The 288,358-nt window shown below is 41.3% G+C and overlaps 16 protein-coding genes and 6 non-coding genes across 29 annotated transcripts; 7 read left to right on the top strand and 15 right to left on the bottom strand.

The window, feature by feature from the left end:
• Positions 1–15,574: 15,574 nt before the first annotated feature.
• tfeb (transcription factor EB) lies at positions 15,575–46,440 on the bottom strand. Of its 2 annotated transcripts, none has more exons than XM_070902322.1 (11): positions 46,254–46,440; positions 29,628–29,732; positions 29,022–29,201; positions 26,065–26,163; positions 25,692–25,871; positions 24,886–24,975; positions 20,262–20,379; positions 19,973–20,029; positions 19,235–19,310; positions 18,972–19,119; positions 15,575–18,885 (listed from the first exon to the last, which is right to left on the bottom strand). In XM_070902322.1, the coding sequence occupies exons 2-11, from the start codon at positions 29,655–29,657 to the stop codon at positions 18,319–18,321; spliced, it is 1,545 nt and encodes a 514-aa protein (XP_070758423.1). In that variant the 5' UTR covers positions 29,658–29,732; positions 46,254–46,440; the 3' UTR covers positions 15,575–18,318. The 2 variants fall into 2 exon arrangements, with proteins under 2 accessions (XP_070758423.1, XP_070758422.1); XM_070902321.1 differs by having other exon boundaries at positions 18,972–19,128; positions 19,973–20,023.
• Positions 46,441–48,628: 2,188 nt separating this feature from the next.
• tmem183a (transmembrane protein 183A) lies at positions 48,629–52,306 on the bottom strand. Of its 2 annotated transcripts, XM_070902670.1 has the most exons (8): positions 52,216–52,306; positions 51,770–51,859; positions 51,497–51,667; positions 51,255–51,414; positions 50,590–50,770; positions 50,165–50,245; positions 49,882–50,037; positions 48,629–49,017 (listed from the first exon to the last, which is right to left on the bottom strand). In XM_070902670.1, exons 1-8 carry the CDS (start codon positions 52,277–52,279, stop codon positions 48,832–48,834), a joined length of 1,089 nt encoding a protein of 362 aa, XP_070758771.1. In that variant the 5' UTR covers positions 52,280–52,306; the 3' UTR covers positions 48,629–48,831. The 2 variants fall into 2 exon arrangements, with proteins under 2 accessions (XP_070758771.1, XP_070758772.1); XM_070902671.1 differs by lacking the exon at positions 51,770–51,859 and having other exon boundaries at positions 52,216–52,279.
• Positions 52,307–57,374: 5,068 nt separating this feature from the next.
• ppfia4 (PTPRF interacting protein alpha 4) lies at positions 57,375–109,219 on the top strand. Its single transcript, XM_070902380.1, is given in 28 exon segments — positions 57,375–57,632; positions 92,777–92,878; positions 93,024–93,188; positions 93,874–93,948; positions 96,074–96,311; positions 97,122–97,252; positions 97,878–98,012; positions 98,187–98,270; positions 99,056–99,187; positions 99,336–99,398; positions 100,082–100,173; positions 100,268–100,397; positions 100,851–101,026; positions 101,765–101,993; positions 102,088–102,123; positions 102,218–102,373; positions 102,617–102,734; positions 102,827–102,908; positions 103,035–103,116; positions 103,342–103,542; positions 104,146–104,208; positions 104,645–104,671; positions 105,966–106,141; positions 106,354–106,451; positions 107,097–107,272; positions 107,917–107,985; positions 108,075–108,261; positions 109,176–109,219. Coding segments are annotated over 28 exon segments (3,525 nt in total).
• A 2,376-nt stretch (positions 109,220–111,595) lies between these two features.
• On the bottom strand, positions 111,596–113,261 carry myog (myogenin). Its single transcript, XM_070902379.1, has 3 exons — positions 112,657–113,261; positions 111,808–111,907; positions 111,596–111,711 (listed from the first exon to the last, which is right to left on the bottom strand). Exons 1-3 carry the CDS (start codon positions 113,188–113,190, stop codon positions 111,596–111,598), a joined length of 750 nt encoding a protein of 249 aa, XP_070758480.1. The 5' UTR covers positions 113,191–113,261.
• Positions 113,262–121,176: 7,915 nt separating this feature from the next.
• mdm4 (MDM4 regulator of p53) lies at positions 121,177–127,816 on the bottom strand. 3 transcript variants are annotated; one of them, XR_011597306.1, is made up of 12 exons: positions 127,679–127,816; positions 127,004–127,091; positions 126,824–126,898; positions 126,506–126,639; positions 126,343–126,392; positions 125,808–125,872; positions 124,482–124,578; positions 124,244–124,404; positions 123,904–124,101; positions 123,687–123,755; positions 122,467–123,589; positions 121,177–122,384 (listed from the first exon to the last, which is right to left on the bottom strand). XR_011597306.1 is itself a non-coding variant. In XM_070902301.1 (11 exons), the coding sequence occupies exons 2-11, from the start codon at positions 127,073–127,075 to the stop codon at positions 123,020–123,022; spliced, it is 1,491 nt and encodes a 496-aa protein (XP_070758402.1). In that variant the 5' UTR covers positions 127,076–127,091; positions 127,679–127,816; the 3' UTR covers positions 121,177–123,019. The 3 variants fall into 3 exon arrangements, 2 of the variants coding, with proteins under 2 accessions (XP_070758402.1, XP_070758403.1); XM_070902301.1 differs by having other exon boundaries at positions 121,177–123,589; XM_070902302.1 differs by having other exon boundaries at positions 121,177–123,589; positions 123,904–124,086.
• A 3,378-nt stretch (positions 127,817–131,194) lies between these two features.
• LOC139283042 (sortilin-like) lies at positions 131,195–144,650 on the bottom strand. The gene is made up of 20 exons (XM_070902980.1): positions 144,360–144,650; positions 138,681–138,743; positions 138,497–138,570; positions 138,305–138,407; positions 137,980–138,141; positions 137,704–137,777; positions 136,212–136,261; positions 136,010–136,137; positions 134,784–134,928; positions 134,375–134,530; positions 133,831–133,943; positions 133,582–133,684; positions 133,324–133,492; positions 133,032–133,216; positions 132,758–132,947; positions 132,467–132,583; positions 131,945–132,053; positions 131,532–131,644; positions 131,305–131,431; positions 131,195–131,209 (listed from the first exon to the last, which is right to left on the bottom strand). The coding sequence occupies exons 1-20, from the start codon at positions 144,648–144,650 to the stop codon at positions 131,195–131,197; spliced, it is 2,487 nt and encodes an 828-aa protein (XP_070759081.1).
• A 1,168-nt stretch (positions 144,651–145,818) lies between these two features.
• Positions 145,819–148,893, bottom strand: psma5 (proteasome 20S subunit alpha 5). Of its 2 annotated transcripts, none has more exons than XM_070902439.1 (10): positions 148,838–148,893; positions 148,480–148,530; positions 147,932–147,998; positions 147,670–147,796; positions 147,209–147,276; positions 147,014–147,121; positions 146,815–146,873; positions 146,608–146,710; positions 146,344–146,430; positions 145,819–146,149 (listed from the first exon to the last, which is right to left on the bottom strand). In XM_070902439.1, exons 2-10 carry the CDS (start codon positions 148,506–148,508, stop codon positions 146,072–146,074), a joined length of 726 nt encoding a protein of 241 aa, XP_070758540.1. In that variant the 5' UTR covers positions 148,509–148,530; positions 148,838–148,893; the 3' UTR covers positions 145,819–146,071. The 2 variants fall into 2 exon arrangements, with proteins under 2 accessions (XP_070758540.1, XP_070758542.1); XM_070902441.1 differs by having other exon boundaries at positions 148,821–148,852.
• Positions 148,894–149,452: 559 nt separating this feature from the next.
• trnae-uuc (transfer RNA glutamic acid (anticodon UUC)) lies at positions 149,453–149,524 on the top strand. Its single transcript has one exon. It is a non-coding gene; the product is annotated as a tRNA-Glu (tRNA).
• Positions 149,525–150,730: 1,206 nt separating this feature from the next.
• Positions 150,731–159,755, top strand: LOC139283098 (matrix remodeling-associated protein 8-like). The gene is made up of 12 exons (XM_070903052.1): positions 150,731–150,847; positions 151,547–151,573; positions 151,684–151,989; positions 152,936–153,037; positions 153,141–153,274; positions 153,375–153,554; positions 154,689–154,830; positions 158,136–158,294; positions 158,384–158,408; positions 158,496–158,581; positions 158,689–158,760; positions 158,836–159,755. Exons 1-12 carry the CDS (start codon positions 150,796–150,798, stop codon positions 158,856–158,858), a joined length of 1,308 nt encoding a protein of 435 aa, XP_070759153.1. The 5' UTR covers positions 150,731–150,795; the 3' UTR covers positions 158,859–159,755.
• A 563-nt stretch (positions 159,756–160,318) lies between these two features.
• per3 (period circadian clock 3) lies at positions 160,319–176,000 on the bottom strand. Its single transcript, XM_070903051.1, has 22 exons — positions 175,870–176,000; positions 171,068–171,456; positions 170,435–170,595; positions 170,166–170,284; positions 169,717–169,915; positions 169,007–169,058; positions 168,566–168,714; positions 168,073–168,151; positions 167,843–167,949; positions 167,447–167,603; positions 167,090–167,198; positions 166,461–166,589; positions 166,257–166,365; positions 166,064–166,175; positions 165,813–165,952; positions 165,537–165,698; positions 165,116–165,367; positions 164,136–164,995; positions 163,790–163,982; positions 163,374–163,560; positions 162,484–162,634; positions 160,319–161,849 (listed from the first exon to the last, which is right to left on the bottom strand). Exons 2-22 carry the CDS (start codon positions 171,325–171,327, stop codon positions 161,727–161,729), a joined length of 3,810 nt encoding a protein of 1,269 aa, XP_070759152.1. The 5' UTR covers positions 171,328–171,456; positions 175,870–176,000; the 3' UTR covers positions 160,319–161,726.
• Positions 176,001–177,409: 1,409 nt separating this feature from the next.
• On the bottom strand, positions 177,410–185,752 carry vamp3 (vesicle-associated membrane protein 3 (cellubrevin)). The gene is made up of 5 exons (XM_070902973.1): positions 185,668–185,752; positions 181,381–181,459; positions 180,019–180,177; positions 179,620–179,671; positions 177,410–179,361 (listed from the first exon to the last, which is right to left on the bottom strand). Coding segments are annotated over exons 1-5 (309 nt in total). The 5' UTR covers positions 185,670–185,752; the 3' UTR covers positions 177,410–179,344.
• A 6,408-nt stretch (positions 185,753–192,160) lies between these two features.
• On the bottom strand, positions 192,161–192,233 carry trnar-acg (transfer RNA arginine (anticodon ACG)). Its single transcript has one exon. It is a non-coding gene; the product is annotated as a tRNA-Arg (tRNA).
• A 2,921-nt stretch (positions 192,234–195,154) lies between these two features.
• trnas-aga (transfer RNA serine (anticodon AGA)) lies at positions 195,155–195,236 on the top strand. The gene has a single exon. It is a non-coding gene; the product is annotated as a tRNA-Ser (tRNA).
• A 7,223-nt stretch (positions 195,237–202,459) lies between these two features.
• trnas-aga (transfer RNA serine (anticodon AGA)) lies at positions 202,460–202,541 on the bottom strand. Its single transcript has one exon. It is a non-coding gene; the product is annotated as a tRNA-Ser (tRNA).
• Positions 202,542–203,005: 464 nt separating this feature from the next.
• trnar-acg (transfer RNA arginine (anticodon ACG)) lies at positions 203,006–203,078 on the bottom strand. The gene has a single exon. It is a non-coding gene; the product is annotated as a tRNA-Arg (tRNA).
• Positions 203,079–203,863: 785 nt separating this feature from the next.
• ccdc3b (coiled-coil domain containing 3b) lies at positions 203,864–212,884 on the top strand. The gene is made up of 3 exons (XM_070903373.1): positions 203,864–204,222; positions 207,903–208,077; positions 212,591–212,884. Exons 1-3 carry the CDS (start codon positions 203,864–203,866, stop codon positions 212,882–212,884), a joined length of 828 nt encoding a protein of 275 aa, XP_070759474.1.
• Positions 212,885–225,205: 12,321 nt separating this feature from the next.
• On the bottom strand, positions 225,206–257,961 carry camk1b (calcium/calmodulin-dependent protein kinase Ib). Of its 3 annotated transcripts, none has more exons than XM_070902266.1 (13): positions 257,890–257,961; positions 255,839–255,851; positions 251,805–251,918; positions 236,740–236,871; positions 231,756–231,830; positions 230,620–230,758; positions 230,171–230,297; positions 229,815–229,890; positions 229,522–229,634; positions 228,109–228,187; positions 227,841–227,928; positions 227,122–227,251; positions 225,206–226,954 (listed from the first exon to the last, which is right to left on the bottom strand). In XM_070902266.1, the coding sequence occupies exons 2-13, from the start codon at positions 255,847–255,849 to the stop codon at positions 226,857–226,859; spliced, it is 1,182 nt and encodes a 393-aa protein (XP_070758367.1). In that variant the 5' UTR covers positions 255,850–255,851; positions 257,890–257,961; the 3' UTR covers positions 225,206–226,856. The 3 variants fall into 3 exon arrangements, with proteins under 3 accessions (XP_070758367.1, XP_070758368.1, XP_070758369.1); XM_070902267.1 differs by having other exon boundaries at positions 225,206–226,951; XM_070902268.1 differs by lacking the exon at positions 255,839–255,851 and having other exon boundaries at positions 257,890–257,949.
• Positions 257,962–260,844: 2,883 nt separating this feature from the next.
• nek4 (NIMA-related kinase 4) lies at positions 260,845–266,865 on the top strand. Its single transcript, XM_070903208.1, has 15 exons — positions 260,845–260,973; positions 261,082–261,279; positions 261,369–261,476; positions 261,880–262,034; positions 262,288–262,420; positions 263,256–263,933; positions 264,016–264,066; positions 264,154–264,303; positions 264,587–264,751; positions 265,058–265,124; positions 265,416–265,528; positions 265,719–265,810; positions 265,959–266,164; positions 266,242–266,375; positions 266,767–266,865. Exons 1-15 carry the CDS (start codon positions 260,860–260,862, stop codon positions 266,863–266,865), a joined length of 2,463 nt encoding a protein of 820 aa, XP_070759309.1. The 5' UTR covers positions 260,845–260,859.
• A 690-nt stretch (positions 266,866–267,555) lies between these two features.
• Positions 267,556–268,958, bottom strand: spcs1 (signal peptidase complex subunit 1). Its single transcript, XM_070903188.1, has 4 exons — positions 268,840–268,958; positions 268,272–268,331; positions 268,097–268,183; positions 267,556–267,857 (listed from the first exon to the last, which is right to left on the bottom strand). The coding sequence occupies exons 1-4, from the start codon at positions 268,873–268,875 to the stop codon at positions 267,732–267,734; spliced, it is 309 nt and encodes a 102-aa protein (XP_070759289.1). The 5' UTR covers positions 268,876–268,958; the 3' UTR covers positions 267,556–267,731.
• A 385-nt stretch (positions 268,959–269,343) lies between these two features.
• On the top strand, positions 269,344–272,369 carry glt8d1 (glycosyltransferase 8 domain containing 1). Its single transcript, XM_070903237.1, has 10 exons — positions 269,344–269,396; positions 269,622–269,668; positions 269,926–270,024; positions 270,196–270,406; positions 270,537–270,654; positions 270,759–270,843; positions 271,022–271,134; positions 271,244–271,410; positions 271,568–271,680; positions 272,032–272,369. The coding sequence occupies exons 1-10, from the start codon at positions 269,344–269,346 to the stop codon at positions 272,211–272,213; spliced, it is 1,188 nt and encodes a 395-aa protein (XP_070759338.1). The 3' UTR covers positions 272,214–272,369.
• Positions 272,370–273,506: 1,137 nt separating this feature from the next.
• On the bottom strand, positions 273,507–278,068 carry gnl3 (G protein nucleolar 3). The gene is made up of 14 exons (XM_070902706.1): positions 278,040–278,068; positions 277,762–277,820; positions 277,459–277,599; positions 277,047–277,166; positions 276,864–276,944; positions 276,632–276,767; positions 276,417–276,520; positions 275,878–276,028; positions 275,565–275,652; positions 275,179–275,356; positions 274,923–275,065; positions 274,549–274,685; positions 274,287–274,426; positions 273,507–274,049 (listed from the first exon to the last, which is right to left on the bottom strand). Exons 1-14 carry the CDS (start codon positions 278,050–278,052, stop codon positions 273,894–273,896), a joined length of 1,647 nt encoding a protein of 548 aa, XP_070758807.1. The 5' UTR covers positions 278,053–278,068; the 3' UTR covers positions 273,507–273,893.
• LOC139283519 (small nucleolar RNA SNORA47) lies at positions 276,138–276,270 on the bottom strand. Its single transcript, XR_011597323.1, has one exon. It is a non-coding gene; the product is annotated as a small nucleolar RNA SNORA47 (small nucleolar RNA).
• Positions 278,069–288,358: the final 10,290 nt, after the last annotated feature.

Genomic DNA, 288,358 nt, shown 5'->3' with positions numbered 1-288,358 from the left:
TCCTGCTGTGACAAGTGAGAACGTCCTAAGTGAAAAAAGTTCCTTTTTATCTCTTTTTATCCAGTTTTAGATTTTTAAGGCTAAAGAAAAGTTCTGCTGTAAAAATGAGATTGTCTTGCACAAAGTTCTCTATACAGTTGTCTTTCTCTTGCATAATGAATCTGATTGTTATGGATATAAATAAATGTTGAGGTTAAATTATTGCTAAATATTATATACAATCATTTCATACGTTTTAGGGTTGCAACATGCGATTGTTTTCATGATTGATTAACCATTCTTGATTAATCATTCAGACAACAAAATATCTGAACATGGTGAAATATGGAGAAATAGAAAGTAGCCCATCACAATTTCCAAGAGCCCAAAGTGACATCTGTAAATTGCATCTCCTGTCAGACCAACAGTCCTAACCACAAATATATGAGAAAAGCAGCAAAGCCAGCAAATATTTAGCATTTTTGCTTAAGTTATCAAAACAGTTGATCAATTTGTGTGTGGATTGATGAATATTAATCATTTCATAACAAAAAAAGATTTAAAAAGATCATTTAAGTCAATGGATTACAGGAAGTTGAAAATGACTGAAATGTGTCCTCTCTGTGATTGTTTGACTATTTTAAGGAATATTTGAATTGAAATCTGCATTTGTACAGATTTTTTTAGCTCTTCGTTCTTTTCATTTTTTCATGGCCAATTCAGAATTTCCTGTTGAGGTGATTGAGGTTAATTCCCAAACATGTGTAGTGGTTTGTTCAGAAACTGTACTAATTATTTCATGTCCTTAAAATATTACATTTCAATCTATTATTATTATTATTAATATTATATAACGTTATATAATTCATTGTTAATTCTCTTAAAATGTCCTTAAAATAATTCCCATTTATTTTGAAATTACATGTTGCTGGCCTAATGCCCTGGCAATAATTCAACACATTAAGACATTAAATTTACGGTAATCAAGACAAGGAAATGCACTTTAAATATAAAATCAGATAAATGAATCACAGTGGAGAAAAAGGACATCTCAGTATGTTAAGTCAGAGGCTTACGAAGGGCAGAAAGATCTGCACGAAGAGACGGTGACAAGATCAAACTGCAGCTTCACTGACAACATAAACCAATTAAAACACACACACACACACTCACACACATAACCTCTTGGAGCTGAACAGCAGGGTTAAATCCAGGGTGAAAATACTCAGCTCTGTGCTTGACGCTGTTTCTCTAATTACAGGGTCTTGGTGAATAAAAAGTAAACTTTAGTGGCCACTTGCAGGTTGTCATCATCACTCCCACACACACACACACACACACAAACACACAGCAGTTTGTGTACGTTATGTAATGCTTGTTTACTGGGGGGGCAGAGGTAAGCAGCCGTGACAGCATAAAGGCCAGACGGGCAGTTTGCTGATGGGAGGTGAGTGAAGGGGGAGGGTTAGAGGAGAGAGGGGGCCACCGTGTTGGAGCCGGCCGGGACAACAGGAGAGGCTTCTCCTGGCTTTAATTGGCTCTTTACATGGAGAAGAGGTTCATGGTGTGTCAGTCGTCCCTCCCCGTCCTCTCCTCTCGTCTCCCCTTCCTTTTCCTCTTCCTCTCTTCTCGAGAGGGAACTGTGATGGGTCACTGATCAGGATTAATGGCTATGTCTTTTTCTTTCTCTCATCTTTTATTTCCCTTCCCTCTCATTCTTACCGTGGAAGAATATTAAAGATACTGCATGGTTAATTGTGGAATTGATCATTTTAATAAATTCATTTGAACACAGTGATACTTGAAAAATGAAACAAACACATCTTTTAAGTTCTCTCCTAACCAAAAACCCCCCCTCCTGCACCATTAACTCCCCCACCCCCGCCAACCTTCCTTTTTAAAGATTCCTGAAAGCAAACCAAGGTGTACAGTTGACAGCAGGCTCTAGTGATTAAGTCTTTTCATTGGCTAATTAGCCCCTACAGCAGTTGCACACAGACGAGGCAAACAAGGGCCGACTCACCGAACGATCAAAGACACAGCCTGTCAGGAGGCTCAAACACTCTCTGTACCTGTGGGACAGTCACACAGAGACACACACACACACACAGTCGTACCTGTGGGACGGTCTCTCTCCCTCTGTCTCACGCACACACACATACACACACACACTCATCATGTATCGTACCTGTGGGAGATTCCCCCGTGTCTCTTACTCCAGAGCTGAAGTGATGCACACACACACACACACACACAAACAGGGACACATTTGAACAAGAACACACTCTCTCATAGACACTGAGATGCTGGCACAAACACAATTTCTCTAAACACTTAATCAGCACTGAAAAGAGGGCAAGAGAAATAAGGAGGAAGACCTATTTGTTATCCCACAGTGTCTCCTCAAGAGAATATAGATTTTTTTTAAATATATAACTGCTGTGGGTGAGTTAACTCAGATGTGGTTCTGATCTTTATATAAGAAAAGAGAACTCCATCTACATCAATTGAGGCGTTATTGACCCTGAACACCACCGTTGTACTTGGTGTGAGTGTATGAAAGTGAGGCATGAAAAAAAGCTTATTTAGTAGTGTCATTTTTAACATTTGGGTCTGTCTAAGTTATTTTACTTTTAGTGAAATATTAATGATAGTACCTGAGAGTAAAGAATAGTGGGCTACTGACAAATGGGCACGTAGTTGTATATATATATATATATATATACATTTATCTAAGAAGTGAAAATCTTTATGCGCCCAGTATTTTTCCACTCAGTGTTGAAACTGGACGGTTTGTGAATATTGTCCTTTTTACAATGAATCATCTGCTAAGTAGGACAAAAACAGAGAAAGATTGAGTTGGTTATTCACACACATTTAAAAGAACAGTTTGACATTTTGAGAAATACACTCACTTGCTTTCTTGCCAAGAGTTTGTACAGTAAATATGAAGCTACAGCCAGCAGCTGGTTAGCTTAGCTTTGGACAAAGACTGGAAACAGGGGGAAACAGCTAGCTCAATATAAAAATGATGCCTTGTGGTTTTACAGGTGGGAGTGTGCCAGACAACATCGTTTTTACATTTCGGGTTTTGTAAGGATTAAACAAACAAGATATAATGTGTTAAATAATGAGCTTTAGAGGTGCCCCCTGTTTCCAGTCATTATGAAAAGCTAAGCTAACTAGCTGCCAGCTGTAGCTTCATATTCACCATACAACCACGAGAGTGGTATCAATCCTCTCGTACAACTGCTGGCCTGTTACTTGGAGAAAGCCTGAGAGAAGAGAAAACTAAACCCTTTATCAGGGTAAACTTTAGGCTGACTTTCTTTTCTGTCTTTTGCTATTCGGTGTACAAGTTTTGAACATAAACATGTTATTTAAGTATACTGACGAACATTTAGCGTTATAACTGTTATTCTTTTGGTTTTGTGTTTCTGGAAGATGTATCTGAATATGTCTGACATGCAGTGGTGTCTTGCAATCCCATGTGGCAAGACAGCAAATAACTAACTTTACTGATGTTTAACAGATGGCATCTTTTTGGCTCTCCTCAAAGAGGACTCATTCCAACATGTTGCATGCATGTTAAAAGTGTTTTTTTTTCTTTCTGTAAATACTCCATGTTTTGTATCCTGTTTGTAGTTAACAGTGAAGAAACTGCCTATTAGATCACAACCCCTTCTTATATAAGGTACTCATTATATCGTGGTGTGAACAGTTGATAAGCAGTTGACATTTCTCAGTAGGCCACCGTGGTATTAGTTCCTTAAGTGCATTCTGCCTTTGAAATAATTTAGGGCAGTTAACCCACTGTATAAGGCTGCATAAGATGCTGGTCCATTGCCTCAACGTCATTTGTGACAAACTAATGGTTTAAAATTTTGATTTTGAATGCTGTTGATGGACACCACAAAGGAAGGAGCACACTAAGCATAGCCGCCTTGGTGCTTGTAGCTGGCCCACAGCACTAAAGAACAGTAATGGTTCTAATTCCAATAAAGAGAAAATCCAAGGTCACACTGTGAACTTCCTCCCCATCAGAAGACCACAGAGACTGGCTGGGAGAGTGCATAATATCCTCACAGCTATTTTTACCCTCAAATTAAAATCTATGACATGTTGAAATGACTGCAGTGTGCAAGAGGGGTATTCAAAGCAGACACTAATGACGCTTATTAATGGCGTGAATGAAGTCTTGACAGGTCGTGTGTCATTCTGCAGGCAATGCTCCACTGGCATAATGGCTAATGTAAGTGGGGATAATTATATATATTATACCCTGTCTTATGGTATTTTGGCAGGAGTATGAGGAGCCAGGCAGTTAGAGAAGAGAGTGAAAGCGCTTGCTCTTTTTGAGACAGAGATGTGCATGTGTGTGTTTGTGAGCGTGTGCACACGCATGCATGTGTTCACCCCCATCTTCAGCAGTGGTCCAGGGGATGAATAATGGTAAGACAACAGCACCAAACAGTGGCTGAACAAGACGCCTGCATAAAAAGACAGGCATCAGATAAGCAACGTTCACAACATCTGTGTTCTGTGTTTAAACATTTTGTTCTGGGCAACAATGTGATGTTCAGAGTCACTGAACACTGAAAGGCTGAGGGTGCCGAATGAATTAAACCAAGAAAACAGAGATGGCTTTCTTTGGCCGAACAAATGCAGTGCACACTGGGAAAGTGATTAAGCATGCATGTGTGTATGATGTATTGTGGTTTGCTGGCTTCGTCTAAGGCAGAGAGACAAGCAATGACCATTAAATCCATGTTAGAGGCCCTCAGTCTGTGATGAGGAGCCTCATAGATCAGAAGAGAGAATTAGGGGGACAAAAGAGAAAAAAACAAAGACATTGGTAAGAATTCTTCTTCTTATTATTATTATTATTATTATTATGAGTGTTATTCCTCTTTTTAAAAAGAAGAGGACAAACTTTATTTAAAAATGATTTAAGAATCTTTTAAAAACAAAAAAAGCAAAGACAACAACTACTTAATAATAATAATTGCATCTTTATAATAATAACTATGAAAGTCAATGTATAAATAAGGATATAAATTAAAAGAAGGGGCAATATTGTGTAACTAAATGAAAAAAACCATTTGCAGGCTAGCTTCATATAAATGAAAAAAACCCAATAATTATGATTTGTCTTATTGCTATTTACGGCACTTTGAAACGCTTCTCTTGTTCTTGTTTGTGTGATGATTATAATGGTAATGATGATTATTGTTGTTGTTGCAAAGTATATCTTAGCAATAAAAATGTCACTACAATAGAAAAAGACTATATTATATTGTATTCTTCTTGCTTTAGTTCAGTTGAGTTTAACGCAACTTTATTTGTCCCTTTAAGGTCAAATGTATACAGCATCTTGTCAACCAGGTCAACAGACATAACAGATGGGAGAAGAAAGAAAAACACTTTTAATCACAAAGCTAAAAAACAATCAAAGGCTATTAAAAAACTATATGTGAATGGAAATAAATATATTGATAAATAAATTTTTTGGGTGCGGCTGCTGTCAGTCCTGGTTGTGGCTTCAGTGCAGTGGTTGTGTGTGGAGAGCCAGGGACAGCTGTGAGGGGCCGGTGTGAGGCAGGGATGTGTGGTGGGAGGAGGGGGGGGGTGGATCTTTCGTGGATCTCTCCTCTCTGTGATGTTGACGGGAGAGAGTTGGCTAATTGGAGGCCCGGCGGTAAAAGCTGTTCATTAATGCCTCTGCCTCTTGGTCCCCCTGCTCAAACACCTTGCCTCATTTATCTCTGTATTTACCCACTCCCCCCCCCCCCCCAAACCCAACACAGGACCTCAGAACACAGCAAAGGTTCAATGTGGAGCGAGGGGGAAAAGGAAGGGAGAAGGAGAGAAAGAGAGGTGGGGAGGGGGAGAGAAAGAGGGAGAGAAAGGGTAACTTATGCTCAGTGGGAATTAACAAAGCACTTAGTAATTAAATCTAAATTGACATTCTGGTAATTAGCCTCTTGATTAGGAGCAATAACACAATTAGCCAACCAGTCTTTGCTAATTGTTAATTAGTATAAGCAAAGTTATTGTGTGTGTGGCAGAGGGAGGCATGTAAAAGAACAAATGTTAATCTGTCTCTCTTTCAACAGCCGCGTCCCCTTTCTTTTTTCTTGCTGCCTCTCTATTGAGCTAGCAGGCAGGTTCATTGCCTTTCTCTTCACTGAAGCTGCATTCAGAGGCAGCAGTCAGTAATTAGCTAAAAGTCTTATCGAGGATATCATCAGAGAGCCGGCTGAGCCGTGCTGGCACATCTCCACGTCTCTCTACCTGCACCGAAACATTCCTCTTGCGCTCCATGAGGTGTCATGCAGGGGTATTTGTTCTGAATAAAGATGTGATGTGGATTAAATACAATCATAAAAGGGGAAAAGAAGCCACGGTGCTGGAGATGAATCTTAAGGAGATGTAATTCATCTAAAAGGTTTTAGTTTATGAGGCAGAGGAACAGAACACCTCATTAAAGCCGGGGAGAGGAGAGAGGACACAGGAAAATAGATGAAGGGACAATAAAGATGTTCCAGGAAGTGGAATTTACATTGGCCACAGGTGAAACATGGGTTATTTTCAATTAAGGTGGACTTAGCAGAACAATAAATTTCATTCACACGGTACTCTTACACAAACCCCAATACGTGAGGTCCTAACTCACACAGTTTTTTGAAAGACAGACAGGAATTGGGAATCTCTTCCTTTCAATGAGTTCATCCCTTCATCTCTTCACTCATCCGTTCATCTGTAAACACAGCAGTTGCACTCCAGCGGTAAACATGGCTGTGCCGTTAATCTTCTGTAACTCGGCCAAATGGTCGATACACTGGTCAAGAGGGTTGAAGATACACACTAGTATCAGCAGCTCCACAATCATTGACATACACAAATACACACACCAGCACACCAAAACCAACTTGTGCGCTGATAACCCTGCATGCACCAGTGTGTGTGTGTGTGTGTGTGTGTGTGTGTGTGTGTGTGTGTGTGTGTGTGTGCACAGCTCCAGATTATCTGGTCTCCCAACACAAATATTTGGCAGCAGGATGAGCTGTCTCAGGACGCACCGGAACATGAAATTAACCAGGAAAGGTGGAGGTGCCAGCAGAGCTAAAGCAGCCCTGCTGAGAGGAGAGGTGCACTGGGAGAAGGCGGTGGAGGGGTGGCTACGTGGTGCCACCCAAAACTCTGCTGCTCTTGCTGCTGGGCGAGAGAGAGAAAGAAAGAGCAAAGGGAGGGAGCTGCTAGAAAAGTTAGCCCTGCTTGCAAGTACATTTGTACATTTATACATATACATTTCTTGTAATGAAATTTGGAGATTTAAAAAAATGCAAAAAAGCGAGTGTTAGTGGTTTTGTAAGTGTGTATGTGTGTGTGTGAGTGTGTAGGTGTTATAGGGGTCTGTCTTGCCATGGCTCCTGCTGTGTCCCACCCACTGTGGCTCTAATTGGATCCTTATTACCAGGCCAGCCTCCATCCTAGGAATGATGGATTCATACCATGCAGAATTCCATTAATCATTCCTTATTCACAGTCCACTCCGAGGAGAGGGCAAATTCATTTCTTGGCACGCCGAGCGGCCACCATAATGAATATTCATGAAAGGAAATTTGGGGTCAGGCCTAATAAGGGAGGTAATTTGTAATTTGTGCTGTTCCCGCTCGGGTCTTGTTCGGCAGGTTAACCTATAGAACAGCGAAACAGACACACTGGAGCCCACACTTAAACATACTGTATTTTTACTCCGAACCTGCCGGGTGCCAGCAGGAGTCGTGCACACATTCAGTGTCACAAATGTTCAGAGTTTTTGAACATTAGCCTAATATTAGCAATATCATATATTTATGCTCCATGTCTCCTACCCCCCACCCCCCCCCACCCCACCCCACACACCCCACCCACCCCACACACCCCACACACACACACACACACACACACACACACACACACAAAGTATGATGAAGAGCATGCCTCATGTGGCTTTTTTGTTTGTTCTTCCAAAACTTCAGATACAAAAGATGAAAATGCTGATGTTTGTATTTTAATTACTTTTTTATTACTGTACCCCTTAAGGATCGTGGCCACACTAACCACATAGAGGATTTTCAATCCAGCAAAAAAACAGATTCAGTGAAGACTACTACAGTACTACTACTACTGGAGCCCTACAGCTGGAATAAAACAAAGAATGAAAAGTGGCCTTAATTTTTGCAAAATGGCGGATCCTTTCTGCCTGACCAAATAAGCCCCATAGACTGTTGAACACTTTGTGAGAAATCCCTTTTAAATAAAACAGCTGCTTTGAGAGAAAAATAACAAGCTCCTTCTCTCCGCTTTCACATCACACTTCACCCCCAAAAGCATTTTACTACTCCTGAAATTATGCCCACCTGGCATCACTTAAAGTCACTTAATTAATAATTTATCAATACATTTGAAGTGATTAAAATTCATGACCAGAAAGTGTTTTTAAAATAGTGCCCTTGCACCCTCAGGGTGTCCAATCAGTGCACTGCGTTCGTTAGATCAGGAAGGAATAATTAATTGTACCTGAATGTTTAGTGGGGTCAGGCAGTGGAAGCAGGATGCCTACGGTTCTGTGTGTGTGTGTGTGTGTGTGTGTGTGTGTGTACTGTGGAGGGAGGGTGTTAGTTACAAGCACTCATTGGTTTTGCACCACAACACCTTTGTATGGCAGTGGAGTATGCAGGTAGCCAGAGTCACTATATTCATACATACATAACATGTATCTGTTCTGTTTATACCACACACACACACACGTACACACACACTTATACACACACCCCTTTAACTGCATCCCATCATTTTCTCTGCCACCCTGTCATCACCTTCTTGTCGTCCCTGCCCTTCCTCTTTGTCTCCATCATCAACCTCTGTTGGAAAGGGTAACAGCCATTAAATAACCATGATTTAGACGTGATGTCAGAAACCTGTCACTCACACACACACTGACACGCACACACACAGGTTCGACATGATTGACAGCTAGGAGGCTCCTTGCTGGGTCAGCACAGGGGTTAACACATGCTCAGGGAGACACCTACTGCACATGCACATACATGTACGTAAACACATCCTTTTTCAGGGGTGGAAAGTAACTGTGTAGATTTACTGTGTTCTGCTTTTACATGCAAAATACATGATCAAGAAAAATAAGATGCATTAAAAAAATAAGATGTGTTCAATCGCTCAAACATTATCTGCGTAGCACGTTTCATAAGATCAGTTGTGCTTTACAGGTGTCTAACTAATACAAATAAATAGTAAAACAATGTGGCAGCAATTCACACTAAAAATAGATATATGGGGATATAAGGTTTAAAATATATATATATATACCCAGTATGTATTTAATCTTAGCATCACCTGGATGACCCGCAACATTAAAATGCTGCTTAAAGGTTAATGCATCAATAATTTAACATTCTGAACGGGACCACTCTTTTATTTTTTTTGTAATGGACTATTTTTACATTGTGGTGTCTCTGTTTTTATTTAAGTTAAGGATCTCAATACCTCTTCCACAGTGGCATTTACACCCAAATGCAGAGATGCAGAACAGATACGAGGGAGCACTGATTTAAACTTAAATCCCACTGAGCTGAACACTGAGGGGACCAGAGGAGGGCAGAGGGGGCGATGGCGAAGCGCCTCTGCAAAGAGAGACAAGTGCTATTGAAGGTCTAAATAAGGAACATGGTGTGACTTGCCGTGGAGGTGAGCAGACGGGTCTGTGTTTCTCCGTCCTCTCATGTTTAATACATCTCTCTCCGAGCACCCCAAGGTTCAGAAGCCCAGGGCCCCAGAGACCAACACAGTCTTTTAAAGATATGTGCTCACTTAATCACTGAAGAAAAGGGCCCCTAGAGCTAGCCTAATATTATAATTAATTAATTCAACCAAAAAGGGGTATTAAATTTCCTCCCTCTTAGGATATCAGCTGAATACATTGACCTTTGTGGAAATCGCCCTCTAATTCGAATCAGGTTTTCGAGCCGCTTACAGACTAAACTTGTTTCTTTTTCCTCTTCTCTCGTCTTTTGGTTTTCTTTGTCCGCGTGAGTTTTTTGCAAAAGGAGTCAAAAAGCTTTGTATGCGAGGGTGAAGCTTGTGTGTGTGAGAGAGAGAGAGAGTACAAGTTTGTCTCTATATCGTGCCTCCATTTTGTGTCTTCCTGGATTTGTGTACATGTGAATTCATTCTTTGCTGTGTGCATTTCCAAGATCATGTGTGAGAGTGTGTTATAGAGCAAATATATATATATATGTGTGTGTGTGTGTGTGTGTGTGTGTGTGTGTGTGTGTGTGTGTGTGTGTGTGTGTGCGCAAAAGGGCATGTGAGTGATCCCTAGTTTTATCTCCCTGCTGTAACACAGAAAAGAACAGAAACTTTTCTTATTACCGGAGAGAGTGGTAGAATAGCAGGCAGCTAAGTCTCTGTCTATCTCTCAGCGGTGTAGCTGACTCCCCAGTGTACTCCGGGTCTTCAGTAACTCTGACTGAAGTTCAGAAGGGTTAGGTAGTATACTCAGGAGGAAGTGGGGAGACAAGAGGAGGAGGAGGAGGGGGGGTTAAGTAGGATTGGAACAGTGGCAGTTTTAAAACAGAACTTTAAATCTCCACCTACGAGAGAGAGAGAGAAGGAGGACAATGGCGTCATGTGGCGTGCCGTTATCTTCAGGTCTCTGAAAGGCGGGAGACGAGAGGATGAGAATAAAAAGAAGCTTGAAGAAGGGCATAAATGTGATAACAGCTGTAGGCTGTATAATCTATGCTGCTTTTCAGGGAGGTATGGAAAAAAAAAAAAAGAGTCAAATCTTTGCGACCTTCAGATTTTAAGTTCAGCGAAACAGCTTCTCACTCACAACACAAAACACCAAAACGAACTGGAAGAGGATTTGCAAGATGGATGGATGAATGGATGAGTGGATGGCTGGATGGCTGGATTGGCAGATAGAGAAACAAACACAGCAAAAAAGAACAAACAGATCTTAGGAGCTTAGGTTTGAACGAATCCTGCGCTCCAGACCATTAGTTAGTTAGTAATCTTCACGTTTTTTGTTTTTTTTTTGGTTGTCAAGGACGATGATGTTGTCCATCATTTGAGGTCCTGCTCGAGATAAATTCCTAGTCTGAAAAAAAACCCTGCAATGAAAGACATGATGCAGGATTCATCACTCTCATAGCCACTCCATCAACTGCCAGAGGAAAAGGATGGAGTGGTTAACCTTCAAAACGTGACAAATTCTGTGTCAGACACACTATTTATCTTAATAATGATAAGCTTAATTTAGCACCTCTCCAACCAACCCACAAAACTAAGAGATGTTACAGTGTTTGTGCTCCATCTTTGATCATTCAAACAGCCAAACAACAGCTTGCCTATTGTGTTCCCGAGCAGCCTGCCGGTGGAATTCAGAGATGACACCGTGTCTTAATTTTACAGAGGTTGCACCAGACGCTCTCTCTGTCAGTGGATGACATTCACTGCAATTCCAAACAACATATTCATTTTCAGTGCTAAGAAATGTCAGTCAGGCCTTGTTTGTCTTCTGCCTTAACTGTGCTGGACTGTGCTGTGGACCACTAACTCCCCCTACTGGCCATCTAGGAGGAAAGACACTATTTTTATTGCATCTGGGGAGAAATTACTGTAAGAAACCCAGGATACATGGACTTCATTTTGGCACAAAATTGAATTTCATTAAAGAGGCTGAAATGATTTCTAATTTATTTTTCATGATGTTGAGGAAAAATCTAAATTATAGCTTTCACAAAATCTACTTCTTTTTGCCTGTTTCAAAAGAACCAAAAGAGTCACTTATGTTATCACAGATTCATTTTAATAAATTAAACTGAACTTGCTGCAGTAAACTCATGTGACTCAGCACACATGCACACACATACACCTTTCTTACTCTCTGCAGGCTACATACAGAAAATCTCCTTACAAGTCATTCTTCATCTCTCTTCTGCTTCTTCCTCAGCTGCAGTCTGAGCAAAAGTTAGAAAGAACGATAAAGACCACAGACCACCACCACCACCACCACCCACTCCTCACCTCTACTGCAAGTCATCTCTTCACCTCCACACACATGAGAGGACTGATCCTTCCACGCCACTGTTAATGGCGGGGACATTATTCATCTCTCCAGCCAATTTGAGCTCTTTTTCTTTCAGGAATAGAGGCACGAGGGGTTGAGCGGAGTCAGCGGGGAGTATTAAATATGTAGAGGAAGATGGACAATGGTGCAGCAGAATAAAGAGGGGCAGGAGAGGTGGAAATGAAGAAGGACAGGAGGTGTGTGTCGACGGTGTAGAGACTGAGTTAGTTAGTGAGAGATTGTGAGGGAGAAGAGAAGGGAAGAAGTAGTCACCTTCTTGTCTGTGTGATGGGTGTTTGTGAGCTCTCTGTTTTGACCTTTAGGAGGGGCGCCACTTTTACAATGTGTGACAGCATTTATTCAACCCTTTTTACTCAACTGAGATCCAATATAGATCAAAATAAAATGGTTCTACTTAATCCGGAAACACACATGTAGACCTAGATCTAGACAAGATCTAAAATCTTGTAAAAAAAGAATTTCAAAATATATTTGAGGAATAAAGAGTTTCAGATGTGCCCCCAAAAACTTTAGAACAAACTTACATCTGCAGTGCTGATGAATTATGGAGCTAAAATCAATGTTGTGTCATCGTGCCATCTTCATTAGAGGCTTTTTGATAGTGGGCCATCAGGTCCTACAGGAGTATGTATGCCTGGAAAAGCTATAAAAAGTGTCTCCAATCTCCATCCATGTGGTAAAAGCCAGTATTTTGGTGTGACTTCCAGTCTGCCTGTCAGGGATAAATGTGTGGTGAGTGGCCCGGGCAGAAGAGATCATAAAGCAGACTGTGATTGACGGTATCTTAATGGAGGAGGACGGATCAATAAGTAATATCAGCAGGTTTTAATTCAAGGCAACACACATAAACCTTTACCAACTTCACAATGTCACTCAGTGTTCATAAAAGTTTTCTCCACATCCCCTCGGACAAAAAGAGATAAATCCATCAAAAAGTCGTCTCAGTTTTATAGTCCCCCCTCCCTCGTCTCTTCTTTCCCTCCTTTCATCCCCCCTCATCTCCATTTTGATGTCTGTCTATTAGCAGAGGGTGAGGCCTTTCCTGCTCTCACATCCAGGGGCTAAATTAGCTCAATCAGCCCCCTTTCACCTCTCTTCCGTGGGCTTCAAGCTGAGTGACACACTGCTCCCCAGGGAGGGAGGGAGCAGTCATAGCCTACACACCCACCCACACACACACACACACACACACACACACACACACACACACACACACACACACACACACACACACACACACACACACACACACACCGAGCCCAGCGGCCAGAAGAAGACTAAGAGAGGGAGAAGTTGGGGCGAGGAGGAGGAAGGATGAAAAGGATTGGTTGGAGGAGAGAACGAAGCTTCATTTCCTCCCCGCTCCAACAGAGGATCCATCCTCAGCTCTGAATGGAGCTCCTTGTTCACTGCTTGTTGAACATTATGAAAAACCTCTGTGATTATTTTACTTCTCCCTCTTCCTCACCCCTCTGTAGGGCAAGGTGCTGTGCCAAACCCACTTCAAGAGGCCCAACCATCAGAAAAAGAGGTGGTGAGTGTTTCTCAGTGTGTCTCCCCTCACTACAACCCCAGCACTCTATGCCAGGGCCGAACTCTGCGTTCTCGTGCCAACATCTCTTAAATTACACCTTCATGTTTGATTTGTCTCAACCCTTTCCCTCTCTCGCTCTTACTAAACAGCCACCCAAGTATCTGTGGAAGTGCAAGGCAGGCACTTCTGCTGCGGTAATAGCAGTGCGTGTATGTGTGTTGGGGGGAGATGGGCGAAAAGGTGGTGATCGGAGTGAGCCATAAGATCTACTCTTTGCAGCTCTACAGGGATTTATTAGACTGGGGAGTACATTAGCATCATAAAGACCCGAGAGAATGGGCCTGTGGATGGGCTGCAGACACCACCACTACACTTAAACATGCTCTGCGGCATCAGTCAGTGTGTGTGTGTATGTGTGTGGTTGAGGAATAAGATTACCCGATTTAACTTAAGAAAGGCTGTTAAATGGTTTATGGATCATCCTGAAGCAGCCCTGGACTAATACATCAGGAGATGATGAAAAGTGCTGCACAAGAGGACAAAAAAAAAAAAATGGAGGAGGCAGGTGAAATGTGAAGGCCACCACCTCTGAGAAAAGAGGGTGATTTTACCAAATAGGCACCAATACATTTCATTCATCAAAAGCTTTGTATTTTCTTCTGTGTACTGGGAATGCTGTCCTGCTATGCTGGGATATGCAATCAGTATGCCCAACAGTTGCTGCTGTGTTCTGTACAAAAAAGAAACATACTGAGCATCACTCAACTCTGCTTGCCATTTGTGAACAAGCAAAAATGAGATTGGGTTCTTAAGTTGTATTTAAAAGAGGTTAATTGCACGGCAGCTCAGTCCTTTCTGTGACTGCCGTGACAGTAATATCACAGACGAGAACTGAAGGAGAGACTGGGACCGTCTTCTACAATATAGACCTCTGGTGCTCCCTGGTGGACATATTATGTTACGGCATTTAGAGGGTTTAATCTGTCCTCTGCCAAAAATGACGAGAACAGTGAGACACACAGACTAACAGAAACATCATGCACAGAAAAAAACAATTTACTTATATTCACTGACTCACAATTGATTAATGGACAGTACCTTTCCATTCTTTAACTACTGTCGTCAATTTCTTCTTCATTCCCCAGATGTAGGCGATGACTTGATGATGGAAGGAGACTCCGCTTTTATGATTCGTATCAAATAATACACATCACTACACCCCAACTTTTTAACTGTACTGTCACACAATCTATCTCAATAGTCACATTTCCCAATGAGGTGTTTATTTATTCATATTCGGTAACGAAATGCATGTGAAATTTTATTGTAAAATCTGTTCAATCTTGTTTGTTCTTCATTTAGGAGGGCATTGCATTGACTTGCATTCATTCCCAGGAGACAAACCTGAACAAGTTGTAAACCATGGTCCAGTGCACTGTTAGAGATGAGACGGACATGTTTTCAGGCATATAAAAATACTCTGCTTGGAATAATAATTTGTGCTTAATATGGTCACGAAACGATCGGCTTCCAGGCTAGTTATGATGTCACAAAATCAGCTCGTATGAACTCATCTTGAACTGAGATTTAAGGTGAGCAGAGAAACTTTCCACTTCAACAGATGAATCAAAAAAAAAAAAAAACCTTCTAATGTCAAACTCTGTCTGCACAATAAATCATTCTGCACAGTGAGGGTCAAACATCCTAGAAGTAACAATAACAAAAACACACTTTTGAGTCGAGGGAGACTTTAACCTTGTGGGGAACAGATTTTTGTCCCTAAACGGAAGCAGAGTCCCCACAATGTGACCGTTAGAAAAAAGATTTTCGTCACACAAGTACACACACACACGCATATTTCTCAAATGATATCAATAAAAAAAACACTAAAAGCCAGTGAATGGATTCTGGTAAAACATTTTATATTCTCAGTAAAATCAGAACCACTTTTCCCTGTGTAGTTTGCTCTGCAGAGCGCCCTCTAGTGGAAGAGTAAAGGAGGCCTGAGCAGCTCTTTGGAGTGTTGGCTGGGTGACAGTGCAACAGTCAAACTGTGGCTGATAGGGAAAAGGCACAACACTGGCAGACAGACAGACACAAAAGCAGAGTCAGTGCTACGACGCCATGGCAACCACAACTCCTCGGCTCAGAGTTTATGTGAAGTCAGTTGTCTTCCAGTCTCCATGGAAACCAAAGTCAGGGAGGGAGGAGGCATGGCGAAAAACGTCGACCTGCTTCAGTCTGACCAGTACCACTGGTAAAGCTTACATTCATAAAATGAGCAACTTGAATTCAATCAAATCAAAGAATCGCCTTTCATCTATGTCTGGCTCCAAATTTCAAAAGTTAAAACAAAGAGAAAAATAAAATCCCAATCATATAAAAATGGCATCAAAAATGTACATAATCTCTTCATCTCTCTACAGTCAATTGAAATCTGGAAGCTCCCCACTCCTTCCCCAATGAAACGTTGGTGGCTTAAAGGCCTTAATAGTGTGCTTACTGAAAATGGCTCTGAGAAGAAAGGGTAGTTTTGGAATAAAATTGAAACAGAACTAAAACAACAAATACAAATAAAATACATTTAAGTGGCTTAGTGGCATATAACATCTGAAATAAATCTTATTCCATAATTCTTCCATGTACAAAGTCAAAACAATAATATAGTTTCCAGTGCTTTTGGGAGATAAAATAAACAACAAACTATATAGTAAAGAAAACAACCACTTCTTTTAAATCAAAAAAAAAAAATCACCAACAAAGTTCTTTTTTTCTACCGTTATCAGTACTGATCATAAGCTTTATCAAATCAAAGCCAAGCCCCAGGCGTACCTCAGCAGAGATACAACTCAGGTCCACCTCAGCCTACCCCAACCATCACTGTGACAACTGCGGCCAGTGGGATAACACATTCCCTTTACAGTAGCAGGCAGTTGAACAGCAGCCCCGAGTTGTACCTCTGCAGCTGGCAGCTTCACTCGACTCGTCTGGGGAGAGACTGAAGCACAGGAGACATGTTAACGTGCTGATTTGAAAACAGCCTCAAGGCTATACTGTATGTGTTGTATGTATGTGAGCACTATTCTGAACGTGTGTGTGTTCTAAGTGAGCCTTTAATGCATGCCTGTTTGTGAACCGAGTGAGAGCAGTGAATGCATGCAAGTGTGCGCTGATGCCGTGTTTTACAGTGAAGATTGCACTACTTCTCCTGTCAGCTGAGACAAACTATCTCTTTCTCCGTCCAGTATTAAACCCCGTCACTATACCTCTCCTTCACCTGGGCCTCTAAAACAAGTCGGGCCCTACAAAGTCAATTAGTGGGAGAAAAATGAAACGCTTATCTCCTGCAACAACAAAGGCATAGTTGGTGCAGAGGCAAACTCTGAAGCATTTACTGGCATAATTGAAGTTGATATTAAGGCTAAACCCTGGTCATGACCTCTGGCCTATAAAAACATGCCTTTGAAGAGCAGCAGCTGCAAAAATGAAAAGGCACAGTGATAGGGGTTATGAGCCCGACACAGTTCAGGTTAACATCTGCTTCTACTTAAAAATGATCCTGCTTGTATTCTGTTACAGTACCTGAGTTTTTTGAAAAATCACAGATTTGGATGACACACTGTTTTTTTGTTTTTTTTGGAGACTATCAAATGGTTTTTCTCTCATCAGAGTCAACACATGGTGTCTTCTTCGGGTAAAGGTCATGACAGTGTCAAGTGTTATAGATGTGGGGACAGCAGTGTGTGTGCATGTATACGCGTTTGTGAGAACAATTACAGCTAGAAGTGGGGTAGGTGCAACAAATTAAAAGGGCTTCTGCCTCCGTCAATAAATTGTCCATCCATTGAGTTTTAAAATGTTTACCCCAAATGTGGAAACTTTAAGAATACACTTCAGCTTAGCCAGCTACCAAAGATCTTTATCAAACACCAAACAGCTAGTGCTAGAGGCAAAAGCAAAGTGAGGAATAACAGACTGAGGAACAGAACGATGAGACTGGACTGCATCCCCTTAAGATAAATTATGCATGCAGGACCATAAAGCTATTTCCATTTTATTCGCTATCGTTCATTCAATCACTTATGGTTGCTAAAAGAGGTTGATGTAAGGAGAAAATAACTTGTCCTCTATCAAGTGAGACAACGCACTCGGGTTGTCCTTGTATCTGATAACTTCAATCTAATTAACTGCTGGTTTTGTCCCCTGTTCAATTATGATTCAGAGCCACCTTTTTGAAAGCAAGGCCAAGTGTGCTATATAACTCCTGACCTGGCAGTGTTGGTTCACCCCTCGTAAATGCTCAGTCCGTTGGGCAAAGTTTCAAGCCGCTCAGTTTATCTCACATGCACTATGTGTGTGTGCGCGCGTGTGTGCAAGTACTTCCAACTGTGTGAGTGATGTGTACCTTCTTTCGCTCGTGCCATTAAGGGGAGATCATTGTACCACAAATGAGTGTCATCGGTGTCAAATTGTGTGATGTGTATTGAGTGTGTGTGTGTGCTGGGTGAATGATGTCACGTCTGGTGGCTGATTCCTTTCTGTTGTTGTGCCGATGTACCGTCACTTTTTGCTTTACATTTTTACTGCAACCTCACTGAAACCTCTGCATGTGCATGTGCATGTGTGTGTGCGTGCACACACGTGTCTACAGTATGTCTCCATCCTCTATGCTGAAGCTGGATCTGCGGCTGGAGTCGACTGAGGCTTCAGGGGACATCGCAGAGAGCAGTGGGTCTCCGCCCATAGGGGACAAGGGCTCGTCCATCATCAGGAAGGCCAGCTCACCTCTCCTCCCCTGGACGTCCAGTCCGCCCAGGTCGCCTAGCCCCGACATGCTGTCTGAGAAGCTGGGTATCCCATCACACAAGTCCAGCGACTGGGCAAAGTCAAAGGGCTGAGAGCTGCCTACAGATGGGAACTGGATGGGTGGCTGGGGCTGCAGGTGTTGGGGGAGCGGCGGCAGCTGCCTGGGCTGAGGCTGAGCCTGGCCCTGGTGGTGGAGGTGGGTCTGCGGGAGGAAGTGGTGCTGCTGCGACTGGGCTTGATTCTGGGGTAAGTGCTGGTGCTGGTGGTGGGCTTGTGCCTGGGGGTGAGAGAGGTTCTCCTCTGGGCTGGTCTCTTGTTTTATATAAGAAGGCATCAGGTCATTCGGGTTCAGGCCAGAGGGGGAGTTGCTGGGCAGGCCATGCAGACGAGCCTGCATCTCCAACTCCTGCAGTCAGTGGGCGGAGAGGGCAACATCGTCAGTCTCGGTGTGTTTGCTGTGTTTCTCTGCATGTGTGTGGGTGGGTGTGTTACCTGGATGCGTAGCAACAGCTGTTTGTTGGCCATCTCCATCCTTTTGAAGTTGTTCTCCACCTCTCTGGTCCTCTGAACATCCTTCTGCATGCGTTTGATGTACTCCACAGACGCCCGCAATATAGTGCCTTTGTTCCAGCGCACATCACTATGCACACAGTAAGGTACAAACAGGCAATGCAGCAGGTAAGTAACGGGCAGTAACGGGTTTCACTCAAATATTTGACCCACACTGAAAATACAGTTCAGCAAAAGCAACTCACAGGTCATTGGTTTTGGGGATCATGGTGCCCAGTTCTTTGATACGATCGTTGATGTTGAATCTCCTCCTCCTTTCAACTAGTGAAGAGGAAAGAAGAGACAAAAGGGGAGATAAAATAGGAGCAGACAAAGGAAAAGACATGATGAGGACAACAGTACAGGCAAAGGCATAGAAGAAGGAACAAAAAACAACTTGTTCAAGGCAGAATTTGGCCTTCAGAAGTACAAAAGTCAATTCTCAAGTATGTATCAACACAAACAGTAAAAGTGACACAGAAAGAGTTTAATTCTGAAAAGAGTTGAAAACTATAAATCAATGCATAGTGCATATATTATATAGTAAAGGACAAAAGAGGACAAACGTATAGGCACACACACACACACACACACACACACACACACACACACACACACACACACACACACACACACACACACACACACACACACACACACACACACACACACACACAGTCACAGGCAATTACACTTAAGTGCCAGGACAGCAGAAATTACCAGGTTAACCATCCACCCACTAGTTGCACTATGTCAGCTAAATCAGCAGGCTGTATAGAACTGTTTTTGCAAGAGATAGATTATGGTATGTGTGTGTGTGTGTGTGTGTGTGTGTGTGTGTGTGTGTGTGTGTGTGTGTGTGTGTGTGTGTGTGTGTGCATATGCTCATGAGGGCATGTACAGTATGGGAGTGAGAAAGTAGAAAAGAGGGCGCTGAGACTTACTCAGATTGTGGTTGTCTTTCTTCTGTCTCTCCTTGGCCAGCGCACGGGCTTCTGCATTTTTGCAATAACAAAAAGTGATTAACTAATTGCTGAGACCGTGCCGTGCCTCAACAGAAACAGTTTTTCAGTGGTGTCAACAAATTCCACATAACATAAATTAAAGGACAAGGTAGGAAGCTTTTTTTTTTTTTTTACTCAATGACAGTCTGTTAATATCTTAATAGTTTGACTGAGTTTAGATGATTTCCTAGCCGTCAAAATGTGACTGCAAGGGGCAAAACCTCCGCACCTGACAGTTCTCGTTTGATGGTCAAGTTGGCAGGGCAGGAGTTACTGGTCATAGCAATGGCTGGCCCCTTCATCCCAGGACCTGTATACACATCCAGGTGACTGCTAGACAGGGGGAGCTGGGGAGGACGCACACACACACAGCCACGCATACACGCAACAAATATACACATTTAGAAAAAACGACAACCTACACATGAAATTTACTTTGATACATTTAAAAAAAAAAATTACAGCTCACAGTTGTCTCATCTGAGACCACATTAGAGGATAGTTGTGAATAAAACTCCTCAAAAACAACTCAGATGTTCAGTGAGTGACTCAACAAAGTGAAAACCCTACAAACACCTTGCAAAGAATATAATCAACACAATGGCATCAACGCCTCTTCCAAAGTCTGCAGTTTAACATGATGTCACAATACATAATAAACTTTACTTGTGATTTAACTATAATATGAGGGGACAGTGTTCAACTTTAATAAGTAATTAAAACGGAAAGTAATGCTAAATCAAACTCAGGTCATACTGTTGTTAAATCTAGATCATTTCTCTGTTTCCTAGACTACTCATCAACAGCTTCAAACACCTTTATAAGTACCTTTATAAAGTCAGTGTTCGTGTTTAGTGTGCTGTAAAGACCAGATAGCAGGAGATAATGCAATAATATCACACCTAAGAACAGCCTGCCAAACGCACAGCAATGATTGACTATCATCCTGTCTATCTTATCTCTGTTTATGGCTCGATTCTCTCCTCTGCCTTCTCCAGCTCCTCAGCTCACACTTGTGGAGTGGTCTCCTAACTCTTGCCCTTTAGACGTTGCGTAACAGCAACAGTGATTTAGTTTTGTATGGACTCCTAAAAAGACGTGATTTCCTTTTAATTGTACTGTATAATTTGAGTATGATGGACTTTTTATGCCTCGTTACCAATCTTGTCATACTCCCTGAAGCGAGGGCAAATGTGGCACTGCTAATGAGGCCTGAAAGATAAAGAACTTAAAGGAAAAGATACCTTATCTGCTGGCTACTGTGTGAGCTGTGAGATCAAACACATTCACAAGCATAAATACACACACACACACTGCCACAGGTTCACGTCTGTATGTTAATGATATGCTTTGTTAAAAATCTCACAAAAAGATCTAAAGAATGTGAAGATGAAGTATAAATCTTAAAAACTGAGGAGGAAATTATATTGTTGTGGTTTACAGCTCTGCCATTCAGAAAAAAATATAAAAAACAGAAGCCATCCTTTAAATACTGATATACTATGTTGTATCACCTGCATGTTAATTGCATTTAAAGCTGTTTAGATACGGAAGATCACATCTTAAATTGTCTCGTTGATCTTCATCACATTCAAAAACATAATACGACCTGTAATAGGGATTGTGATTTACAGCCGACGTCTTTAAATACTTCAAACGTCATTTGGCTGACATATTAACTGCTTTCTACTATGGATTTTATCCCTGTTATGGTTGTTTTCATGTTTTCTGCTGATGATATGAAACTCAAAAACACACTGTTTCAAATAAACTCTAATTTTAACTCTTCCAGCCTCCTCCATGCTTCCGCACTGACCTCCTATGTCCTGGCCAGACAGCCTACCCCTCAACCATCTAACTCAATTGAACAAGCAAGCGTGACTGGGACTCAGTGTAACCATCCATACACACACACACACACACACACACACACACACACACACACACACACACACACACGCTTAAAGAGTCGAACTGTTCGCTTGTGCCTGGTATTCAGTGGTGCTTTTACTAAACTTTGAGATTCCAAGAATTCCATGGAGTTTGCCAGTTTAATCCCCATCAGGATTAGCAGGTGAGTTTTGCTCACTGGTCTGTCAGTCGTGAAAAAGTTCTCGGAGTTTTGTTTCCAGTGTATTTTAATAAAAAACACTTTACACAGCATCAGTAGAATGTTCTGAAAATGCAGCACTATTAACATATTGATCTGTGCTATGAGTTTCTCTCTCGGCTTATTTGTTGTGCTGGTTTTACACGCACTGATCATCCTCGGGGTTGATCAATCATTGAATCAATCAGTGTGATGTTACAAGCACACACGGATTAAACCAATCAACCAGAGAGGATATACTATCAGATGAAGCTACAAGAGGCGGTTTGAGTCTCTCTCTCACACACACACACACACACACACACACACACACACACACACACTCACAGAGCAGTGAGTCAGATAGACGACCACACAATGAGCTGAGCCTGCACTTGTTGAGACCTGCTCATATTCATACTCCAATTGCACGTTGAACCCCAACATGACGCTCAACATCAACTCAAAATATGCAAGAATTCTGATCGCAGTCCTGCAGAACCACCCATCACGTGCACAAACAGAAAAAACTTCTAAAAATGAAAACCTCACCCACCCCATCCCATCGCCCCATGATGTGGCTCGTTTTATAATCAGGGACCTGAGGCTGGGAGTTAGAGCTGTCTCTGCATCCGTCAAAACTTTTGTTTCTCTCGGAGCGAAAGCTAAACTCAACACTAACCAAAGTCACATTAAACTTTCTGACAAACAACAGTGCTTCAGTGTCTTACCAGCTGAATCTGTTCTCCTTCGATAACTTCCACAATGGCATATGTCTTATTCATCTCCTTCATCCTTTACTCCTTCACTCACTAGGCCAGTGTTCTGTCTTCTTCTTCTTCTCTCTCGGGCACCAGCAGCACACACACAGCTCTCTCTGGCACTGCTGCCCCTATCCTGGGAGACTGACCTCAGCAGTACCGATCCCGTCTTTCTTCTACCTCCACTCCCCACCAAACAAGAGTGAACTTTCCCCTAACTGGACTTTCAGCCTGTTTTCCCCTTGCACAAATTGCCCTCATCCCCCTTTCCCTCCTCCCTTCTTTTCCTCCCCCTCTCCCTCTCCACCTCCCTCTCTCTCTCCAAATGTCTTGTAAACAAGTTGAACTCTAACTGCGGCCAGTTTAATTGTTAATTTTCTGAGTTTGTTCCCTCAAACACAAAGCACTGTACAGTCTTCACCATGACATGTCTTCCCTACAATTTCTAACTATGTCCAGGAAGGAATGTTTAGTGTGTAAGTCAATTATACACTTTTGCATGTGTATATGTGAGTTTGTGTATGTGTTTTGTGTGGATGGGTGCATAAAGACATGACCTATTGCCTCCTATGGGGACACACAGGAACAGACTGACAACCAAGTAAGCAGGTTTAGAGCAAAATTACAATGGCTGCCTTGCAACATTTGCTTAACTGCAGGGACACCATCACCATCCCTAATAACAGACACAAAAACTAAGAACGTTAACAATAAATAAGAGGGGTGACAAAGACAGAGAAAGACTGGACAGATGCAGGAACAGTGGTTACAGGAACTACTGCCAACGTCTGAGTACTGATGACTCGGCATATCCAACCCTATGACTCATTTAGGGCAGACTGGGCCCAAAATATAACTTGAAGTGGATGAGGGTTTCAGACAGCTACATATTCAGTGAATACACAATTAGAAAATTCTAGTGTGGTATTTTAAGGCATTCAAGGTGTATGACCCATGCAAACCGGCACAACATCAACATGCATACAGCATGTTGCAATTTATGAATACCTAATGTATTCCTTATAAATTATATAATTATACAAACAGTGCAAAGTAAAATTAGTTATTTTGTTTATTACTGAATCTTACAAATATTCTTCCCCTTAAAAGAAGTAAAACGAGCTGCTAATAAGTCAGGTTATTGTAGTTTACCATTTTCAATAATTCATTAATGATCTAAAATAAGACCAAATCAAGATTTCACTCAAATAGCCGAATTGCACCGGACACTGAAATCATCGTGTTATTGGAGGTTTTACTTCACGAATTTGTATTTTGTGAAGAATATTGCATGTTACAAGTAGGGTTGGGCGATATGAAGGTATATACTGTGCAACACTAGAAACGTGTCCACCGTTTCCACCGCAGGAGCTATATATTCAGGGCAGGTTATGTAGCAAATCAGGGCTGGATTCTCTCATGATCCTGCAAATCCAGCTGCCTCGCAAGGTAACGTAATTTGGGCAGCAGGACTGCTTACCATGTTCCCCCACGACGTGAGAGTGACAGTTTGTGGCGGTAATGCACCTCTAAGCTTGTTTGCGGCAGAAGAAGAGAGTGACAAGAAAACACGGAGGAGGAGAGTGAAATTGTAAATACAGAGCATGAAGTACGGTATGGTTATTTTAAACCATTTCTTAATTGAATTTACAGAACAATTAATGTATCATGACATATATACCCTTACTGGGATATAAAATTACACATACTGTGATAGAAGATTTTGGCCATATTGCCCACCCTTACTCCAAAGTATCCATGTCAAGTTTTCTTTATATAGCCCAAAATGACTTATCACTCATTTGCCTCACGGGGCTTTACAGTCTGTGTGATACCCTCTATCCTTAGCCCTCCAGTTCAAATATGGAGAGAACCCCCCCAAAACCGTTAACTTTCCTGAATCATGTAGGATGTCACACAGTACATTAGACAATAAACACAAAAGACAATAAAAATGGAGGACTCCTGAAATCACACCATGTTGGTGGGTTGGCTCTACTTACTGTGTTTGGCATCTGGACGGGGTCAATGTATGCCTGAATATCATCATAATTGGACTGCATGCTGATGATGTCATCAATAACCTCATCCATCTGAAAAAAAGATTATGACAAGCTTAAAGACCATCATGTCTAACTTGAAGACTGCACCTACTCGTTTAGCAATTACCATACAGAGAAGACTGTGACTACTCGTATGTTTATTAAAGCACCTGAAACCCGATGGCATGTAGGCCTCCAGGTGAACTCCCCTGCATGTCTCACTCAAGAGAACACTTTAAAGATGGCTTCGATGTCATGGAGGTTAACTTGTAAGACTATTTTCTCTTAGAGAGACTAAAAGAAGAGAGGTCGAGAGTTGGCTAAAGAGGAGGAGGAGCGTTGGTCAAAGTCTGGCAGGTTCAAAGGGCCTTACATTCTGCTGTTTCCCTGTCACTTGTTAAGCTGTAATTACTCTTGCAAGGCCATAATGGAGCATTTAAATTGCAATGATAGCCAGTCTCAGTTATTGCCAGTTAGTCTACACATTCATCCACACAACTACTGTACGCATGACACATTAACACCAATGCCTTTAAAAATGCTGAGACCAATTAAATCATTATGATGCTTTCATAAAAAGTGGAGATATTGTCTCTTTGGGGGTAAAATTCAATCCTCGTAATTTTATATAGGAGTGTCATTAAGTCATATTTTAGGGATATTTGTTCAATCTGGTCCTTGTGAATTGTACTTTATAACATGAACAGGAATTTATATTTAAGGGTTTATGTTTATGCCACCGTCTGCCCACGCTTACGGGCGCCTACCTCTTTCTCGTGGCTGGAGCCGATGTTGAGCATTGCCATGGGGCTGTTGGGGGCGCTGTTTCCAGACATGAGCTGCTCGGTGCGCATGTGTGGGGAGTGGAGGGGTGGGGGGGCAGACGCTGAACCCCCTGTAGGTCCCATGTTTGGGGGAGGAGAGGGCCCTGCTACTGCGTGGACCGTCTACCGACAGAGAGAGAGAAAGACTGTGATGATGGTGATAATAACGTAGATTAATGTACTGCAACAGTATGTGGATTGTTGCACAAACCAGATAAAAACGGGAAGACAGGTAACATATACATGGATGATCTAAAGAGACACAGGCAGACATAAACAGATATACAGCACAGAGTAAAGGCATCCAGAAAGGTACCTGTTTGGTGGCGTAGGTGGTGGACAGGTATTCTTTCACCTGTTGCTTCAGAGACTGACGGATGTGGTAATCTGTAGGATTCTCGAGGTGCGTCTGAACCTGTGAGAGGGATGGACAGCATGTGATCAATTCTCATTTCATTATTAATTCTGCACATTGATCCAATCTTTTGTTAATCCCGTTAATGATTCCCTTTTGACCCGTTTTTCGATGGAAATGCAGTATATACAGGATTTATAGGGGTAATGTAATATTGTTTAAAGACACAATCTGTGATCCAAATATAAACAAAAGGATTGAAAGCTGCTGTTACTCCCAAACATTTCTTTAAATGCAAGGACGATTACTACTAATAATGTATATGGTCAAATTACAGAATTGGCTTTTAATATGTTTGAGAAAAACAAATGAAAGTAGAACATTTTAATCTGCATACATTACAACTCCAAAATCAAATCTTAATGGTATATTTTACCTCAGGCAAAGACAGCACATTTTTATGTGACCGTATCAGTATTTTTACTGCAAATATTCAATTTTGCCATTGTAGTCCACTTTAGAATACACCCACAGATTCAAGCATTTTTTTTCCCATTTTGCAACGGCTCAAGTGCTTAACAGTGATGACACTTACTTCAATACCCATCCCTGAGCACACAGGGTTATCATCAGAATGGCATTTTAATGAATTCATAAATGTTTAGTGTGTTATATAAGCTTATTAGCTCAGCATGGTTGAACACTAACATTTCAACACATAACACACAACACATTGAGTATGTGCTTCACATGTACACCCCATTATCCCTGTCCCATAACACTGTGATGGCACTAGGACACGGCAGCATTAAGTCAGAGTAATGCCTACAGGAGTAAAGCCACACTAAATCCTCTGGGGTGGCCACATAGAGCAATGGGCTGGCCTCATTTCTTCACTTCAAAGAGAAAGGCTCAGTAGAGAGCAGGCCTGCTCCCCATTACTACAGAGAAAGACTCCACTCCCACCCCCCTCTGTTTTATAACCAACAGCAGGATTATATCAAATGAACCAGAAACCTTTCAATAAATAGATGTTTTTACACCTTCATGCTACTGTGTGTACCAACATGTTTCTATAAAAAAATCTTGACACTTCGGATAAACACACATGATGGGCTGTCAGCTTTAAATGTGCTTGGGTCTCGTGAGCCAGATGGAAAACTATTCAGTCATAACTATTTGGCCCAGCTCTGTCAGCACAGATGAAGTCCAAAGAAACACAACGCAGGAGGTATGACAGGCTCTGTGAGACTGATGGACAGACAGCTCACCTTATCTACAAAATGAAAGGAAAGACACTGACAACTCTAAACACCCACATACACATGCATGCACACAGAGTAAACTTGTTGATACAGCAAATTGCCCCACACAGTTACCACTGCATACAAACTATACAGATTTACTGTTCAAAATACCATAAAGCAACACACGCACATAATGGAGTATTGCACAAACCCATACACACACTAATACACACCATCAAAGATAAGGACACACACAAGCATCTTAGGAACCGGGCAAAATGTCACTTCAGCCTTATCTGTCCCTGTCTGACTCAGACTATCTACATCGCTCCTGTCTGTCCTATCGCACAACATGTCAAACCACTCTTATCTGCCTGTCTTCCTCCCCCTTCTGTCTCCCTACCTGCTTGCTGCTCCACCGCATTTTTCTCTCTGCCTTTTTTTAAAATCTGTCCCTGATTTTCCCGTGTGGCTGCGAGAGGCCACAACGCCTAGTGAAGTCCTAACCAGCTCCGCTGCACCCTGCTGTCCTGTCTCCTTCTCAGCAACACATTAGTGGATTAATGCATGTGCCACAGCCCCCTTGTCCTTTTGAACCCCCCCCCCCCCCCTTCAATGAGATCTGTATAGTGCTTTTGTCTTTTTGGTCATTTACATTTTGAACGGAAGTTACTACACTCAGACTGAACGGGAGTCTAGTCCAAGTCTAAAACAAGAATTATCGCCAACCAGTCAAGTTGCAGTCTACATCCAAGTCTGTCCAGACTCATATAATACATATAGTGAATACTTGGAAGGATTTGAATAAAAAAGTATAAAGTGTCATTTTTGGATAAATGGAAGTTATCACCATATTGATGATACATATGTATGATTCCAGTGAACATACATTGTTGAACTAATTAATGAAGGATTATCATGGATGTATTGGCTAAACAGGTGTACATGTACTTGATTACTATGTAAAGATGGATTCTTATAGAGTATACATGCACCACATTTTGTGCACTTTTGTTTTCTCCTGGCATTTTTTGATGTGAAGCCTCTCTATGAGCTGAAGGTGAAACTCACTCACTCACTCATGGGATCACGATTAGCTATGTGCGCTCTTATACGTTCTTTGCAGTCACGTGATTAAGATGACGCTCAAAATTCAGAATGAGGCAGGAAGTGAAAGGCAGAATGGACGAGATGGAGAAAAGCCTGTACTGGGCTAGTTATGGTTTAGTCATTGTGTCGTCCCAGTCAACATGCGAGTGAAATCTGGAATCGCCCAATTCATTGTTAAATTAAGGTCACAATGAACTTTGACCTTTGAGTCAAAAGTGTCACCTATTCAGTGTCCAACGAACTGTGAAATATGGTCATCAATTCTTGAGTCATGGCCAAAAACGTGTTTTGTGAGGTCACAGTGACGCCAAACATTTGCTGGTTACAGCTTCTCAAAGGTGAGGGTTTGCTGCTTTTCTCTTTTCTTTAAATCAAAAATTTCAATATATTTTACTTTTTGATAAACAAGCAATCTAAAGTCATCCCCCTGGGCTCTGGGACATTTTCGCCTTTTTCTGAAAATGTATCAGCTAATTGAGCAATTGATTCGAAAAGAAATCAGTTGAAAAAATGAGACGTTCATTGACAATGAAAATGATCATTTGTTGCAGCCCTACTGACCTTAAGAATCTCCACGGGGACCTGCATGCTTTGGTAATGCTGTGGGGTGCTGATGGCTGGTGTGGGTGCAGGTGGCCCAGCCATGCGATGCTGCATGTACTGCAGGGCTGCATTCTGCTGCTGCTGCTGTAGCTGCTGCCTCTCACGCTGCTCCTCTTGCTGCAGCTGGTCTCGCATCAGCTGGACACACACACACACACACAATTACAGGAATGCTCATTAAAGCATTCTGACCTATAAACTGACTATGGGTGATGATGCTTTTGGCTTTTCTCTGCCCCTCTGCTTTTTCAGGAGCGGACATGAAGAGCTGGCAGCTTGTTAGCAGAGCACAACAGGTGACTCACACATCTATTAAATCACCCCGTAAGAAAAGTATGTACAGTAAATATATTAAAATATGTAAGGGCCAAATAGCATGGCCAAATTTATCAGTGGAAAAACTAGTTGCTGCATATAGATGCCCTTCAAAATGCTCTGACATTGACCAGAACACCGTCATCTCCGGTGTCTACTTGATCAAACAACACTACAAACAGACATCCATAGCTAATGAAAGGCTTGCATCTGCTGCATATTGGATGGTGGAGGGTAGTTGTGTTGTACCTGCATCCGCAGGCCGATGCGTGAGGCCATTGCTGGGGGGCGAGGGGGCAGGGGAGGGCGAGCCGACGTCAATGCACCGCAGTCCAGCCCGAGAGGTTGAGGAAGCTGTGGAGGAGAAAGGAAGGGAGGAAAAAGTGAGAGTTGGGCCAGAGGAAGGAAAGTGAAAAAACAAGTAGAAAAACAGAGAAGGACGGTGGAATTGCAGCTAAAGTTAGATCTCTATCAGAGGTCCTTCCTAAACGAGAAGTGGATGCAGTGTAAACACTATCTAACTCAACTGACAAACTGTCTTTGAAGAGAAGCCTGATTCAATGTGTAGTTGTTAATGTTTGCATTAGTGAAGGAAGAGAGATGTGAGAGGAGAAGGGGAAGTGTGCGATGTTGTGATACACTTTTTTATATGCTAACTGAGCTGCGTCTTTGTGGTTAGGTGCTCTTTATTTTATACTTCTCTTGTTTTACAGTGAAATGGATTCTCAAATATAGTTTGGGCATCCCCTTCCTTATTTCAAGACAACAATCACAAAAAGTAACCTCAGTTCACGCTACTTATGACACTACTATATCCATTCAAACTGGGCTTCATACATTCTGGATCTATCATTGTCTGCACAGAGATGAGACAGATTCTCATCTAACTCTGGGTAAGATAGCAAACAAGCATATTTTCAAAATCTCTGTTTGTGTTCATTTGACAGCCACCTGTCAGACCTTGGACTTTTCCACTGGTGCCACTCTACTCACAGGTATGCCTGTAAGCTGGATCAGTCGCCTGTCTTCCACTCACATGTACTCTATGTTCCTACTGTTCTTCAAAGACTCCTAATCCTGTTTACCAAGTATATATATGCCTTGGAGCATTCACTGCTACAGTGTCTCTTTCTATTTGTATGATGCCTTGAAGAACTGCTTCTAGAATAAATCAGGCTGTTTAAAGGATGTGCAGTGTACTCATGTGCTGCCTGTCTTGTAATTAAATGTATGAAAAACAGACCACAAGGCCTTTCATGCCAAGGCATCACTATCGTTTGCAATGTTGACCCAAAAACATTTTTAATTAACAGAATAAGCCCACCTTCTCAAATGTATCATCTTTACAAACAAGAAAGTTGCCAACATAAAATACAGTGTACATTTTTTAAAGTTATATCTGTTTAGTCATTATTTCATTAGGTATTATCTACGATTGGTCTATTCATGTATCTATATAGCTTTTAATTGTCTCTTGGATTGAATTTAAGATCCATTCCAGAAACCACACATCACATCACAACCACACAACTGTTTTCATACTTGAATGGTCCTTAGTAAACCCACCTTTGCTTCACAAACTATAACAGCAACAAATCCCACGACTGCAGTAACCTGCAATTCTTTAAGGATTTCATTTTTTTAAGTCAAGTAAGGAGAGGACAAAAAAGAATAAAGAAGGAAAGACCAATTGTGCTAAATAATCAAGTGGTCATAAATAAATCACAGTAACAGAGATACAGGACGTAATTTAGTTCTAAATGAGCACACCACTTAGTATGATTGACTGTGTCTCTCTGTGTAGGCCTGACTTCATCCATTAAGTGGTGTCACATCTATTCTCATGGTGGAAAGAGGGCACTGGGGTGAAGGAAGTTAGCAGTAGTGCTCTCTGGCCCCCCAACTCTGTCCCTCCAAAAAAATACAGAGTCAATCGCAAGGTACTTCCTCAACAATGGTGGAGAGGTCATGTGGGAGTCATGTGGTCTTGTTGCTCTTGGGTGATCATGTGAGCAGGATGATGGTGGGGAATACCCATAAACCCTTTCCAACACTTTTCTCTCACACATACACACTCACAAACATGCATACAAGCACAATCTCTGTGGGGAGTCCCAGGACTGATAGTTCCCCTTCTGCAATGATTTGTGTTCATCCCCTGAATGACTAAGCTCGTCTGGACCCTCAGAGATGTAATGAATCCTGTCATGCGCCAGGTTTCTACTCTGTTCTAATGTCTCTGCTGATGTGTTGCGAGACAACTAGACACAGAAAAGCAGTGACAGGGACATCAGGGTCTAAACAACCAATCAGAATCCAATTCCTCCAGTCTCTCATCAGAAACACTGTCTGTATTTGGTCATAAAGAGAGAAAGACAGAGAGAGAAAGACAGAGAGAAAGAGAAAAGCTCATTGTGCGTGAGGTACAATAAGAAGGGCAGCTCCTATTGAGGACTGAAGCCGCCTGTTGTCCGAAGTGTACATTTCAGCACCCGAGGGGGCACACACTGCCCGCTTTGTGCCCATTGGATGGCCCACATGAGAAACACACACCCATGCAGAGATACAAATTGAAACACACACATTCCAACACAAACATGTACCAGAGCTTGAACTCAAGGACAAGCTGACTCCACACCAGCAGCTCCAAACTGCCAAAACTGACTAAAACAATCTCCATAAACAGAAAGCACAGAAGAAGAAATGCACTTATCACAGCAGGGCTTCTCCAATAATACTCACAGCTACTGATGCTGTTGGAACAACTTTCGTACCTACTGCAAACATCTGGAGCTTTCGAGGCAGGCCCTCTTGTAGTAAGTGGAAGTAATAGTCGTCTCTTTCAAGGTGCTTAGTACTTCCACTGACAAACAAACAAGTGTGTTCACACATACACACAGTGGTGGAATGCTGCACAGCGTATTTATAGAGTCTGACAAATGGGGTGATTACATCTCCAAACTCAATCGGCAAGGTAGGAATGCCAGCCAGAGGAGGACATGTGCTCTGTGCTTCAAGGGTCCAAGGATAGACCTGTATGCTTTACAGACTGTAAGGCCCTTTGAAACAAATTTGTGATTCTAATAAAAACACAAATTTATTCTTATAAATAAAATTGATTTGACTTGCACCAAATAGAGCAAAGCTAATTACATTATGCTCCACTGTATAGGCCCAATAAATACATTCCTGTGGCTTTACATGCAAAACCCACAGCCATAGTGAGTAAGTGTGTACTATACATGCTAATTTAACTGTCCTGAACTGTAGAATTTCAGCTTCATATCAATGCAGTCAAGTTTCAACTCTTAGCCATCTTACCCATAGCTGCTACTCCATGGGTTGTTTGAACAATAAAGGTTATCATCCGGCAATTTATTGGCCAGTATCAATTTAAACTGCTATTCGAAATACACCAATCCTGCAAAATGAAACTGCTTATGGCACCAGATGTAGTGGTTACAATGTTTACATAACACTACCTAACTTTGTATGTATCATATAGCCTCCAACGGTGACTAAGCCATGATACATAATGTATATGTCCTGTAAAACATGCACACACACTGACAGGATATCACTTCCTGATATCATATGGTGACACACTGCTACCAGGCAGCATGATCTCCCACATGGGCCTTCCCATTGCCTGGCATCCACTGGGGTAAGCAGGCATCTGTGACGCAGTAAGAGCACACAGCAGCCATTGTGTGTCCAACTCTGTGATGTCACAGCCCCTTCACTTCAAATACTGACAGCCAGTAGGAGGATGTAGAGCGGAGGAAGCCTGGGTCAGAAGTCAACTCTGGATTGTGCCACAGATAAGTCACAAACATACATGCCAACTATAAGCACAATACACAGAAGTGTGCAAATCATAAAATACATTAAACTTGCTGTGCATATTGTGAAGACAGCTTTGGTTCCTTCCTTTACATATATTTGCAAAGTGTAACACATACACATTCATAGACACACACACACACACACACACACACACACTTGGTGGCAGTGTGGGGCCATGGCACCTGTGCTCAGAGACATGGTGTTAATTTGTGGAGTGTGTATTTTTAAAACTGACTGCAGTGCCAAGAGAGGCCCTTTTCACGGCCAACATAGAGCAGTTGAGTGTGGGATGTGTAATACACACATACACACAGGTGCTCTCTCACAACAAAGCATGTGTGCATCCACATGTATGCTGCCACAGCAGCAAGACAATTTACAGACATATTGAAAAAGACTGTGGGACGTCTTTTTGGGAAGTGCAGAAGCAAAAGGAAATATTTTCGTGTTGGGATCACAGCAGTTCTGCACAGCGAGTAAAAGTAGAAAGAAATTCCTCAAGGTCACACAAATGCTTACATCTTTTGATATGTCATGACATGTCATGTAAAAACAGCACAAGCTGAGTTTAACGTGGCCTGGCCAGGCCCGGCTCTGAGACACAAAAACAATACTGTTCAAGAGCTATTCTTGCTCATGACACAGTAAAGACATGCAAGTTTAAGTCATTCTTTGTAAACAACTCGTTTTGTAACCTTTGTTTAACCATTGATAATGATTTGAGATACTAAGTATTCAGGTTATTAAACGCTTAGTGACACTGCACTGTGCACTTTCCACCACTGCACAAACACATGCGCACTCACACGAAGACACACACGCCCTTTCCGCTTTAAGCTATCTGTCTGCCAGCTCTAATGACTAAAATAACCCCCCCCCCTGCTCTCTGTTCTCCTTTTCAGGAACACCCTGTTCCCCTGAGCCACGCTGTGTTTTTTTGTTTTGTGTATGTGCATGTGTATGTGCATGTGTATGTATCTGCATGCATCTTTGTGTGTGTGTTTGAAGGCAGGTGGGCATGTACATAAACTGTATGTGTGCATGTGTATTACTGCTCTAAAGCGTCTGTCGGCTTTTGAGTAGACTCTTTCACAACATGTAAACAGACCAACATTATCAATATTCCTTAACCACCGCCACCACACACACACTCAACGAGTAAGGTTGGTAGGATTATGTGACAGGGCTGGCATGGCAAGTATGGGGTCCTTACCCCTTCCTCTTCGGACTCTCACACACAAACAGCTGTATCCCTTAGCGACAGAACACACCGAACTATTCTGCATGCAGACAGACTGGCGGACGGACAGTCAGATCATTTTCACTCAGGACGGATATTCTGTTCTGCCTTAGATATAAAAACCTTCCTGTTACCACCTCACATCTGTACTTATTACAACAGATAGAGATTTAGTTACAGCATACAGGGGTTGTGTATGCAAGAAATAAAGATTTTAATTTCTATTTAAATCAGGATTGCCTGCTGTGTTAATGCAGGGTAGGTCCTCAATCATTGAATGGGTGGACTTCTGCAGTATTATATACATAGAGGCACATTAATGCACAGAGACAGACACATAAGGACACATGATCAATTACCTGTTAGAGGAAAAAGAGTTCACAAGGAGGAATACGCTCTGCTTATGCTGCTGTCTACATGTCTGGATGCTGGAGAATGTGGATGCAATCTGCAGCAGGGAGGTCATGGGGCAGCGAGAGATGGAGAAAGGCGATGGAGGTGTGAAAGAAAAAAAAAACAAAGACAGACAAAAACAAAGAAAAAAAGATGACTGGTTATGAAATGTAAAATTGCAAAAATGGACAGATGAAATCAATAGCTGTTACAAAAAATATGTGACTGCAGAGGAGGAGCAGTGGAGTGTTAAAGAGGGGGAAGCAGCAGGTGTGCAACACACACTGAAGACCTTACAAAAGAGAAGAATTTCCCCGGCGGAAGCGAGGGAAGCAATAGACCATGGTTAGACCTGAGTATGAAGACGCATTGAATGGTGTGAAGAGGATATTTGCAATTGTTTTAAGGCTGAATTCTGTGATTGTGTTGCAGGAGACACCTTTGATTCAGTTGTTTAGTTTACAGTAAATCGTTGCAGCTCGTTTGCAGCTGATTCTTGGCCACAATGGTGTCACGTTTGCAATGAGCGGTTTTCACACTCTCCTCTCTAGTTTCTAGCTGTTTTAACACCTCCAGTTTTTCAAATGAGTAGAGGTTCAAGCATGCAGGGTTTCTATAATACAAAGACTAACTGAGTTGTGCAGTAAAACCTTCAAAACACAGCACCCTCTTTTTATCGTCAACAAGCAAAAGGTTTCTGCTCAGCCACCAACTTTCTGAAGGTCATCTGAATGAATCACCGTAACTCATCAACATTGCGTGTGAATCACAATGCCTGTCACCTTCTAAACACAGTCTATATATAGCCGACCAAGAGAGACCCTTGTCCAGTGTGGATCTGTCAACTCAGCCCTGCTTTCCTCGGGTCACTCTGCTTCATAGATCATCGAGAAGAGAGTGATGTGAAACCAGCGAGGAAAGGACAACAATAGGTTATAAGCACAGACACACTTTCAGCCATATCTAATCAAAGGACAACATAATGACATACAGGAAAGACAACAGACCAGCATCATCAAATATAACCACAATGCATCACTTCCCCTTTCCTTCCATCAGTTTTCACAACTCCTAGATTTGTCAGTGGTGAAGCAACTTCCTCTGCAGGAAACCCAGGGAAAGAACAAAAGCTGGATGTCACACCAAAGTTTCTAGGACTAAAGACTTTGTTGATATCCACAGTCATTTCTCCTACAAAGAAAAATAAATGTTGTACAATCGGAAGTCAGTGAGGCTATTCCCTGTCTGGACAAACTGGTTAGACACATACAAGACCATGTGGTGCACACACACAAACGTCAAGCATAGAATATGTAGTAACAGAAACACGTGCACATACAGGTATTCACACTCAGATCATGAGATATGCAGTACTTTCAGTCAGCCTGACGCCGGCGTATTGCTAGTCACTTATGAACTAGGACAGCAGCACTCCAAACACAAAAGATTTGTTAACACTCTGATCTCAGTTTACCATTTTTATTTCTTAAATTGATGCATTGAACTGTTGTATTTCATGCAGTAACTTTCATTGTCTCCCCACCAGACTGACACACAATCAGTCCCATCTCTCTGACATTCTGCCTCCACTTGGCTGCACGTAACAAACAGTTATTGCATTGCTAAACAATGCAGCGATGACTCTAGATCCTATTTCTTTTTTTGAAAGGTTAAAACACAATATGTATAACTTTATTGTCAACAGCAATTTAACCAATGCTGCTTCTGTTGCTGCTACTGCATCTGTCTGAGTTTAAAAGGAACTGTGTGTTACTAACAAGACAAAAACTGTTCAGATATGTTTCAGTTTCATTTCATTAAACAGCAGATCAGCATTAAAGGAGCTCAGATTGACAGTGTTGTATCCAACAGCCAGACAGTGAGAAACACTGAAATATATAGTAGAGTATGTATGAACTTAGATTCTTACCAGCAAATCTCCAACTATCCCAAACACAACATAGTGTATCCAAGAGAGAAATCTGCTCCTCCACGTGTTAACACACGCACTTACTGACAGAGACAGAGACAGTTGTTTGTTGGCTGGGCCCGACCAACTAGTGCATTCATATACCGGTTCACTGGTTGTGCCGCCACTCCTCCCTCCGAATTACAGTAGGCTGAGTGACACTCACTATTAGTCACCTTCTTCCCTCTCTCCAACCACCAGCTCAGCTTCCCATTCCTCCTCGTCCCCGTCCTCACACACTCTCCTCCTCTTCCCCTAAATTAGCCTGAATGCCGTGGTCTGGGGCAACAACGAGAGCCCTGTGTCCAGTAAACTCATCTCCCTCTCTCTTTTTTTCTCTCTTTCGCTCAAATGTAGAACTCCTCCTCCAGTCCAGCCTCCTTCCTAAAGCAGTGTACAGCATTTACATATAGTGACGCCTACACATGTGCGTGCATAAACACCAATAATCCCTTGAATCAATTCCTTATTTTTTCTGCCAAGTCATTGTGTATGTGTTTGTTTGAGCTGTAGGGCTGTGAACCAGCATGTTTACTTCTTTAATTGCACTCCCACACACTGTCGCCCTGCCACACACAAACCTGGCAATAAGACTTAATAGATAACATGCCTATACACAATCCCGAGGACAGGAAACAACACTATATATATATTGTCATAGATAACCTGTGTCCATTCAGGTATTACTTATCACACCCCTAACCCTTATCATAATAAAAAGATATGCTCCATAGAAATACATTCATCATTTACTGAAAGTCATTGTCACTGCATTGTTCAAGAGATTATTTAAAGGGTGTTGGAATTACACAAAAACCAGATGAAGCAACCGCAGAGCACTGAATCACAGCAGATAGTTAATGACTGCCGCAAAGGGATCTTAATACATTTCAGAGACATCACTGATGAGTTGTGTCACTGCGCAGGCGATTGCACAAAATTTCTACAAAGAAAACACGAGTACACATTTTTGTAACTTACACTATTAAAACAATATAAGACATCTTTACATTTCTGTACTTACAAGCTAAACTTGTCTGTGTATACTACAAAACAAGAGCATATCTGAGTAGCTTCTGTAAAATGTGTTTCTACATCCTTTTAACGATCACTGATGAGAAGCGTAAGCTCAGTCCCATACAAACTGTATTTTGGAACTAAAGTGGAGCAACAGGACCATAGGTTTACTTCTCAGTGTTTGGCTGTTCTGTACAAGCCTTGTGACTGTGGCTAGTGAGGTCAGATTCAAATAAAACTTCCTCTGAAAAAGTGCTGTACGATTTGTTTACAAGAAACAGTAGTCACGTCGTGAATCACTCCTCCCTCACCTCTCCTCCATGCTTGTGCACTCGTTTTTGTGTATGCACATGCAAAAATCGCATACAAACAAAGATTAGTGTCTCAACATTCTCAATCAAATACACACAAGCACATCCCTCCAATAACAGACATGCAGACAACAAATTAAAGACACAACAGAAGGTAGGATTACAACTACTTGCTGACAGGACAATTAAAGGAGCCTCCTAGTGGTGACATCATGAATAAAAACAGAATATTTTCACTTGAGAATATGTGGAACGGTTGTACATAGACAGGTACAAAATAAGGAGGATGTTTGTTTTCTAGAGGCAACATGATTAAAGTTTCAGAGGACAAAACCTCTTTATGAAGTGACAGGACTCTGACTTCTGCTGTTTTTGAGCCTGTAAACTCAACCCATCGAACTAGAATACAGAGTGACCAGCTTTAAAATCAATCAGCAAATCAATCCGCATCTGCCTCGGGTTGTCACACATATGTCCACACAAACACATGCAGAATGCGGCTTGTTTGATGGATCTTCTGTGCGTGATGTGCGTAATAAAACTCGGGCCTTTCTTCAATCCCTGTATGTAACCTGACTATTAGCACCCCTCCATCCATACTCTTCTATACCCCGTCATCCTGTACTCCTGAATGCAGAAACACAAACACTGGTATCAAAGTGCCACTCAGCTAGTTGTGCCTATCACAACAGAGGAGAACACTGGCCAGCATGGTTCAGCAGTACCCGGCTGACAAGCATCCCTTGTTTGTATACAAAGCATTCACCAGTGGGCCAGCTCCAGTTCTCATAGTGCCCGCAGTGTATTTACTGGGTTATTTTGGTCCAGGGGCAGGACCCCTCCAGGCCCTCAGCTTATTGGTGGGGAAAGCTGCATTCCTGTCAAGTCTGGCCAATCATAAGGCATATGTGTAGGAGGGGAAATCATTGACCAAGACAGCCTTGTACTCTTTTGACAATGGCCTATGGAGGAGGTAGGACCCAAACACACACATACGTCCACACATGCAAAACACACCAACCAAGACCCTCTTCTACTGGTCAGCGGGGCAAGTTTCCCATCGTTTACTCTCTTCGTCGCCATGGTGGCAAAGAGGTTGTAAACAAATACAACATAGAAGACCATCATTGTAGCTCTATCAAAAGTGTTGAATGACTGTGTTGATATGTCCGAGTGAGGTCTGACCCAGCCATGCTCACCTAGGGCTATCTCTCTGTTAAGTAGGACAAACAGTGCTGTCAATATACCAGACAAGTTATAGCCAGGGTCGCAGACAATGGGTCTACAATTAAGCCTTTTAAACATCTGTACATAAACTTTTCAAACATCTTGTCTGTCTATATGATATATATCTGTACCACATATATATCCTCTACACCAGCCTTAAATATTTGGTATCTTTCCTTGGCCACACAGCGGTGAGTTTGCAAGTATGTATCCACCAGTGGGTCCAGCAGAGATTAAAACATGCTGCTGTTTGCAATATCCACTTATCTAAGACCTGTTTTCTACTGAGATAATTTATTTAAAAAAAACACTTCCTCATACTATAAGTGTTACATCATATGACCCGTGGTGACCTCAAGTTGTCATGAGTATTAAGCCTGCTTTTGTGGTTTATGATACAATGTCACCTGCCAACCCTGATGCAATTAACCACATATTAATTCCAATGGATCTTTGTATTGTACCTCAGTAATTTGGCAAACTTTGCATGGTAGTTGATTTACAAACAGACAAATAGAGCTGATATTTATTATACGGGCTGGATGGCAAAATCACAGTGCACTAAGCCCCTAGATGTTTATTTTTTGAGCACCCTTTTCCTATTTGGAGCAAATAAATGAACAGTTATTAATTCTGAGTAAACAAAAGTGGGGATCTATGAGTGTGAGAAGGAGTAGTGCAGTAACCAGCCGCACAGCATTTCTTTTTGCATGGGTGAGAGTCACCATGTACAGTGAGAAGGAATGGAAGGCATTTGGGAGATGAGATGTGAGATAAGGTACACACACACACACACAAAATTAATTTCACTACGGCAGTCACAAAACCAAAATCTGATCGTTACGAAACTTTCCACTCCCTCTCAATCTCATTGTCTCTCTTTCTCCTCCTTTCATTCTCAGTGGCTAGACAAGTTGAAAACTAATTACCACTAGTATAAAGAATGTGGATGCCTCTGAGCCCTTCAGGCTTTCAAGAGGAAGAGAGAGAAAGAACTACAGAGAGAGAAAGAACTACAGAGAGAGAAAGAGTGAGCGAAGATGAGGCAAGAAAGGGAGGACAGAAACAATTGAAAACATGGCAAGAGTTCAAGGGAGGTTCAAGAGGCTGATAATCAATAAGATTACAAGAGAACATCCTGTGTGTGTGTGTGTGTGTGTGTGTGTGTGTGTATGTGTGTGTGTGTGTGTGTGTGTGTGTGACAGGTCAGCATCCATTTCTTGTCGTCTGACCAAATATGGGGTGCAGACAAAGGAATGCCGTGTCTCTATACACAGACGCACACACACACAACCTTATACAGTATATCACTGAATTTCCACTACAGATGATTCTGCCACGGACTATGACTAACACTAACAGGGAGTAGGAAGATATTATCCAATAAAAATGTCAATAAACTCGGGCAGAGTGAAGACAGTGCTGCTACCAAAATTGCTGTGGTTTTCAGCATTACTAATCCCAGCAAATAAGAACCCTTTTAAAATGAGAAGAGCACATGCTATCGATTGAGGAGGGAGCGTCCATTCAGTTCTTCAGCTGAGCAGTGATATCACACAGGTTTAAATAAGTGATAATCTCCTCGAAGGCGATTTCACTCCAGAGATAATGACATTCAAGACTGATCAAAGCCAATTTACTACTGTCACATCTGTAAAAATATGAGCAACCAGTGATTTTGAAAGTGCAAAAGGTTACATTTCTCCTTCTTTAAATGTATCTTTCTGTTCAAATAACATACAATAAACATTATGTACTAAAACTTGATTTGATTATGGATCATGAATGCTACTTGGCAACAAAGACTACTTCCTGGGCTGCTGCAGTGAGACCCTCAAAGACATCATGTTTCAGACTAGTTCTATCTAACAACATAAACACCTGTGGAGTGTAATACAAAATAAGCAAACACAGAGAAAGTTGAAAGTGACAGAAAGTTGGATTTGTGGAAACTTTGGGGATGTAGGACTATCAAGAATCATGTAATCAAACAGTAGAACCTTGTATTTGATTCTGAACTGAAAGCTAAGTGTCATCAACATAATTGAAAGGGAATATTGTATATTTCTGAATGATCGAGAGGAAACCTGTAAAGCTGTGACCTAAGACGGAGCCCTGTGTGAGCCATTGACATAATAGGAGGTGAAAACCAGTCCAAGGGCTCTGGCATTAATGACAACCACATGCTGAAGACAACCAGTAAGTCATATTTTGCCAAATCAAAGGCAGACATTAGATCCAAGATGAGTATATTAGCACAGTCATGTCATGAGTCTTCAGTGGGCCATTTAACATCCTCATTTGCTGATTTTGTTCTATGTGAATCCTAAAAACCAGACTGAAACTGTTGTCGAAAGAAACAGCCTCTGTTTATATGCCATTAGTTCATAACCACTGGCAATTGAAAGAATACTAGGAATTACATTGTACAAAACCTGTTTGAGGAGCCCAGAGGGTATAATATTAAGGAAGCAGGCTGCAGAGTTCATAGTTTCTAGCAAGTAAGAAAGAAATGTTCAGTTACTGCAGACTTTCAACAGCAATGCTGACTGTTAAAATATAAGCAGGTAAAACATCCATCTTAAATTCTTCAATGCTGTATAGAGCCTTGAAATCCAAATTTTCTTGAACCAAATAAACTATGACAAGATATTTTACAACATACATCAACAGAAAAGAAGTGAAACTGCAAGAGGAACAAGTGAGATTGCTTCATATGATTCATATATTTTGCTTGTTTTGAGGAAAACAAGCTTTTAAGACAATGAGATCTGACAAAAAGTTTACAATATCATCATAATCTTAGATTGGGAACTGCAAGTCTTAATAATTCTATTAACATCTTTATAAAGGAGATAAAAATATAACTTTGAAATCTATTGTGGGCCCCTGAGAGAGCCGAAGTCGCTGAGAGAGAGCTGCAAACTACAGACGACCCCTGCAGTTCATACTAACAAGCAAATTGTCCAAACGTACACAACAGGACAGCTGCAGTGTGTGCTCACAGATGCAGCTGAGACGCCATTCTTACAGAGAAAAAGAGAGACTGTGCAAGACCGTCACTACTGTCTGTCAGTCAAAAGAGGATATGAAACAGTGGAATGGAGATAAGATGAGGAAGTGGAGTCACACATTCAGCACATGCCCTAAAACGTCCCACCCACACTCACCTCTGATAGATCATGGGTGATGTTGTCACATAGCACATGCCAAGCTGTCATTCCTGTGGTTTAAAAAGTCCGACCTTTAGTGTCAAACTTATATGGTAATTTGTTTGTTCTTTTTGTATATTTAAGGGAAATCCACCAAGTACACCAGACAGTTCCTCATTCAGCCTTTTCCTGGTTGAGTCACGAAACGGCAAGAAAACTGTCCAGGTCATGGGACATCTGTCCATATGGCATACGGATGAAGCTGTGTTTACACACACCTGATGCTCTTTCACACTAGAGTACATCCATTGAGCCTGGTTAGTGTTAGAGTGTGTGTGTGTGTGTGTGTGTGTGTGTGTGTGTGTGTGTGTGTGTGTGTGTGTTGCTGCTCTCTGTTTACCTGAAGAAAATTAACCCCATCCCCAACGCTTACAAGCGGACATGAGTTCAATGAGGCTGAAAATATGACCCACACACACACTTTTCCATACACACAGCACACAGGATGCATTGCTTGTGCTAATTTGCGCACTTTTGTGACAAGGTGATCAGATCGTATGTGTCACACATTCAAACACAGACCTGCTCCAATACCAGGATTAGCATATTATTTAGTCAAAAGGGGTCACCTCTCCTGTGAGGTTTAAGTGTTTGAAACTCGACTCTGCTGGCCATCTGAGCAGGTTGCCACTGTGCGATCAGTCTGTCAGGCGTCACCACTGCTCTACATACTGACCAGTCACCTCTGACCTTGCTGACAGTGACCTCACAGCTCAGTATGTTAACTAACCCCTGACCCTTCATACTGTGTGCACTCCATAACCCCACTGACTCCTCTACATGCATCTGTCCCACTCTCAGCTGTGCCTCCACTGTGTTGGCAATGAGAGATGGAGTGAGGGCCGTGCAGGAGCTACACAAACACCTTGCATATATTTTCCTCTTAGAGAACTGGTTATTACATCCAACTTGTATCTTATCTGTAAAGATTCTCTGATACTGTGTTATGTAGCAGGCAGCGGATATCTACAGTAATCTTCTATGATTATTATTTCTATACAGGATGTTAGTTCAGAAGTATTCTTAGGAACATTATATAAACACGCAGAGAGGCGCGTGATAAAATTATAAAACAATAATTCAATTGAATTGGCTTATTGATATGTGGTAGCATTGCATTAGTGTGACAGTTACAGCTAAACTGTGTGCCAGTGTCGCTGCACAGTTGATCTGTCTTTTTGATCTGGTTACACAATGGAAATGTTTTCATTCATTCATGGATTCACAGAAATGAGGAGGAGGAGGAGGCAGATAAAGACGGTGAAAAACAGAGACAGACCAAACAGAGACAGTGAGAGGTCTTTCTAGGAGAACAGTCATTCAGGTTTAAACCGTGCGATGACATAACTGTTGTTTAACTAACTCACATGCTGCAATCCTGCATCAATGTTACATGGAAAAGTTCTCCCGTAGTACGGCCTAAACACGCATCAACAACACATTCACTGAGCGTTTGCGTGTGTTCACATACGTAAATGCAGGTCTCATTTTCTCAGACCTGCTGCTGAACCTGCCCCCATGCATGTGAATGTCCATCTGTGTCTGTGTGTCTCATTAACAGTAAACAACAAAGCGGTGGACGTTCTCCTTCAGTATCACATTTCTGTCTGTCTTTTATATTAAAATCCAGGAAAATACATGTGTCACCAAGAAACCCAGATTGCCAGTGTGGTTGACTGACCTCAGTCACCCTGTGCAACTTCCCTGCAAAACTCATTTTACTGGAGGTGATTGAAGGCAAAGCAGAATTAAAAAGGAACACCTTAGCTTAAAAACACATTTCTACCTTCCCACTGTCATTTAAAAGATTATGAATTGTTGATTGTTACTGTAATATTACTCTACATAAGGTTTTCCTGTAGTTTACTATGGCTGGATTTCCTTAAAATCCACCTTCTTCTTCAATCTGTGCCATAAATAATCATACACATAGTTTATTAGGATAGCTGAGCACTGAGATTTTCTATTTCTGGTAACTTACTTAATGAGCTGTCATCAGTGTTTCATAACACAACATGGCCACCGCTGGATGAGCTCTAATGTCAATGTCTGAAGGGAAATTTCTAATTTCTTAGAAATACACTAAGAATGAAAGTGGACAAGTCATGGATGTAAGCAGAAGCTTGAAAAAATACCTATTGAGACCATTGTGCTCTGACCTTTGAACCTTATTGTGTTCTCCTGAGAACAGTATGGATGATCACAGAGGACAGACGGAGAGGTCAGGGGTCAGGGAGTTGCTTGGTGTCATATACGGTATCACTGTGTTACTCTAAGGGGGACATGCAAGACTTCAGACAGACTAGCCGTGGAGGAGATAAAGTTAGACCTTAACTGGAGTTAAAAACACAGTCTGGTCAGTCCACAAAGCTTCAGTCTCAGAAAGCTGTAAATCCTCAAACCTACATTGACCATGTAAATAATTTGGTAAGGTAAAAGTGATCAGGACTACACCTAATATAATTATTTCTAGGTGGACTACTATACAAAAATCACACTTTTATGCAGCAACTTTTGGTCAAATAGTTCTAGGTATTCTACACCAAAACAAGATAAAACATGTTGTTCTTTATACAATCACAGCTAAATCTCAGGTACAAATCAAATGTCATTATTGGAATAAAACATTGACATTGCATTACTGGATAGCATCAGGCATAACAGACTGTACCCTTCATTCAACACGCACGCACACTAATAATAAACACAGGGTATGTAATTAAAGCCCACACTGCAGAGAGGACAAAGGGGGCATAAATAGTCAATGGTGCCTTCATTATTTCTGTGTTTGCAACATGCAGGACTAAAGCAAAGTACTTGAATAAGCGACAGAGTATTGCAGTCTGTACAATTTACAGTCACAGCTTATACATAGCAGCATACTCCGGGGCTGAGGTGTTGTTACTGATACTGGCCTGGCTACTGCTTATAAATGGCAAGAGGGGCAGCTCTCAGCAGAGACTCACTGATGACAGTAAAAAGGGGAAAGTGATGCATTATGGTCTAACACAGTGGGTCCCAAAGTGGTACCAGTGTCTCCGTCAGAAAGGCCAATAGCAGAATTTCAATGCTGTTTTATTTCATACTATTGTATTATTTTTACTTTTTAATTACTCCTTATTTTTATTTTAAAAGCACTCTGAAATATCTGAGAAAATAAACTTGAAAACGGCATCTAAACATAAGCCTGTGACAATGTTTTGTCTCTTCTGTTCTTTATAGTTTAATATGTGCTCATGGATGTCTCAATCTTTCTACAATTACTATATTCAGATTTTTGACAACATTATCATGAGCTGGAGACGAAATCGTAACGAATGGTGCACTATGATTTGTAGTACTTGCAGCCTGTATGTAAAGTTTAAGGATAAAGTATCATGGCTAAGCATGCAGCTAAATGCCTCGTAAACAATGCAGAAATCTTTAACTAGTTTTCAATGATTTAGCAACATTATTTAAGAAGTACAAGACAGTGTTGCCTTTAATATTTCTTAAGGACAAATAATAAGTTGGCTCCTTCTCATTTCGAGCTCAATAAATCACAAGACTTTGCACGTTAAGCGAGAAATACGCACTTCAAAACTTGCTCGCGGGGTTTCCAGAGGTAGTGGTGGGGAAGCAGAAGCTACATTTCAGTAGCTCTGGTGAAATATCACTTACCCGATCTGAAGGTCAGACAGAACGAAGTAGGCAGGTTCAGGAAAAGTGCGTGCCCACTTCTCTCGTGCGCTCTGACACCAAACCTGCCAGGCACTGTCAGAAGAAAAGGTTGCGTTTAAAAGGAGAGAAAGGGTTTGAAGTTTCTGTGTATTTCCACACACTGCTACAGCGTGTACAACCTGCCACTTCGGAGGCTAATTTGTTTTCGTTTTGACCGTCGAGATGTTGTCACAACTCGGAGCGTCTGCGGTCACCTGTGCCACCACCAATGGCACAGCGCACAGGGGTTTGTGGGAAATGTAGTTTTCTGGTATCTTCGACAGACCCTCCGGTATTTTCGGGCTATGACGTGACGCCTGTTGACTGCAAAGGAAGTTTTAAGAGGTCCTCTAACTTTAGCCGGAATACTTCCAAGACCAACACGACTGAAGGGAGAGATGTTTTATCATCTGCAATTGAGACGCTTCTCTGAGTCTACTTCTATATTGTTTACTTACTCAAGACATATTTAGTTTAGCCCCAATTAAGTTTCAGTGTTAGGATGCAGGGGTTGGGCATACTATTCATAAAACCCTGTGCAATACAATGTGAATCCATTAAATAGTCCCGCAACAATTGAGTTCGCCTACGTTGTTAAAATGTTTGTGGAGACTGTTTTAAAGAGGTAGCCTGGCCATAGTTTGTTGCTTTTATGTATTAGCTTTATTGCACAGGTGTTCCTCATATTTAATGAAAAGCATCCATACATATAAAGTGATGTGAAAGAGGGCATTGTATTATCCAGTGACGGTTGGGAGCCAAGACATCTAGAAAACAAACTTCAGTTATGAGGAGCATAACAGGTTGTCCAACAAGGATAATACCCAGTTTGACCACAAGAGGGAAGCAAAACCAAAGGTAATACAATCAACATTTCAGGACAGAAGACTGGAGGCGTTTTGATTGGGCAGTTTCAGTTTTTATTTCAGTGCAGTAAGATTATTTATCAAAGCACCTCTTGTCTGATAAAAACGAAAACCCACTAAAACAATAAACTGCTGCTAACCTGAACATCCAGCTGTCTTCTGCTATGGGGTACTGTCATCAACTATTGTTTCTTTTCTAGAAGTGTAAACTGTCTGTGGTTAATCTAATGATTATTCACAATATAAGTGCAAATCAATCTAGGTTAAATGATTTTGTCTGATGGATGGATACATCAATGTAAATGGTAGCTCTCTCCCCATCATAATCAAGTATGTGATTGGTGCGATTCTGCTCACATTCAACACTCAGACAGACCATTTAAAACACTTTGAGCCATTCAAAGTTGACACTGAGGTTCAACATGAGGCAGTAGGGGACATCACTCACATAGTCAGCAAGGAGACAAATCAAGATGTTTTTAGCCAAGAAACACAAGAAATAAAAGAAACACTGCCCAAATCAGCAAATGAGTGGATGATGTTTGAGGTAAATCATCTCTTTGGCCCCTTCAGTACAGAGCAGTGTCATTAATATCCACATAATACTAAGTGAGGCTGCCTTGAATTAAATACATCAAGAAAAAAAAACATGGTTTAAAAGAATAATCATAATCTGCTGATGCAACATTGTCAAAACCAAAACCAACGCAAAATCCAGATATTTTAGAGCAACTTTTCAAGTAAGCATAAAAACAAACCAAGGGAGGACAGTATAAATGTTCCACCCTGTTAATCCACAAGTTTTAAAAACTCTTCAAGGAAATGTGTCACGTGTAGATTCAACATGCAAGTATGTTGTCTGTGTAAAATAACGGCGGACTTTTTAATGCAACTGGTAGCTCCAAATGTACACATTCCTCTCTACCACATCTGTAGGGCCGAGCAATACATCAACATTCATCATCTATCAACTATCCTGTGATCATATCACAGTATTTTCTATTTTGTGAAACATTATGCACTTTAATAATTTTAAGTTAGATTTCTACCAGAACTATTTCCAAAATTCTTGAGAATGTCATCTGAAACTCTTAGTTTCCATTATTTTGCTGTCCAAAGTGAGAAACTACTAAACAATTTGATGCAGTTTTTCATATAGAAACATATCAAAACAATTACTGATTTCAGATGATGATCTTCCGCTTATCATGACATTTTTTCTTTTCCATATTACCCAGCCCTACTTCTCCATGTTTTCAGAAAGACTGAAGGAGAATTGAAAGAGTAGAGGGACTGCCAATGCCACAATGTGGACGTGGCAGATTTGTATACATGGATAACAAGCCCAGAGATAATGTTCATTCTGGACAATTCTGCAATACATGATTTACATCCAGTGTCAATGCAGGAAGAACTATGATGTTTAAATAATACTACAAGTAGGGTGTGGATGCAACATGTCATCCAATCTATCAGACCAGTCAGTGTTGGTTTTCTTTAACATCTAACATAGACGATCGAAATGTGAACGTAAAAAAACTTTGTCTTTGAACATAATCCAGGGTTCTGCAGAATCAGCGAATATCATATATGTGTTTGGTGAGTGGGATGACATAACAGCAAGGTTCTTGGTGTGATGTTCTGCTGTAGAGGAAGCTAAGGAGGCAGGACTCCTATATGTAGGTTGAGGAGGGGTACTGTGGATGCCACCAGTCCATGAGCCTCACACTGAGTACAGGATCCAACACCACCTGGGTCCCGCCCTGATCCCCCCTCTTCTTCCCCCGCTGGATCGGCGAGTCCTGGAACAGCAGACGAACGCGGTGGTGGCGCATGTCTGTGCTAACGTTCATTGTGAACTATGACAAAGAAAGACAGACCAGTTTGGATTAGGAGGGGAGTTACGGTTACTTGGTGCACCAGTTCATTTTTGCATTAGTTCATGATCAAAAATTGTATTCAAGTTAAAGCAGACAAATGGCAAAAATAATAAAAATACATGAGTTAACATCTCTTTAACATACATGTTGCCAGTAAGTGGGGAGATTCTGGAGGCCCTACAAACTCTTAAAGACTGTTAAAATATATTATATTAATCATATAAAAACGACTTCCTGCTCCCTAGGTGTCACCCCAACCAGACTTCCTAAAGAGCTTATAACTATGACTGTTTGCAAGTCAACCCCTCGCCAATCTCTGGTCTTGTTCCATCACATTTCAAACCTCACCAACTTTTATAATACCAAAGCTTCCTTTTATTTCTTAAGTTTTAGAGGAAGTTATTTTTGAACAGCTAACAGATAGGAGCTCAAACATTCTTACGGCCACCGACACCGGGCAAGGTTCCATTCTGGTCCTCTCTGATCTCATCACTACCTTGACACAGCCGATTCAACAACACTAACTGAACATTTTGTGAGAATCAGAATCACAGCTCTTACTGTAAATGGTTTGTACAGTTTCCTACTAATATGGGAAGCTTTACCTAATCTTTAGGATCACTAAGCTATGGCGTTCCCATGGACTGGCAGCAGAGTTGGAGACTGTATCATTAATATTAAAAAATGTAAATGGTCAACATTAATCTCCTTAACTGTTAAAAATGTCCTTTTTGATGACTTATTACTTCCAACACAGGTCAGCTACAGCTACAGGGTAACACAGGCAAAAGAACAGTCTGTGCTGTCTACTATATGAAGTAGTAGCCAATATCTGTTACTAACCAAGGTGAGGGTCATGCCCATGACCACAGGGGTGAAGATGAAGTTGAGGGTGGTGACCTGAAGCACATAGCAGTCAGAGTCTGGGTTTGTGTGAACATCTTCGTATTGTCTTGGCATGCGCAAGGACTTGGCACGACCATTTTTACCGTGTCCCTGCTGGGATGGAGATGATCACAGAAATACAGAAAAAATAAGCATGACAGCAGCTACAACAACAGGCTATTATGTTAATGGTTTTCATATTAGGAAAGAAGTGTAGTTGGTTTTAAACAACCTTTTTTACCTGCTGTATGAACTTGAAGTTGAACTCCCACAACGCCTCTGGCCGAGTCCCTGACACCTTTCTGACCCAGAACAGTAAACACTGCAACAGGACGCATTAAGCACATAAAATCGACATTTCCACAGTGAAATGAGTCTTGGAAAAAAAACAAGCCAGTCCAACCAAACACTACACAAGGGGCCTCTATTAAGAAGAGCGTTCAACTTAGTCTGGCTCTCTTTGAGCTACCTGGCTCCACTCAGCCTAACCAGCCTAGCCCTGGTCGTGGATAGCTTGAACATAACAAAGCTGGTTATCAACAGGTCCATTTAGCCCTGAACTTTAGCCATAAGCTCTTAATTACAAGCCAATCACATCCAATACTAACAGATCAGAAAGAGAAACAAAATTTAGTTAGGTATCTGATGGCACATCAGTTCATTCACCTTGGAGTTGTGCAAAGTTGTGGGTGTGGATTCTGGCAGGGCAGGAATTTTAGAGATACGTAAGTCGAATGGCTCATACAAATGGAAAAGGGAGCGAATCACACAGGCCCGCAAACAGCGCATCCTGTCAATAGAGTCAGGCTGGAGACGAAATGGCAGGTCAGTATCAATCCTGTAGTGTCTGTGAAGGAGAGACGGATGGTTGGAGGGAAAGAAAAACATGTCAATTATACAAAATATCAGTTTACTCCATTAATTTGCTCATTTGTTGGACAACATTCACAACGTTTTATCTCGTCATACACACTGCTAAAAAAGGATATGTTCCTCATTTTAACAAGAAATGATGAACTTGTATGGTATATTTCATTCTAAGACACTTTGTATTGTTTTTTGTATTGTTTAAAAAAAACTGAGAAAAGCGAAAGCATGGAGGGCACAGAGAGGTTTTACTCCAAGTAGCACTTTCACTACCTCTGTCTCTTGAGTCAATCAGCAAATCAGTCTTACACAGACTACATCAACCTCGTTAAAGTGGACCATGACGAGCAGAGAACTTCATTCTTGTGCAAAAATATTGATGGGAAAAAACACCAGCACTCCACTTTTCTGTTACATTATTTTCACCCCTGACTACATGCAGTTGATCAATAAAACCACCTCACCTTCTGTAGAGCCTGGTCCAAAAAGCTGCAGTGCAAGTGACTGTCCAGGCATTCCTACAGATTAGAGCAAATTTGCACACATCCTCAGGCCGAATGTAAGAGGCGAGCATTAACCAAATATCCACTGGATACTCCCCGCCATCACTGCTCTCACTGCTTTCTGTGAAGACAGCAAGCAAACATCACAGTCAACACCCTGGAAAGGTTGTTGTTCAACAGGTATACTTAAAAACAAATTTTACCTTTTCTCCTTTTGTTTTTCTTCTTGTGGGCCACTTTAGTTTCATTTTCTCCATCTTCCTCAGGGTCTAGGTCATCACTGCTGTCCAAAGCGTCAGCTTTAACACTCGCTGCAGAAGAGACGACTTCCTCTACAGCACCCTGAGATGCTTCCAGGCCGCAGAGTAATTTTACTGAAACACGCAGTGTTAAGTTAAGCACCTAAATCACCTTTCCAGACATGGCCAAGGGACACAGTAATCTCAAGTAATTGATATACAGTAAAAACAAGTTACCTTCTTTTTCAACTGCATTTGCAACAGCCTTCTTCACCCTCCCTGACTTCACAACGGCTGGGTCGGCATCAGCATAATCAGCAACGGTCACTAAGAAAAAAAACAGGAATATGTTCTAATAATTATACTGTTCAGAAGTCATATTTCCTCTGCTATGACCACTAACGTTACTGACAGTACATACACAATCCGTCTGTTACATGACTTTAACAAAAGGTTCATGACGTTAGCTACATTCACCTAATAACGGTACCAGAAAACAAACTCTAAAGGTGGCCGTAACAAGTACTAATTTTTTACTATAATGTAGTACAACATTTGAGTCAAGTACTTCGTATTCGACCTTGTAAATTGAAGGGGAAACTACTTAAATTCCAGCCGACTATGGACTGCTGGCAGTGGGCGAGCTAGCTTGCTAGCTAATGTAAACGTAACGTAACCGTTACCTGATTCCGAACAAACGTCCCCGGCCTTAAATTTCAGCCGTTTTCGGTTCCCTTTCTTGGGCATGTCGACACCAATGATCTGTGGGGGCTTAACGGGCCCGTGAGTCCTGCCATGTCTCTATGGCAAGCGGAGGTAGGGAGAAAGAAAGAAAAATTAGAGAGAAATTGAAAAATGTTCCGCCAGGATCTTCAGCCATCATGGAATGACGTAACGCTGCAAGCAACGCGAGAGTATCGTTGTTGTCTATTTTCCTCCGCGGCTTTACTGCCATCTGTCGGTTTAGAACATTTCAACGATGGCTCGTGATAAAAAGTGTAGAAAACTGTCTGCCGCATTACTTTATCAGCCAAATATAGCTTTTATTAAAATATCTCCAAGTTCAAACTTTATTTTACTTGTCTACGTTTTGGAGGTACAGGAACTCAACTTTCCAGAATACTTCATACTTAACCCTGGGCGTTCCTATTAGAAATAATTTTATTTCTCGATTCGGTGTTAATATTGTGTATTACAACATTTTATTATCAGTGCTTCATTCATTTGATGTTGTTTTTTATGCCAAATAAAAAAAAAAGATTGTCTGGAAATCTGGTCTTTGTCTCAAATCTCAAATTATGTGCCAATGTAGTTCACCATGATGTTTAATATGGCGCTTTTTATGTGCAGGTGCCGGTCAAACTTAATTGCATATTAAGCTATTGCTTAATGAGCAGTTTATAAATAATTGTTTTGTATTGCTCAATGATTCATGGCTATGACTTGACTTGAGCTCTGTTATCTATCATGTCATATGGCATCATGTAAGGAGCTGTCTGTAAATGAGAAGTCCAGTCAGACATCGATCAGTCATCTTTTATAGTTTGTCATTTTTTAAAATTTAGTTCAGTTTTAAATTTAAATTTTCATCAAATGTCTATTGCATTAACTGACTGTGAGGGTTCAATAATGCAGACCAATCAAGAAGTAAATAATTTGTCAGTAAACACAGATTGATTAATCAGGTGTCCACTGAAACAGTAGGCTTTGAAGAAAGAGGTTTCTCGGGGTTTCCTCCAGAGCCTGCTGCCCGTCTGGCTTCACTGAAGAGCCATGAGATGTGTCACGTATTTCATCTGCCCATCTACTTCTCACTCAACAGCAATGTCAGGAAGTGACAGAAAGTGGAGATACTTTGTCACTCTGCTTCTCATAAGGTGGCTAATGCACACCATTAAAGCTGCCCCGACATTCCTGAGCCAGGCAGATTAGAGAATAACCATCGGTCAGAGGAGAAAGAAATTTTAAGAAATGCTTATGGCGGACAATGTTATCAGACCCAAGAGTCATAATGCTAAAAAGATCCACAGTGCTGTGTTCAGTGACCTATGTAAGTATTTTGTTAAAGTGCTGCAGGCCACCACAGCATCCCAGAATGGCTGCTGACAACATTGTTGTCAAGACCTTGAAAACTCAACTGCAGAGAGCCACATCTCCCAGGGCAAAATTCCTATGAAACTAAAGCAAAATTAGTGTTTTGAGAAATCCTGCTGCAGATCAAAGATGACCAAAAAACAGAGGCAATGCTTCGACCTCTGACCATGAGAAATTACTCCCTGACAATTTAGTAGTCGACACAGTGATTGTCTCATCTTCTTCAACTTTACAGATGGGTCAGAGGAGATGTCGTGAGGAATCAGGTTCTTCTTGTTTGTGGCCAGAGTTTTCATTAAGCCCTTTACTGACTGCATCTCAGGTATGTAGCTCCAATGCTGTCCAATATCTTATGACCACTATTTATTTTCACAGACCTCCTCTTCATATAGCACAGAATTTGATTTCACCTTGAAGGAAATCAATTCACTATGGTTTTCTCCAGATAACATAAGTTTTCCCCATATCAAGATCTTTCAATAACAAGATTTAGTCTCATTTTCACTCATCCAACCTACAACTGCCCCAAGTAAGTCAGCCACTAAAATCAAATCTCACTGCTAACAGCCGTTCAGAAATGTGGCCTAAAACTATAATAAACTCCACAAATAAAAACCTCTCTAATCTATACACATAATAAATTCTATTCTTTTACCAAACTGCCAAACACAACCCTTTGTAATTAAAGGAAAAATATAATTGCAGGTCATATTACTATTAGGCCATAAACTTCAAATACGTTGCTATGTTCCTTAATGTAGCCTCAATTCTGATTATTTGTCCTAATACTGCAGATAGCACATTTTTACAATAAGTGTTCAATAATTGCTCATTTGGAACATCAGAAATCTATGGCAGCCATCTCAGAAATGAGCTTTAATAGATGCCTTCATAAGAAAACAAAACTAGCAATCTTTTTTCTTTTGAGGACATGAGACCACATAGTAGTCTGGAGGCCTGATAGCAATAATTACTGTAAATTGAGGGTTAGATTATCCAGCTCCTATCCTTCTGTGTGAAGTTTGTCCTGTTCATGTCAGCAGAAGTGTTTTGACCTGGTTTTGCTGTTTATTTTGACATTGCTGTCAAAGAATTGAAATGCTGAACTCAGAGTGAAGCACTGCTAGTTTTAGTTTACTTAAATCAAAGCAAAAGTTCTCATTATAGTAGTATGTAGTGGAAAGTAACTAAGTACATTAAGCACCGTACTAGAGTATTTCCATTTTCTGCTACTTAATACTTCTACTCCACTACCATTCAGAGGCAAATATTGTGCTTTTCACCCCACTACATCTATTTGATACCTTTAGTAACTAGTTACTTTGCAGATACAGATTAATGATACAAAATATAATCAGCATATAAATGATGATGTATTATTATGGATAAAGACAAGACTTCTTTATTATCATTTGGTGAAATGTACAAGCTACCTGTCAGTACATATAGTAAAAAAGATAGGCGCCACCTTCACCAGCTGATTGAAGTACAGTAAACATCAAGTGAAGGTCAGATGCAGCGCCTAGGTGGCGACAAACAGCCTTCTGTATCTAACCTTAGAGGTGAAATATAATTGAGCGAAGGCTTTTAAACTCAAAGGTGGGATCTTTTTCCCAGTTAAAAGGATTGTTTTTTGGGGAGTTTTTCTTCCTCGGTCTAAGGACAGAGGGTGTCATATGCTGTAAAGATTGTAAAGCCCCCTGAGACAAATTTGTGATATTGGGCTATATAAATAAAACTGACTTGACTTTACTTGACACTGAGTGTGTGAATGTACACAAGAATATGATTAACTTGTATTAAAATCACAAAGGTAATATACATTGACAGAAAATGTTTTAAATTAAATCATCATAATGATTGGACAATGAAAATGGACTACAGAATATAATCAGTGTGCTCTTCAGTCATCACTGTTGATTTTTTTTAACGCTAATACAGTTAACTTTAAAACATCCACTGTGAGCTGAGAGGTAATTTGGAGATACATTGGAACTATATGGGGCTTTGTGACAAAAACAGGCCTGTCTTTAATGTGTCTGAATAATTTGAGGGAAGCATGCAGACAAATTACGTATTCTTTACATCACAAGAATTGTTCTTTGAACTTCAATTTACTATTTCCAACAACCATCAAAGTTTGAATTTGGAAAATAACACTTTCTTTCTATTACCAAATGTATTGTGGTCTATTCAGCACTGCCACAGCAACATGCTTATGAATAAATTAAAAGATTATATTTGTGTTAAATCTAGGACCATTTTCAAGTCACCTGTTTATGTCTCTGGATAGATAATTGTTTTAACTGCATTATGTAAAACCACAATGTCTCACTAAAGAAATCAGTGAAAGGCACTTGAAATGAAAAGCCCATCCCAATGGGAGAGCCCCTGGTACTCCTCCGTCATTTTAAATAAAATAAATTATTTTGCTCCTTTCACCCACAATTAACAATGAAGGAAGATATATGACAGTGTTTATTTTTTTATGCTATGCTTTTTTATACTGTAGCACTTGATGATCTGAGAAAACAAAGGCCTAAACACTGCAACACATGCAGCAACAACAAGTGTGTGGTTGATATACTTCAGGCCCTTGGTGTTGTGGAATGGATGGCCACCAAACAATTCAGTGGCAGTCACTCAGAATAACGCACAGCTGACTGATGACTGTTTCTCCTGTCTCTTCTTTCTATTACTAATATGTGTAACCTTACGGTTCATGTCAGGTCCTGCAGGGGGCGCTGCGCACTTTCAGTGCACGACCTGCCTCTTGGTTAAACTGATGCCACTGGAACGCGCGTCATGTCTCAGGAGCTGTCAGGTCGTGAACGTGCTTAGTGGTGCTGATGTGAAAAGTTAATTAGACTTTACCAATCAAGGGTCAAGTCTGCGCTAACCGCAGAAACATGATACTGGAGTAGAGTTTGGAGATTATGCTTTGACACTAACGACCGTCCAGCTGATTCCAGTCCTCTGTTTTGCACGCGCATGTGGTGCAAACGCTTATAGGCTGAAAGCTGGGAGTTCGTCCCTTATTTCCAGAGAGCTGTAGCCCGGTAGTGACAACTGCAGATTCCCCTGTGCGTGCGTGCGTGCGTGCGTGTGTGTGTGTGTGTGTGACTGAGCGACTGTGTGTGTGTGGGAGGAGGAGTGAGAGTCGCTTCGGTGGCGGTGTGAAGAGATGGAAGCGGAGAAGGCGGATGCAGATAAGACTCGCTCTCACTGTCCCCAAGACTAAGGACGCAGATTAAACGTTTCCTCTCGGATATTTTCCAGTTTTTTTTTTCATATATATATTTTCCTGCCAATGTACTATGATCTCCGTCGTGCTCGCGGGCACCACCCCTCCAAACGCACCCGTCTATCTCTGAGCTGTCAATCATATCACGCCGGGATTTCTACATGTGAGTGCATGGCTCGCCGGGCAGGGCGGATCTGCTCACGGGGTGAAAAAACGCCGGTTAATATGGATGAAAGGTCAACCATCATCTCATCATTTCAATCACTCTGATTAGGTAAGGCGATGTGAAGCTTAAGGATGCACGTTTGATGCCCGAGACATGTAATGCAATGGGAAGAAGGCGCGTATCTACGCTTGCATAGGCTGCGCGTTGCTATGGGGCGTTAATAGGCCTTCTTATCAGTTATTATAAGTCTGTTTATCAGGCTCGTAACCCCTATCCCTCTTCTTAATCCCCACAGCGACACTGTCCTATAGCGCTGCCCGGACCACAGAGCAGGGAAGATGATGTGCGAGGTGATGCCGACCATCAGCGAGGGAGACTCGGGTGGTCCTCCCAGAGGCACCGGCGGCGTCCCGAACGGCTCAGACCAGGAGGCCAACTTCGAGCAGCTGATGGTCAACATGCTGGACGAGAGGGACAAGCTGCTGGAGTCCCTCAGGGAGACTCAGGAGACTCTCATTCAGTCTCAGACTAAGCTGCAGGGGGCGCTGCACGAGAGGGACGTGCTCCAGCGGCAGATCAACGCCGCGCTGCCTCAGGTGAGGAGCAGTCGGCCTCTTGAGGGGGGGGGGGGGGGGGGTCGGGTGAGATGGGTGAGGTTTTGTCCGGAAGAGCAGCAACCGTTGCGTGCATAATTTGTCGTAAGGTACAATAAGGTATTGAATTGAACTGTAGACTTAAATGAAGAGATATCAGGTCAGTGGTTATCTTGAAACCTTTGGTGCTCAGAGCTCCATAGCCCAAAAGCTCCAGACTTTACTATTTACTGTGCATCAACTGGTTTGTGCTAATGTAATGGAACATTTGATTGGGAATATGCAAATGTATTTATAAGGGCCTTAAGGTGGACTCTGCATTAATCTTGAGGACCCTGTCTTAAAAGGGTTCCTGGGTCAAAATCAAAATACGTAATTTTGTGCTTATATGTTGCATATTCCACAAATCTCCAAATCTTGGGGTCAGGTAATGTTCTAGCATGCAAATCATATATTTCAGATTTCAGAAAAAGTAGAAGGAAATGGGGGGTTCATAGGCGCTGAGCACCTTATTTTGCCCCTGGGCCGACCCTCGAGTTATTGCGGCCATGGTGGTACTGATGGTGACTTATTTGGAGCAAATTTAATGACATTATTGCTTGTTTTTCTCTGTGCCAGTGGGTTCAAAAATGGCAACAAATCTAAAGACCCACTGCTTGTGCTAGACCTGTTTAGTATTTCTGTAGAAAGCTTGGATTTCCGAGGTATACACCTCTGCTGGGGAAGCCCCCTAACACTCCTATATGTCCCGGGACATCACTATGAGAATAACCGTGAAGATGATGGGGATACACAAGCACATACCACTTCAAAAGCTCATAAGTGGCAGCGTGCCAAAAAGGAGGATCTAAATGTCGAGTAGGTAGGAAGGTAATGTAGTAGGTTGAAAGGTGGATAGGAGGTAGATGGAGGGTTTTTACTCACTAGATGAATGTTGACTCTGACTGTAGAGGTGCAGGCCAGATGTTGAGAGCCCTGCTGGTCAGAGAGGAGGGCAGGGCCCACCTATCATCATCTGGATTGGAAAAGCCTCACCTCTGTGCACAGCGACCTGCCTGTCAGTGGTAATGTGAGTGAAAGGAGCTGGTGGTAAACTGGGGATATCTTTGACGTTTGTCGCCTAAGTGTGTGTTAGTGTAAGGGAAAGAGAGCTGAATAAGGGCTGTTGCAGTCACTGAGCATGACGACAATGAAGCCTCAGCACATAAAGCTGTGTTACCCTCTGACCCTCTGGTCTAAATGCGTGGCATGATGTCACAGTATGGTGTGTGTGTGTGTGTGTGTGTGTGTCTCTGAGTGTGTGTGAGGGCGAGGGAGAGAGCCATGCTGACGATGACAGCCTCACTGCAGCCTTTTGTGAAAGAAACATGGCCGCTTGCTAGTGTACATGGCCCTTGGCTGCTTGCTTCCACACATGCATACATGTCTGCGTGTGTGTGTCAGAGAGAGAGAGAGAGAGAGAGAGAGAGAGAGACGAGAGAGTGGGAAGAGGCTGTCATGCTTGTTTTCTAATCCTGCTTGGTTCAGCGTAATGTTTTATTCTAGCAATAATACAAGTATTAGTTATACAGTCATAGACCTTGGGGACATTATGCAGACATTATGACTGGCGCGCACATGTATAAGCTGTCTCCTGCTCTCTCTCTCTCTCTCTCTCTCTCTCTCTCTCTCAAAACACTACACACACTCATGCACACACACACACACACACAGCAAAACACAGCAGTGGTCATTTCCACACCAACCACAGAGCAGAGAGATGATGCAACGGACAGTACAGTAGTGAAGCAACACTGAGAAATGAGGAAAAATCTCAGTTGGAATTGATTTCTACTCAGTTTTTCTCGGCTCAACTGGAGAATGAAGATCGTCTGGCCCTGATGCGTCAGTGGAAATGCAGAGTGCATCTTGCAATGATGAGGGGGAAGTGTGGAAAAAATAACATACTGTATCGGATATCTCAAGTTTGGGTGTGATGAATACATTAGAGCAATGTTGTAGCAGTTGGCGATGCTGCTGACCCCACCATCCTATATGTGTCAGTGGTAATTAGGCTGATTCGCGGCTGTGCTCAACATGACCGTAGATGGTGTGTTTATGCCCTCAACTACAATACAATATCACAGCTCCCTGCTCGCTCTTGCCGCTTTTCCTGTGTAGCCCTCCAGTCAGCAGTGTCTACATGTGTGTTGCAGGCTATTTGAGATGGGTTTTTTCTCTGCGTGAGCTCAGCTCTCTCTGCTCCTAAGGTGTAGACTGATGTATGAGTGTTGGCACGGCAGGACAGCCTTTTTTGCCCAAATTCAACCACTCTTCTCGTTCTGTTTGCCTAACAAACATTTGTCATCTTCACCTACAAGGTGTGTGTGTGTGTATTTGTGTTTTGTTATGTCCTCTGTAGGTTTCCTGACTCCATGGGACTGGTCTGACCCAGAACTGTCAGATCTATGTCTCTCCTCCACATACACACACTCAAACACACGCGCACACACACACACACACACACACACACACTCACACAAACTGTGTGAGAGCAATTCAAAATTCAGTGCTCTTCAATGTCGTCATTGTTAAAAATACATAAACCCATATCACCTTGGCATCAGTGTTCAAATTTATGTTTGCCTCAGCAGCGTCATAAAAATGGAACGACGTTGCCATTTTACCACACACACACACACACACACACACACACACACACACACACACACACATACAGAGACTAGGATGGATATGTTCATTAGCTACAGAGAATAGAGTTTCAGATTAACATGTCAGCCTATTACAGTGCAAAATGCTTCTAATACAGCCCTCAGAGATGGGTTTGCTCATAGACAAATTAGATTTTAAACACACACAGAGACCCACGCATGCATGCTTTCACACACACGCATGCTTATATACACAGACTCGTGCACTCACACACACACACACATAATGCCTGTTCCCCTTCTGTGAGAGAAAAACTGTTCCGACATTGTCAAATAGAATGTGTTGTAGGGCGAGCGAGCATACATATGTGTGTGTAACGCAGAGAGAGAGAGCAGACAGTTGGTGAACACCATGTGTCAATCAGAGCAGGTCACTGCTCCTCTTCCATCACTATATTTCTGTGTAATATATTTCTATATTATCACCATATTCTTCACTTATCAAGTGTTGTACAATGACTTGGAAAGGTGCCATTGTTAAAGGTTCACTCCAGCAATATATTATTGTACCTATTGGGGTACTCGCAAGAGACAGTGCAGTCAATATTAAATATATAGTAAGACATTTTGGGAAATAAGATTATTAAAGTTAGATGAGAGGACTGATACAACTCTCATGTCTGTGAGTTAAGTATGGAGTTGCAGCCCGAAGGCAGTTAGCTTAGCTTAAGACTGGAGGCAGATGGGAAACAGCTAGCTAGGCTCTGTGTGTGTTCTGATTAATCCATACACAAACAAAAATGTAAAAATTTGTAATTTTAGGGGGAGTTGTATGAAGCTATTGCTTACTATTTTTATTATTACTAACTATTTTTAATAAACTGTTCTGTCTCCGCTGGTTGCTTGGATTACAGAACTTCCACAAATTGTCATTTTTACATGTCTGTTGGGATACAGATTAAACAATCGAGGTGCAATGAGTTAATTACGTACGTAAGAGGTAGGTAACTGTGGCCAGAGCCAGGCTCGCTGTTTCCCCCTGCTTCCAGTCTTTATGCTAAGCTAGGCAAACCACGTCCCGGCACTAGCTCCATACTCTTTTGCCAACTCTTGGCAAAAAGTGAATAAGCCTGTTTCCCCAAATATGTTAACTATTCCTTTAGGGGAACCCCAACAATTGTACTCATTAAGATAACTTTACTACAAGGAGTACTACTTGGCCTGTGAAAAGTATTTTGTGGCTCTGAAAGGAGCTTTCCAAAGTCTGAGAAGATAACTCAAGTACTGTCATCAGCGTTATCTCAGTTTGGCCTGAGACTTATTAACAGAAAGCTTGTGTTACAAACTGAGGGTGTGGGATTTATGAGACATGGATGTTTACCACGCACCTAGGAGGTCACTGTTTAGTTGCATAATGGAGATTGTACAATCCAGCATTGGAACTTTGGAACTTAATCCATACTAGGGACTCAAATCAAGATACCTCTGCGTCTGCTACTTTGATATAAAGCTTGAATAACATTTGTGTTTGTGAAGTATTTTCTCCAGTGGCTTAATGGTGACTGGTGACAGGATGATTGGCATATGCAAAGCAGACAAGTTCACCAACAGCTTCCATTGTTCCAGTCAGAGACCTCCACTCGAAAATCACCAAATATTTGTTGTTTAATTTTCTCGGTGAGATAACACAATATCAATAGCCTCTAATCCTCCATGTTTCAAAGAGGCGTGTGTGCCTTCATGGTGGGATTTGAGTTTCATGGTGTGTTTGATGGTGTGTGTTGTGATGTTTGGACACCTGTTCCAGTCAGACACAACACTGGCTATTTTCGCCAGCATACAAATACACAGAGAGAAAGACACACACACACACACTATACACACCTCGCTGCCCTTCCAAAACAACAACTGCCTCTTGTTCTAAATTCGAGCCCACACTGAAACACGTCGACACACACACATACACACAACCATTTGTATGCTGTGTTGTTTACTCAACCTCACACACACCACTGACCTGTCCTTTGACTTATCATAGCAGTGATTGTTGCTTACCCTTGTACAAACACAAATTCACACACATAGCTTGTGCACATAAATTCAATGAGCCTCTATATGGAAGCGTGTATGACGTATGTGTCTGTCTATGTGCATGAGCCTCTCCATCCGTCATCCTGTCTCAGGTAACAGTGTTTCTGGATGTGACACTAGTTTGTTTCCTTGCATCTTCCGTGTTTTTTTTTTCTTCATTCCTCCCTAGATTGTTCCTCCTTTCTTATCTCTGACCTCTTTCTCTCTGTCTTTCACACTCTCTCTATTTATCTAACTCATCAATAACCCAGTAGTCCATTATCTGGTCCTTCAGACAGTTCTCGCCCCCTCCTACTCCTGCAGCTGACCTTAGCCCACAGCACAACACAGTCTAGTATGGGAGGGAAGGTGACACAAATTGCTCACTGTTTAAAGCTCTGTAAAGCGCCCGCTGTCTGTACGACAGCATAACAGTCAGGTACCGGTTATTTAATCATTTGGTCTAAATCTAAATGGAGAGTTCTATATATATATGTATCAGTGGTTCTTAACCTTGTTGGAGGTACTGAACCCCACCAGTTTCATATTCGCGTTCACCGAACCCTTCTTTATTGGAAAAATAAAATGTGTCATCACGAATCATATGAGTGAGGTGTGTGTCTTGACCTCCACCGAACCCCTGAGACTGACTCACCGAACCCCTGGGGTTCGATCGAACCCAGGTTAAGAACCACTGATATATATATACATATATATATATATATATATATATATATATAGTGAGATACAGTGCATCCGGAAAGTATTCACAGCGCTTCACTTTTTCCACATTTTGTTATGTTGCAGCCTTATACCAAAATGGATTAAATTCATTTTTTTCCTCAAAATTCTACACACAACACCCCATAATGACAACGTGAAAAAAGTTTTTTTGAGATTTTTGCAAATTTATTAAAAATAAAAAACCTGAGAAATCACATGTACATAAGTATTCACAGCCTTTGCTCAATACTTTGTTGATGCACCTTTGGCGGCAATTACAGCCTCAAGTCTTTTTGAATATGATGCCACAAGCTTGGCACACCTATCTTTGGGCAGTTTCACCCATTCCTCTTTGCAGCACCTCTCAAGCTCCATCAGGTTGGATGGGAAGCGTCGGTGCACAGCCATTTTCAGATCTCTCCAGAGATGTTCAATCGGATTCAAGTCTGGGCTCTGGCTGGGCCACTCAAGGACATTCACAGAGTTGTCCTGAAGCCACTCCTTTGATATCTTGGCTGTGTGCTTAGGGTCGTTGTCCTGCTGAAAGATAAACCGTCGCCCCAGTCTGAGGTCAAGAGCGCTCTGGAGCAGGTTTTCATCCAGGATGTCTCTGTACTTTGCTGCATTCATCTTTCCCTCTATCCTGACTAGTCTCCCAGTTCCTGCCGCTGAAAAACATCCCCACAGCATGATGCTGCCACCACCATGCTTCACTGTAGGGATGGTATTGGCCTGGTGATGAGCGGTGCCTGGTTTCCTCCAAACGTGACGCCTGGCATTCACACCAAAGAGTTCAATCTTTGTCTCATCAGACCAGAGAATTTTGTTTCTCATGGTCTGAGAGTCCTTCAGGTGCCTTTTGGCAAACTCCAGGCGGGCTGCTATGTGCCTTTTACTAAGGAGTGGCTTCCGTCTGGCCACTCTACCATACAGGCCTGAGTGGTGGATTGCTGCAGAGATGGTTGTCCTTCTGGAAGGTTCTCCTCTCTCCACAGAGGAACTCTGGAGCTCTGACAGAGTGACCATCGGGTTCTTGGTCACCTCCCTGACTAAGGCCCTTCTCCCCCGATTACTCAGTTTAGATGGCCGGCCAGCTCTAGGAAGAGTCCTGGTGGTTCCGAACTTCTTCCACTTACGGATGATGGAGGCCACTGTGCTCATTGGGACCTTCAAAGCAGCAGAAATTTTTCTGTAACCTTCCCCAGATTTGTGCCTCGAGACAATCCTGTCTCGGAGGTCTACAGACAATTCCTTTGACTTCATGCTTGGTTTGTGCTCTGACATGCACTGTCAACTGTGGGACCCTATATAGACAGGTGTGTGCCTTTCCAAATCATGTCCAATCAACTGAATTTACCACAGGTGGACTCCAATTAAGCTGCAGAAACATCTCAAGGATGATCAGTGGAAACAGGATGCACCTGAGCTCAATTTTGAGCTTCATGGCAAAGGCTGTGAATACTTATGTACATGTGATTTCTTAGTTTTTTATTTTTAATAAATTTGCAAAAATTTCAAAAAAACTTTTTTCACATTGTCATTATGGGGTGTTGTGTGTAGAATTTTGAGGAAAAAAATTAATTTAATCCATTTTGGAATAAGGGTGTAACATAACAAAATGTGGAAAAAGTGAAGCGCCGTGAATACTTTCCGGATGCACTGTATATTGAGATTCTGTAATTCTGTAGAATAGGAAAGGAGAAGTCCCACTGTAATGTGGTGAGGTAATGCATTTTAAATGAAACAATCACCATTGTATACAAGGACACATTATTATATTCTTAACCCAGTATCAAAACTGTCAAGATCGAAGACTTGCTCAAATCCATACTCTTCTTTACTAGTTTTAGACTGTATTTTATTTAAGCTGCTTGTGTTTAGGCAATAATACAAAGCAACTTAAGAGCAGCAGAATATCTTGTTTTTACTGACATACAGTGGTTTAACTTCTCACCTTGCTGCAATGACCCACAAGTGTACTCCAGGAGTTTGTCAGTACACTGTGATGCAGCAGAGCACACTTCTGACCATGCCCACCATCAGTGATGCTGGGTGTGGTCAGAGGTCAGGGCCTTTCAGCCTGGTGTTAAAGTTCTTGGCTTCTTTGGTTAAAAGTGTTTTGGAACTAGAATTGAAAAATGTAAAATAATATCTATCCCCACTCATACCTTAATTTTTGTTACCTTCTATGAGGAATACAGTCTATTTACTTCATGAATATGTTAGCATAAAAATATGTGTACCCAGGGTTTAAATGTATCAATGCAATAGAGGACAAATAAATTGATCATACACCTTAATCAACCCCAGTATTACAATTAATTAATAAATGGGCTTAATACTCCCATTCCTATTATATGGGTAATGGTTGGGTCGGCTAATAGAGAGCAGGGTATTTCACATTACTTGAACCAAGGCCAGCAGAAGTGAGCCTTGCAGGCTTGGTACTCTGCCATCTTAGTCACTGTACTAGAGGTGTGTTTTGCTTACAGGTACAGTGTGCGAGGGAGTGCGTGTCAAAGCTAATATACCTTACACTGCAGAGGAAGGAAGAAGAGCTCCAAGGTCCCCCTGCACTGTGTTTGGAGGTGGCCTGAGCTTATCGTTACACACACACACACATACATTCACCAAGGCACTCTTACACACATCTGCACTCATCCACAAACAAACAATAACACACATACACACACATGGCATGTGTTTTCTTAAATGTCAGCATGCGCTGTCTACATGCCATCCTAAGTCGGTGTGTTTTCTATGTGTGTGAGCGAGCATGCCCACGGCTAGTGTTGCTTATGCATGAACGGCTGAGGCAGCTTTGTGCACCATGATAGGAGAATATTGAGGAGGGTGGGCCAAGTCAGTTGAAAAATGACCACATCTCATTGGTCTGCCACTGAAGTCCAAATCTTATGCTACGTGTTATGTAAGAGCCACATATTGGAATTTGGGTTGATGTGGAAGAAAGTGGAGCATGAAGTGAGCAGCTGAATGTCACCAAGAAACCCTGTAAGAAAAGAGAGAGAGAGTCATAGACAGAGAGTATGAGACTGAAAGAAAGAGAGAGGGCAACGTTCTTACCGACTCAACCGAGAGGGTTGTGTTTCTTGCCTCAGTAAACTTTTTTGCAATTTTGCCGCCTTCCCAGATTTCAGCAATTTCCTTGGCTAGTACAACGTTTCATGACTCATTGAAATGAAAGCCTAAACTACAAACAAAAAAGATCCAAGTTGTAATAAATTATCCTTTAATCTCGTTGCCTAACCTTTTGTTTTGACAGACCAGCCAGAGAGCTTTTGCCTGTAACCGTGGTCAGATCCATAATTTTTGCGAGAGAGAAAGAGAAGTGAGTCTAATTAACAACATATCTACCTCCCAGCAGCTGACTGACATCACACCTCTCTCTCTGTCTGTCTCTCTTTCTTATCCTCTCTTCCCCTCCTGCTGCATCATGACAGCTTTTACATCATCTGTCAGTCTCTTTTCCTCCACTCCTCCCTCCTCTTTCTGAGTATATTGTCCAGTCTTGATTCAAGCACACCCCAAAGCTCTTAGCGGGTCAGACCGGCCCCTGGCAAGGGCTTATGCACAGCTTTCGGGCCCCTGAGCACTAATAGATTATTAGTGTGCAAAGCTAGCTCCCCCACGCTGCCATGCCACACCACGGCTTCGGCGCTCCATCTCTCAGTAGCATCCATCCTTCGCTCCCTCCATCCCTCTGCCAGTACCATCTGGCTCTCAGCACCAGGCACATTTAGCTCAGCCGGGCGCCAATTTGTCCCCCTGGCTGCCTGGGAAAGAGAAGGAGAGTGAGCAAAGGAAGAGGACGAGTGGGAAAGAGAGACGGATACATGGAGTAAGATTTAGCAAAGAGAGACAGACAAAGCAGAATCAAGCGTACCTGACGGTCCCCAGCAGCGAGGGACGTGCTCTGGTAATGGGGAGAACGAACAGTCACCGTGTATGTGTATGTGAGTTCCCCTCTGCCTGGTAATAAGAGCAGAGTGATTGGAGTTGCAGGACCACCAGAGGGGAAGGCAAGAGTAATGACGGAGGGAGGCAGGGAAGGACAGAATGAGAAAGAGGAGGAGGAGGAGGAGGAGCAGGGGGATGTGAGATGAAGTTTTCCAGCCAGCAGGTAAGCCCACAGCGGCCCTGCCATGTCCAACAACTACACTATTGGAACTCTGTCAGTTTGCTTTCCCTCCTGCAACTCCCTCAGAATAGGAGATAAGGCATCGGTGGGCGGTAGGGGGTGTGGATGTTGGACTGTAGAGGTGTGTGTGTGGGGGGATCTCAAGGTTGTGAACTTCGAGGGTGTACACCAGGGGTATTCAACTAAAGTTCGAAGGGGTCCAGTTAGAGAAAATTTCCTCAAGCAAAGGTCCGGAACATCATAATGTCTAACTTGCGTTGTGATTTAGTGTGATATATATTGAAGTAGCCTAGTAGTTGAATCAACGTCTGCATGTAATCAACAACTGACTGTCAAATCAAATAAAGAAAGTACAATTCAAAAACATTTTGACCATATTTATTTTCACTTAAGATTGAACTATACAGATATATAATACTGTAGATATGTATAATGTTCTTCTCTCATTAACTAAAAGAAGGGCTGCATTTAAAAATAAAATAGCTTTGCACAGATTTGATTGGCTGAGTAGCGTCACGTGGGCTGGCGTAACTCGTATGCAATTGGTCTGTGAGTTTCTTGAGCCGCTAAACCAGTGCCGCAAAGACTAGAAAAGCTGCGCCGGTTAAAATAGAAGCGCCCCGTCAAAATTTTAAATCCCTTAATAATTTATTGATTATAGGTCCGGGTCCGTATAGGACCGCCTGTTAGTGACCCATGGTGTACACTCTTAAATTGTAATCGCCCACATGTGCAAAGACACAGAAGAAAAAACAAGACAATACATGCACACAGCCCCTCTCCCAAAAATACATGCTGACACACACACACAGTAGTGGGGGGGGGGGGCATCTTCTAGACCCCAGCAAGAGACTTAAGCAGCAGCAACAGAGGCAGTGGCATCAGAAGCTAAGTCCCCAGCTGGACCCTTAAAGGGATTTAAAGAACTTCAAAATGCTTCATCTGCTCCATGAAATACAGCTTGTCAGTGTCTCACAACATAGCACACACCCCCCGCTGCTGACTGTCAATAACTCCCGCACGCGCACCCACCCACATACACACATGCACATGCACAGAGATTTGAGAGAGCGTGGCGGTGCAAGTGAAATGCAGGATTTGGGAGAAGGACACAGTGGTAGGACAAATATTGCGGTATGTAGCTAATGGCTCCCGTGAAGCATATATTTCTCTATGTTCGAATGCATGTTATGTGAATAGGCTACAGAACACATCATACCTTCATGTGTCTTAATCTGTATTTGTTTAATCATTTGTGTTGAATTGGTTTCAGGATATGAATCATTAATGTGCATCTGTGAGTGATATTTACCCATAATAAGAAAAGATTATTGGTATTTTTCTACACTAGTAGCTTTTAAAAGTCTAAGTTAGAATCGATTCGTAAAGAAGAAATCAGCTTTTGCCATCATTTACATTTATTATAAAATCATTTTACTCACCAGCTTTATAACTCAATTCATGGTGCATAGCAACATCATGGTGCATAGCAACATGAAAGATTAGATTCAATGTAAGACCAATACAATTCTTCTTTTAGCTCTGTTTTGCTCTCTACTAACTCCTGAGGGAAATATCAGGCTCTTTAGCTGCTAAATGCTCCACTATGTTCACCAGCTAGTTGCTAACATTGTCTGCTGTTCGGTGCTGGGCAGGTAGTGTACAGTGAGTTTATCAGCACTGTCCGCTGCGGCTGAAAACAAGATTGAAGAGGGGCCAAACCAAAACAGTAAAGTTGTGGACTGTACAACCAAAACAACTAGCTAAAAACTGCGAAAATACTGTAGCTGAGGAGGACTGCACAGTCTCATGATAATTATCAATGGGTCTGTCACTATGAGCGACATCTTTCATATTACACATAGTCATTTGATCCTTTGTTAATATAAAAAAAATGTTGGGTGCAGCTTGAATTCTCTTATCTAAACCACTATTTTGGAAGTGAACACGGGTCAACATACCCGAAGTGCTGGGAACCAGGATCTAGCTCTGCAATGCAATGGATTTGGGTAATAATTCATGTTCACTTCTGTTTTCACTTCCAAATAAGTGGTCTAGATGTGCAGGTTAATCTGGATTGTCATTCTTGTCTTCCTCTTCTTCTGTCGAATCAACTTTGCTTTAAATGCAGGGATGATAATTGATAAATAACATGGCAGACACTATAAAAAAGAGACCCAGGCTGTAAAATATAGAATGTGATCATTCCCTTGTATACTACTCAATTAGTTACTCCTGGTAAACAGATGCTCGAGGGCTTGATTTCTTGCATAAGAAAATGGTTCAAGTGATGAATTGCCTACACCGAGTCAGCACTTCCTGGTATTGTAAGTGTCCAACTGGGCTGATACATGTCACACACACGCACAGCCCCACACGCACATGTTCATAAACACGCACAGGACACTTGTGTGTGTCACAGAGAAAGATGTATGTGCTGGTGTGAATGAGATAAAATAAACTGTGTTCTACGGAGAGGCTTCGGTAGGTACATGAGCACACACACCAACTCTACACTACTGAAAACACCCAATCTGAAGCTGATTTGAACAGCACAAGTTCACAAAGTACATACTGGAGAAACTAATAAGTTATTTTTGGTGCAAGTACATCCACAGAAAGCGTCTTGTCTCAGTATTAAATCAAGTCCCGTTTATTCAGCACCACCTACAACATGCCTCAGTTCTCAGCTGCAGTCTGTTATTCATTTGCTTCCGTCTCCATTCACAGACACGTGGGTTGGTGCAGACACTCAAACGCGTGTTCACAGTTATACACACACACATATATATACAAGCTCTATCCCTATTTCTTTGAATTTGTTTTGCCACTTCTTTTTGTCATCTTTGGTTTAATTAGTTTTTGAGTCTCCTTGTTTTGCGTAAGGCACAAGCACCTGTTGTTTAAAATCACTATATGAATTCACTTGAACTGGCTGGGTGAAGATCCAATATCCATATTAGCATCACACTGATCTGTTCTCTCTTCAAAGTCTCGCTCCCTCCCTTCTTTTCCTCTTTTCTCAGTCGCAGTCTCAGACTCTCTATCTCTCACGCTCTCTCGCTCTCTGTCTTATCAGCGCTGATGGCTTTAAGCGTGTGTGCTGAGAGGTCTATTAGTTAGCTATCGTTCTGTCAGATAATGCTTCATATCTCTCCGCTAGTTCACTGTACTTACAGCTTTGCTCTGACTGCATGAGGTGGGAGCAGAGCTGCTGGGATATCAGATTGGGGCACAAACCTCCACATTCTTTGAAAATATATGCATTTCTGTATGCAGCTTGTGAGTGATGTCTGTCTCATGGTGTTAGCTTGATGAGGCAAAGCTGGATGAATCTCAAAATGTTATTTTACTAAGGGGCTTTATTAACATACCCTATCAAGTGGAAGTGCATGTGTGTGTATATGTCCTCTAGCAATTGCGTGTGTGCATTGAACTGACCTAAATCTGCTCATTAAACTAGGAGGTCTGGTGAGTCTTCACATCTCCATAGTAGCCTGAGAACATTTTATTATGCGTCTTAGTATTGCACTTTTTCAACGGCACCTAGGAGACATTTGTTTTGTGATTGCATTGCAAAGTCCATGTAGTACATCTAATTACAACGCTAATAGCCTGCACTACTCCCACATGTTGTAATTGTATGAATAACTGATACACACACACACACTCGCTGTCATCTGTTTGGCCTGCTCTGTCTGTCGATGATGAAGGTCAGTAAGCATTGTGGTGCCCCATTAGAATAATGGGGGCTGTGACGTGGCCTGCCCCAGTGCAAGAAGAACATCATTCACACTTAGCTGCTTTCCTCTCTCTCTCTCTCCGTCACCGTATGGCCTGCACCATCTCTTCTTGCCCTCAATTCCACACTCCAATAGCCCTTTCATTTACTCATGCTAACTCTCGCCCGATCCGTCCCTCTCTCTCGCGCGCACACACACACACACACACACACACACACACACACACACACACACACACACACAATTAGGCTTAAAACACACACAAACACAGACTCAGTGTCAGTGACATCAGATGCCTCTTAGAGGTTTTTGAACACCTTGAATTGGTACTAATACTCATGCAATGCCCTTACTGTAGATACCCTAACAGTAGAAAATATAAACAAAGAATATATGTGCACTGAGAAATGCTTGTGACTATTTAATTGGAAATGGCCTGCGGTATATGCAATTGCAAATGGCCTAGATCTGGCCTATAGATGCATAATTAGAAATCTATAATTAGGCACCTGTAGTCAACAGCAATCTGTTTGACTTAAGATTGATGGCAGCTCTGTCTGTTGGCTATTAACATACAGCACATTGGGACATTTTCAGTTTGTAGTTGCCTTTACTCTACTATTTACTGTACTATAGTGTGCACCACAGAGCTCAAAGAGACAGAGTTTGAATCCATCCATAAATAAGCCTCATAAGTTCAGTTCAGGTAGTGGTAGTAATATATTTAGTGATCTACTACCACTGAAATCATTCATTTTGTTTAATAAGGAAATATAGTTTAGTTTGGTTCATGAATATCTAGTGCATAATGTTGTACAAACTGGGAAATAATGGGGCAGTTTCCTTATCTTCCACTTCCTGTTGGGAAAATTCAGATATGTTGAATGCTTTTCACATAAAGTCCGTTGCATGGGATCCGTGTGGTGAATTTTTGATTTCCGTTCAAAATGTGTTACTGTGAAAAAAGTAAAAATGGGTCTGAGCTTTTTGAAAAGCTCTCAGATTCTAATGGGGCTCTCAGTTAGTGCCTTAATAAATGCAGGTGCAAATGCAGGAAAGGGCAACCACTTAAGTGTGTGCATGTAAAATATTGTGCTAGTATCAACTATGAGACAAATATACAGAGTGTGTTGTCTGCTACAGTTGTCCAGTTATAGTGATCCAGACCATTTTCAAGTTAGAGGTATGAGGAGTTTAAAAGTTTTCTTTTAATAATATGCTGAATGTTCCTCAACACAGAATTCTCAGCACTATCAGCCATTAGTTTTATCAGTTTTCAACCCAAGAAGGAGACGTTTGGTATGTTCGATGGGTGTAAATACTGCAATACCCATGAGCCATCATGGCTATGGAGAAGAAGCCAGTAATATGGTAAATCAGAGCTGTAGCTGGGGGATGAATTCATCCAAAATTGACCCAGAATCTGAAAGTGAACAGATTTACACGGATGAATGTTTTATCAGGTTTCTACAAAGAGTAATGTTTTGGTTCCAACTAAATTTTGAGCGAAAACTCTGCTCTGGAGTCATAGTAGACTTCTGACATTTGTGTGCAAACAGTTATTTTGTAGCATAACTGCTCATCTTTTTGAACTGAGAGAGTTTCATGTCCCTCCATGGACAAAGGTGCTCCCACTGCCTGTCAACAGGACTTCCGGATGTTGGAAGTAACTCCACTCTGATAAATACTGTATTTGTCATTTCTAAATATGAACCCACAAACATTTTCCAGTTCTGTTATACCATTTCCTTTCATAATGTTACAAATGTTAGCAATTTACAATGACTTCGGTTGTTCACATTTGACTATAATTGTACGCAACAGTTACTCCAGAATTACATATTATTATAGGATTAGGTGAGCCAGTCTCACGATGCCAAACAGCCCTAACCTGATACCTAATGCATAACCTCAGGAAAATTATGAATTCATGCACTTGCCATTCACTTCTGCTTTCCAGATGTGACAGCTGTGAGCTAACACTTTTCGCACATTTCATGGGGGAAACATAAATTACATTTTTAATTGCAACCACTGTGTACAATAGTGTGGTAATGAGTGGAGGAGTGGGCGCCCCTCTGCTCAAGTTTAGTGAAGGCTGCTAGACTGGTGTCAAAATGAAAACAGGGGGGCTCCCTGTTTTCATTTTGACACCATTAAGCATGAGTCCTCAAATGAGAGAGGGAGTGAGGCCAGACAATTGTGAATGAGAGATGGACTGAGACAGAGAGGAAGTGTCTGTAGTTGAGTTACATAAAGGTCATACGAATCTCCTCAGCTTGCATCAGACAGTGCCATCTTTCCTCCCATCCCCCCTGTTTCACTTCCGCTGCCATCCTCTAATATTCCTCTCCATTCTGTGCCTCTCCAGTTTCAGTCACATCCTTTTGTCATTGTGATCTGTTCATTTTTTTGCCTTCTCCCTATCTGATCCTCCGTTTCCTCTCTCCGTGTCTCGTTCCCTCAGCCCTCTCTCAGCCAGTGCTGGCATGTCAGCATCTTGTGTCAGCAACGTCTTGTCTTGTCTTCTCTTCTCTTCTCTCTGCTATCTTGCGTGAGCCGAGTAATGTGGGGGGGGGCTGGCGGGAGTGTACACTCAAACACACACACTCAGGCACCCACTTTAATTGGTCCAGATTGGCTGTAGACTTTTTGCCAGGGAGGTGGGTGCATTGTAGCATGTGACACACACACACACACACTCACACAGACACACACACACACACACACACACACACACACCGTACTCTTTTTATAGTGTACTTCTATTTGATATTTCCTTCTTATTTTCTCTCTTTTAAAAATATACTGTTGCCTGTAGTCTGTTGTTGTTCTGTAACTCTATACTGTTTCCATGGTTGCCAAATTACAGTAATAGACCTCCCTGTTCATAAACAACTCAACATATTGAAGTGCGAGGGTAAGTGATAATAATAGGATAGGATATTTAATGGAGACCTTTTTGATTGCTTTTATGATGATTCCAATATTGATATCATCACGTGATCGAGCGTGAATTTAACTGATTTGATCCATCAGTAAGGTTTAATCTTCCTGCTGTTTTAACAAGCCATCCATCTTTACAGCCAGTTACAGATTAACAGTTAATGCAGCACAACCGCACTTGCTCTTGATTGGCAAACCTCCATAAACAGCTGCTTAAATCTTTCCAGTCTGGCTGATTTAGAGCATTTGAACTGACACACCCCTGTGGGAATGCCCCCACAGCTCTGCAAGCGAGGGTTTATTATTTATTTTCATTCATGAAAATGAGCTATTAACTAAGCATTAAAAATTGGGTGTCATTACTTCCAATGTGAAATAACAGGCATTTAATTTTACTGCAAGGTCATAGATTCGTCATCAGGTTATTTTTATTCCAGTCATCTGCAAAAATCCTCCTTCCCTCCTCGTTACGAATGACATTTCATACTTGTGGTGCACCATTGTTATCACACGCACACACATTCACACTTACACACAGAAACATAAAGACTACACATACAACACCCCGGTGGGAATACACCACAGATCCAGTTGGAGCTTGTTTAATGCTGACCCAACGGAATATATGTCCGTCCCTCCAGCGTTCCCCCTCACCCGGAGGGCATGGCGCCAGCGAGTCCCACAACCATCCACATGCATCTACGCACAACATACTGTACACTGTATATTCATCGATACCCTGCAGTCCGTCTGTCCTTTTACCGACTCAACATCTCTGCTTGTCAGTCTGTCGGCCAGTCGGACTCCATATATGCTTTGTGGGTGTGTGTGTGTGTGTGTTCACGTGCAGACTCAGGGTTTTCTCTCTCCTCCTCACCTCTCAGAGCCCTGCAAATTCAGTCTCCATGGAAACGTGGGGGAGGGAGAGGGCGGGGATGATGTTGACTTCCTGACACCTTCTGTCCCATGGGACACCAGCTGTCAGCAACTCCGTATGTTCGCATGTCTGTGTCTTATATGATGTATAAACTTGACCTGCCCTGCATGAGCCTAAATAACTTAATACCAGGTGCAAGAAGCTGAAAGATATAACTGAAAGTTATTTCTATTTCACACTTTGAAGGGTATTTGTTTCTCTGTGTGTGTAATCTGTGTGTGTGTGTGTGTATCCGTTGGCATGTGAAGCTTCAACCTTGATGGCTGCTTCTGATCGGCAGCCAAAGCTGAGCAGCTCAGTGTGTTAGTGGGTCTGGCTGAACGACTATGTGGAGGAATCCCCTGTTCAGTGGGACAGGATGATGAAAGCAGTGACGGACCAGGAAAGAACAAACAGGAAGACGCTGGTGTAGATACTGTACTGGATGTACTGCGTGTTTCATCCTCTGTTTACTTTGTCCCCTCACCTAGGTCTGGGCCTTTATGTGGGTTCATTCTAAACAGGAAGTGGATTTAGCTAGAACGGAAATTAGTCAAGCAACTATTTAATAATCAATAATTTAAGTATATTTTTTGTCTGTAATGCTAAAAGTTCACTCGTTGCTGCTTCTCAAATGTGAATATTTGTTGGTTTTCTATGACAGTAAAATTGATAGCTTTGAGTTTTGGACCATTGATTGGACAAAACATTTTAACTTGGACATTCTCCATTTCATTTTTATTTTCTGACATTTTATAGACAAAACAATTAACCAGAGATCAGCAGATATTTCAGCTGGGTGCGAGAGTACTGATGATGAACAGCTGGTACAGAATAAAAGATGCCATGTCAGAGGTGTGGGCATACTTTCAGTAAAGATGATAGAAAAACAAAATGAAGTTGAATGTACATACTGTTGAAAATAGCTGCGGTTTCAAGAGGAAACAAGCAATTTGATCCATCGCCTGAAACACAATCATGTCATACAAACTGATAAGCGCATGGCCAAGAAAAGATAATAATGAATAAAATAGCAGCCATGAAAGAGCAGAGCATATTTATTTAATATGGGGGGCATTTTGGTCTTTGTTGGGAGTAGATAGTGTAGATAGACAGGAAACAATGTGAATGCATGGCCTGCATCTTACATTTAACCAATAGTTCACCAGAACACCAGAACAGCAACTAGGAAGCCCATAAACAGAGAATTCAGTGTTTATTCTTTGATTTTTATATTTTAGCAAACACTGCCTAAAAGATTTCTTAACTACTGATTATGCACCGGTGAGGACAGACAATCTTTAGCCCAGGTGTATATTTCTTTTTTATATTATTACAGAGGTAAATGTGACAATTTATTAGGCCTACATTTCAAGGTGATGTTTCTTATGTCTTGTCTAACAACAATTCAAAATCCAAATATATTCAATTTACTATCACGGAAGATGAAGAAAACCAGCAAATATGCACATTTGAGAGGTTGGAACAGTGGCTCGTTGGCACATGACTTAATCGATTATTATTTATTAATTAATTAATAGTTTCAGCTCTGCAAGTAATCATGTTATGGATTTCAGATTTCACCTACCATTTTCTCATGCTCCTGCTGTCCAAATGAACCTTGGGGTAAAGAGGAGAGGGTTATAGTTCACAAACCAAACAGAAATCCAACACAGGAAGTGAAGATGGTTAACAGGAGAAGGAAAGGAAACAGAGAAATGGGAAGAATGGGAAGAAGGAAAAATGTTGGAACATAGGAAATGAAGGAAATGAACGCTATAGGGAGAAGGAAGGAAATGTAGAAGTTTGAAGATGTTAGTGTTTGAGCTGCTGGATTCATTAAACAGCCGTGGGCTCTGCATCCCTACCTACCACACCCCAGCGTTGCCATGGATATTAGGCCTTGGCAGCACAGCTGTGTGTGTGTTGGTTAGAGGTGTGCCAGGATGACATCATACAGTAGCTTGCAGAGAAGGTCTACTGCAGGCACATGGCATCTACAATATTTATGGACCCCCAGAACAGATGAGCTCACTCAGTCACTCAGTGTGACTGGCTTCACTTCACACACACACACACACACACACACAAAGAGCAAAGAAGTGGCAGAGAAGTTACTCACGCAATCCATGCCACACCCACTCGCATAAATATTTCCTCTTCTCTCCTCCATTTTTTCACCCACTGGCCTTGAAGAGCGTACTGCATACAAGTTGACATACAGCCATCACGATGCATGCAGCAATGATTAAACTACAGTCAGAACGACCCTGACGCAGATGAGGATTATTGTTAGTGTGAAAATATGAGAAAACACACACACACATAGAGTGACATAAAAAGCGCCTGTATTCTCAGTGAAAATGAGCTGCCACTGTATGAGTCATAAGGAGAGGGAATGGTACTTTGTGAGGGATTAAACCGGTGGAAAAATAAGGGACTGCCACAGTAATGACACACACACACACACACACACAAACACAATATAGGCATAAACACACTGACCCCATTCCCCCCAAACATGTGCATATTACACACACAGGATTTAAACCCTCATATCCCAAAATAAACAAAATAATTTCTTGGTAGAGCAAATACTGTACATCAGTGTAACAGCAAAGTATGATTGAGAGTGACCACTGTGTGTGTGTGTGTGTGTGTGTGTGTGTGTGTGTGTGTGTGTTTGTATGAGCGAATGAATGAGTGTGTGAGTTACAAGGCTGGAGAGCTCCAGAAAGAAAAATCACATTTCATAAATAAATCATCCATGGCCTTGTGATGAATGTGCGTGCGCACACACACACACACACACACACACACACACACACACACACACACACACACACACACAATGCTGCAATGCTTCATACCATGGCCATCAAAGTACGGACCAGATTAGAGGCGAATCATTTTTAAAGAGCTGTGTGCTGCTGCTGCTCCCTCTATGTGTGTGTGTGTGTGTGTGTGTGTGTGTGTGTGTGTGTGTGTGTGTGCTCCTAAGCCGGTGGCAGAGCCTTATGTGTCCTGTTGGACCACGACAAACATCCACCAAGGAGTTTACCCTCTAACACACTCTGACACCCCCACACACACAACTTTCACAGCTAAATATTCCATAACAAACAACAGAAACGTATGCGTGTGTGTTTGTGTTTGTGTAAGCATGTTGGCTAATGTTGGTTGTGTGTCACTTTTTAACACTTGCAGAAGGTGGTTTTTGTATCACCCACCTATTGCTATGTGAACACAGCTCCGTTCTCAGTTTTAACACCTGCTATATTGGTGTAATATGTGCATCTGAATAAACATCAGACCCTGTAGACTGTGACTCTACATGGGGTCGGTGCATCATATCCGTACGTGTGTGTTTTCTGAACTATGAAAAGAAAAGCTGAGTATTTTAGGAACCTGCGTGAGAGAAAGTCATTCGTGCTTCCTCTCTCTCTCTCTCTCTCTCTCTCTCTCTCTCTCTCTCTCTCTCTGTCTCCCTCTGCCACCATCACATCACTGACACTCCCGAAGGCAATGATGTTGAATGAGCAGTTTTTATAAGTTTCACTGGCTGGAGGAGGATTTGAGATGAGGAGGAACAGTAGAATCGATGAGCGCTGAAGTGTAGTAGCGGGACATGAATTTATGGATGGAAAGGGAAAAGGAATAATGCAGGTTGTTTAGCATTAAACAGCCAAATCAATTGCAACTAACCAACCACACCCAGATGAGAATTTCAGAAATAAAAAAAGTATGTCTGTGAAATGCTTGTGTGCTTTGTGGTGTGAATATACACAATATAGCTGCTGCAGTATCTTTTCAGTAAACTAGAAACCCTTCTAAGGCAAAGCTTTTGACCTGAGCACTGGACAATTTAATCCTTTGACCTAGTGCTGATCTTGAGCAATACGTTTACTCATAATTGACATTAGAAAACTGTATTCTTACCTTTATACTCTCAATAATGTGACAAATATTGAGTATAAATATAGTGGTTTTGTATTCAGTCCCACTCTCCATGTTTCCATGCATGTGTTTTCCGGTTTAAAAAGGACAGAGGCTGCGGGAGAAGGACAGGACAGCACTCACTTTCAGGCACCATGAGAGGTGCCTGTCGTGCCTCTGTCATTACAGTTACAGTTAACTGTAGACTTACTGTAGACACAAACACACACACACACTCACAGAGGTGTAGAGTTACATCCTGCCACTGCAGTTTGCACTCTGTGAAGGGCAAGAGCAGCGTTCCCGACCTCCACAAACACGCACAAACACATAACACCTAGGCTCCTCATTACTCACAGCCATTTTTAGCTACACGAAGGATTGGGAAGAGAAGAGATTATTGAAAATTATGCTGGATGTACCCTTGGAGCGGTTTATTTACTCTGAATATGAAGATTAATATTAATACAGCTGTGTTTGACGCATCTCCTGCTTTTCCTCTAGAACCACGATACACTTTCATCTGCAAAACAGAGCAGCTGGGACAGACGGACTGAGTGTGTGTGTGTGTGTGTGTGTGTGTGTGTGTGTGTGTGTGTGTGTGTGTGTGTGTGTGTGTGTGTGTGTGTGTTGTGTGTGTGTGTGTGGTCTCTGGAGTAAACGTGTGTTAGCTTGTGTATTTTTCAGTGAATGAGTCGGTGTGTTTGTGTGTAGTAGGGGTGTATATATTAATGTAATCAGCCAGACCTGACCCAAACTGTGCATGTGTGTATCAGAAATTGGTTAAGCATTGTTTTTATGTAGACTTGATCTTTGTTATTCTGAATAAACAGAATATGATTTACATATTTTGTATGAAGATGTGAGAATAAAATATCTTTACATGGATAAAAAGAGAAGAACATTTTCCCATTTCGGGAAAGGACTAGTTGGGGCTGCATGTAGAGATTTAGATGTGAATGTGTCTACAAACAGTGTCTGTTGTTTGAAATGATCGTGTGCATTGTGGTAGTAATAGGCTTCCCTCTGGGCTGACCAGGAGCTTGAGGAGGACACGGTGAAGGAGAGATGGAGGGAGGTAAGCCGTGCGCTCTGACTGAGCGATGGGGACAGCAGGAGAGAGAGACAGAGCTGACACATCTGCTTTAGACAGGGGCAGAAGGGAGGAGGTGACAGAGGAGACTGAATATGAAAAACAAAGGAGGAGGAGGAGGAGGAGGAGGAGCAAGAGAATGAAGGAGGTGATCTAGAAGGATGGATAAATCTTCCCAGTGGGATGACAGTGTCTGATATCTGGATAGCATATAGGGAAGCAGCAGTGTGTGTATATACAAAGGAGTAATTTACCAGTTTCCTCCCTGTCAGTTTTACATTTTTACAGTTGCAGTTTGAGGGACGTGTTTAAATCTTTTTAATCAGTGTGCACTGATCCCTCAGTGTGCACTGATCCCCTTGGTGGAGCTTGTTGGGTGGACAGGGCCTGACAGGAGGCCCTGCAGACCCTAGTCGGGCTTAAAAAAACTGTCCTCTGCATATTTTTACTAAAAAATGATTATAACTGAAATAATTAGTAAATTAATGTGACTATTTTCTTGTTTAATCATTTCAGCCAATTTTAGCCATGCTAGCGGCATGATTCTAGGGATGACAATGTCGGTCTGTCAGCTGGTCGATCCACCACTTTGATCCAAACCGAAATATCTCAACTATTGGATTGAATTTCCATGAAATTTTGTGAATTGTTTGGCGACCCAAAGTTTTGTGTACCTTCAAAACTATGACATTCCCATCTGCCTCAGCTTTACTTTGTGTTGAGTGCTAATTAGCAATTTATTATTAATATTATTCATTATAATTAGCATGCTAATGCGCTAAACTATGACAGTGAACATTGTTAACGTTTCCTTGCATAACATCAGCATGTTAGCATTGTCACTGTGAGCATGTTAGCATGCTGACTTTAGCATTTAGCTTAGCTTAGCTTAGTTTAATAATAATCAACAAAATAATTGCGGGATTAATCCAAATCAATGATTATAATTGTTCATCACTTTTATTTGGTGATTTACAGGTGACAATGTGTAATTTTCATATTCTAATGAAAAGATATTATGACAGCAATCAATGCAAAGGCAGCAAAACACAGTGTTCTTGAGACAAGAATTAGGTTCCTCTATCAGTGACAGTTTTCAGAAGGGTCAGTGTATGACATTAATAATACAGAGACTAATTCAGCATTTACAGGCCATTTTTATCTTATTTGTTGTTTGTTGTTCGGTTTCAGTGTGCAGGCGTTCCTCGTATCTAAAACCAAACATACACCCTTTGTATTTATGTGTGTGTGTTTGTGATGGGGGGTGGGGGGGGGGGGGGTGCCCTCTGCTCCATGTTATGTTATGATGTAAAATGGCTGCTCTCCATTGAGTGAAGGTTCAGCTGAGATTAGCAATGCTACAGAAAAAAATAGGGAAGAGAGAGGAGGAGCAAAGGAGGAGAAAAGGGGATGAGAGAGCAAGCATGGAGGAGCTGGAGGGGATAGAGTGTGAAAGAAGTAATCAAGTGTAGTTAGGTAGCAGCAAGAAGGAGAGACACTGAGCTAGAAAAGAAGGAGAGAGAAAACTGTGACAGGCTGTCAGATGAAAAATAGTCTCCCACTTCTGTGAATTCTGCTGCAGAAAATGCTGTTTCAAATATGTCAAGTTTTTGGAGTTTTTGTCAGAACTGCTGATGTGCATGTGTGCTTTGTGGTGTGACTTTGTGTGTTCAGTGCTGGTGTGAATAGTATTTTTTGTTTTTGTCTCTTACAATAAATCTCAGGAGTAAGATGTTATCACCATGCATGAATTCTTACTTGCTTCTCTTGCCACTCCTGTTTTCCTGCTTCTCCTTCATTTTAATCAACTCCTCTCAGAGCTTCCTCTCCCTTTGAAAACCACTAGCTGCTCTAAAGCTGGTGAACAGGCCTCCTCCTCGCATGCATATTTTGCCTGTTTCTGTGCGGAAATGGAAATGTCATGACTTGGTTTGCTGCTGTTTTATGTGAGTACCTTGTGCTGCCAGTAGGGGTCTCTGTCTCATCACTAACCCAGATGGCAGCAGTGACCGGTGTGTTTGGCCACTCCGTGGATGTAACACTGAGGCTGGAGTCTGCAGTGAGCTGCTGTCAGTTAATGGTGGAAGTCACCACAATCACTAAAGGATGTTTTGATGTGTGGGGACTTGCCTGTTGGACTGCTTAATCTTCTACCCCCCCCCCCCCCATTCTCTCTCTCCTGTGAACCCTGTTTCCTTGACAACCAGGTGCAAGCAAGTAGACCTGTTGACAGGAACCGTTTTTGCTCTGTCTTTTTCTACATTTATGCACTGCCACTCCCGATGGTTATGATGTTGAATGACCATTTTAATGTGTTTTTTACTGACTGAGCATAGAGCATAGAGTCAGTGAGTGGGAGAGCCCAGTAAGCGATGAAGCACAGGAGATTATGAGAATTAATGAATGAATAAAGAGGGGAGAAATTAAATTAATGAACAGTCAAATCAGTTGTTACTAATTAGACACTGCTCATAACTTAATTATAGAGACATTCTACTGTAACACACTTTTTTAGCTGACGTGTGTCTTTGCAGAATTGGGATCAGAGTCAATTTATTGGCTAATTATGTTGACACACACAAGGAATTTGACTACATTTCTGAGTAGAAGTTAAACACACAGTGCAAAGGACAAGTTTACAGGATGATACAGATACATATTAGCAAAGTTGAACATATAACTATTATATAAAGGCAAGAGCAGGAACGGTCAGATTGTTACTGTATTGTACTCTACTTAGAGGTGGGTTAATATGCATATAATGAGCATATGTGTGCAGTATATACAGTCTGTTCAGTGTGCGGCAGTTAGAAAGCTCCAGCATTTTGTTCATAATGTAACAAAACTCAATATCAAGCAAAGTTGTACTTGATTTATGAAAACATTTCGACAGAACAGATGAAAATATAGAATGTTATAAAATAAATAACAACTTCTCCACAATTTCATGTTGTTAGTTGCTGATCCTTTACTGTAAACATACATCAGAAGCACAAAACTATTAAACAGTGCATGGTGTTGATTTATGTGAGTAGCAGTAAATTTACAGAGAGAGACACATTTTAAAAGAAATGGTCAAAGCAACAGTGGTCGAAGTATCCTGATTTTTAGTCCCTAATACGAGTCAAGCTTCAAAAAGCCTTGATCCCAAAATTCCCATGATTACCCTAGTGACATTTTTTTTATTCTCAGTGTAATTTATTTATTTTATAATTATGCTGTCTACTTCAGGTGGCAATAACTCTGGCTCTGGCATCACTGGCATCATGAATATCAAAGTCAAATGACATCCATCGTCAATGACACCCATCCATGCAGACAACACTAACAATACGATGATAAAATGTACTGGATATTCTTTGCTGAAGGTGTTTCAGGCATGGGCTGTGAAATCCTACTGAGGGAGGAGGGACGAAACATGCTGCCATTTATAAATAGAAAGAATCAGCACGCACAATGTCATGCTGGAGGAAAATGGGTCTCTTGAATTTGTGTCGAGTAAGCAGTGACTGGAGTTTTTATTAGGAGGAAATAGAGCGTTTAATTTCATGCTAATTCTTGGCATTAGTTCTAAATGTGACTTAAAAACTCCCATTGAGTGGCTGAACTTTCGTGTGTGTGTGTGTGTGTGTGTGTGTGTGTGTGTGTGTGTGTGTGTGTGTGTGTGAGCAACAGAGAACAGGTGGTCTGCGCCCCCGGCAGTCCTTGTCTAAACCCTGCCTCTTCCTTCCCAATCAGCTGATCACAGTGAGAACGAGAGTCTCCTCCTCCTCCTCATCATCATCATCATTTCTGTCTCATTCTGTCCATGTTTTCCTCAACCCCTGATCTCCCCCTTTTTTCTGCCTGTCCCTGCTTATCCGTCTCCCTGCCCTCTCTCCCTCTCTTTCTCTCTCTCTCCCTCCTCACCCCTCTTCCCCGCTGTCTCTCGTCCCGGCTGTAGTTAGAGCAGGCTGTCTAGCGGAGTGCTGTTGTCCCGAGCGGGAGGGCAGAGGAACAGCACAGGAATCATCATCTAGCCCTGCTGCACTCAGTGTCGACCACGACTCAGAGGAACTAGCCCCCTTCTCCACCTTCATCGCCCTCTCCTCCTGTCACTCCTCGTCCCCTCAGCCTGTTTCTGCCTTTCTTTTTATGGGGGGTCTGTTTGAGGGATCTGATATGTTTAGCCTTCACCATGAACCCAACAGTGAAGATCCACCTTCAGAATGGGACCCACTTTAACACCTACATGTACCAGGTAGGGACTCAGCACCCGTGCAGTGTGTGGATGTTGCCGGTGAAGGATTGGCTGCCGCTCAGATAGCTCTCTCTGTGGTCTCCATGTGTCCTTGCCTGAGTATTGATTTCAGTGCTGATGGCTCTTTTCTAGGGCTAAGATATGGCCTCCTCTCCACCTCTTCCTCCCCTCCTCCTCCTCCTTATCCCTCCTTTACACCACCATGCCTCAATCAAACTGCGAAGAAGGATTAATGCTTCGCAGTGATGCAAATTGCATATCGGTTTAAAAATGTGGGCACACTGCCTCCACTAAGGCTTTTCACTGGTTGATGTGGCTAACTGCATGTTTTCAACCTCCAACTGTCCAAGAAAATGAAGGAGATAAATATCTGTCATGCACTGATGGGGAATTCTCTCTTTTTCAGTGAGCGCTGTTCGTGCTTGGTTTTACCGTATGTTTATTACAGCATGCGTGCAAGAGAAAGACTCTGCTGATGCACAACAAAAACTCTTTGTGTTTCTCCTTTCATCCGAGCCGAGGAAGTATTCCCCTCTCTTCCTTCCTCTATTTCTTTGTGGTGCAGGTTTTGTTGCAGGTTTTGTTTTGCTTTAATGAAGAAAGCCTGGGATACATGAATGGATGCTATTCTGGGCTCAGGCCTTCAATGGAGGAGAGAAAGTTGGAGAACTTGCGAGGATGTGACACCTTTTGTTTGCTGAACCATAAGAAAAAGGATATTTTGGAAAACAGAGAGAGGGAGACACAGTTGATGTGTCAGCTATGCTTTTGCTGCGTCAATCAACTTTACGGCCAATAATCAGGGTATTAAATAACTTTTGATATGCATGTTTTCACAGTGGTGGGTTATTTAAATCCGGGTTTCATTTAAATCCCTTCAAAAGTGGTTAGAACTCTTCTAGATTCACTTATGCTTGGGATTTCATGTAGAAATCCCCTTTTTCCAAGGTGTTCAAAGTGGGATTTACTGAGTTGTATTTACGCCGAGCGTATTTGCTGTTGTGTTATCAGCATTTCAGAAGTGAGTCCAGAGCTGGCACGGCTTCAGTCAGTCTTGGCATTATCCCTAATGTGCCTCACTTAGGCTGATTTGCTCACGACTCACAATGATTATGCAGAAGCCTAATTTTACCACATCTGTCTCAGCCATGAACGTGTTGTCTTTTTTTAATTTACTCTCCATGTTCTGCATTCAAAAAGAAAAGTTTTCCGTGAGAGTTGTTCCTCCAGAGCAACAGTCAGGGTGGAGATCTGTCGAGTGCTGCAGTCAGCTGCTTCACTCCTCACACCATCGTACAGTGGGAATGTCTCCCGGCGCACACTTGTGTTTCAGTGCGTGCGCCCGCATTGGATGTGCGTCTGTGTACGTCTGATGAAACGTTCATGCATGCTGCTTGAACACTTCACCTTCCTAATGAGCCGTTGCCACGCTGACGGCTGCAGCGTGTGGGGTGGCGTCATGGCAACAGATTACTCACTGCCTACTTAGGGCCAATACCCAGGCAAGGTGTTGTGGTGGTGTTTGTCACAGTTCTTGTGTGCGTGTTGACTAAGATTTGTCAGAGGAAGGTCGAGTCCACCTCTCTGCCGTTTGCCACCTCACTTTCTCTGCAGTGGTGAAGAGTTACAGAGCTGTGATATCCGAGTCTCCCCGGGGACTCACTCATTCTCCGATCCCAGACTCTGCATTCATCTTCAGTGTGGCACTCCTAAGTGAATTACCACAATTTACATCGGAGTTAATTTAGTGTCTTTTGGTGCGCGCAAGTGAAAGGAGCTCAGTCATTATGTACGATCTCTGATGAGGTATCCCCTTCTTCTCTGCCTCCCCGCAGCAAATCATCGTTTCTGTGGGTTTGCTGGAGAAGCTTGATCTTTTCAGTGATTCTTATCTTGCATTTGCATTGTACAACTCGTACCATATTCAGAATACAGAATAACAGTCACAACATAGTTCATTCAGTCAGACTTTGCTGAGGTACTTGCTGAGGTCTAAACTCAGTATTAGGTAGATTTGTCTTTTTATGTTGCTGATGAAGTGATTTCAGTGACTGCACTAAATACTTATATTCTAATGTATGAACACCCTTTAAATGCATCAAAATGTAACTTTGTTCAGGATGTCTTCCTGTTTTCAGAGATGCCAAATACAATCTGACTGCTGGTGATGTGTACTCGGGCTGTAAGCGTCCTCAGATTAGCATAAATGATATCACATACCACAACCCTGCCCTGTGAATGAAACGATGTGTGAATGAGTTAATAGTCATGTTTACAGTTTCCAATCTCCTTCCTTTCTTTGCTTAGTCACATATTTTTCTCTCCTCTTTTCCTCTCCTCCCACCATCTGACGCTGGCAGAGACGACGCCCCCGCCTCACTTTGGTGGACATGGATTTACATTTGTTTTGGCTTCAGTCTCCTGTCTTGTTAATCGACCCACACGTAGTAGAAGTTGCCATAAAGTTAGAGGCTGTTTGTTGCTCTGTGCCTTCATTCTTTTAAAGGCGTGATCTCTTGTATCTGTAATCTTTGATACATTGCTGGAGTTGTTTGTCAATAGAGTGTGGTAATATACAACTCTGTAACCCCCTTTACCCTCGCCCTGCCTTGTCTAAATCTACTTTTGTGAGCGCTTTCATATTTTTTTTCCCAAATGACCTTCAGCAACCTGCAGAGAACGGATACACTGTGCATGTAGGCAAAGAGAGCAGTTGCGAAAGCAATAGAGTGGTAAGAGGTAAAGACTTTTTCTAGGAGAAAAGTAAATATTGAATTCAAAACACAACACTTTGTCTGGTTGCATTGCAGTAAGAACTAGTAGACAACATTTACTCAAAAACTGAAGAATAGGTTTGAGTGCAGAGATACAAGATCCACTACTGTTTTGTTAGTAGTGTTGAAGTGTCATTCGGTAGCTTTTTATATGCTAAAGCATCTCATAGATTCATCTCTCACATCTTTATTCATTCACTAAATCTCTTACTCATTTGGCTATCCTCAGAGACCATTAAGGAAACGCCGACAGGCAACACACTGAAACTGTGTTGGTTGTTTCCCTCTTTTGAGTGACATGGTGCATGGTACATGGGCTGCAGCCTTGGTTTGGACACTGCAAGTCAAGTGGTCAGGATGCAAAGTCACATTATTACAAGTAAATTTTCATTCTGAAATCCAAAGTTATTGGGCAGTAACACATAGTGTGATCGCACAGTCAGCAGGATATTCCATCTATTGTTCCTCTTTTCCATTGTAGGGCCACATCTCAGAGAGGCGTGTCTCATAAAAGAGACGATGATCACAGCTTTTTAGCAGCACTTTGAATCGGACAGGGATTCTATGATTGATGTATTCATAGATAAATGATTGTAGTCGGGATGCCACACTGGGCTTTTCACAGTGATCGTGTAACTAAGTAACTGTAATTAAAAAAGCTAGTTCATTACTTGTGCAGTCTTCAAGAGAAGTAATTGTAGTTTTACGTAAGTAGCTAGTAGTTATTATAACCTATATTCAATCATGTAATTCAATTTGAAAGAGAGACTTGAGTACATTAGAAGAAGAAATAAGACATCACTAAAAAGGTTAAAAGTGTAAATTCATCACAGTAGGATGAGACTTTCAAGCTTTGAAGTCCTTTCTAATTCATTCCATGTATAAGGTACTCGTGGGTATCCAGAGTTAGCCAGTCCTGGGATCTGGTCTGATCACCAGAGGTTTTAACTTTGAGAAGAGACGTGACATACTGAGGATGCCTCAGCAGAATACATGTAGAGTTTAGAACGGTAGAGCAGCTTTCCACAGCTCCATGTTACACTGGAGCTTTCAGAAGTACATTGAACAGTTTGGCAGTGGGCAGATGAATGAAGGACCAATGTCCTCCAAATACTCACAGTCAGTTTCCTCAACTACAGCTGGTAGGTGGTGCAGGTGAACTCTCCATAGTGCTGACCTCTCAGCACACACACACACACACACACACACATGAAGTACAGATAGATAAGCACACTCACAATAAACCTTATATTTTTTGGGATTGCATGTGTGAGAGACTTTTTTTTATCCGACTGCACTCCAATCTCTCTCTCTCTCTCTCTCTCTCTCTCTGTCTCTCTGCACACACACATACGCACAGCATTTTTTTCATCCTTTAATCCCAAACTGCTTAAGGAAGCGAAGGGGAGAAATCCCTTTACAATGTCTGGGCTCAGCAGTGTTTGGTAACCACTTGCTATCTCACATTGTGGTTGGAGGCATATGAACAGCGTTCCTCCAGACGCCCAGAACCTTCTCTCCGCTCTATATGATATACTCTCTGACAGATGTCGAGGCTGTGTTGTCAAAGAGCTGCGTCTGTATCTGACTGTTGTGTGAAGTTGAATAAACATCCTGGGATTTTTCGAAGCTCACATGGTTTTGGGGGGTTAGGATTGCACAGTGCACACGGTGATAGCGTGTGTGAGTGTGTGGAAAAGAGAACAAAAGCTAAAGCAGTAGAGGCTGCCTGAGGGAAGGCGTTAGACAGACCTTCATGAGAAATTAAATAGAAGAAGTTTTTTGTCTAGACAGTGATGTGTTATATTTTATATATAACGCTTCTCTGTTCTGTTATATAATACTCCTGACAAAGGTTATATATTCATACCGTCATCTATTCTTAGTTATTTGTCACTGCATGTCCTCACATTTGTTTTTGGGTTTCGTTTTTTTTTTGTTGTTTTTTTAAGTTTTAGCAGTTTGTTGGGAAAGCAGAGAGCTCCTAAAAGGCAAAGGGATGAAGTAGAGAGCGCGAGAGGTGGCCTGTTGAGCCTTTTTTGCCATGATTGAAAGAGACAGTGAGCTCCAACATCTGTTGGTGGATTTGGGCTGATCTCCTGTCTATTGGTGCGCCCCTGTGGAATAAGGGAAAGTAAAATGAACAAGCTGACCCATTTCCCCCCCCTTCCTCCCGGTGCTCCTTCCCTCTCTCTTCCCTCTCCCTGTCGCTCCCTCCCACTCCACTGACTTGTTTTGTGCTTGCAGCGGGATGGGCAAGGTTAACAGAGACCCAGATCATTTTGTCTGAGTTTGTGCGTGTCCATGTGTATAAGTGTGTGTTTGTTTGTCTCAGATCTGAACTCAGTTCAGCTAGTGTACTGTTTTTATATCCCATCTGTAGTAAAGAAAAACACTACTGCCAGTTTACAGGACAATCATTAAATGCCTTGTAAATGCCTTTTATTACCACAGTGTTTTTTTCACTGTGGTAATAAAATTAGAAAGGTGGTTATAGATAAGTTACTAACCAGCCCAAAGTGTCAGGGGGATTCTGAGGAGCTGGTATCATAGTTTTATTAACCTACATTTAGGTTTTTTCCAACAAAGTACAACTTCACAATGGATACTTAAGCTACACTAGTCAGTCTCTGTGTCTTACTTTCCAGATAACAGGCAAGAAGAGAGTATATCCACAACACACCCACATCAGGATCGGCACACCCAGCTGGGTGGTGTCGACCAGCAAAAACGGGACACCACAATGTTATTATTTTTCTTTTTTACCATTTTACCACTGTGGAACTAAAGGTATATATAGTATCTTGCCCTAAAACTGGGATATTTATCCATTTCTTATGGTTAGAGACACCTGTCTTCTTGATGGGTCCAGACAGATGTCAGGTGTATTGACAGGTGTACCGCTGCCCTGGCATTTCAGCCTGGCACATAACACTCCGCCATCTTTGCTATAGTTTAAGAGCAGCAACGTGGAAGTTTCCAGATTTCAACTTAAAAGACGCATTTCTTAGGCATGCTCAATGTTTGGGTCATCAGTGAGAAATGTGAGACCAAGAGTGCAGTGTCATGGCTGCAGGGAGTGGGCCTAACAGGACTTTAAAAAACTGTGTGTGTGTGTGTGTGTGTGTGAGTGTGTGTGTGTGTGTGTGTGTGTGTGTGTGTGTGTGTGTGTGTGTGTGTGTGTGTTTGAGAAAAGCAGAGAGAGCATAAGCCTCTGGGTATTGGTTTGGACTAAAGCCAAGCTTACAGGAAATGCCAACAAAGCACCAAGAGATGTTAAAACAACATGCACACACACACACACACACACACACACACACACACACACACACACAGACCTACACATAGACATGTGCACACACACAGATGTACAGACTCTATTAAACAAACAGCCACCCAATCTCTGCTCCAGATAATCAAACCACAGAATATATTAGAAATAAACTTCCATCAGAAACTGTGTGAGTCACTGTCTCGTTCTCTGTTGTACACTGTAACAGCAGCACTGTTAGCTTCTCATCTTGTGTAAATCTGATCAATGGCAGACAGAATAACAGAAAGTCATACGGACAAATGGATAGTATGGGGCTGGGAGACCGGGAAATGCCCTCTGACATAAGAATTGAGTACTTAAATAGCAGCAAGATAGAAATATTAGTTGTACAAGGAGGACAAAATAGGGACTGACGTTTCACCCCTTTTCTTCCATTGATCTGAAGAGACTTGTGTGAGGATCAGTTTACACTGCTATGATTTATCTGAGCAGGACAGTGTGTGGAGACTTTATAATCCCAGAACAGAGCAGGTGAAGCTTATCATTGTCTGCAAAAGACATTTGACATTGTCAGGATTTGTAAAACTCTTTGTTGTGCATGCTGTCTTGCAGTAATGGATGGGTAGGTTGTAGCCTACTACATCAGGTTGATATCAGATATTCAGTCAGTACAGTAGTAATGGATGGGTAGGTTGTAGCCTACTACATCAGGTTGATATCAGATATTCAGTCAGTACAGTTTGTTGTCAGTCACAGAAAAGCTACTATACTGGTAAAATTCTCTATTATTAGTTTGCAGCCAACCATTTTAGGGTCACTTGTTTTTAGCAATAACTATGTCATAATGTCTTCACAGACCTTTGACCGCAGTGATTTTAAAGGACTAGTTCACCCCAAAATAAAGATTTGCTAGGTGAAATGCCATTAAAGTTTATATACTGTAAAAACCAAACACACAGCAGAATAGTGCTGCAGTTCCATCTCAGCGTTCTCCCACTCTATCAGAGTTAATGGAGCCATCTCTTTACAGCTCCAAAAGAGCATAAAATGTCCATCAGATTTGCAATATGTGGTTGTTTGTGGACCTGTGAAAAGGTGGTGCTGCTATCGTGAATACTGTGGGAGATGACTACATGAAGCAACACACTGTCCACTCAGTTGAGACCACTCTCTTGTCTGTACACTAAACATGAGGCTACAGCCAGCAGTCGGTTAGCATAGCCATTTCCATTCTTTAGGCTAAGCTTAGCTAACCAGCTGTAGCTTCATATTTAGTGTACAAATGTGGTATCAATCGTGTCATTTAATTCTCAACAAGAAAGTGAAGCGCGTTTCCTAAAATATCAAACTATTCTTTTAAGGGGTGTTTCAACTGACATAGAGATGTAAATGACTTGGTGGAAAACTAAACATTTTGATGTTAGGAAGCATGTCCTTGCTCCATAACGCTTCAATGCCTATTTTATGTTATCTCGTCAAAATTACACTGTTGCAGTTAACAAAGAAGTGCTGCTGCTGTGCTGCGCGTTTGTACAAAATGACTGAATGCTACACTGAAAATGGCTTCAAACGCGCCATTTGTGAGAGACTGAGTGGATCCCAACCAACCAGAAACCATTGTGGTCCAATTCCAAGTTGCTCAGTTTTTCAAATGTGGCCATAAAGGACGTCAGGAGTGCTGCAAGTGCTTAAAAGCTTCAGTGAAGTGCAAAGCCATCTGTCAATGTTGAGGAGGAGGAGCGTGAAGAATGAACATCAATAAATCAAATGGCTCTCAAGTGAAACACACTTTTCTCACACAGCTAAGAATTAATTTTGAATAATCAATAATCTATTCTCAGTTTAATAATGAAAAGTCCTTGTATCATCACTGGGAACTGGGTTTTATGGATGTTTGATTGTCAGAGAGAGTACAATGACAGTCTTTTCACTTATTATTTGCTTTTTGGACAATATAATGAAATTTGTCATAACACTGTGATCAGAATTGTTCATAATGTTTTGATCAAAAGATATGTTTAGACATTCTTTTCAACCCATTTTTGTCTGTGGCTGTGACAGTGGCTGTATACCAATTTTCAGTCATAGTCATTTAATTACGGTTAATACAATATTGATTTTCTTTTTATTGTACTTGGCAAGAAAGTGTGACTTTGACTGCTTTGTCCAACTTCTTTTTGCACTTGCTGCTGTAATTTCATGGCTCCTAAAAACCCAGAGGCGGTGCACTGAGGAGGGCAGAGTGGCACAGCTGAGGTTGTGTTTATGCCGATCAGATAGCATGCAGTGTCATTTTGGACATTTCCACCCGCTCAGACCACCTCTTATCGCAGGTGCACAGAAAACATTTTGCAGACAACATCGACGCATTTTCTTCTGTGAGAAGCCAGCCTGAACTGCCCATTATTTAAGTCTGCCCCAACTTCACCTGCTGATAAAGTATTCCTCCTGCAGATACTGCACTCATCCTGTGCTTGTGTGCCCCCAATATTGCAAAAACTGGTCAGCCATGCCCACGTGTTTGCAGCTGCATATGTGCTCAGTTTCACAAAAGGAGCACCCATTATGTTGATCCGTCATACAGTGTTAACTTCTGTATGGGTGTTGTGTGTGTTGTTGCAGGAGTTTGCCACCCTGACGAAGGAGCTGAACATATGCCGGGAGCAGCTGCTGGAGAAAGAGGAAGAAATATCTGAGCTGAAAGCTGAAAGGAACAACACCAGGGTATGCGCGTGCGTGTGTTTGAGTGCATGTGCATATGTAAGATGCAAATGGTGGTGCTGATGAAAACAAACAATGTTTCTAAGCTTGAAATTAATATTCTCTTTGGTCGTGCATGTATTCATGTGTGTGTGTGTGTGTGCTGTAGCTGCTGCTGGAGCACCTGGAGTGTCTGGTGTCTCGTCACGAACGCAGTCTGAGGATGACAGTGGTGAAGAGACAGGCACCCCCACCATCTGGAGTCTCCAGCGAGGTGGAGGTCCTCAAAGCCCTAAAGTCACTGTTTGAACACCACAAGGCTCTGGATGAAAAGGTGGACGCACACAAACACACACATACATAAAAGTTCTAACAAATAAATGCAAGGGGGAAACAGTTGCCTCTGGACATGGTATGTCCATCAGTCCTGTCATACACGCCACACGCCACTCCTAGTTGTCTTTTTAACAGAATTGCTGTCCTCTTTCTCTAATTAATTGTGATCAATTCAGTTTTGCTGGTTGTTTTCTCATTAAGCTGTTAATGAACCTCAGCACTTCCCGAGTAAAAGTTCTTGATTGAAGGGAAGACAATTTTGCGGAAAGGCTTTTAATGTGAAACAGATGGAGGAAGTCTTGAGTTTGAATTAACAGCAAACAGTAGCAACAGCAAATTAAGACAGAAAATGGAAGCAGATGAAAAAACATGGAGAAATTAATAAAATATGATATATTTATATAACAGGGGGAATTAAAAATAATAAAACTGTTTATTTGTTCAGTTGAGGTAAATAAAGCGTAGTACAAAATACTATGTGCTATATTAGCAAAGTCAATTTAAAACATGGATCATGAGACCAAACAAATCTTTCTATTTCCTGATTTAAATTATCTGTGTTTCTAAATTATATTTCATTCTGTTATTATCTATTATATATTACATATTTATCCATACATAGGAATGTGCCTCTTCATAAGCGTGTGCTCATGTTTCTGGACTTCATGTGTGTGTTTTGTCAGGTACGTGAGAGGCTTCGGGTGGCTCTGGAGAGGGTGGCCACCCTGGAGGGACAGCTAGCAACTACCACACAAGAGGTGAGGTGTGTGAATGAGTGTGGGTGTGTGTGTGTGTGTGTGTGTGTTTCTTATGTGTGGTTATTGGTAAGTGAAACATCTGTTCGGTCCCAAGCAGACATCTGTTGAAGCCTCTGGTCTGATCTGATATATGCTTCAAGTGCCACGCTGGGTGAGAGGCTTCTCAGCCCTCTGTTCATACACCCACACACACACGCACATATGCACATGGACAGACACACTAAAACTCGCCTTCTGTACTAATATTTTTAAAATGTCATTAAAGAAATCATTCTAAAGATAAAATTATGCTAAATATTCACAGCAGGCTCAGTGAATGCAGAATCCCAGTGGGTTATATAAGATTTAAGGTCAAAGCTGGTTAAGTTGCTCTGATCACACAGTTTTATAAGAGGAGCCGACCCTCACTGAAGTGACCCCTCCCTCCTCTGTTCTCAGTGTAATTTATATTTGCAGTTATGTAAAATATGGTGGAGCATGTTGTCTGAAGCATGCTGGCAGCCTGAGAGCCAAGGCTTCCCTTTGAAAGGCTAAGTTATGTTCTTGGATTCACTGAGGGAAAAGAGAAGATGTGTGTTTGTTCATTGTTCTTTTCTTTTTTTTTTCTTTTCTTTTTAATCTACATTGCAGTTGAACATTGTAAGACAAAGGAAGGACGGTGACTCAGTGGAGCGAACAGATGGATCCAAACCTACATGGAAGGTCTTCCTGGCTGTGTGATTGTTTTTCTGCTCTGTGCTTTACCTTATGTCTGCCTATAGTTTGTGTCTGTATGGCTGTCAGTTGCTGTCTTTGTGTCTTATTTCTGTCTGTCTTACACACATTAACAGATCTACTCTCTCTCTCACACACACACACACACACACACACACACACACACACACACACACACACGACAGGTTAATGGAGCCAAATTTAGCATAAATCGTCCTCCTTACCTCCCTGATCATTCTGATAACATTAAAACTCTTGTGCTCCATTCGAGCCCTGTCCTCCATGGTTTGAGGCCTGCCCTGAAACAAGCACACATTATGTAACTGTGTCTGGGTCCGTCCACGGGGAGTAACAAACCTCCCCGCGATTAAACAGCAGAGCCTGTTTGTATCTGGATGGAAATCGCCTCCCTCTGTACGGGCCGGCAGCCGAGGAGGAGCAGCACAGCGTCCACTTACTGTGGCTCCTATTTCTTTGGCTTACATATAGAGAAAGCACAAAAAAGTGTCAATATACAGTAGTTTTATTAAAGGAATAATTAAACTTGAAAAATCAATAACGTACCATTAAGAAGGGATGAGAGCAAGGAGAAGATCAGGAGAGAGCTGGCTAGAGTACGAGCATTTAGATGTCTCAGAGTGTGAACTGGGCAAACACACTCTGTCAGGACATTTATCCACGACACCCGGTGCCCTGCTGACAGTCACAGCCCCCGGATGTTGCAACCAGCACCCTTTAGGGGATATTTTTTATTCAAAACACCATAGAATTAGCATGACCACATGTACTTTTTCCTAACCGAGTCTATCTTAGGGCCGTGTCGTACCTGATGATTGCTACACATTGTCAGTCACATGGGGTTGTACAATGCTATTTCCAAAGTCCCCGGGAGGAAATCTAATGAGTTTATATGGCTAAACTGAAATTATGCACATTTGCACAGATCACCATGTGTGTTTTATTACACAGCTCCAGACCATTTAGCCCTATTTCCCCCAGTGTTTCATGGTATGTTTATGTTTCTGTAAGGCATTCATGAGCAGGCAAAATTGGAACATGAGGGAGCAGAGGGGGTCCTACTAACTTTGGCTGCCCACTGTGTTGCCTGTCTGAATATGTGTCCCCGAAGGTTTGTTTAATTAAGGCCCTGGAATTAACTGCATTTTGAGCTGTGAAGAGAAGAGAAACAACATCAAAACAACAACATGGCAGCCTAACCTCACATAACCCACCCTCTTATGCATAACACTCAACACTTTTTTATCTAGGTCATCCAACTTTATCAGTTCTACAACAACTCTCAATACCCTCCACCATAGAATGCAAATGTGTATCTGTGTCTCAGTCCTTAAATACATTTTGTGTGAAAATGTGCATATATATGCATTAATGTTGTGTGTCCGCATTACAGAGACTGCCCAACGGCTCCATAGATGCCCACGATGATGGCAGCCGAGCGTCTGAGCTTCAGGAGCTGCTGGATCGGACCAATAAGGAGCTGGCCCAGAGCCGCGAGCACTCCACCACTCTCAACGCCCGTTTGGCCGAGCTCGAGGCCGAGCTTGCAAATGCGCGCCGAGAACTGAGCCGCAGCGAGGAGCTGTCAATCAAACAACAGAGGGAGCAGAGAGAGGTGAGAGTGAAAGGACGTATGTGCTTTTGTTCTGGGAGCAAACACAAAATACCGAGAACAGCAGGCTGAAAAAACTTTCTGCTGTTTTGTGTGGGAAAAAAAGATGGATTATGTTAACACATTACTATATCATTATTAAAAAATGCACCTTAGTTTCCAGCGCCATTGTGTTTCACACTTCCAGGGACATACTAGTTTATTTTTAAAGCAGAACATTTGAAAAGGGTTTTCCTGAAGCTCAGTCAGTCAACTTCAGTTCATTTCTGTTTTGCTTGATGGTAAAGCAAAACCACAACTATTTAACTACTTAACCAGAATTATTGGTTTGTACAGGTGCATTACATGATGACAGGACAGATGTGTCAGCAGTAACCACGTGGTCTAATTTGTTTATTACTTTTTTTTGTCAGTGTGCTACATTTGCTTGATTTTTGTGTGCTGTTGATGGACACTGGTGTCTCACAATACATAGATGGAAATGGAGAAACTACTTAAAACTAGTAGTGAATCTTTGTAAAAACATTTTGCTCTTTCTTTATTAACTTTAACTGACATACATTTGTGCCATTTCCCATCATTACAAAATGGTAAACATACATACATTTCTTGTATACCAACTGCAAAAATACAAGATACTATGTATACATACATATACTATGTCTATATAGATAATGTATATTAAATAATAAAATGGGGGCATTTGGCCATACATGCAGTGATAAAGTACACTTTTGGCCTCACCGTGCACATTGTTGCAGGCTTTCCTCTCATAATTTCCCTGTTGTTGTTGTTGTTGTTGGTGTTGTGCCTCTTCACCCCCAGAGAGAGGATATGGAGGAAAGGATAACAACGTTAGAGAAACGCTACCTGGCTGCTCAACGGGAGACCACACACATTCACGACCTCAACGACAAACTGGAAAATGAACTGGCCACCAAGGACTCACTGCACCGACAGGTAACATACGCACAGCAACACTAACCACATAGGTATATAATCATAATTCAAACTCACTTAATGTCTCAGTTACATTAAACTAAGATAAGCAATTCCACAGATACATGCTCTCACAAATCAGCTAATGAAGCCTGACATAAGGACTTAATCAGTATTTATTAATGTGCTGTGTCATTATTGTGCTATGCCCAGGATGTGTTGCAATCTTAATGTGTTGTTAAGTGCCACTGAAAATGGCACATTTGTCTTGATGGGAGGTGACATATGTCTGATGTGCTCTCTCTTTCGCTCTTGCTACATTTGAATATTTCATGCCTCAACAATGTCACATGTCAAGATCAACTGAGGTTTGAAATATGTGACAATGTATTGAACAATATCAATGCATGTAAGGTATATGAGAATATTATAGTAAGAGCGTGCAACAGAAACATCCTACTCAAAGGTTCATGTGTAGTTCAGGGTGAATCTGAGTTCAGCTCCACTTGGGGAATACCGGCAACATCCTCCATTTGTGTCCGTGTGTCGTGTCCTGGCTTCTCGGTGGCTGCACTACACCTCTCAAGTGATCGCACTAATGTCCCATATTTCTTTGCACGTGTGTGTGTGTGTGTGTGTGTGTCAGAGCGAGGAGAAGGTGCGCCAGCTGCAGGAGATGCTGGAGATGGCAGAGCAGAGGCTGGCTCAGACCATGAGGAAGGCTGAGACACTGCCAGAGGTGGAAGCTGAACTGGCACAGAGAGTGGCAGCACTCTCCAAGGTAACACACACACACACACACAACAAACACACAGCTGTAGACAACATGGTAACGGACACTGAAGCAATAAGATAAGAATCAGTGATTTACAGAAAGCAGATATACATATAAACACAGTTACGGAGTTTAGAGATAGAGACAGTTGTACTTATATGTAAGTGTCTCCCCCTGCAGGCTGAAGAGCGCCATGGCAACGTGGAAGAGCGGCTCAGACAGCTGGAGTCACAACTGGAGGAGAAGAACCAAGAACTAGGAAGGGTGTGTGTGTGTGTGTGTGTGTGTGCACCAGCCCTGCAGGGTTTCTCTGACCTCTCACCATGATGTGTGTGTGTGTGTGTGTGTGTGTGTGTGTGCGTGTGTGTGTGTGTGCGTGTGTGCTTGTGTGTGTGTGTGTGTGTGTGGGCTGATGCTTCACATTAGTTGGACGCCTTGACTCTTGGCTCTGTGCTCCCTCATGCATACACGTACATCCACAAACACACACAGGACAGACAGACACACATATTATGAAGAGCTCTCTATTTTCCTGGTGCATTGTTGCATGAATGCATGAATTTAAACCAAATCCACATATCTTGCTGCAACACCCCCCACCCCCCACCCCCCAAACTGATTGGCTGCTATCTTTAGACTCTGAATAATTCACGCTAGGCTAATTTCTCTCTCTCTCTGTGCGATCTCATGACTATATTTAGTTGAAGGAGCTCTCTGAGGATGCAGATTTGTGTGTGTTTGTGTTAATTTACTTAAATGAATTTACTGTAGAATACATATTAAGCACAGCACTTCCCATTTAAGAGAGGGCATTTAACCCTTTTTCATCATCACGTAAATGACTGTAATTAAATCATCGTGGTTGCGAGATCTATTATTGGCCAAGAAGACCTATATCTGGCAGCTGGTGAGCAGGGGCTAAATACTTCATCCTTTAATCCATGCAGAGATGCCTGATTAGCTGCATAAATACACCCAAATGGAGACTGTGTCAAAGAAAAAGATTTGATGATGTCACCCCCCCGTCTGCTTCTCTCCCGGCTCATCAGGCTCGTCAGAGAGAGAAAATGAACGAGGAGCACAACAAGCGTTTGTCTGACACCGTGGATCGTCTTCTCACTGAGTCCAATGAAAGACTGCAGCTCCATTTGAAGGAACGCATGGCTGCCCTGGAGGACAAGGCAAGGCCTGTACACACACATTCATCTGAGCAGCAGCTCATATCGCTGCTGTTATTGCCTCACAGAACAAATGAATATACAGTACAGCACATGTTCTACTTGGACCGCAGATTTGTTTTGATACGGTTTCATGATTTTGTTTGTCTAGAACTCCCTTATTCAGGACCTCGAGAACTGCCAGAAACAGCTTGAAGAGTTCCACCACACCAGGGTCAGTAAGACCTGGATGAATCACCTAACAAGTGAAAACGACTGTGTCCCCAGTCCCAATTTATACGCTCACTTACATACTTATATATCAGTAGTGTAATGGACTGTAACTGAGTACCACAGTTTTGTGGTACTTTTGTGGTATATTTTTACTGCACTACATTTCAAGATTCTACTTTTCATTCCATTTCATTTATTTGACAGCTGTTTTTTAGTTTGCAGATTAAGTTTGTGCATACAAAACAATGTTGACTTTATGAAATATAAGGCATGATTATAGATTAAGCTACCAAACAGTATACACATTGAATAGCTGAAATTAGCTTGCTACTCTCATGTCTGTACACTGAACATGAAACTACAGCCAGCAGCTGGTTACCTTAGCTTAGCATAAAGACTGGGAACAGTAGCTTCATTTTCACTGTATAGACACGACTCTCAGCAAGAGAGCAAATAAGTGTATTTCCCAAAATGTCAAACCAATATAACACTGACAGGAGACCTTCTCTTGCATAATGATTACTTCCTACTAATTCAATACTTTTCTAACAACACTTCTATACATTAACTTAAGTAAAGTTTTGAATGCTGGACTTTTACTTTTATCTTTAAATGTATATGTAATAGAATAGTATTATAGTTACAGTTTTAATACACCTCCCATAATGCCCCTCTCTCCCTCAGGAACGGCTGATCGGAGAGATTGAGAAGCTGAGAAATGAGATCGACCATTTAAAGCGCCGCAGTGGGGCTTTTGGTGATGGAACTCACCCTCGGTACACACAGACGTACACCTCCTCTCATATATGCACCCTCTAACATAGTGCTATATAGATTATTAACGGTAAAATTCTGTGTATGTAATCTCAGGTCTCACCTGGGTAGCGCCAGCGATCTCCGCTTCTCTGTGGTGGAGGGCCAAGACGGTCACTACAGCACAACTGTGATCAGGCGAGCACAGAAGGGCAGACTGTCGGCGCTACGAGACGACCCAAACAAGGTGCTAATAACGTCTTTATAAAACAACCCCACAGTTCCTCACACACACATACACTAAGCAGGATGGCCAACTTACAGATAACAAGATCATGTGTAAACTATTCTTCTAACCACCAGCATAAACCAGTGCTTTATCCAAGTTCATGTCTGCTTTGCTAAGTGTCAGTGCTTGGCTGATGTTTGATGATCTTCATGCCTAACTTACCATTCTCTACTAACCTCTCTGTCTCTCTTTCACCTGCTGCCATGGACATGCTGTCTGATGTAAGTTCCCTGTTCATCCATTTCTTCTCATAACTGGCCACATACTTCCACAAGTGTCATGTTGTATTTTTACATGTATGCCTTTAATCAGGATTAATGCATATAGTAAATGTATGTTGTATGTATTGGTCTACATATGTTAAAGCTCATGTGTGTTTGTTGTGTCCAGGTGTGCGCGGTCTTTGAACAGGACTACCCATCTCTGCGTGGGAGCGTCAGCCACCTCCTCGGCAGCGACATTGAGGCAGAGTCAGACCTGGATGATGACGTTAGCTCTGCCCTGCTGTCCCCCAGCGGCCAATCAGATGCTCAGACTCTTGCTCTCATGCTGCAGGAGCAGCTTGACGCTATCAATGAAGAGATAAGGTACCAAATCACAGGCACACTAGATTGCAGCACATGACAGTTTTCATGATCCCCATGAGGAAATTGGGTCAGTGCAGCAGCAAGAAACAGGATACAGATAAGAGCAGAACAAAGTATTAAAGATAGCGCAACAAATAATTACGAGAAAAGGGACATTTTGAAGATACTACAGCAAATAAAGGTGCCGCTGCTGCTTCGTGTTGTTAATGCAATGCATGAAGGCCTGTGGCCAGACAGGATGCACCAGAACTGATTGTGATTAGATAGAGAAATGATAACATGTAGATAAGACGCTTCTATCTTCAGTTCTGTTTCCTGCTGGAAGAGGACGCTGTTTTTCGCAGTTTACAGTAAACAAGGTCCCCCTGTGACACCTCAGAATATGCTTCTGGAGAGGAGATGCAAAATAGATGCTGATTATGCTGCAGAGGAGCCAGACTCCCTCGAAGTAATAAAAATCATGTCCTATAAATGCCATTTCTATAACCCAACATTTGCCAGGATCTTTGGATTATTACATTTTTTTCTATACAATTGTAAATGATAAATAAATAAACTGTGATTATTTCATAGATTCATATAAGAAACATCAAGTCTTACTTGTGTAACAAATGAAAAATCAAAACTAAGCGATTTTATTTTAAGGCCCTTTATTATCAATTATACTGAATTTCATTACTTATCACAGAAATTCAAGGTGTATGTTGTTAATTAATGGATGAGTGTGCGTGTTTGTAGGATGATCCAGGTGGAGAGAGAGTCAGCCGACCTTCGCTCTGACGAGATTGAGTCTCGCGTGAACAGCGGCAGCATGGACGGACTCAACGTGACACTTCGACCCCGGGCCCTGCCCACCTCCGCCACTGCCCAGTCTCTGGCATCATCCTCCTCCCCGCCCAACAGTGGCCACTCCACACCTAAACACCACTCACGCAACGCCAGCCACCATCTAGGCATCATGACTCTGGTCAGAGAGCACACGCTCTGTCACACACACATAAACAGCAGTATGTTCATGGCAAAAAGCTGTATCTGTAACTGTGTGATGTTTTGTTTCATAGCCAAGCGACTTGAGGAAACACCGCAGGAAAGTAGCAGTAAGTTTGCAAAACAACAACAAAACTTGTATGGCTTTTTTTGCCCGACTGCGGCTTTTGTGACTGAGCTGAGATGTCTCTGTGACTCTTCTAGTCTCCAGTGGAAGTGGACAAAGCTACTATCAAGTGTGAGACGTCGCCTCCCTCGTCCCCCCGCAGCTTACGGCTGGAAACCAATTTCGCCCAGTTCACAGGCAGTCTAGAGGATGGACGAGGGTAAACACACACACACACACACACAGGAAGTACAGTATGATAAATCAACATCAGTATTCAATTGTTTTACAGGTCCACTTCAACAAATTCTGAAAGATCCTTAATATGGTGAAGATTGTAGTGGCTGGGAAGAGATCTTAATCATGACTCTTTCTCTTTGCTTCAAACACACAAAAACAATTGCTTACCTTGTGTTTTCAGAGTTGACAATAACACATCACACTGTAGATTTTAGTGTAACACACTTTGCTCCGTTTGAACCAATTGCAGTAAGCAGAAGAAAGGCATCAAGTCATCTATTGGACGATTGTTTGGAAAGAAGGAGAAGGGTCGAATGGAGCAGACTGTAGGCAGGGATGGACAGCCTCTACCGGCCCTATCAGGTGCACTGCAGGGTAAATATCATATCCCACACTGATGCAGACGCAGAGTGAGATTGTGTGTGATTTATAGAGATGTATATGAACACTGTTTTGCTGTATTTAAGACTTTGAGATGGGCATCGGTGACACTATGACTCTGGGAAAACTGGGCACACAGGCTGAGAGGGACCGCAGAATGAAGAAAAAGTAAAAGCATCCTTTCTTTCTCTGACCTTTTTTTTCTCTCGTTCTTGCTATTTTAATATATTCACTAATCCTTCCCACTTTCTTCTGTCTTTTTTTGTCTTTTTTAATTTCTAATTCCCTTGTTAGACATGAGCTTCTGGAAGACGCCAGGAAAAGAGGCCTGGCATTTGCCCAGTGGGACGGCCCTACTGTTGTCTCCTGGCTAGAGGTACTCCCCTAATCTATTTTTACATCTACCAACCATACAGTTTCACTAAAACCTCCCTCTATCTTGATGTCTTTTTGTCAGGCTGCTACTCCATCTTATACAAAACAGAATACAGCGATATCAAATACTAGACATAACAGCCTGATCTCCACTCCCTTCCCCTTCTATCTGACCTTTTATGGCGACAATGGTGGTGACGTTGAATATCTTGATGACTCTCACCAGCTGTGGGTGGGTATGCCAGCGTGGTATGTGGCCGCCTGTCGTGCCAACGTGAAGAGTGGAGCCATCATGTCGGCTCTGTCGGACACAGAGATCCAGCGGGAGATTGGCATCAGCAACCCTCTGCACCGACTCAAACTCCGCTTGGCCATCCAAGAGATGGTGTCTCTCACCAGCCCGTCTGCACCACTTACCTCCAGAACGGTAAAATAACACAACAAACACACCTCCATGATCACACAAACACGGCCTTCTTCATGCATGTAGATGTGCAGACACGAATAGCACAAATAATAAATAAATGAGCCTACACAGAAAATGTAATCCAGGATTGTGAATATGAACACAAAACACTCAAAACCTCCTCCACTATTGGGCTTAACCTTCACTCTGCACCCTGGGGTGATGACTCCTCACTCTTTTTTTGCTTTTTTTTTGTTCTTCTGTTCAGACCACTGTAGAGGCTCAATTTATGCATTACACTGAGGTTGCATGGGGTTCTGTGGGAAAACGACATGCAAATAGTGCCAGATATAGCTACAAGCTACCTGCCTGAAATACACTCCCTCCCTTGGCATCACTCAACACAATGTTTGTCTGTGTGTGTGTGTGTGTGTGTGTGTGTGTGTGTGTGTGTGTGTGTGTGTATGTGCGCGCACACGTGCGTGTTTGTCTGCGTCTGTGCGCGGGGGGGGGTTGGTATGTGTGAAAATATACACAAGTGCATTCTTGGGTGTGTTTTGTGTGTGTGTGTGTATGCCTGCTTTTGTGTGTGTGTGTTCGGGTGTGTTTTCGTCCTCTGAGCAGTCCTCCGGAAATGTGTGGGTGACTCATGAAGAGATGGAGAACCTGGCTTCCTCCACTAAAGCGGTCAGTACCATCTGGGTGCTCCCCTCTGCCTTTCCCCCCACCAAACACACTCTCTCACACTCACACTGTCCCCACCGCGCCACGCGTATGTCCTCTCCCGGAAGACCCCTTTAAATAACCACTACATCACACACCAACGCATTTTTGTGCTCGTGCTGGTATTTGTACGTGGGTGTCGGATGTAACTGATATAACCTGTGGTCATGTGGTCTGTGTGTCCATGATTAATGAGATGAGTGTTGGAGATGTGTAATTACAGTTAACAGGTATGATTGAAGGTTAACTACAGAGTAAAAACTCAGAAGAGCTTTGTGTGTGTGTGTGTGTGTGTGTGTGTGTGTGTGTGTGTGTGTGTGTGTGTTTCTGAATGTGCAATATGTGTGTCTTTGGTTGTCTCTCTAACCTTGTATATCGTCTCTACTATGCTGCCACTCAGGAGAATGAGGAGGGCAGCTGGGCACAGGTGAGATCACTGATCTGCTAACATCCGTCTGCACATACTCTGAAACTGTTCACGCTCTTCACCAACACATACACACATACGTGTATTTGAATAAGCGAGGGCAGCCAGTTCACATTCAATAGTATATTCTGTACACAGCAATTGGGTAATAACTCAGATACATCTGTATGGCTACATAGCACTAAGGGTGAGTTTAAAAATATGTCTTTTTGTAATTTGAGATAAATGCTGATGATTTTGTTTGCGTTTGTAGTCATGGTCCATCCACACAGGTGTTTTCACTTCAGGACTTCAGGACTGTGTGAGTGACTACAGATTGTGCTTGATTGACATGTTTCTGCTGTCCTGCTAGCTTTGTTGCATCTGTTGGGGCGGGAGAACTATTAATGTCATAACCTTTGTCATTTTAATAGGTCTTTTTCACAGCAGACATTTTGACCTAGACACTGACACTAAAGCAGCTAAATGGAATTCAGCCATCATTGATTTTATTATTCACACCTGTGTTTTTTCTTCTATTGTGACACGGCTAAAAGTCTTCTGTGAAAAAGGCCTATTCATACATGGAGATTGATGATCACATGTAATTCCCAACATCAATCTGAGCAGAGAGAGCGACTGAAAACACCTGTGTGGCTGTGCAAGGCCTTTACAATTATGAGGTGCTCGAATTTTACTGTCCTATACAGTAGTATTGATTTATCTTAAAATACAGACAAAAAAAACAGAAACATTTTCAGAAAGACAAATTAACAAGATTAAATATTTTTTTATGTATTTCACAGCACATATTTTGCCTTTTCTCGCATAGCAAGCACAGGAGTATCTAGTAAATATGGCTCCGTTCCGTTAAGTTCCAGTCAGCAATGACAGTGAGCGGGCATGCACAACACCAGGTCCCTGGACCCAGCACAGCTAAATAGAATGCAGCCATTTTTAATCTTATTAGTAACACCTGTGCTTTTGCTGATGCGACATGTCAAGATGTCTGCTGTGAAAAAGGCCTGTTGTACTTTTGGACCCACAGTGCAATCACATCCAAACACTTGTTATTACTCAGTGGATACGCAAGAAATCTAGGGATTATTTTATTAATTTAGATAAATAAAAATGACAGAAAATTAATTTGTGTTACCACTTTAGTAGCCTTTGGCACTAACACATATTGTTTTTTCACATGCAACAGCCCTACATCCAGGTACACATGTACAGTATGTAATCCTGAAACAGAGAGCAGTCTCTCTCTTTTTTCTGTTGCACAAATTAGTAACAGTGTGTCCTCCTCTCCCTGTAGACTCTGGCGTATGGCGACATGAATCATGAGTGGATAGGGAACGAGTGGCTGCCCAGCCTCGGCCTGCCTCAGTACCGCTCATACTTCATGGAGTGTCTGGTGGACGCGCGCATGCTGGACCACCTGACCAAGAAGGACCTGAGGAGCCACCTCAAGATGGTGGACAGCTTCCATAGGTCTGTTGCTGGAGCATTTAGCTCTTAGCTGCTGTTTGATCAGCCTCCACTTTCTTCTGCTAACTGGATACATTAGCATTGGAAATGAGAAGGCTAATGATGCATATGTGCTTGTGCTTTTCTACGTGAGAGCTTGTTTGTTCCATCATGTTTGTGTGTGTGTATATTTCTATGTGTGTGTGTGTGTGTGTGTGTGTGTGTGTGTGTACCAGGGCTAGTCTGCAGTACGGGATTATGTGCTTGAAGAGACTCAATTATGACAGGAAAGACCTGGAGCGCCGGAGAGAGGACAGCCAACACGACATGAAAGGTACACTTTTACACACACCCTGATACACACCCTGATACACACAAAACACACACATAAACACATTCAAACACTAGTTCACAAGTGTGCACACACACACAGTCTTATCAGGCCAGAGTACCACCTAGTGGTTTTGCCTGATATTGTCAATTTGGCCTGAGCACTGAAACAGCTGCACCTTGGACTGTCAAAAAGCCAACTGAAGCAGGCCTCCAATCTTATGATCCAAAGCTCCACATACCAAGTGTAGTCAACACACACACACACACACACACACACACTTAGATCCAGCCAGCCTTCTCGCCCTTTTGACCTTGAGTTCTGCACATGAACTTGACTCAGCTGTCATGTCAAATCAGAGTCCTGCACTGTTTACACACACGCACACACACACACACACACACACACACACACACACACACACCGCCTGTTCCAACTTGGAAAGCTGGCTGACAGCTGTGCTTTAAATGAACAAAGGGAGTGTGCCAGTGAGTTGACACTATGTGGACACGCACATTATGTTTTTATCTTTCTAGCTCTCTTACTCGAAATCAAGTTGCTCTTATGTGCTGGTAATGATATGTGCTGACACTCTATATGACATTGTGCTACAGTACCGTGAATCTGAGCCAGTCTCTTTCACTTTAGATGTGTTGGTGTGGACCAATGAGCAGGTGATCCACTGGGTCCTTTCCATTGGTTTGAGGGAGTATAGCGGCAACCTGTTGGAGAGCGGCGTCCACGGATCGCTCATAGCTCTGGACGAGACCTTCGACTACAGCAGCCTAGCGCTCATCCTGCAGATCCCTATGCAGAACACACAGGTGGTTCTTGAGGAAAACACAACTGTTTACGCTCAGCATGCAATGACTGAACTGATTTGAATGAGAGAAAGATATCAAGTGTGGTATGATCCGATTTTTAAGGGCAGTTTAGTCCATTTTTTGAGCAGTCTTAATGGCATTATCTTTATATATAACCCCAAATTTGTACCAATAAGATTTAGTGTTTTGTATCATAATATCTTACACATTCAGCCTTTTGATCTTTCTGCAACCAGTCTTTCCTCCAACAGTCACAGATGTTTTTGGTTTTTACCAGTTTTTACAAGATATTGGTTGATTTACTTTTTAGTGACTCAGTGGTTTGTTGTGCAGTCAGCCTTTCCTTCTCATGCTAGCGACACGGTGCCAACATTTCCTTCTGCTTCAGATTCTGTATCAGTTGTTCTCTAATCAAAAGGGCTCTGTTGTTATCACTCTGAATTCACTTGAAGTAATTCCCTGGTCACTTAAGCACAGATTACTTGCCCACAGTTTCGTATTCACAGGTGAACAAAAAACATTAATATTACTGCAATTCACCAGAGGAAAATTAATTTTACAGGTATTTCAAGAGCTTTCATTGACATTTTGCCATCAGCTCCTCTTAATGTCTGATCACAGAGGCTGTGTGTGCTGTTTTTCAGGCACGGCAGGTCCTGGAGAGGGAGTTTAACAACCTGTTAGCCTTGGGGACCGACCGCCGACTAGAGGAGGTGACCTCTCAAGCTGCTGCTTTGATCAAATACAATATTGTGGAAAAGAGGCCACTTGTCTGACCTCGCTTTTCTCCCTGTCCCTGTAGAGTGGGGATGACAAGTCTTTTCGACGCTCTCCATCGTGGCGCAAGCGGTTTCGGGCACGTGAGGGAGGGGCTGGGCTGGGCATGATGGCGGGCTCCATGGAAACGCTGCCTGCTGGCTTCCGCATGCCCTCCATGTCCATGCCGCCCTCTGTGAATTTGATGCCCAAGAAACAGCTCCAGCCTGAAGGTGTGTTACAATACTAACCAAACTCCTCTACGTCAGCCTAAGTATTTTTCTGTGTGTCTCTATGTGCTTCTTTCTGCTTGTCCTGACTGACTAACTGCATGCTGTGTCCTCTCTGTCCTGCTGTGCCCAAAACCCCTCTGTGCCACGTCCTCTCAAGCTCCTCCCCCGGCGCCCCCGAGACTCGATCCCTCGGCCGTGCGGACCTATTCATGCTAACTTCTCTCTGCTTACTAACAGGAGCGCTAATGCTAACAGGTAAGCTAACAAAACACTACCTGAAACTGCTGAACTTACAGGTCAGTGCGCTGTTAACCAGCATTGCCCAGCTGTGTGGCATGAAGCGGGAATGTGGCACTAACTTTACAGTACAGCCTTTCCAGGCTCATGTGCTCATATGTGTACCTGGCTGATTCGAGCCTTGTAGCTAGAAAACAATGTGAATGCTGCTGTGGTGCTCCAAGTGACAAACTCACTGAGAATTATAGCCCAACCTTGCAGTTCCCCTCTGCTCTGAATTTTTAACCTCTTATAGAATATAACAAGCTGAAGAGAGAGCCAGTATTGTCAATCCCATGTACAACGTCCTGCTGCTGAAAACACTCACTAGAGCGTATGTGTATAAATCCACAACAGAAAATAAAACCCAACAAATGCACTATTTACTCCTGTCTGAAAATGAAACTATATATTTATGACCTGTTTGCCCATCGTCAGTAGGAACCAATGGGCTTGGGACCGAGCAGGGAAGTTGATGGCCTAACTAATTGTAGTTTTGGTATTTTCATGGAAAATTGATGACAATTAGAAAAATATAGAATAACACAAGCGATATCCTTTAATAACCAATTTAGTTCATACACACAGTCAGTCTTTCTCTAACTTCCTTTCTCACTTTCCTTTTTTCTCTCTTCCAGTGCATTCTCATTACCTATACGGACACATGCTTGCGGCCTTTTGAGAGTGATATGCCAAATCTGGAGAGGGAGTCCTGGGTGCCACTAGTGGGAGGGGGAGGGGGGTCTTCACCCCTTTGCTGTCCAGCCTCACCTCCCACCTTTCACCTCTCACCTCTCCTTCGGACACGTGCAATACAGAGGCCAACTCTGACCTTTGAACTCTGAGAGTGCTCATTGGCTGCGCTCGCTGCTGTAAAGGAGACTCATCCCTGTCTCTCCCCAGTTTACCCCAGTGCTCCCAGTAGCCTTGTTGTTGTGGTGTTGTGCTCCTGCTCCCCTGGTCTCAGCTGTGGGTTCTTGTCCTGGTTCTAATCTCTCAACATGGCCAAGTCCAAACCAATCCTCCTGTGTCATCTCGTCCAAGGCAACACAAGAGTTAGTGTAAAAAAAAGGTTTAAAGGGACGGTGGCAAGTTGTTGATTTGGACTTGGGAATGATGAATACTTGTATAAATGGCAGATCCCACTGCACATTGCCCCTCTACCGGTTATGCAAGGTATTACTCATTTATCGTCTCTGTACATAAAATGGATGACTTATGTTTTTTATAGAAATATTATATATATATATATATTGGAAATATATATGGAAAATAATATAATATCATTGCTGTATGAAACCCAATGCCCTGTATTCGATAGTGACTGTTCTCTCTCTCTCTCTCTCTCTCTCTCTCTCTCTCTTGCTCTCTTTCTCTTTCTTTCTCTTCCTCTCTTTGTGTGTCTTTTGCCGTATGCTGTAAGTGTGTGAATCGTTAGTGGGAGGGTCTCACTAAGGAGGGGGTGTGTTTCTACAAGGACTCTTCACAGGTTCATGGGTCCAATTTCAGACTTCTTCTCCTGTTCTTTCCTTTTTTCCTCCTCTTCCTCCTCCTCCTCTTTTGACACTATGTAGCTGTTACCGCTCCTCTCTTTGCCTCTCTCGCCTTCAGTATGACACTATGTAGCCTAGAATAGAGAGAATCCTTTAATATGAAGTGCGTGTGTGTGTGTGTGTGTGTGTGTGTGCGTGTGCGTGTGATTGAGCAAATGAATCTCTCTGCTCAAGACTTGTAGAGAAGCTGTGTGTGTGAAAGGCCGACCCCAGCCATGTGACCATGACTTTTCTCTGTGGGTGGGTAGTGTGAACACTGTAGCTCCTCTCTGTTGACTCCTTACTTTCTTTCAAATCAAACTGTAAACTGCTGCTCAACATCAGCCAATGATATACACGCAAAACTGCTCAAAGTGACGGACTCGCCTGGTCCTGCTCCGTCACCTCCCATTTAGTTGCCATGGAGACCGTGCCAGTGAGCAGTCAGTACTCTTGGCTGACCAACTCCTCATCCAATGAGAACACAGCATATGAACCAGTGAAGTGCTGGATGGGTGTACAATCTTTTATTTTGTTTTTTTTATTTCAAAGTTTTTCCAAGGTGTCTAAAAAGGTGTAATGTGCTATGTGGCAGCTATGAGTACTGTGTCTTTATTCCAGGTGTGAAACAATGCTGACAAATCAAGATTTTATTATTTGGCTATTTAAAAAAGTGAACTGTATTTATGACACTATATAGACATAAGTAAAGCTGTTTTTTAAAGATTTGGATGTTGTGTTCCTTTTGAGGTCAAAGTATCTCATTGGTAGTTAAGGACAATAACAAACAATGTATTGAAAATGGTCTTTATTGCAAGAATTGGACAGAAAATATCACTTTTGGGAACATCTACAAATACACAACAATCTTAGTTATAAAAGTCAAAAAATAAGTTAGCAAGAAATAAAAAATAAAATGGCAAAACCACTCTGTAGAAAAAGGGAACGTATTTACATCACTAGAATTCATAACCAGTTTAAATTAAGCAGATCTTGGTCAAAACTGCCATGGTACATATTGGCCCCACAAATAAACTCATGTCTTTTTAAGCATTAAAAACACACACAAAAAGAATGAAAAAATTAGGGAAAGGTTTCGAAAAAGAGGAAAACTTAAATTAAGTAAGGAGAAAACCAGGCTTTATCATTCCTCTGTGGCTCTGTCAGACTGGAGGCGCGCCTACCAGAGATCCACTCTAGTAACTAAGTGTTGGGTTCATGCAGCAAAGTCCATGAATCTCTAGTTTGACTAAGCTCCTGTGGCTCTGACAGACAGGTCTGGACCGCGGGATAAGGCAGGTAATAAAGGGAATAAGGCCTCATTGTGAACAGGAGGAATTCAGTTTGGCTAGCAGACCCATAGATCAGCAGAGTTACAAGTCAAATAAATCACTAATTTTGAATTTTAGCATAAGACACTCAAAATAAATTGAATTGGAATTCATTGGAGCGGTTGTCAGCCAATTGTCATTTTCCTTTTTTGTCTGTGGCTCTCTGTGCACCCATGGGTCCGCTGTGTGGAGGGTCTATTTGGGAATGTCCACAGGAAAGGCCACAGCTCCTGCTGCAGAGATGCCGTCCACGATGGAGGTCAGGGCACGCATGTTCCCCTGCTCCGGAGAGTCAGCAGCGCTCAGGAGATCTGCAAAAAGACCCAGTCACATGTTCAGTATCATAGCGAGGGTGCACTGATCTGTCTAATGAGACGTGTGTGTGTGTGTGAGTGAACTCTAGTCACCCTCGCTGCTGTAGCTCTGTGTGCACTGCTCGGGAGTGCTGCTCCACTCTGGGCTACTGCAGCAGGTGCTGCCAGAACTGGGCTCACTTGACGACGACACCTGTTACCATGGAGATGCACACGCAGAAGTTGCTGTCAGTCACTCTGTGTTATGACATGGCACACCCCGCCCCACACAGACACACAGCACACACTACAGTGCAGTGTAATATCACACACACACACCGCCACCAATGCATACTGTGACCCCCACAGAGGCAAATGTACATGATGAACATTTTGTCAACAAGAGAAACAAGACATTTCCATCAGAAAATGCAGTGGAATATAAAAGAGATCTTGTAATAAACCATTTTATAGACACAGTTGTCGTGTGGCCACTGAATAAGTCTGTTTTTTGCTATATTTTGGCACCTGTCTGATCAGTTTGTTATCGTCTCTTTGAACCTTCCAATAGCCGAAAGCTGTCTATATTCTGACACATTACGACTGACAACTGGATTATAATCTTAAAAACTTCTTCCAATAATTGCAAGACAGTGACAGGAAATGTATCGTTGTTCGTTTTACGCCTAAATACATAGATGGATACACCAGCCTGCCTCATCAATTGAAACCTCAAAACTCCAAACCACAGTGATTAAGTCTAAAGCGTTTAGGGTGTATCAGTTCGTCAAAGTCCCACATTTGATTATTTTTTCACATTTTCCAATAAAAAAAAAACTAGTCTCTGTCTCTTTCCAGCTTGTGCATTGTGTCTTTTCTCTTTCTGTTTGCCTTTTTGTTCTGTTCTCAGTGTTAAATATGTGACCTTCCTGCTTCTAATCATCCCTCCTCTGTCCTACTCACTCTGGGCTGGGTGGTGCTGGGTCGGTAATGCAGTCCCTGCTGTCCCGTCTCAGTGTCCTGCTGGTTGAGGGAAGACACCAGGGCCTGCAGCCTCTCGATATACTGGATGGCACTCCGCAAGATCTCCACCTTGGGCAGCCTCTGGTTTGGGTTCATTAGGGTGCTCCTCTTCAGAGCATCAAAGGCCTCGTTCACCTTCTTCAGACGCCTCTTCTCCCTCATTGTGGCCGCTCTCCGGCGGTCCATGGTAACCGTCTTCCTTTTGCACAGCTTGCAGGCCCAGGGCAGGCACTGGCCCGGGCAGTGGGGCTCGGAGTGAGGTGACAGGCTGGACGGAGAGGCTTTGTCCTCTGTTCCTGTCACCCCGACTCCAACACCCCCAGACAGACTCCCACACAAACCCATCATGGAGTTTCTATCCTGGTAGGCGCCTTGGTCGTAAGCCCCGGGCAGGCGAGAGGGGAAGTAGCTGTCCCCTCCCTCGTAGAAGCGCTGGTCAGGGAAGAAGTAAGGGTTGGTCTCGAAAAGCTCCATACTGGACAATACTGTGGTCTGAAAGGGGACAAAGATTCCTGCTTCCCCTGGAACTGCTCTACTGTATGTGGTCTTCGGTCCTGCGCCTGGAGCGTATGTGTCGGAGTGTAGGTGTGTGTGGCTGTCTTGCCTGGGTTTGTGATGAGTGGAAGACGTGTGGAGAACAACTGGTGTGGAGCAACTGTAGGCTGGCATTTAAACCCCTCTGCCTGCTGCAGGATCACAGGGTTAAATTTAGCACGAGCCCCCAGAAACCTGACACGACGTTTAGCTGTTGCTGCACATCTACACTTCACATCTCTGTTGGGCCCTGCTCTCTCTAGGGCTTTAGGGCCCGTGTGTGTGTGTGTGTTTGTGTGTGTGTGTGTGTGTGTGTGTGTGTGTGTGTGTGTGTGTGTGTGTGTATGTGTGTGTGTTTGTGTGTGTGTGTGTGTGTGTGTGTGTGTGTGTGTGTGTGTGTGTGTGTATGTGTGTTTGTGTGTGTGTGTGTGTTTGTGCCCTTGTGTGGGTCTGTGCGCCCGTGTGTGTCTTAAGAGGCCAGGATATGATCAAGTTGCCGTGGAAATGGGAGAGATAACCTCGGATCAAAGATGTCCGTCTTAATGAGCTAATCCCAGACTTGCGTCTCCCTCCATGACACCATACATGAAGTCCCCCTGCCATGGGGGTGGAGGAGGGGGGACGGGGAGTGGGGACAGTCTGGAGACAGCTGTCACTTCTACTAGGAGCCAATGATATGCAATGACAAAAAGTTGTTTGACTCCTAGTTCTAGATGGGAAGGAAATGAGGCCAGAGATTGTTGTTTACTGAAAACTAGGTCACAGATAAACACTTGTTGTGACTGAAGGTTCAGATCAACGAGATCGATATTAAATATGCAAAAGCTTAGGTGACATAAAGGCTTATGCCACTGTTGGGTCTTGGTTTTATGTAACCACATTCATATCGACTGACTTTCCTTCTAAGATGATTGCACTGTATGATGCAAGTGACCTTCTCAGCTATACTGGACTCCGAGTCAGACAGGCCTGTGCAGGAATGGACAGAGCATAGTACAGTAAGTAGAGAACCAAGTTGACACCGGCTCCCGTTACTCTCAGAAATCAGGGGACAATAATCAGACGACCACACAGAGGTATGGCCTTCGTTGTCCTGACCTCCTCCAGTCAGTCATAGTGTTAGCCTAACCACCGGGTGTTAATCCTTCCAGGACATGTTTCACTTCGTAGCTCACCAGCTAATTCCGACTGGCTTCCGCAAGCATGGACAAACAGCCAAAACACACACTTCTGTCAGCAGAGAAGTGGCCTGGAATGACAGGCATAGTGTGAGATGTGCTGCATCCCTGTGTATCCTATATCATACCTGGCAGGAAATGTTTGCTTGAGACAGGGGCTATTGCTCTGTTTTGTGGCCACACTACATAATACGTACAGGGGTATACTGGTATCTGACAATGACACATCAAGTCAACCCTGGGACATTTGACACATGTTGTCCTTTCTCTTTCTATGAATGTCTTTACTTTCATCTTTCTAACAGAGATTATAAAATGCTAAAAACAATCTTTTTTTTCTTTTCTTTTTTTTTTAAAAAAGCACCATAACCTAACACCATATGTTCATATTCACTCATAAAATTATTTCTTCTTAGAATGAGAAAACTTTATTCTGAAAATGGAGGAGGTGTTTTTTCTTGCATTAGGCTACTACTTAGGCTACTACTGTGGAGCCTCAAAACCGACAAAAGAACCTTTTATCCAACACAGGACATTGTTTTAAAGAGCACATTAAAAAGTGTATCACGGCAGACATTTTGACACGTCATATTGTCATATTACAAAAGGTGGAGGTGTAATTCATAGCCATAATAATAATTATGGGTGCATTTAATTTAAGTGCGTCAGTTCCAGGGTCATGGTATGGTGCGTGCCGGCTCAGTTTACTGGTTCACCTAAAAGGAACAGAGCTGTAATCATTGTACTGAATTATACCTGTGCTTTCCTGCTATTACAATTTTAAATGTCAGTTGTGAGAAAAGCCTTTTAGAGAGCGCTCACACTTTAATGGGACTCTTAATTGGTGCATGTGGTCTGCTACAGGTGTCTAGTTAGAGTGATTAGGGTATTAACAATGTTACAATTACATTTAGACTAGAGTTATGGGTTGTTAAAAATATTTTGCCTGTCAGCGGTGAGTGAAACTATCCCACTGCATGTAAGATGAAATGGCTTGTTGATGCAGACAGAGGAGTTCTGCTCTTGGACTGGGTGCCAGGCAGTGGTCTGGCAGGGCTGGTTGGTGGATTGTGGTCTAGTCCTGGGTTTTGGGCTCGGGTTTGGGGTTGAGGCAGAGTGCAGAGTCGAGGCTTGGCGCAGGGCTGCGGTGGGCTGTCAGGTTAGTCTGTGATGGATAGTCACTGATGGTAGTGCGAGTACAAAGACGCCTGTGTTGCTCTCTGGGGTACAGCGGGGGGGGGGGGGGGGGGGGGGGGGGTTCTGCAGTGTGTCAGAGTCACTCATAACCCTCTGTCATCTTAATCCATTGTCAGCAGAACTAGAGAGCTTGTGTGTGTGTTTTGTAGTAGTTTCAGGCACACACTTGTGTCTTGTTTGAAGAACAAGTTCCCTCTCAGCATTTTGAAGAGAACACTTGAGATGCAGTAAACCAGAGGAGATCAGATGTTTATTTACTGTTTGCAGGTACTGGAAATGCTGTATCCTCCATCTTAAATCAGTCAGATGCAGTCCAACAAACTACAGACCTGATCAAATATTCACTCAAGTGACAAGAGAGGGGCCTGATCACCCACATGTAAAAGGTAACACAAAATAAAATATATTTAAATATCTATAATAATATTTGATTTTATTCAAAAAAGCACATGAATTGATGGAACAAACCAAATAAACAGCAATAAACCTGTAAGGCAGTTTGAAACTAAATCTCAATTCAAAATACATTATGTATGTGTGTATGGGTCCCAATGTGTATGTGCTTGTGTATGTGCTTATGTATGTATGTGTGTGTGTGTGTGTGTGTGTGTGTGTGTGTGTGTGTGTGTGTGTGTGTGTGTGTGTGTGTGTGTGTGCGCGCGCAGCAGGGATTGCCCTGTCACTGGCAACACTGGTCCACTTCTCCTCAGTGACAAGCAGCAGCACATTGTGGGACAGCTGAGCAGCGGGGAGGGGGGGGGGGGTCAGTCCTCCTCACCCCAGGTTAGCCTCAAGATCATCACTGACCTGGAGAACTGTCATCTGAGCGCAGTCGGGAAATCTCAGATATGTAAGAGGAGAATAACACAACAACAGTGAAGGAGTGCTGATTAAAGGTGGATAAACAGTGAGATATAATATAAAGTACAATAACCACAAAAGCAGACTACATTCAATGGAATACATGTTTGCTGATGCTTTATTTTACAGATCCTCTATTTTCTTGATAACCTAAGATGTTTCCATTAAAGAACTATATAATTATTGTAGGGAAAATAGAGACAATGTCGTGAGACAGTTATTTGGTTTGTTATGTTGAGTTTATACGCAGATAAACGCAGAAAAATGTCCTAAAGCTCAAAACTTAACTGCTGGAAGAGCTGACAGACCCCCAAAAAAAACCAAAAATACTAATTCTATCATTAGAAACCTTTTTCATCATATTTGTTAAAGTTGTATGCTTGCCTGTAGACAAATTTGACATTCTTCTGTGTTCAGCAGCATTTTCCTGCTGTGCGCTAACGAAAGGACTCTCTAGATTAGCCAGCAATTATTTGGAATTAATTAATTGGAAGTGTACATATTGAACACTGTCTCAATTCTCCCTAAAATTATAACCCAAATAAATACATTGTCCTTCCCAGGTTCTTTGACAATCCATTGTAAAAAAAAATCATTCCTTTCTAGCAAACTATTGGGAAACTATGAGGATTTGTTACTATTTACTGGTAACTTTTTTTTAGTATTTTGGCTTAAAGACCATTTTAATTTGGATTTTACATGTTCGTTAATACTTAATGCAATTAACTGAAATCAGTGAAAAGTGTCTTGTCTTGGTGAATGTGGTAGGAGCGATAATTTCTGGGTTTAAACTGTGTTTCGGTGTTACTCCTGGTGTGCATTGTTCAGTTTGAAGTCTAGACTCATGGGTGCAACAATGTTATGGACTGGTTAAGTGCCTTTTGGAAAGGACATGGTCACCATAGTGACAGCAACAGATGCCCGAGTGTGTTGCCTCAGAGACTGTTTCTATACTGTCACCATGATAACTGCACGTCCATTACTGAACGCTTTGATATCATTTTTTCATACTGCACAATGCAGAGCTCTTCTCTTTCAGATTATGGTGATTTTATACTGACTACGCCACAATGACAAAGCAGTGCACTCCTCCCAGATAATCATCAACACAACAACAGCAAATCAATCCCCAAACGACTCTGAAGCAGATGAATGGGAGCAGCGAGAGCTGATTACTACTCTACTATGCCTCTCTATTTCTGTTGAGTAATGAACCTTACATAAGCCGCAGTGCTGTACCGTTGTCGTTGTGATGGATGTCTAAAGGTGATGTGACACTACTACGGCCCAGCTAATCATCGGGAGAATACTCCCATTCATTGCTGCTCAGAATGAAGTGCCCCCACCTGTGTTTTTACAGGGCTCTGGAGGCCTGGAGAAAGCTTTCTAAGTCAGGGGGGAAACAGTAGTTCTGTGCCCAGCCATGCTGCTGCTCACTGGGGCTTTTATCGCAGAGTAATCCCCCTACAACAAACAGAATGGCCGGCATGTGCATACGCAGCTGTCGCAGTCTTAGTGCAAGTGGTGTCATGTTAAATCACAGGAATGGACTGAGCCTCTGAGCCATCCGCTGCCCTTCCCTCCACTGGCATCCCACTCATAGCGAAGCTCCAGCACACATGGACAAACACACATACATACTCATACCTACATACATAACCCACTTCTCACTAACATACTTTGCAGCACATGGTGGCCCTGAAGTTATTCACTGTAAATAACATGTGCTCCACTGCCACAAATAACCTGATTATTGGCATTATTTATATTCCAATGATGCTACAGGTTGTTTGATAACTCAAAATAGGCATCACACGCCAGAAACCATCTTTTTGAGACTGCCATTTTTACTTCAGTCAATCAGAAGGGTATCTGACAGGGTAAAGCCAGGCGCTCATAAAATCCATCCTGTTTAATTTGAAAGCAATTTACACCTTGATGTTGCCCAAGTGTAAACCACAATCCACATAGCTTCTCTAGGAGACACGGCCGAATCCCGTCTGAGGCCAGTGATGTGTATACAACCGCAGTGTGTTGTGAGATCTGAGCGGATGGCTATGTGAAAACTATGCCCTGATCCCAGTCATATATCATCTTCCATATCTGGCCTCCTGCTGTTGATGCAAGGAAAGACATTTTTTTGTTTATCATGTTTCTCCTCTATTCTCATCTTAATGTGTCATATCTGTCATTACCTGTTTCCCCCTCCCAATATTTCTACTCTTATTTTGAAATTCTCTCCATATTCCTATTTTTATTTTTCTCTGGCTCCACTGACCTTCTCCCATGTCACCAGTGGGACAAATTTAGCGGCCTGGTTTCTGGAGTGACCAAATAGTCGGACACAACAGAGGGAAAGTGTGTGTGTGTGTGTGTGCATGGAGGTGAGAAAGAAAGGTCCTGGCTACACAGATACAGTTACAGATATCCAGACACACACAACCAGAAGAAAGCAAAGGAGGGTAAACAGGCTGAGGCTCACCATCCTGGAGGTATGCAGACGAAGGACGCAGGAATAGAGTGACACAGAAATACTAAAAATATTTATAAAGGTGCTTCAAAAGTTCAAGAACAAAAAAATAACAACAAAATAATAAAATGATAAAAATGGTCAAAAGTATGAGAGCAATGTTCAACAGAGAGCTTCCATCCTAACTATTTTCCACCTAGGAAGTATTGCTTACGCCATAGGGGATAAAGGGAGAATGTGTGAAGTTATTCTGGGATGTTGGGATGGAGGTACTGTCGCCATGGAAACATGCAGATCCCCTACCACTCCCTTCTGGAGCTGCCAAGCTCCGGGTGCCATGTCACCATTCTTCGTCTCTACGCTCTGTGACGTGCCAGACGCCGCGGACAAAAGGAGTATGACATTCTTGAATTAGATGCAGAGAGGGGAAAGCATGTTAGTATGGCTGTTACGAGCATTTAATGCTGTGGTGCAAATCATAGAGAGGACAGCAACGCCTACCTACCTCCATACTGTGTGAGGTTCACCAGTGGTGGAGTGTAACTAAGTACTTTATTTAAGTAGCCTGCTGTACTTGAGTACAAATTAAAGACTAAACTGTGCTTTACTTGATAATTTCCCTTTTACGATTTACTTTGTACTCCACTACCATTTAGAGGGAAGTTCTTTCACTCCACTATAAATATTTGACAGTTATACTTCACAGATTAAGATTTTACATATAAACATATAGTATGAAGAATTTATGAAATGTGATGCATTTGCTGTAGATTAAATTACCCAATAGTATATTAAATTAGAGCTGAAAGGATTTGTTGATTTATTGATTGATTAGTAAACAAACAGAAAATAAATGCAACTATTTTTAAATGATAACTCATAAGTCAATTCATGCTTTCCTTGGCTTATATTACAGTACACTGAATCATTTAGACATTTGGACAAAACAAGCAATTTGAAAATGTCATTTTAGGCTCTGGGTAATTTTGATGGACATTTCTCACTATTTTGTGACATTGTACAAACCAAACAATGAGTTAATTTAGAAAATAATCAGCAATTACCCATTGCATTATATATATATATATATATATATATATATATATATATATATATATAATAGTTAAACATTAGCTCCACCTCAACCAACTACAACAGTAATATGCTGCCTACACATTAATGCATGAGGAATAATAATCTGACATACATATACATATATACACATACATATGTATATATACACATATATAAATATAAGTAATAGTACAGTCACATTCTGCATTGAGTACTTTTACATTTCATACTTTAAGTACATTTGAATGTACATCTACATTACAAGTATTTTTACTTCAGTAAACTTTTCAATGCAGGACGTTTACATTTAATTGAGTATTTTTACAGTTTGGTACTTTCACTTAAGTAACAGATCTCTACTAGTTTTGACCAAGAATCATGCCCTCAGTAAAGCACTTTGAGTACAGCTTCAGACATAATTTTGCCTTCACTTGTATGAAAGCACTCATATTTAATGGAAATGTCTGCACACGCTATTCTGTGGACTTTAGTGGACCCTTGTGAGGTTTCAGATGGTGGAAAACTTCACAGGAGACTTTCCCTGCTCAGGGAATATTCCCTAATGAGTAATCCTTGTCTAAAGAACACCCTGGAGTATTTAAGCACAAATCGGATAGCGGCGGCGCTACAGCAGCATATACTGTAGAGGGCAGGGCGTCTGTCCCACTTCTGGACAGGAGGACAAAAATAAGGCAGACACAAGAAAAGCAGAACAGTGAGTAAGCAGAGGAGAGATGCAGGTGCTGGAGCCCAGTCAAGAAGGAGAGGACACATGACAGCTGGCCTGTCATACAATGACTTATTCTTCGCACACACACACACACACACTCACACACACACCAGTGGGTACTGTACATCAACTGTACCTCTGGTCAGCAAGTGAAACTAAATGAAACAATCAACTCACCACTGTTCTTTGCTTTACAAAACAACTTATTTTATTCCATGACAAGTAGAAAAAAAAACAACTATATCAGCTGTACCATGTCTGCACACATTATAGTCTTAATGTTAATCATTAAGTCTGTCATTCTGAACCAGTATCAGTGGTATAATATGTGCTGAGCCATTTTCATGAGGTCTGTATTCTAGAGGAAGTTTGTTTCTGTCGATGCACAATGATGGCAATAAATACAACAGGCTACATTAATCTTTTATAGCTTTTATATAGCTAATATAACTCTCAAGCCAGCCCAATGCTGGCTCTAGTCACGACAGGAGGCATGCTCTATATACGCATTACATGTTATATTACTGGTACTGTACAACTTCTGTGGGCACCAGATACAATATTGAGACTTCTCCCCACCTGCTGGCAGAAAGATTAAGCGCAAGTAAAGAGCAGATCAAAGAGCTGTGGTATTCCCTCTACGCTAAGCAGAGCCAAGAGTTAAACGCTTACTGTCACTGAACATCTTACTTGTGAGCGTTGTAGCGCATACTGCATTTATAGAACACACACACACACACACACACACACACACACACACACACACACACACACACACACACACACACACACACACACACACACACACACACACACACACACACACACACACACACACACGAAATAGTATCTACGTGCTCCAGCCAATACAATCTTCAAATAACGCAGATCCATCCAAATAAAATCTATAATATACAAATTAAAGTTCAACGTCATTACATGGCAGTGTAACGCTTAAATCAAACCCCCCAAACAAGTACTACACGGTCTTCTTCTCTGAGGGTACATTTGGTGACATAGCCTGTTTCCTTAATGACTTTCTGTATCTTTCAGAAAGTATTTTGCTGTAAAATTACATATTAGAACTCTTTAACAAATGCAGCCCTTTTCTGCTTCATTAGAGGTGGCCATCTGAACAATTAAAACAGATTTATAAATAAATTAAACACAAAATATACAGAAATTATTCATAAGTTCAGGAAGGGGGTGTAAAATACCCTGTTCTGATAGGTAACATTTAAACATTAACCAACAATTATATTACATATCTTACTGCAGGCATAACTGTCATAGGCTTGGCAATTGTGAATATTGAATACATATTAACATCAAATTACTACCCAGAGAGGAAATTACAGTAAATACTTCAGCTGTGCATTCTCAAGCAGGTTAAAGTCAATTCTACATTTTAAAATACTATGTTGAGAGAAACGGGACTTAAGCCACAACATTTGTATTTTACATTCACTTATTCTGAGAGACCACTTTTTTTTTCTTTAAAGAAAAGCTTAGGATGATACTGTCATGGAGCTGCAGCTGTTGACTACAAAATCATGGTTTTAAGACTCTTTCCTGTTCTTCCTTCAATCTCATCTTCATAACTCAAATCTCAGAGCTACATTGCCTAAGATGATACAAACAGGGTAAAACAAAAAGAACAAAATGGCTTAGAAGATGCTTAAAGACATATTCTTGTAGTTACATACCTGCACTGATTTTTCCAGTTTTGTCAAGATGACTGAAGTGGATCTATGGAGAAAGAAAATCAAACAAAACTAACAGAACTAAGGCAAGCAATACTAGTCTCTAAAATGGCACCATTCAGCAAATGCAATGAAAAAACCAAAGACAAAATTCACATAACCTGAAAAACAAGCCTTCATCAAGTCAAATAACAGCTCACACAAACTGTACTCCTATGTGATCTCCTAATAAATAAATAAATAAATACTTCTGCCTTTGTATGTCCTTATTTAAATGTGGCACCAAAACAAACATTTGGTATAACAAACTCTTGTGTTTCACTTGACAATACTTCAGAGGCAGTGTGATGCAAAATAAACCATGCAACCAAGAGCAAGCTTCACCAAGTGCTATAATTTGTGTATCCAAGTAGGTTTTAATTGTAAGGTGCACGTGTTGTATGTGTCTACCGGGCAGAGAGTGTGTACCAGAGTGCATGCAGCTGTATGTTCGAATGTGTTTGAAAATGTCTGATGTATTTTTTTGTTGTTTAGCCTGACAGAGTGCATGTGCTTTCTAGAGGATGAATATCTTAATAACTTTTTGAATGATCTTCCCACATCCTGGACAAGGAGCCTGGAACTTGTGTAGCCTCCTTGCACATGGGAAACAGGTTAGCAGGTGAGCTGTACGTCCGTGTATTATATTTCCATTGCGCGGTCGCACACGACAGAGCTTGCAAGGCTCCAACAGTGCCTCAGGCCTAACTTCTTCAACCTCCATGCCCAGATTTTCCTGACTCTCCCCTCCTGAGAGCTGCTCATCCTTGTGGAAGCTGGAGGGCCAGGGCGCCTTGCCTTTCCCTGTAATCATAGTGGGCAGTGGTCGTTCAGCTGTGGAGTGGGAGGGCAGGATGACCGGGTCAGACACTGTCCTGCTGCAGTCTGGGACATCAATGCCTGTGTCGCTGTCATCTTCCTCATCATGGGTGGTGAGAGAGCTGCATGCTGGGATGTCAGGAACAGAAAGAGAATGGGAGAGCCGCGGCACATCTTTGTACCAGTTCTTACGTAGAGCCCAGCAGCGAACACAGTACCTCTGGAGGGGTGTGTTATACTTCCTGCACTCTGTGCACTGCCATGCATCCTGAGGGATAAGGTAGATACAAAGTCACACATCTGCATTTTTTAAGTTTAAATCTACAACTAAAACTAGAACATAAAGTGTGAAAAAAGATACAAACCTGTGTGGAGATCTCTGTATCAGTGTCATCACTCAGACACTGCGAGTCTTCATCTGGCTCCTCCACCATCTGGATAAATATACAAGACATTTGATCAAACACCTCATAACATTATCCTCACTCTGGTCGGCAATTACATTTATTTCTTACAAAAAAAAAATCATTGGTATGAGTGTGACTGGAACCAATGAAGACAAAGTCCAAAGCAAACTCCTACCTCTCGATCTGCTTTCTCCTCCTTCCCTCCTCCATCATCATCCTCAGGTAGAGCCTCCCCTTCTCCTCCACTACCTTCCTCCAGCGCAGCCTCTTTCATCTCCACGCTCACCTGTTCACTCCCGCCCTCAGTCAGGAACCAGAGGTCGTCGGTGGTGTCCGACACGATGGCTGTGTCCTCCTCCTGTGCAGGAGACAGCTAACACATCAGTCAGACCACCACTGTCACACTCCACCATTTGCCAACAAGTAGTTGTGTCTCTTTTAGGTGTTTTTAAACTTGAACCAGTTGTCACTGATGTTATTAGATTAACTTTCTCACAACAAATGAGGCTTCTTACTTGGTTTGTGTGGATGTCAGTGGAGCCATTGCTCCTGCGGCTGTAATTACTACGGAGATTACCCAGAAACCACCAGGGCAGGCCAGAGAGGTCCCACTCGTCCAGGGTAACATCCAGTTTGGGCCGTTTGCAGGCTGACCGTGGCAAGCCTTCAAGGGAGTCTGGAAAGGTTTTGAAGAGTTAAATTCAGCATTTTGAGCAGGTCTTGTCCTAAGCATATGACAGACTGTTTGCTCACCATCGTCTGGCTCCCGAGGTCGTCTCTGAGAGGGGGTGTGCAGGAGAGGCCCATTACTGCAAGCCTCCAGACCTGCTTTGACCACACCTCCACATATCTACACAGGGAGGAAGGAGAAAAATTAGAACACAGAGCCATAACTGGGTACTTGGAGGACTCGCAGCTCCTTTTCAAGGTGGCCTCTGGGTATGGGGTGGTGGACCAGGGAACAAGGGGCTGGGCAATTAGGGTACGGGCCAGTGGAGAGGGAGGTCAAAACCAATATAGGGAGGAGATTATTGGTGTACCGAAACAGTGTGGAGAGTAAAAACAACAGAAACAGATAGAGAAAGCAAAGGTAGGAAAGCCAGTTAACTAATTAAAACATATGATTAAACTAGTGAGTCAAAGCTTTTTTAACAGTTTGAATATGTAGTATGTGCAAACTAGATCATAGGATTTAAGTAAATACTTTTTCTAAGCTATGATCCATAGATATACACTGTACAAGATTAATAGCCTTATACTGTATATATCTATGGAAAGGTTTAACAATTATAACATAAGATATTTTCAAAAGTAAACAGGTGGAAAGAAATTAAAGAGAAAGAGGGCATCTAATGTCTACGTACTTTTGAACAGGTTGCGAGTATGATCAGATCTTAAACTTGATAGCACCCTGGAGTGGGCTTAACACATGTAATTGGAAATACAGTTACTTCATTGATTCATAAAGCGAGAGGACAGAAAAAAATCAGACTGTAGCTCAACAGTGTTGAGACAAAGTCTTACACACAAGTGGGCACACAGTAGGTGCAGGAAGGTGGATTTTGGAATTGGAAAGAGGGGTGCAGGAACACAGGGATGGGTGAAGAGGTTTAGGGTCATTGTTAGGCCTGTGGCTGGATCAGGAGCTGCGATCATCCAAATCGGAGCAGAGAAGAGAACTCTGAGACAGACAGAGAGTGTGACTCTGCCCCCCATCCACTGGGTGGCGCTGGTAGATCACAAAAGAGTGCTTAAAATACCACCAGCCCAAACCAAGGATGGGGTTGTACAGAGACGGTGCCACTCTGTACAAATGCACACCTACGAAGACAGCAGCCCTTACCCTCCCTCCTCATTACACACAAGCAGCTCACTAAATAGTCTCTGTGATTTGGTGCTACACCAAGACCAGCACTGTTATCAGGGCATGTTACGTCTTATGACAAAAAGATATCATCTTTAAGCAGCTTTGCACTTAGCCTGCCAGTCCTGTCCCTTTGTATTCACAAGTGTTGTGTGTAATGAGGTGAGAAAGGTTGGGGGTCTCTGTTTCTCCTGAGCACCATGCTTCGTTTTTACCTGACCACGATCCTCCACTCCGCCCTCTACACATTCACGGCCCACAGAAAGATTCTCTGCAGCGTCTGCATTTCAGATGAGACACAGTAACAGAAAAAGGACACCCCCACCCTTTAATTATAGCATCATACACTCTCTCACTTAAGGCCTTCTTCTGTGGCTTTGTAGGACAAGCTGGAAAATGGTGTTTTCTGGTCCCCGCATCCCCCAAGAGATGCACAAACTATCACAAGCACTCACAACGTAGGTAGCAAGAAAAGTGATTTTAGAATATACACAGGGAATATGACGGTAAGATAATCACCACATTCCCAGGGGTCTTCACTTCAAAACAAACCATGTTGCAAATTAAATATTGAATTAATCAAACACAAAAGGGAAGAGGAAAAGGACACAACTGAATATCACGTCACAACAAATACACTAAGCATACAAAATATATTCATATATTGCTTGTCCTTTGATGATGCCCCCAGACAGAAACATTATTTCACATAAAAAGAATGTAAATAGAACTAAATGATTCATCACTTACCAGAACAATCAAGCACAACTAAGTATTTCTTGAGCATTTCATACACCGGGCTGTAAAATGAGAACATAAGAGTTTAGAATGGACTTTCTTATTTTAGACATACAAGTTTAGATGTACAGTCCAGCATTACTGAGTGTTGACCATTTTCAGTGTTGGTGAATACCTCGGGTTTTTGACAGAGAAGCTCTCCACCTCCAGCAGCTCTCCCAAAGGGTCATCCTGGCAGTGGACTATGTGTTGCCTCTGTTTGTCATACAGTTGCTTCCCCATGATGTACTGACCCAAATAATGCATCACCTACACAAAACACTGGACATCAGATATCACAAGGTACCTGCAGGGTACATCTTTACCAACAGGAACCCAGTATAAAGGACAAATGAACCCTGGGATGACCACTTCTCAGTAAGCACCTTGTTATGGGCCAGCACAACAGGCTGCATACTGACAAACATACTTGACATTTCAGCTGACAGCTCACCTCTTTGAGTGTGAAGACTTCTTCCTGGGCTCCGGCAACACGCAGAATCTGCAGGAGAGGGGCTTTTGGTTGTACCTGGAGGGAAAAAGGCAATACCACCGCTTAGCATCAAATATGAATTATATATATATAATGTTGGCAAATTATACAGGCAGAGTAGCTGCCATAGTGTAACTGTACCTGATTTCCCTCTCCAGGTAGTGTCCTGCATGATGAGCTTGATGCCGGAGGCAGGGCTGATAGGGAGCTCATAGTAAACGAACAAAGTCTGAAATCCAAAATTATAACATGTAGGATAAACCAGCCTTCAAATTCCCGATCAATATCATCACGTAACGCAACGCCCACGAGGCCAAACCAATTTAACATTGTCAGCTTGTTAGCTTGAATTATTTGATAAAGTTACATTTACTGGAAACCTATGGCCTAAGAGGCCAAAACAATTTAGCAATGTAATTTGCCTAATTGGTTTAAAGTTAAACAGCCTGCGCCAAAATAAGCTACCAGACAGCTGCCTGGATGGAGTCGTTACACCACTCCACCATTACTTTCCCTTTTGCGACAGCTCTTAGCTAGTGTCTTCAAATAACAAGGCCAGCATTCCTGGCAAGTTGAGCTAGCGTAACGTTTAAGTAAAAGGATATAATTTAACGTTAACGTTGGTACAAACAAAGCACACTTCAAACATTACTAGCTAGTGGCATGTGAACTGAAACATCTGGGTAACGTTCCCAAGTGACAAATCTGCTACCGTTACTAGCAAACGTGTTAGCTAACGTAACGACGGAGCTAACGTTAGCTAACTTAGCTGCCTAGCTATTTCCTGAACAATACGTTCGTTGAAAATGATCTCACCGTGACGACTTGACATTAGCTGCTACATTGTTCCACACGCACTGTTGCCTTAACAACTAGCCGACATCCTATAAATATATATATATAGCTAATAAACCTGGGGTTTTACACAGTAGCTTAGCTCCCTTTAACTAACAGGTAGACAGTTGGCTGAACTACAGATTCAAAACGATGAATATGGCTACACAACTTCCGGATGCACAGCGACATAGGCCAAGCCTGTAGCGCCCCCTACTTTGATAAATAGCACGGTGATAACACGGCTTCCAGTGATACAACACTATCCATCCATATTATATATATATATAATATAATACATAATATATAAGGGTTAATGAGTTGTAAGTAATGGCATTAGTAGTTAATAAATCATTAACTAATGCTTAATAGATTCGTTAAGCCAGAAAATTGATTGCAAGGTTGTAAAAGGGTTGTTTATAATTTTTTTATTATGTAGTAATGCAGTTATAGATGTTGGTAATCCATCTATAAATGCTTAATAAGTCAGGTCAAATAGTCCAATAAATCAAAGAGATTTTTCACAACCTGCCAGCCAAAACGTCTTGGAAATAGCTTAGAGCTGATCAATAAAGCATTAGTAAATTATTTATTAACTATTAATAAAGCCAGTAGTTACAGTTTATAAACCTTATAAAAAGGGTGCCTATGGTCTTAATTCATAGTGGTTTCATCAATGCTTGTTCACTATTTTGGTAGCTCCATCGTCTTGTTGTGACTGCAGGCAGGAGGACATTGTGTCCTTGCACATTATTTTCTCCCCTTCAAGGTTACATCACCACCAGCTGTATATTCAACAGCAAGGCCAATTGAAATTCTTTTCACCCATTAATGCAATAATAATAAAACACTGATAAAAAAAAAAAACACATCTTTGCAATGGCTACTTGTACTTTTGACATTTTAGTGGGTTGTATTGTGCTATGAACATACTCATAATTTTTTATTGCAGGACTTTGAATCAAGTAATATTCCATTTGTAGAAATTGTGAATTAACAAAACCCAAACACAACTGAACTGATGTAAAAGAGAAAGTGTTATTTTGTTCAATAAATGCAAACATTGTTATAAAACATCTGTGCTACAGAATAGTTTAATTCAGAGATACTCATCTCTGATATCCTAGCAAACAGTCAAGAAAACAAGATGGAATGAAGATCACAACTCATGGCCCTAATATTTCACAAAAATTAGATGCACAAGGAGGCACAAATGCAACTTTTTCACAGATCTGTAGATACAGTGCAAAAATAAATCATTGAATCCAGTAAATAGCTGGGTTTGTTCTTACTGACAGTTGTGTAAATAAAGAAGCATCAAGCATATGAATTTGCTTTCATATCTGACAAAGTCCACCCAACAGTCCATGAGAATATGCCTCTATATTAGGCCAGCTTATTACAATAGCTTATTCGCTGGGATATTATTGACTCTGCTGGAGAAAACAAGCATTGGCCAGAAGCCCTGCACGTGTCAAAAGTTACAGTTCTTACATTGCAGGTAATAGAAATGGTAGCCAGCCAACATCTCATCTGAACAATCGTCTACTGGGAAAAAGATGCAAGTCAATTAATTTAATAAAGTTTACGCTCTTTATGGCCACCAGACAAAATTAATCGGATAAATCAGTTCTGTTATTGTGGATATTTTGCAACATCTGTGAGATTAAGTTGGGATGCACCAATATATCAGGAGACAGTAAATACTGGCTAATAGTAGCTTTAAAATAGCAGGATCAGTACAACTCTGGAAATCTTTGTACTGCTAACATTTACCTGACTGTGGACCAGCTGTTTTGTGACTGTTTTTCTGCCGTCATATTAGTAACAGACAGAAGCCAACATTGTCTCTACAACAACGCTTGATTATCTTCATGATTATGTCTGCGCCTGCATTAAGACCATTAGACAAATGCATGTTGGTATTGGCTGATATGATGGGATATCAGTCAGCCACATTAAAAAAATAAAAACACAACAACAGCAACATATTGGTGCATCCTGTGAAGCAAAAAATATCAGAAAGTTCAAGTAAAGGGTTTGGGTTCGGGCTGAGGTTAGGTTTCACCTCTACAACCTCACCTCTAAAATTAGACAACTAAACAATAAAAGTGCTTTGGCAATAATTCAAGTCTTTCATTTTCACCACACATAGAGGGGAGTAGAAGATATTGGTTGTATGAAGCTGCACTGAATAAAAAATGTGTTAACATCTTATATCTTCACAACAATGGCGGGCCCATTTAACATTTATCCAAAAGTTTCACTGGGCACTAAAAATTAGAGACTAGCATTCATTTCTTGGTGACTTCTTTTATTGTTCTTCTTGTTAGTCGACATAATTTATCTGGTGGCTGATAATAGCTACATTTGTCTAAAATAAGCACTCATAATCACTCATTTGGCTTTTACTGAAAGAATTATTTTTATGTTCTGGTTACTATTACATCTTAGTCTGACTCGTTTATCAATTTAAACTATTCAATAATAATTACATTTGATAAAATCAAAAATGTTGACATACTTAAGACTATTGGGCTACAAAATTCTTTGTAATTATTAGATATAAACTACTTTTAAAAGTGAAACTGTCCTTATTAAATAGTTATTGCTGTTTTATGATAAAGCCATTGTGGTGTACTGAAAAGTTAATATCTGAAGTGCATCACCTGATGGGATCCTATTAAAATCCTGGTCAATATTTACTTGTAAAAACCAACAGCGTATGGTGAAAACAGAAACACCACTAGTTAAAAATAGAGACCAGTAACATTAAAGGAGGCTCTACTTCTCTCAGTAGTTGCTATTAAAATGAAAAATGAAAAGTGCTAACTTGTGACTAAAAAAGTGAGTTAAAAAAGTCGAAGTGCCTAATTTTAGTGACTGGTGAAACTGACAAAATTAATGTTAAAATGGCCGTCATGTACAACAGAGCTGTAACTTGCAAATTTTTAATCTACTGAGTACAAAAACTACTTAATTGACAGCAGACATAATCTCTAAACTAAAATATGGATTATTATTCTCTGTGCTCTGTTGCTTGGCTGTTCCCTAACTCTTTAAAACATTTTCTGTAAGCCTATATATCCAAGTCATAGCCTCTGTGCACAGTGCTGCTGCAGTGCATCACAATATGAAAGACCATCTTTTCTCAGGTCAGCATGAAAAGAAAACATACAGAGCACGACAGAGCACATATTCAGACTCAATGGCCTTTACAGAACTCCTTGTGACAGAAACAACAAAAGCTCTCCAGGGATCCCAGAGGCTTTCTTCTGCCCCCCCACCCCCCCACCGGTTCACGTTTTTTTTGTGGGAGTGGTACTGGTACAAGAAAGCATTGTGGGTTGCTGCTGAGTCCTCCGGCCACCAGGGGATAGGGGGAAGTGAGAGGAAGATGTTTATCAGCATGTGGGGGCACCAGGAGAGCCCAGGCATGATGACAGACTGCGTTAAATTTAGTCTTAAAGAGCCTTTGAGTGGGGAGAAATGTCCACCTTATTCTAAGAGGTCCTGTGGGGAGACAAAAACAACGCAATGTGTTAATAGATAATCACAAAATAATAGATAATCACTAAATATAGGGCCTTTTACACAGTATCAGATACCTGATCTGAGTCTTCGTTGTACTGTGCTTTTCCTGTCTCCATGTAGTGAGTGTCAACATCATCGACTCCTTCTATCTTATCAGCCTCAACATGTTCCCTCATAACAGAGTATCGGTGCACGAGGAACCTGATGAGGACACAAGTGCGTGTTAGAAACAAACAAGAGTTGAAATGCAGCATGCACAGCATTTATATATGCGTGGAAAGATGGAACGTAGTTAACTGACCGTCCTCCGCAGACATATTTCTTAACCAGCCAAACGCCTGCAACAGCACTCATCAGAAGGATCGCTATGACAACCGTCACTATGACAGCAGTGTTGGGTGAACTGTTTTCTGTCTGTTAGAGTTGCAGAAACAGAGAGGGCTGAAAGTGTGAAGAAATTACATGTCGAAAACAACCTTTGAAAAACTGTTTCTCGATACGCTAAATGTAATTTTGTAATATTATAAATTGTTATATTCGCAGAACCGTAGTGGAAGGAAACATTAATTCGCACTTTTTGCAGATTTTCTAGAAATTCAGTTAAATTGTGCACTACATTTTGTTGGAAACATGGCTCATTCACATCTTCAGTGCTGCTCACACTGATCTCCTGTGTAGCTGGCCAACCAGCCTCTTTCTCAGAATGAAACTGACCAGAGAATTTGGATAAAGGGCGTTGCTGGTGCACATCCGCCTCAGGTCTGTCTCCTTCCTGACTGGCTGGAAACCTCCCTCACACTGGTCTCCGGGAATCTTCCGGTAGCTTAAATTTTGAGAGGAAGAAAAGGACACAGGGGAGGACGAGACAGCTGGTAAACTAAAGATACAATTTATACCACTGATGGAGGGAGATGTAGAGGCACAAGAGACACTAACCTGTTTTATGAACACTCAAGTTTTAATATTGCTTTGACCTTCAATCTTTATCTTCTGCACTAATAGTGACTAAACTCAGAAAGCCTTTAATTACATTGTGTTATGCGCCTTGTATTTCTTTAGTTATTCTTGAACTATATCCTCAGATCAATGGCTTTGTGCAGGAGTCCTTGTAGCTGACATTATCATAACTGTGTACACAATTTCTATATTTTGTATGAGTTTGAATTTCTTGTCTCCTAAACTACAGCCAAGGAAAAATAGAGAGAAAAGATCCAAGATTAAAACAGGCATCCTCACCCACTGGTCTGTAGCTGTTCGGTGGTCCCATTTAAACAGAACTCCAGAGGACGGCCCTTCAGCTCCTCCTGCTCCACACACTCTGAGCTGTTCTCTGGCCGGTAATATCCAAAGTCACTGGGAGACAAAGCAGAAACTCACATGGCATTCTTACAAATTTACTGAGACAAAGTGTATAAATCTGCCCAGTTTAAACATCAGGTAAAGAATTTGTATTGCTCTGTGGGCTTGGAAAATGTATAAATAAACTAATATTATAAGTAAACTAATATTTATTTCATAAAAACATACCAGTGATAATCATCCGTTGTACATGGACAGGGGGACAGCTTCTTAGTGACTGCATAGTCCCTCCCGTTCCAGCAGACAGAGTCTTTCCTCAGGCGTAAGAAGGTCTCTTTATAGCCCAGCACACAGCCATCATTAGATCCACTGGGGTCAGCAGAGTGAGCCAGCCACTGCACATAGTCCCGTTCAGTACCTGCACATACATATGTAGACGCAAACTATGTACTTCCTGTTACTCCAACCAGTCACCATCACCCATATTCTCTCGCGCACTCACAGTCTCTGGTGAGAAGCTTCCTGAAGTCTATGGTGATCACCACCCATCTACTGAAGTCGTTCCTGTAGCCCCACAGGCTGACGTTCATGGAGCGAGAGCCTGGCTCACTGTCCATCCCGCTGAAGTGAAGCGGGTCGCTGGTGAAGTTATACGTATGCCAGCACTGACCCTCATCTGTTGAAAACCTGACGACGTGGGGGGCAAAGAATGGGAAGAAAAAGAGTCCATAAAGCAAAAGCATTATTATAAAACTGACAAAAACAAAACGTCTATTATACTTGGCTATATATACTTGATCTGGTTGACAGGTGAGTTGGTGTGCTCCACGGCCACCAGCAGCCCTCCAGAGTCCAGTATAGCATAATGATGGGGACCCCTGAGAGCCAACAGCCAACTGTAGCCCCCGTCATCAGACACATACACGTCAGGAGAGAGAGCTGACTCTGCGTCTCCAACGCTGCCTGGAGAAAGAGAGGGCAATGGTGTACGGGGACATCTAACCAGTGAGATGATTCTGGGTAAAGAGATCTTTGTGTGGTTTTTTTTTTACCGTGGGCCAGAATGAGGCCCACAGCAGTGGGCTGAGAGAGAGGCAGCATGGGGACGTTCATCTTCATGGTGGTGCTGTACGAGGCGTGGATGTGAAGTCTGCACTGTAAAGACACAATCATTAGGATAATGTTGTTACTAAGTCACATGCTCACTGCAGACACTCAAACTGTGTAATGTTGATGTTAAAATCAATAAAATAAAATAAATATACTGTATATAAATGTATGTGTATATGTGTGTGTCTCACCCGGTTAGGCCTGTTAGTAGACGTCTCAGTGTCACAGTGGCTGTTCTGTGGTCTGCGCAGCGTCTGCCATTTTGCTCCTTGGTCAAAGGTGATCACTGTCTCCACTGTACCATCTGCAAAAACAACATAGTGAAAAGTCAATGACATTCACTTCAGTTATAAATCACAGTGAACATTTAGTCTGCTTTAGTTTTGTTAAAGTCTTTTCTTAATTATGCATAGATATTCTGAATGTAGACTGCCAAAAAAAAAATTGCATTCACAAGCTTCACTGTCAGAAAACCAAAGACAGACATAATGGAAAGTACAATGTGAATTTGGTAGTTTGTTGAATTAAAAAGTTAGTGCAGTTTTCAGCAGCTGACTCATGCTTGGATGCTGGAGTTTCTCCACACTGAACTGAACTCTGAACTGTCCATTAATGCACCAAGAACCAACCAACTCCCCCCTTGCAACTGCATTACCATGCAACAATAATATAACTTTGGCAATAAAGTCAAGAGTAATGAAGTCCAAGTACATATTACGCAGTGTGCTGACCCACCCTCTGTGAGTACGCTGGTCATGTAAACACCCCTGAGTGAAGTAACGGCAGTGAAGTCAGTGTCACTTCCTGTGGTCATGTAAAGATGGCGCTCCAGAGACTTGGAGAACACGGTTCCTCTGTCATCTGACACGTAGATGGTTCCAACGCCGGAGTCTAGCCAACACAGTACACACACACAGGTTTTGATTATACACTGTGTGACGGCCCCACAGCGTTTGTGTGTTGTTGTTGTTGTTGTGTGTGTGTTTAGGATCTTTTTCAAGGACACCTACGCAGTCTGCTTGCTTGAAGGTTGTTTTGTATTATCAACATTATCGTTAATCATTAGCATCAACTGTAATTACCAACACTGTCAACATCATCATACACATTAATCATCACCATCAGCATCCTCACTGGTTCTGACCTCCTGGGTCGTCCACGTGCATGAATATCATGTCCTGATTGGCTGCCAGGATGGAGTAGAACTGCTCGTGGTTGACTGTAGGAAGCTGAGCCATGTTCCACACCTCACCTCCATCCACTGACACATGGATCATACGCTCTGTACCCTAACACACACACACACACACACACACACACACACACACACACACACAATAATAAGAAGAAAATGTTGTGATAAGTGCTCCTTTACAGCTTTACAGAGGTATCTGCTGTACATTCATTATTTTATTCATTGCGGTAAAGACTGAAGAACACACAAAATGCATACAAGTGGTCATTATTAACGTTAGAGACGCGACTCATTAACTTGGATAATACATCCAAGAGGTGCAGATATGCCAAGTTGAAGGGTCAGTACACCCAAATCACAAGAGAACGAACAATATTCCTTTCATCTGCATGATAATGGGGTGGTTGCAGGAGTTTAATATGCACAAATCCTAAGCATCACAATAAAAAGATCCCATTTACACTTGCTATCAACATGTGATCTGTATCTGTATCTGGACAATGACATCCGATCCATGGGTGTTTGCATTTTCACCTGGTATTAATAGCATTTTTATCTCGATTCTGCCCGCATTGTCATTAGATCTCAATATGCAAATTAGTTAGGCGGGTCTGGCAGACTTGTCAGCAAACATGGCTCGTCCCAGGTCAAGGAAAGAAATGCCATGGACAGGGGACAGGGGTCATTCATTTTCAAAATCACTTTTTGCAAGGGAAAATTTGCTAGCTACAGCTACTAAATAGAGCTTTAGCCTCGCATCTTAAAAGTTAGAGTTAGGAGTGTTAGGTGACTTTTCAACTCGCTGGGCAGATTTTTGTCTTCAGAATGTGGTCATGCTGCACAGATTGCATTCATACCTGGCTGAGATCTGATCACAATGTGATCCAGATGTGGTCTGGCTGATCCGATCACATTCTGATCACAAATGCATACTGCTTGCATTAAGCATGTGTTTTTCCTTATACAGAGTAGACAGATCGCATGTTAACGTAAATGGGGTCAAAAGCATTTGAGAAAATATGTCTTCTTGTAATTTGAGTGAACTGACAAACTACAAAAATGTTACTGGGTGTCTAAATGTGTATTGTTACCATTTATGTCTATAAAGAAACACTATATACACACACACACACACACACACGTAGAGATACTGTAGCAAACAGACGCACACATACCGTGCCAGTCATGATCGAAGCAAAAACAAAGCGTCCTCCCAGTACAAAGGAGTAAACTCTTGTTGCGATGGTCTGGAAGCTTCGACCATAGTCTGCAGTCTTAATTAATTCCAACATTCCTTTGTCATCTAACAGAAAGAAAATGGAGTTACTAGATGTATTGCTGCATTTGATATATATGTGTAAACATGCCTTCACTTACTGCATGATCCATTGTAGTTTGTTGTGAAGTAGATGCTGTTTTTTGGGCCCCTGTATGTGAGAAAAAGGAACAGTGAAGGAAGGAATCTGGAGAAAGGAAAGATCTAATTGTGCTCACATTTTTCAACATCTGAAAGTTGTCTGGGTTCAAATGTAAATCCACTTTTGGAATTTGTAGAGATCACAGATTATGGTTGTGGTTTCTTCTAAGTGCTGTGTGAGCGAGGCGCACGTCGACCCCCGGGCTGCGCTCCAAGCCCTCTCTGGCTTTGTTCGCCGCCAAAAGGGGCGAAGGTTTTCACACTGCAAAGATTCTGCTGGTTCAAGAGGACTGTGGGCTGAATAAGAATGTCGTTACTGACTCATGATTCACTCTGACAGCAGCCTCAGCTCCCTCGCTCTGCAGTCAATTTAGATTGGGGCCTAAATGACAGTTGTGGTCAGGCGGAGCTATCACAGTCTTCCCACAATGCAGCGCTAACAACCGCAGGCTGACACCGCAACCTTGTGTGAACTCTGGTGCCCAAAATGAAACCAGAGTCAGGAGAGTGACCCAAACCGTGATGAAACAAAAACAGCTGGAATAACAACAATGGACAAAGAACACACACACACAACTCCTGTTAGACCGAAGATGCACATGTACGCAGTGTGGACACAAACGTGGACAAAGCTGTTTCAGACCCTCTCAGTGATGGACAGTTCAAGGTGTTTTATGTCCCGCTTTGACAATCTATTTTCCACTCTAAACCAATCACACAGATGACTGACATATAAAAGGTTACTGAAGGTTCATACTCTGTCAGACGATAAGTTAAATGTATATGGAAAGTAGTAAAACTTCTCTTAAGGGACTGTATGAAAATTAATAGGGGAGGAGGTGGGGTATTTTTTCTTTTGTTGAATTTGACTTTTTTTGGAAGAACGAGAGCAGGTCTTTAATTTTTTCCATGTCCCACGTATATATTTCATTTCATCCTCTTCTAGCGAGATTTACTGTTCACTGATTTACTCGTGAGTGTGCACCATGGATCATAAAGATGTGTTTTGCCACATGCAGAGTACAACAGTCTTGTCTCAGTATAAGGGCTTTATTTTCTAGTAGCTTATAGGAACAATATGTCGGTTTTGAGTAAAGGCAGATGTGCATCTTTATAGTATAGTTTAGATTATCTCACTAAAAAACATTTTTATACTAGCCAGCAGTTGCCTTCACTTTATTCTACATTATAAACAGAACTACAGTTAAGTTGAATGCACCTCATGCATGTTCAATAACTGTTTATTTAGTATGTCATGGTTCAAAAATAGAGAGAGGAATGCTGGGTAAATGATAATCACTAGTTTTCGTACAGTCCCTAACGATTGACTTGGTTCTTCATTATGCCATCCGTTACATATCTAGAACCAACAAGAACCAACAAGAACCCACGTCTTGTGCGTATTTATAATTTATTACAAAACTGAGAGATGATGTAGAGGACGATTCTCACCATCTGACCAAACAAACACTGTCATGGATCTTCCTCCAGGTGGCACCAAAGTCCTCAGACAGCCACAGGTCCAACTGGAGGAAAAAGGTCAGTAAAAAAGTGCTCATGGACGTTTGAGTATTCAGTCATGCCTAATCGAGAATTTATGACGCTTGAAGTCCAGCATCCAATTAAGAGAGGTAGGTGGGTCCAGTTTAGTTTATGAAAACTCAAACCTGCTGACAAAAAACTGTAAGATTTGAGGTTTGGTTTGGTCTAAAGCATGAATGCTGCTACCGTGATACTGAGCGTCAGAAGTGTGTTGCCGTCTCCAGGGTTGTACAGCATCTGAATGAGGGGCTCGAACGGCAGGTCGGTTGGAACAAAGGTCAAGCCAAAGTCCTGTGAGCGAAAAAGTCTGAACCCCCCGACTTCTGACACATCACCAGTGAGCATCACCTGAAACCAAACAGAGAGGAGCTGTAAGGGAAGAGCCATCATATTCTACAACAGTAGAGCAGAGGTTTTATATAGACCAACCAAAAGAAGGCACACATCCCCATGTAAGGTATAAGAAGAGTCTGTAAGAATAACAGGCTTTTGCTTTCCCCAAACGCCTCACCTTGCCAGATTTGTCAGGACTGATGGCGATGCCAAACTCACTCTGGATGAAGGTGTGGTTGATCAGGTGAGTCACATCTTTGAACGTCTTCCCATAGTCTTCACTGACACAGTGACAAAGTTGCAGTTAGAACCTCAGACCACAGCTATGGCAAATAATTTACTGCTCCATTGACCACCAGGCATTTCTCACCTCCTGTAGAGGTTAGACTGGCCGAAACGCATCATGAACAATGGCACCTGAAATGTTGTCAACACCAGCAGCACCTGGGAGATGAGAGCAGGAATAACACAACAAACTGTACAACATCTGGGCCTCTATTGGTCTTTCTTTTATGCTTACAGTCATAAATTTTCACTCATGTAAACAAACTCACCCCCGACCCGTCTCCCACCCAGGCCAGTGACAGTGAAGCCATGGTCCTCACTTTGAAGGTGAACTGGGGAAAAAAAGAAGAAAAGAGCAAGTTTTTGAGTTTGATGTGATTATTGCATGCTTATACTGTGTCAGGACATTAGCTGAAGAACACACACACACACACACCAGAGTCCAAAGTTTTGTCTGAAAACACAAGAGAGTTTGTGTGTGTGTGTGTGTGTGTGTGTGTGTGTGTGTGTGCGCGTGTGCTTCCGTCACTCGCTGAACACTATACATGGCAGCCGAGAGGACAGAATGAATTGTCCTTACTGTCCAAAGTAACTCGGCCATTTGGATGCACTCCGTGTGTGTGACCTACATTCCTGCCTAAATAACAAAGCTGGGGCCAGAGAACAAGACAATTACTGATGTCCCGAGCACGCGCGCACACACAAACACACACATACACACACACAAATTACAGTAAATGTAGACTGAAAGTATTCTATTGTGATACTAAACAAAACAAAAATGTTTCCCTTACTTTTCACACATTCATTCCTACATTTACAGGCTACGGAGGATTTAAAGGTTCAAAATAAAATCAAAAAAATAAAAATAGTGTTGCATAATAGTTTAAAGTGCCCTGACTGCAAACAACATTCCAGTCTATTCATCCACAGTGACGTTCAAGTGTTTGGTCATTTGAGCAACATATTTAGCCACAGCTCACACTGTTTGGAGTCTGAGGAAGGTCTCTCCCCCTCCTCTCTGTTGCTGGCGGGTGCAGAGATGTTTACAAGGTGAGCCCAGCCCTGGAGAGTCTGCATACAGCTCTATAAAGCCACAGGACACAGCCAGGTCTGCCTGCTGGAAACTCCTTGTAAATAGTGGCCAGTGGAAACCGGCCTGCCCCGGCCGGCCAAGTGTGTGAACACAACTTTCCATCTCGCCTCTATATTAATCATTTCATGACACCCTGGTTGCATCCATCTTTTCTTTCAACTTGACTGCTTGACAACTTCCCCTCCCTTACTTTACAGTCATCTCGTCAATCTGTTGATCAGTTCAAAAATGTAAAGAATGACGTGTCTTGTCCTCCCAACAGTCTCATATCATTAAACCACAATGTTTGGGCTTCAAATCTGTCCAAGGAACATTGTTACGTTGTCAGTTTTCTCTCTCTCTCCCCATTTTTCCTGCTCTTCTGCCTTTTCATCTATGTAATGGTCGCCATAATTGCCAAATAAAACATCTTAAAGAGTAAAGCATTATTATGGCTTGTGGATATGGATTAAATGTCAGCATTATGGTCACACTTAGGTTTAAGCAGGACTATGACTCATAATACTAATGGATGGAGCTGTCAGTGGTGTCACTGTGGTGTAGTGGGTAAACTATGAATATTTATCTGCTCTACCATCTAAGAAAAAGTGTCTAATAATATTCAACAGAAATACAATGTGAATTAGGAAACTAAAACATAATATAAAATACTGAACAAGACTAAGAGTCTACAGCCATGTTAGCAGCGTGATCAAAACTCAAACGTTGATACAATAAATCAGTTGGGCTGAACCATATTGTATAAACTCTACACTGCAACAGAGGAAACACATTTAATCTGGATATAATCAGAATGTGAATAGACAGAAAGGAACAGCAGGGAAAAGTGATCTAGACAAAAAAAAGTACAATCAGACAAGATGCACACCCACCACTCTCAGGGTATCCAAGGACCTACAGAAGCATCTCAAATCAAGTCACAGTGACAATAGCCGCCAAGGTCACTGCAGGTCAACAGGTTTCATGCTGTGTATTGTCTTAGGATCAGGCTTTTGCAAATGCTTTTACCAGTTGCTTGTACACCTGTGTTACATTGAACCAGCGGGGTGTTTTCCAGATCTGCTCTTCTGAAACCCTGACTGGACAAATGCTGACTTGACTGGCTGCAGTTCACTGAGACTTACAACCCAAACAATCATTATAAAGCAGGTCAGTTGAAGCAGAGGCTGAGAAAGCTGTGTCTGAGTGGATAAAACTGCTGTTTTATCTAACTGGAGAAGGGTAACGCAGGATCGTGTGGCAGGGGAGGGAAAAGGGAGGCAATGTAAAGCTAAAGATTACTCTGTCCTGTTCTGTGATGGGGAAAACAGAAGGACACAGTGAAGAGAAGAGAAGAAAAGACACTTAGTCAGCAAAAAAATCAAGAGATAAATGTCTGGACTTGGCCTCACAAACCAGACATGACCTCATGCTGTATCACGTGTTGAATTTAAAGGCTCACATCTGCTCTGAAAAGCTTCCTTTAAACTCAACTGTACTTGCTCATGATACTCTGGGATTCATCAGCACATTCAGCTTTTAAAAAGTGAACAACAATGCTGCACAAGTGAGCTGCTGTACATGAACAGACACACACACACACACACACACACACACACACATATATATATATATATATATATATCCATGCAGACTCAGTAATACACTCTGTGGGAGGGTGGGAGCACAGTGAAGTCCTCTCTCAGAGGTCAGACGGCAACACAATGAGCTCCTTATTCCCTCGGCTCTGGGTTTTATTCTTTCTGCTTCAGCCGTGTTTACACACATAAAACTTCAGAAGAGGAGGTCAAACACTCTTGGCTCTGATCTAACACATGAAGCTGTGTGGACCAATCCTCTGATGTTGGGCAGCAGCAAGTTTTGTGGGCAGAGACATAAGCTGGGTTGCATTAATGTCCATTCAATTATTACTGATGAAGAAGACTAGAGCAGAAGTGGAGGACTGCAACTACACAATGCTGATTATTTCTTGGTTTGTTCAGTCTATAAAATGCGAGAAAATATGTAGATCACAATTTCAGCCTAGTGCTGAAATGATTAGTCAACCAACAGGAAGTTGTTTTGAAAATCGATTCATTGTTTAGTTTGTTGTTAGTCATGCTGGGAGCGTGGTTCTGGGGATAGCAATAACATTTCATCTAGCGCCACCATCAGGTCAAAACCTTGACTTTATCCAATTCTTTGGTTTATGACCAAAACTAATGACATTCCCATCAACTGTTCTATGTGTTTGCTGCCAATTAGTTAAACGCTAACATGCTAAACTAAGGTGGTGAACATGGTAAACATTATACCTGCTAAACATCAGCCCCCGCCAGCATTGTCTCTGTGAGCATATTAGCATGCTAATGTCAGCATTTAGCTCAAAGCACCGCTGTGCCCAAGTACAGCTTCACAGAGCAGCTAGCATATGTGTGGACTCTAAGCCTTATTCACCATTTTCTTATATTTTATAAACCAAACAATGAATTGAATAATCAAGAAATAATTGTCATTCACTTATTAGTTTCAGCCATCACTCAACCTACATTAATAGAGAAAAACAGAAAATCATCATATTTGAGAAGCAACGTTTTGGCGTTTTTGCTCGATAGATGACATAAACATTTGAATCAACGACAATTGTTGTTGATTAAGTTTCTGAGCGCTAATCGACTGTTGGCGCTGGTGGAGATTGGATGCAATGAAAGCCAAACTCAGATTATATACATACTTGATCTCCACTTTCTGTGAGTGAAGATGAGATAAGTACAAGAAGTACAAGTCTACCTCCGAGTCCACAAGTGCCTCTTTATTTTCACTAGTTTGTTGATCTCATTGGATGTCTCTCCCTGTACATCAACAAACCCATACTTTCCATAACTCTCTCTCTCTCTCACCATGTGGAACATCAACTCTGCTGCTTTTCTTGGTGCTCCAACAGCTGGCTGCGACCCAGTTATGCTTCACCCTGAAAACAGAACATGTTTTTTCTCTACTTTTTTTTTTTGCCAGAGGGGGTTAGAGGATGAGATGGAGTGAGAAGAAAAAAAAACAGAAAACAGCAAGCTAGTTTGTAAACCAGACAGCTAAATGAACCTTACACAAACATACAAAAAAAAAATAGAAAATGAGGCAAAGGTTGGGCTGGCTGAAAAAACACATCCTGTGTAGTCTATCAGGCCTAAAATAGCATAGAAAGAAGCGTAGGAGAAGGTTAGACTTGCCTGATCTGCTCATTTAGAGCATATAATACTCATCTAAATGCTCACACTACCTTGTCTGATCTGGCCCTGCAGCTCTCATAACAGAAAACTCAGACTGAAGTCCACAGTGGCGCTCAGATCAAGTCCAGCAGAAACAACGTGGGGAATGTTTGGTGAGGGAGAAAGGCCCAAAGGAGACGGGAGGAGCCTGCTCTCTGTGAGCGCGCCGAATCGTTTTCATGCTCAAAAAGCTAGTCCAGGTGTCTGAGCCACCAGAGATGATGTACTTCTTCTTCCATCACACACACACACACACACACACACACACACACACACACACACACACACAGCTTTGGACCAAGTTGTTATTCTTGAACATTCCTCTGGACATCTGGGTTGTTCTTGTTGTTCAGTTCAGTACTAAAATAACAGAAGGTGTCCTTTGGTCTTTTCTCACGGTGTCAGGGTCAAGGTGAGAGAGACTTCACAGGATCGGGATCACAGCTACAAAATGCACCAAGAGTTGCTCCTCAGGGACAGATCTTGTAGCCCTGTCCTCTTGTTACTGGACGGAGACTAAATGTTTATGAATCTCTGTAGTTATGTTCTCCATTCACCCTGCACCATTAGGCCATCAGAGTATGATCACCCAGAGTCAGCAGGCCTAATGGATTTGACCCAGACTGACCACCTGCATTAATTCAGATCAATAATGGAGCTGAAACAATGTGCTGATTGTCAGAAAAGAAATCTGCAACTATTTTGACAATAGATTATTTGAAGCAATTTGTCATGCAAAACATTCTCCAATATTTACTTTTCTCTGTTTTGTGTAAATTGGATTAGAGCCGATTAATCGACTAAACGGTCGACAAACAATCATCAACTATTCTTTTCTAATCGAGTCGTTTCAGTCATTTTTCAAGCCAAAATAAATCAAGTCAAATATTCTCTAGTTTCAGCTTCTCACATCAGAGGATAAATTGGATGATTTTTTTACATTTTACATTTTATAGACCAAACAATTAATCTGGGGAAAAAGGAAACTATTTGCCATCATTTTAAAAACTAAACGATTGCGGGGGGAAAAATCGCCCTAATAATCAACAATGAATCATTATTTTAAACCCTTATGACAAAGTTTAGGAGTTTTCATTATCAAATATTCGGTCTATGAAGTCTGCAAATGTCCAGAACCCAAACAGAGTCATTTTACTACATTTAAGACGAGGAAAAGCAGAAAGTCTGAGAAGCTTGACCCATCAAATGTTTTGACACTGCTTGAAATTTGACTTTGAGGTCCAATCGATTATGAAAATGGTTGCCGACTAATTTTCTGTTTTATCAATTAATCATATTCATAAAAGGAGGGCTTTATTGCATGCTTCACTTCTCTCCTCATTCAAATGACAGGGAGCTGTCAAATCATAAGTACAGAAGCATGCATGCTGTTGTGCAACCATCAAAGGTTGATGTGTGTGTGAGTGAGTGTGTGTTGAAGTTGTTTACAGTGTGGACATGATGAGCAGCTCCTTGTGCTGAGTGACCACACACAGATTTAAGTAACTAACTGCAGCAGCAGCAGCTAACAGGAACACCAAGACGACCTCACTTCTGCAGAGAGTTTCACGTTTGAATGTTAAAAGAAACCTGAAGAAGTTACTTACAGAGTGGGTGTTGTTCTGCAGGGTTGACTCTACTGCAGGCGGACCCGTACATGACTGTTCATTCAGTCCTGCGCTGCGTTTCCAGACCTCCGACTTCTCTAAACTATGTCGCTCCTCATCACTGCCAAACTCCCTCTGCAGCCTCTTCGGGTCAGGCATGTTTTCTGAGGCCAGCGCAGACCAAAACAACCCCAGCGCCAAAATGCAAGATGCGGGGATCATGTTTACAAGAAGACTGCCCAACTTTGGACTCGGCGACAAACTCCTCTGTCCCAACACTTGGCTCCACATGCCCCCCTCCTCCTCTCATCGCCACATTCATCTTCAAGGACGGCCCATCCACCGCCGCAGAAGATTGGTCAGCGCCAGAACAACCTGCAATCTCATTGGACAGCAGGAATCGTCCTCATCTGAAATGTCAAACATTTGCTGGTGCTAACCTGCCCCCTGGTGGCAACACGGCGCAAAGACTTTTTTATTTTTTTAATGAAGAATTTTATTCTTTGAATTTGTTATTGATTTCCAGGAAACAAAACAAGAGCAGAACAAACAGTCTGGAGGACAGGCCTTTTACTTTTACTTTATTTTGCTCTGAAATATCTTTGTATATTTTCTTGGTATTTTAGCTGATTGTGGAGCCATGAAAAGGTTGTCAGACAAAACAAACATAACTGCTCTCCTCTAATATCACAAATAATATTGTTAGTTAAGTAAAAATGGAGTGTTATGTTATGTGTAAGAAATATTAATCTTTATAATTTTAACCTCCAATCAGCTGGTTAAACCCAGAAAAAAGGTTGCATTCTTATTTCTAATTAAATTGAAAATGTGATGAGGAAAATAAGACATTTTGAATGGGGAAATAGATAAATGATTGTGTGCCGAAAAAGGAAAAGGAGTTGGAAAAAAATTAACTAGTGAACAATATATATAGTAAATTAAAAGCTTTAATTTATCAACTGACTAGTTGTGATAGAATGGTAGCTTGTGACTGAAACCAGAGTGCCAGCGGTGATAAAGGCAAACTGTGAATGTAAATACTTCATTATTATTTGGAGCCATTTTCTTGCCTTTTATTAGATAGTGACAGGAAACAATGAGAGAAAGACAGGGGTGATATGCAATAATTACTTCGCAATTACATGGTCAGCATCTGAAACCTTCACAATAACGTAGTAGTATAGTTTTGGTGTCTGATCAATGATTAAACAAAAATATTTTTTGGTAGTGGACAGATTTTCAGACCACATTGTTACAAACAAAAACTTTCCTTTTAACAATGACTGTCACTCTGTGATGTGATGCACGTGTTTACGAAGTACAATACTTAGCTTCTGACCATCACACTCAAAACAACAAGAACACAAAAAATAAGAGTCAGACCACTTTCTGAATACAACAGTTTAATTGTAGTACTGATTCGTAACAAAAAAATACCCCCCAGTCCCCCACCCCCACCCCTACCGTTTTCCTGCCACTCAGTTGTAAGCGCTGGTCAGACCCCTGTACAGAGTTACTGTACAGATACTGAGAGACAAGAAGTAAAAATCTGCACATTACAAAGAGAAACCTCTTAAGCAATCCAAGAAAATTCTGAACGCAGCAGGGAGAATGTGCTGATGGAAAGTTGTGGTTGTGACATTCAGCCCAGGTGTACTTCCACGTCCTCTCCTGCCCAGAACTCAAACTAAGACTTTCAAGTCTTTTCTGCTCTAGATGTCCTTGATTACGTCCTCCAGCTCCTCTTTGGAAAACATGTGGAAGGTCTTCCCGGGCTCTACTGTTGCCAGCTACAAGAGGAGAGTAAGAAAGCCTGCATGAAACACGGGGATTTAAACTCTGGCAGTCCTGTGCAAACTTGAAACTGCAATGTTTTTTTCAAACCACACAGCTGATGTGGTTTGCACTGGACATTTTCATAAACAAACACCTTGCCGTACAAAAATTAAGTATTCAGAAACTGGGTGAGAAATGAGGACCGAACCTCAATGTTGGTGGCGTTGAGCTTCTCCTCCATCACCTGCTTCAGGATGGTGAGAGACGACTTAATGGCGTCTTTTAATGTCATAGACTGTCCGTTACCCAGGGAGACAGGGACAAACAGAAAAGATACAACTCTTCAATCCTGGTGATTTGCATGTCTTTCCTTTACTTTAGACAACTAATTCTAAAAAATTAAGCTGCTTATAAACATCACAATTTGCTTCGCTAACATTCCTGTTAAATGAAGATACGCAATGGTCGGCACCTTGTGGTAGACCTCTTGCAGAGAGCTCTGTGCTCCCTCAGACGCTGAGCCGATGGCCCGAGCATCACACTGCACAAAGGTTCCTGATGGGTCCATGTGGTACCTGCATTCACAACAACAAGTAACAGTGAAGTCTCTGTGAAGTCAGAGCTAAAGGTGAACGTGCTTCTGCTTAAATAAGTTGCACAAACAGTAATCTCTACGTACAGCTGGGGTCCTTTCTCATCAACTCCCCCAAACAGAAGTGCTACGCCGAATGGTCGACTCTGTATAGAGAACAGAACAGAGGAACAGAACAGAGAGAGAAGAATACAGGTTAATGCTAGTTTACTCTAACACCTTCAAATATTATGCCTTTGAAAAAAAATCCATTGGCTTGAGGTTTGAATAGATGAGTATGACTGACCATGGCACCGGGATCAGCGTCCTCCTCTCCAAACTGCAGCGCCAGGTTGGACACAGCCTGAGTCACACTCTCCACTGTCATTGTCTCATTGTAAGTGAACCAGTGGTTCTGAGGAGAAATATATACACAGGTTAACCGCAGGTAAAACACAAGGTCAGTGAACTGCTTATATTACAGCGGGCTCAGCATTCATACCTGTGTTTCCACTCTTGCTTTGTCAATTAGAGTCTTGGCATCAGCTATCAAGCCACTCATGGCACAACCTTTGAGGTAGAAAGAAAGAAAATGAAGAAAATGCAGGTCCTGCACAAGCTGTAGCAACAATCAGCATAACCAAACTGGGAGAAATGTCACTCCATGATATCTGAGGTAACACTATTATGCAAGATTACAAGAGTGTAATCATTGCCCCCTATCAAACTTTGAAGTCACATGTAAGGGATATGACAGAAACAGCATCCTATAAATTAAACGACGTGACAAAGGTGAGGCCTTTTCTTTGTAATGTTAGAGAGAAACTTGTGCATGCCTTTGACATGTGTAGGTTCAACTACTGTAATACAAACTACATTTTCAAGTTAACGTAGAGCGCGTCAGTCAACATCCAAATTTGAGGTTCAGTAAATCTGTATCTGATAGTTTGTCTCTCCACTTACCGATGTGACTGTCAATCTCCACAATCTTTTCAATGCTGTTGGGCTCCATCAGCGGAGAGGTGATCCTCTTCTCCACAGCCAGACACACCCCCTCTGACGTCTGGATGCCGATGGCTGTGGAGCCCAACTGGGAAAGCAAGGTCAGACCAAAGAAGACTCATGAGCTTTGAGGTGGACATTTGTTTGCAAGTTTAGAATACAATATCACACAGATCATTAAAGACTATTAGTCAAGTGAAGAGATACAGCATGTAATACTCACTTTTATAGCCTCTATGGCATATTCAACCTGGAACAATCTTCCCTCAGGAGAGAATGTGTTCACACCTCTAGAAGACAGATGTGAATAATGATGATTTTTAATAATGGTTGCCAATTCAACACTGCTGGAAAATAATAAATAATATATAATAAATAGCATTTGTCATTGTGTTGGATTTGTGTTTCGAGTCACCTCTTTCAAAAAAGCACACTTTAAATGCAGTGTTTAAACTATCTTGAGTACAACACGCTTGCACATTTTCATCCTGATTTTCCTGGTTAAATAAAGGTTTTTAAAAAAAAACATAACGAAAGTGAAAGCAAACTAACTTGTTGCGAAGTGACTTGCTGCTTGCTAACTATCTGCAACAAACAGCTACAAAGTTCCAACAAAGATTGGAAACAAAAGTACGTTTAGGTTTCCTTGAGCAGTCAGAATTAAAAATGGTCTGTACAAACCACGTCTTAACATAATTGTGTTCTCTTAAGTTTAGCTAATTCCCACCGAGAAGCGTCAATAAATGACAAAGCAGTTTGTGTTGCACCTACCTGTCATATTCCGATCTTGTCAAAAACATCTTTTAACGTTTAACACAGGACCTGCAAAAAGAGAAGGTTGGTTTAAGGAAGACTCTCGGATTGTAAAAATTAGTTCAAGTAATTATAAAAAAGTGAGGACAATTCTTCGAGTTTGCCGTGAAACCGGGTGATTAGCTAGCTAGGGTTAGCTGCGAAATCGAGCAAGCATGCTAGCTATCTGACGCGGCCAACCACTGAAACAACTGCACGGAAAATGCTAACAGAAAGTCTAACATCGATATTCGGACATTGTAATAATATTTAAGAGAACATATAGGAACAATTCCGCGACATCCTTCTAAAAAACGCACTTGTTAGACTAATTTACCTCCAACCACAAACCCTTGAATGAGTTCGCTAGTTTCAGGGGAAGCGTCTAGGGTGTAACGTCTAAACGCGCCGGTTGTCAACAAATCTGAAACGAAGGTTCCGCGTGTGCAGAGCCTATCCCTGAGCGTAAATATCAGTTTGTTAGCAACGAGGAGAAGTCATACTCTCTGCTTTAAAATAACTTGATACGGATATGAAATAAACATACAAAAATATGATCAATTAACAACAGTAGCCGGGGTTTAATATAAATTATCCTGTTGTGTCTCTCGAACTACTGTTTCATGTGAATTCATTTAGATGAAGAACATATCCCTGTCATGCAAGTCAGATTAGAATAATGACAAAGGAAAATCACTGTTACAGATCAAACACTGACTTGGATAATACACAAAAGATCTAGTAATATATACTTGATATTGTCGTTATTGCAATATAGATATTGTCAGTAAGTCATATTTTAGTGGAAGGAGCTTCCCCCAAAAAAATCAAGCATGATTTTTTTTTTTTGAAGAGCATAATTCACAATGGGGAACATGGCTCCCTCTAATGTTTAGTCAGTAATTTAAAATGCACATTTCTGTTCACAAGTGGTCTCAGGACGTCAGACAGATCCCATATGGTCTAGCGGTTAGGATTCCTGGTTTTCACCCAGGCGGCCCGGGTTCGACTCCCGGTATGGGAACTAATTTTTCAAATACGGGGACATTACACGAAACCATTTACACTACAGAAACGATAACTTCTCAAACTCCCTTGCACCTACTACCGCCGACCATAATGTACACAAGTTTCAGAAATACATATATCATATGTTAGTCAACCATACAGTAATACAGGAAACCAGCCACTGAGCGTCGCCTTTGAGCTGAATAAGGTGAGCAGTATCACCAGTAACAGTGGAGACCTGTGGCTGCTGAAAATATGCTAAACAGTAAATATGGTGCTCTTTAAAATGGCCTATATGTGGAGAGGTTACATGCCCTGTTCTATCAATATTGTTACATTCAGAGATCAAGCAGTGGTGGAAAAAGTATTCAGATACTTAATACCCCAATTTACAAAAAGTTTTAAAATTTTAAAAGTACTGTTAAGTTCAAATTTCAACTTGAGTGACTTAAAAATACAAAAAACTACTATCAAAAGTAAAGTTTAAAGTTTAAATGTTTGTTAAGCACTTTGGAAATGTATGAGCTGTGCAATGTTAATACATTTCACTTGTCTATTATTATTATTATCATTATTATTATTATTAGTAGTAGTAGTAGTATTGATGCGCTGTATAAGCAGCATTTAATGTCTGGCTGTTCAAGGTGGAGACAATTTTATTACGACTATTGGGTTGAGTCATCTACAAGAATGCATATAGAATTATCACATAGTCTAGGTTTTGGATGAAAAGTAACTAGTAAACACAGCTGTCATACAAATGAAGTGCAGTATTTAAATAGGTATAAGAGAACACACAGAACAATACAGGAGTCCTTCCTACCAGTGCTGACGTATCGCTGTTTATATTTCGATTTAATCAAATCTATTTTGTGGAGTTAAAGCAAAAAATGTGTTTGGGTGGGTTCAGTCCTTATAACCAAGTGAGAGCGAGAGGAAATACACTTGTCCTACAACACTAATAACAGCCACAGCTTGTGTTCGCTGATCTCTCTCTTGATGTTGTACTGTTATAAGTTAAGATGTGGGTTCTGTGAGGAGAGGGGGGTGTACCTACGTACGGGTGGTGTCGGGTTTCATTTCCCGGGTGGGATCAGTTCAGTTCGGTCCTGTTTTGGTTCTGTGTGGGAGCCCTAACGTGGCGCTGCCTGGTACTTCTTCAAAGTCTGAAATCTGACCAGATCAAGTCCTGCTGCTGCGGATGGATACACAATAAGTGTTTTCTTACTCTCAGGGCCTCTCAGGTGTTCAGCCTTGACCAGTCTCCAAACCATTAACATTGTCAACATGAAGACCGAGAGGGAGGACATCATTTTTCAGGCTCTCCTCTTGATCCACAGTAAGTAGGCTGGAGTTTGGTTGGTGCAGCAGCATTGATTTACATATATCACAGGTGCGTGCAGAGTATGCGTACATAACTTAACATTATTATTGCTTTTTTAAAGTAGCCTATTAAGGCCAAAATCTGCACCAGTATTCTGCTAAATGTGATTATAATTTTAATTTTCCTGAATTTTCTCTTTTTCTTTGAATAGATTAAGCCTCGTATTTTAAGCCTCTGAAATTACCAAGCTTTTGTTAGAAAACATGACAGTTAATTTGCTGACATGTAGAAACAAAAAAATATTTATCTGAATATTTTCAGACTAATATCAAAGCCAGACTCGATGCTTCACACTCACACACAGATGCATTCCTGTCAGATGAGTTTTACTGAGTCAGAGTCCAAAACATCAGGTCAGTGTAGGACAGTCATTCACTTAACTGCACATTACGAATATTAGTCAAAGAGTGGACTTTCCACTATTGTTTTTTTTTTATGTTTTTAAAAAAAAACAGCTGCAGGGAATTGTATGTAGTTGTTCTCATTTGCTACTATATTGACCTTGAATGATTTCATTAATTGAACCAACCTCAGTTGTAGTTTAATGTGACTTTAGAGAGCTTTCCTTCCAGCAGGAGTTATACATTTCAACACAACATGCAGAGTCTGTTTAAGTGATTATCTTGTTCACCTCTCCTGCTGTTTCTATTTCAGTCCCTGTGGCCTGCCTCTTCACTGCAGGTATGTTTCTCTTTGTGTGTGTCTATCGTGATTCATATGTATTTCTATTCAGGGATTTAGTAGATGTCTGTATTACTGTGTGTAAACTCTACACCCTCTCTGTGCCTCAGTGTCAGGTCAGGCTGACAGCAGCAGCAGTGTGGTGGTGGCAGGCTACAATGTGAGCGCCCCCGCCGGGTCAAGGGTGGTGCTGCAGTGTGTGAGCGGACGCATGGTGTGGACCAGGGACAGGGTGAGGGACAGACAGAGGGTGGTCCACTGGGACCTGTACCGGGCGCATCCAGACTACGCCATGGAGAGGGTGCTGGACATGTTCTCTGCGGGGGACCAGAGGATCTACAACTCCTACAACCTGGGCAGGGTGGGCCTCAGCCCCACAGCCTTCAGGGATGGAAACTTCTCCCTGGTCATCAAAGGTCACACTCACTGTCTTTGACTTTCATGTCTGCAGCTGTTGGTGAATTGGTCTCTCATTATAACTGACATTACTTTGTCTGATTGTTTGGTTTCCTGTCTCTTCTTTTATGTACTTTTCAGAGCTGATCTCCTTAACAGAACCAGATTGCTCATATTTTTATATCATCAGTTTTGGTTCATACCAGTTATCCATCAGTGACCATAAAATTGCCTTCATTTATTTATTTGCTTGTTGAAGTTGCATTATGGTCACAGTAATACAGTTGAAAAGAAGGTTAGTTGAGGGCCTTTCCAAAGGACATGTTTCAGCAGACGTGGTAAACCAGATTTTAATGCGAACCTGCTGTTTTGAAAACTGTTCTGTGTTGGTGCATTCAAGTGGGAATCACAAACATTCACACAACACCGGCATTGAGAGTTGACTCCAACGCAGCCACGGTTTTCATTCAAGAATTCAGATGACTATTTTCTTAACATGTGTGCTTGCTTGTTGCTTGTCCGCCTTGATTTATTTTCCAACAGCTGACCTAAAAAAAAAAGGAACTGAAAGTCTGACAGAGCTGTCATCGCAAACACCTGCCTGTACCAATCACAAGGACTTTAAAAAAAAAAAAAAATGTCCCAGCTCTCAACTGACTTCACGTACCAATGATGTCATTTTGGCAAAAAAAAACTGTCATGTATTTAGCCACCTCAAAAGTTTAAAGTTTCAGACAGATTGTTCATACTGAAGTGAAATGAATGGAATCCCACTGCTGCCTAACATACAGGCGATCAATTTAAAAATGTGTGGCATGCTTTGGAAAACAGTTGGCAGTAACATGAAGTATATATGATTTATAACTCATAAACTACAACAAAGTGCTGTAGTTGACAAGCACAGTCTTTTAAGTCCTGACATTATCACAACGTTTGCATTTTGTATGTTTCTGCATGTGACGACAGACGTGACGATGAATGACAGAGGCCTGTACTCTTGTAACCTCCACCATCTCTACTGCCACCTGTACGAGACAGTCAGAGTGCAGCTCAACGTCACCAAGTCGCGTATGTATCACAGTGCACCCACCATCAGCATCTTCAACACGCAGCCACTTTAAAGCTGACTCGCTTTGTTTTGGGGGGTTATTCTCGCACATTTAACATGAAGGCCGTAAAGAACAGCGTTTCTGGGATGGACAGAAGGCGGTGTATGTGGTGCTGCTCGGGAGTACCGTGGTGCTGCCATGCATCAACCGGCGTAACGTGTGGACAGACTGGAGCGACGAGGAGGAAGACCAGCAGGTGCGTGAGCTTGTTTGTAGGTTTTCTTCAAGACAATCAACCTCTGTCTAGTTTTGCTTTTAATTTAGAGGAACTCTTTCCCAACCTTGGTGGCTTCCAGGTGGTCCACTGGGACCGTCAGTCCCCAGGGGTCCGCCACGACCGCGCTGATCGGCTGGTGGACCTGTACGCCTCTGGGGAGCAGCGTAGCTACGGACCGCTGTTCCTCCAGAGGAAGATGAACATCAGCAATCACGCCTTCTCAGAGGGAGACTTCTCACTTGCCATATCTGATCTGCAGGTGTGTGTGTGTGTGTGTGTGTGTGTGTGTGTCTAAAAGGAGAGTAACTGCACAGAAAACACCACAGGAGCCTGATTGTTTAGTACACATAGTAAAGAATATACTGCTATGGCAAGAGGTACACTTTCCACTGGGGTCACCCATGAACAGTGTGCAGAACACATGGAACTTCCATTAGTAATGCAGCTTTATTGTTCTGTTGGGAAAAGTGACGTTGGCAGTCCAGTACGTTGAGCAATCTCATCAGTTTTTAAAAACAACAACAGCAGTACCATAACAAACAATACCAGTCCCTTTGTGCCATTTGTAGTAATAGAAAGCAGAGAAAAGTTTATAGTTGTATTTTAGGAATCTCAAGTGTCCCGGTGTTTTTTTATAGAGCTCATAAATCAGAACGCTTAGGTTAAATACAGGCTCAGGGGGCTCTGGGGGCTTAAAGACCACACTGTGGAACAGGGCCAGTTTTCCAGTCAGCTACAGGCAACACTCAGCTGACTGTCAGACCAATTCAAAATAGATCATTTCTCAAGTGTTCTGCTATCGCAGAAGTTTAAAGTGTTTTCAACTAATCCCATTTGCGCAAATAAGTAAACAAGACTAGCGTTTTTTGACCAATTATAGATTTAGTTAAATAGTGATTACTTAAATCTATCATGAAAATTAAGCAAATGTGTATGTTTCTCAAGTGAACAATACAGGCTTGTTTTACTCCACTATCTGTGGGGCACTGTGTAGAATGTTTTCAGGCTGCTACATGAATAAGAACACGTAATATGTTTATCAATAGATAATGTGTTGTTGTGTGATGTTTTCGGTCTTGTTTAAGAATATCCTGTTGTAAAAATATTCCTGGAACAATGCACAGCAGAGTAGAGTGGACAACTAAAACCCTAAAAATATGGCGTTTCCCATCAAAGCTCTCTGACAGTCAGTGTCATCCTTGAAAACTTTATGTCCACATTTATCGTAAGAATAACCATCAACCATAACCAAATCAAAAATAGTCATTTTTTACATTTTCATCACAGTTGAGTGTTTCACCTGAAGGCTCATGCAGTATCATGTATGTGTGTGTGTGTGTGTGTGTGTGTGTGTGTGTGTGTGTGTGTTCGACTGTCTGCATTCAACACACAGCCCACAGACAAGGGGATGTATTCCTGCCACCTCCACCATCATTACTGCGGTCTGCATGAGAGAAGAGAGTTTCAGCTCAACGTGGAACCACCAGTGATTCAGACCACCCTGCCTGCCAAAGCACTGCCCAGTGAAGACAAAGGTAACACACACACACACACACACAAATACAGATCTCTCTTCCTGCTCTAGTTATTTGTCAGTGTGAGCGCCTTAGCAGAGAGGATGTTTTATGACTTAGTGGATTTGAACTATCATGTGTACAATTAGGGGGGGAAAAAACTCCACTCACACATCTGTTCTTTCCTTCACTCTCGTGTTTGGTCTCTGCCTCTCTACAGAGCAGATTAACAGCAGAGGAAGAAGAGATTAGAGTAGCATGAGGAGCTGAAGTTTTCTGTTTGTTTCATGAGAGATTTCTTTCTTGCACCGTCAGCTCATCTGGCGCCAGACCCCTGAAACCACATGCACTCCCTCACCCTCATCGCTTTTCACCTTCTTCTCAACCCACCGCTCTCCACTGTTTCATCATTATGGCACCATTCAACTGTGTGTGTGCAGTTGTATATGTATGCTTGCAAGGATTGTTTTTGTCTTTAGTGCATCATCCATTGTTTTTTTCTGCTTCTTCCTCTTCGTTTCTCCTCTCTCAGTGGGTTTGGTTCACATTTCCCAGTGCTTTGACCTGATTAAAACAATTCTTTCCCTGCGTGCATATTAGAGAGAGGAAAAGAAAAGATAGGAGGAAAGAAGGGGAGCAGACAGAAGAGAGGACTGGCATGTTGGCATGCCAGCTGCCTACCTCAAATTCTTGGAGAATGAGACAGTTTCTGGTGCATGTGTCTGTGTTTCCAGTAGGTAACTGAAGCAAAGCCGATAATGGCCGATGTATCAATGTGGGGAAATCATTGAGAGAGGTTTAGAAATGAGAAATGCCTGTGGCCTAGTCCATCTGTGTGCGTGTGTGTGTGTGTGTGTGTGTGTGTGTGTGTGTGTGTGTGTGTGTGTGAGTGTGTGTGAGTGCGTGCCAAGTCCGATCTCATTTCAGTGGAATCTCTCGGATACAGTCTTTGGACTGAAGTCCAGCTCTGCCCACACAATTAATCCTTCACTCCCCGAGCTGTAATAATACAGTAGGACTGCACCATGGGAATTTTACTGGTTAGAAACAAGATGCATAACTGTTTGTCTCCAGCACAGGAGTGAGTTTGCACGATGTCTTGCCCTGTGCTCTCAGACATTAGCAGTCCTCTGCAGTATTTCGTCTTCTTATCTGCTCTTGTTTTGCCCTCTCTGACTGTCTGCTGCCCTGTTGACTTTGGCTCTCTCCTGACGTTCTTGAGGAGTTTCACTCTTTCTTCACCCCACCTTTTTCTCCCCTCTTTCCTGCCTTCTTGCCTCCTTTGAGGATCTCACATGCTCAGGTTTGTTTATTTGCATCACATTCCTTTCAATCGCTCTGTTCCATCGCTTTTCTCACTTTCTTTTCGCCTTTCCTTATAAAGAAATAACTCTTTTCGGTATGGTTTATGGACAAGAACAAGAAGTTTGCTTTGTCTGTGCAGCTGCTGGCAACACAGAGGCAAAGACAGACTGAGAGGTAGACGTAGAGAGGGATGAGGCCTTTAAGATAGAGGGAGATAAACAAATAGAGGAGGAAGGACGGGGGAGTCTGTTGATGAAACAGGGAGAAGGGATGTAGGTCACTTCTCCCTCCCTCCCATCAGAGTTATTTCTCAGTGCAGTTTAGGCAGGGGGAGAAGCCAGTCTAAACACAAACACATATGTTCCCATCTGGGCCACGAGTCAGGAGAATGGCTTGAAACCAAATAAAAGGATCAGAGGATTTGTGATGTAAATGAACATGTTTTTTTCATGTACGCTGCAGACGAGCAGCCGTGTATGCGCTGGTTTGTCTTTGGGATCACTGGGCGAGGTCTTCATTCTGCGAGACAAGTCCCTGGAGAAACATCTCACTGTCCCCTTCCTCTCCCTTGGCTTTCCTCCTCTGTCCCACCCCGCTCTTGTCCTTTCTTCACTCCTCTTCCTCTCCTCACTCTTCTGTGTTTTACTGCCAGGAAAAGTAAATCACAGCATGACTTTCTGTCTGGATCTCATTTTGGCTCAAATATGTTGAGTCTGAGGTCCACAGCTGCTTCTTGCTTTGCATTTTTTTTGTAATGCTAAATGAAACCAGGCGCTCCCTCCTCCTCTGCTGCTCAACACTTTGCAGAACCGCACATATCAGCTAATGTCGTCCGGATAATTATTTCTCCCTGCCCTGGAAAGTCAGCAGGTTTTTTTTACAGCCAGGAAATGTCATCGCATGTAAAAAAAAAAACAACAACCAAACATTTAAAACAATTTGCAAGGTGTTGGAGCTTACGTGGCATCACACACAGCAAGTGATGCACACTCATGCACGGATTAAAGGTTTTCGTTAGGCTTAGAGAAATCTCTGCGAAATCTCTTAGCTCATATGTTTGTCTCCTAGCATTAGATGTAGCCCGCCACTTCAAACACACATTAAACACAAACCACCAAATGCCCCGGGAACAAAAACAAGAGTCATTTGAGCAGAAATGAAGTTCACTAGTCCAGTTCTTTACTTTGTTCAGTGCCCAAAAAAAGATGCTAATAAAAATTAGAGAATGAAAGAAAGTGAGCAGTGGGCTTTGATTATTATATATTATTATATTATTCTACTTTGCTCTTATTCATACATTGAAAGAGCTCGACCTCATGGTGGCGCCAGAGACAAAGTCAGGGGACCATGAATGTCTGGACCAAAGTTTGTGCCAATCCACAGAGGAGATATTTCACAGAATAATTGAAAACTTTGGCCTGCTGGTGGCGCTAGTCAGTAGGATTCATTCTCCGGCCACCATAAATACACCAAATTTCATGGCAATCCATCTCATAGTTGTAGAGATATTTCAGTCTGGGCCAAAGTGGTGGACGCACTGACTGACATTGTCATCCCAATAGCCACGCTGCTAATGTGGCTAAATGTTTTTTACAACAGTGAAAAAGAATTTGAAACCTGTAGGAGCTACTACACGAATAAAGTTAAATGGGAGAATGAATGAAATCTATACACCAAATGAAAAAGAACAAATGCAGGTTTAGCACTGCTCATACTAAGGCTTTGGACAGAGTTATGTTTGATGTTGTTTCACACAAGTTAAAGCATTGAAAATCTGCACAGCCACAGAAAGTGCCTCCAAAAAGGGAGTGAAGAGATGCTGAAAGTGAGAGCTATTATTGGACTGAATGGATTGTTTTTGTGTTTCTCACGAGGTGTGTCATGTCTGTTCAATGTAAGGTTCGGTCTGGTTTATTACTTTTGTAAACCTCAAGGTGACACATGGTTCTGTTTGTGAGAGAAAAGACGAAGAACAGAGGAACACTAGATGCTGACTGTTCTCTCTTTGTCCTACTCATCAGACACCACTAAGGCTGAATCACCGCGAGTCATCAATGTTATTCTGCCAGACCAGAGACACCACTTTCTCCTGCCGCTGGGCTACGTCCTCACCTCCTTCCTGCTCCTGGCCTTCATTATCCTCATCATCATCCTCATCACACGCAGACACAGAAGCAAAGGTCTGACTCTGTGATACCTCAGTCTGACTGTGGGTGATTTACATTGGAGGTTGTTTCTGAATCTCACCTAATTTTTCTTGTGTTTTCAGAGTTTTATCCGCAGGCATCCATGAGGTGAGCGAGAACACACAAACACACACATGATCACTGTCTTACCCTCAAACACACACACACTCAGGTGTCTCTTTCTGACTGCGACAGGTCCAGCAGAAGTCACAGCAGCTCGGAAGAGTTTGAGATGAACGTTACTGAAGTGAATGTGTGCAGTCGGGAGGAGAGAAGATTTGGTGAGTGAAAAGAAAGTGTGGCTTTTGACATCCTCCTGTGTGTGTGTGTGTGTGTGTGTGTGTGTGTGTGTGTGTGTGTATTTTGACTTCATCTCGTGTGGTTGTAGACTACAAGAACAACCTGCTGAAAGAGAAGGTCCACATGAACCCTCAGCCTAAAGTCATTGATCTTGACAAAGGTAACACACGCACATGCATCACAAATTTTCTAATTTTCATTCTCCTTAAGCTCAATTTGTCTTTTCTTCTTGCAGAGATGCAGAAGTTTTCTAAGTGAGGAAGTGACAAAATAAAAAAAATGAAACTGGAGTCACTGGCTGGTCCAGAGGCTGCGCTCCAAACTGAACTCCTCCACTCTGCCTTCTGTCCTGGCAGGAGAGAGAAAATGTTGTGAAATGCAGAAAACCAGTAAAAAAAAACAGCTCACATTGAGGCCCTGTGTTTCCAAATTCTCAGTAAAAAACTAATTTTGTTTTCTTTGATTGTACTTAGTACAAACTAAAAAGACTGGACCACTGTGCATGGCCCAATAGCGCCACCAAGAGGGGAGTCTAAACCAAGCTGTTGGTTCACTCAGTTGTGATTGAGTGAATTTGAATTATCAGTTATTCCAGCTTTGATCATTATTCCTCAAGTAAAAAAAAAACAATTTGATGTTTTTATTCTCACTTTGTTCTGTTTTACTCACATATCCATCTCGGCTTAACTGACTGGACAGAAGCACCACTGAGGCATCTCTATCAGTGTGAACTGCTTCCTGCAGGCTAAGATTAACTGTATGCTAACTGACCAATGAAGCAGTGTTGGAAAAATGTTTTATTTTGATGCTCAGACTGTATTTTTGTGTGCAATGTTCCTTTTTTTTTTTTACATGTATTAAAGTTTGATGCTGATGTTTAGCTGTTGGTTATTCCATTTGTATTCCCTTTGTGAATATCAGACAGTAAATATCACTGCTTGTTAACTGAATGTGGACAGAAAAGCACAGGTGTGTCACTTATAACATTAACGATGGCTCTGTTCTATTCAAGCGTCCCGGTGCGCCATGACAGTGAGCTTGTACAATATTAGTATAATACTGGCATGCTCACATCACATGCTTCACATCAAGGGAACTACTGTACTACTGTGCTGGACTGCTAATCCAATAAACATTTCACATAAAAAACTATAAGGATTTGTTATCAATAACGCAGGAGTGAAGAAAAGAGTTGATTGCAGGACTTTAGAAATGCTGAGGTCATGAGTCCTAACACCCAAACATAATCCCACCCATAATATTTGACTATCCAGAAGATTTTTTTCAAATTAAATTTTTTTTTAATGAATGTAACTGTGCATTGTATTTTTATTTTGTTCATTTAAAAGCTGGGACATTATTCTGGTGGAAAAATACAAAATCCTTCTAGAAATATTGACTGTAAAATATCAGGATCACCTTTAAAGACCCACCGTGTCATTTTGTAGAAAATAAACAGCTCCTCAGGGCCCCAGACATTCAAAAAAAGCCAAGGGCATGACTTCGGTCTCCTCATTGGACGTTACAGCCCTGGTTGTGGAGCATGTACACACTTTGCTGCTGATGTCTGCCTTTTCTGAATGTTTTGTGTTGAGTCTGCACCTACTGGTAGCACAGCTTGGTGTATACAACTTCGTCCTTGGTAGTAGGCATCAGCAGAGCTATTACTTAGTTTTTTGTGTATTGTGCTCAACAAACAGTCACGCCTAAGTACACAGTTAGGTCATAGTTCATTTATTCATTCCTTTGTGTCACAAACAAACAGTCCCTGAATTCAAGACAAATGGCTTTTTATACACTTTGTGAAGTTTGTTTTGAGTGATTTTTCTATAAAATACATGGTACTGTAATATACTTTCAATCTAAAAACAGTAGAAAACCCTGGTCTGTCTTGCACTGTTGGACAACTGTATCGAAGGAAGCAGTTCTCAATCGGTCAGCGCGCGCACACATTCACAAACTCACCTGAAATCTGAATCCAGTACGAGAAAAAGTGTGACAACATTCACAGAACTACAATGGGTCAATTCATCTCTGTCTCTGTTTCTCTGTCTCTGTTTCTCACACACACACACACACACACACACACACACACACACACACACACACACACACACACACACACACACACACACACACACACACACACACACACACACAGACAGCCAGCCACACAGACTTTAAGAGGAAATTCATTCAGTACATAAACCCAGGATCAGAGGACATTTGGGGCCACACTGTGTCTGTTTACAATTAGAGGTAAACTACAGGTACTGTAGGGTGGTGACCAGGCAGGACACTGGAGAAAGGCTACAGGAAGGTTTGGACATCAGGGTGGACTTGTGTTGTAGCACTAAATTCAATTTGAAATGATCAACACGTTTGCTGTTGTTTGTGAGTCAGAGTAACATGAAAACTGATGTTCTGGACAAGAGGAAACCAACCTACGGAATAAGAGAGTATACTCCAACAACAATTAACTTACAAGATCAGAATCTGCACATTATAAACAGAGAGCAGCAAGTGTGTCTTTGTCTTAGTGTCCATCAAAAGCAATCTGCCATGTGTCAACCATGGTACGTTACTATGCAGTTGAAGTACACGTACTGTACAATCGGCACTCCGTGTCTCTGGAGAAGAGTCTGACATGTGCTCTGACACTCAAACTGGGCCAGCTCCGTCATTGTCTTGTCACCCAGTCACACCCATTCTACAGACCGGGTATGTGTACACAGTGCTCATGTTCAGGGGGCAGCAACCATGGGACCTTCTTCCGATATTGAGCGTCAAGTGGCTCACGGTGCCAAAGGATCTGGTCAGTCTTAAATACAAACTAAACCCCTACAGGGGTCTATAAACACAAAAGGTAGAGAGGTATAGTATTTATGGTCCAATAAAGGCAATCAAGTTAGGCTGACTAAGAGAAAATGCCCGTCTCTCTCTCGCCTCCTCCGTTCCTCAGGGCCTGGTCCAGCCACTGATACCTTTACAAACATATTAAACTTCAAACTAAAGCATAGGGACCCACTCCTCCGGATTGGTCAGAAGAAATGCATGGTGGGAGCTGTCAAGGTTTCTGGCAGGGCTGGTTCGCTGTGAGGTTCATTGATTTGGCTTCCAGGTCTCTCAAGTGTCCACCACAGGTCCGATGGAGTCCTGCTGAGGGTTCTCCAGAGTGGACGAGCTGTCCGGGGTAGGAGGGTGAGGGGAGTGGGTGACCCTTGCAGCTGTGCTGCAGCTCACACAACCCTGTGAGACACAAAGATACATTAAACATGCGCTCATGTGACCTGAGATTGTTGGAGTGAAGGTGCCTCACCAAGCAAAACTTAAGAGGTTTATTGTTAGTTCGAAACAGTTAACTTTAATTGACGTTGGACTCCTGCAGGCCAGGAGGATGATAGCTTTATCTTGGAGGAAAATGGATATACCTCCGATGCATGTATGGGTGAAGGAGATGGCATCCTGTATTGTCTTGGAGAGACTGACTTATATAACCAGAGGAAGGGCAGGAGAATTTGAAAATGTGTGGAAACCTTTGTTGAGTTTCTTGGTGTTTCAAAGTCATTTTGAAATTGCTGTATGTTACTACATTGTTGTGGTTTTCTGTTATCTGTTTTCCTTTTTTTCTTCATTTTTCTTTATTTTTATTCTTATCTCATGTGTTTTATCTTAGTTTTTGTCAAATATGTGAAGTATGTGAAATGTTTATTTTCATTTGATGACTGTGAATACCATGACTACATGTTTCATTGTTTAATTATTACTGTTATGGTCTCTGTATGTGTGATATGTATTCAAGACTCAATAAAAATATTGCTTAAAACAATCTCATGTGAGCAGAAAGATGAACATGTTTGGGTGTGTGATTGGAGAGCCCCACCTGTGTGTCTATCTCCTGTGGGATAGAGTGCTGTTGGATCCAGGGATGGACCTCAGCCAGCTCCTCTCTCTGCTCGTGGCTGAACCACGGCTGGAGGGGCTGAAGCACCCGAAGCTTCTCCCTGTCCTCTGTCAAAACCTCATTCTGGTCCCTGGAGGAGAGGCACGGCAAGATACAAGGCAAAGGCGAAGGGTTACATGACATGGGAATGGTGTAGACAGAGAAAACAAAACATCTTGCGTACATCTTAGACATTGTAATGACACAATCTAATCAGCAGAGGGCACCTGTAAAACTAAAGTTCACCTTTGTCTTAAGCAGCTATTCTCTTAAGCAGGAATGACAAATGAAGACACACAGTAATTGTCCAGCAAAAATTGTCTGAACTGTTTGCCATTTTAAAACCAGGCATGAGAAGTCGCTTGGATGCCAATGTTCAAGATCAAGGGACTCACAGAGGCAGAGTCATCAAACAGCTGTCAAGCAGCCAAACGGTGTCACAGAGTGTCATTAATGGGAAGCCCAAAAAGCTTCGACCTCAACAGTTTTGACTTTAAGAGCTTCAAAGAATTTGACCAGAGACTGAAAAACATAACAAAGGAATGAGCTGTTATTCATCTTTTGAAGTCACCAAACAGTTGAATCCACTGGTTTTGCATGTGGCAAAACCTTTAAAAGATGCTAAATATGGCATGTTTGCCAAGTTTGGTTTGGTTCAAAGTGAAAAAAAGGACAGTATTGATACTCTGCTCTGTGTGGGTTGAAATTTTGAAGCGTGTTGCTTTTACAGCTTTTATGTATGATGCTGAAGCAAGAGGCGACAAAGGTTTTGACAGGACTGACATTACATTTTAGTTCATCAGTGGAAGGGAGTGGTGTTGTGCGTGTACCTGGTGTGGATCTTGTACGTCATCATGACATGCTCAGGTGTGTGCTGGATCATGCTCCACAGTGAGTTCTCCACCTGAGTGTCGAAGCTGTGTTGGTGCTCTGCTGGTGCCTCCTGGCTCTTGCGGGTTTTGTGTGATATGTCCGATGAATCATTGCTGGCAAAGTATTTGCTGCTGTTGCTGCTGCCTGTAAGCCACGGAGAGCTCTGCATCAGTCACTTCACCCTAAACCCCTAGAGTGAAACTGTTGCTCCTCTGTCTTGCATTGTTTATTTGATTGTTTTACTCATTTGCAATGTGCTGTAAAATTTAGAAGCAGCGTCTTTGGGATATTAGAAATATTATCTGCCAGCTATAAACACAGAATGACAATTTTATGCAGACTGTTTCAACTATGAATGTGTTTTCCCTCTTACCAGTGTGTGACGTGGAGGTTCCATTGGAGCCAGATCCAGATCCAGATCCCAGGGATCCTCCAGACTCCCCTGACCCGGACCCTGAGGCATTAGAGCCAGTCCCTGACCTGGCATCCTCCTGCAACAGCAGGTCCAGCAGCTCACTGGATGTAGACTGGGCATCATGGTTCCCAGATTCACTGGGGTTATCACCCTGATCAAGACAAAGGTTTAACAGTCAGAATTAAACCAAGTAATTAATGCTGTGAATACAACTGGAGAGTTTGTTTGTACTGTATATCTACATGTACTGGGTATGAATGACAATACATCTACTGACAGAATGATGTTGTTCTTGTTTAAAAACCTGGTTGGCATGTTGTTCGTGGAGACTCTCAGCGTGGTTGTGTCCGGTGCTGCTCTGCCCTTCACTCGGCTTTGGCAGCTCCTCCTGCAGCAAGTTCAGCTGCAGCGGAGAACTCGAGCGAGAGCTGGAGAATAAAGCCCGAGGCCCAGCTTCCTCCTCCTCTTCCCCAATAGAGGAGCTGGCTCTGGGCGAGAAAAGCAGAGGGCCCAGGGGGGTCTGAGTGTGGGGGCCAGGCTGGGCTTGGAACTGGGGCTGAGAGAAGGGGGCACTGCCAGGGGCAAAGCTGATGGGTACCTGGGGCAGCATGGACGGAGCAGCCGGCGGGTAAATGGACGGGTAGCCTGGAGTGAAAGTTGGGTAGTTGGGCAGGATAACAGCCATGACCGGAGCCACGTAAGGGTTGATGCTCTGGGCTGGAGCCATTGGCTGCAGATTGTGAAAGTTCTGGATCGTCTGCAGATTCTGAAAGGGCTCCATCAGGATTGGTTGCATGCCAGGCAGGCTCTGAGCAGACTGCATGATGTTGAAGTTGTAGCTGAACTGAGATGGGTCAGGAGGCTGCAGTACCATGGGGGTCACTCCAGGCAGCTGTTGTGGTCTAGGTGGTTGCTCCAGGCCAGGCTGGTTCACCATCGTAGGGAAGAAGGGTGCATGGAGTGGGGATGCTTGGGGGTAGGGCGCCCCCATCTGGGGCTGGGAGGACTCTGAGGAGGGCCAAGAGGAGTTGGGGACTCTGCGAGAAGGGCCGGGTGGGGAAGCGTAGCTGTCTGAGGAACCCTGGGGTTTTGGGCGCTTGTGTCTGGGCTTTCCTCTCCGTGGGCGGTTCCACCCACCAGCGCTCAATGGACGTAGGTAGTCGCCTGTGGTGAGAGGGACACAGGCTGCAGAATAAGTTTGATTAAAGTGTCCCTTTAAAAATTATATTCAGCAGTCACTAAATCCACACACGTAGTTAGTCATTTTTGAAAGTAAATACACACCTGGGTGGTGGGAGTGAGCCATAGAGCTGTTGTCCAGCTGCAGATAGGAGCTGTAGGGGCTCTGGAGGATGCGATGGCGGAATCGATCCACATACTCTTGCTCCTCCTTCTGGGTGTGAGCCGACAGCACCTCCTTGGTGAGACCTATAAACCTTCGTTCCTCTGTGGCGGGGCTCGGGGCAGGACGGACGGGGGTCGGAGCAGCATCAGCAGGCTCGCTGCCCATAGGGGCATCCTCAAGTGCCGTGGCCTCTGTGGGAGCACAGCACATTGAGGAAAAAACATGTTCAATAGACAGTTTACATAGTTATCCAAAGCTTTAACTTGCATATGCTGTTTATTAAAATGATCTACAGAACAAAAAGAGCATCTGAGTGACTCCCGTGATCTGACACACAGATGTAAAGGCATGTTTATGTACCTGATTCAGGCTGTGGTACATGAACGATGGTGCTACTGTACGAACACTGGCTGGTGACAGAGACTACACTCATGGCCTTAGTGGACATTGTGATGTCTGTCAGAGGCGCTCCAACAACTGCTGCTGCCGTAGGGGCCACTGACACCCCACTGTCTAACACCACTGGACCGTGAGGAGAAACGAGATGAATCACAGTTAATGCTGCTTTGGCAAGAAATATGTCACCCAAATGAAAACCGAGTAATAAACTGTGCAGTGTGTGTGGTGTGTTTATACCATCTGAGCTGGCCTGAGCCGTGTCAGTGGCTCCAGCAGGCTTGTCATCTTCTGAGGTAGAGGATGAGGAAGAAGAATTGTCCAGGGAATGAGAGTCACTTTTCCGCTTGAGGGCTGGACCTGTACAGCTCTCCAAATATCTGGAACACACCAACACACACAATTAACAGTGTGACAGGAACTAGCTGCTTTAGCAGGTAATGAACTAAAATGATCCAAGAGCGGCGCGATGACACTGCCACCACACACACCTGATGATGTTGTCCACACAGTTGATCTGCTGGTAGGAGGGAATGTGTGTTTGCTTCCTGCCTTCTTCGTGATCTCTGACCTCAGGGTTGGAGGCTACGGGGGGGCGACACGCTGGGGGAATAAATGGTCATTTTAGCCAATATTAAAAAATGTGTTTTGTAATTGCACTTATTATGTGTGGGGCTGCATTACCTGTGGCAGGTTTGCCAAGAAGAGCAATTTTGTGACTGGAACCCAGATAAGCCTGCTGGCCCCAACTCTTGACTCTATTCACATCAGCACAGATCTGCTGCAAAGTCATCTGCAATAACACACGCACAATGTATCAGCATGATTAACCTTGGCAGCGGGGCTACCTCTGGCTTCCTGGCCTGTGATGTCACTGTGATGTCTCACCGGTTCCCGGTGTGAGTCCTCCCACAGGTTACCATTGCTGTCACTTGAAGAGGCTACGCTGATGTAGTGCTCGTGAGAGCCGTTACTTCCCAAACTGCCGTAACCACTGGAGCCATTGTTATGGACCGGCTGTGGAGAAGAGACACAAAGTCAAGTGAAGGTGCTGGAGAAACTCAAGGCAGAAAACAGAAACAAAAGATAAAGTAAATGATCTGCGGGTGTGTGTGCGATATAGAGAGGCCTGCTTGTACTGGTTCCAATAAATATAAATAATATAAATAATAAATGCCTCTCATGCTAATGTAATTCAAAGTGATTCTGTTTGTACTGTGTGTGTCTGTGTTAGTAAGGGTGTACACCTACAAACATGTATGTGGTCTAGGACTGCAACTTGCTCACACTATCAATAATTTATTTAAGCAATAAAAAGTGTCAAAAAATTTTCTTTCTTGATTTCTTAGTAAACAACAGAAAACACCTCAAAGGGTTAATTTCATATTGATATGAAACAGAAACAGGCAAACTAATTGTAGTATTTATGAAGCTTTAACCTGCTAACATGTGATCTTTTCCATTGATAAATGATGATAAATATTTGAATGAATTATTTTCAGTGCTAAAATATCGACCTGCAGAAAAAGCTTATAGATCTTTGCTTGCAGATCTTTGATTTCCTCAAGGGTGACTGGGAAATCCTTCTTTGTCGGGGCAGCAAACACATCCTCATTCAGTGGACTCCTGGTGACAAAAGGCAACAGCACAGTGATGTCCTGAGCACGTAGAAAGCATTGAGACTGTATTTGTGTTTTTTTTAATTCTTTATTTTGGGACAGCAGTATATGTGACAAAACATCTATCAGGACAAAAGCAGTTTAGTCTCCTCTGCCATCCCCAGATTTTGATTTTTCAAAATCAAAGAGAATATTTTATTCTGCATAAACATAATTCTCTTTGTGTGGTTTTGAGTTTGAGCTGTTGCTACTTACGTCCTGACTTTATGCCGTCCAATGATGAAGGCCACCTTGCGGCTCCAAGGGTTGATGAAGCTGGACCAGCTGGTGTCCAAGGTGATGTGGTCTCCATTCTGACAGCGCAGACGCACCGGAGAGTGCTCAAACGGAGACTGGCCGGCATACTTCAGCACTACACATGGCATGAGGAGTTTTGAGAGAAAAAACAACAAGAGAGGGGTGAAGAAGTAGCAGACTGTATGACCGATCGGTACTATAAACAACACTGGGTGGAGCCCGGTTAGGGGTGCAACTACTACTGGTAATAAATCAATTAATTGTTTAGTATGCTTGACGTCAAAAATCAATGACCATCATCTCTATATACTACTGAGGTGTATTTTTAAACCTCTACCTTCCCTGAACACTAACCTTTCCTGTGCATAGACAGCATGAGGGGGCGGTCATCTGGATGAATGCAAGTCAGCAACGACGTGCCAATCAGATCCTGAGGAAGGTAGCCTAGCAACGGCACAGCCCTGTGGATAGTGACCATCAAATAAGCTTTGTCAACACACTGCCATTTTAAAAGATCAACGTAAACTCTGTGCTCTGTGTGTGTGTGTGTGTGTGTGTGTGTGTGTGTGTGTGTGCGTATTGACCTGTCATCAACTTCCAGGAACACACAACCAGGGGAGTGTGTGGTGGTGAAGATGCGCTTGTCCAGCGGGATCCGAGGTGCTGCATGAGCGAATAATAAAACAGTGTCAGGGATCTTTCTTACGTGTTTAAGAACATGAATACATAACTCTGCATAATGATGACTGAATAGTATAGGTAGGCAGAGGCAGTGAATGAAGTAATAATATTGTGAAAAGGCGCAGACCGTGCATGCAGCCTGTTACATATGTCAGTATAATTCCCCCCCATGGATCAATGAAGTATTTCTGATTCTGAATATTTATTTGTTCACAACTGTCTCAGAAACACCCCTGGGATGGGCATGGATAAGCAGGAAGTTGGACAAATATCTTTTATTAGGAAGCAGAAATAAACAAAGTGAGTAAATAAACAAATAAATAAATACTTGTTGTTTATTGTTCATGGAGAAAGGCTGTTTGAGTTGTGTTGAGTTTGAGGTGCTAATAATTGTACCCTCATATCCAGAGATGATGCGTTCAGCTAGCGCCAGGCAGCACGGCTCCTCCTCATCCCCACTGCTTCTTGTTCCCTGCACCTTCAGCAGGTAGGGGGTTATCCGAAACGGGTTGTAACGCATCTCACCGTCACGGTCCTTCCCACCCCTAAAACATAAATACAAATTTTTATTTCTAATGTGATGTATGAAGTAAACATAAGTCATTTTAATTAACTACTATTAAACACTGAAAAATTACGTTTCAATTACAGCAAAGTCTACATGTGTCTTCTACAAAAGTAATACAGTAAATGCTACCTTGCTAACTAATCTATTCGTAAAGACTGGTAATTGTTGTCATTCAATCATCAATTCAATCATTGTGAAATCACAGATTTTGGGGAGGCCTAGTGTACGAAAGATCCTTAACATAATGGAGATGCAGTACGCATACTGACCTGATTCTGCAGAAGAAAGACTTGACCTGGGCACAGTCGAACAGAACCCCCGCTGCAGAGACAAAGAACGGAGAAAAGTTAGTTATCTGCCAGTTCTTTCAATGCTTTCAGTGCAACAACTCACAATTATGAAGAAAAAAATCAAATTAGACAGAAAATATTTATTATTAACACTGTTGTAAAGTCACATATATAGTAAACTTAACCTAAACAAACCTATTAAATTAAATATAATCTGGACAAAATAACTAACTTATGTTAAGTGAAATTAAAATAAGTACAAAGTAAAACAAAAAGCAAAAGGATTTTGGAGTCTATGTAATCAGATTTGTTTTGTATTTATTTATGTTCATGGTAAAAAACAAAGAAGAAATGTTGGTTAGTGTTTCTCTGAGCTTGTAAAAAGAGGAAGTCACAGTTTCCATCAGGATTGACAACATTTTCTAATTGCTCCTGAATCTCATAGTGCATCTTTTCATATTATTATTTATGAGAATAAAATACAATCTAGCTATTTTTCCAGTAAAATTGTCATGCCTAAGGAAACAATGCACTAAAACTAGAACTGAAAACTCAATAACCACTACCATTAACTAAACAAACTCTGCTGAATAAAGAAAACAAACAAAAAGCTAAAGCTGTTTAATATCAGTTGAAATTAAATCAAAAATGAAAACCTATTCAAAATAGTAAATGTGGTCCAAACACACCTGTGTGCGAGTTGCTCCAAGGCGGCAGATGTGGCTGAGCCGTGTGCGAGTAGAAGACATTAACGTCTTGGTGGAAGAGCAGCTCCACAAACTTGGCCGATTCCAGGAACTTCCTCTTGCAGCACATGATGCTGGGAGCCTGCTCCGACGCGTACAGCACGCGGCCGCTCGACAGCGAGAAAACCACTATGAAGGAGTCCTACGCACAGAAATGTAGAAAGATACACACACACACACACACACACACACACACACAAGCGAAGCCAAGTCACAGACACACACAAAAGCAGTAAACACACATACACTCACACAATAAAACGTGCAGCAAGTGTGTTTGCTTCTTTAAGACTGTCCGCAACTTCTCAGTATCAAAATATGATATGTGAACAGCTCACAACAATAGCATCAGTTACTGTGAGTTGTGTGTGTGTGTGTGTGTGTGTATATACCGTGTTTTTAAGGGTGTGTTCAGAGGTGACTCTCTCCAACTCTTCCAGGGTGCAGACAGTGGCATCTCTCCTCTCATCCTGGCCATTTCGCATCAGCAGTTTGTAGTATTCACTATTGGCTTCAGAGGAACACAAACACACATGCTGCTTTGAAACAAGACCATGATATCAGGCTTGTTGGAGAAAAAGAGGTGACACTACTCTGATCTCAGAGAAAAAACAAAACTAAGAGTAACAGAGGTTTCCAGCTGTCCGTTTATCCAGGTTACCTTGCACTTGTTTGACACAGTTGAGTGCATAATGTAAGGCCTCCACTGTGCTGGCTTTGCTACGAGTGCGTTTGTCTGATGGGATCCTCTTCTTCATCTCAGCCACCGTGACCATCACCTCTCTGTGGGTCTGCCCCTTGCCACCACCTGCGTTCTCGCTGCTACACACACATTCAGAGAGTTTAACTTAATAAAACGCAGGCAAACAGACAGGTTGTGAGCTCTGACTCAAAAAGAACTGACAGTTGGAGGAGATCTCAAGTTTTTCCGGGAGTTTGTTCCAGATATGTGGTGCATAGAAACTGACTGTTTCTTCAGTATTGACTCAAATACAGTAATCTGGCTAAACTGTCGACTTGTTTACAAACCGATTATCAGCGATGAACTTGTGTGAGTTCTCAGCTATTACTTTGGTGAGTACAATGTTATAATGGATAACCCAAAGGCCAGAGCTGCAAATAAGTTGTAGTTAGCCAAAGGTGTCAAAATGTTCACAGGAATGAATCACTTATCTTAAGCAACACTGCAAGTTGATATTCACCGATGCAAAGCCACTACTATGGTATGCCATGGTGCATTTTAAAACTTGTTTTGAGATTAATGAAGAGACGTGGCAGAAACTGAGGCACGTACCTCTTGGTTGAAGCTGAGGTGGATCCTGTGGAAGAGAGGTCATGTGATCCACTGGTCATCTCCTCATCTTCCTGCCCCACTTCTCCATCCATAGCTCCAATCTCCTCCCCCCCAAGGCGCTCAGACTGCACCCCTCCGTCATGCTGCCCTGATGACACCCTCCCCTCCCCTCCACTTCCTCCTGTGGCCGGCAGTAACGCAGGCTCCTCCCCATCCAGACCGCTGTCACCTCCAGGCATCTCCACGCTTTGGTCACACATCAATAGTAATTTGTCCAATTGCAGTGGTCTTCATATGTTCAACATGGGGAAAGGGTTCCATGTGGTGATGACAAACTACTGTTCATTCAATCTGTGCTGAATGTTGGATGTAAGGGTCTGCCTTGAGCACTGTAAGATAAAAGGAATTAAATGGAGATGATAAGAAACTGTATCAGAACAAAGTTTGAAGGATTTAATTCACAACATGTACGAAGAAGTAGCAGCTAATTTCTTAGATTATTTCTTAACTGTGGGACCCCTGTGACTGAAAAAAACGTAGAGGTGTGGGGCCAATGTTCAAAGATATTATTTTAAAAAATCGAAATGAAAAAAATGTAATAAAAAAAAGAAAAGAAAATGCACTCCCTCCTAGAATTTCAGATAAGGACACGAGAGCCTCAGGGATTGCAAAAAAAAGTGTAATGATGCATAGTAGGTAATAGCCAACTATAGGTAATAGCACTGTCCTCTGTGTTTTCTGAATTGAAGATGTGAAGTAGGTGGTTTGTTTAAAATAGAAGTGACCAGAGCGTGAGTTAAGGTAATGATCAAGTCACCTGAGCAACCTTTCAAACCCCCACAGACACATGCAGGGGTTAAATTCTTGTTAAGACTCTAAGTTGTTGGGATAAGGCAGCAGCTTGCTTAGCTTGAACATGATTCCACGTCTACTTTGAACCAATGAATGTACACATCTAAATTTGCTCTGCTAGTAGGTTTTCCTATCATTTATTCCATAGACATGCATGTATTGGGTTGTAATTTCATACCACATACTAACTATATACAGCATGTACTATATACTAATTCTATAGAATACTGATTTTGCAGTTAGTATTAACCATTTTAAAGGAAATTTTCAGGAGTCAATCACAATCCTCACAGAGACAGCACACTCAAAAATCAATTGTTTCTTATTATGTATGCTGATTGTTTTGAATATAACTTTTCCAGTGTGAACTCACTGAATACTCAAATCCTGCTTAGAATCAGTATGTAGTGTGAAACTGGGACACAGCTAAGATGAAAAGAACAGGAGTACTTAATAAGATTAATGTTTGCTGCATTCTATTGAGGTGTGCCAGTTCTGGGACAACATTACTGTAATTAGTTACACCTATGCTTTTCCTGCTATGATATGTCAAAATGTTTGCCATGAAAAAGTCCATAGAGGCGGGGAAAACCTCATATTAAAAGAAAATTGTCACAAGTATGATGTGGCAAAAGAAACAAAAAAAAAGAAAAAAAATTTAACTTGTTGCTGACTTCTTGTGACATTGGTGCATTTTATTGTCAAATAAAACCAAATATAAACAATTCCTCTGTTTGGTGCAATAAGACAATGTTTTTCTTTTCTCGAATGTGAACAAACACAATCTGCCTTGTTATCTAATACTACTGAACTGTCTGACCATCACACTGACTCGCTGCTTTCTGACTCATTCCCATCATCTACGCTTTACACACATGGGCGCATTTGATCCATCAATACTGCCAGGTGACACCAGGTACAACTCTGCCAAATGCCAGTCTTTACACAACACCAACAATAATGTGAAACTCGGAAGCATAATAGCTGATGCCCACAGAGACATTTTCCTTGCCTTTCCTCCAAGTCAAATGCTGCCCAAATCCCCTGTAGACACTCTGAAGTGACACATCTTATTTAATGTTTACAGATAAAGGATAACCCAGCCCAAATGGGTGGTTACATTCAGACACAGTATTTGTATTTCAAAATAGCTGTATTTATGATGAATTTTTCAGACATTACAAAAGAAAACCAAGATAACATATTTGCCTTCTCCAGTCAACTTCCATGATAATATCAGTTAGAAACAAAAAAATGCAAACTGCAGCTACCACTACATACACAAATAGCTGTGAGACAAGACGAGTGAGACAGAGATAGACTGAGACACACTGAGAGGTACAAACAAGAGCCAGAAAAAATATCCTGCGCCGTTCAACAGGTCGTCACTGCAGGATTACATAACCAGCTTGCTCAATTCGGAGTGTATAAGCTATCCTCCTATTAAACCTGTACTGTGTGTGTATGACGCACAGACGCAAACTCATGATAACTGTGGTGTAGGTAAAATGCTCTGGCCTTGCCTTCATTTTATAGCACACAAACACACCTGAAAAGGCCTCGCTAAGGTCAAGGTGCTCAGCCAGGTTAGTAATCTCTGTCTGTGCTCCCCCACTTCTCAGAAGTTTAAAATCTTGTTCAAAGCACATCGCAATCCAAATGTAAAGGTTAGCTGCACTGATGGTGGTTGGAACATACTACGACTCCCAAATTGACTGACCAGTCATTTAATAAGACAATTATCACAAGAAAAAAATCTAAACTGTTCATGTTTTTTTGGCACCGTTAATGATTTGTATAGATCTGTGATGTTTGTAGACATAGGAAATAAACTGTCCCATATTTATAATTATGTTAAAAGTTGAAAAACACAAAATTGCACAAAACTGTTGAATTGCATATGTATATATAAAAACCATTTATACGGTCAAAACAAAAATGAAATAACTGAACACAAAAAACCTTAGCAGAGCAGGGCTATGCTTCATCCTGCCTGTAAGAGTAGAACATAGCTTTACTAGGCTTTAGGGCTGGACGATCTAGCCGAAAACAACATTAATGAGAATATTTTTCAAATAAAAATATTGATGTGATCACAGTGTGGCAAACAACATCACAACATCACCCTAACCCTAACCCTAACCCTTTTCATGAGACCAAATCCTTCATAAGCATAACAACAAGTACTTTTTATTTACAGCTTGAATTTGGACAAGAGAACTGAGTGATAATAACATGATATGGTCATATCATAACAAGATAATTCTTCTGAAAGTTGATAAATGATAATATTGAATTATAGCCCAGCCACATTTGGCTTGTGGTAAAATATGGCACTGCAGGCCAAATAAGAATTTACAACACCTACTGTTACACTAAAATGGCTGGTCGTCTTGTCAAGACTGGGCCCAACACAAATATGTAGTTAATACCACATTACAATGACAACATTTCCTGAGCAGAAAACTCCCATTTTGGCAATTGGGAGCAATAACCTTTAGGAAGGCCTGTTTTTCACACAATATACGTAAGTGGTGAAAGACAAATCAACGAGTAGGCCCACTGTGCAAGGAGTCAAAGAACAGGCATGAGCCATGCAATGTCTGTGCTCAAGTCAACTTTGAATTGTAGAATGATGAAAAGCAATTAAGGAGCCGTCATCTCAAAGAGCTTCTCTTAGACACACTCAACTCACACAACATCAGTATACACCAATTTCCTGCCAATACGGAAGTAAAAGCCTGGCAGGATATACATCCCCAGGCCAATGACATTTGGTTATGAAATCTAATATTCAATCTAATATTATACAATAACATTCACAGACTGGCAACATGTACACATGGTCTATCTAAACCTTAAGATTAACATATATTTAATGGAGGAGGAAAACACTAAAGAAGATTTAGGTGAAAATGGGCTGACACCTGACAGCAAGTTAAAGATTCATGGGTTTGAGGTACATACATCCAGAAGTAGTACAGTGAGGTCACCTCAAACAAGATTAAGATTATCCCTACGACGACATAAACATACACAAATACAACTTATATGCAAGAGGATGAGGAATGAGGAAGCCAATACTGATACCTGTTTTTCATGCTTTCATCCATCGGAAAAAGTAAAGTTTTTCAGACTTCAACAACAGCCCAAAGCCCCTTCCCCCTCAAAACAAACCTGACACTCTTAACAGTTCACTACCTCTCCTCCCCCAAAACATGAACCCAGTAACCTCACTAACCACTGTACATGTTAAGGCTTAAAGGAGAGGCAGATACTACTCCACCGAAAACTAAAGCACAACCGCCATTGTGACATTATTTAAATGGAATTATTGTGTATATTGCCATACATCTGTACAATTTCCCCCCGGGGATCAATAAAGTATTTCTGATTCTGATTTGGCCAGCTACAAAAGACATTTTGACACATTCAAATATGAATATAGAGTGGCATTTAGTACACCATGATACTGGCAATACTAGGCCAGAAGTGGTTTGATAAACTAACGTTTCAATTATTACTGTGTAACGTGAACCAATTGCTTGCTGGCCAGTGTTTTTGCTATTATGATAACTGCATTTGTCATCCACGCAATGCCAAAGTGCCAGAGCAACATTAGCTGCAGTTTGTTACTAACTCGCTAAGCGCCACTCGCTAACCCCGATTTAAGGCAGACATGTCATTTAGCTAACGTATTAGCAATACACACGAACTGACAACTGCTTACAGCCAAGTCACACTGTACTATATGGAGATATACAGTATCCCGCTACAACGAAATAAACAATCACAGGAGCATACTGGGATTAAAGAATACAATTACATTTCATTTGTTTACATCCACTGTTCTCTCTGGCTGGTGCCGTGGGCGAGGTGGTTAGCTAGCTTAACGTTAGCCAACTCGCTGCCGACACCTCAAATATCCTGCCTTCTGGTGGAATATTTACCTTTTTGGCTTCACGTGTGTTTCAGCTTCAATATCCAAATTTAAAATGATATCAAATTGATCGCCGGCGAGTATGGTAAGTATTGTTTTTTAATTATGTCCCAGTCACGTAGATAAACCGTCATCCATTCCGGAGCGCTTGACATATTTCTGCAACGTGAGGCCGGGACCGTATAACTCCGCCCACTCCGTGATGATTGGACAGGCCAATGTTGCATATATCGTGTGATTGGACATGGCACCTGGCAGTGGGCGTGTTTAAACGTTGGGCTTGCTGGCGGTTCACGTGGACCTACATGTTACACAACAGAGGGACAACAAGCTCGGTGTAGACTGCGCAAGCACCCACCCACCACCACAAGCCCGCAGCATCCACCCCTGTACTACTGAATTAATGAACAGAGCCGCTATATGGTCATCCTGATGCAGTTCACATATCTTGTTGCACTTAACAAGAAATTTTAAGTTTTAATTTTTTTTTATTACTTCTTGAATTGTTGTTAGTTATGTATACTACATACTAACAATATGTTTTTGTTGAATCAAATGTCATCACAAGGAGATGGGCATAATTAACTGTTTTGATGAACGGTTTCAGACATTTTTAAAGCAAGCAGACCAAAACCCCACTGATTCCAGCCTCTCAAATGTGAATATTTGCTGGAAAGCCATGGCCTGTGATAGTTAACTATATTTCATTGTGGAGCATTGGTCAGAGAATTTGAAGATGTCACCTTGTAATAGTGATGGACATTTTCCCCATTTTCTGACATTTAAAAAAACAAACTTTAGTTGACTGATCGTATGAAAACAATTGTTAGTTGAAGCACTAATTTGCCCTTTGTCTTGTTAGTTTTATAATCTGGTTTTGAAGAACATATTATATGCATACATAATAATAGTGCAGGCAAGGCTGGATTACTAATTGGGCCCCAGAGCCTCAGATGGCCCAAAGGCTCCAGGTTCACTTGTGGTGATTAGATTGATTGCAGTAGGGGGTCAAGTGGGGCCCACACCTCATTCTTGCCCAAGGTCAATCCAGCCCTGAGTGCAGGAACTGTACATATGCTTTTTGAGTAATACTTAAAGTAATAATAATGGTGATAATAGCAAAGTTAAGAAAACAAATTGATGCTGGAATGCAGGCCAGGAGTCCTCCTGTTGTAGACAGTTTGTTGGAACTGGGACTCATGGGGCTGGCTGATGAATAGGTTGAAGGCTACGGAGGTAATCAGGTGGTGTTAGTAATAATAGACCACAACCCATTTCTCTATGGAAAGTTCTTAGCAATGAAATTGACATTAGCTTACAATTGTTTTTCTTCATTTTTTCTGGTGTCAGTTGATAGGAAGTGAGCTGCTCAGCAGTGTGGATGACCCACTAGATCTTTGAATTATTGAATTAGTGTGGAAGTATGGCTATATCAGACTCCAACAGAGGACCAAAACCAGCCATGAGACAGCAAGTCCCTATGCTGCTTTTGAGAATAGTAACATTTCACATTTATTCTGTCACAGATCAGAAAAAAAATCAGTCAAAGCTTTGTGATTTCAGTTAAATCTGTTTTATTCAAGCAAACGGCATTTAGGGACAAAGGAAAGAATTGCACTTATTTCCAAATGCATTCCCAGCAGGTAGACATGAGCAAGGCTTCGAAGTTACTGGGTCTCAAATGTCTGGTGTGGACAGGAGAGGATGATGATGATAATTCCATACTTTTGTGATAAAAGCCTGGCCTGTTAAAGCATTTTCTGAGGACTTACACAATTACAATTTAACAATTTCCTTAATAGCTACAGTCTGGCTAAAAATGTCAAAAGAGCCAATAGCGCCGTTAGTGTTCATTTCAATCACCATAGTATCATGCATGCACTGTGAATGATGTCTTATAAACTACTTAACAGTGCAAAATCAACAGTAATACTTGCAGCAATTCCAGACAGACTGAAGTTAATGTATAAAGTAATCCAATTTTTTTTGTCTGATTACAATAACTGTATTTTAATTAGATGGAAGCAACAGAACAGCAACAGGGAATGCAATCATCCAGTGTCGTTATGGTATATATATCACACTGTCATTGCCCAACAAAGTTTTTTTCTACACTTAAAACATGCATGATGTCCAGCAGCTGTGAACTCCTTGACAAAAAAAATATTATAGACTCCCAAAAGTTAGTTCTACATAAAATAGATTGCAAAAAAGCTATTGTTAGAGGAATATTAAAACTAAAATATCACACATGAGAAGTACTGTGCAATGATCAGATGGGATAAATGTCAGTATGACTAAACAGAGAGACTTCATTAAAGGATAAAAAGCTCAGCAGAAGTAGCAAGCAGCACAGTATATGTTTGGACAGCGAGAGCATTCAGAAGGCACAACTCTTTTAATGGCTGGTATAAATGATCAATAAGGCGTGGCTGTATTTTGGCTGTTCTCCATTGGAGAAACCAATAAAGGCATGTGTTCTCTTCTACTATTTCATTTTTTATACTTGAGTATTTCACAAAGGCAAAGTTTCTGGCACATCCTTGAGACGATTCACCACTTTAAACCCAGTGTAGCACTTTTTTTTTTTTTTTTTTTTACTTTATGGCAGTTTCTCTAGCCTTGCCTAGCTGTGAGGCTGTTTGTCTTAGCATATAGGCACTTATCTAAATACAAGTCCAGTAACTAAGGTCAACAGTGTCTTACTGGTTAGCTTTTTGTTGTCAGAGGACCAATGAAATTCATCTTTATTCAATCCAAAATCAAATGTCTTACACAGAGAACTCAATTAGCACTCAACCATGTGCATAAATAAAATAAGGCATCGGATCTCATCATTTCCTGGTCGACATTAACCATTCATAAAAATACTGTGATGGACAAAAATTAATATTGATATTGACTGATATTGGCACTCTGAAAAGTGTGTGTATGTGTTGGAAAGGGGCATCTCCTCAATGATATGCGGTTACTGTTACAATATATACTAACACACAACAGCATATCTACAAAGGGACTTAGCCTGGCACACAAAATCAATGGCTATTAATGTAATATAAACATAAAAAAGTAAATATAAGTTGAGGAGAGTTTACAACAATATTCTTCACTTCAAGTCCTGAGTTTGGAGTATGTGTGTGTAATTTGTCATACAGTTAATGATTAATTGATTTTTTTTATAGGTTTTAGTTGAGAATTATCAACCTGTTTCTGTATGTATGTGTCTGTTTTCTTTGGCATGTGGCATGACACAGTAATAGGACTTTAGTTATGTCTCGGATCACTTTAGTGATGTCTGGTACTCTCTCTCTCGCTCTCTCACACACACAAACACACAAACCAGGACAAGGAATGAAGAGGGGAACAATGTTGTGGAGCTCAGTAGCCAGTAATCATGTGACGTCTTCCTCCGAGACATTCATTGTGCATGTTGCTCCTCTCCTCTTCTTCATTGTTTCCTCCACCCCTCCTCCTCTTGTTGATGTTTACGAGTAACTCCAAACTGTGAATGAAGTAGGTAGGATATTTTTAGATGACAGATTATATAAACTACTTAGTTTTACAAAGGAATGTCTGTAAATGTAATAATTAACAAAAGTATCTCCAATTTTTATATATATATGCAGATGGTTACACTTTATATTAAAGGTTATGAGGAGTAACTCATTGAAAATCCTAGAGATCCTTTTGATCATCGGCAGTAACACAAACTGCAACAATACTGTCAACACTGTTGATGACAAGCTTCTCTGATACTCACTAATAATGATGATGATGATGATCACTATGACAGCTATCAGGATGGCCCACATCTGCAAGGGGTAAAGGTAAAGCATGTTCAGTGCTACACACAGAATTAAGATGTCCATTTATTGAGAGAAAAGTCTTACCATGTGTAACTTTTGTTAAACAATAAAATGTTTGTTTCACTTCAGTTAACTTTTTTAAGTGGTGCATGTATATAATGTATGTTGTGTAGTCAATCAATGCATCTTTGATGCTGTTAAAACTACTAATTATTAGGTCAATATGAATTTATTCTGATAACTTCCAGCCTAGAGGCTTCTAGTATGGAGTTCACTCAAGATCAGTTAGAGTAATTTCATTTACAGTGGGGAAAAAAGGAGTTTGTTTTAGGGACCAAACGGTGTTTAGGCACCTTGCAGTTCTTCCACCAGTACTTCCTTTTCAGCTTAGCAGCACTGGTCTCAAACTGGGAGGCTCCAGCCTGCAGTGCGTCTGCTCTGTCATCCAGTTCAGACAGCTTCTGGTCACGTTCCAGCACTTTGTCCACATTAACACGCATAATATCCACCACCTACACACACACACAACACACACACACACACACACACTTAATGTCAGTACTTTTTAAATGCCCCTCCATTGGTGCACTGGATCTGAATGTTGGGTAATCCTGGAGACAAACCAAACACTGCCCTAAATTAGTTACTTTAGAATGAATAGAGCACAGAGAAAAAGATTGGAAATTCACCAATATATTGTACATGCAGACATAATGACGACATCAATGCTTTAAGTGTTAAGTAACCTCTAACAATGTTACCTAACAAATCCATCAATCAAGAGAGATCACACCTTACAAGGTAAAAAAATATATACACACTTAATAACAAAGTTCACCTAGAATAAGACATGCATGTGCATACACGCAATATCACAGAATACACATAACCCATATGTTCCACTGATCCACAAACCCCACTACTGCCCCTCCCCTCAGACAGAGCGGCAGGGTGGAGAGAAGTGTGTAGGCCCACGCAGGCATTACATAACCATGGAGACAGTGATTATATAAACTTCTGACAGCCAATTGGAGGCTTTGTGTGACACGCTAAGGTTAAAGTTCTGTGTAGGAGGGGCTAAAATCATGGAGGCCACAACTGAGAAAGAGAGGGAGAAGAGTAAAGGGGATTAAGAGTGAAACCACAGGAGGAGTGAAACTTGGCAGCCATTTGTCCGGGTGGCCTCACTGGCATGGTTTTGAATATAATTTCTAAAAATTGGAGAAGAAATGGCTTTCACTGAATGTTCCCTGGCATGTGAAATGACATGTGGAGGTAGAGCGTTGGAGAACTACTGATTCCACATTGCCATGAGTCATGATACTGCTGCCAAGGGTTATGTAAGTCTCTGCTCAAGACAGACGTCAAGGAAGAACGGAGACACACAGAGTGGCTGAAGACAGAGAGAGGGAGGAGAGACTAGAGTTCGATGATAAGAGAGGGCTAGGTGAGAGAAATTATGCACACTGGGAAAGGCAGACTAGCTAGAATTGCCTCTGAATTTGAAGGAACTTATACAAATAAACATACCTTGGCTGGATTTTATGATTTGGAAATGAAGTCCAGAGACTAACACGTGTTGTAAATGTAGGAGCTTTCTTTAAAAATTATGAAGGGAAATCAAGAATTTGTGTATTCCTAATGTTAGGGCATTTATTCAGATTATCATAAATGTATGTTTTGTGTTTGGGGCTGTAATCAGAGACATATCATACCTCATCCACCTGGGCCTGCGTCTGCTGCAAGCGCCTGTTGCCTGACGCTGCGCCAGAACCTTCTGGATCGAGGGCTGACCTGGTGAAATGAAGACAATTAGATATTAGCCTTCTGTGAGATTTCAGAGCAAAATGTTTTGCATATGTCACTCAATCTGAACCTAAAATAAAAGAAGTGGTGATAAGTGGAAGCAAACAGACTATTGCACAAATTCATTCTTATCACATTTAGCCTCTGGTCTACCCCTTAGCTACATAATCCCTAAATCAATGTCAAAGCCACTGTTAAAAAAACAAAACAAAGAAAACTAAAACAAACAAAAAAAACATTAAATGAAATATGTCAAATTTAAAATGTGAATAATTGTTGTAAAAGACATCTTAATGTTTTTAGGCCCTGTGAGATAAATGTCTGCTACACAGCACAACTTCCAGTTTGAGGGAGCTCATGGGGAGGCCCATGTAATTACAGGTGGGGCATTGTTGCTGTGCATTTCATGTGAATATTGATTTTGCACTCATGCTCTATTTTGTCCCTCTATCAGTGACTGCACTGCAGGATTAGTGCTTCATAACAGCCAAATAATCCAACTAGATTGCTGGGTGAAATGCATGAAAAAAATAAACCGCTGTGCAATTCGGACATAACATCATGCACCCAACCCATCTCAAACTGCAGGCATGCCTCTGAATTCTTATTTCTGATGTTTGGTATTTCATAACTTGGCAAGATTGTTCTAAACAAGGACAGAAATATAAACTGGAATAAGAAAATTATACCGTTTACTGTATTTACTTCTATTATTTATTTAGGATTTATAGATTTGACATGCATTCCTTGTTCCTGCAGTCTTTTTTACAGTGGTTAGCTACTGCCACCCTCTGACTTGTGACAGCATTGCTCTGCAGTGACCACACTTATTTCAAGAAAGACAGTAAATAACAGAAACTGGGAGGATGGGTTGAAGGCGTTTACATCAAACTGTAGGGATTACACAGGGTTTATTATGACTCATTTCACAGCATATTCTCAGACTCGGCCCACATTAAAGGACAACCAGGACAGCTGTAGATGGATAGTGTTATTGCACACAGCAAGTAGGCACACCCATGTATAATAAAATGAAAACACAAAACCCACAAAACATTTATTATGTTCAAAACATCCCTTCTCATCCGTTGTGACAAAGCTACAAATTAAATAGGCTATCCTGCACTTGCTTTATTTTGCCTTTTTGATAAACATATGATCATCAAATTAAAATAACACATTCATATTAAAACAAGGTATGGAACAAAAACAAGAGCTAAACAGGGCCAAAGAACCTGATGGTGATCTTAACATTTAAACGCAGACTAGATCTGCTGTGCACCAACTCTCACATGAGACTGAAAAACCAAATCATCCCCAAACTACACCTACACTGACCTTCTGACCAGGACACTGCTGACAGACCCAAACCCTCACAGCCTCTCTCTTATTTCTCCTAGTATTACAGAAAGAGGCCCCTTCTCAGTTTCAATATTACACCAATAAGAAGAAAATATACTTATGTTAGACATGCTGTATATTTGTTTTCAAAACATAATAGTCACTGGGTACAGTTGGAAGAGGAAGCAGAGTGCAGCAGCAAAGGATGCATTTCTGTATTTTCTACCCAAGGACTTCGTCCACTCTCTCCAAAATTCCAGTGGATTTACAAACCCAAGCCTTACTTGAGCCATAAAAGGAATCCAGAAGCAAGAAACAGATGAAGGAGCACACTCTGGTGCTCTCGTTTAATATCAATATGTGAACAATCCTGATGTACACTGAGTCAGAATACAAACCTATTTGTCAAACAGCTGGTTGATCCTGCAGCCTAGCTGTTGCTTGCCAAGGAGCAGAGAGGCTGAGAGAGTGTAAACATCACAGCCGGCTTGAGTGTATAAACATCTGTCAGCATGCCCCCCCCCCCCTCCCTTTAAATACAGCATTAGTCTAGGACTGAAATACAACAGCTCACTTACATTCAAATTGTCTAGGTTTAAACAACACAGGAACGCATCACAGTCAATTGACACTGCACTGATGTACGCTAGTAGGCCTAACCTACTTCATTTCCTGAAGGAAAACAATCCATGACATAAATCGTTCCAAAAGGAAGACAAACACCAAACCCACCAATGGTGAACCAGTGGACCCCATGAGGGCAATAGAAGTTCAAGTTTACAGCCACAAGTCTATTTTATTTCTGTTTTTTGAGTTTTTAAGATCTACTGGAAGTTTCGGAGGCAAAATGATGTTCCATTTTCATCAACAATTATATTTTAGCTTAAAAGGTGATACAAATGTAAAATGAAAAACCACCAAAAACAAAACACGACACAACTGCAGATTTCACACATTTCCTGCAGGTGGCACAACTCAAAATTACAGCGCTAATACTTTCAATTACTGTAGATGGCACACCTTGCCATGTCCATATCTGCATCTGTTTTAACTTGCTGCTGCTATTAGTGCTCTTGACTTTTGGTGGTGCAGGTTGGACTGGTACTGCAGGTCCAGAAGTGCAGGTGTGAAGCATCAGGCGCTGCAGCTCTGCTGCAACTGGATTTTATTATCACTCCCCTCTATTGCTGATAAAAAATACAACACAACAGTCTGTTTTTCCCGCTGGGCAGAGAAAACATAATAGGGAAATGTAGAACTCTGACTTGCCAGCCCAATAGGGCAAGTAGAAACTATTGTAACTGTTAAGCATCATATATCTAGCCAATCCCCCCCCCCCCGATTAATAGTTTGGTCAACAGATGGTCAGGAAATAGCGTGACATCTAAAAAACGAAAGAAAAGAAGACTAAGAAAAACAGAAAATAAGTCACATTTGAGAAGCAGAAATCTGTGAATTGTTGCTCTTTTTACACAATAGATTATTAAACGATTCTCAAAATAGTTAATTAATTTCTGTTGATCAACTAATAATTTAGTAATTACTGCTGCCTGCCTGTTAACACACCTGATAATTCACTTTTGCTGCAATGTCACTGTATAGATATAACCCTGCAGCTTGTATTTTCTATCATATAGATAAACGTATATATATCTATATGTGTAGTTTCTCTCGCATTGTAGAAGTGAAAGAAATATTGTAAAGCGTACAAAATTAGGGGGTTAAGACCATGTGTTATGTATCGTGTACTGTGACTGTCTTGTGCATCACTCGAGCAATGTCAAACATTTTGATTTTACAAAAAATACACGATGAATGAAATCCCTATAAAATGATTCATGCAATGATTTAATGTATTGTATGTCATTTGTGGACCCCAGGAAGACTAGCTGATTGCAATGGCATCAGCTAATGGGGATCCTTTAAATAAACAAATCAATAAACAAATCTTCAGCAAGGATTAACAACTACTTATGGGTAGATTTGATCAGGGCTGCAAAATAACTTTTAACTTGAACATTTAAAACTTCATTCATATTATTTAGACAAACTTCCTGTGTAGGGTAAGAGTGGGGTGGGAATGGATGAAGGGATGGGGGAAGTGAATGGAACTAGGAAAACGAGGGATTTTTAAAGAGAGATTTCGCTTGCGCTATATCCCTATTGTAACATGACCAAAGTTCGATAAACAGAGAATAATAAAAACAAAACATCACTCTGTCCTACTTACACTGCCTTTATTACCATCGTATCTATTGAATTATTGACTACAAAAAACAGACAAGTAGCCATCAATACATTTCCTGTTTTAAAATTGACATGTTACCACTACTTGCACTTTGCTCAAATAGTAGTCATTTCCAATTACAGTTGCAATATTTATACAACACCCATTACTAAACTACGAACCGTTTTCAGCTTGGTTTCAACTGGATATATACACGTAGCTAGGTCAACCAAACAGAAACCCCGGATCGAGAGGAAAGGCTAGCTTTTGACCACAGACGAAAACACTAGCATAGAGCTCATTGTCTAACATTCATATTTACGCCGATGTGGCCGTTATACAGGCCTGCCATGTATGTTTTCTTTTGGTTGTCTACTTAACTAGCAAAGGAACGTCGACATACTTTGTGTTGTTACCAAGTTGTAATGTAACGCTGCGACAGCTAACTTAGTTAAATCTCGAAAACTAGCACCTAGCACTTGTTGCATGCTAATAGCAAAGTTTTGGGCGTTACTTTCTTTCTGCGATCCTGTTTCACCAAACCACCCGGAAGGCCGCTATGTTAGACAAGTTCGACAGAGTAACATTTGATTTTTAAAAGCATTTGGAAGAAACATAGTTTACTTACATTGTGAAATTAAATTTCTTTGAACGACACCGCCGCTGGTTCTTGTCTGTGAGCTAAGTGTCAAGTCGTAACAGTTACTGCCGTCGGTTGTTGTGCTGCCTTCCGGAGCTATCGGAAATGGGAAATATGAAACGTGTGCAAACAACGGATAATTAATGTACTAAATAAAACCAGGAAATTGGGAGTTTTCTTTTCTATTCGATATACCAAAATGTAATGTGAATTGATATTAAGATAATGTAGTCTATATAATTACTTTTAGCACAATTAATATATACAACCTAAATTGTAAAACGAATTTCTCTATTTGTATTATTCCTTATTCACTGTGTAATAATGCACAAAGTGATTATGTGCTACTTGATAAATATATATTAAATATAAATAAAAATAAAGCATCATCCAAAACCCGGCTCATATTAAGAGGTACATTATTTGATTAGAAAGCTCGTGTTTATTACTTGCAGTGTAAAAGTATGAGCTTACAATGAGCACTTGAAGGCAACATTAAAGAGGCAGTAGCCATTTGCCCTCTATGCATAGCTACAATTATTAACGCATAGCATTAGATTATAACATTAAAGAAAGCTCATACTTTAAAATACAGCAAGATATTGCGTTAGTCATTAAGCTAGAAGAGTAACGCCTCTAATCTGTGTATTTTCACCCTTCATTCATTCCATTGGTCATCTGTCCTGTAGATATGCGAGGAGAAAGCGACCAGGAAAGCCCGTGATCAGCATGTGACATACGGGAACTAAAACTTTACATTGTATATTTCCAGTTAGGAGTAGTTCCTCTACCTGTATTTCACTACTTCAAACACATGGACAAAAATATTGTTGTAGGTTTAGTTCTCCAAATGTGAAATACTTGAGCAAGAAACAAAACTGCTGGACCATCTTTGTTGATAGTGTGCATTCCTCTTAAAAGGGCTGACTTATAAATAGAAAGTACGCTGAGCACAATGATATTCTTTGTTTCAGAGAACATCCAGAGTTCACTAATATGAATTAAATGCTTCAGGCTACAGGTTAGGACATCAACTGTGCAGTTTTTTCCTGTCAGTGAGTGAGTTGTTTTCTACTAAAGCGATTAATCAGTGGTTTAACTGAGCTGGTGCTAATTCCCTGGATTGTTTTAACCAGTGGATGGACGGGTTGCAACTAATAATGTCAACACAATAACAAAGCATACAAAACACACAAGTCCAAATTGCAGGATTACTCACAGGCTTGTCCACAACCCTATGAAAACTACCGAGACCTAAATGATACATTTAGTACACACCTTGTGATAGCATTAGCAAGACATTACGCTGCAAAATGATTAAAATGGGTTATGAGCACTTGAAAGCAACATTAAAGTAGTCTGTGACCCTCTGTGGATAGCTGCTTTATAGGGCCCTTTGTCTGACATTCATCTGGACTCAGTAAAGCAAATGATACTATCAGATGTCAGCTTGTGGACAAATATGCTTTACAAGATACACACAGGTAACAAATGAAATAAATAAATAAAATGAGTGGAGAAACAGAACATAGAGGTCACATGAGGGGTCACTGATGGTTTGAGGAGTAGTAAAATGATGTGAATTATACAGTGCGCTAGGGCTTTCATAGTAAGAAGATCTCGAACCAAATGAACACCTATGGAAGACTTTGGACTGAAAGTTAGACACCAACATCATCAAAACACCAAATGAGGGAATATCGGGGTTTAGCCCCCCAGTAGAGGCTCATGGTGGACAACATCTTTCTAAAAATTAAGACAAAATGAACAAACATGCATATAATATACATTTATTAAAATGTTCATTTAAAGCTCCCTCATGAGAATCTTTAGTTTGCACTTAACATGTGAACATAAGCTCCATGACAGGTGAGATATATTTTTAAATGTTGGTTACAATATCCTACAAAATTAACCTAATATTTAGAAAATGTACTTTAATATATGTTTATTGAAACACTGTTTACAAGATATTCTCATTTCTAGTTTCTAACAGACCTACTTTTTTCTATTTCCAACTCAGTAACAAGTCACAGTGACTGAGTTAAAACAAGTAACAGTATCACGAACTGGAGGTAACACATATAACGTTTTTCATCGCCGTTATTATTATTTTAACTTAAAAGAAGGAAATGATGCATGCAAATTAATCCTTTTAATCATTTTAATTGTATAAAATCTTTGTTCAAAGGTTCATCTTGGTGATTATTATGTGTTATATTTATAATGTATTGCTGATTGACTTTGACTCAACAACAATATTGTCGTCTTGCGCTGTCCCTCTTGGCTACATCCCAGATCCTTCATCCACCACAGCTTCCCCTCCAGGGCTCTGCTACAAGACAAAAGTGTTTTTAGGCTTTGCCGTAATATTACTTTTATTTATTTAAAAACAACATAATGAAGTGAAGATTCAGCACCAAACTATTACAACTTACATTGTTTATTTCTTTCTGAGCAGCATCTCCATTATACAGCAGACTGGAACTCTCCTCCTATAAATACTTTGTTATATTTATTCCAAACTTGGTACATAACATAACAACAATACTAGGCTCTGATTGCTAATAGTATCCATAAGGTGTGCTTTTCAGGGAAGGTCACTCTTAAAAAGGTTTATGGCATGGCATTATGCAAAACAAAGAAACATCATGTACCTAAATGTCCTACAACATGGCAGAAATCCTAGTTGATCACATTCCACCTCTCTGCTGGCTTTCATGCTGGTCATCTGATATTAGCAGCAGGTGCACTAAGTAACAAAGTCGACGTTAATGGCCTGCCTTCACTCTTCAGATTGCAAGCCTGGTATGTAGGAGCACAGTAATGGTAAACGCCTCAGTAACTTGCTTGATTGAGTTACACCTTATCCCTGTCGAACAGAGGAGTGCTTCTCAACTCCAGAGTCCAGGTTCTGGATGTGGTCTTTATTTGATTTTTAGTTTCATGTGGATAGAATCTCCCTCTATGCCGAGACCCAGCTGCCCAAACAGACTGATGGCCCACTTTTAATTGAAACCTTCCAGTTGACATCGTCTGTAGTTACTGACATCTACACTTGTTTTGAAGAATGAGACCTTGCAGAGAGGAATTCAGTCTGAATACATTCTAAAACAAGCACACTTGTGGTTTGAAATGTATATTCTTTACTGTGTTTTAACAAAAAGCTTGACCAGAATTAGATTAAAGGTGACTAATGAGAGATAATAAATAAATAGAAAGAAAATACAATGAATTACATTATTAAGACATAATTTGTCAACATGATTGTGTTTCTCCCAAACCTAAAAACAAATCAAGACCAATTTAATGTCAAATCAAAGACATTTGATGATGTCAAAAAACATCTGTCACTCCTGGCCAACAACGTCTGTAAAATCTATTTTCAGGTACATGTTTGCTACAGGGAATCCTCTTTTGGCATCAAATGTGAAAGAAAGTACAATTGACAGAGAACTTACATATCCTGCATCTGCTTCTATCAGTTCTCCGGCCTCGCTGACCTCTGTGCTGCAGCCTCCAGGAAAACACTCTGATGCCCGCTTCTCCCTTGTTTTTTGAAGGAAGTCCGTCGCTGTTGATTTTCTCAGCAGTGCTGTCACACAAACAGGTGACACAGATGCATTCATTTCACAGATATTATCTGAGAGGCTGAAATATCAGTCATGCTGTGTCATAAAGGCATCTCACCTCCTTCACAGAAGTAGGGGATGACGAGCATCACAGTCAGAAGTGTTGCAGCCATGTCCTCAGGCAGACTCTCACACACCTGAGTGTTGTGCCCCCTTGCAGCTCCTGGCACTTTGTGTTTGTCACCTGAGAAATCCCCACGCCCACCACCTTCCCAGTATCATTCACAAGGGAACTACAGGCTTCGGATAGATTTGTACTGAGCAGATGAGAGGGAACAAATGAGAGAGTCATAACTATCAGTACTGTGTTTTGAAGGCCTTAGAAACCATGGAGAGTGACGAGAAAAACTTTTATGTGTCTGTGTTTGGAGAGAACAACAACCTAAGAATAGCCTTTTGTTTTTGAAAGAGGTTGAACGTCTATTTAAAATGTAGAATCTTTGCATTTTATTTTATTGCTGGACAAGACTCCATCTCCCCATCCTGCCTGAAGCGCTGCGCCGATCAGCTGTCTCCGGTGTTCACGGACATCTTCAACACCTCACTGGAGACATGCCACGTGCCAGCCTGCTTCAAGGCCTCCACCATCATCCCTGTCCCCAAAAAAACAGGGCCCACAGGATTAAATGACTCTGTGGTCATGAAATCATTTGAACGCCTGGTCTTGTCCCACCTCAAATCCATCACCGACCCTCTGCTGGACCCCCTGCAGTTCGCCTACAGAGCCAACAGGTTACACTTCATCCTCCAGCACCTGGACTCCGCAGAATCCTATGCCAGGATCCTGTTTGTGGACTTCATCTCTGCCTTCAACACGATCGTCCCGGCTCTTCTTCACCCCACCTGCAGGTGGATCACAGATTTCACGTCTCAGACTCGCGGACGATCAGCACCGGCTCCCCTCAAGGCTGCGTTCTTTCACCTCTACTCTTCTCCCTGTACACCAACAGCTGCACCTCCAGTCACCAGTCCGTCAAGCTCCTGAAGTTCGTGGACGACACCACCCTCATCGGACTCATCTCTGGAGAGGATGAGTCTGCCTACAGGTGGGAGATTGACCATCTGGTGACCTGGTGCAACAGCAACAACCTGGAGCTTAACGTCTTCAAAGACAGTGGAGATGGTTGTAGACTTCAGGAAGAGCGCAGCCCCACCCGCCCCCATCACCCTGTGTGACTCTCCAGTGGACACTGTGGAGTCCTTCCGTTTCCTGGGCTCCATCATCAGCCAGGACCTCCGGTGGGAGCTGAACATCAGCTCCCTCATCAAGAAAGCCCAACAGAGGATGTACTTCCTGAGGCAGCTGAGGAAGTTTAACCTGCCACAAACAATGCTGGTTCACTTCTATACTGCCATCATAGAGTCCATCCTCACCTCCTCCATCACTGTCTGGTACGCTGCTGCCTCCACCAAGGACAGACGCAGACTGCAGCGTGTCATCCGCTCTGCAGAGAGGGTGATTGGCTGCAACCTCCCATCTCTTCAGGACCTGAACCCCTCCAGGACCCTGAGGAGAGCAGGGAAGATCGCTGCTGACCCCTCCTACCCTGGACACTATCTGTTCGACCCCCTCCCCTCTGGCAGGAGGCTGCGGTCCATCAGGACCAAAACCTCCCGCCACAAAAACAGATTCTTCCCCTCTGCAGTCAACCTGACAAACTTACATTGACCCCCCCCCCGATCACAAACACAAGTTATACGTTATATTAACGTACATCACCCCTGTCCCCCCTACGTTACATTAACGCACCCACCCCCTACTGGACACTTTATCTGGACACTTTACTTTATTTTGGTCACTGCTCTGTTTGTTATTTATCTTATCTTATCTTATTTTCATTCTTATTTTACCTTTTATATTCTACATATTTGTTGCCAAAACAATAGCACCTTCAGACCACAGCAAATTCCTTGTAATGTATGTTACTTGGCAATAAACAGTTTCTGATTCTGATTTGCTGTGATGAGTAACTTTTCTTATGATGAGTATGATGAGCTATGATCACTATGATTCACTGACAAGGGAGTCCAAATAAAGGAAAAACTACCACTGTAGCATTCAAGTACAGTAGGTGATTCCAGAGTTCAAGTAATGGAGCTTTAAACAATGGAATAATTACAATTTTAATGAAATAATTACCAGAAGGCCCTCAGGTGAAATCTGTACACAGTGGTTTGCAAATCATGATTTCTGTGTGAAAGTTAAATTGAGAAAAGAGAAGCAAGAATTATTCAAAGTCAGTTGAGTGCATTTGAAAAGATTGGCAGAAATGCTCCTTAATAATGGGACCAACTGTACTGTAACACTCGAGGCATTAAAGCCTTAACGCAATGCTTGATGTTGCTGCCACCTAGAGGCGGTGATACAGATGTGATATGACTGCATGGGATCCATCTTTGTGCAGTCACCCACATGGCTGTATGTCATGATAGTTACTGAAGTATTCAAACTTAGATGCGTAAAGTCCAATTCCTATTCAGCTTAGTAAGTCTAAGTCTAAGTATTTATATCTCACATTGAGATGTCTAATTGCGTTATAATTCAGGAGCACTTATTATCAGTCATTAAGACATGGTATCTTAATATGAAAATTGTGTCCTAATAAACACACGTGGAAACACAATAAATGCTAATTGAATTAGAGCTGAAACCGATATAATTATGGGATAATTATAACTGAATAACTGTAATTTGAAGTGAAATACATGAAACACAGAACTGATACGGTATCTCTGTCACTGGTTGCAAACACTGCAGAGCCAAACCGGTGTTTTTGTGTTAGATATGATGGGGTTCCTTGATTTTATACATTACGTAACCAGAGCACTCTGTAAAAAAGTGAAAAAGTCGAGCCAGCCAGGAGTCGAACCTAGAATCTTCTGATCCGTAGTCAGACGCGTTATCCATTGCGCCACTGGCCCTACAAAAAGCATCCCTGTGGTATTCCCCGAGTCTTGACTCTCAGCCTTTTCTCAGAAGACAAATTTCAATTTTATCTCTCAGCGAAACACTAGAAGACATCATGACATACTATCCGTCCCCCCTGAGCTTGTGACCTCTCTGACACAGTTTACACACAATTATGTGACTTAAATATGTATTTATTTATACATGTATGTATTAATCTATTGATACTTAAGTTATTTTTTGTCCTCCAGTCCATACTCCATAAGACCATGGTGTAAGTCATTGTAAATGTCCTGGATGTACTGTGGTCTTGCATAGCCAGACATATCACCACACTTCGTTTTAGGAGAAGTACTGTTACAATGATGAAAAAGTCAGCCGGGGTCGAACCTGCAATCGTCTAATGCGAGGGTCTCTATACCCAGTCTGCTGACTTAGAGGTTGCTTTCTTCCGGGTCCAGCCAAAGTCTTTAGTCTTGTCTCTCAGTCAAACACTGAATTTCATCATAACACTACTGGCTCCAAAGATTCTACCAAGAATTGACCAGTCAGATAACACCCCATTACCAAGAATTGTGAAACCCCATCACCCTTTCATGATTCGACCAATCATATTCGGTAGAACTACCAAGAATGGCTTTGGCAGCCCTCCAGACCTTTGAGTGCAGAAACTTTGTATGGACTGACATCTTTTGCAATGTTTTGCAAATGAAAGTTCATTGCCATTCTGTTGTCCCCAAGTTTTAATATGATCAATTTATGAAAATAAGGTTTACCTACAGTGGCAGCGACCACCTCGAACCTAACTTATTGGACTCATTTTCAAACAAACATCAATAACAACTGGCTAAATCATTAACAATTTTCCATTCATTACCAGCTAGCTGATTTATAACTATGCTTTATTTTAGGTTGCTGATAACACTTATGTGTTAGCCTATTTGCTTACGTAGGAAATCATGTACAGTTATTAACGGGCTGGCTATTTGGTAATAACACTGATGTTACCTAATAAGTTTTACAAGATGGAAATGACATTCAGTCCACAGTTTACCAATGAAATTTTTTTTTGTTCTTAATTTGGATCCACAATTAACTGAAACAGGCCAAAATAGATATAGATCAGTCAATGTATTTGGGTTGTTTACTGAGTATGTTAATTTTGCCCCTGTGCATAGGAATTATTTCAGAATGTTATAGTGTACAGGTTGTGGTATAAACAAGGCAATTGAGAATATCTTAATGCAGTGCATTTGTCCAGAAGTGTACTGGTAAAAGGTGATGAGAAATTAAACTGTGAACAGCTTCTGTGTAATACATTATTGGAAAACATTGTATCACAGACAGACAAATTTCAACCAAATGTTGCATAACCTCATTTGCATAACAAGTAATAGACACAGACTTCAGTTTAGTTTCATTTACTAGTTAGTTTGGTTAGATGGGAGTTCAGGATACAATACAAGGATACAAAGGCTTTATTGTCATATGCAGATTTTCAATTCCAGAAACGAGAGATGAGAGATGAGAGATGACTTAAACTCTGGGTCAGTTACTGTGGTAACATACGCTGTGAACCTAACCTGCTCGCTGGCAGCTTTTCTTCAAAAAACTCTCTTTCTCTCTGTCTCCTACTCTCCTGCTCAGTCTGATGGAGGAAGGAAGCATTCATATTTCAAGCTCCACTGTATTAAAATGAAGGCTTTGCTCTTTATCTATCCGTTGCCATGGTGAATCATAGTATCAAAGCTCCATTGATGATGTTTTTTTTCATTTCCCATGCAGGCGCATAACTCATACTCAGAGTTGATTGAACTAACTCTGATCAGCCAAAAACTCAGAGTTTCCCATCTCAGGGTTCATCAACTCAGAGCTCAGGGTTAGGCTCAGAGTTTGTTAAACGTGCTTTCTTTATCCTAACTGTTGTTTTTTCCACCTTACAGAATGGATGCTAAATTTAGGGGTCAGCCTCTCTTTGACTCAGAGGATACCAAGAAAATTAAGGGGGAGAAAAGGCCATGGGCCCGAGCTCTGTCACCTGACGAGGTAAAGGAGTCTGCAAGGATGGCTGTTGTGCGTCATGGTGGAGATCCAGATAATGAGCAGCACCTCCTGGGCCAACAGCAGTTACAGTTCAGAATCTTCAGGAGCCAAACATTTCAGTGGGTGGCTGAGATTGCACTGGGGTGTGCTGGGTATGTGGTTGCATCAATGTCAGAGGAGTCAGGAAGCTCTGATTCACAAAACAACCTTCCAGAGGTACATTTCACACTATCCTGAGGGCCAATTAATGCCATTCAGGTTGAGATGGAGTCGAGATCCTCCAAAAGCCGGAGCCAACCTGCCACCACCACTGTTGCCACTGCCACACAACCTCCCACCTCATCACAGCCTTCAGCCTCTTCACGAGCAGCCATCTCCTCACAGCCCCCCCTTTCCTCGAGACTATCCTCAGTGCCTATATCCTCCCTGTGCTGTGGTTTTAGATATATCTTCATTAATTTCTTCATTCTCTCATATCTGTTTAATAGAGAGCAGAATTTGCCTGCCCGCTGGTTGGATCCCCACCCTGCTAGAGGTTGACCAGCGCTGGATTGCCAAGGCCCTGTTCCGGTGGTCACGCTTTAATCAACCGGAGCTGGACCACGCAAAGGTTGACAGAATGTGGTGGAATCCACCTCGGCTATCACTGACCTCAAGTGCCATGCCAGCATCAGAGCAGTTCTTTTGGCACCCCCTATTCCTGTGGATGCCCAGGAAGCTTTGGCATGAGTGGCTGCTCTGTCCACATCCAGACTTACTGGATCTTCTGTACTTCAGATGGTCAGGCAGGTGATTGGTGTCAGCAGCTCTTACTACTTGGTAACCGAATAGTTATTGTAATTCTATACCAAAAGCGGAGGTCATATTGCCTCACAGTTTCAGTGTGCCATAAGTTGTCGTGGCCGAGTGGTTAAGGCGATGGACTAGAAATCCATTGGGGTCTCCCCGCGCAGGTTCGAATCCTGCCGACAACGACTTCTTGTTTACACACCTCATCAATTACTCCTACATTGACTGTGTCTTGTAGACATTTCCACATGGGAGCAGCCTATGAGGACAAAACAGCTGTTTGTGTTCCAACATTACTGATGAGAGGACATCAGGTTCAAACACAGACAACTTACAACAAATTCTGTGACCACCATGAAGAGACGCTTGGTCCCTGTTCCCCCGCTGTTGTCACACTTTCTATACTAGAAATGACCGTGTCTTTTCTCGATCCAAGTCTGTTTTGTCACTTTTTATGACACTGAAACATGTAAGTTCAATAAAACAACATCAAATGCTTCAATGGTCACAAGTGTGTTTTTCTTTGTAATGTGACTGTTGTAGAAGCAAACAAAGACAAAAATGGTCATAAATGCAGAAAACCCACTGTGCCTGGGAATTAAAGAAAGAATCCAGCATCCAAATATTATTATGATCTTGGCCTACCTCTCATCCTGTGTGTTACTCAGTTTTTATAAAAGGTGAGAGAAAGGCCAAGTGCCTGACAATATTTGTTTGCTAGATATCTTCTGTGGGATCACCTTTTTTAATGGTCAATGTCAGAAATTGTAACATTTCTTCTGCTTTTCTTTTGCTGACCATTGACAGATTTTTGGTGTTACTCAGTCTAATCAGTTTCAGTTTATGACAACAAAAGCTAACCTGGAGAGGCCTGAAACCTGTTGCAGATAAATAAAGTCAACATTTGATCCCTTTTGTTCTTTTTCTTTTAATTAAACTGACATTATCATTGAATGAGCAAGTACTGCTCAAACATGGTTGTCCTGAAGTCTGTGCAAGTTGGTTTTCATAAAAATTAAGTGACACCAGTGGCTGCCTGTAAAGAATGGAAATCGATTTTTTTTTAAACTACAGCATGGGAGACAAATTCAGTTGTTGCTGTTCTTTATCCGTGGTATTGTTCTGAAACAGGATGCATGTTGCAGTTCCTCGAGCCCTCTGATTCGGACAAAAACACACTTAACATTTGAAATAAATAAAGGCTCTGTTAAACTCTGTTTTGGTTTTACATTTCAAACCTGAAAATGGTTAAAGATCTTCATTCACAGGGACTGGCCCTACGCAAAATGAATTACTGTTTTCCCCAAGTCTTGACTCTCAGGATCATTTTCTCAGAGGTGCAATCAGATTTCAGTTCTGTCTCTCAGCGACATCATGACACACTATCTGTCCCTCCTGAGCTTGTGACCTTTCTGACACATTGTAGGCTAAATACAATTATGAGTGTTAAGTGCTATGAGACATGTGCTGATAATGTATGACTACTGTATTGTTTGTTATACAAAGTTAAGTGGTAGTTTACTTTTGGGGAACCTCTAAAAAAAGCCTCATTACTTTAACTGACTGTGGTTGGTATTCTGCAGTTTTATGGTCCATAAGGCCCAACATTTTAAGCAAAGTTCAGAATGGACAAAAAATGACTTAGCATAAGTATCAATAAAAAAAAGTATAGATATATAAATACAGGAATTAATAAATAAATCAAATAAATAAGTAAAAGCTGGTAATTAAACAGTACATAGATAAATAAATGTCTTAAATTATTTCTGCATTTATTTATTTGTTCATTAATTTATTTTCTACACAAAGATATTTATTTATCTATTTATTTCAGGATTTATTTATGTATTTACTAATTTATTTTTGATGAATAAGCTATATTTGTCCTCCATACAGGGCCGGAGAGAGAGGAAGAAAGACGACAGAACAACGCAGTGCATACTTAAGTCCCTTAGATTGGCCTATATACGTTTTTATGCAGTGCAGATTTATATAGAAATAAAACTTGGCTGCAAGTTCTTTTTGCAATTAGACAGCATCAGCAGCAGGAACATGTGCGTCGGATCTGCAGTTTTGAGCCGCATATAATTTGACGCACAGCTCGCACACCGTGTGGACCGTCATTAATTAAATATTTCGACACACAGAGATCTATAATTAATTGACCCGTGCTTTTATGTTCAGCAAATCTCCAAACCTCTTTTCCTCTGAAAATCAAAATGAGTTCTGTGCAGTGTCAGCAGGATTACTGCAGGGTAACTGAAATCAACCAATTAAAGACAGTAGTAATAAGCAAACACGTTTCAGGTGTAGTCTTAACTGTTTTCTGAAGGAACTTTGCACACATCATATATACACACTGACAGAAACACAATAATAGCCTAGTAATAGCTATTATTATTATTATTAGTAGTAGTAGTAGTAGTTGTTGTAGTAGGCCAGGTAGATGTAGTATTATATATTATAAATGGGCAATTAGTCACTTCACAAATTCTTAAATAAATAGGCTACATTTACTTGAAATAACCTACAAAGAGAGCAGAAATAACAAATAACAGCTATACCATATGAAATGTCAAAAAAATAGTGACAAAATGTTTATCACACAGTCTCAGGGTGCAAGGTGACATGCTCATACATATATAACAAAGAAAAGCAGCAGATTCACACATTTGAGAGGCTGAAAGCATCAGATGGTTGGCGTTTTTAATGACTGAAGCGATCATTATCAAAACATTTGCCAATTAGCCTATTTTTCTTTTAGCCTTAACTAGTCAGTTAATGACTATAGCCTAGTCGTTTCAGTTATATATATTACTGAAAACCATACATATCAAATAAAATACAATATTTATTATTATAAAATAACGATAAAATCCCATATTATTTTCCTACTTAGAGGCCACATGAGTAACTTTTCTTTGGTAGTCATGGTGATGAGGACTGACGTGTTCAGCTGCTCCTATAAAAGCCGAGGCTCCAATTCTAATTTCATTCTGCACCTGAGCGCTGACAGGAGCTGAACTAGTGACACTCTTCAACTGTGGAACAAGTGTTGATCCGTTGAAAGTGAAAACTAAAGAAAATAAAGCATCTTCAAGGAAGTAGTGAGGGAAAATGGCTGGTTTCTGCCGAGAGGAACACCTGCTGACTATAGGCATCCTCCGGTTGCTGGATGACCGCTATGGTAAAATACTCATGTTTGCTCTATATCATTATTAGATACAGTCCAATATAAGATAATAAGTGAAATATATACATTAAAAGTTAAACTTATAAACAGAAAAAATAAAAGAGGTATTTAATTTTGTTGGTGGAAAATATTTCCCCAGAACAGCATCAAAACATTAAATCTGCTTTAAACTTTATTGATAAATAATTAAAGACGATGGATTTTACTGAGAGAGCAAGTGACAGGCGAAGAAACGTATGAATATTAATGTAGTGATTTACGAAAACTTTTTTTTTGAGGGTCGTCAAGTTTAACATTGAAAGTATAGGACAAAGATGGCGACCGGGCCAGTTTTTGAAAACCGCTAAAAGTTGTGTATGTTGCACGCGCCATGGAGACGACATCAGATATTGGAACTAGCCAGAGACAGAAGTCTGACATCAGTGTGGTCAACCTGGGCCTGTTGTTTGTTTATGATGGCTGAGTTAGCGTGTTTTCATTGTTGACGTTGGATATATATATATATATACATATATATATATACATATATATATATATATATGTATATATATATAGGTCAAACTTTATGACATATGCCACAGTTATAACATGGAGCTTAAATGTTATTCACTCTTACCTCTTACCCGTATGTGTTTTTAAATGTGCTGGAAAGTTTTCTTTTTTTTTGTTGAAATGAAACAGAGACCATCTTTTACATTTTATTGTTAATATGAAGGATATTTAAATTGTATTTCATTCATATGTCACTCATACCAAGTGTTAAAATTTAACAGCAGGACTTTTTTAATGTGTACAAGATATTAATAAACGGAATTCATGCTCATGCTGTTCATGCTAGGCAACATAAATAATCTTACAAGTTTTTAACAGTAAGTGATGTGAACTGTACTTTAAAGTCATAGATGCGCAGCTATTGTGACTCCTTTATCTGGGCTTTAATTAGTCCAATCATGTCATGACTAATGTTTTCCTTTTCTTTCCTTTCCATTCAGCTGCTCTGCCTCGGCCAGGACGAGTCCTTCAGCTGATAATGACCAACCTGCGGAACCGTCCACTGAGCAGCACGAGCGTTGACTCCATGAGGGAGTCCATCCTGAGCCTGTACCATAACCTCATCACAGGCTTCAAGAACTTCCCTTTGATTCCATTCTAAGGAACCTTCCGCTCACGCCAGACGGCCACACCCTTCGTCCCTGTGGAGCGGGAGCAGAGGGAGAACACCACACCGTCTCCTTTAATGGACGCACCACCAGGTATCATGGTGCCCACTGCAGGCTTGAGGTCTTCTACTCCAAATATACTGACTCCAGTTCTTCCTGAGAGGATGGAGCTTGGTGCCCTGATGGCCGACCCCAGGAACTGTGTCCGCAACATGATGTTACAAGGCAGGGTTGTGACCAGGGTCATCTCCACTGTGTGCTGCTCTGAAGGCACCGGGCTGACCAACCGCTGGAGAGTGACCGACTACAGCGCAGACGGCCAAGTTCTCATGTCAGTCCTCTGTAAGTTTACTAAAGAGTCCACATATTGTGCAAAGACTCAGGGGAAGAAGAGGAAGGGAACTGAGGAAGATAGAAGCAGCAGCAGCAGCAGCAGTTTGTCTCCACCAAAGAAACGCCTGAGAGTGTGATGGACTTTTTATCCTCCTGCTGGCGGGCTGGCATGACAAACTTTAGCGCCTTAGCGTCTGGCAGGGCTGGTGAGGTCCTTGGTAGCGCCTTGCACCGGGGCCCATGTAGACATGCTGCAAACGCTGCCCACTTTAAATATTGTAAATAGTTGTATATAGTCTGTTCATCATAAATGTAGCACACAGGTCAGTGTTTTCGTTGCGTCTTGCACCTTTCTTTATTTCTTGGAGCTGACCTGTGTGTCTGACATGGTGAAACTACAGGGAGCCACGGGGGACTTGGGGGACATACAAATTGCCTCTTTTCCTATGTTTGTTGGGATGGACACCAGCAGCCTGGAACTGCAGAAGTACTTTAGATGGATTTCTTCACTCTTGAGCAGTAAATAACATTGAGTGTGTTTGCTTGAGCTGGAAACACATCCAACTTTGTTGAATGTTGCTGCCTCATCAGCAGCTCAGATCAAGCTTCAGTTTGAGTGAAGAAAGGGAATTGCAGTACAGCTGCAGGGACAGAGTCAGAGCTACTAACACCACTGACGAGCAGAAAGAACAGGCTGATAGAAGAGGAGGGAGAGGACAGAAACATGATGTTAACTCCACCTGCACTTCTCTCCCAGCAAACGGAAGCAGCCAGCTGTGGACAGATAAACACCCAGCTGTTTGTGAAGGAAACAGACAAAAGACACAAGAAGACGAAAGGAGAGGAGACAGCATGCACTGTGAACCCTCCCATTTAAAAAGGTAAATATACATTTGTTGGATATTATTATCAGAATTTATACGTTGATCAATAGTTCTCCTGTGTGCCTCATTGCTGAAGTTATTAACTGTTATTCCTCTTATCTGCCATTTTTCTTTTAGACAAGACAAGACGAGACGAGACAAGAGAAGCAGACAGCATGCTCTGCGAACCCTCCCATTAAAAAAGGTAAATATACATTTGTTGGATATTATTATCACAATTTATACGTTGATCAATAGTTCTTCTGTGTGCCTCATTGCTGAAGTTATTAACTGTTATTCCTCTTATCTGCCATTTGTCTTTTTTACACAAGAAGACCAGACAAGACAAGAGGAGAAGCAGACGACAGCATGCAACCATCTTATAAAAAACGATAAATATACATTTATATATTATTTCTAAGAGCTCTTATACAGTGAAATAATTCTTCTGGTGGCTGAAGTTGTGGATTAACTATTGTCTCTTCTTGTGTGTCATTTGTCTTTTAGAGAGAGGAGAGATCCAGACCAAGACCAGACGAGACCGGAGACGAGCCAAGGAGACAGTGTACACTGTGAACCCTCTCATTTAAAAAGATAAATATACATTTATTCTATGATATTATCAGAGTTTTTATATTGATCAATAGTTCTTCTGTTTACCTCAGTTGAAGTTATAAAGTGTAACTCCCTCTTGTCTTTTGTTTGTCTTTCAGAGAGAAAAGAGGAGCTGAGACGAGAGGAAAGGAGACACTGTGGACTGTCAACCATCCTATATAAAAAGATAAATATATATTTATTCTGTTATTTTGTTCTTTGTTCTTATCTTTGTTCAATTGATTTTTTTCTGTTTGACCCCTTTAAAGATAATAACATTTTTTAAAATCTTTTTATTATTATCGTCATCATCAAGGAATCTCATGAAAAGACCAAAATCAACAATGAATTTATTATTTGTCATGTATTGCCTGTGTAGTCACATGATGGACATCCTTTATATTTGTACTCCACCTGTTTTAGTCTTTAATAAACCGAATGTTCACAAGAGAAGTTACAATGTTTGTTTGCAATGATTGGTAGAATAGTATTTTTAAGGGTTTCAATTTTAGTTTCAAATGAATTAAAATTACATCTGAGGGATAAAGTTGGTTTAAACAGTAAAAGTCTGCACGCAAATTAATGTGATCTCTGACAGATTACATCAATGTAAATAATGGTCAGAGGTGAAATTACATTGTACTGTTTTCTCATACAGTTTAATGTTAACAATGAAGGATGACTTCTTTTCACAATATCACGTCAACCACATGAAACATTCACGAAGAACTGATTTGAATCATTCACATAGTTTTGACTGCTGATAGTAATATGACAGGAAATCAGATGTCAAGAGCTAAACAGAAATGACCATGTGTTTATTTTTTTCATATTTTATTGATCATGTGTGTTTTTTACCTGCAGAATTGTGTGTTCGGTTGTGCAAGGTCACGTTCTCTAAAGGATCATTGGTCCGGGTTTACTAAAACTTCCTCAGAGCTTCCTGGTTTTATATCGCTTTCTTCAAAAATAAGAAAAACCTGCTGAGTCAAAGAGTTTCGGCTGCATGAGCCCCACGGGGTGGAGTTTACGCACCACTACAGGAAGACACACATGCAGAAATCTTTGCAAGTGGCAGATCTGAAAGTCATGAAAGTTGGTCCCTTGTAGAACAAAGTGTGACAGCATCCGGTGAACAGGAACTGTCAGCAGTGTCGTACACCAGCAAGTTCTCTGTATTAGAACCATCAGTATAGCATGGTGGAACACATGAGTTTGTTCTCAGATGTGGAAAGCTATAGTACTAAACAGAATAAACAGCACCTCGTTGTCGGCAGGATTTGAACCTGCGCGGGGAGACCCCAATGGATTTCTAGTCCATCGCCTTAACCACTCGGCCACAACAACTCATACCACAATGCACCTGTGGAGAAAGCTGAATGCAGATAATTATATAGTGAGACCATTTAGTATTCAGGGTGAAGTAAAGCCAACAACCTAAATGTTGAATTAACATCAAGATATCATGGAGGCACACACTTCTATGGAGGATGAAAAATATTTATATATACAGAAATAAAGAAATAATTGCATAAATAAAATAATAGAATATAAATACATGCAGGTGAACAAAAATGTAAAAATTGATTTAAGTCATATATTTATGTCATTTATTATCAACCATTCTTGATTTGTTTTTTTAAAAAAGGATTTCAGCATGGTTTTATTTTTTTGTTTAATTATTTCTACATTTACATATTTTATCTATCAATGTACTGATATTTGAGTGGTTATTCGTCCTCCATAAGACCATGGTCCTCACTGGAAGTCACTGTAAATGTTTAGGATATACTGTATCTCTGATGAAAAGTCGAGCCAGCCAGGAGTCGAACCTAGAATCTTCTGATCCGTAGTCAGACGCGTTATCCATTGCGCCACTGGCCCCATAAGACTGACCTGGGATCGGTTTTACCTCAATTCTGACTCTTAGGAGCCTTTTTTCTGAGATTCCCCTTAAGACCATCTGTGAGTTTTTCTCGCAGACTGTCTGGTTCATATAGGAGACAGCCGATCAATAGATAGAGTGTGCTATCGGAATACCTTTAAAGAATAATCGATTAACAATGAAATAGTCAGGAAACAATCTCTAAAGGAAAGTAAAGTACTACCAACTCAAACGCCGGCCTCGTGTCCTTGCGTATCGTCACTAGAGGGCGCCACTGATCTTTCCTACGTTTTAATTCTAACCTTAGTCTTTCATTGTTTGCTGCAGAGACTTCAAAACGTTTTTTTTGCTGCATTAAGCGCCACCTAATCTCTTGGAGCTGGAGGATTTGTAATTTTGCAGAAAGTTTTACTTTACTTTAATTTTCTCACGCAGGCCTGAACGCGCACTCCATTTTTGCTCTGCCCTGGTCACATTTCAAAGGTGAGAGGCACAGTGTCTGCAGGGGATGCTGGTGTGAACGGGCTGATCCACTGATCGCAGGTCTTTGCAGCTGGAGGAGGGAGCCGAGAAGTTATGAACTGTCCGCACGCTGTTTTGTTGCACACAGCCTTTGTTTAAATTGACCTACTGTGGATATCAGTTGAGTCAGCATTGGTGCAGGTATGTGCATGCTGTGAGAGCCCCGCGTTTCTTTTCCTTTTCTTTTTTTTTTGTTGTGTTTTCATCCATCAGCAGCATCGTCCGCCTCGCTGACCCGCAGTCGTCTCCTCTCGGTCGGATCATGTGGATTTTCTTGGCGTTTGTTCTGGCAGCGGCCGGTCCTGATGGCAGCTGGGGGTGTCAGCTGCCCCACGACTGGAGACCGCAGACTGAAGCGTGCCGTGCCGAGCTGGCGCAGATCATAGTCTTTGCCAAGGTGCTGGCATTGCACGAGGAGTCTTACAGCGTGTACAACTACCTGCAGTGGGAGCACGACACCAACCTGTTCTTCTCCGCCGAGATCGAGCTGCTGTGCGACCAGGCGTGGGGCAGCATGCTGGAGGTCCCCGCCGGCTCCAGGTTTAATGTCACCGGCCTGGGTTACTTCCCCTGCTTCTCCTACAGTGTCACCAAAAACAACAACTACTACTTCTTTCTAAGGTGAGATCTAAGACTCAGTCAGTCCTCATAGCAAACAACTACCACGTCATGCATCACAAAGAAAACTGTTCATGTAGGCTGTCTCAGTTAAGCCTTGTCACACTGATCAATGCCCTGTTATACTTTTACCCTATATTAGGGTAAGGCTTCAAGCATATGAATATGATTTTGTGATTTAATCATTTAGAATAAACACTGTGTGCATGTAAATTACACATTTTCTCTATCAGAGAAAAGATAAGGCTTGCAGAGGTGTGACTGAGTGCATCAGCTTTGTCAAGTTTTGTCAGGACAGTTTATGAACTCAGATGCCAGAAGACAGGACTGCCTCCTTTTTGTTGGAATGCATTACCATGAACGGCAAAAAAAAAGTTTATGAGTGATAATATGACTTGACAATAACCTATTGTGAAAGGAATCTGCATACTCAGTTTCTATCTGTGGGAAACAATGGGGTAAGTAAGTTGTCTTTGGCAAAGCTGAATGTTAATTTAACGTACTAATGGTCTTGTGGTATCCAGTGTAGTTGATTCACCCGATCCATCCAAACTGGAAATTCAATGTAGAGCACTTTAAATCCAAAAAGCACTTTTAAATGTGAACGTGAAAAACCAGGAACTCAAATGTACATTTTACAGTTGTTTCATTTATTTCGGATTAGACCATGAGGTAAACGACTGTCAAGGACCTCCGTCTGTCTCCAAGTCTCACAATGAGACCCTTGAATTAGATCATGGTTGGCTCCACTATTTGTCCCTCTGAGCTTGGGACCTCTCTGACACAGTGCACACATCTACCAGAGTTCAATATTTAAACTGAAGGAGAGAAGTCCTATAAATTAAGTGGTTGTTGACCATTGGGAGATCTATAAGAAGGCAATTAAGACTCAATATCATTTATTTTTAGAAATGTCTTTTTAGCATTTATATTACAAGATTTTTGGGGGGAATTGTTGCCTTTAATAGTGAACTGTTGAAAGGTGACAGAAAATAAGGGGAGTGACGTTGAATTGAACCAGGGATGTCGCCATCACATATGTGTCTTAAGCGTTAGTCCACCAGGACGCACCCCAGTGATGTATTTATGAGTGTAATATAAAATCCATGGATTGAACCTCACCTCCTGTCTGTGCCTGGTCTGTCTCTCCAATGAAAACCAACAACTCTTCAGAACCTGTGCAGAGATCTGACACGAAAGACTCTCAGGGGATTCAATCAGTCCTCTGGTCGGTAAGGAAACACTTGCAATCAAAAGCAGAGGACTGGCACCATCCTCAAATACTCTCTTTTAATCAGTATACGTCCATGTGATACCACAGCGATTACAGGTTAATAATACATTTAATAACCTGCCAAACTCTCCACTCAGATTTCAGAAAGCATATGTGGCATGTTAATTCTTAAATGTCTCAGGAAACGTCTATTACATTCCAGCCAGCGTAATTACTGAGCCAGACATTTCCCAAAAACTTGAAGGTAAAGCTACGAAGAATTTTCACTCAGGAGAGTTATCAACACGCCAGCGGTCGGCGGGACCACCTTTTGTCCTGCTGAAACACACCAGTCTGCCGCTCGATGAAGGGAACGTGTGCTGACACGTTATATTTCCCCTCATATTCTGCTTTTTCTCTCAAATAGATGAAGAGTTAGATATTCAGACGGGGCCATTGAAAAGCATTCCAGACGTTTAATGTTTGGCTGCCCCACGTGAGGGTCTGCAGCAGGGCCAACTATAATAGTATTCATTATAGCACATGTTACACGTCATGCGCACAGAATCACGCTCACATGTGTGATCGCGTGTTGCTGTGTTTGTCTGATGACGGCGAAAAGACTTTTAGGATGGTTTTAGTTAATCACACCTCCAGGGATGACTTTGCTGTCCCCTGTTGCGATGGTGGAAACATCCGGACGTTATCCCTGTAATCAGCCAGGCGACCACCATCGGAAACCTCCTGCAGCTATAGTCACAACAGAGCTCTGTTAAAGTGCAGACCTGATGATGATTAAGAAGCAATGATTCCTGCAGTAAACCAAAGCAGTGATTTTTCAGTGTTTATCAGGGATATAATGGAAATCCCCCCGGCGAAGGATGTAGACCTATGGGAAAAAAACACAGTTCAGATGGGTATTAAATGATGTTGTAATGATTCATTTTATTATCCTCTTTCGGCTACCGAGGACTGCAACATTATCTAGTGCTCCTGTGGCCTGCTCTAATTGCATGCTAATTACAACAGAAATCGAGCACCCAAGTTGCTTTTTTGCCCTGAGTTCGGTGAAAAGATCGATACCTCTATCACATTCGTCTGTTCAATATTACACTACAGCCAGCAGGCGGGTTAGCTTAGCTTAGCATAAAAACAGCTTGTATCTGGTGTATTAATCGTCCCCACAACAACTGATATTCATAGTTTAGGCTCGAGTCAACCTTCAACAGTTGGTTGAAAGAAATGAGATACGGCTAAACAAATTGTCTTCGCATGTCCTGCTCTTTGGCGTTCTTGCTAATGCGAGACTCCCCGTCATAAACCTAAAACAGATCAGTGTTTCAAAGGAGTGTTGTTGTGGACACTCTGTGATACTGAGTCCCAGACACTGTATGAATAAGCCAGAACTGAAAAGTTCTCATCGCAGTCTCCGTGGACGTCTATTTCCTGTTAAGCCCCAACTCTACCGTCTCAGACCAAAATAGTCTTTCCAATCAATCATGAGTATAAGCTCCCAGGACAGGACAAATCAGAGCCTAGCATGGAGAAAAATGCAACCGAGGATCTCCCCCGGGACCTTTAAACGAGACAGATTGAGTGTTCTGGCTGAGTCACATATTCGCTGTAAAAACATTAGCCTATATCTCACTACTTCAAGATTTTAAACTTCTCTTTCAAAAGAAAACAACCGAATACCAACCTTAAAGAAGATTAAACATAAACTGTCATTCAAAATTACGTTTTTGGAACATGTACGAAAAATGTGGTACATTTTTACAATACAGTAAAAATGAAAAGGTTTTATGTCACTATTGTGCAGCTCAATTTATTTTTCTTTGTGTTTTATTTATTTATGTTTCCATCATTGAGTCCAGACAAGTTCCTCTGGATCCACAATTCCTTCTGACCTCCTGGTCACTGCGCTTACATCTGACCTTTGACCTCCTGTGTTGAAGCAAAACATCAGCTCGCAACGTGCACACATACCCACACACACACACACACACACACACACACACACACACACACACACACACGCACGTTCTCTGATAGGGACAACCAAACTTTTGATGTCCCTCGGGGGATGCGAGATGGAGTCCAGATGTATGGAAACACGCTGCTACGAGACTTCCTTGAGAAGATATGCAACATGCACCGTAAATCCCTTTGGTTTGTAATTAGCTGGCTTGACTCATCCACATAATGCTTGAATTTGCATAAAAATAGACCACAGTCTGTAAACAATTCTGCGTAAATGTGTTTTCTTTAAATTAACTATTGACATCATGTCTGTCAACTTTGTTGTCTGGTTTTACCTATTTATCCTATATAAATAGGTAAAACCTGTCCATTTGTTTTCACTTGAAAGGGTTTAGGATTACATAATTTCTTGTTCTTCTGTGTGTCTGCCCGTGTTTTTACACTTCGTTCACAGCTGTACCAATCTCTTCCTACGTTTTTTGCCTTGCAGGATGGATGAGAACTACAATATTGTCCCGCATGGCGTGAACTTCCAGGACCCCATCTTCCCCGACACTGCAGAGATGCACCGCATGTTTGCCAGCCTTTTCCAGTTTTCCAACTGCACTCCGGGCACTCAGGTCCACAGCTACACGCCGGAGTGGGAGGCTCAGGAGGACAGCCGGGTATGTAGCCCGTCAGAACCACCACCATAAACCAGTTGCTAGTGTTGATAAGACGTTTGCCTCTTTTGAAGAGTCTGTCTCACACTATCTCCATCTATTTTGATTCAGTTGTTGTGTATTCATGGTGGCTACATAAATAATTTGGGAAAAGGAGTGGAGTGAGCCCCAAAAGCCTGAAGTATTGTGGTGAACACATAAAGGATTCAACATTACATCCTGTTGTTTTCAAAGGAACACTGTGAAGGCACTGGCAATTTAAACATGTTCTGAATGCATGGGAAACCAAACACACATTTCCTGAGGTTTTGGCTGTGTTTAAAGGAACAGTCTACTTTAAAACACATTGCTTTTGCCATCTCTTTGGCAAACCATTTTGTTGTTTAGTATTTTCTTATTCCCAAAAGACGAGAGCCCAAACGTAGAATTAAGGGACATAATGTGGAGACGTGTCCAGTGCTACTACAATGATTTCTGATAGCTCACAAAACACATAAGTCAGGTGTGGGTGTCAGAATAAAATACAAAGTGCTGTTTTACACCGATGCTCGACAATCATGCAAGTTTTGTAGACCAGAACAGCCACAAGAAGAATACTGAGTGAAGAGGATGGCTTAGATCACTGTTGTTTGGACTGGAAAAACTAACTCTCTGCCTATTTATATAACCAATGCAACAATGCATGTCTTTCCTCTGGGGGATACCGAAAGGAATTTATGGAAATGTAGAAAATCACAAACTAAAGTAAAACCAGGCAAAGTGGATACATCATAAAAGTAAATAAATTACAACTCTAAATCACAAAATAGCTCCTGGATTACACAGAACAATGTCAGATTGATGGTGGTGTGAGAGCATCTGAAGGTCACTACTCTTTTAACACTCATATTGATGCACATCAGATTTCAAAATGACCTGAACTAATAAGCTTTTTACCTAAACACCATTGGCAAACACTAACACCTGGTGCTCCTTGACTCTAAGTCAAGTTTCCGGCATCTCGTCCATGTGTCAGTATATAAATGGTTTCCAGTCACTCCCCACTGCTTTATCCCTTTTAATGAATCTAAACCTTTGGCACAATCCCCCTTATTTAGGTCAGTCCTCTTCTGTCTGTTTCCAATCATTTACTGACTGCTCTCATAAAATCTGCCATAAAGAGAAAGAAAACATGGTTTGTATTTCCATTAACAGCAAACGTTTGGGTCAGGCCAGTGATTATAATTACACAGCGACATTTAGATATCAGTGCCGATTTCTTACATCATTCTGGTGATTAGATTTCTTCCCAGCAAAATAAAAACAGACTTTGTTTTCACTGGTACTGCGCAACCATTTGTTTGGACAACTGACCTAAACTCACACCAGAACAGATAACATGTTATAATCCAGTGTCAACCAAAGTAAATCAAATGGCATGTAGTCATCTCGAGACTGAACTCCAAACAGTATCAGCAATAAAAACATTATTTTAACAAGCAGGATGGTTCCCACAGTTTTGAAGTGCTACAAACGCTGCCAATACACAAGATTCACAAGATTTCAGCTTCAGTTCACGTGGTCTAACTAAACTTTTCTCCAGTACCCAAGATGTGCAGACATCCGTGTGTTTTTCCTCAGAAATGTTTCAAACGGGCCTCCTCTGAGATGGGAAATGACACTAAAGGCTTCGGCCCTGCATAAAATATAAACTCTTTTGTTTTGTCCATGTTGCTGTTGAGTTAGGATGATGTCAGAGTTGATCAAAGCCTGCTGGGTACTGACGGTGCACCACATGGATCCATTTTGGGGCCTGTCAAATACTGGGGATCTGGCGTTTGAAAGATGTGGGCATTTACCAGACGGGGAGGGTCTATTGAAAGTGCTAATTTGTATAATTTCCCCCCGGGGATCAATAAAGTATTTCTGACTCTGATTCTGGTTCTGATTCTAAGCAACAGAGTTGCATAGTGGGAAATGTAGGAATCTGTGTATTTGGAGCTTGTACCACACCAGGGTCTAAAAGTCAGGATGTCCCTGCCCCAGCTGCTTTGACCATTCTGCTTTGAATCTGTCTTATGAAGGTGCAATACTAATGTCAAATTCACGAGGGTACTACACAACCTGTAAAAACAGGTCTTCTGAAGATTACTTTAATGACATCACCTAAGGAATGTCAGTTTTGGGATTAGTTTTCATCTCTATGCCAGCAGTACGATTTTACATTCTCCGATTCTGTCCGATCAGCCATAAAGAAATAACACTTCTCTTTTCTTAATAACATTGGATTAGTATTTAATGTAAATAAAACAAAATGTATGTTGTTTTTGAGATCCAGAGATATAGATGACAATATCTCCTTTCACACGCTTTAATGTTGAGAGTGTCACAGAATAAAAATATCAGAAACAAAACCAGCTTCCCCAGGAGTTTTAGGAAGAGGATTGTTGAAGTGGTTTTCTCTCACTTCTGCGTTATGGAGATATGATTCATTGATATACTACTGTTTCCATTCACTCTGTTAAAACGCTCACTGTTAAGTTTATGACTGGAGGCCATTTAAATACTCACTGCTGCATTTTATATGATAAATAACATCGATATGCCTTCCCTGATTGAGAGACATAATAACCACTGGTGTATATTCATATTAAAAAACCATCTCATATCTCATCTGTGCTGCTCTGGAGCTCTGGCCCATACTTAGTCTGCCCACATAATTGGTTAATGCTTATGAAACATTATATCACAACTAATGTAGGAAAGACTGCTTTTCCTGTTAGTGCAGTGGTCTCATGGAGCAATTTGCAATGTCACCTAAAATTCAAAAGGCTTATACCACTCTGCAACTTCAAAACATACACATTGTGAACAATAATCATTTACCTGCCCATAACTGCTCTAATTGAGCCTGTGTCCTCTTTCCTTCATCTGTTATTCTGTCCTGTTTGGGACTCTGTCTGTAACTAGCTTACGCAACATTTGACTCAATTTACTTATTTATCAAGCTTCGTCCCAGACATGTGCTACAGGAAGGTGCGTATTAATACCATTGCCCTTACTTTGCATGGGTATTATACAACTTAACCTGTACCTTTTTCTGTCACCTGATTTTAATGTCCAAGTCACATTGATAATGCACAAAAGCTTATCATTAGCAAAATATGTCTTCCTCTCAGAGGCACATGTCATGCACATATATTGTATGTCTAAGTTTCGGCTCCAGATTCAAGGGCAATTACCTAAGTATCTGTCCACACTGCAGCTCAGCCTGAAACAACACTGTGAATGCGGACGTGGGAACCAGCCGAAGGTGTCTTATGTTTAAGTCATACCTGAATGCACAGAACACTGGTGTGCCATTTTACACCCTCTGCTTTACATAACTTGGTTGTTCTGCTCGTGAACTTCATCCATTATAAAGTTTCATACCCCTTTCAGATCCCTTATGGGACATAAGTAAGAGCACATGGGAAAAATCCACAGCTAATATTACAGCGGGTAATGTACTAACCAGTGATGTGGGGCCGGCAGCCAGCAGCACATTTTTAACATTTCCTCAAAACCCTCAGCGGTTGTTATCTGATGGCAGGGAGTGTACATCAGTGTTTCACGCTGGCCCATGTGGAAGCATTAGGACCTGTGAAGGAAATCCACACTCAGGCAGGCAGGCAGGCATGCAGTCAGAGGAGGCTGGAGCTCATTTCTTTTTCACCTAGGAAAGGTCCGGGTCTTTGGATCGTCTGTGGCGGGTTTTCGCAGGCACGTTGGGTTTCATCTCGCGGTGGTGTCTCCCTGAAACAGACGGAGCATGCTGTGCAACCATTTTCTTCACCTTTCGATTTATCTTGGTCCCTACTTGGAGATGCAGTGTTGCCTTTGGCTTATATAAATTGGCTGGCACATAAAGAACAGCGCGTACAGTTACATGGTAACTCTTAACCATTTCCACCAACTGTTCCATGGCAAGAAAGGCATAATCCCAAAAATAATTAATGATTAATTTCTTGACTTTTTCCCCCTTCCCTTTTCTTTCTTTTTAGGCTACAAGCAGCCAAAAAAACGTTCATTTTAGACTCCCTCATACACAAACAGTGGAATATGCTGAAAGACTTACGAGCTGTTGGCACTGGTCGTCAGCCCAAAGAGCATGCCAGAAGTGTTCTCTCATTTGACTTATCCAAAGGAAATCCAGCAGATCTGTCAGGTGCTACGTCATAAATGTTACAAAAACATATCAAATCTGACACCAGTATTTAGTATGAGCCGTTATGGCATAAAACTCGAAATATGATTTAATTCAAAAGGCAGTGCACGATGAAAGTAAGTTGGAACACAATAGAAGCTGATACTGGCCTTCTTCGAGCAGGGACTTGCAAGTAACCTGAAAGTAATTGATCAATAATTTGACGGTTCAGTGCTTAAATGGGTCACACGCTGAAGTGCACTTCATCATATGCTTTTCCAGATATTTCAAATGTATCAAGAGGAAAATTTGGAATAAACAAGCTTGTATCGCTTCCTCTTCTCTTCACAGTTATTGTGCTCCGCAGTGCAGAAGGCTCTGTTTGAGGAGGAGGAGAGGGTGAGGACTCTCTCCCAGCAGGTGCGCTCCTTGGAGAAAGCCAACGACCACCTGAAGGAGAAGGTGAAGACCATGAAGCGCCAGCTGCGCCAGGCCCAACGAGAAACGACGAAGGAGCAACAGACCCTCAGCCTCAAACAGCTCTACGAGTCCAAGACGCCCCAAAGTCACCCCGATCAGGACACCACCCAGGACCAGAGGAGCCGGCCGCTTAAAAAGGTCCTCTCCAAGAGGCTAAAAAAATAGATTTTAGAGTTTTGTCTTTAGTTGCGTGTAAACCAAACATTTTGCTCCCTATGAAACACCAATGACAGAGCAAACTGAAAGGATTGTGTGTGAAACGCTGAGGGAAGAGGCAGCAACAGCAGCAACAACTGACAGAGGTGATTGATTTAGAGTAACACGAGGGACTTTAATTGTAACTTCATTCTCTATGTCTTCAACCTAATTACAGTAATATGCTTATTTCTAAAGGAGCATGACACATTTCAAGAAACTTCACCTGCACAACCAAATGTGACCTTTGTGTTCATCTAACAAAACGCTGTTGTTTTAGTCACTCGTAAAATTGACCTGTGCCATTGAGACTACAAAGAGGCCATTCATGTCTATTTACATTTGTATACCTCTCAGAACTGTGTGTGTGTGTGTGTGTGTGTGTGTGTGTGTGTGCTGGGAGAGGAGGGCTTTCACTTGACCTATTTTGTGTCCCCAGATGAACTAAAGTGAAGGATTAACTACCCCTGAGATAAAGGATTTAAATGGTTTCACAGCCGATCTTCATCTGAGTCTCCTCAACTCTTATTTCTCCCCTTCAGTCCAGTATGATCGTTCTCTCTGAATAACTGCTGCTGTTGCCCCTCTCGGCCCCCAACCTTCACCTTTGTCTTTTGTTAAGTTTAATTCAGTGGCAGCACAAAACATTTTCCAAACATTGGATAGAGCTCATAGCTGGCGGACGCACTGTTGAACAATATGTGGACGATGTTAAAGCATTGAAAATTGAATATCTTGCTTTTTTTCTGTGCTGGACACATTATGCTTTGTATAAATATTAGAATTAGTTACGTTTCTTACTTCAGGAATACTCTCGTCAAAATGCTCCAAATCAAGTACACATTTGGACGAGGTAATATGAACATTACACAGTTATTAATTGTAATGAGTGAAATAAATTATGAAATATAGAAGTTGTGAGCATTAAACATCTTGTGTGAGGAAACACATAATGCTCCCACTGTGTTTATGAGCGTATAGTTACAGAGGAGCAGCTGTGCCAAAGTTTAAAAGATGCAAGACCTCACGTTACGTTACATCACTCTTTTCTACCTTTGCCTGCTTTTCATTTACTTGTTTGATCTATTTATACCCAGGAAGCTATCCCCACGTGCAGTGATGCTTTAAATTCAAATATGCATTTATTCAAGTTCTCCTTTATGCAAATTGTGCTTAATGAAAGTGTCATTTTTTGTATTTGAAAACAGAGTGCTGAGCACTCATTGAGTCTAGCCAGTGAGCCTGGCGTGGTACGGGATTGGCTTTTTCTGTGTCAGAAATTAAAGTTTGCTTTTATTATACTTTCTTTATTTACTTCTCTTATTATTTTTCTTTCTCTGAACTATAAACATCTGATTTGCTTTGCCAATAGCATAATCATTTGTGTGTCAGTTATCTTTTTTTTTTTTTTTATAAATAAATGAACTTTTACAAAACTTCCTATGTCATTGTTATTATTTGTCACAGTTGACTTCATCTTCATAACATGCACATGTACCGTATCTTACTTTTTTGGTGGAAATCCAATATAAAAGGTAATACTTCCACAGATTACAGCCTTCTTGAGTTACAAAATGGTCCCTAATATGCAGTCATCATATCGTCTGAATCTACGAAGCTGTCAACATATAAACCAAACAATAAAAGGCAATATTGTTGTAAAAGTAGCTTCATGTGCAGCCCCACAAACCTTACAGTGGGAAAAGGGATGAAACTCAGTTGCAGTCTACAAATGTACAATTTGCACTCTGGGTGTGTTAAAGACTTGTGTTTTCATGCTCGTATCTTTTGCCTCATTGACTTTTCCAGACTTGTCCAATCAGATCTAGAAAAGAGTTTCATGTAACAATTTGAACCAGTTTCCTGGAATAGGTGCACACAACAGGGTAACATTATTTAAGTTTTCTAAAATAATTTTCATCTGCAACACTGATATTTAAAATAAATGTGTCTCCAAGCACCAGCACAAAGCGTCTACTGAGAGAGCTGTAAGTGAAAGCTTCTAACCTCAATTGTGCCATTTCCTGCTTTCCATGTATTCAGGTCAGAAATGATCAATGCTTTTTGGAGTGCACAATATGTTAAGTGTGATTCAGTGCTAATAAATCAAACGTTTTCAAAGAACTGGTGCAAATTCAAGAGCAACATAAATCCCCAAAATAAATTGACCCTGTTTTGACCTCTTCCTCTGAAGCTTTTGTCCAGTGTACGTCCGGAGCACTTTCAGAAAGAACACAGGACCATTTCAGACGTGGACTCGTCCTGGCAGATGACATTTTCAACACAATTTCCAGGAGAGCTGAACCAAATCTCTTCCATATGGTGCTGTGGCATAAAACTGAGGGAATGGGAGGGAGGGTTTGCATGGCGAGAGGAGAAACAAAAAATAGACACATTTCATTTGTTTTGTGTCAGGAACTCTGTTGCAGCGTTGCTCTGCAGTAAAGCTGAGCACGAAGGGGTCATTTACAAGCTTTCCTCTCTCATTTCGTTTGACCTCTTGGGCAAAAGGCGATAGTTTTGCAGACGACAGCTTCGCGGCCCTCATCTTGCCTCCTCGTTAGCTCTTTCTTCTCCCTGTGAAACCTTTGCATCACACAACCTTGCCTGCAGCCAACTGTCAAAATCCCATGGACCCGGGCCAAAGATGATATACACACACCGCTTTCTCAACATAAACCACGGTGCACAGCCAAGCTGCAAAACAGATGTCAGGCAATACGACTGCACGGCGGTGGTCCCTTTCAGACCTGGTTATCTGTGGACATGGTTTATTTATCTTGTCTTGTTTTATGTTTTCAAATGCTGTTACTGTCTTCGGCTGCTCTGGTTTCATTTCATTTTGTATTGATAATCCCAGAGCATCTGATTGGTTAATACAGTATACCCCCCCTCCTTCATATTTTCTCAAGCAGCAAAACTTAGTCTCTCACTCTGTCTGTCATTCACCGCTCGGCACGAAGAGGTTTCTACCTTTGAGCTTTCTAACCCCCTCTCTGACTCCTTTGTTTCTGCAGGTAATTACTGCACCTGGAGAGCCAGAGTTTCCTTTTCAGAAGACAAGACCAGCTCTTTGTGTTTTGAATTAGTCACCCCTGTTACATTAAAACAACACTAAGCGTCTACAGACATGCAAGTGGCTCTGTGAGGCTGCGCAGTGGTGCTGTGAGCTAAATGCTAACTCAAGCATGCTAATATAGGTAGAGTTAATGGTTCCACCTGCCATTTCTTCTGATTATCAGTTATATTTTACTATTATGTTATTTGCTATTCTGTTTTCCCACTGGGACCAGTCTGTTGTGTGGTGTGTGCCCCAACCTCTGATTACCGTCTGTTGATGTGTAAGCTCTGTTAAAATACTACAGTTACTTTGTTTTTGTTGGTAAAAATGTGTTTTATGTGTGTTTTATCTTAAAGACGCCTTCAGTTACCACAGCTAATGTTTTTATTGTGTTGGTTGTCAGTAATTTGTTATATAAATCTCTGTGGTTGTAACTTGCTAAGCAGAAGTTTGAGATATTATTTCTTTTTTTAGTATTTTCTGGAGTCTGTTTCCACAAAGTTGGCTGTGGGAGACTTAAGATCATTCTCTTGTTACCAAAATACGGCTTGTCTGAGCCAAAAAGTGCCGGTTTGTGCATCATTCATCACAAGGGAACAAGAGAGAGTGCACAACTGCTGCGCTCCATGCTCCACCAATGACGATGCCAACACGCTGATGTTTAGCAGGTATAATGTTTACCATGTTCACCATCTTAGTTTAGCGTGTTAGCATGCTAACATTGGCGAATTAGCAGTAAACACAAAGTACAGCTGAGGCTGATGGGAGTGTCATTTGTTTAGCAGGTATTAAGTCATAAAGTGAAAATTAAATTGTGACTTGATGGTCATCCCGAGGAGGGTATGATTGTCATGTGTGCCAGATTTCATGGCGATACCCAGCTTTACGGAGCAAAGGTAGACGCATGATGCATGTAATAACGCCAGAATCTGCAATTCAGATCAAACATTGACATTTGACATTATATTAATGCTGCGTTCAAGTGCAAGTCAGCGATAACGTTCCTCTTTGTCAGCTTGCACCTCCCTCACTTCTCTGTTATTCAGTCTTCTGCATCACAAAGTGAACATTACCCAGCACCTCCGTGAACATGGCTTCGATTTGAGTGGAAACGTTTCCCCATCATCTCTTTACACTTGACGAGCTGTACTCTGGCGAGGAGGAGGTGATTTTTCATTGTTGCCTGTCCACGTCTGTTTCAATAAGGATGACTGATGTGTGCGTTTGCCCTCAGAGACCTCTGCTGTTCCAGTCTGACTAAAATCACAATACCGTGCTTTTAGCCTCAGCCCCGTACTGTAAACTCAATCTTGAGACCCAAGAGAGGGAAATGCCGCACAAGTATCTTGGCGAGCCAAAAAGAGTGAGCTCAGTATTTTACTTTAAGGCTACATAATGACCATAACACACCAGATTAAATTCCACGGCCCAGTTATGGCACGCAAAAGGGCCATGGTTCGCACTTGAGAATTTGGATTTGTTTTTTCACTCTGGGAAGTAATTTGTCATTTCCACAGTTCCTGACTAGAGACCATGACACACAAACTTTATTTCAGGCTGGAAATCACTTCAGGAGAACTTATAAGTGTGAATGCATTTGGTTGTGTTCTTCTGTCATCTCTGTAGTTGTAATTTGGCTAAAGGTAAACTGCTGTTTTTTTTCTCCTTCTCTTCCCTCCCCCCCTCTCTTTCTCCCTCCATCCTTCACTTGTGATTATCCCACTCTTCGTCTGGGCTGCTGACGAAGTCCGCAAGACAAGCAGGAGGAATTTGACTTCATGTGTTTGCTGTTAGCATTGTTTTTATATCTGATGGTTAGACTCTGGGATATTAGGTTTATGTTGCTATATTTTCCAGCCGGCATGTTTACAGCGTTTTTGGAGTGATTGTTCAGGATTTGAGGCTTTTCTGTGTTTCATTCTGGACGGCATGTGAAGTTTTTGCATAGTTTTGAGGGAAGAGTATCCTGCTGTGGGTTGACTGTTGTTTTTTGTAAATCCACCAGTGTATGGCTCACTGGTGATTGATGTTACTATTTTGATAAACACTGAGGCGTGCATCTCAGATGGGAGTAGCTGTGAGCTGGTCAGTGCTGCAGATCTGAGAGCTAAAGTATCATTATCATCAGCATCAGATGGAAAGAGAGGATGTCTGTGTGACGGTGGAGGAGCAGGATGCATCCTGCAGTGTGGTGATGAAAGGTCATGATGAATCCATCAGTACTGCTCCACTGCTCGAGATGGAGGGTAAAGGGGTTGCAGAATAACTGTCAAATGTAAATCTGTATTGTATCCGTTATTGCAGGTTGCAGGTACAGTATCAGTTTATCAGTGGACAGAAATGCTACTTACACTAATGTAGCTAAGTATGGGGTTGGTTAATAAATAAATAATAAATTAATTAAGGTATTTTGATGTTATATATGCACTGTTTTGGGTAGGGTAAACACCCCCAACCCTTAAAATTAGACCATGAAACCATGAGAACGACCCCCTCGTTTATACCTTAAAAGGCCGTCATTTTTCAGTTTAGGTTGCTGGAGCCCATCCCAGCATACATTGGGAGAGAGGCAGGGTACACCCTGTACAGGTTACCAGTCTATCACAGGGCTGACACACACACAGACAACCCATCACACCTACGGACAATTCAGAGTCACCAATTAAACTCACTTGCATGTCTTTAGTACCCACAGGAACCTCCTTGCTGCGACGCAACAGTGCTAACCACCGCAGCACTGTGCCACCATCCAGATGTTATGTTCAGCATAATGTAATACACTTCTGCAAACAATCAAAAAAAAAAAGATTTGTCACATGTAATCATATAAGATACAATCATAGTGTACAATATATGATATATAAAGCTAAGAATCAATACTGGATGAATAAAATAAAGTGTGAGTTAATATCAAAAACAGAAATAGAAATATCAATGAGGCGAAAGAGAGAAATACTGTTTTGAAATTGATCTTGTTGAAGTTCCAGTTGGAGTGAGTCACTGGGCATGTTAGAGCAGATTTAATTTGCATCTCTCGATCAACAGCCCTCCTTGCACCTTGATACAAACCTATCCTGAATAAGAAACCTGAGCATAGCAGGATTTGTTTAGTGGTAAAACTGAAAGGACTTCTCTTATTTCAACAAGTATCCCAGTTTGAATAAAGGGTTCAGGGGCCAGGGTGAATGAATTAAAGAAACTGGTTTATTAGGAAGTTGTTCACATAGACACATTAAACACATTTCTCTCTCTGCATCCCCAGCGACCCTATATGTGACCTCAGACGACCCAGAATTCCACTCTGCATCCCGTCTGATGTCGGCTTTGATCCATTCAATCCCATTCTTAGACGTGCAGAGGCGTGGACACTCTCTCTGAAGGTTCCTCTCCATCTGTCCTGCTCTTTTCATGTTTTCTTCCTGACAGTGTGTTTCCTTTACATCTGCCGTGGTCAGGGACTGTAGCTCAGACCAGTATCAGATGCATTACTAATGCAAGTAACATGGATGACAAGTCTCTGGCGATGTTTGACCCTAATTGCAGGCTGAATTTTCCCAAAAGTGGAAAATTAGTGGCTCTCCTCACACTGCCAGATACTCTCCCTCCTGCTCTCCATCCTGTTTATTATTACCAACTGTGGTTTGCACAGTCATGCAGGACTTTGAGGGTCTGCAGCTTTTCATAAACTGCAGTGCTTTGGCATCAAGAGCTGAAGTATTCTGTGTTGATGCTCCAAGAAGGCTCAGAAATTCAGTCCGTGCTTTTCAGAATCTCTGAACATCTTTTTGGATTTGAACAAACTGGGTCAGATTCAGATTTGAAGAACTAGCCTTTGAAACTTTGTGGCAAAACACTCGCATCATCTCTCCCACTCAGATCTGCTAAAAGGACTCGTTCACAGCGAGTGAATTGTTCATAAACTGCACGTCACTCATCTCCAGGGCATGAAGAGGAGGGTGATCTCACTGTGTAGTTTAGTGTCTCGCCCTCCGCTGTGCTCCAGCACCTCGGGGACTTTGACTTGCTCAAACTCAAACAACCTGGTTTTACTCCTACAACAATGCGAGGCCACAGGACCGAGGAGAAAATGGAACTGGAAAGTCTTTTTATGTTAATGATTTGTGTCTGTTTTTCCATGTTTTGGTCCAAAGAAAACATTTGGCCAAGATGCTCTGAGTTATATAGCGCTGCATCCAAAAACAAAAATGCCCAACTGAGATACAAGGAAAAGATCTCAGTGATTAGGTAAAGAGGGAAAAGTGAGTGTGAGTGTGTGCGTGTGTGTGTGCGTGTGTGTGTATTTATTTGGTATTTTGTCCATAAAGCCACTCTAAATCTATGCACACAACTATTTGTTAGTGAAGCTCACAGGCTGCATGCCGCAGTGTGTGTGTGTGTGTGTGTGTGTGTGTGTGTGTTTTTTTTTACAATCAAAACACACACATGCACGTCTTATTCTTTACCTGCGGCCTACATGTCACATGACATTATAGACGGTTTGTGCAGTGACGGCATGATGAGATTACATTTTGGACGTCTTCCTGTGTGTGATGTGAAAATAAAAAGCAGATCTGACTAGACACGGCGTGTCATTCAATTTGTTCTTACCTCCACCGAGGAGCTTATGTTTTCATTTCTCTATGTGTCTGTTTCTTCTCAGATTTTAGTGAAATGTGCTGTTGGGTTCAGCCATGAGCCGAAGAAGAACTGATTTGATTTTGGTGCAGATTTGTAAACACTGTAAACCATTTATGCATTTACGCTACAAAGCACTTCTTACATGGATTTGCTCACAACTCCTGAACACCATATTGCACACAACCAAAACATGAATCTATTTATTTGACAATCCATATCCGCTACTTTTCTACGTGTCATTTAACATAAAACGGCACAATTATTTAACGCATTGTGCAATTGCAGCCATATGTGCTGCCATGCAGTTACGACCTGCGTGCGGTGAGTGTAGCAATGCACATACTAGAAAAAAATGTTGCCAGTGAACATAACACAGGTAGCATTCATGTTTCCCTCCAAAACATAACTAGCAAAACATATTAGTTGTATATAAAAGCTCTTTTTATGAGACAGGGTTTACTGACACTGCAAAATGTCACTTATAGCTGGAACTACAGAACCATCATGAATTTATAGGGCTCATTTGAAATGTTACTCAATTAATTCAAACAAATCAAACCATATTTTTTTGTTTCCAAAATAATCTTTTGAATGGCAGTTTTCCATTCCCTCGTAATTTCCCAAATGAATAGAATAAATCTCATAGAATAAATCCAGTCTAGAACAGATTTACCAGATATTTACTTAAATAATTAATCATTTTTGACTGGAAAAGAGTGGAAACTAGTGAAAACTCTCAGCACACATGTTGAAGGACATAATGGGCACGTATAGCTCCCCAGATCACTGACAGATAGAAGCACAATAGATTCCTGCTGACAGACAGGAGGGCAGTGTGTGTGCTCGTTCTCTCACTGTGCACACAACACATTTCATGTCAAACCTTAACTCAACACTTTGACATAAGGGGAAACAGGTAACCTTGAATAATGAAGGGTTATAAAGAGTTTTTTTGAGAATATTTTTACCCAAAAGATGCCATTATAAATCCACTACAGTGATTTGCAATGACCTGCAGTATCTCATCAATTATCTTCATAATTACTGGAGTGTAACTTTATGCCAGGTCCAGCAGGTCACCTTGGATGGGAGTGACAAAGACTTCTGGACCTGTGAGACACAGCGCTGGTCAGAAACTCTCTGAGATCAACAGTGCGTTTGGATTCGTAAGGATCTCTATGGCAACGTTGGTCTGTCGTTTGGTCCAGACTGAAATATCTCAACGACTATGGGATGGATTGACATGAAATTACTAGTACAGACATTCAAGGTTGCCAGAACGTGAATCTTTTGTGATCCCCTGATTTTTCCTCTAGCTCCACTATGAGATTCACATTCGTGGTTTTATGTGAAATGTCTGCACAACTATTGAATGAACAAAACTTGGTACAAACATTCATGTTCTCCCCCCAGAAACATTGGTGATCCATTATCTTTTGATCTAGCACCATCAGTAGGGGTCAAATGTGTCCAATACTTTGGTTTATGACCAAATACCTGCAAACCTAATGACAATCTCATCAGCCTCAGCTGTAGTTTGTGTTAGTGCTAATTAGCAAATGTTAGCACGCTAACATGCTAAACTAAGATGGTGAGCCTGGTTAACATTCCTGACAATGCTAACATGCCGATCATAGTCATTTTGAGCATGTTAGCATGCTGACGTTAGCATTTAGCTCAAAGCACAGCTGTGCAAAAGTACAGCCTCAGAGATGCTAGCATGGCCGGTCTTAGCGACTTTAGGGGTTTTCTGGATAATCATGATAGTCATTCCATCTCTGCCAATAATATAGATGTGAAGTGTGTAAGTAAATATGTAAATCTTCCAAGCATTCACAGCAGGTGTGCTAGTGATTTTGTTGATATGGCACCAACCACTTCATAAATCTTTGCAGGCTTCCAAATCAGCATTTTCTTTTCAAGGCTCTTTAAAGGTTTAAATTACTGACAGCGCTCAGATAAATCAACCTGCAAACAATGAAGTTGAGTCAGTCATACCAGTGTGCTTCACTTCTGGCTCATCGCTGTATCAAGTCTCTGTTTCACATTCCATGCAAGCATGGGCAACAGCACTCCCATGCTGGGAGGAGGATGTGGACTAAGCACAATCTTCATCAATATTTTAGGAGAAATTAAAACCAGACATAAGGATATGTGTGTTAACTTTTAAAAAGTAGGCCCACTGTCTTCTGCTCCCATCCTTGATTTAGTTGAACAGTTCTACGCGGTGCCAAGTTTCACCCTTGGCCATGCTTCACTTTGTTTTTTCCACTATTCCACGTCGGAGCGCCGCCTGCATCTTTCAGCACTATTTACCTTGTGATCCATGCAATTTCTCTCCCATTATTTTGAATCAGTCCCTTGTTCCTGGTTTGACCGCATAATTTTTACTCTGTCTACTGTCTCCTGAATGAGGTCGACCACCAGTCTCCCGCTCTCACTCTGCTCTCCGGGCTCCGGCAGCCAAACCACAAGCCTCAATTACCCAGCATTCCTTGGAGAGGACGAGAGAGGCCTCATGTAGCCGACTATAACATTCATGACAAACCTCTCAAGCCACAAAACTATTTCATGAGAGCAACAGTTGCAGAGTTTCATCATTGAGAAAAGTATCACTCCTATTGTATTATTATTATTACTTTTCTTGCAGGTTTCTGAGAGTAACTCATTATACTGACTACACATTTAGTCAAAATTAAATTAAGTAAAAGTAAAGTATTTAAGATATTAAGGCATAAAGAAAGACATCCTATCTGTCTGTTATGGCAGTAAGGGTTGCACTATTTCCTGCTTGTGCAATACATTTGCTTAAAATCATTGTTTTCCAGAAATAAGAAGCACTGCGATTACATTTTTATTATTATTATGTAGTATTGTTAAATGTCTACATGGCATGAAATACAAGCTTAAAAAATGTCTTTCTTTTACAAATGGACTCAGACAGATTCATAATGCATAGACTGGGATTTTAATGTATGTTTCACTTACATATCTGTCCCAAGCACAAGTCACTGGCTTTCACACTGAGCAGTAGTCACTGTTCAACAACCCATGATGCATTGCATCTGTGTATACAGTAGGTACCGTAGCCCAAAACAGCATTTTCTTAAAAGGCAACATATTTATAGTACAAATACTCATTTGTACAATTAAATCTTATCACACATTGGTCGTCCTCTACAAGCGGTTAATGAGCGTTCAAAGGAGAAACCTTCACATGAATCATCTCTTTCCTTTAGCTTGATGATGCTGTAAAATCCATGAATGAAATGCATGTGCTGTAAAAATGTTTTAGATAGTTGTAAATGCAAAAGCTTTAAAAATTGATCTAAACACCCTGTTGTTAGGTGTCAAGTTCAGTATCAGTTATTTTCCTGAACCGTGCTTCTAATATCACTCCTGCTATTTTCCTACCAAGGTGGTTGAGTGGTGAGGTAATGGGACACTACACGTTGTGTATCTCATCACTTGTTTCATTGCACTGGAATGTAAAAATCCTTTGTTTTCCGTTTCCACAAAACAAGAAGAAAACATTCAGTTTTTTTGTTGTGTTTGTTCAGTCCTCACTCCCAGCACAAAAAACTATTCTCCTCTGCCTTGAAAAAAATGTGTCTTTTAGGGTTTGTGGGAAACATTTTCCTTTGGGATTGAGTGTGCTGAACCCTAAAGAAGTAGTTGAATCATCAGTAGGCAAATTACAGGAGCTGAATCCGACTGCAGAAGTTTAATGACAGTGTGTGTGTGGCAATACGTCAAATTAGAAGATCTGTTTTCATTATCAGAAGATTCATTGTGATATTGTCAGACTGCCAACATTAATAAAACTGTGGACGACGACTGCCTCCACGCGTCAGCTTTCCTGTGCTTCCTGTTACATGAATTCATGAGGTACAAACAATTCACACTGAAAATCCCAGAACAAAATAATCACTCTTTTAACTACGCCAGTTACATTACTGTCCAAATACACTACAACGCTTACCCAATAGAAATGCAGAATATAGCTCTACTTTTTGAAGCAGCACATTGAACTTTGCTTTTAACCTGTTGAAACGTCATTACAGCTTTTGTTGCTCTTTACTCATCTGCATAACAAAATCTCTCCTTCTAGAAGCACTCGTCTCATGGCAACTGTTACATTATCACAAGTAGTGTACACACTATTCATTGTTGATCATGGGAATTACAAGTTTCAAGCCACATCATGCAAACAGAATAAGTACCAAATGTCTACACTGTTGTGTCAGAGAGAGAATGACACGTTTTAAAAAGAAACTGCGATCCTTTCAAGAACAGGATGGAGTGATCAGAGGATGGATGGAGCTCATGCTGGTGGAAGATCTCAACGTCACTTTCACTGTGAGCCATCCAGGACAGTCCGTCCCTTCAGGACTCCTCTACGTCTGATACTTGCCACCATTCTCCTCTGAACAATTTACAGCGTAGGATTTGTTATAAAATCCAATAGAAGAACACTGCTATATGTTTGTCAATGCATTAAAAAAAAAAGAGTCGGATGAATGAAAAATGAATGCAGAGTACGCAAACATAAAAAACTGATGGATGTAGAGAAAAGATGAAGTGAGTCAATCTGATGCATATTCACATTCTTTAATCCAGGTTCTTTCTAAACAGGCTGCATGTGGAGGAAATGTGCCTGTAGAAGAATGTAAGAAGAAAAAGATGGTCATGACGATTACAGTACATGGTGACAGATGCATATCAAATTTTGGTTGCAGTTTTTTCTTCTTTTCTTTTTTTTTGCATTCACACAACCTACTTAATCCTACTATGTCAGCCTAGTCTTGAGGATGGCTAAGCACACTGATCAATGCCTTTTCAAGTTTGCAAATACATTTTTTTTTCACAAAATGTAACGTAGGATTTGAAATACATGAACACATTTCTTTAATGTGTCACTGAGGGACATTTTTAAATATATATTTTTTTAAATAAATGAGGCTCCTGGTGAAGCCCTCCAGAAAGGTGTTAACAATGTTATTGTTGGTTTACCCATTTCATATTGTAATATTGATTCAGTGGATAATAAAATACACTTGACCATAATGGCAGTGTGCAGTACGTGTGCAGGCCTCCCTTCTGAGATTACAGTATTTAACTTTGACACAAAAAAAGCATAAAACTGCATTTTAAAGCTGAACATGTGATACATACAAAATTTGGAGCTACAGCCAGAGTCTGTGCTGCAAGAACTCTGCAGAAAGAGACAAAACATTTCAGAAGCTACCCGAAAATAAACCCACCATACTGTAAATCCTAAAGGCACCTTAGACAAAGATATATCCCTGTGCTCGAGTGGTTAAAGAGGTTAGGGGTAAAAAAAAAAAAAAGAGAGAAGGGAGAAGCCTTTTCCCCTCAAAAAGCCTAACCACTGCATGGAAACACTACATCGCCACAAGAAAGGCTACATAGAGGGAGTTTTCATTGCATAAACTATTCTGTTACTGATTGTCTAAAAGCACGACTTAAAGACACGGAATGCAGATCTGTAAAATTACAAGATTTGACTCAATTCCATTTCAAATACGGCAACATATCAAAATACTCCTATATGCCTTTCCACCTTAACAAACGTTGCACACAACACTTCATCATTTGCATCGTACTGCGCTGCTCCCTTTCTGCAGCAGGTTTATATTTCAAAGATAACAAAACATGCATGGGGGGGAAAACTCTCTCCTGATCATGCAGATATTGTGTCTGGATTTAAGCTCCAAAGTCTAACAGTGGGAGGTTAGAAAGACAGCACAAAAATATATAAAACAATAAACGATAAAACAAACAAAGAGACAGGTTGAGTCAAAAAATCATGAGTAAAAACAGTGTCCAACAAGCTCTGTCCTGCTCCGGCAAAAACAATCCCCCCTGACATGCTGGTGGAGGAGGTTATCTTCCCCTCCTTCCTCTGTATCCTCTCCCCATTTCAACTCATCCCAAACCACCAGCCCAGTCTGTAAAAGTGATCCTCCCTGGTGCATCATCATCATCATCATCATCATCATCATCAAGTCTCCCTCCTCCTCCTCCTCCTCCTTTCATCCCTTTTTTATGGCTTCCTTCTCAGGCTGGACTGGCTTGCTCCCCCTGCAGGCGAGAGGTTGGAATGACGCTGTATTCCCAACCAGATAAGGGGGGAGATGGTGCCTCTGGTTCCACCGAGGGGGGTTAAAATTGGAAAGTCACTGGGATTGATTAGACAGGTAAGTGGAGCAGGTGCAGGGATCACACCCTGCTGGTCGGATGGCAGCGGTAGGTGCAGTTGGACAGAGGGTCCGCTCCGCCGTCCATGTTCTGGGAGCACCCTCCCTCACAACAAGCTTCTGAGAGAGAGAGAGAGAGACAGAGAGAGAGAGAGAGGATGGACTGTCACTACTGTAGCCACTAGAAATTACTGCAACCAACACATTCTCCCCTCTGAGTGGCTAAATGTTTGCTTATTTGCTGTCTTCTTAACTGTGTGTGTGACGTAAACAAATAACTCCTGTACCTGCATCTTCCTCTGGCATTAGCAGGTGAGATCGGCACGGACCGGGTAGGGTAGGATTGGGTCCCTCGTGACTGGTGCCCAGCTGGAGACGCCTCATGTGACGAACCACTGCTGTGGCGTTGAATGCTTGCTGCAGGGGAAAAGACACAGATGCAATGTAACGCCAAAAACTGTAGAATCTCATTCATCTGAAACTGAAAGTTGACCAACTGGGACCCGGACAGCAGCCTAAAGCAGTGGTTCCTGACAGTTCAATCTCTACTTGTCTGTGAGTTGTGAGCTGTAAAAGTGATTTTTACCCTCTAAGACCGTTTCATTTTAGTCATTTTTAGAGGCCCAATGTTAAACTGTACAGTATTTGGCTAGAAAAGAGCAAAGATTAAAGAAAAGCTTGAAAAATAAACTATTAAGTGCAACACATTTTCTTTTTTTTCGTATTTCCCACACTGGTAATCATCTTGTAACCCCATGGATTCATCTTGCAACCCTTGAGGTTGGGAACCACTGGCCTAAAGATTTGAGTTCCAAATCTTTCTAACAAGATCCTTTCCCAAAAGTTAAAATGAAATAAAGGCTGTACTTGATTCCTGTGGTCTCGACCAAGGCCAGACTTTGTAGTGTAGCTAAACTGTAAATATACTAAAAGGAAAGTCAACCACATGGTGTAAATCTTGCAGAAAATCAAAGCGCATCAAGGATAAACTGGAGGGCTGACTTACCTTCCACTTGCTTTTTGCAAAATTCTTCTTGATCTGAGCACTGACAGACTCATGGATGTTCTTTTCCAGAGCGGTATCCCCAGCAATCCTGACAAACAGAGGGGCAAGGAAACATAAGAGTATGTGAGTGTGTGTGTGTGTGTGTGTGTGTGTGTGTGTGTGTGTGTGTGTGTGTGTGTGTGTGTGTGTGTGTCAAGTAAGTATCAAGGTTTTAATGAGACAACAGAAATCTTGTTTGCAGTGTGAGTGCATCATGATAGAGCAGTACCAGGGGTGCTGCAGAGCCTGCTCACAGGTGTAACGTATGTTGGGGTCTTTCTCCATCAGGTGGACTATGAAGTCTTTAGCTATAATGAAAAAGAAGGTTAAAATACAAAATACTGCTTCCTGATGTATTAATACTTCAGTGTTCAACAGCTGTAAACAAGAGAAAACAAATCTTGAGGTAATTCCAGACTCTGGAGTCTAAGCTCCAGCCCTCACATATGATCACAAGCTTTGGGTTGTGACCGAAGGAATGACATCACCGATATGAGCGACAGAAATGAAATCTATCCCATAGAGTGGCTGACCTCACTGTGTGTGAGGAAGTTCAGGAAAGAGGGAGGGTGATGATTTAAGGCCCCTGCTCCAATAGATCTAGAGCATGGGTCACTAACAGGCGGACCGCGGTCCGAGTCCGGACCCAGACGCCGTCCTATATGGACCCGGACCTAAAATCAATAAATCATTAAGGGATTTTAAATTCTGACGGGGCGCTTCCATTGTAGCTGGCGCAGCTTTTCTAGTCTTTGCGGCACTGGTTTAGCGGCTCAAGAAACTCACAGACCAATTGCATACGAGTTACGCCAGCCCATGTGACGCTACTCAGCCAATCAAATCTGTGCATTCCAGGCGATAAACACTGTGTCACACTGTGACTCTGAATACAGACAGACGAGAGAGGTGAGAGGCGAGTGAACGATGATAAGACGAGTGAACGACACAGGCGAGTGAGCGGGAGGGAGAGAAGACACATTAGTTATTGTGAAATTGGTTGAGACTGTTAAGATGTGCAACAGTTAACAAAGAAAAAGGGAAACTCAAGCTGCTGCTACACTTTATTTTGTTTTTCTAAAATTAAGCACTTTATTTTAAGATGCACAATTTTTCTAAAGCTATTTTATTTATTTTCTCTATTTTATTTTTAAATGCAGCCCTTCTTTTAGTTAATGAGAGGAGAACATTATACATATCTACAGTATTATATATCTGTATAGTTAAATGTTAACTGACAATAAATATTGTCAAAATGTTTTTGAATTGTACTTTCTTTATTTGATTTGACAGTCAGTTGTTGATGACATGTAGACGTTGATACAACTACTAGGCTACTTCAATAGATATCACACTAAATCACAACGCAAGTTAGACATTATGATGTGCCGGACCTTTGCTTGAGGAAATTTTCTCTAACTGGACCTCTTCGAACTTTAGTTGAATACCCCTGATCTAGAGGATTTCAGTAGGTTTGGGGACTTGGTTTATCTAAGATGTCCAGGATGTTTTGGCTGCTTTAATCATTGTGTTTCCACGGTGATCACTAACCTAAACATTTAAATATATTTTATATATACACATAAAAATCTACATCATGCCTTCATGAGAGAACTGAAGGAAAACAGCTTGTTGTGTCAAGTACCTGAATCAGAGATATCATCCCAGTAAGGAGAATCAAACTCGTATTCTGCCTTCAGGATCTGTTCAAACAGTTTGGCGTCGTTCTCGTCATAGAATGGTGGGTAACCACACAACCTGAGACACGCGGGAGAGCACACGTCACGTTTCATGCTTTTCTACTAGGAGCATCCCAGGAGCTTCAAATTCACATCACTGAAGTTATAAAAGCGTACAGCATGACTATTAAAAATCTGTATATAATAAATGCATTTATCCTGTGTTAGGCTCGGTTCATGTCTTAAAAAGTGTACTCACAGAATATAAGCTATGACTCCAATAGACCAGCAGTCCACTGCTTTACTGTAGGGTTTCTGAGCCAACACTTCAGGGGCTGAAAGAACAAAACAAGGTAACACAGGTATATAAGCAAGATATACAGTATGTTTAACACATGTTCAGCACAATTGTTTTACTGGGTTAGAATGATTCATGACTTTGAGCCTCAGATTAGCTGTGGATGGTGTTAAATAAAAGACACAATTTTACATTACAGTACCAGTTGTTATTATTAGCACAGTGCTAATATTGCATGGTACTGTGTTCCCTTCCATATAAATCAGATTAATCAGAAGCAGATTTATCTAATTTAGGACAGTATCTGACGTCTTTACCAACATATCCAGGTGTTCCACATGCAGTTGACATCACGCTGCCAGAGCCCTCGATTTTAGACAGACCAAAGTCACTGATCATGATCTTGGAGTCTTCGTCCATGCTGTAGTACAGCAGATTCTCTGGCTGCGATGAGGAGGGACAAAACCGAAACCAGAAGTGTTATTAAAGTACCATCAAACAAATGATACAAATGCACACACACACCTCCATCACCGCATGCACACAGTATTTACTGATCCCCATAAAAGGATTATCTGCTTGTAGAGAAGACAACAAAGCCATACTATAACGGAAAATTAGGAGACATGTTTTCAGTTTGGGGGTTCTGACATCATTTTGGTTACTCATGCCTGGTCAGCACATGGACACAGTGTGAAGTTAAAGGTTTCCAGTGACACTCGTATGCAGGCTAACTTCTCCATCATTTCTCTGACCCCGGACTGACCTTGAGGTCCCGGTGCACGATGCCCATGTCGTGGAGGTATTTGACGGCATCCAGAATCTGCTGAATGAGCTTGCTGGCATCTTTCTCTGTGTAGAAGCCCTTCTCTATGATACGATCGAAGAGCTCCCCACCAGACACCCTAAATAAAGACATTCATTAAAGTGGAGTGAACCTTGTGAAATATAAAGGACAGAACGGAGACGACAACCACAAAATCAGACTGGACTGACATTTTTGGAAATAATGGAGGGAGCCCACTGATTGGCCAAGACAGCTAAAGGTTTTACTTGTTGATGGAAAAGTGAGATCAAGTCTGAAAGTATGAAAAGACATCTTGGACTTGTTTATTTGTTCGAAGTTGTAAATAACTGCTATAATACTCCGTATAAATGTACTACAGATATATGTCTCTAACAAAAGTTAAATTGTGGTGTGAATGAAGCCACATACAGAGTAATGATGTCTGCTTGATATTAGACTTAGAGGCCACTAGATGGAGACTTCACTCTGTCTACAGAAAAGCTGAGGCAGTTTGTTTGAGCCTCCAACATCAACAAACACACACACACACACACAAAATATAAGAGAGATAATCAAGAAATGAGGGAGATAAGTCACATAAATATCAGGTGACAATGTGGGGATGCAATAACTACTGCTAAAAACCACAAATACTCAAGTAAATAATTCCCACTAGTCCTTCCCTTGATAAATGCACACCCTCTCTCTCTGCCTCTGTCTTCATCTCTCTGATTTACCATTGACTGTGATTAATGCATAAATGATTGATATTTTCTGGAGCCTCTCAGTTAGCAGCGCTCCTGATCCTGATCTGTCCTTTCTCTCTCGTTCTCTCTCTCTCTCTCTCTGACATTTCACTAGTTGAGGTGGGTGGGAGGCTGACAGGCTGCAGGTGTGAGGGCCAACTCCCCACTGGTGTTCGTGAGTAGGCAGAGTACAGTGTTTGCTCTTGTGTGTGTATGTGTGTGTTCATGCACATGCGAGTGTGTTACAGAGTGCAATTAATGGCATGTGATATAGCAGTGTGTGGGAGACAGCACAAGTAGGGTGTTTGAAACACACATCACACGCACACAAAAAACGAATCACACAAACCCACACATGTGAATACTCACAGTTGCATGACAAGGTAGAGGTGTGATTTACTTTCAAATATCTCTTCCAGAGATACAATGTTGGCGTGTTTAATCCTGGGAAGAAGGAGAGAAGAGAACATAAGAAGAAGCAAGAAATTAAGTTCATCTTACTCTTCTTCTTATAATACTAATAACTCTACAAGTCACTTTTATTTAAGATGTTATGGCAAAAATAATCTAGGTAGGGTTGGGACAATGAGTGTATGTACCCACCACAGAGCTTCATCCAACAGTCACATGTGCTTCTTACTGACCGTAGAGGAGGATGCACTGTGTGGTGGCATGTGGCTCCCTAATTGCCTGATCTCTGTGCTCTGCTGCCCCTTGAGACCCGTGGGTGCAGTGACAGAGGGTGAGAAGATGACTCACTACATCTGTGTACTGTTACCATACCTGTGTTACACTCACACACTTATTAGGTACACCTGTACAGTCAACCCAATACAACAGCTCTGCCATAAATCCCACCATAACAAAGTTTATTATTTGTTTTTGTTGACGGTGGAAATGTGTAAATTCAGTGATGTGTTTTTTACTGAGATCATAGTTAAAGGTGGAGCTGTACTGAACTACATTACATCGAGAGGTGTGTCTTATCTTTTGCCCTTCCTATTTACATACATGAGGGGGGCAACAAAGGTATACCTACTAAAGTGGCCACTGAGTGTATGTCAAACCACTGTCTCATACACTCATTAACACATATTGTGTTTTTCATTGTAGTATGTATAACAAACTTGGTCAAGGGTCACGTAACGCACAACTGTGATGCAAGTGTCTTTTTGCACAAGGAAACACAACAATTTTAGGATACATGGGGATGTAATGTCCGCTTAAACCCATGTTCTACTTTAAAAAAAAACATGGGTATTTAATGGTTGTTTCACCTTCCACCATGATAAATGAAGGGTTGCGTATTAAACCTCACCACTTTTTTGGTATCGATCAAAAAGTGTTTGTAGGATTGATTCATAATGTTAATCTGACTTAGGTATTTTGCCAATTTTAGACTCTTTTATTTGGACAAATGTATTGTATTGCTGCTTGTGTTTCGAAGTGTGGCTTATTTTCTTAAAAAACAACAAACAAAAACAAGTTTTATAGAAAACATGTCTGTATAAGTGAGGTACAGTATGGTAAAAAGTATTGTTTTGTTATTGTACCATAACTCAGGTATCGTTTCGGCACTACTATCAAAAAATGTCAAATGGTACCCAGCCCAAATGTGTGTGTATTATGTGGATCCTTGAGGTCCAATAAACACATTGAGTGCTTTTCCTTTCTCATAAAGCATTTGTAAAACGATATGTAAATAAAAATATTTTAAATCATACATTGTTTACATCCATGTTTGTTTGCTAGCTGTCTTCTTTTTCACTGCATTTGTTGGTCCATTGCTATGTTTGTTGCCACATTAATGTCACCAACTGTGGATCAGTGGAATAATGTTAAACCAACAACAGGATGTATGATACAAACAAAATGGGGATCCATGCATAAAAATATTGCCAATATTGAAAATAAATTGCTAAAATGTTGCTGACCGCTAATATCTTGCTAATAAAGTATTGGTAAAATACTTTCATACTTTCCTGGTTGTCTTTCGCCCTTATCATGCTCCCTATGAATGTATGTTTGAGGATTATTGAGTTAACTTGAAGGTAGGAAGACAAAGACAACTCAAAGCCACGTGTCTGGGCTGTACTGGAGGTAACTGTGTGTGTGTTGGCCTGGGCTCACACTGGATTACAGCAATGACTCTTATCCAGATTGTAACAATGCATGGACACATCCATTCATCTGCTTAGTTCAGTGTGGACAGAGAGAAGGACCCGGCGAAGGATGAATGATGGATTAAACCTGCCAAGTGAGCCCACACGTGTGAATGCGCGTGAGCTCGAGCGTGCGCTCTCAGACACACACACACACACACACACACACACACACACACACACACACACACACACAGTTACAGAAGGTCACATACAAGCAGAAAAGGCGCTGCATTCAACTTGAATCTCCGTGTTAGTGTGGGTGATGACCTTATGGTGGACGCTGGTCGTGGTGATTGTCAGAGGGCTGAAATGTCTATTGAGGGCTGTTGAGTCATCTGCTGACCCCTGTCAGCACCCATGGGTCTCACAGGGCATCAGAACATAGAAGTCAGCAAATTAGAGAGCAGAGTTGTGGCTCTGCAGCCAGTAACGACTACATCTGACATCTGGGTGAGGATCTCCTGTCTCTTAAGTCCATATTCTGTTGAGTTATTGATTTAAGAAACCTTTTGGATTAGTGCCTGCGAGTTGAAACACAGCCTCATGTCTGCTGGCATCACTCCTATTTTTCTTTTAGTTTTTTGCACATTTGCTTTTGTATTTTATTTGTTAAATAATAACAATATTATATTATTTAACAATAAATAAATTATTTATTGTTAAATAATAATTCTATATTTTTTTTCCAGAGCATTGAGTAAGCTGGCCATGAATGAATAGATGCTTCTTACAATATCTGCAGGATCTTAAAGTTCCTGTGGTGGGAGGAGATTGTTTTCTAAAATGTCTCGTGGTTTCTGTGGAGTGTTTCTTCGCAGAAACCTCCCTCTGTTACAGTAATAACAGAGATAGTATTTTCTCACGTCAGGACTCTCCATTACACGTCAGGAACCGTGTTTCTGGTTTACATGATGTTTTAAAATCCAGGAAAGCCATAATATGATTACTTAGGTTCATGGAAATGTACAGAATGATACATAAGATTTTCAGGATGTTGAGTAATGAATGCCCTGTGTTGGGGCAACAGAGTTCCCTGTTTGACATCGAACAGAATGTATAATCATACGAAATATTTGGAGTCCAACATTAATTGAGATGAATCCTCTTGACATTTGCAGCTCAAAGACATGTTTCAGGTCTGCAATATTGCCATGTTAATAAGACTTTTCAGATTTTCAACAGAGCCTCCACAGCAACTTCACACCAGCTCCTCTGACTGGCACAGCTACAGATGACTTAATCTGATTAGTCACTGTATTTGCACATGTCTGTGTTTGAGTAAATATTTAGTCTACGTAGAATGGGAAGAGCCCGCTAACTACCATTGGGCTGAGCACTGTGTTGATACACTCAAACTGGTCACGAGACACTAAATTAACTCTAAAATCCAAAGACTGTGACTAGTTCTTTACACAGGTTGGAAAAATGAAACGAGAATGAACACGAGAGACAGAACAAGAACCATCAAAGAAAAGTCAAGATGACAGGTTTGGCTCTGGAGTGGGCCATATAATGTTCAGCCACAGCAAATGTTACAATATTACACTATTTTTGCTTATAATTACACACATTGAAATGAGACTGAATGGAGCGGTGAGACTGAATCTAATGTAAACTGTAAAACCAAAACAATGATCTGACAGACTGCAGAGCTGAGGGGAACTCTCTGTGGGTAACTATGAGTAACGCCTTTCACATGTAGTCATTTGATCCATTGTTAATATAAAAATATTGATTAATGCAGCTTTAAGGCAATGTGTATTTTACTTTTTTATACCACTTCAGTGTCCCCATGCTCTGTGTGAGGATGATGTGTTAAAATGAGTCAAGAGATCTTTGTATGAGTCCAAACTTCAAACACGAATGTCATGAATTTTCGGCCAAGTTTACCTCAGTTTACTCCATTTGTCAAAATTGCAACAGAACTGCTAACTAAACCCCCACCGCTCTCATTCCGCCATCCTCACCTCAGGAGGGATCATAGCTGTATGTTGGCTGGAGTTGTGTCTCCTGTAACCCAGGCAACAAGAGCTCTAAAAATAACTTGGGACCCAATGTAGATCAGCCATTTTCACTATGGCCTGTAATTCCCCACATCTAAAGAGAAGTACAATTGAAGCACTCCACAATTACAGGGAGTGTTATTGTCTCTTGCCTTTGTCTTTATAATATAAAACATTATATCTCTTGCACAGGTAGAGAGAGAATGGGTGCATGAGCTGGGGGAAGAGGACTCATGTGCAGTAGTTTCTGTAGGTGTGAAGGCACCTGAACATATGACTCCATGTTACAAGCAAAACCACTGCAACATGGTAAGTCTAGAAACAAGGGTCAAGGTACATTCATTGTATTCTCAAGTGTTTAGGGCAGACAGAGCACTTTGTTCAGCACTGTGATCTACAAGCTCTAATTTACGTTGAGTACACTAAATAAGTTGACTGATATATGCGTTGTTTTTATTGTTGTGTGTGCTTACGTTAAAGGGTCGATTAACACTATTGTGTTTAACATAATGATGCTCTTTTCCTGCTGGTCAAGTTAATCCACAGGACATGTTGTCAACAGGTTTCATGGGAACTATTTCTTCAGTAGAAAGTGGTTCCAATGAAAACCCTTCACAGGGTGCAGGTTTTTTCCTGATTAACGAGAAATACAAGCTGCTGTTGAATTTTCATGTCACTTGAGAACCACAAATTCTCTTCACCTTAATTGAACTGTACCGGGGCAAATAAAACCCTCTGGGTAGCTAGATACCAAGAGAGGTTAGTGAGAAAACACTTACTCTCCGTAATTTGGGTGAACTGGCCCTCTAATTCCCCCTACTGTTGTTTCTTTAATGAATATATGGACCAAAGTCTTCCAGGGATCAAGTGAAAAGTAGATAAAGTTCATGCATCGTAGTTTATCATATTACGACAGTACATATCATATACGACATATATATGATATTCAGTAATATGATACAACTTACATGCAGCGATGGAGATACAGTGATGAAACACTTACATCTTGAACCTTGTGGCTAGTACTTCATCAATATCTAAATGTTTGTGGTTACAATACAGACTTAAAGAGTGGCTTAAAAATGCCATTTTATTTCATATATTACTATACATGATGTTATATCAATTAATAAAAAATATAGGATCTGTTATTGCTAATTTCTCCAATAATAGAAGCCCACTTACTTGTGCAGGACTGCTATCTCATTCTCAATGCTGTTTTCTTTTCCCTCCAGTGCCTTCTTGGGGATACACTTGATAGCCACCAATTTCTGGGTCCTCTTCTCCTCCGCCAGGACCACCTCAGAGAAAGCTCCCCTGAAACACAAACACACAGGTCAGTCAGTCAGGCCGCAGTCCATTTATCTTCGGGTGTTTCAGCAGAGCTCTTTGCGTGCATCTGTGACATTGCGGAGGGAAAAAAAAGAAGGAAACTCCTGCTTTGATGTTGAATTGGCTTAACTTTTGTGATAACTTGGCTACTTACATGTAAGTGCTGGTAGAAATTTCGAGCCTGCTGATGCCAGATTGGGTTTATTTTTAACTTCAGCCTCCCCCTGAAGTCTTTGGGTTGCTGCTGAGTCAAGTTTTGGAGAGGGGACAACTTGGTGGGATGATTTGGAAGTGCCAATATCAAATGCTGAGGTTTATCTTGGTGACAAACGTTGATACTGGTCCAAAAATGTTTTTAAATTTAAAGTTTCACCCATTTTATGCCCATCAATCAACTGGATTATTATTATCATTCTGTGGAACATACTGTGTAGTGACAGGTCTAGTTCTTGCTTTCATCTTCTTTCAACATGCTTTACTGTTGTTAAAGCTAATAATAACACTGCACTTTATCACACCAGGCATTTTAACCATCTAGCACTGTATGTTGTCGTGTGTAAAGATAAGACGGCACAACACTTTTACGCTACATTGTGATATACAGATACTAGATGTACCTTGACGCCTTCTTCAATAAACAACTACATTTTTCTTTCCTCTCTCTGTGTTTCCCCACCAACTAAAAGCAATAATGGAAAACAAGTTAAGCAAGAACTAAAACTGGCAAAAAAAATGTTCCCACGACCCATTTGACAGCAGAGGCAGACATTTCTTACGAACTCTGACGTTTTGGCCGAGGTCCAGAGATTTCAGATTCAGATCCAAATACTGATTGAGTCAAGCGTGAACTGCATTAAAAATCTGCAGCCCTGCAACAGTACCTTCCATGTTGTGTTTCTGAGTGACAAACATATTTCTCCATATAGTTGATGTAAGGGTAAATAAGGTCTACACGTCTACATGTGTGAATTTCCTGAAGGATAAGGCAACACAGTCTCTGTTGCTTTAAATTGTCATGCCTTGTGATAAACTATTTCACAATTACAAAAAAAAAGTGTTGTTGATTTCCTCTTGAAAATCACATTGGTAGCATTTATTAATGTCTATGTGGCGCATTAATGAAGCTAGATATCATTCTCTTATTTCACTAGCGGAGTCAACCGTAGGCTTTACCATGATGCAATATCATTTTGATTTGTGTGGCCATTATTCTATTCATTTGGCAATATTTCAGATGTTACTACAGTAAACAATAGGAAGAGCTGTCACACCCCAAGATCTTCTTACTATATTTCAATACAGCCTCAGAACTTCTTGAGGCGTACAGACCAGACAAAGACTGAAGGAACACTCACGTGTATATAAAGGCAGTAATTAGCCCAAACGCAAAACATCTGTGTATCCTAGAAACAACACCTTATGCTGTGTTCACAACATATAGGACGGATTCTCAAGTTTACGACTTGCAAGCGTTCACTTCACCGGATAGCTCAAGACTGTGAGTTCAGAGTTGGACTAAGGGTTATAAATACTGTGAATTGATGCGAGGTATCTGTATTTTTGCTTTTCCATATCATTATGTGCCAGGTCGGAGCCTTCAGAAAAATCTCAGACATAATTACAACTTGGATGTTAACGTAAAAGCTATTTTCAAGTCTGACGTAAGTAATTATCGAAACTAAGTTATGGTATGATGAGGTTTTCATTCTTATAGACTACAATTGTGAATGGGATACAAAGTCAAGTCCCAGCATGAAAAGCCATTTCTTAAGTTACAAACAACTGCACTTTGCATTGTTAGATCCCTGGTTCTTCTGAAATGTACTTAACTGCAGGCGCTCCACACTCTTTGTCTCTATTTAATGGCTCAAAAGATGGCAGAAGTGTCACACAAACCACAATAAAACCCAACTTATTTTCATGGTTCACCTCATCTGATAACAACAACACTCCTGCATGAGTGTGGTTGTATTTTTATAGGGAAGTGTGCGTATCAGATCTTACTCGTACTTCCTGCTATCAAGCAGCATTCACTCTACATCAACTTGTTGGGAACAAATGCACGTTTGTTTTGGAAAAACTATTATCTAATCAGTGTACAAACAGTGCTGCCAATAAATGTTGGCAGTATCAGCACGTTCAAACATGTGTCTGTCTCCCCAATAACATGTGGTACCAATGTTGGAGGAAAGATCATCAATCAAAAAAATAGTCACCTCTAAGTCTTGTCATACAAAGACAAGACAACATTACACCACTGCCTGCTGATGCACTTTTGTAAACTGCATAATACATCATAATACAAGTTATGTCATTAAAACAGAACTGTATGTGCGTGTGCATACTATATTTACTGTATATGTGGTATATTTGCATGTGTGTGTGGGGGGTGAATGTCAGCTGTCAGTTTGTGCCTCACAGTATCTCTTCAACATATAGCTGTATGTGTGGGCAGAGAGGAACCACAACCACCCAGTCACTAGGTTTGCAGATACTTTATCAGTTTTACAAACAAGGAAGGACTGCATGCAGTATGACCAGGAAAGAAAGGGTGTGACCTAACAGACCACAAGTCCTCTATGAACAATGTCCTCTTCAGTGTGAACGAGCTGCTGTCTAGAAAATTCATGCTTACAATTACATTTTCAAAATTGATAACAAAGCAGAATCTCCCCTTTGTCCAACATTTGTAAAAATGTGTATATTGGACTATAACTCATAGCTTGACTGAATGATGGATGGCTCATTTGGATGAATTAAAATGTGCTTGTTTTGTTACCGTTACAACTACAATTTGTGAACCTGGATGCTGGAACATTATGGATGTTTTGATCCACAGGGTGTTTGACTGCTTATATACAAATTATATTTACTCTACAACTGTGTTACTCAGCTCTCAACTGGAAAATGAGCTGTTCTAGTTGCTATGTGTGCACTGCTGTATTTACACTGGCAAACAACTACAGTGCATTTGGTGATTCTGTCTTCAATGTGTAAACATCTACACGTGACTTTTGTACATTTGTTTCTCTTTCAAATAATTGTGGAATTCTCAAAATTCTCATTTTCTGGTACTGCATGATTCTGTATTTAATTCAATTTAATATAATCTAAGGGCAGCCTTTTTATTTTAAACAATATCCAAGAAACACTAGTCTATGAGTCTTGCAAAAGTCCCATGACCCCAGCTGGCCCCCACAAGGCATCCCAACCCCAAGATTGAGGAAATAAAGTATAAAGTGGCGTCATAGTAAAGCATGTACAAAAATGATGAATATAGCAAAAAGCTAAATTAAAGTGTTCATAAAGTATATTTAATCTCTGGTTCCATAACAGTTTATCCAGAGTGACCTACAAAAGCTCCTCTGGTGTTATTAACCTCAAAGCTAACACAACACTGAACCCATTTCCTGATCAAAGTAACAATTATCCTGGGAGAGAGGCCTTGTGGTCACATCTCAACAAGAAAGTAAAACTGCCACAGAAAGGCCATTAGCTTTGGCAGAAATCCAGCTGTGTGGAGGAGGTTGTCGGTGCTGCAAATTCCTCTGCAGCATCTGGAGGATTTAGTTGACATTCTCCATGCTCCCACTGACAGACCAAGGGGCTCTGGGGAAGTGTCAAACAGTGGTTCCCGCAAACACTGGGGAAAATCTGAGAACACTAATGTGCCTTGGACTGTTCATCATTTTGCAAGAAACCCCTTCCAGTGGCACATATTTGTCTTGTGAAATAATAACGCACTACAACAAATCTGTCCCCTTTTTAAGATTATTTTATTTAAAATATGTATAAGTGATATTACAACTGATTAAGCTGGTTGAATCTCTGGCACGTCATTGCTTGAACTTGCAAATTAGGTGAAACAACAACCCTAGTTCAGCTGGACTACAGATAAAGTCTGTGCATTGTTTGTCAGAAAGAGAAGCCTTTCACTCCTGACTTCCCGTCACCGAATGACACTGGACATTGTTTTCATGAAATACCAGAAGATACTTCCTTCTTTCTGACTGCCAGTGAACTGCAGGGTAACATTTTCATTGTATTGGGCAACGATCTCTTTTTGCCCATCATGATGTTTACTCTGGGCATGACAGCAATAATTATATCGCTATAGGCTGGTGATGGTCTACTTAGTTCTACTGCCAAAGACATTTGCTTACAATAACATCTCACTTTTGTATTAGCCAATAGAGATTAGAAAGATATTCACTATTGATGAGGAGGAGAGAGATGCTACCACACTTTAGCCCTATCCCGTCTCTCACTGGCAGCAGAGGCTCACTCTTCAAAGTGCTTTTTCACAGACTATACAGTGGAAAGCCAATATATTTCCACTATAAGGATGGAATGGTAGAAAACATGAAGAGCATAATTGTGATGAATATTTGATGGGAGCTGAGTAGTGGGGGGAGTTTGCTGAGATCTTAATCCTAGCAAAGGTTTGGATTATAAGGTAAACAACTGTGTTTACTGAACTGTTCCTAACAGGACATTCTTATCACCACCATGGGACCTGGTGTCCAGGAAGAGGATACACACACACACACACACACACACACACACACACACACACTGCACTGCACAGCTATTAGCCACTAAAACCTCAATAAAGACACGCTTACTGTCACTATTCAAACAGCAGGGCGTGTTCTCAGAAATTCACTGTGCAAATGCTTTACACAAGAGTTTAAATATTGACAGACAGCAACACAACTGAAATGTGAGGAGACTCATACAGAGTAAATATTTACATGCCAATGAAACAACATATATTCCAGTGATTGACATTGTGCACAAATCCTGTATCCAAACACTTTGCATCCTGCCCAAACAGTGGACAAGAGGCAGCCGTTTTACTTTCAAGTTCAAATATTAGCATAGCTCTTTCACTCAGTTGATCTCTTCATTACATCATTCTCTTCTGTCCTCTGAGTAAGCTGCTTGCTTTTAATACAGACTTGGCGTTGCTTAGTTTCTGTCGCTACAAGAAACCTTTTCATGTGTGTATCCCACGATGCCTCACTCTGCGCATCAAAGGGATTTAAAGCCAAGGTATTAGGATCTCACATGCCATCATGGATGCATTCGTGTTCACTCCCATACAACAAACACACAGGCACATAACATAAAGGCAAACTATCTCTCTCTCTCTAATGATTGATTTCCAACGACAACAACAAAGACCATAAACATACTTTATAAGTATTCCTGACACACTTTTACATGCAATCATCACAAGACAAACACTATCTGCATTGCCTTTATGCAGAGCCAAGCACTGCCTTGTTCTTATAACAGCTGTAGCTTGTTCTTGGATTTATCAGGAGTCCAGTCTCAGTCTCTTCTCTTTTTTATAAAAACAGTTTTTTTCCTTTGCTACCATCTGCTATGTTACATAGGTGTCTGTGCCAAATGCACACATGCACAGTACATGTGCCGTGTTAAAGTAAACTCAAATACATGTACATTTGCTGATAAAATAAACAGATGCTGTATGCTGTGGTGTTTTGAGAACACATATCTTCCTGACTATCTGCCATGTATTTTGTTTTTCTCTATAAATCCCACGTTCCTCAAACTCCAAACAACAAATTGCGCCATCTGTCCTGCTGAGAAGCTGGTCGAGAAGGTATGTAAGCAGATGACAAAATGGTAACTGCGAAAAGGTCAGAGAGACATAGGGAAGGACCATCTGGTCCAATCAGAACTGAGAGATACCCAACTGTGATACTGGCCCTGAAACATAAAAAGACCATCTTTGCTCTGTGGGCCCTCCAAACACAAAGATCTGCAAAACCAAACCACAATCACTCTCCTTATCTGTGAACCAACACAGTGCATAACAGCTTAGTGTAAGTAAGCACTATGAGCTGGATTTAATGCTCCAATGCAATATATCATTTAAATTATAGATACCCTCCTCTAAAATATTGAAGGGAGGTATATACAATCATAATCCTGTTTGGATCCCTTAGTGAAACCATGAAGCTGCTATAATATATATCAATATTTTTATATTAACAATGGATAAAATTTCTGTGTGTAATGTAAAAAGGGGTCACTCGTAGTGATAAACCTACAGAGAATTATCACCCGGCCCAGCAGTTAGCTCTACAGTTAATGCAGGTTTAACGTAATGTCACCAAACACTTATCTACTCATTCTAATTATTAATCTTTTAGTCTCATTCTTAACATATATCCTGTGGTTTGGGGGTCATGGTTCAGCATGTTTTTTGGTACAGTGTGGGAAACTGGGACGCGAAAAAGTAAATTTCTTAAAAGAAAATAGGGATTCATTTAGTTGAATTTTAACAGCTAAAAAAATATAATCTGCTGCTATCATCATGTTTTGATCTCTCTCATCTTAATAATCCCTTAATATGAGTGTTGCCATGGTGCTGGTATGTTTGACTCACTGCCAGTAACCGTGTCCTTTGGCTGAAGACCTCAGTGTGCTCCACATGATGGCTCACAGAGAGGAAGTGTCATAACCACATTAAGAAATATGAGCAATATAGAGATGATCGATACTGATACCGATACCTAAAGACAAATATTGCCCCTTGTGTACTGTACTGTACTATACTGTACTGTACTGCCAGGAAGACAGTGACACTTGATTTCCACTTTTCCTCCCCAACCTACTTCACAAACATTTCTGTCCATCTGTAAATCTGAATATGGGTATGACTAATAATTTACATTTGGACATCTGGTGTGCACATCAGATCACATGAACCATTAACAAAACACATTTTCACATATCATATAGTGCCTAACATTTGTAAATATGTCAAAGGCAAACAACTGTAAATCTAGGAAAGTGTGAAACAATGTTTTGATAATGGCCAGTGTGTGATGTACATTGTGGCAGTGTGACAGGATCTTATACATTGCAAAATTACGTTTGAAGCGTACTCATTGCTCAGACCTTGTGGTGAAAAGTTTTAGGAGGATCTATTTCTTAAGTAGAAAGCAGCTCTAGTACACAGAGAACTATAAGCCACTCTGCATCTCTACACAGATTCTACAAAGGCAGACCAACTTAGCAAGTAGCTGCTAAAGAATGTCGAACATCTAGCGCGATAACAAACAAACAACAAATTTGTCAAGCGGCCCGGAAACATGACTCCACTGGAAGGACAGTGTTGCTCTGTGGTGGATGTAGGCAATCGTGTGCTAACACGTTAGCCGTTTAGTGGGCCTAAACTCAATGAATGCAACTTCAAGTGCTTTATTCTCCATCAATGAGAAGAACAGATCCAACTGTTCCACTGTTTCAAGTCCGCTTACTGGAAGGAATTGCTTTGAAACACACACACAAAAACGAAAAAAATTGATCGTATAGTGGATTGTAATTAAGCTGCAAAGCCAAGAACAGGCTTCCCTAAGGATTTCTTGGACCGGAGATGAAAAGCACAAGTCTTCTCAAGCCAGTTCGCTGATATGTGGACAGCTTGTCGTGTGGGGAATATGGGCAATAAGGGATTATAACAATGGAGAGAATGACTGTGGGAAGACGTACATGACAAGCCTGCAAGCATACTTAAAATTGTTAGGGGGATATATATTGCTGTGAGCAGATGGAGATGCATAAGTGGGCCAGACAGTGGGCATATATTGAATGTGTGTGTGTGTGTGTGTGTGTGTGTGTGTGTGTGTGTGTGTGTGTATGTATTCCAGGAACAGCAGGCTATGCCATGCTGAGCTGTGCTGTGCTGAGACACAAGCTTCTGTTCGAATTAGGTCAGGGCAGGGCTGAAGGGCTGAGGGTGCAATAAGCAGGGATGGATTTTCAGGATTGGGTCAGAGTTGGAAATGGTTAAACTCTCATTGCTATTCATAATGAATGTGATTTAGTCTCAGAATGAATCAATAGCTGGCTTGATTTTGATTTCTGTCGTGTATCTTAATGCTTGATAAAAAGGTGACCAGGAGGGTATCTGCACAATTTTTGAGCACTAATAATGTCTGAGGGCTGATTCAAAAAAAAATGCAGAGAGACGAGATGAGAGGACAGATGAAGAGAGAGAGAGAGAGAGAGAGAGAGAGAGAGAGAGAGAGAGAGAGAGAGAGAGAGAGACAGAGCAGCGTGCCACAAGCCTTACTCATAACTCTAGTACAGTCTTATCAGTGGCTGAGACAGAATTACAAGGGCACACACAGTAACATGTTGTCCTGTGCTTTGAGGTCCAGTACAGGAGCAGGGCACGGTGTAATGAAGGAAGGTCTTAGCTCTATCTCATCCTACAGCTTAGACAGAATCAAGCCTCATGACAAAAGAAAAGCAAAGCCAGGAAAAGAAAAGTAATTCACTCTTTTCAAGAGAGCCCAAAATAAAGACAACTGAAATTGCAATAAGAGATATCACAGGAACACAATGGGATAAATGTAATTAGTAGTAAATGACGGGGAGAGAGGGAGAGTTAGGACAGAGACAAAAAAAGAGGAGCAGAGAGAGAGAGAGAGAGAGAGAGAGAGAGAGAGATGAAAAATAGATGAACTGGGACAGCTCTCATGCTGGGAGACTCATCTGCTCCATAAAGGTGGCTGTTTGCTTTTGTCTGAACTACTTTGTTAATCATCATTTTGAATTCTTTTGATTCTGACTCAGCATACAAACACTGAATAATGAAGAAGCGACATAAATAGCACACGAGTAGTCGGCCTCGGCTAAAATTCCCTCAAAACACCCATTTCTGGGCTGCTAACTGTGTCTACACCTCAGCTAATATTTTACACTCGCATGCTGAGAGTAAAGTACGGTGACATGAGGGATGTGTGGTCACGGGCTGCTTTGCCTACTCACTATCTGGAGATCAGGAAGATATACATCACAGCTATTAAGCAAAAGTTTGACAATAGGGATTCAGAGTCAGTAGCTACAGTAAAAGTCTGGTATATATTATTGGTATCAGGCAATAGTTTCAATACAGAAATTGCTTATAATCTTATTTTTAAAAATAATGCACAATACGTTGCAATGAGTATGCATTTTCATTCATTTTGGCACTGTTTCTGTTTAAATGTGACAATAAACTAAATTCTGAATGGATGAGATTCATATATAACCTTCAGCACACTCCTAATAACTGACTGTCAAAAGTTAACGTTAACGTTTCCAAAAAGAAAACATTTAGAAATGTTCTTGCAGACAAAAACTTTCACTTTCAGCTGTCTGTTTGTACAGTATTTCACGAACCCCCAGAACACTTCATAGATATAAATGCTCAGACGTCTCTGTATCAAGAAACTATTTTGTTTGTTGTATAGTTCCAACATAGCAGAGTGTCTGAGAGGAGGATAAAACACTGGCATTTAAGTACAGAATTAGCATTTTATTCTAGCCTAATGATCTGAGTGAATTGGCATTCAGATGATTCAAATATCTGGAACCAGGCTTAACTATTGTGTCCTTTTCACTTTTATGGCTTTCAGATAAACATGCAGTTTATAACCTGGAGCTGTGTCCCACATCTTCAATTACATTTCATAACACCGGGAGATTTGTAAGACAGTTATTTATGACTTATTATTATTATTTATGGTCTCTCCAAATAATTGCTCATGTCATAATTTAATTCAAGTGCATTTGGCACGAAGGCAGATAGAGAACACACACATACACCCCACTGAGTGTCGAGTTATTGAACCTTTCTACTAACTCTAGCAGAGAGTGGCAAATCAGTGTTAATGTAGCAGAGAGGCACAAGTGTGAGGGAACTAGGGCAGCAAAAGGTTCCTCTATTGACAACCAGATTGTGTCCCAGCCCCGACTAGAATTTGTGTGTCATGACACAACAAAAATCTGTGTGTATTTTGGGTATATCGGCAATTCTGACACGTTTAAAGCATCATCAAGAAAACACCAACTCAAACATAGAGAGGGCTCCTTGCTTTGTAAAAAAGAGAGGATGTGTGATGAATGGCTGCAATGTGTTCATACAGAGAGGTGGAGAGACAGAGAGAGAGAGAGAGAGAGAGATGGGAACACTGGAGGCAAAGGTCTTCAAGAAGAAAACACAGAGGAAAGACATACAGAAATACTTTGAACTGTCAATTACAAACATATGCGCTCATAAACGTACAAAACAGAAAAAAAACACAACCATAACCAAAACCAGTGTTGTTGTCTCTGTCTCTCCCTCACTACTCCTCCCAAATCAATAGTGGCCAATAGCTTGACCAGTGAGGGCAGGGGCTACTGGGTCACTGTTTGTCATGAGCGACAGAAACAGGCGCATCAGCCCTAACGATTTTACATGATTACACTACGCTCCCATGCTCTTACCCTCCACTTCGTCCCATGCCCCGTCCCTGTGTTTTACAATGTATTCTGAGCAGCAAGGGGGAAATGCTGAGAATTTCCCCCTTGCTGCTCTCGGCATGAGAACATGTGCAGCCACTGACATGTCAGAAAAGACAACATTTGTGCAGTTTGTCATCAGTAGAGAAACCTCAAGTGTGGGAACAGAGCAACACAGATCAGCTGTTTGCTGTGTTGAATTTAATAATCTTTATAATACTGTAAGTAAGATTTATTCCTAAAGTAGAATTGGTGCATTGCTAAGAATAGTTTCTGCTGTCATATAATAGAGTCACAGCATTTATACAGAAAAATATTAATATCAATTTCCCAAATGCGTGACCTGTGAATCTATAACCAGCCAGGTTTGAATGATGACATACTGAACAACACATGCTGCAGAGTGCACGGTAAGTCGATATTTGAAATAAAGCCAAGGGAAGCGCCGGGGGAAGCCAAGGGAATACAAACTGACACAAACACAAAGGGGTAAGTTTGTGTGTGTATGTATGTATAAATGTGTGTGTATGCATGGCATGGTGAAAAATGTTTTATTCAATGTTAATTAAATAAAAGTTAAATAAATAAAACACTTACAAAACTTACAATTGAACTGTAAGAGTAGATTATTATTTGACTGTTTACTGCGTCTTATTGACAATAACTCTGAAGAGGATCAATGGTTCGGTCTTATGTTTTAGTGTGTCCTGGTCCCTGTATAATGAAAGCTTTAATCTCAGATGAAAATTAAAGGGTGGCAGGACATCCTGGGATCCCCTGCAAACACAGTGTGAAACCAGGAAACAGTTAGAGAGCAGGTGACAGGGAAGAGGAGCCAAAATGGAGCTGGATTTGTGACAGCAGGGGTGTGGTTTTGGGCTCGGTTGGACAGAGATAGACACAATCAGAAAGACAGAGAGACACGGGGGAAGGGGGGGGGGGGTAGATTAACATAAGTAACAGAAAATGAGAAAAGAAGGAAGGCGAAAGAGGATTTGAGAGTTGATTGCAGTGAAAGTGCTGTTGCCTGTGTGTGCATTATTAATTCCCATCTGTTTTGATTACAAAAGCATGTGTCTGTGGCAGCAGCTGGGGATTCACAGTACAAACCCGTACATGCTACTGGTATGTGGTTCAAACTCCCCCTACATCATCGATTTGCCACAAAGAATACCGTTTAAAGTACACAACATTGTTTTTAAATATATTGTATGTTATTCTGTATTTAATAATTGAACTTTTTGTGTTAGTTCAGGACAAGTAAATTGATGGGCTTTTTTTGAGACGTCTGATTCGATGAAGAGGTTATTTGTAGCCCCTACACTGTACATCTAATTCAGGAGTGAGGGAGGATCCAGAAACACGAGTACATTTATAGAAAAATGTCTGTATGTGTGTCATTTTTTTCCTCTGTTTTCTTGTAAAAGAGAGAGAGCGAGTTTATCTCTTGCACAAGGCACACATTTGCACCCAGTGGTGGATTATTAATAGCAAATCAAAAACTTTGTTTCCATAGTGACTGTTTGAGTCCATTATGGAAAGTGTTTCCTGTTGTTACCAAGACAACAATCCAGCAATGACAAATGAATGTGGCACACAGCTGAGTGATGCGGTGTGCTGGTGATCTCTCCATAAACAAGCTCACCACCAACCTTGGGGGCAGGTGGAGAACTGGAGGGATGACAATGAGAGGGTTGAAAGCATCGGAAAACATTTTCATGTATGCACTCATTAGTTGTGCTTATTCAGCTTTAGTTTGGCTTAACATTTACCTGTACATAATGTCTCACTTTCGTCTATAGGGTGCTAGCAAAATAATCAGAATCAGACTTTAACTTGGAAGTAACTAACATTTTGCCTTCATAAGAGCGTTTACAGTAGATACAGACAGGAAAGATGGTAAGTGGCCATCAAGCTGCTATGACAATGTTTGTAACTGTGGTTAAGTTGCATCAGATTTGAAGTCCTTTTCAACAATATTTGTTCTACCCTCTGTGCATCAGTGACTAAAGAGTATAAGGATGGTTTCATAAACTCACAAAACGAGCTTAGGTTTCATCTTGGATTCAGCTAGTGTTCACACAACTCAATCCTGGACTAATAAGGATGTGGGTGTATCAAAAAGGTGTTCAAAGTAAGACACCTTGGATAAACATCCTGTCTTATGACTCTCAGCATCCCTGATTAAGGATCACAAAACAGGAGGTAGAAGTAGGATTAAAAGTTACATTTAACTGCAGTGCACTCTCAGAGCAATTTGTTCTTTGAGAACAAACTAAGGGTCCAAATTGCTTCTGCCGTTCCTGGTTCCTGTCGTGGTGATGGAATATGCTCTATTGTTGCGGGTGCCAAATTACATTTGGGTTTAGACAAGCATACTGTATAGCTACCACTCACTTGCATAAATATAGAATAGACTGCCATATAAGTCGGGCTTGAGAGATGCAGTCAATGAGTTACGGTTCTACAAATGACAAGCAGTGGGCGTGCCATCATGCACTCCAAAAACCAAGCATGACCATTTTGAGACAAATGGATATCACACACACACGTGCACACACACACACGTACACAATGTCCTCAAAAGTTAAGAGGTTTAAGAGAGATTCCAAGGCACCAAGAAAAGCAGAAAAGCAAATAAGGAGACACAGAACAGACACATCCAACAGAACTCAGGGGGAAATATCCCAACAGGATGCCACAGTAAAACGCTCCACTTCTGATATGGGATTTAACCTGCCAATGTCTTGTTATGAGGCAAGCACTGTCATTCACTGAAGCACTGCCATCGATTTTTTATTTTCAGGTCGATCAAAAATACTGAAAACTAACAATTTAAATTAATAAAAATAAATCAGATTAAAATAACAATACACAAATGGACCAATGTGCCTCTACTGTAAAACAAAAGTGAGCCTGCAGCAGAACTGGTCCCAGCGTACACAGGACTGAATGCATCTAATCTTAACGTGTCACTGTACAAAGCTACTTCCCAGCTTGCTGTGGGATGAGAGGTCTTTGTTCATGCATTGTCACCTGGGTGGGTGTGCTATCGTTACATAGACACTGGCGTACATTAAGGTTGCCACAGCAAAAAAAACAAAATCATGTCCTCAAAATAAAAATAGCCTCATAGCAAAAAAGCAGCCCCACCCCCTCCCCAAATGTCTCCCACTCACACAGCCACGCAAACATAAACACACAGTGAAAGACAAGAGAAGCTAGAATCCAAGGCTGGAACTGATGTCAAGTAAAACCCATTACTGTAAATGACTGTATATCTTTTTACATGTCATTAATCTTATACTGTGTCAATTAAAGTGTTGGAAATAAGAACAAATGCAGATATTTACTATATTTACTTATAGACTTTTTAAGCAATACAGCACACATTTGCTTGTGTTTTGTCCATTTGCATGATGGCAATAACTCCTATCTTTGTGAAGCATATCATGTTCAGTTTTCGTTGACACTGTGTCAGAGGTGTTGACTCAACCACGTGGTAATTTATGAGGCTGTATATTTAGTGGTGCTGTTTCGCTGAATTTCCTTAATAGGTGTTTTCTAATGTTCTGTCTACAGTCATTTACATGCAGGGACTAGAATATCAGCCTCTCACTGTAATGCTTTGTGGCTGGTTTGTTGACACAGTGTCAACAAAAGTGAGCATTATAAGCTTCACAAACATATATTGCAGTGCTGTTCTATTACTTAAAATATACTGCAGGGTTATAAACACACTGACTGCTCCCAAATAGTCCTGTTTACTTGACTGAAAATATCCTTTTGATTACCTGGAGAAAGTTCAGGACACATCCTGCAGACACCTCCTGTGCTCACAATAATTTCACTGGATAAATGTGGGACTTAGTTCCCCAGCATGGAGAGAATCTTAATTGCTTTAAATATTGTGTTTTAATGTGCTTTATAAAATGTTTTGTAAGTCTTTTTGTAGAAGAGGTGGTCTGGGCAGTCAAAAATACTGGTGAAATGTTAAGCCAAAACAAATACCATTTGCACTGCACCACCTGATCTGCATTTATACAAACTCATCTGTGCCACTCTACTTACCTTAGTGTAAGCAGATCTGTTTGGAGCCATGAAAATAGCAAACAGGTAAAAGAAAAAATGGCCTGAGAAAAACAGAATTGCTGCTGCTGCTAGCTTTACACTGACAGAGCTAACAAATACCTGGCCACAGGCACATCAGGTTCACATTAGAGCCTGTTTGTTCCGATTTAGCATCAAGCTGTTTATCTAGGGACACCGAGAGGAGCAGCCCAGCATAAATATACATCGAACAGTGACACATTTACAAAATACAGCAAAACCTTGTCAGGAGGCTCGTTGCACAGTAATACATTTGTGGCCAATCACTCCCTACCAAACTATCAAGTCATTACATAGCAATAATTACCTGTCCAAATACTTGCATGACAATGAAAAAAAATTATACCCATACAAAAGCATCAGGATCAAAAACAAAATAAATGCAAATGTCTTTTGTCCATCAGAGAGGACAGTTAACAAATATGCATTAAATGCATCATTAAAAATGTAAAAACAGATTGTGAAAAAGCCAGAATACAAAGTTGAAACACACTTACGTTCCCAGGATCTCTTTGAAGTCATACTGATCCTTCACATCTGTGGTCTTCTTTTTCCAGGGATGGCAATCGTCGCCCAGTGGCATCTTCTTGTTGTTACGGTCAGAAACAATACTAAAGAAAAAAAAGAGGATACGGAGGACAAGCTTATTAATACCAACAGTTTAACTGCCTCCATCCCCCACCTGCAGTAAACACATTACTGCACTTTCTCATATGGTTATTATCATGATTATTATCATTTTTTGTAACTTGGATGACTGACATCAGTGGATTTCTTGACACACTAAAGGTATGGAATACATGAAAACATGACATAACATATCCTATATTATAAAGGAAAACGGTTTATTTGAAAAAACATCTTTCAAACACAGAGGCAATTCAAAGCACTTGTGAAATAACACTAGCTAGAGGCAGGTCCCATTGCTGTGAGCATTATTATGTTGTCGTGTTGTGAACATTTTAACTTTTGGGCTCATCGAGACATCGAGTTTGGATTAGCCCTGTGGGTGTGTATTGGAGAAGAGCACTTCCTGCTGCTAAAAGTCACATAATGAAGTGAAGTAACTGACTTTCACAATGCAAAAAAGGATAACTATTCCACAGGTTCAGTGAAAGAACTGTCCTAAACTCGCCACTTACGAGGTTAAAACCAGCTTGACAAACAGACTGTTGCAACATTTGGTCAGTCTGTAACATAGACAGTTGCATGCGTCTCAGATGACTTAAGAATGCGGTAAATCCTGCTTCCTCTCTGATACAATTTTCACACACAAAACATATCGTGTGACACCTGGTTTTGAACACAGGCTGCATTTCATCCATTATACTTAAAATACTTGTCACAGGTAAATAATGGGTCATTGTTGTTTATAGGAGTCCCAATTCTGCAATGTTGTGGTTCAGCATCATTCAAAGTGGCTGCTACAATGTTGTGGTTACTTTGAAGGTTTAACGTGACAGAGGATCTGGCGTAGATGTGTATGAATAGTTATGTCTTGCAGTCATGTTCAAGTACCTTTATAACCAACAAGAGTGGAATTTAAGGTAGAGAAGGGTTAAAAGTCATGGCCAATATCTACAAGGTTAATAAGTAGACTTTTCACTCTAGTGACCCGAATGTTGCTGTATATATGAGTTCAAGTAAACAGTGGTTCACCTTTTTATACCACAGCCAAACCCTGTCAGAGCTGCATAAAACACTGGTTGTGAGCAGGGCTGTGGGCCCAGGTCACATAACTCAAGTAGACAAATTCCAAAGAACAGCTAAAGGTTTATTCTCTGGTGTTAACTTTGATGTAACACTGTTGTTGTCAAACTTACAATGGTATGACTGAAACCTTAAGATCTGTCTGAAGAAGCACACTGTTGTGAAGAACAAAAAACTCAGCTTATCTGTAATGTTTAATGTTTAATTTACTGCGCTCGAGTTAAGTGAGGACAGGTGACAAGAGTTCAGATATCATGCCATAAAGTATAAAAACACTCCTACCTTTAAGAGTTAGAGAAAGACACAAACAATGTTAATTCTTTGGTTGGCAGATTTCTCAGGAGAAGTTAATATTCAGATGTTTGTCCTCAGCATACTTTTAAGAGCGGGACTGATCACAGAGAACCCTGCTGTCACAGCTATCATCATCTAAACCCAGAAAGTGCCTATAACTCAAGACCTGGAAGACTAAAATAGCCCTGTTCATATCAGCATGCCTCCCTCCTCCTCTGTTCCTGCTGCCTGCCTGGCAACTTCACCGTCTGTCTATATGAGATGATGTAACATATTGTTCTGGATTGTACAAGAGCCATTTTGTTAAATGCAATATGATAGCACAGTTTATCATTTCCCTGTCGCTTCAGAGTCAACTAAATTTAAATGCTGAAATGTGTGTATGAGCAGCATTAAGCAGTAGACAGGGGAAGGCTTAGTTAACACTGCTGTTATCTCAGAATAAATGTTAATGGGACGTGGCCTCTTCTAGCTGCATTGAGGTGCAGTCACTGATTGATGCACACACTCGCATGGACTCATAGATCTTCCCATGTGCCATGTCTTGCACACACACACATATACACACACAGACAAACGTGGTGGCCCTCTCGCTGCCTTCACTAACGTCAGAAGCTGGCTTCATACCTGTCGTCATGGAAACCCAAAGGAGCTGCAGTGGTATCTGAGAGTCTAAATTGCTTTGGTGTCTAATGGCAGCTAAGGTGGAAATTGTTCTGGTCACTTCGGCTGCAGTGTGTTATGTTTAGTTTAAAGTAAAACACCAAAATATCTGGTGTGTGGTTACTGGCTATGGATAAGAAGGACATATCACACCCAAGAAGTCGTGAAAAATGATATAACTTGATCAGGTGTACACTGCATACAGCACAATTCATTAGTTATGCTTCCACTTGACCACTGAGGACGTACTGTCTGTTTTTAAATGCCATATCAATTCACAGACAGTGTATTTTGGTAAGTAAGACCATTTTCAATTTATGATTGGAGGCACAACTTTGTGTGCATCTGATATAAACTTACTGAATCAGAATCAGAATCCCTGTGTTACTGAACAAATGTAACCAACCAATGTAACCAAAAGTACTAAAGGAACAAAGCTTCATTCAAAGTGTCACTCATCATTTCCTCCACTGCCGTTGCATGCCATTTAAAACCCCTGAAGTAAAAGGAAGTATCTCTAAATCGGGCATGAGCAGCATGCAAAGTAATGTGCTATGGGGAAGCAGCAAGAGGAAGTCCAGTCAAATGTAAAAGCTTTGCAGGTAAATGGGCCATATTGGGGCGTCTGTTCCTGGAGTCTAATAACTGCAGTAGGGGACAAACAAACAATACATAGTAGACTGTAACTCTATTCCTGAGTACATCTTCAACTTGACACCAGTCTCTTTCTGTGGAAATTGAGGATCCATTACCGGTCATGATTTTTTTTTCATTGAAAAATGATCTGGAGTAGGTCAAGGCGTACTTATCAATGTGTGTGCAGAGAAAAGGGTGATTTTTGTATATTCTTTAGTCTTTCCCATGTCTGGTTGCGAGAAGAGGATTTTGAGTTTGTAGTGTTGAAACAAACTGATTAGCTGGTCAATACTGACATATTTCTTATGATTTCTTAAGATGTATCAACATGGATAAATCCAAAATGAAAATAATAGATGCAGCTCTATACGTATCTCCACTATCTGACCAGCATTGTTTAGGTAGGGCAACACAGTTGTTCTGTTTAAAGAGTAGTAACCTTTAGGCTAAAAATAACTGCAACAGACCGTCTGGAGGAAAGTGAAGCCAGAGAGAGAGCGAAAACACCTCACACACACTGCTTGTTTGTAGCATCTCACCTTGCTCACATGGAGATTCATGGAGATTCATGTTAATTCATGCACTGAGAATGGGTGATATTGAACATCAAAGTCATTTAAACATCAAAGTCATTTGAAATCTATGAATGCATCAACCCTTGCTTGTCACTGGTTGTGTCCATTTTAGAAATCTACAGGCAGCAACCCAGGAAGCACCAACATGCACCTGAATCTCCTTCATAACACTTGGACTTCACTTCAGAGGTGCAAACAACTGGATATGTTTTACATTCGGCAACGTCATATTACATTTCAAATAACACATGTCAAGCAATGGGGACTTTAAGGACATTGTCAAAGTTGAGCAAGAGGGGTCTGGTGTTGAAACAGGCAAATGCTATAAACAGCAGAATAAGGTTCAAGTTCAAGACACGCAGGGGCAGATAGGGGCAAGTTTTATAAAGATGTGGGAGAGTTGAGGAGAGACACATGCAGGTATCATATGAGCATGTAGAAGGCAAAAAAAAACAGCCCCTCCATGTCCACGGATGACATGACTTTTGACCAGTGGGTGAAGAAAAGCTGCTCAAAACCCAAGAAGCAACAGGAGAGAAGAGGCTTGAGACAGGGAGATGCACAATACCATAACCACATTCCCTGAGTAGGACCTGACATGCAGCATTCGCCCTTGTTTAAAGGTTGACACAGAAGAGAGTCGCTGTACTCACTGGTTTCCCATTCCTGTGATGTGCAGTGGACAGAAGAAACACACACACACACACACACACACAAACACGTCCACAGTTAAACGTGACAGACTGACGTGTAGTTAGGGTGCGTTGTTTGAGCGTGAAATTCAATTTGCAAAGGTGTTAAAACGTTTGGCAACACTTTTGCACACACACACACACACACACACACACACACACACACAGAATCAAACACACAAATAGACAAACTTATATTAAAACCAGACATCTGAACTAAAACTTGACCAAACTGAGTTCTTGAACACATCTCTGGGCAAATCCACTTTGTTTTCTCTAAACAACCACAAACTAACACACAAACAAGTTGTCTTTAAACAAATATTGATTTTGGCTCACCTTTACTATTATTACATATCTCAGCAAACAATCTATGGCACCACTCCAAACTGTAAGGAATTCTGCCAAGTTATAAACAAAGACTTAATTCGCGCCAAAAGACTGTATTCCTGGTAAAGCAGATTCACTACACAGGAAGCCATATACTTTTTGAAATGACTTGATTTCACTAGTTTATTTTCAGAGCTTGTTTAGGTCAGGCGCACAGCTACATCTCTGATCTTTTAATGCTTTCAGAGCTGCAGAAGGCAGGGCCCTCCAGCTCAATCTGATTTGAATCACAATTTGCATCACCTATCATACAGTATAATGCATTGTTAAAGGACAGTAACCCAACATTTGTTTTTGTTTACCTTGACAACTTTATTGTCTCTTTGGAAATCTGGGGTTTCTCAGGTATTTAGAGTGGAGATATGCACATAGACCAGGGTGAAAAGAATATGCGGCTCAAACAAAGAAGGTGGAGACAGTAGAACAAAACTCCATTCACATATTTAGTACAGCAAATAAAATTATTCATTAGGTCAAACTGACAGGACAAGATCCCAGGTCTCTGCAGTGGTTTTTCCTGCGTGCCAAGAGCAACATGTTTAAAAGCATGAATGCAGAGAGAGAGAGAGAGAGAGAGAGAGCAGTGAAGGGGCAGTTTATTAACTTGTTACATCTATCAACATCAACTATTATTGGGATCAGAAAACTATCCAACTAATCTACACCATCGTTCCCTCAACAGATGTCAACTGCTTGCCATCGTTCCTGTCCAAAACATGCATGCCCCCCCCCCTATCCATCAACGCCATGCACTGGCTGACAGGCAAACACACAGAGAGAGAGAGAGAGAGAGAGAGAGAGAGAGAGAATTTACTAACAGCAGTCTGATTGGTCAGCTGGTGTCAGTGACGCACAACAAATCTCCTCTCAAAGTGAGCTTATTAATTGATAAGCAGACTTCTCCTTACAAGATCCCATAGACAGAGGTGAGGAGGTGTGTGTGAGTGTGTGAGGGAGAGAGTGTGTTCAGGGAGAAAGGGAGACAGAAACAGAAAGAGGGAAGGAGAAATGAGAGAAGGGGTAAAAACTAAAAATACCTTAGTGGAAAATTACACATCATGTCATGTTTACTGAGAAAACCTTTAAAGATTAATAATAACAAGGTCGGGGCTCTATTGAGACATAGCCTGGAGTTATTTGTAGATGGTCACACTGTCATACTGTATAAACTTGACTTTATTACATTGCAAAAATCCAGAGAGCAGCCTAGTTATACTGGTTTGTATGGGAGAAGACAAGTAAGCTATCACCTCAGCCCCTCGCATATTCCATGTCAGTATCTGATCTTCGAAACTGCAGCTTAAGTTACATAGAGGTCCTCTTGATGTGAATGAAACACATAACGCGACTGTTGACTTCAGCAGTCTCCCTTATAGTAAAGCTTAACATAGTTGTAGCTTTAAAGTCATTAAATCTAAGTTCCTCTAAACGTGCCCATAACACGGTGTGAATGTAAAGCGCCCGTTAAGCTTAGCTAACGTTCCTCACTGATAAATGTTGCTTGAAAACGAGCTGTCAACCGTCCCCCACGCAAGAAACCACGCTCCAGCATCTATCCAGCCTTTGAGGAAGAGTCAGGATGAAAGTTTGAGTCATGACAGTGTAGCAGCAGCAGTTCCTACCTGAAATTTAACAGTCAGTACGGTCCAACAGCCGCGTCCGGTGTCCGTCTGTCTCTCCGACTCTGAGCGCTCTCACGCGGAATCTGTACTTGGTAACCTCACCAGCAGCGCTCCTCCTGACGTCACCTCAGGGCAGGACGTGCGAACGGACCAATCACAGCCCGGAGCTGTGGCGCACAGGTAAACAGCTCTGCCGCACTATTGGTCACCTCTCTCCACTCGTGACTCCCCTACTGTACTTGAGATATAAGGATTGGAGGTGAGATACATTTGACAATGGTTATGATAAATGACTCCAGCATTCACAGGAAGATAAAAAGAAATAGACATACAGCTAAAACCTAAGAGGGAGAAAGATATGTAAAAGTAAACACAACACTATTATGTCCAGAGAAAATAGGTGTGTATATGACCAACAGCATACCGTGTGTACAAAGTGTTTCTGTAAATTGTAAACAAATCCAAATTGATAGATTAGATATTGTGGTGGTGACAATCACATTTATAGTGACAATGGTAATGTACTTCCAGTTGTAGGACCACACAATCACTTAATGAAGGTCTAGATTTGATCCAGTGGTCAGGTGCACATACACAGAGACATGCCATAGAAATAGTTGTCATTGTTCATATCATCGCTAAGACTACTAGTAGTAGGCTACTGGTAATAGAGGTGGTTGTAGCAGCACACTTAATAGATGTGTTTGCCAAATTTTATTTGACCTCCGCAAGGGTTTTCTTAACTTGCTGCTTAATCCTCTTTTAGGCTCATTAATTCATTCACTTTTGTCATACTTCAGTTTCATGCACAACATCTTGTCTGTATTGCATGTTATTTATCTTTTATTGTCTTTTTTTTAACTTAACTTTATAGCATTAGTGTTTTTTTGCATGTCCATATGATCATTTGAATCAAGATTGTCTTTGTTATCTTGGTGTTTTATGTATATGAGCTATCTTTGGACAAGTGAGTGAGTTATTTGTATATTGTATATTTTATAACAGAATAAAACCAACACCAAACCAATTTAATTTATTTATTTGTGACCTGGCTTCAAAATAAAGCCCATAAAACTGACTTCTCCATGTTCACCCTGCCAGGTGTGCACCACTCAGGTATACACTGAATTTGTGTGGTCTCAGCCTGTGGTGGTCTAGTGCTCCATCTAGTGGATTGCATGGCCCCAATCAGGAAAGGTCAAGTGTAAGTCTACAGAAATGATCTACCTGAAATTAAACTTAGTGTAGTAATAAAGACATAGCCATGGATGTACTTTTAGGCTAGGTAGAGTCTTTGATCATTTTAAAACATTAAAATAGTAGTGTGATGCTATGCTAGATTTTTGCCTTTTTAATGGCAGACATTACTGACATCTCATGGGAGAAAGAGTACAGGTGTAACTCATTACTTTAATTAATTAGGTTCCATCTCATGTACATGTACCAATTCCAGGGCCTGGTAATGTGTTTGCTGGCTTAATATGATTCAAATAATGAATTACACCTGTGTTATTATTATAACTCACAGCAATGTTGGCATTGTACAATTCCAGGTGAGGAAACGTACACCTAAAATGGGGGAGATTGTTTCTCCGATCTATCAAAAACTCAGAAAAGAAAGATTAATTTCTAAACGTATACATTTGTAAATAAAGATTTTTCTAGTAAAAGCAGGATATTTATAATGCATGTCCTGTTACTGTAGCTGCTTCAGTAATAGCAGAGATACTCTCTGGGAATAGTGATAAAGCTGCCCCATGTGTAAATGTGGACGCTGGGTGGCGCTGTGCTGTGCACGGCGCAGAGTTTCTGGTCCAGTCGGACCCTCTCTCCGTCGTCGGCAGTGAGCTGCCAGTTGCCTAGTGACGAAAAACTTATCGACTGCTGCTGATTTCCTGCGTTTTCAAAATCTCATCGCTGGCACTGAGCTAACCTAGTGCGAAGTTTTCCAAACAGATTCCATATGTTTATCTCGTCTCCACAGCTGGAGCATGGGACGAAATAAACCCGTTATTCTTGCTGGGAGAGTCGTGTAACGTTTCAGGTCGCGTTATGAAGCATTTCGATGAAGGATGAATAATTATATTTTCATCAGGGTCGTTGGGAAAGGGAGCTACGGGGAGGTGCACTTGGTGAAACACAAAACAGACCGAAAACAGGTGAGAGACGGATAGTATGTGGGGATTTCATTACAGCACACAGCAGTTTAAATAAGCAACGTATGGGGTTAACAACTGTAGCCGCCTGAGATATTATAATCGCCAGGCTTGACGCTACCAAGACCCCGCTAAGGCTCAACTAGCTTAAAGTTAGCTGAAGTCGGCTAAAACCTCACAGATTTGTTTCGCTCGTTTGCATAATGTTTGAGATTTACAGTATGAAGCTAACATAATAATGTGAACACATCCAGTGCGCTGGAATATATATATAGATATACAAACAAAGTCACATGTTAGAGAAGATAATGTATGTTGTTATTCTCAGTTTGACAGATGAAAGTTGTTCCCTGTCTGGTCCTGAAGCTGCATAATTAATACTGACCATCATGGTGACTGTTATCCCACTGTTATCCTGCCCTGGAGGGCAGGTTTGTAGTTGGACTTGAGCCATAAAATAAGAAAAAAGTATTTCTGTTGCAAAGCTTCTACGTCAGCATTACATGGCGTGAAAAGTACTCATTCATATGAGGATGACTAACATTGATCTGGTCTTACTGACTTACATGGTTTCTGAATTCTAGAATGACAAACATTGTATGTTTTCTTTAATTTCCAATTCAGGGGAAGTGATTGTGTATTTTTAATTTTTTTGTCCCAGTATGTAATTAAGAAGCTGAATTTAACCACCTCCTCCAAGCGGGAACGGCATGCTGCCGAGCAGGAGGCACAACTCCTGTCCCAGCTGCGACATCCTAACATTGTGACGTACAGGGAGTCTTGGGAGGGAGATGACTGCCAGCTGTACATCGCGATGGGTTTCTGTGAAGGTGGTGACCTTTACCATCGACTCAAACAGCAGAAGGGCGAACTCTTACCTGAGAGGCAGGTGGTGGAGTGGTTTGTTCAGATAGCCATGGCACTCCAGGTACGATGTAAGATTGAAAGTGGAGGCCGTGGGAGGGTCACACATGATTTATTTTCGTTATACGAGTACAGGGACATCTGAGGTCACTGTTGTGATTTTGCTTTGCAGTACTTGCATGAGAGGAACATTCTTCACCGGGACCTCAAAACACAGAACATCTTCCTGACGAAGACCAACATCATCAAAGTTGGGGACCTCGGCATTGCACGAGTATTGGAGAACCAGAATGATATGGCCAGCACGCTCATAGGGACCCCTTACTACATGAGTCCAGAGCTCTTCTCTAATAAACCCTATAACCACAAGGTAATTTGGTTGTGTGCTCTTACTCTGTGTAGTTTATCCTTGGCTGGTCATAGGAGCTGCTTTACACCTGGATGTTTTTTTTTTTCTAGTCAGATGTCTGGGCTCTGGGTTGCTGTGTGTATGAAATGTCCACACTGAAACATGCCTTCAATGCCAAGGACATGAACTCACTGGTCTATCGCATTGTGGGAGGAAAGGTGGGTTAGCATCTTTTTCGTGTTTTATTAGATATTCTGTTAAGGTCAAGTTTGGTTTTATTTTTAATAAACTATTTATACTTTTCCAGGTGACAGAAATCATCTTTTTGCAAATAGATTAGATAGAGTCTGAAGTTTGTCATTTCCTCACAGTGTCAGAAGAGTTCAGGGACATTTTATTAGCTCCATTGACACACTGAAGTGGGGAGTAGTCCTGTCCTTGTCCCAAGTAACCACAGATGAAAAGGCTGTGGGTTTATTGTTTGGTAATTGTAGCCATCTTGATCAGGAATTTAATAGTTCATTCTTTTCTAGTAAATACAATACATTATTTTTCTGAGCCCTGATAATCTAGACATATAATAAATTGATTTATGACATTTTTCTCTGGTTTTGTCATCAGCTGCCACAGATGCCCAGTAGGTACGATCCCCAGCTGGGAGAACTGATCAAGAGCATGCTGTGTAAGAGACCTGAGGACAGGCCTGATGTCAAACTTATCCTCCGGCAGCCCTACATCAAACGACAAATTGCCATGTTCCTTGAGGCCACCAAAGAGTAGGTGGCACTGACAGCAGCCTTGCTGTTATTTTTCATTTCTTTGAAGCTATTTCTATAAAGCTAACTGAACCAATGCTTTTCTCTTTGTCTTATACCGTCATTTCTTTCTTTCTGCATACTTCTATTGAAATAACTTTCTACAGTCAGATATTCATTTCTATCCCTCCTTCTCTGCGACAGTGAGCTGCTAGCATTAAGCAGAATGATAAATATTTTTTTAGATGTTTATGTTTGTGTTGGTTTTTACCAGAAAAACTGCGAAGTCAAGAAAGAAAGCTGTGGGCAGTGGTGATTGCAGGGCCAACAGTGCATCGCCTGTGGTGTCATCTCAGCCAAAACCTGAGAGAAGTGCCCAGCCTGAACCTGTAGCCAGGGTGAAACGGGTGAGTGACGGGTGTACTATAATATTTTAGAATATTCCCATAGTACCTCATGATGTCAGTCACTCAGTATTGAATTACTGTGTTGTCACTTATTGTTCTTATAATAATAAGAACAATCTTATAATAAGGTCATAGTAACAGACAGGTATTGTTTGTTATACTCAACAATGAAGTTTCATTATAAGGAGGACCTTTTTGATTTGAGTAGTAGCCAGTCATCATGTCTTTTACTGCATTTTATTTTGCCAACTCAGTCGTGCTAGGTGTTACAATAAAATGCTCTCCTAATCTCCGAAGTGGCATTAATGCATTGGCCAAACTTGAACAATGTAATTTATGATTAATGCTAACAGTGGGCTGCTGTGCTTGGTAAATAGCCAGCAGTAAGGACAACTGGTATTAATACTTGTAAGCTTAATGAATCTGATTGGGACATTTAATTGACAGAATTTTCTTTTTGCTTGCAAGTGTTGTTGGATTTAAGTAGCATTGCGTAAATACTTTTCAGAGCCTTTTATCTTGACACAAAATCAATAAAAATGTATAACGTTCTTGCAGAATTAAATTTACATTCATAACATACATGACATTTCATCAAGGCTTTCCAAATCGCCATGATCCATTCCTGAATGAGTTCCATTATTGTATATTTATTCCCACTATATGTGTGTAGATTTATCCTGGTCATCAAAGTAGTAAGATGTCAAAAACAGTCCAGTGGATTTCTCCAATTAATATACAGTTCAAGCTGTTTACCCGAACTTCTTCAGTTCTGATGTCAGGCAGGGAATCGTCAGTGTTTATTGTGGTATTTGTTTTCTCTCTTCATCCTCAGAAAGAAGAGAAATCACAACAGCATAAAGTTCGAAATGGCGTCACTGACACACAACCACCTCAGCCACCCAAACCCTCTTCACCTGATGCTCTCAAAGCCAGCATCGTATCTCTGGCAACCGTCAGCAACATTAATATTGATATCCAACTGCAGGAGGATGAGGACCTGATGAAGAGACAGCTGCAGGGGCCCCAGTCAGTTGTGTCTCACCATCGGGCAGGTAATGACCCTGTGGCTCACAGTGTGTACAAAGACAGCAAGGGAAGAGGGAAACCAGATCCTTCTCCCCCCCCTTCCCCTCTTAAGCCCCCTCTGAAGTCTGTATCAGGTGTTGGCAGCAGGGGAGGAGACGAGAGGAGGGCATCCAGTGGACAGTTAGACATTCATCCACAGGCCACGTCAAACCCTTGGGATACATTTTCTGTCTGTGGGGAGAAACGGATGTCAAATGTGGACGATAAGGATGATACCATGGAGTTACTTAAAGAGGCTGACATGCAGAACCCAAAGTTAGAAGTGGAGAAAGAGGCTGCTTTTTCTGTACCGGAGAGGAGATCTGCACACAAATCCAATATAGAAAATATTGGAGTTGTTGTGGGAGTGAATATAGACAATAAAAATGACACTGTTACCCTTCTCAAGGGAGCTCCAACACAAGACCATACCTCAGACATCCAAGTAAGTGCTCTCAGTAATAGAGCAGAATTTCTGTTGTTTTCTTTTGAAGGTTGTTTATGTGTGATAATTCATGTCTTTGTAGGAAAACCTAGAATCTACTGAAAAACTTTTAGAGCCGCTCCCTCCAACACTGGTGAGCAAGAAAAAAACTGAATAAATTAATACAATTTTGATTTTTTGCCGTTATAGAAGTGTAACAGGTGTAATTGTGTCTGTTTAGGAGCCTGTTCAGGAGGAATCTCCCTCACCAGCCAGTAAGCCAACTCTGACCACTCCACCCCAAACTCCCCTGTACTTTTCATCCGAACCTTCTGTATCACAGCAGCACAGAGGGAGGGGCATAAGACGGACACATGACGATCAGGACAAGGTAAACATAGATACAGGACCTAATGTTAGGACAACATGGGAAACATTTTTTGCAGAAAATCTGAGCTTTTTGCTCAACTGCTGTCAAGTGTGCTGTTTTTCTGAAACTGACCATCATGTTGCATTTGTGAATGTGCTCTCACAATTTATTTAAGTTATAGTCAAGATATGATTGCTGGAAATATCCTCTTTAATAAGTAAATCTTTCTGCAGTACTATTAGCCAGCCAGAAAACAAATATGAGACTTCTTAATTTATATTTATCTTTTTTTGCCTTCTGTTAGTCCAAGGTGGCTGCTCCTAGACCTTTACCTCCACTTCCTGTTGAGAGCATAGCCGTGGAGGTGAGTAAGAGGAGCAGGAGGAGCTCAGAGAGCAAGAAAGCTGGTGTAGCTGAAACCTCCACATCGGTTGGTTCCTGTAAGGACGGATTCTTACCCCTGCCACAGGTGAGAATGCTCCTCCACAGACATGTGTATTTCTGAATATCCATTCTGCCTAAGACACATGTTTTATGCTTGTAAAATCAAGCTGTATCAACATTTCCGCAGTAAACAAATTGCTATGAATTATTTTAAGTAAGTGTAAATCATTTGAGGCCATAGTTTTAATAGAATACAAAACAATATTAAAAACATTGTTTCTGTCCTTTTTGTGCTCATGGTTGATGGTTTTGGTATATTGGTGTATTCTTGCTGAAATCAGCAGATGCAGTTCATCAATCACAGAAAATGTTGGGTCAATTTCATTTTCAGGATCGTCCTCTGTCAGCCAGAGAGAGGAGAAGACTGAGGCAGTCCCAGGAGAGTAACAGCCAACCAGGTACTTACTGTCTTTTCCTAACTGAAACCAGAACATTATAGTTGGACCTAAAATTACAATTAGTAAAACTAAAGTTATAGGAGGCTTGAATAAAGGAATGGAAAAAAACAAAACAGTATTCCTAGAACATGCACTTGCTTAAATGCACACGTATACACTTAATCACAGTGGGAAACAAACATGCATGTGCACATTTTGGTGAAATATTATATATATTATTACAACTCTATAAAGAACAAAAAAATAATAGTTGGTAGTTGACTATTTTTTAATTTTCTGCTCTTTCCACAGGTATTAATGTTGTAAGAAGGGCATCTTATGATGTCACTTCCACCAAGGACGAGCACTACAATGTCCCAGTTACCAGATCAGTCTCAGACACTATCACTGAGACCAACAGTAAGGTACAGATTGACGGGGTCATCACTGTCTTACTTTGTACAGTCGTTAAAAGGGAACTGCACTTTATGAATGAATGTGATAAAGACGGCTAGAAGTGCCTTGTGATGCTAATCTAATAATGTTACAGTGAATTTAAAACAGAAGCCTGTGTCGTAAATTCGTGTTACAACAGTGGGATATGTTTCATCACAGCAGGATAAGTTGCTGGAGCGAAGGTCAGATGAAGATGAGTGCAGCTCGTCCACAAGTTCCACAGAACGTTTGGAGGGAGACTGCAGGGAACGGTGAGAGCATAGAAGACACAAGAAAATGACGTGCAACTCATTTAGGCGCCATGCTGCTTTGCTATTCATATTACTAGCTCTGGAAAGTCTATGTTAACATGTTTGAGTAAATTTGCTGTATAATCGATGATTTATGGGTCATCTGCAGGAAGACTGAATCCAGTGACATGCAGGATTTAGTCACCATGATGACCCAAACTTTAAGAATGGATATTGAGGTGGAGAAAACCAGCAGATTTGGCTCTACTGCATTGCCAGAATTTAAACTGAACAGGAAGTACAGGGACACCCTGGTGCTTCATGGGAAGGCTCAAGAGGAAGCAGAGAACCTGTCACTTGGTGAAATACCAAGAGGTTAGATACTTTGATCTATTGCCATCAGCCTGCCATTCTGGAGCTTCTTGTGTTTAACCAGCATGTCTCCCCAAAAGGCTCCACGTCTGGTCCGGCCAAGATAAGGAGAGCCATAGAACACCTGAGAACAGACGTGGTGAAGGGCCTGGGGGTCAAGCTGCTGGACAGAGTCCTGGATATCATGGAGGAGGAGGATGACAACAAACGAGAAGTATGATTTTAAAGAAGTAAAACACAACACACAGAATCATAGATACTGCACCCACAGTGTAACTGCTAAAAACGCTCAGGAGGTGCAACTAAATAGGAGCTACAGTGATGTGTTAATTTGCGCACAAACCTTTGAAAATGCTTAGGTGTATTATGGTTTCCTTATGTGAAATACATTGTGCACCTTTATACCAGGAAGTATAGTTAGACTAACTCCTTAGTTCAAAATGATATTGTTGTATAATTTAATTTATAATAATAATTTAACTTTTACGATATCCACAGCTTTGGAATTATCAACTTGCCCGTGCACAATGTAGTCAATTTGTCTGCATTCATCTGTCTGTTGTTTCCAAAATGATCACAGTTGGCATCCCTTCTTCTCACTGCAGCTGTGCCTTCGTGACCAGATGGGGGACGAGAAGTATCAGGCTTATGCTGTGATGGTGAGGCAGCTGAAATTCTTTGAGGATAATGCCTTTAAAGTTTAGAGAAAATGCTACATATAAGGGAGCATACACATTTGCATTTCCATGACACCACTTGTGAGAACGTGTTAACAAGAGGCAAGCATCTTGATAGATTTTGTATGACAGGGAATTTTGTCTTTGGGAGAATTGGTTTCCAAGATCACCCTGTATGTGTGTCGCCACAGTTCAGCTGCCCTTGTTCGAGCAAACTTGTGTAAATAACTGTATTTTTTTTTTTTTTACCTCATTCTTTAAACACAGAATTTGTAATTATTCCTGTAATTTTCAGGATGCCTATGCAATGTTTTTGAGTCATGTTAAAGCACTCCCTGTCTTTCCACAGTACTTTCTGTAATGGATACTCATTTGTTTATTTATGATGCAGGACAGAATTTCAATAATTGTTTTTCCCTATGCTGTATCTTTGAAGACACTAAATCTCACTTCTGCTGCTGTATTGTATTTTCTTATAACACAAAATGTTATGTAGATGCTTTGTAGATATTAACATTTGAATTATTTCTAAATAAATAAATCCTAAATGTGTTTTATTCATGCCCATTTTCCATAATGTTGAGAACCACAACAAAACAAACATTGACAGTGACAAAAAGAAAGGATTGCGTCTTTGCACAATAACATACTCAGTAAGTCCTGCAGGAAAAAAAACCCAATTTCTAAATTCAAATGAAACATCCTATTTATAAAACATAGGCAGTATCAGACATTTATTGTTTGGACACATAAGTATTTCATTATTGACTGATATACAATACAAACAATGTAACGTTTTCTTCCCAAACACTTCAAATGTGAACTGAGACAAAATTCAAAACCATTTCCAATATAAAAGGATGTATTAACAGCCGGACAGGGACAGCTCTGACTTATTTATGCTTCTTCTTCTTGAGACTTTCCTGAGGCTTTTGGCTGGACTCCCCGCAGGTCTCTGGTACAACTGGCTGCCAGGACAGAGGATTCTGTCTGAACATAGGCCATGGCGGCAAGGTCAGCTAAAGTCAAGGCAGAAACAGAAATTAAATAATGTTGGCTGTTGTTTATGGCCCCCCATAAGAAGCCTTTACACAAGACAGCCAACAATATGCAAGAATTTTGTCTAATTGTCTTAATCGATGGCATTGTCTTGTGCAAACTTAGGTTTATTATTTTGGGTGCACAATGTATCTATATATTGTTCCTTCTCCACAAATAATGACAATGCAAAGCAAACCTAAAATAAAAAAAAACTTACCACACAGGACACAGCAAAACCAGCCAAGACTATGTACACTGTCCACCCAAACTGTTCAATGATCAGACCATACACGAATCCAATCACCTGGGAAGACAATACAAACGATATCAGTGAACCTGACAACTGGTGAAATGTTTTGAATTGCTAGTTTGCATGTGTTATGGTTAGTTACCGCTGAGATGAGTATTATTCCTTGGAAAATCTGTTCGGCCAGCTTCTGGCCTTTATAATCCTGTAACACAAGGGGAACATAATTTAGGCAACATTAATAACAATCAATATAGATTGGGGTGAGGAAGGTAGGGCCCATCTGTGCAAAATATATAGCTGGGGAAACTCGAGTGTTACCTGATGGCTTTGTTTAGTGTTACACTAATCTTGGGAGCAGGTTTAATAACGCTGGAGTAATGAAAACACGAATCTGCGAAGGATACAACAAGCTAACGGTACTAAACAATTTCCTATGTAGTTCAATCATAGACGTGCCAAAATATCAGCCAACAACTAACAACTGGTGACTTAGATTAATTTACGTATATACATAATCATTTCATATGTGACTCTGCTACAATGGATCAGAAAACTTGGTTGGCTGGTTATGGCTTTTCAAGAGATCATAACGTTAGCTAGCGTTAGCAGCTGTTGCCGATGTAACGTTACTTTAACCACTGCATTGGCTAGCTGGGAATTAACGTTAGCTTGATAGAATGGACAGCTAGCATGCAGCTCCAAACTCTTACCATGTGCGTGGGAATAGACTTGAATATAGACAGCATCTTTCCACTTAAAAAAGCATACACGGACAGTCTGGTTCAAATGGTTACAAACCGAAACAGTTTGACTTCCGGTTACAAAACGCTACGTCGTGTTGTGAAGGACCCATCCGGCTACTCCTGAGTGTTATAACCTGCGTTAGCTGCGCAGGTTCACAGATCTATAAATCATAGGGATTGGGCAAAGCGCTATATGTTATTGACACATTTTGTTTGGTGTTAGTGGAAAGCTTCGCCTGCCTAAATGACTGCACGTCAATAAGTCTAGCTACTTTTAGTTATTATATTTTAAGCATACAGTTTTTTACCCTGTATCTCCAGTCATTAAATCATATATACATATTAACAAAATAAGTATAATTCTTTTTTTATATCCTGGAAACCGCAAGCTAATGTAACGCGATTTTACAATCAGGCAAACATGTGAGCATCTATTACTACGTGCAATTGTGATAGCCGATAAACTTGTCCATGTTGAGTTGGCAGTTTGGCTCTAGTGTAAATTATTTCTGCTCTCCTGTCTGGTTTCTTTTAAGAGCTGCCATCATCTGCGCAGTACATATTTTGAATTTAAGCATATGTGCATGTATGCATATGTGTGTTTCTGCGGTCGCCACGCATTGGTGCAGCATCAGCAATTCGGGTTAACCTTAGTCCTCATTAGCTAGGCAGCTAATTCAGCTTGGGCTGCACTCCGACCAACTTTGACATTTGTACCTGTTTTTATTTTTTTATTTTATTTTTATCAGGCGTGCTGGAGGGACGGATGAGGCTGTTGTCATGACAATGAGGAGAGGTGAGTCAGTTTGGATGATTGGTTCCTTATTTGTATCTCTGAAACATGTCTGTAATTGTGTCTAAATAGTAATACTAAACAGTGTGAATGGAAATCAGTAGTTAAATATAAAGTGGTTGGCCAATACTGAGGCAAACTGGCTCCAATTTACATCTAACATAACTTACAAATGTGTGGCTTTCACAGTTCCCACGCTGACAATGTTGCCCTGTGTACCACAGCTATTACTAATATTAGCTCTTCATTGTGTCTTTCAGTAAACGGGGCCATCCTCGCGTTGCTGGCTGTGGCCTTCCTGATCATAGTTCAACGAAATCTCCTCAACCTCAGTGACTTTTTGCACAAGGAAAGCCCAGGTATGTTTATCTTTCTGGGGGGAAGTGTACTGTGTGTCAGCTGCTCTGTACCTACATGTGGGGTCCATGTCTAGCGTGTTATTGTTGTGAACATCTCATCAGATAAATTCAGTGCATTAAAATGTAACGGTGGAAGCAATTTGTGAAACAGCCAAATTTGTCTTTATCCAGATGCGGGAATGATTCTTCCCTTTGAATCAGAGTTGTCTCCAGATGTCAGACTGGAGTCGGTGAGGAAAGGAGAGGAGATCCCTGTCCTCATCACTGCTGCAGAGGAAAGACTTGGTGCTGTAATTGCTGCCATGAACAGTGTCTACCAGAACAGTGAAGCTAATATTGTCTTCACCATCGTGACCCTGAATGACACGGTGAATCACCTAAAGTAAGACAATGAAGCTCTTGGTCTCTCTTGCTACATCATGCATACCATTGTATTCCCTTGGGCATATTAATACAGGTCTCTTTGTCTTTACCAAAGCTAAGAGGGATGTTTTGTTTTCTTTTACCAACAGAGAGTGGCTTAGTGAGACAAACCTAAAAAATGTCAAATATAAGATAGTTATTTTCAAGCCTGAGCTCCTCAATGGGAAGATATCTAAAGATCCTCAGATGCTGGAGGCTGCAAACCCGGTGAGACGACTGAGTGTTTTCTCACTGTCCCAAAATAAGTATTCATGCCACCGTTTACCTATGTTCGTCTCTTGCAATCTTTGTTTTAATGGTGTATTTTTCAGTTGACTTTTGCCAGGTTTTACTTACCTGTGTACATACCTGAGGCAGAGAAAGCTATCTATTTGGATGACGATGTCATTGTACAAGGTAAGACACCACCCTAAAGGAAGATAATTAACGTAGACTATTTTACAGCCACTTGTCATTCAGAAAATGTGTTTTCCTTTCACCATTTCACTCATTAACTCGCAAAAATATACACATTATAGCAGTAAGAAAAAAGGTTCTCAGCAAGGGAATTGATGTCTGTTCTGTTGGATCTCAGGGGACATTCAGGAACTTTATGAAACCAACATTAAACCGGGACACGCAGCTGCCTTTTCAGATGACTGTGATTCAGCATCTGCTAAGGGCATCGTTCGAGGGGCTGGAAATCAGGTGGGCATCTTTGCATGAGCTGACTATTTTCAGTTATGTAAAAAATATATAACAGAGCATCATAATGTGGAAGGTTTCATTTGATTACATCAGGAATCTTTTCCAATAGAAAAACTATATAGGTTTCCTGGACTTCAAGAAGGAGGCTATTAAGAAGCTGGGGATGAGGGCCAACACGTGCTCCTTTAACCCCGGCGTCATCATCGCCAACCTGACTGAGTGGAGGAACCAGAACATCACCCGGCAGCTGGAGCACTGGATGGAACTTAACACGCAGTACGTTACTCTCACTGGTGAAAAGATGGGTGAATGTGAGGCACTCTTTCCTGCTAAAAATACGCAAACTGAAGACCAAAATCTGGATGTTTACATTAATTGAACAAAATTGTAACTCTGTCTGTTCATATTAAACTGAATTTGTTGGTTTCCTCAGGGAGGATCTGTACAGTAAGACACTGGCAGAGAGTATAACCACCCCCCCACTCCTCATTGTTTTCTACAAACGTCACTCCACCATCGACCCCATGTGGCACGTCAGGCACCTTGGTAAGCTCTGGTTAGTCACTGGCAGGAAACTAAAATACATACTGGGCTCCCAGTCATTATGTAGCTTCATATTTAATGGACAGAGAGTGGTGTCGATCGTGTAACTTGGCAAGAAAGCGAATAAGCATCCCAAAAGTGTGGAACTATTCCTTTAACAGACTTGATGAGGTCATTTTTCTATTGTGAAAGCATCTGGTCAGTTTAATTGTACCAGAAATTGCGATAGACTTAGGAGGCTCTGTTGTATTTCTTTAATTACAATACCAGAATGTTTGCTTGGTTTGAATGTATTTTTTTGGTGTGTGTCATAAATTGAAATGATCGTATGATGGTAAAACCTTGTTTTTCCAGGCACTACAGGTGCTGGAAACCGCTACTCCCCACAGTTTGTGAAAGCTGCCAAACTCCTCCACTGGAATGGACACTATAAGCCCTGGGGGAGAACCTCCTCCTTTTCTGACGTGTGGGACAAGTGGTTCATTCCAGACCCCACAGGAAAATTTCATCCTGTGCGAAGACACACAGGGGACTAGACGGAACCAAAATGTGGTTTCAGGAACTTTTGACCAGCTAAGCCAGCTCTATCCCAGCAGGACCACGCCTCGTGATATCTCAGGAACTAAGTAAGGCCTTTTCCCTTGCCAGCCCTGTACTTGAGTTCTGTAATCCTCCGCACATGTAGACCTGTGTACGCTCACATTCCCTTCAACACACAGAATTTTACTCTTTTTTTTTTTTGATATCCAGTGGATCTTTATTATAGCTTGGAGCGCACAAATATTTCACATTTAGCTCAGAAACTAAAAATGTTTCACTAAAAAGGCACAGACTGTTTTCCTCCCTGTGACAAGAGTAATGTTTCATCCTGAACAAGAACAGAGAAGTGTTACATCTTTACAGACTTTTATGCATCAATCAGTCAGCAGTAATGAGATACCTTGTGACAATGTGCCAAGACAACCACGTACAACTTAAAGCCATCATCAAAGCACTGATGGTCTAAGCAGGTATGTTAACATGCAGCTTAATACTAATTTACTATATTTGCATACTAAAGGCGTTTGCAGAGTTACCTCAGCTATGATGGTGGAGCAGTCGACCCCACAGTTTATTACAACATGTTCCCCTCAGAGTAAGGTTATTAGCCGTGCAGATGCCTCATGTTGTTACCTCAATTCAGTACTTCCTGTGGAAAAGTAATGAATTTTTTTTTTATACTTAATTGCACATAGGCACATTTGTCAGATCCTTGTTTTTACATCTTTTAACAGTGGTCGGTCCATCACAATCAGACAGAAAATGCTGTTTAAGGCCTCATTCTTTGTATTTCCATTTTCACAATATGTTAATCCAGTGCAACTAGTTAATTGCACGCCATCATTTTGATTTATCCCACCTATGAATTAACTCTGCCATAAATGAACACTAATTCAGTACTGTTACTGCCTCTTATGCTCAACTGGTTAATGACTTTATATGCAGACCACTAAGCAAACTGCACCTCTGCATTAATTGAAGAACAAGTTTGCACAATTCTCATGCTTTATTTTAAATACAAGTTGAAAAGCAGCATTCACCTTGCTGGTGTAAATGTCATCTTTTGTATAGTACATGAAATAAAATTTACATTTTTATCATTTAAATCTTGTACTTTCATTTTTCCAATTATCTGTGTGCAGTTTTATGTAATACCTCCTTGAAAGAAAGGATGTTAAATAGTTAAGAGCCACAAGCAAAGACAATGCAGTTAAAATGTCACTACAGCATGAAACAGTTGCAGTGTAAATTATGGTTTTGAAAAAATACAGTAAACAGACTTCAGCAGATTAAGGCTTTGTAGAGGGTTTATTACATTTATAGTACGTCGTCTATATACAGTATTTTGCATGAACACAATATTACAAATGACCTCTGGACATTTAAAACTTGTTCTTTCACAGACAACACCTGGGAGAAGAAGTCAGTGGATATATAAATAACCACTTAATAAAGTCAATTTTCTGGGCAGGGATTCGTCCTAGACAAACAAAATTCAATGGAGTTACCAACTGAAATGTAGTCTAGGCTGAAGGTTAGTCCCACTGTCTTCCAGATTCCAAAGGTTGAAGGAAGGACACCAACAACTGAAACCACTCAACCAGGCAGTGCCTTCTTTACGTCTGCACGTCCACGAGAGCACAGGCACGAGTTCAGAAACCGTGTGAAGGCAAAGCTCATTTAAAATCTGTGTTGAAGTCATAGGCATCGTCTGTAGCTGTAGAGAGGCTGATGTCGATGGGGACAGCCTGGAACTGCACACTTTTGAGTGGCGCCTTCTGTGGTTCCTCCGGTTCTTCTGTTTTATTTGCCTCCTCAGCAGTTTGTTCAGGCTGTAAGAAGAGCAGAATCTTTCAGCTATTTAGAGTCCAACAATCCTCAAGATACACAGAATGATTTCAATAAAAAAGTTGCAGCCAGCTGGATCAGAGTTGGATTAGAAGTCTTCATAAACAAATCAAGACTTGAATTTTTGTCCTCATTTCCAGGAGACCAGCTGCTAGCATTATTTGAAGCAGCTGTGTCTGGCAGTTTTCCACAAAAAAGAAAAAAGTGACGTCTATAGTTACCTCATTATTCTGCTCGGCTTCTGTCTCTGTGGCTGCAGCACCAGGTTTTCCTTCAGAGATGTCACCGACACTCAACAGACCTGCAGTCGGGCCTTTCGAGGTGAAACCTATACTACTGGCCTGGTTCGGGAATTTAACACCTAAAAAAACAAAAACAAGTTGTCTTCAGCAACAGACAGAAGTGACCACATTATTTCAGTAGCTGTAGCTTCCTATCCATCTGCTGTTAAACGAATAAAAAAAAAAAAAAAAACATCAGTACCTTTCAGAGTTTCCTCATTGCCTCTTTTCAGTTGGTTTAGATCCCAGCCTTTCTGCATCTCAGCGACCACAGCATCGGACATGTAGGCTGGGAGGCTGTGGTTCTCCCGGGGCTTGCAGAAGTAGCTCATCTTGGCTCTGAGGAGACGGCAAACCAGAGACACAGATTTCTGTAAGATCAAGTGCAGCACTCCCTCCTCTGCTTTATTAAGGGACATATTAGCAGTTGTCCTAGCACAGTGTTGGGATCAGAGTTGGATTAGAAGTCTTCATAATGAAATCCAGAATTGCGTTTTTGTCCTCATTTCCACACTGATGCACAAATGGTGCTGTCCACCCTCCCTAATCCTTTATACATGAAATACAAACACTCACCCTGTCCAATCAGCAAGGAAAGCTGTGGCTGCCTGCTCTGTGTTAGCAACTCCACCCTTCTGCAGATATCCACGCTTTTTGGCGAACAAAGTTAAAAACTCCAGGGAGTTTCTGAAGTCAGGGACATTATACTGAAGCATGATCTGGAACAATGAGAACAGAGGACATGAAAAGATTTAATCACTTTTATTCACGAGAGAACACCCGAATTCTTCGAACCTTGAGGCATCTCTCCTGTGATGGGAACTCCTCCTACCTGGTTCTTGTCACACTGTTTGAGCAGAGTCCTGACAGCCTCCAGCACACTCTCCTGGCCCTCCTCAATCTGCAGGCTCCTCAGAGCCATAGAGGCTGGCGGGTTGGATGGCGACGCCACGACTCCTGGGCTGTCGATTAGCTTCACATTCTTCATGATGTGCACCTCCTGCATGGATCTGAGGGGGAGATAACATTTGACTATGGAGATAAGCTACAGACACGAAGGTCTAAGATATGTTGATATGTTAATTACAACTTGAGCATGATCCAATAGTAATGTGCAAAAAGCTTCCAGTTTGTCATTGGCAATTCTGCTAAATATGCACTGTGACACAGAAAATGCTGTAATTGTGTTTAGAGCAAGCGTAATTATTTATCACTCACTTTGTGATGCCTCTCTTTACACCGGCATTGCATGCAAGGATCCCCTTCATACTGTTGACGAGACTGCTCTTCCCCACATTAGGAAAACCTGAGGGTAAAAGGAGATCACATCAAACATGAACATTCAGACTATGTACCATGAACAAATTCAGAGAGATTAACACGACCAGAATCAATACAGTACATCTATTCCACAGAGCTGCATAAGACAGTAAAGGATTTTCCGTCCTCATAGAACTCAATACTCCATCTAACTCCACAACTGACATAACACAATGTCAAATGTCACTTTACACGGGGGAACTGTGCTTACCAACTACGCCCACTCTGAGTGAAGCTTCATTCTGTGTGTTATTAGCCAAACTTGCAAGGAGCTCAGTGAGAGATCTGTTTCCAAAGCAGGCTGCTCCTCTGGATTTGTCCAGGACTTCATTAGAGGCCACTATCCTGCTCTTCTTGGCTCGCTGATGAGGACAGAACCAGACATGCAGAATGACTTTCAAGTACCATCCACAAAAACTTTGTGAATAATACAGCGTGCACATACTGGAAAATATTTTTTAAAAACACATTTGTTTGTTCACAAACACACATCAGCTCTGCTTGTGACAGAGCCACTTAATTGGTGTGGTTTGTTTGTTACTCTTGGAGGTTATAACCAGTTATAGCAGCACAACACAAGCTGCTCAACCTTCTCAGTCCTCCATATTAAGACGTATAAAGACAAAATTAGCAGCAACGGTACCGTTAGCCAATTATTCATAGTTGACCCCTCACAAATGTATTTATATATTGGAAATATCATAATATTAATATATTTTTGACCACTGATGTTTACAATGCACCTCCTACCACTGTTTTGTCCTGGATCTGTGTCGATGCTTTGAACGCCACAACTGGAAACTCCAGTTGTAAACACTGTATCCACCGCTCCACATTTTCCTTTGGTACCAGATCTACAACACAGAAGAATCAAACACAACAACACTACTTAGAGTCCAGACAAGCAGTTTGTGCGTGTGTGTGTCTGTACTCAACTATAAATTAACATGGCAGCATCTATTTACCTATTTTGCTTAAAACCAAAAGCAGTTTCTTGTTGCCGGCCCTCTGCAGCACTGCCTCCTCCAGCTGTGGACACCTGCAGCCCAGTGGATCACGAGCATCAAGGACTTCTATCACTACATCAGATGCATCTATTACCTGAAGAAGTAGAGAGGGAGATCAGGTTGGGGATTATCAGTTGAGCCTCTAAAAACTTTCTACAGTATAACACTGACTAGGATTAGGTAGTTTTACCTTGTTTAATTCAGAGCAAAGGTACGTTTGTGAGCTCTTGTCTGCGGCAGTCGGTTTCTCTGAATGTTTTACAACCTCATCCTATGGAAACGAGACCCCCCCAAAGAATAAAAGTAAGTCATTTTATAACAGTAGAGTGATAACATTCTGAATTAATCGATGATTTTAGAGTTTGTCTTTTACCTGCCGAGCCTTCTTGGCCTTGGGTTCTGTTTCTTTACTTGAGACCTCCTTCTCCTTTTTCCTCTTCTGGGCTCGCTCCTCTTTTTTAGCTTGTCTCTTTCTCTGTTTTTCTTCTTCAATCTGAGAGACGAGATCAAACGTTCAATGAGTATAACAGCAAAAACACTAACATAAAATGGAAAAACAACAAGACAAGTTATCTAATGGTATAAAAAGACTGTACCAACACAAGCACACTGTCCAGTCCTGTTTCCCAAAAGCATCTCAGACTCACAATGGGACTAAGATCATTTTAAGTTTAAGCCACTTTTGGGAGACAGGGACCTGATTAGATTTGTGCATCAATCTGAAAAAGGACACTGCATTTATATAATTTGTAATGAACTGCATCAGAGTTCAAATGACTGCTAACCTGTAGCCTCCTCTGCTCGGCCTCCCGGAGGATCTCTTCTTTGAAAGGAGCACTGTTGGGGACACCGGGGTCCTTCTTCACCCGTTTACTCACTCCTTTCTTCTTTGCATCTTTTCTAAGCTTTCTGTTGTGCTCCCGGACCTAAACACACAACACCATAATGTAACAGACATTAAAACAAATCAAACAAGTTAGAAATTAAGAGTAACGTGAGCAACCTCATCTCGGTCACATGGGCCTCATGGTCAAAAAAACTGTAAACGTTTGTCTTTAAAGTAGCGGGTAATAAAGTCAGACACTTACCTTTTTCTGTATTTTATAACGTTTGGAACATGAGAGACGCTTGCTTGCTTTCTTTAACTCTGAAGACAAAAGACAAAAATTAAAAGTTTAACAATGGTTGAATGGTTAGCTAAAAACGAAGCTAATGGGTTTTCGTAACGTTAACCACAGGTGGCTGTTAGCCATTACAATACAGTTAGCTTGTTGGCTAGGTGGATCAGCCGAGCAATAAAGCCTTAAAGAGTTGTTTTTATATAAGCCCATATATTAATGGGACATCGCAATCAGTGTTCACTTACTTGGTCGTTTCATCGTGGAGCTGTGGACCTGCCAATGTGACTGACTGCTCTCGCACGTGGAGGAGTGCGCAAGTTTGATATTTCGTCACTTCCGCTTTTGTCTGCTGTCTTGCGCCACCTGCCGAGCCGGAGTAACGTGACGTCCTGCGAGACCTCAATACATCAATGCTGTGACGACGCTGTTATGTGTTTGTAAACATAAAACAAAAATAAGTTTTCTTAATTGACTTAACATTGAATCAAGTGAAAGGAGGGTTAGGGTTAGGGTTAGACAGTCCTCCAGGTTATTTCACCATTTTCTCTAAATATTTAATTAGCGGTAAAAGCAAACACATATAATAAATTGAACTCAAGTTGAAAATTAATTTATTAAATTAAATTAAATTAAATTAATAATTATTTTTTTATTTTGAAAAGTAATCACATACTGACTTGTTGATTAAAATTAGTGTTATATAAAGGTGTGAAATACAAAAAAAACTATAGTTTTACAAGTGAAAGTTTACATTATTTTGCACTTTCAAATATATTTTTATTTCACTACTCACTATATTTAAGTATCTGCTACAGTACTAACTGTTTTCAAATGCTTTATTTCATGTTAAATTTGATATTGCATATTTGGTAGTTTTATTTTGTTATTTTTTAAATTTTGATGACTTGGCACTGATTGGAGATGCAACTGTAATTTTGTTGTCGAAGACAATGACAATAAAAATCTTTATACTTTTGTATACAGTATATTCCAGTGTAGACCACACATGTACTACATTATTATTCAGATGGCACATTTTCACACAAAATTTCACAAATTTTTGTTTGGGCTTTGTAGGTGCTTGCACTGAGGTGTCCCTATGTGTTCACTTTCTCTGTGTGTGCTTTAAAAGTGAGAACCAACTGTTAATATTAAGACCCATACCTAAATTGTCTAACAACACCTTTTGACTTGTCTGATGCATTTTGAATTTTCTAACTTATAAACAGTTTTGACAAGGAAAATAATAACATGGCCAAATTGCAGTAAATCATACCAAATATACTTCAGACGTGTGGTTACTTGTGCGGGAATCTACTTCTAGACTTTGACAATGGTTCTGATGCTGATGAATTTAATGTTGGCATGCATACTTGTGTTTTCTTTTTCTTTTTTTATGTGATTCATATTGTGTGATGTGTATGATGGCTTCATTTAAATGTATAATGTAAATTCAATTTTTTACTGCAATGAGAAAACTGATTGAGGGGGAAAATAGTCACGTTAGCTTCTAGATTATTATGAGCCATATGACAAACACAGCCTACACAGAGTTCTCATAATTAGGACATAGATTAGTATAACACATATCGCAATTTGCTAAATGTCGCAACTTTCAATCTCAGGGCATGTTGTTCTGACACAGTGATAGTAGCAGGTGTTACATCATATTCTGTGACCAGTCAGATTCTGTGACCTGATTAGTTTTAAGTTACCCCATTTTAACCTGAACTAACCCAAACCAGTCATCTCTGTAACGCCGGAATATAACCTAGCCGTGAAGGTATTTTGTCAAGTCTGAAACTTTTAATCATGTATCAGAATCTGCGGGGTCACAGAACATCTTGGGGGAAAGAAGAAGACGAAGAAGAAGAAGAAACAACTCCAGGTCACGTGATTGGGTCGAGCATCTTTTTTGGTCCATTTTGGATGATAGCAAGAGCTCCGTGCAACCCAAGAAAATGACCAAACTGCAGTTTTTAAACGTCTTTTTGACTGAGCGTCTCATGCTTGCTGCGCAGGAGATCTACAAATCTGTCGAGGACACGATTTTGGAGTACCAGGAGGAGATAGCGATCAGGGAGCGGGAGAACGACCATCTGAGGCGCAGGCTGCGAGACGCTGGAATTGAAATATGGCCAGGTTAGCTGCGCTGAAAGCTAACGGTGCAATTGCGCCCCTTCATGTCCTATGAGCCGAGTTTGTGGGGTGGCATTGGGTAGTGAAACGGAAACTGCTGCGGATACGATCAGTGTAACAACACAATAAACAGTCTAAAAATAATGTTACCCCACTTCCAAGCAAGTTAACTTTAGCCTCTAGCGAGCTAGTTGACGTTAGCTGCTGTTGTTGTGGAGCGGCTAGCGCGTTAGCAACCTTTGTTCGTTAGCCGACCAGCTAGATTAGCCAACTAGCCTACACCCGGGTTAGCATTTAACCTTGCTATGCATGTATGGATACTTGTGTACATGTTGACGTAGTCATTGTGCTGATTCATGATTTATTTGACAGGGACATGTACAAGTGAACACTGACACAACCAATTCACGCTATTCACCTGTTGTGTCACAGTGTTTGTGTTTGTTTACTCCAATACTGAAACTCCCTATCCACATAGACCCATGATGAAACTGCTGCCAAAGGTGTTGTTATTTATGAGTGTGAATACCTTATGCACTCTTAATTTCAATCCATCTGTAGAGGGGTTTTATACTTACACTTTCACTTGACATCAGTGTTTTTTGTTAGCTGTGTCACATATCCCAGTTACATCCACTGTGAATTAATGTTATATAACACTCCAAGGGGGTGAATACTTACAGTATTAGTGACTATCATATGCGTACTCAGGGTTTCCCGGCAGTTAGTCGGGTAGAATATAATGAATTAGTAGTGTCTACTGTTAATTATTATTATTATTATTATTTTTTAACTAAATTGATCATGAAACAGGATGTGGGTAAGTTATCACCTCTGCTATACAGTGTCCTATGGGGAAACTGCACTGTATGTTGACCAGTTCAGTTAGAATTCAGACCTGTTTTTTTTTTTGTCAACAAGGTAGTGAGTTCAGTGTATTGATGATGGGAAAAGATGTTTGGTAAAGGGATGTTTTTACAGAAAAACACTTCACAAAGGATTTCCATTTGCTCTGGTGGCTCTGCCATATCTGTAAAGTCTCTTCCCCTTGAGTTCAACTACAGTTGAGGACCAAGTCCATTTTGATATTTAGATAAAAACCTATATAAGCAAACTGAAGTGTCATATGGCATGTGGTTCAACTAGCGTTGCACTGTGCCATGGGCACAGTTGTATTTGCAGCAATGTAGTTTATGTCTTCATCTGAGCCTCTTCTTCCTCTTGTGTTATCAGATCGTCCGTCCATGGCGCTGTTAGACGAGGAAGATGGTGAGCATCCACGGCGTGAGTGGAGTCCCAGCATGGGGCACGAAGAGCGTATCCCTATTCAGATTAAGGATAAGAGAGATCTCCGGCCCAACCAAGGAGATGATCAGCTTCGTGGCCACGGCTCATGCAGCACACCAGAGAACATGTTCACTCCCCCACGGGTTGGAAATGAATATCCCCAGGACGGCCCCCACACATCCAACATCCCTCAGAGCCAAGGTGTGGAGAACAGGGAGAGAGATCCTGGATCTCGAGGCTCGTCAAGGCATGTGAAGGTAGAGAGTGGAGGAGGCCACAGAGGGTCTACATCCTCCAACAGCGGCGCCCAGCCCCTCGCGCCAGTCAACCCAAACTGCTCAAATGAGAATAACATTGACATTATTGGGGTGGAGAATGGAGGACAGATGGTTGGTGCTAAGGGAACTGGAACTGGAGCTAACAGAGGACAGGCCTCTCACATGCGCAACCAAGGAGCCAATGCCGTGGACTGCCCCCATCAAAAATCCCCCCTACAAGGCCACATGTCGTCCTTCTGTTGCAAGGTTTGTGGGGAGGCGTTTAGTCATGTTGGTCACCTGCATGTGCACGTACAAGTGCACACACGAGAAAAACCTTACCGCTGTGGAGTATGCGGGAAATGCTGCAGTTCGTCCGGCAGACTCCAGGAGCACCAGCGTAGCCACACAGGAGAAAAACCCTTCCGCTGCCAGATTTGTGGAAAGGGCTTCACACAAATGGCTCACCTGAAGGTACACATGAGGATCCACACTGGGGAGAAGCCATACAGTTGTCCTGTGTGTGGAAAATGCTTCAGCCGTTCTGACAAAATCAAAAGGCATCTCCAGACCCATAGCCGTGAGGGAACATATTTCTCAGGGCAATGATGCAAGTTTTTAAATAACCCAGTTTGTGAATCATATTGATGTGGGAAACTTTCCTATACGAAGCTAAAATTGCTGCCATTAGGACAAGGCTTTTTTTCTACTTTCCAAGAACTAGGGATTCTGCAGCTCTTAGAGAAAGTTTCTTATCTAACCTAATACTTCTCCACGCCATAGTCCCTCAATAGAATTTGTATTAGCCAGTTTAGTATGTCATTTACTTAATTTTGTACTTGTCACTGAGTATTAAATCTCTAAGACACAATTTAAGTTATTAGCTAGCCTTTCTGAATTATCTAGCCTTTCCTTAGTCATATAATTAGCATGATGAAGTCTTCCACACATGCCTTGAAACGGAGATGCATTAACAAATGCAACAATGTTCAGCACGGTCACAGCTCATTATCAGCCAGTCACTTCATATCCATAAGTTTACTCTTGAGTTTAAAATCTGCAGACTTGACAACTAAATTGTGTTCATTATTTTAGGACCTAAAATTAATGTCAGTGAATGCATGAAATTATCTCCATTTTTTTAATTAACTAGACAATTGATGGCCTGACAAATGAAGCCTGTGTGTCATCTGGCTTAGTCTAACACTGCCTGTACTTTTTTGGTTTTTTTATGTAGCAATTTAAAAATGACACAACATTTAGGCAAACAAAAAGCTACTGAAATGCCCCCGTAAACTGTGGACCTGACTGACTTGCAGGGAGAAGTCTGACCTGGCACTTATCGCCATTTAGTTTTTACTTTAACTTCCTTTTTCTCTTAGTGCCGTTACATTGTTGCAGAGCTGAATACTGCCATCTCACATCGTCAGTGCTTCATGTTGTCCATTTGAAATATGGACAAATCTATTGTGAGACTGCTCCACTATTTTGTGAAATAATGTGATATTCTGTAAAATACCACTAGTCTCGATCTACCATGCATTTAGGAATTTTGTGGTGTCTTTTTTTTTTTTTTTTTAATATGACATGCACTATGGCGTCTGTCTAAGACGATGCAGAAATTCACTCTATAATAGGGCCAAACAGTAGTAGCTGAACCTGTCTGTGGTTTTTTCAGGGGTCTCTCTCTACAAAGATTTATGTGTGTTTCCATCATGATATTCATTCACATGTGAGGTGTTTTAGAGTGGCCTCAGTTGTGGTTGATTTTCACAAGTGATGGTCGGGTTATCATGGAATCAGGTATTTCCTTTTCCCATCTTGGACTGACCCCCCTGAACAGTAGACCCTACAGTTACCTTTCTCCTCTCAGGACTAATGCTGCATTCATAACATGAGGGCATACCAGAAATACTAACGTCTGACTTGAAACAGCTATTATAAAAGTCAGAAACTCAGGGTTTTTTTTCCACAGAATTTGACCCTGCTTGTTGAAGAAACAAACATGACAATAACAATTAAAAACATTAAAAATGACAATTTGCATCTGAATGTCCTGCGAAAAGATGAACATGAGTGTGTCAAAGCTCCGTTGTTGCTCTGGGATGAACACCAGCGATCCCTCCATGTGTGATGAATGCAGCATGAGACAACGACAGCATGTCCTCACAGCTGACCAGCAGCCCTTCACTCACAGTCTTCTCTGGGACACCTTTGCGCCCCCTGCACACACACTCTACTGTACAGTGTTGTATCATTGCGTATTAAATGTTATTTTTTAATAAAGTAGTAATTGAGTATCCATTTTAATTGTCTTGTATTATATGTGAACAAAGCTAACGTTAAGAATCAAACATGAAATGGTGCTGATGATTAGTGCTATCTACATGCTCTGTTCCTCATAATTTCAGTTCAGTTTTTAAATGGACAATAAAGCTTTTTTTTAATAGCCTTTTTCAGAATTAACATAAACTGCTAAAGTCAGATTTGCTTTATTTCAGCTGAGTTGGATTACCTACCAAAAACTGAGGATAGATGTTTTTCTCCTTTCTGTCATTTATGGAAAAGCGGAGGTGTTGCTAACAATTAATGACGGCATCGTGCATGTGGCTCACTCTCGCAACACCTGTGCCTTTCCTACTATAACAAGTCTGTTGGAGACCGTAAATCTTTTTCTCAATTGCAGTTATGTAATTATGTAACATAAAAAAAATCTAATTAATATTCAAACCACATTAAAATCTTTGAGTATTAAAGTATTTTGACAAGCAATGTGTGTAGAGAAATATTGTTTCATAGTAAAGGGTCCACTCTTTGTTTTGTAGTAACAGCCATGTGACACCTGGTGGGGTACTTTCCATTTAAATGTTCTTTCATGAGCGTGCTTGACAACGTATTGCCACCTGCAAGGGCAAATGTTTTTTTAAATTGTTTTTGTATTGTATTATTTTATTGTTTTTTATTTTATCTGAGTGATTGGTCAAAGGCAATCAATGTCCCCCCAACTACATTCAATTTGCCATCATGAGATCATATAGTTTCATAGTAGTTTCAGTTTGTTCTACACATTATGAATTCAACAACTGCTAATTTAAACATATTTGGTTGTGTGCAACCTTGTGCTGGACGGTGTATTTACACATGACAGCCTACAAGTTTAATATCCTTGACAACAGTATGAGAGAGACCGTCACTGAAAGGTTTATGCACCAGTTAATCCTTTTGAACTACCTCAATATGTTTCCAATGATGTCTTCATGAAATAGGCCTCTTGTGATGTGAAGGAATACTCACTCATTCCTGTGACATTTATCACAGTTATAACAATTTATTCTGTTTCTATGTTGACAATAAAGACATGTCTTCCAGCAGCCATGAATATTGAGACTACTTACAAAATCAAGGAGAACCTGCACATCAAACTTGGACACTTCCCTGTGATTTGCAGTGAGATGCCACATCTCCTCGGGGTGCTGGCGGGAAGGAAATTGTGGACGCACGCAGCAGGAAGTGCCAGGAGGTCCAGTGCTGTGAAGCCAGGAAACTGAGGAGAGATGCAGTTGATACCCTGTGTTTCATCTGCTCATATTAAATTTAATAAATACCAGATAACAGATATTACCTTACCTTTTAGGCGCATCAGTCTAGTTAATAAAAGGCAAGCCAGTGTAACAAGCTATCTACTCGTTATCGTATGATTACACTACCCAATCACAGGCAATCAAATCAGAACCTTGCAGCGTAATCAGCCACCAAAATCAGATGATGGCCTGTGTAAACGGATTCATGTCATTCAGTCAGTGCCAGTGTTGGCTCTGAAGTGTCTACTCTTCTTTCTAACTGCTAACAAAGAAATTCATTACTCTCAGTGCAAAACATGCAGCATCGCTCATCTTCTGAAACAGTTGTCGTCACCATAAATGTTTTCACACTTTCCTCAGCATTTCATTAATGAAATCTACCCCTCGATGATGTGAGTTACTGTGTCTTTCATGACAAAAAATCAAATTATATTTCACAATGATCTTTACCTGGAAGCTTTTCAGAGGTTAATTATAAACTGTCACATAATTGATACCTAAAATATGTCTTCTAACTTACTGTGCCTCTGGTGGTTAACTAGCCAAGCAGATTGTTTTGGCCTTATTTGTTCAGGTTTTGAGATATACATTACATCTCTGAGACTTGTGCCTCCACTCAAGGGTTTCATATAGCCATCACCTTTCAAATTGTATTTGTAACTTTGACCCGGCTTTATAGAGGAACACATTCAGTAATCTTTGAAGATATCCTGGAAGAAAACCAGGCATTCAGTGGACAACAACACCAACAGAAGTAAAAGGAATTTGCCATGCAGCTACTGAGCTGATATTTTATACTATAACTGATGTCTATTGATACACCTTTGCAATTACATACACTGTTGTCAGATAATTTCATCCAACATAATTCTAGGAAGACAGTGGTTTCCTAACTTCCCATGAAGGGGACATTTTGATCAATCACCATGTCCTTAACATGTAAAAATAGCAGAGAGCATCAATATTTTATGAGCTTTGGAGGTTTCAATATCTGACAGCTGCTGATTGATAGAGCGGGTGGTGAGATGAGAGTGTTCTCCAGGGATCTCATTCAAATGTTGATGGATCTGCCGTTTAAGCATTCAGTGAAGATGGCGGTGCAAAACCCATGAGGCTGACATAAAGATTAAGTTTCATAAATATGGTTTGTGGTCAGGTTAGAAGCGGAGGGCATTGGAGATGAATATCAGTGGAGAGGTCTATTAAACAGTGTATTGTGACTGAGCAAGAGACCACTCCTCCTCCACGGAGAAGCCCGAGGCGTGGACATTAAACAACACATGCTGTACCTGATGTGTAGTGCAGTGCATATTGTGTGTGCACTTGTTGCTTTACTCCTACATGACTGTGGTGCTCTGCCACTGTTTTTGCCTCTAGTTTATTTTTGCGAGTCAGCTTCATGCGTCAGATACACACATTTCTGGACATCTATTGACTTTTCCTTCATTCCAGGGGAGCAGCTTTCATCTCTTCAGAGTAGCCTGCAGGGAGCCTGTACTCTGTTTCCCTGTGTCCCTGCAGGCAGGCACTCCACGCCCGTCCATTAGCCCAGTCTGCGCTGTTATTGTATGTAAGAAACTTCATGGTTTATTATGACAACTACAAGAATTAATTCAACTTCATGGTCAATTTACAGTATTTAAGTTACTTAAAATGGGAACCTATTCATTTGCAAGGGAGGAATCAGTAATTTTCTCTATTTCCTGCAGATTAACTGTTTTTAATTTGATAGAGTGTGGCTGGAGTTGAATTATAATTTCAACACAATCATCATGAACACACATACCATCATTTAAATTGTCCAGCAGCCTTAAATGTACAGTTTGACATTTTATGGAATTCGCTGTCTTACCGTGTCATCACCGTGAGGTTGCCAGGCAACCAGTGGAGTCTCCAGGAAGTCACTACGCGTGGCCAAGAAACAGTGTGGCACATTACCTTCTATAAAGCTACAGCTTGTTGTTTTTGAGATATAATATGTTAATTGATAAGCTGCAGAGGTGATAGGAGATGAATATAGTTACCTTTGAACACAACCAGGGCGAGCTGTCCCTCTCTGTTTACAGTCTTCGTGCTAAGTTAAAGGTGCCCTGTGGAGTTTCCTTGTAAACAAACAAAAACTATATTTACACACGTTGGTGCATTACTGCCACCTGTCGATCAGCGGAATAATGTGACACCATTGGCAGGTATGTGTATCACGTATGTGTGCCAAAACTGCTCCACAGCGCTACTAGAGGTCCGAAACTTAACATATTTACTCAGCAGTCGTGGAATTATGTTCAGTTAATGCCAACAAAACGTCATTCTATAATAATGTATAATAACTAATAATCTAATGCGGAAAAAACACTGTTATGTTAGTTATGTTCCTTTATGTCGAGGAATGTTTATAGAGAGATCTCTCTCAGAGGTGTCAGCAGGCTGCTGCCTGTGATTTTGGCCCAAACTAACAGATGGCTGATTCAGAGTTTTGCAGCTTGACTGAAGCGATCAGTTTTCTCCTGACAGTTACTGAGCAGATGAGTCGGGGCAACCTTGAAAACTGTTTGACTGATTCGGTGGAACAGGAAAAGAGCCTCAATGTTACCAGAACAATTTAGATCACAAAAATCCATCCATCACTGTGACTCCATGATAAAATGATCATGTTAAGGCTCTTATTCAGATGTTTATAGCAACTGTAACTGCTTTTTTCCAATTACAGGTTCTCTGTTTTAGGTACAAATAAATAAGTTGTCATCTGTGCTGATGATGAGTCATTTCTTTGTGAAAATAAACTCTTATCGTTAAATAGTACTGGTGGCAAACGTGATCTATGCGCCATGTGTATGATGTTTTCATTTTCCAGCTATTTCTGGTTGTACCCCTAACACACACACATACACATGCTAGCTAAAAAAACACTGATAATTCATTAGTTTCTCACACCTCACATATCCTGCAGCTTCTGTCTGACCGCTCTATGACACATCGATCCGTTCTTCACAGAGAGGAGATGGCAGGATTACGCCTGTATCTGTATGATACCTGTTTTATCTCAAAATACAACACCGCCTCTGGAGGGCTGTGGAAATGAAAGCATATATTGCATGTCGGCAGGAGCTTAGGTGATTTGAGGGCCGGCCAGAAAAATGTGGCTGCATGAGTAATGCTTTCCTCAGTAATGGCTAACGTGTGTTCAGTAAGTCAGTAATGTGTTGTCAGTATACTCAGTAACTAATGTGATGCCCTGAAGGCTCACAGAAGACAGCTGCTGCAGCATAGATAGATTTTTACATACTATGAGAGATAATTCAA

This window comes from Enoplosus armatus, chromosome 3 (assembly GCF_043641665.1).
Source record: "Enoplosus armatus isolate fEnoArm2 chromosome 3, fEnoArm2.hap1, whole genome shotgun sequence".
NCBI lineage: Eukaryota > Metazoa > Chordata > Actinopteri > Centrarchiformes > Enoplosidae > Enoplosus > Enoplosus armatus.
The sequence above is the reverse complement of the archived record's forward strand: the minus strand, read 5'-3'. Positions and strand labels throughout refer to the sequence as shown.

Bases quoted from the DNA above. Each gene is read 5' to 3' on its own strand.
- tmem183a (XM_070902670.1), bottom strand. From the start codon at position 52,279: ATGCCCAAGAAAGGGAACCGAAAACGGCTGAAATTTAAGGCCGGGGAC. The intron at 51,668-51,769 runs GTAACTTGTTTT...TGCGTGTTTCAG, and splicing joins AAATGCAGTTGAAAAAGAAG to TAAAATTACTCTGCGGCCTG. The intron at 50,038-50,164 runs GTAAAAAAGGTT...TCTCCATCCCAG, and splicing joins ACTTCAAGTTCATACAGCAG to CAGGGACACGGTAAAAATGG.
- camk1b (XM_070902266.1), bottom strand. The intron at 236,872-251,804 runs GTAAGTGTGTTT...TTTGTGTTTCAG, and splicing joins TTCAAAGAGATCCTGGGAAC to GGGAGCTTTCTCTGAGGTGG. The intron at 230,759-231,755 runs GTGAGTATTCAC...GTCTTTATTTAG, and splicing joins CTCTACCTTGTCATGCAACT to GGTGTCTGGTGGGGAGCTCT.
- mdm4 (XM_070902301.1), bottom strand. From the start codon at position 127,075: ATGAGCTCCCTATCAGCCCTGCCTCCGGCATCAAGCTCATCATGCAGG. The intron at 126,393-126,505 runs GTATTCACCAAC...CTCATTTTACAG, and splicing joins TTCTCTGTCAAAAACCCGAG to CCCGGTGTATGAAATGCTCA. The intron at 124,579-125,807 runs GTAAAAACGAAG...CTCCCTGTGTAG, and splicing joins GAGTGGAGGATCGTGGTCAG to ATATGTGGAGGTGTGGTCAA.
- LOC139283042 (XM_070902980.1), bottom strand. From the start codon at position 144,650: ATGTGGAGCCAAGTGTTGGGACAGAGGAGTTTGTCGCCGAGTCCAAAG. The intron at 136,262-137,703 runs GTGAGAATCGTC...TCTCACATACAG, and splicing joins AGTGTTTGTTTGGTCAGATG to GGGCCCAAAAAACAGCATCT. The intron at 134,531-134,783 runs GTCAGAACCAGT...TGTGTTGGCTAG, and splicing joins GCACGTGGACGACCCAGGAG to ACTCCGGCGTTGGAACCATC.
- vamp3 (XM_070902973.1), bottom strand. The intron at 180,178-181,380 runs GTATGATATGTC...GTGTGTGTGTAG, and splicing joins CGCAGGCCCAGGTGGATGAG to GTGGTGGATATTATGCGTGT. The intron at 179,672-180,018 runs GTGCCTAAACAC...TACCCCTTGCAG, and splicing joins ACTGGTGGAAGAACTGCAAG to ATGTGGGCCATCCTGATAGC.
- psma5 (XM_070902439.1), bottom strand. From the start codon at position 148,508: ATGTTTTTGACAAGATCGGAATATGACAG. The intron at 147,999-148,479 runs GTAGGTGCAACA...TCTGTCTTCTAG, and splicing joins ACAAGATCGGAATATGACAG to AGGTGTGAACACATTCTCTC. The intron at 147,277-147,669 runs GTAAGTGGAGAG...TCTACCTCAAAG, and splicing joins GGAGATTGACAGTCACATCG to GTTGTGCCATGAGTGGCTTG.
- tfeb (XM_070902321.1), bottom strand. From the start codon at position 29,657: ATGGCCTCACGCATCGGCCTGCGGATGCAG. The intron at 25,872-26,064 runs GTACCTTTCTGG...CTCTGTCGGTAG, and splicing joins CCACCTACGCCACCAAACAG to ACGGTCCACGCAGTAGCAGG. The intron at 20,380-24,885 runs GTAAGTAGAGCC...CGTCCTCCCCAG, and splicing joins CCGTCCAGATGCCAAACACA to CTCCCCCTGTCTAGCAGTCA.
- glt8d1 (XM_070903237.1), top strand. From the start codon at position 269,344: ATGTTGAGTTGGCAGTTTGGCTCTAGTGTAAATTATTTCTGCTCTCCT. The intron at 269,669-269,925 runs GTGAGTCAGTTT...TGTGTCTTTCAG, and splicing joins TGTCATGACAATGAGGAGAG to TAAACGGGGCCATCCTCGCG. The intron at 270,655-270,758 runs GTGAGACGACTG...TGTATTTTTCAG, and splicing joins TGCTGGAGGCTGCAAACCCG to TTGACTTTTGCCAGGTTTTA.
- myog (XM_070902379.1), bottom strand. From the start codon at position 113,190: ATGGAGCTTTTCGAGACCAACCCTTACTTCTTCCCTGACCAGCGCTTC. The intron at 111,908-112,656 runs GTGAGTAGGACA...CCATGGTAACAG, and splicing joins CCAGCACCACCCAGCCCAGA to GTGTCGTCGTCAAGTGAGCC. The intron at 111,712-111,807 runs GTGACTAGAGTT...GTCTTTTTGCAG, and splicing joins ACAGAGCTACAGCAGCGAGG to ATCTCCTGAGCGCTGCTGAC.
- spcs1 (XM_070903188.1), bottom strand. From the start codon at position 268,875: ATGCTGTCTATATTCAAGTCTATTCCCACGCACATG. The intron at 268,184-268,271 runs GTAACTAACCAT...TTGTCTTCCCAG, and splicing joins GAATAATACTCATCTCAGCG to GTGATTGGATTCGTGTATGG. The intron at 267,858-268,096 runs GTAAGTTTTTTT...CCTTGACTTTAG, and splicing joins GTTTTGCTGTGTCCTGTGTG to CTGACCTTGCCGCCATGGCC.
- nek4 (XM_070903208.1), top strand. From the start codon at position 260,860: ATGGGTTTCTGTGAAGGTGGTGACCTTTACCATCGACTCAAACAGCAG. The intron at 262,035-262,287 runs GTAGGTGGCACT...GGTTTTTACCAG, and splicing joins TTCCTTGAGGCCACCAAAGA to AAAAACTGCGAAGTCAAGAA. The intron at 263,934-264,015 runs GTAAGTGCTCTC...ATGTCTTTGTAG, and splicing joins ACCATACCTCAGACATCCAA to GAAAACCTAGAATCTACTGA.
- ccdc3b (XM_070903373.1), top strand. From the start codon at position 203,864: ATGTGGATTTTCTTGGCGTTTGTTCTGGCAGCGGCCGGTCCTGATGGC. The intron at 204,223-207,902 runs GTGAGATCTAAG...TTTGCCTTGCAG, and splicing joins AACTACTACTTCTTTCTAAG to GATGGATGAGAACTACAATA. The intron at 208,078-212,590 runs GTATGTAGCCCG...TTCTCTTCACAG, and splicing joins AGGCTCAGGAGGACAGCCGG to TTATTGTGCTCCGCAGTGCA.
- per3 (XM_070903051.1), bottom strand. From the start codon at position 171,327: ATGTGTGACCAAAGCGTGGAGATGCCTGGAGGTGACAGCGGTCTGGAT. The intron at 165,953-166,063 runs GTGTGTGTGGTG...GGTGTGTTCCAG, and splicing joins TGTGTGGACAACATCATCAG to ATATTTGGAGAGCTGTACAG. The intron at 161,850-162,483 runs GTGGGGCTCTCC...TGTGTCTCACAG, and splicing joins CACAGGAGATAGACACACAG to GGTTGTGTGAGCTGCAGCAC.
- gnl3 (XM_070902706.1), bottom strand. The intron at 277,600-277,761 runs GTAAGTGTCTGA...TTGTGTGTTTAG, and splicing joins GTTATAAAATACAGAAAAAG to GTCCGGGAGCACAACAGAAA. The intron at 275,357-275,564 runs GTGAGTGATAAA...TCTCCCCCTCAG, and splicing joins GTAAAGAGAGGCATCACAAA to ATCCATGCAGGAGGTGCACA.
- LOC139283098 (XM_070903052.1), top strand. From the start codon at position 150,796: ATGAAGACCGAGAGGGAGGACATCATTTTTCAGGCTCTCCTCTTGATC. The intron at 151,990-152,935 runs GTCACACTCACT...ATGTGACGACAG, and splicing joins CTTCTCCCTGGTCATCAAAG to ACGTGACGATGAATGACAGA. The intron at 158,409-158,495 runs GTGAGCGAGAAC...TGACTGCGACAG, and splicing joins TATCCGCAGGCATCCATGAG to GTCCAGCAGAAGTCACAGCA.